The sequence below is a fragment of the Stegostoma tigrinum genome, chromosome 1 (genome assembly GCF_030684315.1).
Source record: "Stegostoma tigrinum isolate sSteTig4 chromosome 1, sSteTig4.hap1, whole genome shotgun sequence".
NCBI classification, from domain to species: domain Eukaryota; kingdom Metazoa; phylum Chordata; class Chondrichthyes; order Orectolobiformes; family Stegostomatidae; genus Stegostoma; species Stegostoma tigrinum.
In genome coordinates this window covers 177221969-177510326 of record NC_081354.1, presented here as the reverse complement: position 1 = coordinate 177510326, position 288358 = coordinate 177221969, and the positions used below count along the sequence as shown (strand labels likewise).

The 288358-nt window shown below is 43.9% G+C and overlaps 2 protein-coding genes across 5 annotated transcripts in view; one reads left to right on the top strand and one right to left on the bottom strand.

Annotated features, from left to right (window-relative positions):
- The window catches only part of atrn (attractin), a 361852-nt gene extending 328501 nt beyond the window's left edge, over positions 1-33351 (top strand). Inside the window, exons 28-29 of the mRNA XM_059650378.1 lie at positions 24776-24890; positions 25928-33351. Of these exons, the coding sequence (XP_059506361.1) occupies positions 24776-24890; positions 25928-26052 (240 nt within the window). The 3' untranslated portion in view covers positions 26053-33351. The remainder of the gene's footprint in view (positions 1-24775; positions 24891-25927) is intronic.
- A 23351-nt stretch (positions 33352-56702) lies between these two features.
- Positions 56703-254427, bottom strand: gfra4a (GDNF family receptor alpha 4a). 4 transcript variants are annotated; one of them, XR_009446565.1, is made up of 9 exons: positions 253800-254427; positions 133160-133438; positions 121414-121494; positions 117490-117835; positions 86871-86980; positions 80737-80871; positions 74190-74353; positions 63800-66702; positions 56703-58182 (listed from the first exon to the last, which is right to left on the bottom strand). XR_009446565.1 is itself a non-coding variant. In XM_048545662.2 (8 exons), exons 1-8 carry the CDS (start codon positions 253837-253839, stop codon positions 66562-66564), a joined length of 1296 nt encoding a protein of 431 aa, XP_048401619.1. In that variant the 5' UTR covers positions 253840-254427; the 3' UTR covers positions 61715-66561. The 4 variants fall into 4 exon arrangements, 1 of the variants encoding a protein (XP_048401619.1); XR_007249140.2 differs by having other exon boundaries at positions 66108-66702; XR_009446566.1 differs by lacking the exon at positions 56703-58182 and having other exon boundaries at positions 61715-63923; positions 66108-66702.
- Between the last annotated feature and the right edge of the window lie 33931 nt (positions 254428-288358).

Genomic DNA, 288358 nt, shown 5'->3' with positions numbered 1-288358 from the left:
TCAACGACAAATACATGAATGTTGGCAACGCAGAAATGAAAGCTGTTTACCCTGTGGTTTTTTTTTAATTCCTCCATGGGGTGTTGGCAACACTGGCTGGATCAGCCTTTGTTACACATCTCTAATTGCCCAGATCTTGCTTCTTTCGGAACATGTCTGTCATAGTCAGGACCACAGGCTGTTTTCCTGTGGTGGGCTGAGCGGATATCTAGTCACCAGCACTCCTCAGGCTGCCCAAGGGCTTAGGCGTTTCTCAGACACCCGCCTGTGTAACTGTCAGTCAGAGGTCCTCCGTAGTGTGCCATCCCACAGCTCCCTTACCTTCTGTGTTAAACTGGAGGGAAACAACACACATGGAAATAACATGTGGAAGTAACATGGTTGGAGTGGGATGAACACAGCAGGCCAAGCAGCATGTTTGGAGGTGGAAAGCTGACGTTTTGGGCCTTGACCCGTCTTCAGAATTGGAGGAGGGGAAGACGGTTCTGAAATAAATAGGGAGAGAGTGGGAGGTGGATTGAAGATGGATAGAGGAGACGATAGGTGGAGAGGAGACAGACAAGTTAAAGAGAGATTACAAGAGAGTTGCAGTGGGAGAGATTTGCCTAACCTGAAGAAGTTACCCTCCTAGCTTGCCTGCTGCTCTGATGCTGCTTGGCCTGCTGTGTTCATCCAGCTCCACACCATGTTATCTCGGATTCTCCAGCATCTGCAGTTCCTCCTGTCTCTGATACGTGTGGAAGTTGCTTCCCTTGAATCTTTAAATGGTAATGGAGTAACAAGTATAACTTGAGAATATAAGTCTCTGAAACTTGATAGTTTCGAGCTTGAGTTTTAAAAGCGATAACGAAGGAAATTGCCGGTGCATTAGCCAGAATTTACCGAAGTTGTATTGATTTTGTTTGGATTGAAACATTGTACCTATTGTTTCATTGAAACTGGAGAAAACTACAGTTCTCCGTTTGTCAGTTGCTGCAACTTTTCTGAAACTGTCTATGGACCACTGGACTTGAGATTTTTTAAAATCATTAAAGGGATGTGAGTGCCACTGACTGGGCCAGCATTCATTGCCCATTCCTCGATTTCCTTGAGGGTGCGGTGAGGAAGTGCTTTCTTGAACTGCTGCAGTCCATGTGTTGTCAGCAGTCCCACAATGCTCTCACGAAGGGAGTTTGAGGATTTTGATCCCATGACAGTAAAGGAGCAGTGATGTATTTCCAAGTCAGGATGATGAGTTACTTGAAGGGTAAGTTGCAAGCACATCATGTCCCCATTCTATCTGTCGACTTTGTCTTTTTTAGATGGTAGTGGTCATGGGTTTGGATGATCTAAGAAGCTTCAGTGGATTTCAGCACTGCATTTTCTCATGGGGTTATTATTAGATTCTCCTGCATTGGAGATTGTTATTGGCTGGCATTTACACATTATTTGCTGCTTTTCAGTTCAAGCCTGGATATCACCTGAAGAGAGGGGCTGCTGAGTAAGTGATTAAAAATCGGGGATGTGGGCAGAGAGATTGTTGAGTGAGTTGTGAAGGGGTTGGTTGTGGAGAGAGACCGCCAAATGAGTGACTTTGAGGGAGGTGTATTGGTAAAGAACGCTGCTGAATGAGTGGGATTTGGGAGAGGAGGTACTGGATGAGTGACTGAAGAGATTATGTTGGAGATGCAAACTATTACTTGAGAATGCAAACCAGCAATAGCTGTAACTTCATACAACAGGGATGTAAGTGGTTAAAGCCAACAAGGTGAGAAGATATTTTGTAACAAGAAATAATGTAATTACGTACTTACAAGATCTGTAGTGAATGCAAATGCTTCTAGGCTACTTCAAATAGATAAATTGTTAGGCTTGAAGTTGAGAAAGCATTTTCATACTTGCCTTCTGCTGCTAACAAGACTGTGGAACAAATCTCAGAATTGGTACGCTGAAAGGAGGACATTTGTCCCATTGTGTTTGACCTTGCTCAGTACATACATGTTATGACTTGGTGCTAACAGGTCCATAGCCCTTTCTCATAAGCCTGCAAATTGATTATTTGACGAGAAACATTGAATACCTTCTTGAAATCTTGAATCAATCTACATCCACCATATGCCCATTTCAGACCTTAACTGCTCACTTTTTTTCACTGAAAAAGATTTCTCTCATAACACAATTAAGTCTTTTGGCAAATTACTTCAAATCTGTGCTCTCCCATTTTTGAATGGGAACAGTTTCACCCCATCTGCACTGTCACAGTACTTTTCTATCAAGCCTCTCAACTCAAAGGAAAACAATCCCAGCTGTTCAAATCTATGTTGATGACTTAAGTTTCTCATTCCTGGAACCATTCTTGTAAAGCTGTTCTGCACACTCCAATGCATTCACATTCATCCTACAGTGTGGTGCCCAGCACTATTAACAATATCCAACTCAGGTTTAACTAGTTAGAGACAAAAAAACTGCAGATGCTGGAATCCAAGGGAGGCTGGAAGAACACAGCAGGTCAGACAGCATCCCGAGAACAGGAGCAGTCAGCGTTTTGGGTATTACCCTCCTTCAGGACTGGTTGTGGGCGTCAGGGAAGCTGCACTTAAAAAGTGGTGGAAAGAGGTGTCAGTGGTTTCAGGTGGACACTGATAGTAGGTATAGTCTGGTTGGTTGATGGGAGGGATGAATCTGGTTGGTGGCTGGAGGGGAGAGTCAGAAGGTGGAATGGAAGGGAGGAGGTGGGACTGGAAGGGAAGCCGGGGGTTGGGTAGGAAGGTTATTTGAAACTGGAGAACTCAATGTTGAGTCCTCCAGGCTGTTGGGTGCCCAGGTAGAAGATATGGTGGTGTTCTTCAAATTTGCATTCCAAATTGCTGCAACGCGAGAGGAGGCAGAGGACGGACATGTTGAAGGGGGAGTGGGGCGGGGAGTTGAAATGGGCGGTGAAAGGGAGATTAGGTTTGCCGTTAGAGTCCAGACGAAGATACTTGGTGAAACGGTCACCTAGTCTACGTTTGGTCTCACTGACAGAGGGAAGACAACATCAGGAGCACTGGGTGCACTAAACTAGGCTGGAGATGCAGCTTGAAGCTCTGTGTCACCTGGAAGGATTGTTTAGGGTCCTGAATGGAGGTGAAGGAGGTGGTGTGTGGGCAGGTGTTGCATCTTTTATAGTTACAGGGGAAGGTACTGGGTGGGTTGGAGCGGTTAGTGGGGATTGTAGTGTGAACTGAGGAGTGGCAAAGGGAATGGTCTTTGCAGAAAGCAGAGAGGGTAGGGAGTGAAGATGTTCTGGGTGATGGGGGTCTAATTGGATTTGGCTGAAGTGTTTGCGGATGATATGTTGAACGTGAAAGCTGGTGGTGTGGAAAGTGAAGGTAAGGGGTACTCTATCTTTATGTTTGAAGAGGAGTGGTGGTTAACAGCTATGGGCAAGGAATGGAGGATGCCTGGTGAAGGCTATCTGGATGACAGTGGGGGGGAGCTGGAGAATGTTGTTTGACATCTGGGATGCTTGAGAATGGAATGTCTCCTCCTCAGAGCACACCTGCCCACACACTACCTGCCCACCTCCATTCAGGACCCTAAACAGTACTTCCAGGTGAGACCGAGCTTCACCTGCATTTCCTCCAACCTAGTCTATTGCATTTTGCACTCCCGATGTGGCCTTCTCTAGACCGAGCATCTTTGTGTGGCCTGTAACAGCCAACCTAACCTCCCATTTCAACTCCGTGCCCCCTTTCCCTTCCCCTCCCCTTCCCCCTCCGACATGTCCGTCCACTGCTTCCTCCAGTGTCACAGTGACTCAGAAAGCAATTTTGAGGAACAACCCCTTATCTTCCATCTTCCCCATTATCTTACAACCCGAAGGTCTCAACATTGAGTTCCCCAATTTGAAATAACCTTCCCACCCAACCATGGCCTTGAAGCCCTGATGAAGGGTCCTGAAATGAAATGTCGACTTTTCTGTTCCTCTGGTGCTGTCTTACCTGCTGTGTTCCTCCAGCTCCACACTGCATTCGGTATAACTTCTTTGCTGTTGTAAAGGTAGTTCTGATTTTATGCATGTTTTATCAACTCAATTTGGCTATAATGTGATTGACAAATTAGCGAAAGCTTTCTGGATAACATGAGCTTTCTGCTGAACATTTTCTATACTGATCTTCTGTAGCATGGTTTTCTGTAGTGTGCGGTCGAACAGGAACCCAACTATCACATTATACCAGAACTACCTGTAATTTACATAGCTATTAATAAAGCTTAAGGTACTGTATGCTTTATTATCCTGCCCTGCCGCCAAGCATGTGTAACCCCAACATTTCAGGAATTTAGAGCAGTAAATGCAGAATTGAGCCCATAATAAGAACATAGCATAACCACCTTGGATTTTGTACTTGCAAAATGTTGCCAAAGACTACAGCAGTGCTCCACAGCCCACCATTGGGTCTGGGTGCATAAAGGCCTGGTCTGGCAACTGCTTTGCCCAGGACCATAAGAAACTACAGAAGATGATGCGCACAGACCAGATCATCCATGGATTCTATTTATACGGCTCACTGCTGCAGAAAGGCTGCCAACATCATCAAAGACCCATTGCACCCTGGTAATGGTCTCCTATAACCTCTTCTGTCAGGCAGAAGATACTGAAGCCTGAACGTGCACCAGCAGTTTCAGGAACAGCTTCTTCCCGGATCTTACTAAACTGATGAATAGTCTCTCTAGCCACAGACAACGCTGATTTCACTAGAAATTTACTACGGAAGCATGTTTTTGAGCCATGTTTAATTTCTGGGATTGTTATGAACCAGTGTTATGATTCCACTTGATCAGAATATTGTGTCTGGTCAGATTCCAGAGTGAAACCTGGTGTCATAGCACAGAAGTAATTTGCTTATGGTGGCAGTTAGTTACTAAATATTTTCACAAGAACCATCAATACACTAACAGAACCACCAAGTTTATTACAACAATGGAGATAAAGATCACAAACGATTTTACATGGTACAATAACCATCTTAGTACAAATGAAGCTAAGATTTCTATTGCCCTCAGTAACATAGAACAAAGAACACTACAGCGCAGTACAGGCCTTTCAGCCCTCGATGTTGCGCCGACCTGTGAAACCAATCTGAAGCCCATCTAACCTACACTATTCCATTACCATCCATATGTTTATCCAATGACCATTTAACTGCCCTTAAAGTTGGCAAAGTGTTTAAAGTTTGGCCAAGCTTTGGCTCACCTGTCCAGGTTTTGTGAGCTAATGCTCCTGTGTTGGGGGTTTCTCAACACATTCTTACGATGTTAGAGGCACTACATAAATGCAAGTTTATGATGCAGTTGCAAGGATCAGTGCATTTTGCTAACTTTCACCCTCCCTTTCTGCTTCAAGGGCCCGTCCAGGCAACCACATCAATGGTAGATCAAACTGAAAAGGAAGGCCACAGCTCTTAGCCTCTTGATCACACACAACACAAATGGGAGCGCTGTCCCCATTCAAACTCAAGGACAAGGCACTGCGATTCAGGCTTTTTTTTTTGGAGAAGTTTGACTCACCTTTGCTCTTTTTTCGGGGTTGATGAGGTGGAGGTCTCCTCTCCTGGTCGGCTGTAAGGGGTGTAGGGACACAGAGTGAGCTTGGGTGTGGGCACCCAATATGGTCCATCAGACACAGAGAAAAGAAGCTGCAAAATGATGGAGACCTGACAGGAACACAATGAGAGGTACAGCCAAGGTTGGGGATTTCAGGTAAAGTGATGCAACATCTTACATAAACCTCAAGTGAAGGTGTTTGTTTTAAATTTTCCTTTGACAGTTGGCACTGCTGTGTTGGCTTTTTACCTCTGGCAAACTTTTGCACTCCTTTGATTCCAGCTCCTAATTGTCTATTCATGACACCCTTAAAACATGCACAGGTCACGTATCTCTTAATATGGATTCCTTAAACTCCTCTTCCGCAGCCTTCTGCCTCGGGTGCTTTCTCTTGCTGACCTTTAACCATTGAGGACTCATTTTCTTCTGTACTGTTTCTCTATCAGGCTTTTTCTCCCTGAATAATCTGCTTCTGTTTCAAAGAAATCTGAAAACTGAATGACCTTCTGTTATTCTTTCTTTCCAATAGGAAACTTCCTATTCATTTCTCTGTCTCCCCGTGGCCTTGTTGTTTGGCAGCATCCCAATTATTTTATTTTCTGCTCCTGTCTTTTAAAGCATTGAACTATTTACATTGAAGGTTTTTCCTTTAAAAGTCTGGTTTTACAAATAACGTATCGTGAGTCACATCAGCACACTCAAAGCTTTATTCTTGGATTAAGGTCTTCATTTGTGAATGCACACAATATAGAAATATAAATCAAACTTAAAAACTGTGCATAACTGTGTCCCCTTCAGAACACGGATTTCCATATAAGAATACATCATGAACCTTTATCACACCAATCTTTTAATGTTTCAGTTGCTAATCAGATGCATATTGTTCTGCAGGCATTCCTATTTAAGAGATTAAGTTGACCATTAGTTCTGAATCCCCACATCCCCCAAAGGTTTGTGAAATTCACAGACTCCAGTAATTCAGTTCAAATAAATCTTGTACAACGTCAGATGAGTTTTAGTTCCAGTACTTGAGGTGCATTTTTCAAAAGAAGTGTGACATGTTTGCTCACTTTGAGTGCACCTTTTTCAGAGAATTGCTTTCCAAATTAATGAGCGAGACTGCTATAGAAATAACAATAAGATTACAGCATGAATTCTGCCCTGAATCTTCAAAAGCTTTGCTGTAACAGAATATCACCAAGTGACCCTATATTAAATACGTGGAGTGGCTTGAAATTAGTTAATTAATATGTAACCGTTAAATTCCAGACAAAAACTTGGAATGCTATTATAAGTAACGTTATTAATATTTTCAACCCTAAACAACAGTTTCAACCATTAGCTTTTTTAAGTGTGGAACCTCATTCCTTCTCATTTAAATTTTTATAGATTTGTTTGAAAAAATTTATCTTTGAAGCTTGATAAAACTTTATCTCTGAAATGATGCTGTTGCAAAGAAAAGCAGGAAAGTCAACTTGAGTGTCTTGGACAATATCACTGAACTAGCAAAACAACAGCTTTGCTTTTGAGGGAGTTTGCTGAACACAAATATCTGTTTTTCACTTGAAAATAGTATTTACTATTAAGTGTTAATTTGTAAATTAAGTTTGTACCTGCTTAAATAGGGTGTGGCACTGTACTTGCCGTACATGTATTTGTGCATATCAGAAGTGATTAATTGATCCCCATCTCAAGATAGTAGAATTAAGTGCCTCAGTAATTGTGTGTGTGTGTGTGTGTGTGTGTGTGTGTCTACAACTGTAGTGCTGGTTTCTGTGATATTTCCTTTGACAAGAGGTGTTGATAAATTACACCTTTTGAAGTACTATCATTTTGTCAGCTAGTTAATTCAGTTAATTTGATTGAATAATGGCTGAAAAGAGTACCTACTCCTGTTTAGAGGTGGTTTATTAGTTAATTGAGACTCAGTATTAGATTGACACTGGTGGTAGTTTATTGTAGAATTGGCAGCCATACATTAATAATGTCGAACTTGATTGATTTATTATCACGTGTACCAAAACACAGTGAAAAGGTTTTTTTAGGAGTGATACAGGCAAATCACAGGAAGCAAAGGATGTACAGCTCAAAAAGACTTAGAGGCATACATGTGACATCACAGGTTATGTTATTTGAGGTTAGAGTCCATTCAACAGTCAGTAAGACTGGCCAGGAAGAAGCTGTTCCTGAGCCTGCTTCTGTGTGTGTTCAGGCTTCTCTTACTTCTGCCTGACAGAAGAGGTTGTAGGAGACCATTACCAACTCCCTCAAAAGCAAAGCTGTTGTTTTGCTAGTTGAACAATATTGTCCAGGACGCTCAAATTGACTCTCCTATTTTTCTTTGCAATAGTGTCATTTCAGAGATAAAGTTTTATCAAGCTTCAAAGCTAATTTTTTTCAAACAAATCTATAAAAGTTTAAATGAGAAGGAATGAGACTCCATGTTTCGAGAAGCTAGTAGTTCAAATGGTTATTTAGGATTGAAAATATTAATAGAACATTATTAATAATAGCATTCCAAGTTTTTGTCTGGATTTTAATGGTTACATATTAAGCAATTTCAACCTACTCCATTATTTAATACAGTGTCACTTGGTGATATTCTGTTAACGGGTGCGATAGGTCTTTGGTTATGTTGGCAGCCTTTCTGCAGCAGTGAGTTGTGTAAATGGAGTCTGCAGATGGAAGGTTGGCTTGAGTGTGCACATCACCTTCATTGGCTGCTTATGGTCCTGGGCAGAGCAGTTGCCATACCAGGCCGTTATGCACCCAGATAATATGCTTTCAGTGGTTCATCTGTAAAAGTTGGTCAGGGACCTTATGGACATGCCAAATTTCCTGAGCCGCCTGAGGAAAGAGAGGCACTATTGTGCCCTCTTGACTGTTGCGTTTACTTGGGAAATCCAGGACAGGTCATCTGTTATTGTCACTCTGAGGATCTTGATGTTCTTCACACACTCCATCTCAGTTCTGTTGATGTACATGGGGGCGTGCTTTCCCCTTTTTCTTTCTGAAGTCGATGATAAGTTCTTTAGTTTTGCCAACATTGAGAGACAAATCGTTTTCATTACACCACATCACCAACCTCTCTATCTCCCTTTGTATTTTGACTCGTTGTTAGATATCCATCCCAACGGAGGGGTTGTCAGCAAACTACTAGATGGCATTCATTTGGAATTTGACAACACAAACAGGGAGTACCATGGGTGGCTAATGACAACAATGGAGTCCTCCAAGGATGTGAGTGTTAATGTGGACGAGGTGCAGTTACCTATCCTCACTGATTGCGGCCTATGGGTCAGAAAGCTGAGGATCCACTTGCAGAGCGATCCACTGCGACCAAGGTGTCTCCGTTTTGAGATCAGTCTGGAGGCGATAATGGTGTTGACTGCAGCTTTGCCTTCAATGAGCAGGAGTCTGATGTACATGCCTTTTGTTGTCTAGATGTTCCAGGGATGAATACAGGGCTAGGGAAATGGCATCCTGTTACGTTGGGAGGCTGGTTGAGAGACTGGAGGTGATGTGGGCCATCACTAGCCTCTTGAAGCATTTGAGCATTGAATTCAAAGCTATCTTAAAGGCACACTGTATCTGCTTTTTTGTTTTTGGGGTGCAGGAACGATGGTGGTCTTGAAGCAGGTGGGGACTGCGGCTTTGTGAATAAACCTAAAATTGATTAAAGGTAAACTTTTGGTTTCCTCCTTGAACTGGTAGTAAAATATTGAGACATCCTGAGGTTGAGGAAGGTACAGTATGAGTCCAAATCCTTTTTGTTTTAAAAAAACTTGCTCTACTTTCAAATTTTACTTTAAAACTTATAAAATTGTTTATTTAAATCTGTTCTTCTGTTCTCTTTAAAGTTCTTGCTGTTAGCTTATAATGTTCTGTCTTCATAGTTCCTTTGAAAATGCATTATATTACATTCTCTGCATTGAATTTCTTGTGACTTCTGTTTGCCCAGTCTTGTTATTTTCCTCTGAAGGTACTTAGTCCTCTTCAAAATTAGACGTGCTCTCCATTTAACTAAGCTCTGCCCTTCCCCCTTGTCCTGTCTGACTCTACATTAGTAGTAGAACAACGCTCTCGATATTGAATCCCATTGGGAAATCACTGTTTCCGTCTCTCCGGTCCAAAAAATATCCATTAACCACAGCTCTTGTTTTTTCTGTCCTTTGGCCAACTTGTTATCCATTCCTGAAGCATTCCTTTCACTTACGTCTTCCCTAATTGCATTAACAGCTCTCCTCTGAAGTACCTTATCAAGCCTGGATTGAAAATCCATGTGCTCAACAATAATTTAATTTCGCATAATTAATACACTCCATTATTTCCTCAGAATTCAATTTAATTTGTCAGACAAACCCATGCTGGCTGTCTTTTAATTAAGTCATTCTTTTCTAAATGAGTATAAATTATACTTATTGCAGATGTACAGCTAACTGTTAGCAACTCAGTATATTCCTTTTTCTCTTTTTGAACAGATGTTGGGACACATTGGCACAATTATGGGAAAATTTGGAAACCTCCATTCATTTTGCCAATGTAACTGCTCTGTTGTAATGAATGATGAACACCTGAAACACCAATGTTCTTGTTCTCGTACATTATATTGAACATAGGGCTTGCTAGACCAAAAGGCAAAGAGCTGTCTAGCTGCTTTTTCCTCATCCTGGTAGTTGAGGTTTAATAGTGGAGATGTTGACTAATGATTGTAGATAATCGCTACAAATTAGAATAATAGTCATAGAGTGTAACAGCGGAGAAAAGAGTCAGCACTATCCTCGTTCCAGTAGGACTTTCAGAAGCTTTCTTGGATAATGTTAAGAATTCCCCCTAAGCCTTTGACTCTATCCTGGTTAACGTTGTGGAAAAATTCAAATGCACTACTATTATATTGCTATTCTTTTTGCACATTGGAGATTTGTTTACATTTCTATCCTTCCGTCTCTGACTGTTTGGTAGTCCAGAGTGCATTCTCAACAATGCAGTTGCCCCCTTTTGTTTTTAAATTCTACCCACATAACACTCTTGAGCAGATTTGTAGCTTGGGTTGTGGATGCTGTGGTTAGTTTGCAGACATTTCATTACCCTGCTTAGTAATCTCATCAGCTCAGCCTCTGATGAAGCATTGTTGTACTTTCCTGCTTGTTAGTTAAACTTTGAGGTCTGTTTGAGTTTTTCTTTGCAGTGGTGTGTATGCAGGATCTAATTCTACCTGTTTATTGACGGCCTTCTTGGTGGAGAACCAGGCCTCTAGAAATTCCTGTGCTTGTCTCTGTTTTGCTTGTCCTAGGATCCTGAAGTTGCCAAGAAAAAGCAGTAATGAGGTAATCAACAGACCCCAGAGTTTACATCACAAGCAGGAAAATACAAGAACAGTTAATTGGAGATTGTACTGATGATGTTACCCAGCAGGGTAATGAAACGTCTGCAAACTAACGAACCAGCTCAGTGAGCCAACCAACCACAGCTACCCATATGACCTCAGTCAAGGAGCATTCTTGGCCCTCCCTCAACCATGGTTCTGTAACAGCAATCGTGTCATATTCCCATGTGTTGTTTAGCATTTGAGCTCCCTTGTGCCTTGGCGACTATAGACACTGTGCCTGCCAGACTGACTTGGTTCTTTTCCTGTATTTAGCTATGCATAACCCACTGTTGTATCGCCACTGTAACCTATTGCTCTGCCAAATAAACTCAGTAGCAAAGCCCTGGCATGCGTGTTTATCCATTGTGGTTCAGGTGCAACCATCAGGCCTCTACAGGTCCCATGTTGCCCAGGAATCTAAAAACCTGTCTCCTACACCAACCTTCAGTTTATCCACCATTTCCTATTTTTACTATGGCACTGGGTGAAATCCATCGAATACAACTTTTGAAGTAATGCTTTCCAATTTAAAGTCTTGCTCCCTAAATGCATACTGCAGGACCTCCCTATTTACACCTCTGTGACTGGTTCCAATGTAACTCACAACTTCTGATTGTTCATCATTCACCACCGCACCACCCAACAACATCCCTGACCCTGGCCCCAGGAGTCACATCTGTGGCTCCAGAAATACGCGACTGTACCCCTCACCATTGAGTCTGTACACTATTGCCCTCTCTCTTTATCAAGGTGTCTCCCCCTGCCATTCGCCTTGGACTTTGGCTCCATTTTCTGGTCTCACTCACAGTTTCACAATACAGAAAAGCATTTCTAGAATGCTAGAGAAACTTAGCAGGTCCAAAAGCATCTGTGGAGAGAGGAAAAAACCAAGTTAATGTTTCGAGTTTGACTCTTCTTCAGAACTGACCTGTACCTGGATCCATATTTCATTTACCTAGACTGTACACCTGTTCTTAGTGTTTACTTTACAGATGGTTGTCACTATGTGTACCCAGTATTATTTCTGCGCTGAATTGTGTCCACCACTTAACTGGTTAATTTTGGTGTACATTCACTTCCTCTGAAAGCATATCTTCAGCTTTAGAGCCTGCTGCTTTCATTAGTTTTCTGTTTGAAAAAATCGTGCAAGTGACTCTTAGTTCGACGTGATTTAAGAAGATATTAAATGAGATCCCAAAACAGGCTTTTCTTTGTCATGAAAACAAAAAATGCTGGAGATCGAAGCAGGTTAGGCAGCATCCATGGGGCGAGTCTAGATGACTCTTCATCAGAGCTGGTGTGAAGTGCGGAGGGCTCAGCATCTATGCAGTAGCCGTGGGGTCGGATTTAGATTTTAGACAGTGTGGAAACAGGCCCTTCAGCCCAACAGGTCCACACCGCCCCTTGGAGCATCCCACCCAGACCCAACCCCATCCCCTATAACCCACACACCCCTGAACACTACTGGCAATTTAGCATGGCTGATCCACCTAGCCTGCACATCTTTGGACTGTGGGAGGAAACCGGAGGAAACGCACGCAGACATGTGGAGAATGTGCAATCTCCACACAGGCAGTTACCCAAGGCTGGAATCAAACCCGGGTCCCTGGCGCTGTGAGACTGCAGTGCTAACCGCTGACCCACCGTGCCGCAGGTGGAGTGCTTGGGGAGAAAGGATGTTGATTGTGCAGATTAGGTGATCGGAATGGAGAATGACTGAATAATGATGTGTCTAACTACCAGACTGGAAAGAACAGACAGTCCCACTGGGATGGGGGAAGGAACATAGTGACAGAGAATGTCCCTGAGTCACAGTAAAGCTAAAAGAAAGGGAAGAAATGGGAGCATGTAACAAGTGATGCTAAAAGAAAGGGATGGAATAGGAGTGGGTTCATAATTTGAAGATGTTGAACTCCATATTAAATTCAGAAAGCTGTAAAGTGCCTCGACTGAAGATGAGATGTTGTTCCAAGTTTGTGCTCTGATTCACTGGAGCACTGTAGCATGCCAAGGACAGAAAATGTGAGCAGGATGTGGTGCTAAAATGACGAGTTGCAGGAGAGTTAGGGTCATGTTTGCACACAGACCGGAGGTGTTCTGCAAAGCAGTCACCCAGTCTTTGTTTAGGTTCTCCGATGTACAGTAAGCCACATTGGGTGCAGCGAATACAATACACGAGATTGGAGGAGATACCGGTAAAATACTGCTTTGCCTGGAAAGAGAAGGAAACTGCCATCCTTACCTGGTCTGGCCTGCGTGTGACTCCAGACCCACAGCAATGTGGGTGACTTGTGAACTGCCCTCTAGGCAATTAGGGATGGACAATAAATGCTGCATAGCCAGCAATGTCCTCATCCTGTTAATGAATAAAACGAAAAATCAATGTCTTCGATATGAAAGAAATCTCAAGCCATTTGAGAAGAACAATACCTTTTTAAAATTATTCAGTGTGGGTTAAGAATCTGGCTGTGTTGATCTTTAAACCTGTAACACAAATGCTGCATTGATAACTAAAAATGAAACTTGCCATAAATATTCAGCTGGTCACTTTGCATCTGTAAAGAGAAACAACTTTAATGTTTCAAATTGATGACCTTCCATTACAACAGAAATGCTGCAGATGGAAATGCTGCTCTGGTGCACTCACTGTTTTTAATTGTCGTACCCTAGACTTCTGGGGGGAAATTAGGGAAGTGTTGCCGGGACCCTTGCTGAGATATTTATATCATCGATAGCCACAGGTGCGGGAAGACTGGAGGCTGGCTAACGTGGTGCCACTATTTAAGATAGGTGGTAAGAAAAAGCCAGGGAATTATGCACCACTGAGCCTGACATTGTTGATAGGTATGTTGCTGGAGGGAATCCTGATGGACAGAGTTTGCATGCATTTGGAAAGGCAAGGACTGATTAGGGATAGTCAACACAGCTTTGTGCATGCGAAATCGTGTCTCACTAACTTGATTGAGTTTTTTGAAGAGGTAACGAAGAGGACTGATGAAGGCAGAGCCGTGTATGTGATCTGTATGGACTTCAGTAAGGCGTTCAACAAGGTTCCTCATGGTAGACTGGTTAGCAAGGTTAGATCACATGGAATACAGGGAAAACTAGTTATGTGGATACAGAACTGGCTCAAAGGTAGAAGACAGAGGGTGGTGGTGGGATGTTGCTTTTCAGACTGGAGGTCTGTGACTATTGGTGTGCTACAAGGATCAGTTCTGGGTCCACTGCTTTTCGTTGTTGATATAAATGATTTGGGTGTGACCAGGAGGCATGGTTAGTAAGTTGTGCTCCTAAGATGATGCTTGGCCAGCTGTGTTCATCCAGCTCCACACTTTGTTATCAGGCATGGCTAGTAAGTTTGCAGATCTCACCAAAATTGGAGGTGTAGTAGATAGCGAAGAAGGTTACCTCAGAGTACAACAGGATCTTGATCAGATGGGCCAGTGGGCCGAGGAGTGGCAGATGGATTTCAATTTAGATAAATATGAAGTGCTGCATTTTGGAAAGGCAAATCAGACCAGGACTCATACACTTAATGGTAAGGTCCTGGGGAGTGTTGCTGAACAAAGAGACCTTGGAGTGCAGGTTCATAGTTCCTTGAAAGTGGAGTCACAGGTAGATAGGATAGTGAAGAAGGCCTTTATTGGCCAGTGCATTGAGTACAGGAGTTGGGAGGTCAGGTTGTGGCTATACAGAATGTTAGTTAGACCACTTTTGGAAGACTGTGCAATTTTGGTCTCCTTGCTAGAGGAAGGATGTTGTGAAACTTAAAAGGGTTCAGAAAAGTTTTAGAAGGATTGGAAGGGTTGGAAGGCTTGAGCTATAGGGAGAGGCTGAATAGACTGGGGCTATTGTATGGGCGTTTTTCCTGACTTGGGACAAAGATTCAGGATGCAGGCAGGATTCAGGCAAGTGGAAGATGTTTATTGAAGCAGCAACCTGTTTTTGCAGGGAGAGGGCGAAAGGATTTTCCCTGAATCTGGCTTAGGAAGATAGATCGTTGACACGCCCTCTGCTTTTACAGAGAAATACAGCATTTTTATACATTTTGTGTAACCGTGATCGAATGCAACGTGTTCACTGTCCTTCCCCCAATCCAAACACCCAATCCTGTGGTGTGGAGGTGCCTGTGAGACACCTAATCAATGATGGGCACTTCCGAGGGCAGCCCTAGTTTCCCATGATCTAATTGGTATTATCTGTAGGCCTTGCAATCTTTCTATGCATTCTCTTCATTTGTGTTTCAGAAGTTTAATGGCTGCACTCCTTTGGTCTTTCTTGGGCTTGTTTATCTGTAAGGACAGCTTGAGTTCTATTACCCACTGTATTTTAGTCATGCCTTTTATCACAATCAATTACTCCTTTTATTTTCCCACTGTCCCAATTACATACTGTAAAAATCAAAGTCAGTTAGTTTTAACTAATTGCGATAAGATTAACTTCTGTTATAAAGTTAATTGTAAGCGTAACGTTTCTCAACTATGACTGTCAGCATTTTTTAATTTATGGGTTGTGAGCAATTTATGTTGTTCAGGGCGTTAGAGAAGCCATCTCCCTAAGGCTAGTTAATCTTCATGTCTAAGCGTAAATGTTTTTTCAGGCTTGTATTATTTCCTGGTTACATATTGAAACCAACTTCTATGATTAGAGCATTTTTAGCTAGAAATTATTTAATGTTGCTGGTAGCTTCAAAGAGGCAACTATTTACTATGAAATAACTTTAGCTGTCACCTTTGTAGCTGCTTAAGGACCTAATCTAGCACCTGATGCTATTCATTTACTGGGACAATCATCCTTTCATTAATAAGGCTGGGATTGATCATTTATCTGTCCTCAGGCATCCTTTTATCAGAACTGTCTCGGATGGGAACATCCAGTATTCTTTTCCTGACCTTGTAGCAATTCTGTTCAAAGGTACCATTGTATTTCATTGGTTGAGCAGGCTGCTTAGTTTTGCTGAGCTTCTGAGTGCCATCTTGTGAGCAGTCATGAACCACTTAGTGTGGTCAGGTACATCACCTTACATGGCCAGGTACAGGACACCCCTACAGCTGTTTTCCCTGGAGCATCAGGGACAGAGGGGTGACCTTATCGAGGTTTATAAAATTATGAGGGGCATGGACTGGGTGAATAGATAAAGCTTTTTCCCTGGAGTGGGAGAATCCGAAACTAGAGGGCATAGGTTTAAGGTGAGAGGGTAAAGATTTAAAAGGGACCTGAGGGGCAACCTTTTCACGCAGAGGGTGGTGCGTGTATGGAATGAGCTGCCAGAGGTAATGGTGGAGCTGGTATAATTACAACAATTAAAAGGCATCTGGATGGGTACATCAATAGGAAGAGCTAAGAGAGATGTGGGCCAAATGCTGGCATATGGGACTATGCTTGCTTAGAATATCTGATCAGCATGGACAAGTTGGACTGAAGGGTCTGTTTTCGTACTGTACATCTCCATGACTCTATGGCATATTAGCAGACAGATGCATTGTATTATGAAAATGGTTCTTTCAACCAGGTTCTTCCAAGAAAAGTGAATAAGCAACATTTCAATCAATTCCAAATTGATTGGCAGCGTTCTCAACAGTGATTGGGGGCATTGACATAGTGATTAAATTTGGTATGATTTTGGGATGTTTTAGCTAACCTTGTAGAATTCTATCTTGTGATTCTTAATTTATAACTTGTTATATTCATTTTATGGCAATTGGCATAAATCAAATTCTTTTTGGAAAGCACTTTGTGATATTTTCCAAAATTAAGTTGCTACATGATTGCAAACTCTTAAGAGAAACATTATGCTGTGGAGGGGCAGATCTGGAGATTCAAACAATTTCTCAAAAGTATGAGTGCAAGTAAGTAAAATTATTTTAAAAATCAGGCTTTTTTCCCCCCACTCAGTAGGAGTTTGAAGTGCAAATGTCAAGAAGTGATGATGAGTTGCTGCAAAACTTTGGTTATGCCTACTATCTTGGGCGCTCCCAATTGGAATAGACATTAAAAGCGTACGCGTTGGTAAAATGTGGATTGACAAAGACGGTTCTTTAGATGGGCAGCTATACTTATCAGGAGATATTTGAACAGCTTCCTTAAAATAACTAACATAGGGTCATGAGTACCCTCAGGCCAATCAAGTCCATTTCAGTGTTGAGATCATAGCTAGCCTGTGTTCCAAGTACATAGACTTGCCTTAGTTCCCTATCCCTAATACTTTTAACTAGAAACTGTCTGTTATCTCACTCTTTGCTTTTAATTTGTTCCCCTATGACTTGTGGGCATCACTGATAAAGTTAGCATTTGTTGCCCCTCATGAGGAAGTATCCTTGCTGCATTTGTCAGTGTCCTTGAGCATCTTGTATACTTCCAATTAGATCTCCCCCTTGTTGTTGTAAACTCCGTGGAGTTGAAGCCAAAACTGGGCAATCTCTCTTCGTGACCCAATGCCTCTGGAATCAGTCTAGTGAACCTCCTCTGAACTGCATCCCACCACAAGGAGACCAGAATGACTCAGAATACTCCAAGTACAATATCACTGATGTCCTATATAGTTGCAGCAACACTTGACTACTTGTTGGAACTGCATATTAGTTTTCTGTGATTCACGCACAAGGGCACCCAGATCCTTCTGCACCAAACTGCTCTGAATTTTCACTCTATTTACATAATAATTTGCTTTTCTATTCTTCCACTTCCGCTCAGAAATAGGAAGGGTGCGGTAACAATGTTGGGGCTGTACTACAGGCCTCTCAACAGCGAGCGTGAGATAGAAGTACAAATATGTAGACAGATTATGGAAATATGTAGGAGCAACAGAGCGGTGGGGATGGGAGATTTTAATTTTCCTAACATTGACTGGAATTCACTTAGTGTTAGGGGTTCAGATGGAGCAGAATTTGTAAGGAGCATCCAGGAGGGTTTTCTAGAGCTGTATTGAAATAGTCCAACTCGGGAAGGGGCTGTACTGGACCTGGTGTTGGGGAATGAGCCTGGCCAGGTGACTGAAGTTTCAGTAGGGGATTGCTTTGAAATAGTGATCAGAATTCCGTATGTTTTAGCATGCTGATGGACAAAGATGAGAGTGGTCCTAAAGGAAGAGTGTTAAATTGGGGAAAGGCCAACTATAGCAAAATTCAGCAGGAGCTGGAGAATGTAGATTGGGAGCAGCTGTTTGAGGGTAAATCCACACTTGATATGTGGGAGGCTTTTCGAGAAAGGTTGATTAGAGTGCACGACAGACATGCCCCTGTGAAAATGAGGGATAGAAAGGGAAAGGTTAGGAAACCATGGATGACAGGTAAAATTGAGACTAGCAAAGAAGAAAAAGAAGCATACATTAGGCCTAGGTGAATGGGCCGAGGAAGAATATTGGGAAATTAGGACTTAACTGAAATGAGGAATTAAGAGGGCTAAAAGGGGTCATGAAATACCTTTAGCAAACAAGGTTAAGGTAAATCCCAAAGCCTTTTATTTGTACATAAGGAGCAAGAGAGTAACTAGAGAAAGGGTTGGCCCACTGAAAGACAAAGGAGAGAAGTTATGCGAGGAGTCAGAGAAAATGTGAGAGATTCTTAATGAGTACTTTGCATCAGTATTCACTGAGGAGAGGGGCATGACAGATGTTGAGGTTAGGTATAGATGTTTGATTACTCTATCAAGTTGGCATAAGGAGGGGTGAGGGAAACGTGTTGGGTATTCTAAAAGGCGTTCGGGTGTACAAGTCCCCAGGTCTGGATGGGATCTATCCCAGGTTTCTGAGGGAAGCGAGAGGGGGATATAGCTGGGGCCTTATCTTTGCAGCATCCTTGAGCACGGGTGCAGTCCCGGAGGACTGGGGAATTGCTAATGTTGCCCTCTTGTTTAAGAAGTGTAGCAAGGAAATTCCAGGTAATTGTAGAGCGGCAAGCCTGACGTCAGTGGTAGGGAAGCTGCTGGAGAAGATGCTGAAGGATAGGATCTATTTGATTTGGAAGAAAATGGGCTTATTAGTGATAGGCAGCATGGTTTTGTGCAGAGAAGGTCATGTCTTATCAACTTGATAGAATTCTTTGAGGAAGTGACAAAGTTGATAGATGAGGGAAGGGTTGCAGATGTCATATACATGGACTTCAGTAAGATGTTTGTTAATGTTCCCCATAGTAGGCTGATGGAGAAAGTGAAGTCACATGGGGTCCAGGATGTGCTAACGAGATAGATAGAGAACTGGCTGGGCAACAGGAGACAAGAGAGTTGTAGTGAAAGGGCATTTCTCAAAGTGGAGATCTGGGACCGGTGGTGTTCCTCACAGATCCGTGTTGGGACCACTGTTGTTTGTGATATATATAAATGATCTGGAGGAAGGTGTAAATGGTCTGATTAGCAAGTTTGCAGATGACACTAAGATTGGTGGAGTAGCAGATAGTGAAGGGGACTGTCGGAGAATGCAGCAGAATGTAGATAGATTGAAGAGTTGGGCAGAGAAATGGCAGATGGAGTGCAGTCCAGGCAAATGCGAGGTGATGCATTTTGGAAGATTCAATTCAAGAGCAAACTATACGGTAATTGGAAAAGCTCTGCGGAAAATTGATGCAGAGAGAGATCTGGGTGCTCAGGTCCATTGTACCCTGAAGGTGACAACGCAGGTCAATAGGGTGGTCAAGAAGGCATATGGTATGCTTTCATTCATTGGATGGGGTATTGAGTACAAGAGTTGGTGGGTCATGTTACAGTTGTGTAGGACTTTGGTTCGAACACATTTGGAATACTGCATACAGTTCTAGTCGCCACATTACCAAAAGGATGTGGATGCTTTGGAGAGGGTGCAGAGGAGGTTCACCAGGATGTTGCCTACTAAGGAGGGCGCAAGCTATGAAGAGAGGTTGAGTAGATTAGGATTATTTATGTTAGAAAGATTGAGATGGAACTGGGACCTGATTGAGGTCTACAAAATCATGAGGGGTATAGACAGGGTGGAAAGCGAGAAGCTGTTCCCCAGAGTGGGGAACTCAATTACTTGGTCATGATTTCAAGGTGAGAGGGGAAAAGTTTCTGGGAGATGTGCATGGAAAGTTCTTTCCACAGAGGGTGGTGGGTGCCTGAAACATGTTGCCAGCGGAGGTGGTAGAGGTGGGCACGATAGTGTCGTTTCAGATGTACCTGGACAGATATGTGAATGGGCAGGGGGCAGAGCGATACAGATCCTTGGAAAATAGGCAACAGGTTTAGATAGGGGATCTGGATCAGCGCAAGCTTGGATGGCCGAAAGGCATGTTCCTGTGCTGTCATTTTCTTTGTTCTAAATGTCATTTTTCATTGCACGTTACTTTCCTAACTTACTTATTGTCACCTACAATTCTCAGCACTCTGTCCAAGCTCATCAATTACCTCTCACCCCAGGCTTTGAAAGATGGCAGTGGAATAGGGCTCATCTACTCCATGCACTTTTGTTTTTGTTTCCTTTCGTTCTTTTTCTTTTTTACTACCACTTGTAAAAAAAAAAATTCTCTTGTGATGAAGACAAGTGGGCCTAGTAGTATGGAATCAGCAACGGCATTAAAAATTGTGTGTTTGGGTGCCCAGCAGCTTCTGATGAAGTGCTCCTCGTGGCGATTCTTGGCTGCTGCTGCAGATGAGTTTGGGTTCCCAGCGGTGTCTGCTTCCAGCGCAGATTCATGGAGGCAGAAATGGGTTTGGGCCAAGTATTTTCCTCATCCAGCAAATTTTTGGAATATTACAACTAGTCGGTCCAATATTGTGCTGCTATTTCCTTTAAAACTCTAGGGTGTCGGCCATCAGGCCTTGGTGACTTTTATTTGCCGCTATCTGTTGGAACTTGTGGGTGTCTCCATTTATTTCTTCTCGTGGAAGCTAAACATTAACACAGACTGGTTTAGTTAATTGACCTGTTTCCTAGTTGTGACTTTGACATACTGAGAGGGCATAGCTGCAAATTGAGGGGTGATAGATTTAAGACAGATGTCAGAGGTAGGTTCTTTACTTAGAGAGTGGTAAGGGCGTGGAACGCCCTGCCTGCCAATGGAGTTAACTCAGCCACATTAGGGGCATTTAAACAGTCCTTGGATAAGCATATGGATGATGATGGGATAGTGTAGGGGGAGGGGCTTAGATTAGTTCACAGGTCGGCGCAACATTGAGGGCCAAAGGGCCTGTTCTGTGCTGTATTGTTCTATGTTCTGTCTAGTTCTCATCACGTGAATGAGAGACTAACTATGTTAGTTATGGGGATCTGCTTTGGCCTTATTTGTCTGAACGCTCAGCTGCCTCATGTTAACACCTTGGCAATTCCTTCAAGGAACGTACAATATAACCTGCACGTGTGGTGAATTATATGCAGCTAAAATGGCTCTGGATCTTTTACAAGTCAATAAAATTGTTGGAATGTTTACTCGTTTACTTTGTATCACTAAGTTCAATTTTGCAGCAACTGTACTGTGATTTATATGGAAAAAAAAAGCAAGTTGGATAGTGTAGTCAGGGAGAAACTATTAGCATTTGTAAAAGCAACAAGAAGCCATAGATTTAATGTGATCCAGGGAAAAAAAGCAAACATGAGTTAAAGAAATCATGCCTGCAAGTATGGTGGAGGTATGTTCCGTTGATGCTTTCAAGACGACATTTTTAAAATTCATTCATGGGCTGAGGATGTCATTGGCGAGGTCCACTTATTGCCCATCCCTAATTGTTCCAAGGGCAGTCGAGAGTCAACCACATTACTCTGGGTCAGAAGTCACATGTATCCAGACCAGGTAAGGATGGCCATTTCCTTCCCTAAAAGACATTAGTGAGCCAAATGGCTTTTTATTTGACAAGTGACAACAAATTCATGGTCATTATTAGATTCTCAATTCTAGATTTTTATTGAATTCAAATTCCACCATCTGTCGTGGCAGGATTTGCAGCTGGGTCGCCAGAACATTACCTGGGTCTCTGGAGTAACAGTCCAGTGATAATAACACTAGGTCATTGCCTCCCCAGCGACAGAGTGGATGATTATTTGGATTTCAAAAATGCAAGGGTATGAGGGGTAAAAGCAAAAAGTTGGTGTTATGTAATGTTGCTGCTAGTGCAGGCACTATGAGCCAAATGGCCTCTGTGTGTGCCATTAAAACTGCTGTGATTCTGGGCTAGATATTCGGGCTTTCAAAATGTTTCTAGCTTTAGGAAGTGGCGGTGTTGGCGTTGTTTTACTGAGTATACCTCTGATAATAGACTTCATTTTGTAAATAAGGCCAGGTCTGGATATGAGCAATTTTCTTCACCACACTTCGAATTCCTGCTCCAGAGTTGTCCTTTTGGTCATGTTGCTTTAGGCAAAACAAGCATAATATTATTGTCATTCGCAAGGGCAAGTAAAATTGCTAGTGATACCAATGGTAATGTTAACGTGAACTGGCTAAGTTATTAAATAAGCAACAGGAAGTATATTAACCCAAAATGGTGAGCATTAAATTTGTTTGAAATTGTTCTCAGGAAGGGTCACCGGACCTGAAACATTAACTCTGATTTTTTCTTCACAGATGCTGCCAGACCTGCTGATCTTTTCCAGCAACTTTGTTTTTATTCCTTTGTTCGAAATTGTTACGGTCAGAATGCAGTGCCTGTGGGTGTGGTGAAAGATAGTTCATTCAAGCCATTCAAAAGAAAATTGGATGGGTATCTCAAAAAAAAAAAAAAGACCCTACGTGGTTACAGGTTGAAGATGGGGAAGGTCTGTATTCACCAAGGAAGAGGACATGAATGATTGTACAATCAGGGAGGGGTATGTTGATATTAAGAAGGTGGTGGTGTTTGGTGCCTTGCTAAACATTAAGGCAGCTCAGTTCCCATGGCTGATGGGCTTTATCCCAGGATACTGAGGGAGGTAAGGGAAGAGATTGCAAGAGCCTTGGCAGAGATCTTTATATCACGTTTAGCTATATGCGAGGTCCCAGAACTCTGGAGAATGGCCAATGTTATGCCTTTGTTTAAGAAAGGCAAGCGGGATAATCCAGGCAATTTTCATCCGATGAGCTTTACGTCAGTGGTAGGGAAATTATTGGAGAAGATTATTCGGGACAGAGCTTAGTCATATTTGGAAAATAATGAACTTAATGGAAATAGTCAACCTGGCTTTATGCAGGGGAGGTTTTGTCTCTCAAATTTGATCGCCCCATCATCAAAAAACCGAAAGGTGCTCAAGTGTAGGGCAGTCGATGTTATCTAGCTAGACTCTATGAAAGCATTTAACAAGGTCCCTGTTGGTAGGCTGGTTCAGAAGATTGAGTCACAGATCTACAGAGTTGGTACGTTGGATACAAAATCGCCTTGGTCATAGAGAAGTGAGAGGTCTGCATATTAGATTAGCTGGTGACACAAAACCTTTTCTTTGAATTCATTCACAGGATGACAGCATTGCTGATTAGGCAGTACTTATTCCCCATCGCAAATTTCCCAGAGTCAAAAGTTGTGCATATTAGGTAGATTGGCCTTGCTTAAGTTGCCCGTAGTGTCTAGGGATGTACAGCCTTGGTGGATTAACCGTGGGAAATGCAGGGTTACGGGGATAGGGAAGGCGAATGGGTCTGGGTGGTGTGCTGTTCTGAGGATCGGTGTGCACTTGATGGCCCAACTGGCCTGCTTCCACACTGGAGGGATTCTCTGATTCTAAACATTCAAACCCACCAACCCATCTGTACAAACTAAGTTAATGAAGCAAATTTACACCAGTGGGTTTGGTATTGCAGAGAGATGATGATTTATTAGGTGACTGGACATAATTTGACTGTATGTCCTACTTTACAAGCTTTGTTTATACATTTACTTAATGGTGAGATCCTGGACAGTGTTGCTGAACAAAGAAACCTTGGAGTTCAGGTTTATAATGCCTTGAAAATTGAGCCCCAGGTGGACAGGATAGTGGGGAAGGTGTTTGGTATGCTTGCCTTTATTGGTCAGTGCATTGGGAGTTGGGAGGTCATGTTGCGGCTGTACAGGACATTGATTAGGCCACTTTTGGAATACTGCATTCAAATATGGTCTTCCGCCTATAGAAAGGATGTTGTGAACCTTGTATAAGTTTATAAAATCATGAGGGGGATGGATAAGGTGATTTGCCAAGGTCTTTTCTAAGGGGTAGGGGAATCCAAAACTAGTGGGCATAGGTTTTAGGTGAGAGGAGAAATATTTGAAAGGGACCTGAAAGGCACCCTTTATATGCAGATGGTGGTACATGCATGGAATTAGCTGCCAGAGGAAGTGGTGGAGTCTGGTACAACTGCAGCATGTAAAAGGCATCTGGATGGGTACCTGATTAGGAAGGGTTTAGAGGGATATGGGCCAAATGCTGGCTAATGGGACTAGATTAATTTAGATAAGGTGTAGAGCTAGATGGACACAGCAGGCCAAGCAGCATCAGAGGAACAGGAAAGCTGACGTTTCAGATCTGGACCCTTCTTCAGATTCTCCAGTATCAGCAGTTCCCACTGTCTCTAGATTAATTTAGGATGTCTGGTCAGTATGGACGAGTTGGACCAAAGGGTCTGTCTCTATGCTGTACAGCTGTGTGACTCCAGTTTTGTGTGTGCAAGATATTTTAGTATTGTTCGTTGGACAGCTGTCTTCTCCCCAATGAAATGACCTCGTGTTCCAGAAAAACTCAGTGATCAGTGGTGTTCAATGTAACTTTATTTTGATAAGAACTTGATATCGTGCCAAAAGGCTATAACTTTTTTTAAAAAGTTTTCGACTTCAATCCAGATATGTCAGTTATGTAAAGATCAATAGTTTTCAATCTAATTTGTCTGCTCTCCTAACCTCCAGCACCAGTTTTAAAGTGTTCTTTGATGAAATAAGTTTTGTTTTCTTCTGTTGCAGAGTATCCCTAAACCCATTGCATTAGAGCCGTGCTTTGGCAATAAAGCAGCTATTCTCTCAATATTTGTACGATTACCAAGAGGAGTAGGAGGAATACCACCACCGGGACAGTCAGGTCAGTGACAATCCTGTGCTTATCTTGATTAAAAAACTGAAAGAATTGCATTTGTTGGAAGTCAGAAACAAAAACAGAAATTGCTAGAAAATCTCAGCGTGTCCTTTGCCTCAATTTTTCTTCCCAAATTAAATCTCCTCTGAAAAGCAGACATATTTAAAATCTTGTCGTGTGAAACAATTTACCATAGCCTGAAATGTGACAGAAAGAGTCCACCAAGAGCAGATTATATTCCAACAAAGACTATTTTAAGAATTAAACCAATTTATATTTTTTCAAACAGCTATTTTGGGCATTTTAAAATGTAAATCCTGTTTTCCATTTCCGATGCATAGAAATGTAAGTACAGAAATATGGGGCAGCACGGTGACTTAGTGGTGAGCACTGTTGCCTCACGGCACCAGGGGTCAATTTTAACCTTGGGCAACTGCTTGAATAGAGTATGTACATTCTCCCTGTGTCATGCTTTCTGCAGGGTGCTGCAGCTTCTCAGCACAAAGATGTGTGCTCTAGGTGAGTTTGCCATGGTAAATGTGGAGGTTGTGGGGATAGATGCAGGTCTGGGGCAGGGTATTCTGTTCTTCAGAGGGTTGGTGCAGACTCGATTGGCCCAATGACCCCTCATATGTCGTCATGTGATTCCATGAAATAGGCCACCAAGCCAATGTCTCTATCCTTCACTTGAATTCCAAATCCATTTCCCATCCACTCACCATTTATATCAAGTTAAAGTAAAAAGAAGGTGCAGAACTGTTGACTAACTGAAGAAAAACATTTTCTGCATTCAGCGTCTATTGACTCTGTTTGAAGGAAATCTTGTTTCCAGCTGCAAGGGTGGTAAGTCTGTCAGAAGATATTCAGAGTAGGAGACCTGGTGCCTCACCACCTCCATTTATGTCTGTGGTAGGTACCCAGTGTGTGGGAAATCAGACATAGCTGCATCTTAGATGACTTTACACTAGCCCCCTCATTAGTTGTCACCAACGATGTTACAGCTTTTGAGGCACTAAATTTGTTTTGTTTTGTCTTGTCTGTAGGTCTTGCTGTAGCCAGTGCATTAATTGACATTTCCCAGCAAAAGTCAATGGATCACAAAGAGAAGTCTGGAGCCATGCGGAATAGAAAACACCTTCCACCTGCACAACCGGGCACCTGCATTTGACAGTTCAAAACCTCATTTTGTCAATCTCTGAAGGATTTTTTTTTTAAACTTAGCTTGCGGTGCCAGTCCACTTCCATTCTGAGATTGTGGCCGAAAAAGACGAAAACCATTTTGAGAAATCCGTATCTCTTCATCTTGTCCCTCTGCATGTGTGAGATTTGCTCGCTGAAGATTATGTACTAGTGTCTATGTTTCCAAGACGGAGATTCTCATCATGTAATGTCCTTTTTACTTTGCATTCACTTTGTGAAATCCCATTCAAGGTCACACTGTCCAGAGAAAGAGGAAGCGATGATCAAAAGCAATATCTGTTTTATACACCTTTTTATTGATCCCATAGGGATGTCAGGTGATGGAGGGCCAGAGGGAACTTTATAAAATTGATTATATATGTTATGAGAAAAGTGCTGAAATTAAAAGCATGTGAGATTACATGCTTTTGACCATTGTAACAGATTATAGCTCTATTGTTAGTACTCGGATGTAAGTATGGTCTGCCTCAAGTCGCCAGGGATGCCAGTTTTGTTGGTTTGTTTCAGAATGACTCTAGATCATATCTATACAGGGTCATTTAAAACATACCTCAGCTTGTATCTAAAGAAATAGTCATTCAGAATTGCTCCTACTCAATTTTAATTACATCCAGGAACCTTTTAAGAATGCTAGAGAACAAACTTATTCTTAAGTAACACTAGTTGCTGACAATTTTTCTTTTTTATGTCCAGGTTAACAGTTACCCATATGCTTTTTCATTCTATCAAAAATTTGGTAGGCAACACTAAACTGGAGGCAAGGTGATCTGCATTGTTCTGATAAAGGAACCCTTGGCAATGAATTTTGTAATTTCATTGTAAAAAATGGTAGTTAGTTAAAACCTGGGAGCAATAGAAATGTGCTGTTTAGATTTGACACTTGATCCTTGTGAAGCTGCCTCGCTCCAACATGAAGGAACAGCTCATCTATGAAGTGGTTAGCAGTCTGGGGAAACTTGATCAAAAATAATTCAGTCAAATTTGCACATAACGCTTTCATGAGAAACAAAACTAAGTGGCTATGGTCAGCAGTAATTATCCACTTACCACAATAATTTGATGGATTGGTTTGCTTTGTGATTTATATGCTCTGTACAATACATCACATATTTAATGCTCCCTACCAGCCACTTGGAACCAAAAAGAATAAAACAAAGAACTGTGGATGCTGGAGGTCTGAAACAAACCAAACAGAATTTTCTGCAGAAACTCAACAGGTCTGGCAGCATCTGTGGAGAGAAAACAAAGTTAGTGTTTTGAGTCTGAAGAGTCACTGATCTCAAAATGTTATCTCTGTTTTCTCTCTACACACGCTGCCAGACCTGTTGAGTTTCTCCAGCAATTTCTGGCTTTGCACAGAATATTGTTCTCTGCTATTCTCAAAACTGCTCCTTTTTATGAATGTTAAAAAATACTGCCACACTGGCTGAAAGCCTTGATATATATACACTGGAGTGGTCTTGTGCTAGTTGAGCATGAGATCTGAGAGCTTACTTAGTTTTTGATATTGAAGGTTGTTGCTTGCAACAGAACCACTTGGTCAATTTTGCTGAGCCAGTAATGTAATTACATATTAAAGAAGTGGAAATGATGGGCATTTGGATGACAAATTGAGAATGCTGTAAACATGAAAATTCATCCAACATCTGTTCAGCGCAGAGGTCAGTGTTTCAAGCATGGTTCTGCAGAACCGAGCATCACTTCAGCTTATCAATAATGCCAAAACCATGATTAAAAATTAATATCATCGGTATAACCTTTCAGCAAAAACAGTTACGACATTGACTTACACCGAAGATGGTTATCTTTGATTTCACCTTCAAATGTTGAACTGCCTGCAATGAGCTTCCAAAAATTCCTGACATTGTAAAAGAAAAATAATTTCAGAATTCACAGCATTCGCAACAATCTGGAAATCATTTTGGTTTTACCTGCTGAACTCTGTATTGCAATTGACTAATCTAAAAGCCAACATTGCTACATGTAATCAATTATTCCAAATCTATTCCAATTATCAGAAATTTAAACTGGTGCTGATTTAATTTTTGGGATTCTAGCAACCCAGAAATATGATTATTATTGCTACTGATTACTACCTAATGGAGTGGAACAAAGAAGTGCAGGGGCTCATTTTAAAAGTAAGGACTTTAAAAGTGAGCGCAGGAAATTTGACCAGTTACAAAATGGTTATGTGAAGGAATCTGAGTAATTTTTTTAGCAGTGTACTCGTATCATTCAGTTCAGGGCCTGTGCCTAAACCTCGCACTCCAGAAATTAATGAACATTGTAGAAACTTGAATTTTTGGCATTTGGGAAAACCAATTTGTCATTTAAATTTGCACCTCTTTATTCTCATTGGGTGAGGACAGGACATTTTGGGGTACTACATGCTTCAGTTGACCATGTTAAATTGCATTGTTGTTAAAGTTAGTAGTAATTTACTTGAATTCAATTTAGACAGCCACATTGCATCACTACAACTGCTGAAATTGGTGGTTTCAAAGCACGAGTGAAAATATAATTTGGAATCTAAATGCTACCTTAAAAGTTAACTGTAATAACCTGAGAAAATAGATGCTGTCAGGTCTAAAGCTCCTATCTGTTTATGAAAAGGACTTTTTATATTTGCACCAACTGGATTTAGCTGGTCAGGTGATATACTCCTTTTTTGGCCTTTAGTTTGGAGTTGGTATTACTTTTACATTCATTACATTTTAAATTTTTGGGACATGTTTATATTAAGTCTTTGAAAGTTAATGTACTGAGATCATGAGCATTCATTGATAGCAAGCTTTAGGGCTGGAAGGAAGGTAGTGAAGGCTTCTTCTAAACCAAAACACAGGCTTTTGTTTGAACAATTATTCTCTAATAAATATTTATTTATTAAGGAATGAAAGCTAGTTGAATTTATTTCTTATCAAGCAGAAGCAGTTGACTTATTTTTCTTTTCTCTTCATAAGACTGTAAATTACTTTTTAAATTATAATCTGAGCTTTTGTAGCCTTTTGTTTTTCGCCTTTATATTTTCTTTCCAAAAGGAGCAGCAACTTTTATTTTCTTGCCATTAGTCACGGTGCGGGGGGCGGAGGGCGGCAAGGCAACTGCATACTGGCTGGCTGAACTAGTTGACAAGCTTATTTCTGTCTTAAGCAAAGTAGGATCACCAGCAATTCCCCCCTCCTCCTCATCCCTGTGCACAGTTCTGCTCAATGCTAATCCATAGATGGGACTGGGAACCACGTTTAGCCACTTGGCTTGAGTCCAAAATTGAGACAAATGTTTATGTTTTATTGTTCTTTCATAGGTTATTTCCATTACTAGTGTCTGATCCTGAAACACCCTACGTTTTCGTGTGCGTACAATGAAGGTGAATTATTTTCTCCTCGGCTGTGCAGGCTTTGAATTATGTAGAATTGACAAATGCTGGCAGATGAAAGAAGGGCCAGAAATCAGTCCTTTGATTGTACCTTTGCAATTCCTGTCTATGGGAATCAGTCTGCCTTCCTTAATGCTCTGCCTGGTCTAAATCCCACATTAATACTTTTATTTCTTCATTCAGACTTTACTGCAGTAATGACAGCCTGTATGGCAATTATCTTGTTTTTGTAATGTCACTCTGGTTACCGTTCAGCTGGCTATGTTAAGCTTTACCTTTGATAATGTAAATATAACTCAAGTACTGATACTATGCTTTTGCAGTTTCCACATGAAATGAATGAATGCTTTTTCAACGTTTCTATCCAGGCGTGGTTCCACTTTCTTCGATGCTAGACGTCCATTGCCTGAAAGCTAAAACAATGTTTATTTAATGTCCAAATGTTTAGAAGCAACAATTCAGAAAGCATTTACTAAGAAGGGAGATGAGTATTTCCCCTTTTTAAATGAAAAATTAATTAGGCTGCTAAATGCCTGTCATATTGTTGTCCCCACCACTGATAAACACATTGGTCTTTCAGTCATTTGTCATTTATGGAACCTTGATATATGTACATCCTGTGTTAACTACTTGAACAGCATACGGTTGATTGTATGCACCTCGGTATGCCTTGAGGCTGTGCTGAAGTGCAGGTTTGTTTTTGACTAGTAAACATGAGTCATAGAGCCCAATATAGGAGACCCCTCCAAACCAAGGTTTTTGACTAGATAAGGATTGATGGAGATTTTGTTTTATTGCTGTTGGCTGATTTTTGAGGTGGTATTGGTGCCTTTACCCATCCACTGCATATCGTTGATTCGTGCTTTTCTGTCAACAGTTAACCTCAATGACCATTGTTGAAACCTGTTTCTAACCTAGAGATTGTTCTTTGCCTATGCTGACATGTAATTGCTGCTGATTCCTTTCTTATTCATAACTTTAAATAATCAAACTTTAAAATAATTGTTCCACTAATCAAAAGAGAGTTGGGCTTCCATGAGAGAGTAGGCAGAGTTGATGTTTGATCCAACTGGCTGTTGGAAGAAGCTGAAATTAACCACAGTGAAAGTTTCTTTGGAAGACAGAATGACATTGCTTTCGCTTCATGGCTGCATTAGACAAACCTTTCCTGGGCATGTTGCCTATTGATTTTATTTTTCTTTTCCTCCAATCTCTATTTTATACAACTAATGAGACTAATCTTCATTTGACATCTGGACTATTGACTTATTGGCATACATTATCTTTTACCCTTGGCATATTTTGCCTGATCTCAACCATTTTGAGTTTTACATTCTGTACAGGCCAATGAAAAGGGTGTGTTACCTTGAGCTAGTTAGTATTGGTGGGTAACCCAGTTTTTGAATTTTCTATAAATAATCATGCTATTCAACATTTTTTTCACCACATTTGTTCAGTCAAATGTAAAGTAAATCAGGGTTAGTACATGATCTATCTTTGGTAGAACTGTATATCAAGAACATATTGCACAACTTGTTAATCTTGTGACATGTTTTACCCTTCAGTTTGTCACTTGTGCTTCCTTTTCCAGTTCTATTAGAGACGTTTCAATCTTACTGCACTCCCTTATAACTAAAACCTACAGATCACCTTCAGATTAATAATTGAGCATTGCAATTGGAATGGCTATTGCACTGTTGAACTGGGAGGTTTTTTTGGGAATGCATAATAGAGTGTGATTATCAAATTGAAAATGAATACTTCAGTCTTCTTGGAAGGGGAGTGCAGAGTTTGGTCTTTGGTAATAAGTTTAAAACATTCTAATTAGCTGTTGCAATCAAGTAAAATTAGTGAAGTTTTATTTTAATGACTAATTTGGATCAAACCTTCAAATCAGAGCATGAAATAGTAACAGATAGAGCTGGAAACTTGTGTTTGTCTCAAATTGTTTTGGAAGTCATTAAGTTATGTATGGGGAAACTTGTTTTAACACAGAAGAATGCGAAGCCAGTTGTATATTGCGAAGTGTTTCAGACAGCAAGTGATGTGAAAAATTGCTGCGTTGCCAGGTTTATCATGTTGCAAAAAATGTGGAAGCAGTGATTTTGTTCACATTATTTTCAATGAGAGGGATATAAAATCTATAAGAATTAACGGTTCTTTGCAGAAAACAACATTGGTGATTGCACTGTTGAGAAGTAACTTTGGACTTTAGTAACTGTGTCTTACATTACAAACATGCAGTAAGTCTATCAGCATGTGAGTAGAAACAAAATTAACTAAATGGGGGTTCGTAATCTCCCTTCATTGCTTCCAGATGCTAATGGACTTATTGAGTATTCCCATAATCTTTTGTCGTTTATTTCAGGAATTGATCATATGCTGTATTGAATGCTTCCTCTCAAAAATCATTTTCATTTTCATCTCATTGTCAAGAGGGTAGCAATATTAGTCTCTTGAAAACAAGCTTAAACTATGATGAGGTGGAGGTAAAGGAAAATCTTGGGATGTGGTTAAATTCTAGTGAAACCACTGCAAAAAGGCTGAAAGATAATGCTCTGTGAACAGCATGTGAAGTGGCCATAGAGTGCCATTTAATGTGCACAATTTTTTAAAAAATGTGCATGCATTGTCTTTTAGAAGATAGCTAACTTACATAATTGCTGAATTTAGTCAAATGGGCTGTCTGATGGGGGAGAAAAACAACTGGAATAACATTCTGGAGCCACGTGGACTTGTGCATTTAATTGATCTGGTCTTTGTTGATACAAATCAAATACTGTTTCGGATAGTTACAGCTAAAATAGCTGTGTATAGTAAAAGGAGATGCATAAATTTTTTGTTTGAATAAGAAAGTGATCAATTAATACAAATACTAAACCTGTCCTTGGAACTAATATTTTTGGAATCCAGAAAGAGGATAACTGAGCAATTTAAATAGGCACCTTTTTCTGGAAAAGGAGTTGATATTTTGGAAATTATTTGCATAACTTGCCAATTGTTTCTAACACTGCATTGCAAAAATAAAGAAAGTCACTGACATCCGAGGGATCAAGCATTACAACAAGTATTTAGAATCCCAAAATGGAATTGGATTTTATCATTGGTTTGGAGATTGAATTCCACAATTCTTGTTTTACTGTAAAACAGAAATCTTACAATCCCTGTTGGTTTTGCTATTCCAGTGTTGATGGTAAACCCTTCATGATTACTGTTTGCCAGAAGAGTGCTAAATCCCTTGCTCTCATCTCCTTCCCTCCCAACTCTGTAAATATGCCCTAACTTCTCAGATGTGTACAGCAGAACATCTGTACTTGAAGACAAGACAGTGTGGACTGCAGGTCAGGCAGCATCAGCAGAGCAGTTTCAGGTTGGGTGGCCTGCTGTGTTCTCCAGCTCCACACTGTTGTCTCTGACTCAAGCATCTGCAGTTCTTGCTCTGTTTGTACGTGAAACCTTGGGACCAGATGCTTAATAGTCTTGTCCTGATGTATCATTTCCCTGATCACTGAATATGTGTTGATCCTGAACCATGAGCTGTGGAAACGCACACTGCATCAGATAAGCTAATGGCTAATTTTTCTGTGAAGTCTTGACATGCCGCTTCCAGAATGTTCTTCCTGTACTCTTACTTCCATGTGCATAAAATTAGTAGTTTGTTAATATGTATAATTTAGCATCGATTGCACTGGTATGTAAATATTGAGTAAGTATTGTAAACTGTTTTACTCCGAGGGGGATTGTTGAGGGGTAACATTTAGGATTGCACTTTTTCATATAATTTTTTGTATTGTAAAATAACAGCTAATTTAATGGTTGAAATTTGAATTGAAATAGAAATAATGAAGAACTTCAAAGTGGGGGAAAATTACTGTAATACACATGTAAATAAAGGATGAAATTTCACTGAAATAAATCTATTTCCAGTTGTGATAGTCTAAATTATGAAGGTGCTTTCATATTTTACAGTGTGATTACACTCATGATAATTTATTTGACTTTGCCGTTCTTTGCGCCATCCTGAGATTTTGAAAAGTTCTGTGTTAATGCAAATTCTTTCTTTGTTGTCCATTGCCACAAAAGCTTAATGTTTTAAATGGTAAAGAAGCAAATTCAGTTCAGCTTTAGTTTTATCACATCTACAGATGTTGCTTCAGGAAGGTCTATTGGGCTTGTACTATCAAATTGCAAAGTTTGGGTTCTTCTATTAAAGTGACTATCCTCATCTCCATGAAGGATTTCTGAAAAGCTGGTTAGAACAGACTTGTTACGAGTTTTCAGACTGAAATTGAGTTTACTTTTGAAAAAGGAGAAGTAGGGATAATTGCAGACTTGCAGCCAAAGGAGTTGGAGAGTGTGATAAATTGGATTGTTCTTTCAAAGCGTCCAGTCAGGGCATGACGGACTTGCCTCATTCTCTTCATTAGGTTCCTATGATCCATGGGAAATTAGGGTCTTAACTTGGTCAAACCCAGGTTCAGTTTGAGTTCCTTACTCATTTATAATAATTCTACTGCAGGCTTGCAGCACTGATTAGAAGAAAACCAGAAGAAAATCTTTATCTTCTTAACCAAGTGCTGCCCTTTTAACCATTCTTGAAACAAGACTCAGCTGATTGGTCAGATTTACTGATGTCTGTTGCGCTTTCTAAGTATCATGGATCACAAAACATGACTCAGTGTGCTGATTAGGTCAGGATGGCCAGCTAGGAGGAAAAATGGCTAGCTGTAACCCTGGATGGTAACTAATGTTTCTAATAGTTCCCTTACATCAGCAACCTGAATTAGAATTAAACCAAAGATGAAAATCTGGCCAAACAAAACCTTGTTGTAAGAGCGGAGGGGATTCAAAGCGTTAGCTAGAGATGCAATATCAAGCGAGATAGTAACAGTGTGCCATGAGATTAGGAAGGTGAAACAACAGCAGTGCAGTGAATTAGTAGAAATGTTGCATCATAATTAGAGCATTAACGGGAATTAATAGAATGATTTATTTGTTGCTACGTTCAGGGAAATATTCTTCTTCTTGATCTAATTTTGAGCAGAGACAAATATATAAAGTAGAACTAAGTTAATTAAACACAATGGCCAAGCAACAAATAATACGAAACAATATACAAAAACATGGTTAGAGCTCAAGAATGTTTACTGAAGAGATTCTTCTTTAGCTACATCCTTGGCGATTGCCTTTCCTTTCACAGCTCTTAGCCAACTCCCATAAAACAGCTGTAAAATGCTTTCCTCTTTTATTTAGGAGACAAAAGACTGTAATTTATGATTAGCATACAGACTGGGTTTTTCCATTAGCCTAAGAAATAAAAGTTCATGACATTTATATGACCCAAAATAATCTTGTACCTTACTAAGGTTACTCTAAACCAGTGTCAGTGAATGACCAGTTGGTGTGAAGTTAGCTCAGTGCTTGGGGAGCATTCTTTGAAGTGAAGTTTGAAATAACATGTTACGCCTGGGACCTGTTTCATGAATTTAAGAAAATCTGGTCTGCTGAAAGGAGATGGATGAGCCAGTTCAGTGAGAGGTGATGGATTCCACAGTATTAGCCAACTAATAGCTGTGTGACAGACTTGGATACTGCTTGTACTCAATTCATATGAGAACAGTCAGGCCTAGAGCAGTTGCCTTTCTGAGGCCTTGGAATTATGTTTGAGTGAGACATACTCTTAATGTGTTAAGAGTACACATTTTGGTTTCCAGCCTAAAATCCAGCTCGGGATCCCATTTAGTACCCTTGCTGCTCAAGTTGATGTTTAGTTATTGCAGTGTACAAATTGGTTAGTCAAATCTGTGCAGTACGGTATTCAGAAATGAGCAAGCTGGCTCTGACCTTGTTTTTAAAAAATGTAAGGCAACTTGTGCATTTTTTTTTCCAAATTGTAAAATGTTGTACGACTGAGAAATCCTGCTTTTCATCACTTTGATCAGTTTGCCTGAATTGATCTCATAGCTCATGGTGGATTTAGATGTTGTAGAATTTTGTGGCTAAATTTTGGAGGATATCCAGGATGTGCACTCCAGCTCCAAGAATCAGTATAATTTTAAAGAAGTCTGAGCCTTTGCAAAGTTGTTCCTGTTAAACGCAGAGATGGCACAATTCTTCATTTATATTAGTCAATGGATCAATCTTCCCTACTATTTACACTGAACAGCATGAAGATGCTGAATTTTACACTGCTGTGGTCTGCAGAAAGTTAGATGCCCTTTTAATGACATTGTAACTCTTGACTAAAGGGTGACTGTGGCACAATGGATAGTATCCCTGTCTCTGAGCCAAACTCCAGTTTCATGTCCCACTCCCTGATAAACATAACTTGTAAATGCTTCCAACGTAGTTTGATGGCAGGTGCTAAGAACACCTGATGCCTTCCTATATTTTAATGCCTCATTTGAAATTGAATTCACAGAATTTACACTTCAATTTCAGTCCTTTTCCATTTATCTTCTAATCCTTGAATCAGAGGTGAAAAATTAATTCTGAGATGCTCAGTTTTTTTTTGACCGCTCCCACATACTTAATTTCCTCCTCTGTACAACAATCAACTCATTTTAAGCAAATTGTGATAAAATTAAAATACATTAATCTACAAGGGCAAATCTGGCTTTATAAAGGATGTCCTTATATGCCTATTAAGGTGTTTCAATGAATGCTGTAAAATCTCTTTTATACAGACACTGCATTACTTATGAATTGAGGTGTGAGATGGATTTGCATAGTGCAAGAGAAAACTTGACTCTGCAGTATTTATCAACCCTTCCCTTCAAATTAAAGACATTCTGAACTTGGATGACAACTAGGTTCCCATGTGTTAAACATCCAGTAGTGTCCATCCAAGCACTTGCAATGAAAGACCCTCTGACCAGCTCCTACTTTACAACTAACCGCATTGCTCTCTATACCAGTCAAGTGAAAGCCTCCACTTTGTTGCAGCCAAAGCCATTTTTTTTTCCAATTGATCTGTTGCAAAGCCACAAAAGAAGCACTCCCAGATATTGGAAGCAATAGCAAAATGTTATCTGATTAGAAATTCTTTGTCTGGTAATTAGCTGGTGATTTTTCTTTCTTGGGAATAGATAAATTCACTTTGGAATCAAGATGATGAGATGATTGAAGTTATGAACTATAAAAACACTTTGATAATTTGCACCTCTTACAGCTGAGCTGTAATATTCCAGGACTCTTGGATGGACCCTGACTTATTGATGGATTCTGAAGAAAATTTTGTCTGAACAAGAATTGTGGCGAGTTAAACATGGTGGAAGTCTGTTTGCATTGGACACCCACTAAACTAAACTTCATTATATTTATTCTTAGCTTCATCATCTTCCAGTTACAAATTACAAAGATATTGATAATTTAAGACATTGCAGTCTGTGGCCACAGTGGGTTTTTACTTCATTTCCTTTGTCTCAATTGGGTAATGTGAAAAATGCAAGAATTATGCAACCCAGATACTGCATGTATGTGATAGCATCTTTTAAGTGAAATTAACTATTAATAATCTGCTATGTTGAATTACTAACATCTCCTAATCTGGAAATTGCCTGAATCAGCAATTAACTTCTATGTGACCTCAGGATTTGTAGAACTTCATGCCAAAAAGTAAGGGGGTTGGGGAAGGAAATCAAGGAAAAATACAGAAGAGGACTTTTGGCCCCTTGGGTCTACGTTGACCTATCGACACTAATCACACTTCCCAGCACTTGGCCTATAAGGTCAAATGTTATGGTATTTCAAGCACTCATCCACATACCTTTCTAAAGGTACTAGTTTCCTGTCAGGCAGTGTGTTCTAGACTCCATCACGCCCTGGGTGAACATCTTCCTTCTCACCGCTGCTAGAACACCTCTCGTGTCTTAAAAAAAATGCCCCGTTGTTATTTATACCGACAATTAAGTTGTTTTCACGCCCCTCCTAATCTTTTATACCTCAATCAGGTCCTCCCCATAACCTTTGCTCCAAAGAAAACTACCACAGCCTGATTCTAGAGATAATGGGAACTGCAGATGCTGGAGAATTCCAAGATAATAAAATGTGAGGCTGGATGAACACAGCAGGCCAAGCAGCATCTCAGGAGCACAAAAGCTGACGTTTCGGGCCTAGACCCTTCATCAGAGAGGGGGATGGGGAGAGGGAACTGGAATAAATAGGGAGAGAGGGGGAGGCGGACCGAAGATGGAGAGTAAAGAAGATAGGTGGAGAGAGTATAGGTGGGGAGGTAGGGAGGGGATAGGTCAGTCCAGGGAAGACGGACAGGTCAAGGAGGTGGGATGAGGTTAGTAGGTAGATGGGGGTGCGGCTTGGGGTGAGAGGAAGAACCGGTTAGGGAGGCAGAGACAGGTTGGACTGGTTTTGGGATGCAGTGGGTGGGGGGGAAGAGCTGGGCTGGTTGTGTGGTGCAGTGGGGGGAGGGGACGAACTGGGCTGGTTTAGGGATGCAGTAGGGGAAGGGGAGATTTTGAAACTAGTGAAGTCCATATTGATACCATATGGCTGCAGGGTTCCCAGGTGGAATATGAGTTGCTGTTCCTGCAACCTTCGGGTGGCATCATTGTGGCAGTGCAGGAGGCCCATGATGGACATGTCATCTAAAGAAATGGGAGGGGGAGTGGAAATGGTTTGCGACTGGGAGGTGCAGTTGTTTGTTGCGAACTGAGCGGAGGTGTTCTGCAAAGTGGTCCCCAAGCCTCCGCTTGGTTTCCCCATTGTAGAGGAAGCCGCACCGGGTACAGTGGATGCAGTATACCACATTGGCAGATGTGCAGGTGAACCTCTGCTTAATGTGGAATGTCATCTTGGGGCCTGGGATAGGGGTGAGGGAGGAGGTGTGGGGGCAAGTGTAGCATTTCCTGCGGTTGCAGGGGAAGGTGCCGGGTGTGGTGGGGTTGGAGGGCAGTGTGGAGCGAACAAGGGAGTCAGAGAGAGAGTGGTCTCTCCGGAAAGCAGACAGGGGAGGGGATGGAAAAATGTCTTGGGTGGTGGGGTTGGATTGTAAATGGCGGAAGTGTCGGAGGATGATGCGTTGTATCCGGAGGTTGGTAGGGTGGTGTGTGAGAACGAGGGGGATCCTCAGGGCGGTTGTGGCGGGGGCGGGGTGTGAGGGATGTGTTGCGGGAAATACGGGAGACGCGGTCAAGGGCGTTCTCGATCACTGTGGGGGGAAAGTTGCAGTCCTTAAAGAACTTGGACATCTGGGATGTGCGGGAGTGGAATGTCTTATCGTGGGAGCAGATGCGGCGGAGGTGGAGGAATTGGGAATAGGGGATGGAATTTTTGCAGGAGGGTGGGTGGGAGGAGGTGTATTCTAGGTAGCTGTGGGAGTCGGTGGGCTTGAAATGGACATCAGTTACAAGCTGGTTGCCTGAGATGGAGACTGAGAGGTCCAGGAAGGTGAGGGATGTGCTGGAGATGGCCCAGGTGAACTGAAGGTTGGGGTGGAAGGTGTTGGTGAAGTGGATGAACTGTTCGAGCTCCTCTGGGGAGCAAGAGGCGGCGCCGATACAGTCATCAATGTACCGGAGGAAGAGGTGGGGTTTGGGGCCTGTGTAGGTGCGGAAGAGGGACTGTTCCACGTAACCTACAAAGAGGCAGGCATAGCTGGGGCCCATGCGGGTGCCCATGGCCACCCCCTTAGTCTGTAGGAAGTGGGAGGAGTCAAAAGAGAAGTTGTTGAGTGTGAGGACGAGTTCAGCTAGGCGGATGAGAGTGTCGGTGGAGGGGGACTGGTCGGGCCTGCGGGACAGGAAGAAGCGGAGGGCCTTGAGGCCATCTGCATGCGGAATGCAGGTGTACAGGGATTGGACGTCCATGGTGAATATGAGGTGTTGGGGGCCAGGGAATTGGAAGTCCTGGAGGAGGTGGAGGGTGTGGGTGGTGTCACGGACGTAGGTGGGGAGTTCCTGGACCAAAGGGGAGAAAATGGAGTCCAGATAGGTAGAGATGAGTTCGGTGGGGCAGGAGCAGGCTGAGACGATAGGTCGACCAGGGCAGGCAGGTTTGTGGATTTTGGGAAGGAGATATAAACGGGCCGTGCGGGGTTGGGGAACAATGAGGTTGGAGGTTGTGGGTGGGAGGTCCCTTGAGGTGATGAGGTCGTGACCAGCCCAGTTCGTCCCCTCCCCCCACTGCACCACACAACCAGCCCAGCTCTTCCCCCCCCACCCACTGCATCCCAAAACCAGTCCAATCTGTCTCTGCCTCCCTAACCGGTTCTATCTCTCACCCATCCCTTCCTCCCACCCCAAGCCGCACCCCCATCTACCTACTAACCTCATCCCACCTCCTTGACCTGTCCGTCTTCCCTGGACTGACCTATCCCCTCCCTACCTCCCCACCTATACTCTCTCCACCTATCTTCTTTACTCTCCATCTTCGGTCCGCCTCCTCCTCTCTCCCTATTTATTCCAGTTTCCTCTCCCCATCCCCCTCTCTGATGAAGGGTCTAGGCCCGAAACGTCAGCTTTTGTGCTCCTGAGATGCTGCTTGCCCTGCTGTGTTCATCCAGCCTCACGTTTTACAGCCTGATTCTATCCAGCCTCTCTTCGTCAGTAAAATGCTCCATCCCAGACAACATCCCAGTGATCAGAGATAATGGGAACTGCAGAAGCTGGAGAATCCGAGATAACAAAGTGTGGAGCTGGATGAACACAGCAGGCCAAGCAGCATCTTAGGAGCGCAAAAGCTGACGTTTCGGGCCTGGACCCTTTCTGATGAAGGGTCCAGGCCCGAAACGTCAGCTTTTGCGCTCCTAAGATGCTGCTTGGCTTGCTGTGTTCATTCAGCTCCACACTTTGTTCTCTCAACATCCCAGTGAATCTCCTTTCCAACGTCCAGGGCAATCACATCTTCTGAAAGTGACGTGACCAGAACCTCGCACAGTACTCCAGCTAGATACATTCTCTCCACAGCAAAGGATATGCGTTAGATGGCATGGAATTGCTGTCTGCGTAAAAGACCATGTTAGCTAAATTTTTGGGGGTACTGGTGAAATCATATTTATTCAACATATAAACTGTTTCATAGAATTGAGGTTCTGTAATTGGTTAATTATGTGGCTGTGTATTGCAGCATGTAACTACTAGTTACTCAACCAAACCAATTTTTGATATGATAGGTGTCAAATGTATTGTTAAACAGAGAAATATGTATAATAAACCATTTGACACATCTGCAACCACCTGAGGTTTAGTTAATGATGATCGAAATTGGTTGCTTTCATCACCTGTCGCAGTTGAGGCGGGATGGCTGTTTCTCCCTAGCTTTGTGGTAAGTGATTTCTCATTAGACTGAGCTATCTGTGTATCAATGAGTGTCAATCATCTCAAGCACTGGAGTCAGTTTGTGCATCAATCTGCATGTTCAGAAATACTTCAGTCAGCAGTTTGGTTCTTAATAAATGCTTTTAAATAACTGCCTGACATTAGACTCTTAGTTAATGTTGGTTCTGATCTGGTTGGGGACAGGTCTTTCCATGTATACACCAACAACACCCTTAAGACCAAACTGCTATGTGCAGTCTGCCAATGGATTTAAACTCGAAATATAAAAATACTTAAATTTGAAAATCTCAATATATTGGCAGTATGTGATAATGGGAACTGCAGATGCTGGAGAATCCAAGATAATAAAATGTGAGGCTGGATGAACACAGGCCAAGCAGCATCTCAGGAGCACAAAAGCTGACGTTTTGGGCCTAGACCCTTCATCAGAGAGGGGGATGGGGTGAGGGTTCTGGAATAAATAGGGAGAAGAGGGGGAGGCGGACCAAAGATGGAGAGAAAAGAAGATAGGTGGAGAGGAGGGGATAGGTCAGTCCAGGGAAGACAGACAGGTCAAGGAGGTGGGATGAGGTTAGTAGGTAGGAGGTGGAGGTGCGGCTTGGGGTGGGAGGAAGGGATGGGTGAGAGGAAGAACAGGTTAGGGAGGCAGAGACAGGTTGGACTGGTTTTGGGATGCAGTGGATGGAGGGGAAGAGCTGGGCTGGTTGTGTGGTGCAGTGGGGGGAGGGGACGAACTGGGATGGTATTGGGATGCGGTGAGGGTAGGGGAGATTTTGAAGCTGGTGAAGTCCACATTGATTACCATTGGGCTGCAGGGTTCCCAAGCGGAATATGAGTTGCTGTTCCTGCAACCTTCAGGTGGCATCATTGTGGCACTGCAGGAGGCCCATGATGGACATGTCATCTAAAGAATGGGAGGGGGAGTGGAAATGGTTTGCGACTGGGAGGTGCAGTTGTTTATTGCGAACCGAGCGGAGGTGTTCTGCAAAGCAGTCCCCAAACCTCCGCTTGGTTTCCCCAATGTAGAGGAAGCCACACCAGGTACAATGGATGCAGTATACCACATTGGCAGATGTGCAGGTGAACCTCAGCTTAATATGGAAAGTCATCTTGGGGCCTGGGATAGAGGTGAGGGAGGAGGTGTGGGGGCAAGTGTAGCATTTCCTGCGGTTGCAAGGGAAGGTGCTGGGTGTGGTGGGGTGTGATACAATGTTGGCATTTATTTCAAGAGGACTAAAACATAAAAGAGGGGTGTACTTCTGAGGCTTTAAAAGGCTCTGGTCAGACCACATTTCAGAGTATTGTGAGCAGGAAGGATATATTGGCCCTGGATCAGGTCTAGAGGTGCTTCACGAGAACAATCCCAGAAATGAATGGCTTAACAAATGATGACTCTGGGTCTATACTCAATTTAGAATGATGAGGAGGGAACTAATTGAAACTTACAGAATTCTGAATGGCCTGGATAGAGTAGATGTTAGGAAAATGTTTCCATTAGCGGGGAGACTAGGACTCGAGGGCACAGCCTTAGACTAAACAGAATGCCCTTTAGAACAGAGATAAGGAGAGTGGTGAATCTATGGAATTCATTGCCACAGAAGGCTGTGGAGGCTGGGTCATTACGTATATTTAAATCGGAGATGGATACGTGCTTGAGTGTCAAGAAGATCAAAGGTTATGGGGAGAAAGTGGGACAATGGGGTTGAGGACCTTATCAGGTGTGATTGAATGGTGCAGATTCGATGAGCTGAATGGCCTAATTTCTGCCCCTATTTCTTATGGTCTTATAAATATGTTTTGGTCTTTATTTCCTCATCAAGATGTCATTTTTAAGACAGTAACATTCTGGGATATAATCAGATTATTCTTCTGTGTATACTTTTTGACACAACTGCCTCATTTTTTTAATCTTGTAATTCAACTAACCTTTTTAAGTGAAAGATATCCATTTTGCCCTCCACCATTCTTGTTTTTTTTTATAACATAGTTTCTAATAATTAAATATCAACATCTTTTTGTTTCTTATTCCTTGAACTTTGACTTTGTATCAGAGTCAGGAAAATCCCGGGATATACTTCCTGTCACATCTCAGTTGCCTGATTTTCCACTGGCTTTTCAACCATAATAGGCATTACTCCCATCTGTGATCCAGCTATATCATTCCCAAAGATAAACTGTTGCCCGCAACTGAGAATTTCTCTGTTACTCCTGCCATCACTTCACCATGATTCACCAGCTTCTCCAACCACTTTTATGTAAAACACTACTCTTCTCACCTTGAATTCCACATATTAGAGTCACAGACCCTATGGTCCAACCAGTCCCTGCCGAACATAATCCCAAATTAAACTAGTCCGATCTGCCTGCTCCTGGCAGATGCTTTCCAAACCTTTCCTATTATGTACTTATCGAAGTATTTTTTAAAAGCTGTAACTGTGTCCGCATCCAACACTTGGTTAGGAAGTTCAATCTGCACTTGAACTACCCTCTGAGCAAAAAATGTTCCCCTCGTGTCTTTTTTAAAAATCTCTCTCCTCTCACCCAAAAATATTCCTCCTAGTCCTGAAATCCCCCATCCTAGGGACAAGATCCCTATCATTAATCCTGTCCATACCCTTCATGATTTTATAAACTTCGATGAGATCACCTCGCAACCTCCTAAGATCCAGTGAATGAAGTCCCAGCCTACCAATACTCCTTCTGGAGTACATTTCTCCTTACCGCTCACCAAAGATTGACTTGCTCTTGTATCTCTTACGATTTTCACTTCTTTGTCTACTCTTCTTGATACACAAGTAAACCTTAGTCACACAGGTGAATTCTTTAAAGAGGTCTGGTACTTTCTTATTAAGCAAGCCCTGACCAGGCTGTACATTCTTTTCAGCTCTTTAGCTTTCACTGGGATCTCCTTTTACTGCTTTAATAAATCCCATTGACTTATCCTGTTTTACCACATCTGTATTCCCAGTATTTTTCTTGAACCACCATCACTGCAACTTCATGCGTTCTACTTTATTACAGTGGAAACACCTGAGCTTTTTTACTTCTCCTGCCCTCTCATGGATTTTTTTTTAAAAACTTGTGGTAAACTAACTTCAATGAGATCTCATTTTCTTCTGCTATCCGAGGATTTCTCTCTTCCCCAATTTCTATCTCTCTGAGTCAAACTTTGACTTCTGAATTAACTCAATTGTTTGCCATTTCTGCTGTTAATCTTGCTGGTTTAACTGTCTGCCCTTCCTCACGTTCTCACTACTACGGAAAGTGAATTTTTGAACTCCTCCAAAATAACAGTCTCTCAAAGAGCATTATATGTCAGATCTATTTTGAATACCCTTATCAACCTATCAAAATTATTTTGTTTGACCAGGTTCCCTCCTTTGATTCCTAAGATGTTGTCTTTAGGATTCTTTTACTAGTCCGTATGCACTAAAGATGTCTTTTTCACCTCACCGTATTTCCCAGATAACTCCTGTGGTAGTGTTGCAAATACCTTATTAGCTCTACCTACCAATTTTGTTTGAGCCAACAATACCCACATGGTCACCAACTTTTCCATTTGTTTAGCCATTTTCTCAAACAAAAGGCTTCTTCATCCATTTTCATCGAACTTTAATGTTTGGACATATTTAAACAGGATTCTCAGCAGGTTTTTGGCTACAATTTGTTTGCTTCTCATCACTGACCTCATCAACTCTCTTACTTTCTACACCCTGCCATTTTAAGTCAACTTTCCTCTTTCTTTGCCAATTTCTGAAGTACAAAACTTCTCGCATTCTTCCTTTCCTTTCTCTTTCTCCCTCTCATCTGCTGGGGCCTTCCCCCCTCCTTTTTCTTCTAATTTTAATCATGATTCAAACTGTTTCATTTCCATTTATTTGCCTTTTACCTCACTATTGCTTCAAATTCAAATTGCTTTATTTGCAATTGAATTTTAGCCATTTCCAATTTTCTGAATGCATTCCCGGCAATGGTCAATGCTGAGCTATCGATGTAATTATCTCCTTTTTCCTCAGAGACACAGGTAACTTCAACTTCAGCTTGCTTGCCAGTTCTGATCATTTTGCCCTACCCGCTTTCTGTAAAATACCTGAAGTGACTTCTTCCACCATCACGAAATTCCTCGGGACTGAAAGAGCTATTATCACACAAGGCAATCTCTATTAAAGCCAAATGAGTGCAACATGCAAAAAAAACACCAACTCTCACCACTCACTGTCTTTGAGTCAAACAATCCGAAACCTGACTTGAAAGTATAGCTTTTGATCCATGACAAGAGTCCCCATTTTGTTAGTGGCCAGGCCACCATGCCCCACACAAAGTGAAATATATCAAAGACATAGCCCAGACCCTAACTTACATCATTTTTAAGGCAAGTGTAAGGTGTTTTGTTCCAGGAATGTTTCAATAGGTTATGTTACTTCGGGTTAGAATAAAGGATATTTTGCTTAAACCCAACATTAAAATGCAAACAAAAGAAAGAAGAATTTGTATAACCCTATTGGAAAACTTAACAGAATAATATATTATTGAACTACTAAACAGAAACTGTTTCAATACAGTATCATCTCATAAACACACCCTTGGCAAAGGGAGATGCAGTAAAATAGATTACCTGACCTGATTCTAGCAGCAGAGAGAGAGATCCCAAGCTTTTAGCTGTAGAAGAGAGATGTATAACAGCTTCCACAGCCAAATTCAAAACCCAACAACTGCTAAAAGTGAAATTAATACCCTGGTTCTGTGTGAATCTGATTCCACCCATTCATACTGCTGCTTTTGTTGTGACTCTAAACGAAAAAAATGATAGTTTGTAACCAATGGCTCAAAACATCTCTTCAATGAAAAGGACAAAATAGACCTCTTAAAGCCATAGTATTGTCACACTCTATGTCAATTCTTCATGGTGGTGGACGTGTCTGACTTATAGCTCAGTGAAAGTTTGAAGTGTTTCCCTAAGACTCTTACATGGATATGATCTCCAATGCATGGCCCACCTTGTGTTTCCTTCGAGTAAGACCTAGTAGGTTCAATGCTGGACAGGTTTTGAATTTGCTAAACTAACAGCAAGCAGACTGGCAGCTTTACAGCCAAGTGTTTAGCAGCTTCTGTGTGTTTTCTGGGGAAATTAATGAGTAGTGACAAAGTGAGAGCTTGTAACAAAAGATCTGAGTCCCTTGGGAGCCTGCTAGTATTTGGTGGTTGTACCATGCAGTTAGTAGGCAGCGCTAATTGTTTGTGTTATTGATGCACTTCGGTTGACAGCAAAACTCTATGAAAATAGCTGACTGGTCCCAAGGGTACTCTGCTTACTTTTCCCCATCCAAAAGGTATCACATCCCCGTGGCGGTGTCCTGCATCAGTAAGTAACTCACTGAAATAGGCAGAGTCAGTTTCCCTGGGCTTTTGAATCATGATGAGCATAGTCAGTGCCCTTGGGTTACTACAGTACCTGAACAATCAACATAAAAGCCTGCATAACCATCCTCAATAAGAAGTCACTGAGCACAACTGCCTGGAGTACAAAGGACTGAATGTTACATTATGTTAATATAAAACACATGTACAATGCCAGTGGAAATCGGAAACTCAGTTCGCATGCACAAACCACATTATTAAGGCTGAGGACCAACTGAAAAATTCAAAACTGAGATCAGATATTTCTACAGTTAAGATAATAACAGATGTGCAACAAAGACAGGCAAATGGAGTCTGGATTTCCTACTTTCTACAAACTAAGGGGGTGGCCATGGGCACCTGCATGAGCCCAAGCAATGCCTGCCCTTTCGTAGGATACAAGAAACAATCTCTTTTCTGCTGTTACACTGGCACCATCCCCCACCACATTGATAACTGTATCAGTGCTGCCTTGTGCTCCCATGAGCAGGTTGAACAGTTAGTCAACTTTGCTGAGACCTTTCACCCCAACCTCAAATTCACCGGGAACATCGCTGACACCTCCCTCCTCTTCCTTGGCCTCTCTGTCTCCATATTTGGTAACTGCCTCAACACCGGCATCTATTAGAAGCCCACCAACACCCACAGTTAGCTGGACTACACCTCTTCTCATGCACCGTCCTGCAAGAATGCAATCCCTGATTCTCAATTCCTACACTTCTGACCCCAAGATGAAGCATTCCACTCCCAGACATCCTAGATGTCCTCTTATTTCAAGGACTGCAACATCCCCCCCACCCGCTTCCTAAGATCAAAAATGACCTCAACGGCATCTCTTGCATTTCCCACACTTCTGCCCTCAAATTCTCTCGTGCCCCCCCCCCCCCCCAACAAAAATAAAGACAGAGACTCCCTGGTCTTCACTTACCACCCCACTAACCTCCACATTCAGCATATCATTCTCAGCCACTTCCACCAACCTCCACATTCAGCATATCGTTCTCAGCCACTTCCCCCACTAACCTCCACATTCAGCACATCGTTCTCAGCCACTTCCCCCACTAACCTCCACATTCAGCATATCGTTCTCAGCCACTTCCACCACTAACCTCCACATTCAGCACATCGTTCTCAGCCACTTCCCCCACTAACCTCCACATTCGGCACATCGTTCTCAGCCACTTCCACCACTAACCTCCACATTCGGCACATCGTTCTCAGCCACTTCCCCCACTAACCTCCACATTCGGCACATCGTTCTCAGCCACTTCCCCCGCTAACCTCCACATTCGGCACATCGTTCTCAGCCACTTCCACCACTAACCTCCACATTCAGCATATCGTTCTCAGCCACTTCCACCGCTAACCTCCACATTCAGCATATCGTTCTCAGCCACTTCCACCACTAACCCGACCCCAGGACCAAAGACCTATTTCTTTCCCCACCCCATCTGCCCTTCATAAGGACCACAAACCCTGCCACTCCCTTGTCCGGTCTACACTCTCCACTGACTCCATCACTCCCGGCACTTTTCCCTGAAACTGCAGGAAGTGCTACACCTGCGTCTTCACCTTTCCCCTCACCTCCATCCAAGGCCCAAAGAAAACTTTTCATATCCGACAGGGGTTCACCTGTACATCATCCAACCTGGTCTCTTGTATCTGTTGCTCCTGATTTGGCCTCCTCCACATTGGTGAGACTAAGCATAGACTTGGGACCCATTTTGTGGAGCATCTGCGCTCTACACATGACGAACAATACCACCTCCTGGTCATTAACCATTTTAACTCCCCCTCCCACTACCCTGATGACCTATATTCTGACCCTCCTCCAGTGCCACAATGGCACAAGCAAACTGGAGGAGCAACATCTCATATTCTGCCCTGACAGCCTACAGCCTGATGGCCTTGACATTGAATTCACCAGTGTTAAAATCTCCCCAACCCCGGCCTCATCCCACATCCAAACCTTCCTCTCATCCCAGCCTCCATGACCACAACCTGTCCATCCTCTTCTCCAGCAACGTGCCTTACCCTTCTCACCAACCAATCACCACTGCCCCCTACCTGCATCCAACCTATCACCACCCCACCTACATTTCCTTGGCCCCACCCATCCTCCTTCCTGCTTTCTTCAGCGGGCACAATCTGTCCATCTTCTCAAGGACAAAAATAAAGTTGCTGGAAAAGCCCAGCAGTTCTGGCAGCATCTGAGAAGGAAAAAGCAGAGGTAACGTTTTGGGTCCAGTGGACCTTCCTCAGAACTGATGTTGGATGGGAAAACTTTATATGCTAAAAATAGCGGCATGGGTTGGGTAGGGAGTAAACGATAGGGTAGGGCCCAAAGAGAGAGAGAAAGACAGTTGGACAGATAAAGGGGTTGCTCATAATCAGGCTGGGAAGGTGAATAGTTGTGAATGGGATCTGTTAGAGACTAACAGCAGCGGGTATGTAATGGCAGGGTATGTGGTAACAAGATAACAAAGTGTGAGGCTGGATGAACACAGCAGGCCAAGCAGCATCCCAGGAGCACAAAAGCTGACGTTTTGGGCCTCGAGCCTTCATCAGAGAGGGGGATGGGGTGAGGGTTCTGGAATAAATAGGGAGAGAGGGGGAGGCGGACCGAAGATGGAGAGAAAAGAAGATAGGTGGAGAGGAGAGTCAAGAGAGTTGCAGTGGGAGAGAGGTTCCCTGAGGTTGGTCCGGAGGGAGGAGGGTAACTTCTTCAGGTTAGGTATCCCTGGGAGAGGCTTTGCAGTGAGGTGCTGCTTGGCCTGCTGTGTTCATCCAGCTCCACAGTTTGTTATCTTGGATTCTCCAGCATCTGCAGTTCCCATTATCTCTATGTGGTAACAAGGCCTGGTGTGTGGGGTGGGGGGCTAGGACGTGGGAGAGTTTAGGCCGTAAAATTATTGAACTCAATACTGAATGCAGAGGGCTGTAAGGTCCCCAAGCGGAAAATGCTCCAGTTTGCGTGGGCTTCGCTGGAACACTGCAGCAAGCCAGAGACACAGATGTTGGCTTGGCCAGGGAGCAGGGTGGTGCAATAAAGTGGCAAGCATCAGGTAGTTCAGGGTCTTTTTTGCGAGCAGAATGTTGATGAATGTTGAATGATGAAGTGGTCGCCAAGTCTACGCTTTGTTTCCCCAATGTAGAGGGGACCACATTGTGAGCAGCGAATGTAGTAGACTAGATTCTGGGAAGTGCATGTGAAGTCTTGCTTCACTTGGAAGGTATGTTTGGGACCTTGGATACTAGGGAGGGAGGAGGTAAATGGGCAGATGTTGCATCTTTGCCAGTTATAGTGGAAGGTGCCCTTGGGCTGTGGGGAGGTTTTGAGGGTGAAAGTGTGGACCAGGGTGTCCTAGAGGGAATGGTCTCTGTGGAAGGTAGACAAGGGAGGGGAGAGGAATACGTGTTTGGTGGTGGCATCTCACTGGAGGTGGTGGAAATGGCGTCTGATGATCACATTCATCTTCTCTCCCACTTATCCGTCTCATCCATCCCACTGGCAAATCCCCATCACTCCCTACCTGCACCCACCGATCACCATCCCACCTATCTTTCTCCAGCCCTGCCCTCCTCTCTCTCTATTTATTTCTCCGCTCTCTGCCATTTCACCATTTCTGAACAAGGGGCCTGACCCGAAATGTCAGCTTTCCTGCTTCTTTGATGCTGCCAAGCCTACCATGTTCCTCCATATTCCAGCATCTGCAGTTCTTGCTATCTCCAAGATTCAGGTGTTTCTGTTTAGTAGAAGGAGCGGGACCTCTACACAAAAACACAGTGCAGGCTCTTTGCCTGTTTACTGCTGCTCCATGTCTTTGGCTTTATTTTGAACACTTTGAAGTTAATCAGAAAACAAGTGCCAATCATTTGCAAGTTATGGAAATGCATTGTCTCACATCCTACATTGCCAAATGTCAAGATTTGCAATCAAAACACATCGATACAAAGGCTGAAACAAATGCAGATTGCTGGAGAACAGTCATTATCAGTTTCATTATTTACATATGGGATCAGAGAAACACTTCATTAAATGCAGTAAAGTATCAAGGGGTTGAAACTTGCTAGTGTTTTGAATTTCAAATAAAAGAAAAAGGTCAAATGTAATCTTGGGAGTTCCAAGCCTGTTACTTGACAGGTATGAAAGAGTCAATTATAATCTGTGTGAATCAACTGCAGTAAAAAAGATTAAAGATAAATCAAAGCCAACCTGATTAATAACACCAGCTTTGGGCCTGCAGATTTGATACTGCATACAAAGAACAAAGAAACCTACAGCACAGGAACAGGCCCTTCGGCCCTCCAAGCCGGCGCCGATCAAGACTAACCTGTCATCTATTTTCTAACGGTCTGTGTCCATTTGCTCCCAGCCCATCCATGTACCTGTCCAAATATATCTTAAAAGACGCTAACGTGTCTGCGTCTACCACCTCCGCTGGCAACACGTTCCACGCACCCACCATCCTCTGTGTAAAGAACTTTCCACGCATATCTCCCTTAAACTTTCCTCCTCTCACTTTGAACTCATGACCCCCAGTAATTGAGTCCCCCACTCTGGGAAAAAGCTTTTTGCTATCCACCCAGTCTATACACCTCATGATTTTGTAGACCTCAATCAGGTTTCCCCCTCCCTCTCTGTCTTTCTAATGAAAATAATCCTAATCTATTCAACCTCTCTTCATAGCTAGCGCCCTCCATACCAGGCAACGTCCTGGTGAACCTCCTCTGCACCCTCTCCAAAGCATCCACATCCTTTTGGTAATGTGGCGACCAGAACCGTACACAGTACTCCAAATGTGGCCGAACCAAAGTCCTATACAACTGCAACATGACCTGCCAACTCTTGTACTCAATGCCCCGCTCAATGAAGGAAAGCATGCCATATGCCTTCTTGACCACCCTATTGGCCTGCGATGTCACCTTCAGGGAACAATGGACCTGAACACCCAGATCTCTCTGTTCATCAATTTTCCCTAGGACTTTTCCATTTACTGCATAGTTCGCCCTTGAATTTGATCTTCCAAAATGCATCACCTCGCATTTGCCCGGATTGAACTCCATCTGCCATTTATCTGCCCAACTCTCCAGTCTATCTATATTCTGCTGTAATTTCTGACAGTCCCCTTCACTATCTGCTACTCCACCAATCTTAGTGTCATCAGCAAACTTGCTGATCAGACCACCCACACCTTCTTCCAGATCATTTACATATATCACTAACAACAGTGGTCCCAGCACAGATTCCTGTGGAACACCACTGGTTACAGGTCTCCAATTTGAGAAACTCCCTTCTACTACTACCCTCTGTTTCCTGTTGCCTAGCCAGTTTTTTATCCATCTAGCTAGCACACCCTGGACTCCATGTGACTTCACTTTCTCCATCAGCCTGCCATGGGGAACCTTATCAAACGCCTTACTGAAATCCATGTATATGACATCTACAGCCTTTCCCTCATCAATCAACTTTGTCACATCCTCAAAGAATTCTATTAAGTTGGTAAGACATGACCTTCCCTGTACAAAACCATGTTGCCTATCACTGATAAGCCCATTTTCTTCCAAATGGGAATAGATCCTATCCCTCAGTATCTTCTCCAGTAGCTTCCCTACCACTGACGTCAGGCTCACCGGTCGATAATTACCTGGATTATCCTTGCTGCCCTTTTTAAACAAGGGGACATTAGCAAGTCTCCAGTCCTCTGGAACCTCACCTGTGTCTAAGGACACTGCAAAGATATCTGTTAGGGCCCTGGCTATTTCCTCTCTCGCTTCCCTCAGTAACCTGGGATAGATCCCATCCGGACCTGGGGACTTGTCCACCTTAATGTCTTTTAGGATACCTAACACTTCCTCCTTCCTTATGTCAACTTGACCTAGGCTAAGCAAACATCTATCCCTAACCTCAACATCCGTCATGTCCCTCTCCTTGGTGAATACCAATGCAAAGTACTCGTTAAGAATATCACCCATTTTCTCTGACTCAGCGCATAACTTTCCTTCTTTGTCCTTAAGTGGGCCAATCCTTTCTCTAGTTACCCTCTTGCTCTTTATATATGAATAAAAGGCTTTGGGATTTTCCTTAACCATGTTTGCCAGCAATATCTCATGTCCTCTCTTAGCCCTCTTAATCCCTTGTTTCAGATTCGGTCTACATTCCAGATATTGTTGTTCTAGTGTTTGATGAGGATCCCTGACAACAGACCTGAGTAAAAATAAAAATTGCTAGCAAGTGACAAATTGGATAATAATTTGGCTGAACAATTAAGAACAAAGCATAGTGATTAAGTGTAGTGGTGTGTCCGAAGATTGGTCTCCAACCTGTATAAATCCAAATACTTACAATGATATCCCCATTTTATAGTACCCACACCCACCCCCCAGTGATTGTGGTCGCACACCCATGTGGCAAAGCTTTGCTCTGCCAGTGTAACTAGTACTTTCTACAATTTAGCCCCACAGCGCACATCCTTGAACTGCATAGAAATGCCACATCATACCAATCACGTTCAGGATCTAAGACTGGAAACTATGTGCCAATGACCGTCAGGTGAGGACAAAGCGACTCAGTTGAGACGCTATCCATTGATTGTTGCCACTGACTGTAATGTAGAGACAATCACTACAGTTTGGAAATTATGGCGAAAATCTTCATGGTTACAGCCGGAAACGCTGACAGGCAAAGCAGACAGCCTTGAGCTATTTCCAGCAGCCACTGATGGGTTAGTAGATAAATTCTAATGAATCAAACAGGCCAGATTGCAGATCAGTGCTGAGTTAGCTAATCAGAGCTAGAATGGCGTTGAGAAACTTGGAAATTGCACTTAGCAGCACAGGGTGGAAGAAATAAAAATCAAAGTTCTTGCTCTTCATCACTATCCTATGGTGCTTAATAAAAGTGCATGTGTCTCAACATCAAATGAGGCAATGATTGGTGTCCATTACAATGGCTTACATTTATATTTTCACTATAACAGAGGAAAATAACCCAAATAACTTCACAACGTCATCAAACCAATATTGGCTGCATAGATAATAGATGTATAGGTTGTAATCTTTCAAAATTCCCTTGTTTCCGGAATAGTCCCAAAGGATAGGGAAAAATTACAAATGTAACATCCTTGTTAAAGAAAACTGGGATGCCGGAGGAAACTACTGGCCAGTTTGCTTAACACCTGTCATTAGAAAAATCTTGGAATCCATTAGAATGCAGTAAAAAAAAAATGAGAATTATAGTGCAATCAAGCAGATTCAACTTTTTTTTCTTAAAAGGAGCTTGCACTGGGCAAATTTACTAATGTCTGAGAATGTACAAGCAGGACAGTTAAAGCAAGCGTCAGCCATGATCTTACTGAATGGCTAGGCAGACTCAAGGGGCTGAATAGCATATTACTGCTATTTCTTGTGTTAAAAGCTAGCCAAAGGTGATACTTTTGAAAATGGCTAAAAGTTTAGTCATAAGCCAGTTTCAAGAAAGGTCCTAAAGGGGGTTGCAATGGTGAGTTTTGAGAAGAGATTTCAAAATGGAGGGCCGTGACAACTGAAAGTACAGATGCCAACAGTAGAGAGAGGGGACAGGCAGGTGCAGAAGAGGCTGGAGTGTTTTGAATGCAGAGTTCTTGGACAATAAATGAGCTGGAAGAAGTTACAAATTTTGCAAGGGACTACCTTGCAGAGATATAACAACAGACTCACAAATAAATGTCTTTCGAATAAAGAAAGATAAAGGTTAATGCTAGATGGTCATATAACACAGGACCAAAGCATTTGTGGACTCAATTCAAAAATCTTGTAAAGATACATAGAAATTTGGAGCAGGAGTAGGCCACTTTTCCCCTTGAGTCTTACTCCACCATTCAATAAGATTATAGCTGATCTGATTAACCCTGATAGCCTTTCATATCAAGGATCTATCTATCTCTGCCTTAAAGATACTCTCAGATTCTGCTTCCACAATCATTTCAGACTGGGTTCCAAAGACTTAAAACCTTCACGAGAAAAAAAAGTCTCTTCATCCATTTTAAATAGATGCTATCTTATTTTAAACAGTGACCACTAATTCTAGATTCTACTAAAAAAAGACAAGTTTCTTCAGACATACCCTGACAAGACCCCTTAGGTCCTAAATGTTTCAAACAAGTTCCACTTGTTCTTCTAAAATCCAAATGATACATCCCCAGCCTGACCAACCTTTTGCATAAGACAACCTACCTAATTCCATCATTCAAGGTATAAACCTTGAACCCAGTCAGATTATTTTATCCCTTACAAGATAAATGAAATGAGAAACGGAACATGGATACATAGTCCACTTATGTCAACTGAAACTTTTAAAAATAACTTGGATCAATACAAGTGGGAAAAGAAAAGTGAGGTCTATGGAGATATTAGCAAACAATTGATTGACATGGGGAATAATAAGTAGGGAGCAAGGTTTCAGAACCAGGGAAGTTAATGGCCTAGTCGTACTATCTCTGGACTATTAATCCAGACACCCAGCTAATGTTCTGGGGACACAGGCTTGAATCCCACCATGGCAGATGGTGGAATTTGAACTCAGTCAGAGTCTAATGATGACCATGAATCTATTGTCAATTGTCAGAAAAACCCATCTGGTTCACTAATATTCTTTAGGGAAGCGAACTGCCATCCTTACCTGGTCTGGCCTACATGTGGCTCCAGATCTACGGCAATGTGGTTGACTCTTGGCCTGTGGGCAATTAGAACAAAGAATACAGCACAGGAACAAGTCCTTTGGCCCTCCAAACCTGCACCAAAACAGTTTGCCCTTCCACACTAAAACTGCCTTCACCTACAGGATCCGTATCCCTTTAGTCCTTTCCTATTCATCCAAGTGTTTCTTAAATGCTGCTATTGTGTCTGCTTCCACCACCTCCTCTAGCAATGCGTTCCAGGCACTCATCACACTTTGTGTGGAAAAACTTGCTTCACACATCTCTTTTAAACTCATCCCCCACCCCACCTTGCACCTTGAACCTGCGTCCCTTCGTAATTGACCCCACCAGCCTGGGAAAAGGCCTCATACTTTCCACTCTATCCATGACAATCTTAGAAACTCCTTTAGGTTGCCACTCAACCTCCAGTGTTCCAATGAAAACAAACTCAGTCTATCCAACCTTTCGTCACAGCTAAAATCCCCTATACCAGGCAAACTCCTGGTAAATCTTTCCTGTACCCTCTCCAAAGCATCCACATCCTTTTGGTAGTGTAGTGACCAGACTGTGCAAACTTGTCCATTCTTATACTTAATGCCCTTTCCAATGAAGGCAACCATGCCACAAATCTTTTTATCCACCTTACCTACCTACGCTGCCATCATCAGTGATCTGTGGACCTGCACGCCCAGATCCCTCTGCATACCAATACTCCTCAGGGTTCTGCCATTCACAGTATAATTTCCACCTATATATGACCCTCCAAAATTCATCATCTCACATTTATCCAGATTAAACTCCATCTGGCAATATTCTGCCCATGCCTCCAACTGATCTATATCCTGTTGTATTCTCTGAAACCCGTCCTCAGTATCCGCAACTCCACCAATGTTTGTGTTGTCCACAAACTTACTAATTAGACCAACTGTGTTCTCAAAGAACAAAGAAAATTACAGCACAGGAACAGGCTCCTCAGCCCTCCAAGCCTGAGCCGATCCAGATCCTCTATCTAAATCTGTCGCCTATTTTTCAAGGATCTATATCCCTCTGCTCCCTGCCCATTTAAGTATCTGTCTAGATACATCTTAAATGACGCTATTATGCTCGCCTCCACCACTTCTGCTGACAACATGTTCCAGGCACCCACCACCCTCTGTGTAAAGAACTTTCCACGCATATCTCTCTTAAACTTTTCCCCTGTTACCTTGAAATCATGATCCCCAGTAACTGAGTCCCCCACTCTGGGGAAAAATTTCTTGCTGTCCACCCTGTCTGTGCCTCTCATGATTTTTTAGATCTCAATCAGGTCCCTCCTCAACCTCCGTCTTTCTAATGTAAATAATCCTAATCTACTCAACCTCTCTTCATAGCTAGCACCCTCCATATCAAGCAACATCCTGGTGAACCTCCTCTGCACCGTCTCAAAAGCATTCACATTAGTGGCGGCCAGAACTGTATGTAGCATTCCAAATGTGGTCGAGCCAAAGTCCTATACAACTGCTACATGACCTGCTAACTCTTGTATTCAATAGCCCGTCCAATGAATGAAAGCATGCCGTAAGCCTTCTTGACCAGTCTATCAACCTGTATTGCTACCTTCAGGTTACAATGGACCTAACACCCAGATCTCTCTGTGCATCAATTTTCCCCAAATTATTCATGTAGATTTATTATGTAGAATTAGGGGTTGGAAATAAATGCTGACCTGGCAAATGATGCCCACATCCCAAGAGTGAATAAAAAAAATTCATGAGTGAGGTAGTCATGCATTGACTGTGAAAAAGACAGAATTAATAAGCACAATGACTTAACCTCGCTTGAGCTGTACGATCTTGTTTCTGGACAATGTGCTGTGAATAAAGGACACAAAACGTCACTTGTTTACATTTTAATATGGATAATAAAAATCACTCATTACAATTGAAAGAAATTCATACATAGCTTCCTAACAATGAGGACTTGTTGCTATAACAAGAACAGTAGCATGAAATTTGCATGGTCAGTGGGGGGAGGTGGCAGGAAGAAGGGGAAGAGATTTCCAGAAGAGACATTGTACACCACAGAACAGGACATCCAGGTTCCAAATCAGTACACTGACATTTAGAAGTGATAACAAAAAGTACTGTACAAAAGAAATGGTAATACCTAGTTTTGAAACGTTGACACTTTTAGTTTCCCACCCTTCTGATGGTTGACAAAATCAGCCAGGAACATGATTAACACACACACTTGTTTATGTCATATAACATGGCCACATATATCTCAGAAAATCCGCTTGTTTTTAGAAAGATTTTCTGTACAGAAACAGCTATAATTCTAGAAAATATGTTTGTTAATGCTTCATAAACTGGACCAATGTTGTTCACTCGCAGTCTTTGCTGAATAAGCTGTGGCAGGATGAATATCCAGCAGGCACCAGTAGAAGAGTGTCAATGTCTGTTTTCCACCCCCCCTCTACTTCCCATTTTTTTTTGTGGGAGTCAGTCAAGGAATGGCTAATTGTCATCTCTGTACCAATTAACAACTGAGGGCATTGTCTGACCTGGAGACAGTTTGGGACTTCCTTTCCACTACACGAATTGAGCGTCTCCAATAGAAGTCTTCGCTTCATAACAGTCTTCCTAACTCTCGGCCAGAAGGATCAGGTTATTGAAACTGTGTCCCAGAAGTTTCAGCTTTGAACTCTTAGCTCATGTCCAGTGGATCCTTTATGGGCAACTCCCCATCAATGCATGCATGGTGCAAAGTAATAAAATCTTATCCCTGTATAGGTCTAAGCACCCAATCAGTGATAATAAAGATACTTACGATGGAAAGAGCACTGTGTGGCCTATTAATCAATCTGAAAATCCTTTCACTACTTCATATAATTCATCATGGTTCCACACAGCTTAGTGAAACAGCTCAATTTGATTAGTGTTTACATTGTTAAACAATATCATTGGGAACTGGCTAAAGGCTGTTTTCACTTGGAACCTTTGGAAACAGGAGACTTCACGACAGAAGGACAAAAACAGCAAATACAAGAGAACACCACCACCTACAGTTTCTCCTTCATGCCACACACCATCCTTACTTGGAATTCTATCACTATTCCTTCTCCATTGCTTGATAAAAATCCTGGAACTCCCCTTCCAACACCATTGTGGGTATACCTGCATTGCATGGACTGCAGCTGTTCATGAAGATTTCTCACCACTTTTCAAGGGTAACCAGGGAAGTCAGTTTTGTGCTATTTGAGGTGAGGAACAACCCTGACTGGGTACTTGAGTTGCCTCATTTTGCATCCAGTGTCCAGGTGAAATGATCATAGATCATTGCACGGTTTGACCCAAATGTAACATGCAGTTCCCCTGTTTCAAAAGGATTAAAAGTTAGTCTTGGGCTGAATCACAAAACAGTGAAATGACACAACACTATACTACAAAGAACAGTACAGTACAGCACATCACAGCAACAGGCTGTTCAGTCTACCAAGGTTGCACTGACACAGGATGCCCTTCTAAACTAAACAACTTTTAACACTGTTCCCTGCCTATTCATGTATCTGACAAGAAGCCTTTTAAACTCTGCTTTTGTATCCACCTGCACCACCTCTGCTAACAGTGCATTCCAGGCCGTTCCCAAACTCTGTGTAAAAACCTTGCCTCTCATACCTTCTTTAAATTTACCCTGTTTACCCTAAAGCAATATTCCCTATCAACTGACATTCTACCCTGGAAAAAAATACTCCAACTATCCATGGCTCTAATAATTTTATAAGCTTCTATCAAGTTGCTTTTCCCCAGCAATGTTGAAGTGAAAACAAACCATCTGATTTATTTTATTGTGCAGTCTAAACAGGCTGCTGATTCACTACCAATCATTTTAAGATACTATGTTGGACTATATTATTATCCCAAAGTATCTCCATCACTGAACAGCACCAATGTGATACTGAGATACCAGTCGGCATTCCTGCTTACCAGGTGATGTTGCAGGCTGTTTAATGTTGTGAACTTACCTAAAAATCTGAGCTGTAATCGTCCAAAACTCATTTTACTTAGGGACCTTGCACAGTCCACCATTCGATCATGATTAATAAATATTTCTCAAGCCCATTCCCCTGCCTTCTCCCCTTAACTCTTGATCCCCTTACCAATGAAGGATCTATCTATCTCTGTGTTGCACTCAATGACTTGACCTCCACAGCCCTGTGCAGCAAAGGAGTTCCACAGATCAACTACCCTCTGGCTGAAGGAATTCTCTCTCATCTCAGTTCTAAAGGGTTGTCCCTGCACTCTGAGGCTGTGCCCTTGCAACCTAGCCTCTCCTACTGGTGGAAATATATTTTCTACATCCACTCTATCATGCCACTCAGTATTTTGTAAGTTACAATCAGATCCCTCTTCAGCCTTCCAAGCTCTATCAGAATCAGATCCAGAGTCCTCAACTGCTCCTCACATGACAAGCCCTTCATCTCCGGGATCATTCTTGTAAACCTCCTCTAGATGCCCTCCATCACCAGCACATCATTCCTCAGTAGCAGGGCCCTAAAACTGCCTATTCCATCAGCTTAGGTGGATTTTAGCCCAGGTCCGCAGCTACAAAAAAATTCTCAAAGAGAACAGGATTTCTCGACCTGTGAGCCACTTAGTCTTCCTCCTTTCAAAAACAAACCTTACAGCAAGTGCAGTTTAGATCACTGCAAATGCAAATCTTGTTGTAAAATAATCAAACAAGACAACTTCAATGAATTGGCCAGATACGATTTGTGAAATAACATTAACGGAAAGTAGGATCTAAGGGAAGCAAGCAAGAGGATATTATCTATGGGACTGTAGGGAAATACTATTTAACTGATTTTTAAAAAATATTCAGCTCTGGCAACTAGGAAGTCCACTCTTCCCAAAGAAATGGATTCAATTAAATTATATTCTAAATGAAGAAAACCTTCAGCACCATGACTCGTTATTCCATGTAATACTATCCTTCCTGTACACTCTACTTTGAGTTGCAGCTTTGCAATTGCATTGGACAGCTCCATGATTTGTGTTTATGGCCGTGACAGTCAGGGAGACAGTTCATAATTGTAGCAACAGGCAGGGATCTACTTGTGTGGGACTCAGACCTCTTTGGGCAAAGATATGATTTCTCTCTGAATTTCAGTGATACAGCAGAGAACTGGGTCACTGAGTCTGTGCCAGCTTTTTGAAGAAGCTAAGTAGACCCCTTTTCCCATTTTCTTTTCCCACTGTCTTACATTTTGCTTTTCTTTCAAGCACTTATTCAAATCTCCTTTGCAAGTTATTAATGAAACTGGTTTCCATGAAATGCATTCCAGATCATAACAAATCAAAATGTAATTATTAATTCCTGATGTCACCTTGGTTCTTTTGCCAATTACCTTAAACCTAAAATTTCCAGGTTTTGAACCACATCCCAGTCCCAGAAACCCAGTGGGAGATCACAGGAAACGCAGCTTGGCCTACTTTTCTCCATTTTGGTGCCTCTCCAGAATTACAAGGGAAGAGGGGAAGGACCAAAGTAAAATTTTAATGTCTGCATCATCTTTGCCAGTTAACTGGCCCCTGAAATGTAGTTCTTCCTGCATATACTATGAACCTGCCTATAACATGATAGTTCCCATATGTAGACAGTACTATTTGTAACCTAATGGATGTGTCTGAACAATCAAGGCAAATGATACAGAAATATACAAATAAATCATATTATGTTTTACATATCATTTGACCATGTTGCTACCTTTAGTTTGAAGTTCAATATCCACATAAAGCTGATTTATGCTCTCCAATCCCTTTTACAGTGCAATATTACAATTTGACATCAATAATTTAACCTCAATCTACTATTTTTATTTCTGTACACTTTAGAACTTTACTGAAATGGGACTAAATGTTCCTTTACAAATTGTATTGAGTTAAAATGACCATCAGAAGATGACATGACTTTTGGCAAGGCCACGTTCTGAGGATTAGCTTCAATTACTTTTTTTTGGTTAGACACACACCAGTAGCTGCTTATACAGTTCTCCTGGAGTGGGATGGTGGAGAGATGAATATTCAATTCAATAAAAATCTTGAATAAATGTCAGCTTAATGGTAGCCATGTAATTGTCAATTGTCATAAAAACTCCTCTTTTTCGCTAATGTTCTTTTCCTACATTGCAACCAACTCCTTTTGCACTATTATCACTGACATTCTGAGTTCTAGTTATGTGGTCACACAGCCAATTTAAATATCATTTTGGATACCAATGGCCAAGTAGGGAGTAAACAAACCGGATCGCCTGGGATCCTTTCTCCAGGGTACAGAAACAAGCTCAGGTGATTAATTGCTAAAGGGTACTTGCAGGAACAAAGGCTCCCTTTTGCCATGGTTCAAGTTACATATGTTTCAACACTAACTCTCACTGATTTCCAAGGAGGAGGTGAATTGACAGCAACCACTTCCAGCCAAAGTATTCCTCTTTGGGTCCAGTTAATGTGAAACTGAACAAGCTCACTGATTTGTCAAAGCTCCATGATTGAGAAAAAGCTGCTGATTGTTGTAACTACTTCACATTTCCAAAGCACTTTCCATCAGCTCAAGGGAAGATTTGTTGTAGTGAACAGCGAAGCTTTTTTTTATTGTACTGAGAGAATAATTTGGTCTATTTCCTCACTCCGTCATCATCCTTCATTGTACACCAGCAAATCTGCCAGCCCTACATCCAAACTGTGGCTTTCTGTTATTTCAGAGATAGTAGGAGCTGCAGATGCTGGAGAGTCTGAGGTAACAAGGTGTACAAGTGGATGAACACAGCCGGCCAAGCAGCATCAGAGGAGCAGGAAGGCTGACATTTCAGGCCTAGACTTCAGAAGGATATAAGCTCAAAACGTCAGCCTTCCTGCTCCTCTGATACTGCTTGGCTTGCTGTGTTCATCCAGATCTACACCTTGCTTTCTGTTATTTCTTGTCTTCCACAATCTCCTCCAATATCTCAGTCATTGTAATCCTAGATTCTGAAACAATTTTTCTAAAATCCACTGCCTTGATACATCTTACCTCCAAACACATTCAAAACCTGGCTTTTTGGACATGGCTTTGGGGATTTCCAAAGGCCGTTTCTTTACTCCAGCTATTGCTATGAGTTGCTAAAGTTTGTACCGTGTAAAAGGTCCCTTGCTTAAACTCTGAAACCATGGGGACACTCCAGGAAGAATAAGGCTCAAAATGGCCATTCCTGTACACTGTCACTTAAAATGTATGATTTAAAAAGTGGTTAAAAAGAAGTGGATTGGGGCATCAACATAACATATCACTATTCTACCTTATTTCTCTTGACTGGCTGACAGGACTGATTGCTCAGCACTACGTAAGACCATAAGACATAGTAACAGAAGAAGACCATTCTGCCTATTTTTAAAAAATTATCTCGTGGGACCTAGATGCCACCAACTGAGCCAAAATTAATTGCCTGTCCTTAATTACCTTTAAGGCGTGATGAGTTGCCTCCTTAAACTGCTGCAGTCCACGTGCTGTAGGCAGACCCAGAATTCCATTAGGGAGGGAATTCCAGGATATTGACCCAGCAATACTAAAGAAATTGCAATTTATTTCCAAGTCAGGATGGTGAGTGGCTTGCAGGGGAACTTAGAGGTGGTGGTTCCCGTGTATCTGCTGCCCTTATTCTTGTAGATAGAAGTGGTTGTGGGCTGGAGGGTGCTGTCTGAAGATCTACATTGAGTTTGCACTGTCATTCAATGAGATCATGACTGATCAAGTAATCCTCAACTCTACATTCCTGCCTTTTCCCTGTAATGTTTGAATGCCTTACTGATTAAAAATCTCTCAGCCTTGGTCATATTTAACATGCCAGTATCTACAGCCCTCTGCAATGAGATTCCACAGATTCATTACTCAGAGAAGAAATTCTTCATGTCCTGAGTGATCCTATACTCTGATGTTAGGTAAAGTGGCTCAGTGGATCAATTATTAGCACTGCTGCCTCACAGCGCGAGGGACCCAGGTTCAGTTCCAACTCTGGGCGATTGTGTGGAGTTTGCACGTTCTCCCTGTGTCTGTGTGGGTTTCTCTGCCAGATGCTCCAGTTTCCTCCCACAGTCCAAAGATGTGCAACTAAGATGGATTGGCCAAGCTAAATTACTCAAGGTATTCAGAGATTGTAGGTTAGGTTCAGGGATACAGAAGGGGAAAGGCTCAAGGTGTGATGCTCTTTGGAGGGTCAGTCCATCAGACCATTAGACCCACCCTTTGAGTGTGGACTCAAAGGGCCAAATGGACTGCTTTCACACTGTAAGGTTTCTATGAGATTTAAGTTCATCTCTCCTTCAATGACTGAATATAGTGAGAAATTCAATGCAGTACTAGGATTACTGTTGCTTGTTCCCTGGAAAGGATGGTAGCAGGCTTTCTTAACTGATGCAGTCCATTGGCTGATGATGCTGCCATAATACTTTCGGGTAAGGTGTTCCAGGATTTTGAACTAAGATTCAACGTTTATTAAACTGGCCCAAAACACACTGTTTAAGTATTATCAAAAGCATAATGTTAATAAATCAATTTTGTTTAAAATAAAAACACAGATTAAGGCTAAACCTTTGGGATGAAGGTGAAAGCAATGCACAAACAATGCAAATTACAATAAAAATAGACAGGAGGCTCCTCTGATGGTTAGGTGAGTTGCATTGATGTACATGTGATCCAGATTCATATGGACCAGGTAGGTTACAGGATTGCTCCCAAGAGCAGTTGTGATTTCAGCCAGAACAGAAGTAAAGAAATAAATTACATTTATATTGTGCCATTTACAGCCTCAGGACATCCCAAAGCATTTATTAAGCACTCTATATTTATTAAATAAAAATAGCTGAAATAGAATAACTGTACACAAGAGGTCTAGCAGAATAAAAGTGGTCACATAATTTACGACTGCAGATGATTTTCCAAATGATAGCTCAAACTTACCCAGATATCTGGGGAAGTCAAAACATTCTTCTTGGGTCACCATGAATAAGGGTAAGCTATGGGAACTGTTCAAATATAGTGCCTTTTATGCAGCAAAACATCCAAATGTTGTTTGAAAGTGGAGCTGTGAAAGCAGAAAGTAGCTGAGTCAAAGAGGGAGGGTTTAATGCATATCCTACAGCCTAGACAGTTAAGATGGCAACAATGTTGACTGCAGGAGAGGTCCGAAAACCAGTTCTTGGAGGATTGAAGGTTACAGGATCTGAAAGGCTAGGGTTATGAATAGACCTTGAATGAAAGGATATGAATTTTATATCTGAGGTATTATTAGGCCAAGAAACAATGTAGGTCAGTGAGGAGTTTTTGTTATATACCTAGACCATGCATTTATCAAAGTCTTCATATTAAAATGCAGTAATATTGGAATTTTTCAACAATGAATATTTAGGGGAGGTGATGACCTAGTGCCATTATTGCTGGTCTGTTAATCCAGAGACCAAAATAACCTTCTGGGTTCAAATGCTGCCACAGCAGATGGTGGAATTTAAATTCAATGTGGAATTAAAGATCTAGTGATGACTATGAATCCGTTGCCGATTGTTGAAAAACCCATCAGGTTTATTAATGTCCTTCAGGGAAGGAAAATGCCATCCACTCTGGCCTACATGAGACTCCAAACCCACAGCAATGTGGTTGACTCTCAAATGCCCTCTGGGCAATTGGGGATGGGCAATAAACGCTGCCTTAGGCAACTTCCTCCTCCCGTGAATGAATAAAGAAGAAAAAGTCCACAGTATAAAACAATTTATATAAAAGGAATGCAAGGTAATGATAAAACATCAAATATTATCTTGCAATAATGACATAATTCCTCTTCAACCACCTCGGAAAATACAGGGCCTTTACATCTTAGCTTTCGTGTTCGGAATTTGTGAACTTTAATGGGGTTTCAACACAACCTATGAAAACTAAGATTTCTGTTCAGCAGTGCTAGGCCAAAAAGAAATTGTCAAAAATTATGACTAAATTTCTGTCTGGTATGTGCTGTGGCTCAGCAGCCTTACTCTAAATCAGACAGTACTGGCTCATGGCCCACGTCAGAACCTTCAGCACAAAAACCCAAGCTGACAGTCTGATGCAGTACTGGAAAAAACAACATTTTGAAGTGCCATTGAGGCCTAATCTGAATTCTCATGGGACTATTTCAAAGCACAAGTGAATTAACCTGTGTCCTTCTCAATATTTACCTCTTCAGGGCAGTACGGTGGCTCAGTGGTTAGCACTGCTGCCTCATAGCACCAGGGACATAAGTTCGATTCCACACTCGGGTCTGTGTGGAGTTTGCACATTCTACCCGTGTCTGTGTGGACTTCGTCCAAGTGCTTCAGTTTCCTCCCACAGTCTGAGGATGTGCAGGGTAGGTGGATCGGCCATGCTAAATTGCTCATTGTGTTCAGAGATGTATAGATTAGGTGGGTTTTAGGGGGATGGGCCTGGGCAGGATGCTCTGAGGGTCGGTGCAGACTGGTTGGCCCAAAAGGCCTATTTCCACAATGTAGGGATTCTACAGATGTTCATAAAACTTCTGATGTGCACCCCTTGGCTGTTGTATTTCTTAAACTGTAACAATGACCACACCTCAGATCACTTGCCTGCCATGCACATTTGGCCATTCTAAGTTTGTGAAAGGTGTTACATAAATGCAAGCTTCTCTTTTCTGCTGTAAATGGGTGTTTAAAAGTCTAAAATGACTGCATATTTTCCTTTAAGAAGATGAAGCTTCCTTTAAGAAGTGAGTACTGGGGAGGAGAGAGTTGGGATTTCCTGAAGAGATGTCTCTAGTTTCGCAGAGGATCACCAAGCGTTTGCTAATATCGACTAAAGTCTGAAATACTGGAATTTATTTCTCCCTCAGTTTCCTGTGGTACTGAGAACTGCTTGATGGCCACAAGCAGAGGAACCGAATGGTAATTTGTGAACTCCAAATGCACCAAACTGCCCTTACATTAAGGATTTGTGGAATATTTGACGAGGAATCGCCAGTTTTTGAATCCGCAGCGTATATTTTACATTATATGGAGATAGCGATCGACCTTGAACATCTCAAAATAGGTACGTAAGCTTAGCTTTTCTAAACAAAATAACAATGGCGGTGAATTAAATATCTACGAAAAGTAAACGATAGGAAGAAAGCTTTGGGATGTCCTGCTGGGGCCACAGTTTCCTTCCCCATTCGGATAGGTAAAGTTAGCGTGAACTTTAAACTGGTCACTTAGGTACTACCGTTTCTACAGATAAACGTCCTTACACTCAGAAGGCTGCGTGGTCACACATTGAAAGTTCTCCAGGATCCATCCTTGCTATTGTTTGAGGGGGGACTGGTGGTGCGTGTGTAGTTTTATTTTCATTAACAATGTTATCACCTGATACCACGGTCTCCTTGGTAACTGTAGCCTACCTGCCGGAAGTGCGCGTCGCGAAATGTGTTCCCCCTCCCCCCCCTTAAACGGTTGAGGTGTGCGTTGCAGAATTTCTTCCCCTCCCCCACCCCGGAAGAACTGTTTCCGGTATTCCTCCGTTTCCGGTAGAGGAAACGAAATGGCGCTTGGACGGCGTAAAATCTGAAGTGTCCCTCGTGTTAAAATCTTTCCCCGGCCAGGGAGAGAGCTGGATGACGTTTAATATACAATTGGTGTTTGTGTCAGCGTGGAGAGAGCGAGAGGGACAGAGAGAGAGGTGGATCTATCCAGCCTCGAGATTGTTCACATTGTAAAGTGAAAGTGGAAGGAGGCGAACAGAACGCCCCAGACCAGCTCCGCTCGGCTTCCTACAGCCACTGCCAGGCCCAAAGCCTCGGAGGCCGAGCGTGTCGACTCTCGCCACAGTGACCTCTCGTCAGCGACCTGCAAAGAGAGACCAGAAGAAATGATCATTCGTGCAGCACACAAAGAGATCATGCACCCACCGTGAACTGAGAGTTCCAGTCCTCCATCTGTGAGCAAAATCAACCTGCGCGGGTTTACCTTTCGCAAATACAGTTGGGAGATGCTGGAGTATTGGTTTTGCATTTATAGATTCGTCACCTGGACATCAAGATTCAAATTGCACCTTGACGAAAATATCGAATTGAAAGCTGGTCTCAGTCATTGTGACAGTGAAACTACCATTGATTGTCCTTAAAAACCCACCTGGTTTACAGTGATCATCTGGTCTGACCAACAGACCATTCCAAATCCATCAATGTCATTGTGTCTTTACTGCCATCTGAAATAGCCCAGCACATCTCTCAGTTCAAGGGTAATTAGAGATGGAGAATAAACATTGCTGTCGCCAGCAACGCCCACATACCAAGAAATAATAAAAAGTCCCTTTTGAATGTTGGATATACATCTGCACATTTATCTATTGATCTCCCTTTCTGGTTCCAAAAAAAGTTAGAAATTATCACTCAAAAAGCTGGAACTTTATTGCATCTCTGCATGCCTGTGGGCTAGTGGGACATTATTACTAATGCAGCAAAGTAGTGAAAGGTGGCAACCCAGGATTCACATAACAAATAGTTCCTTGCTTTAGTGATAATGGGAACTGCAGATGCTGGAGAATCCAAGATGACAAAGTGTGAAGCTGGATGAACACAGCAGGCCAAGCAGCATCTCTGACTGTTCCTGAGATGCTGCTTGGCCTGCTGTGTTCATCCAGCTTCACACTTTATCTTAGTTCCTTGCTTTATATTGAATAATGTAACAGTATAACATCACTCTTATAAAATACAATCCCTCTATTATCAACAATATTCCAATAATTAGGCAGCATCAGAGGAGCAGCAAAGTTGGCCTTCGGGTCAGGACCTTTCCGAAACGTCAACTTTCCTGCTCCTCTGATGCTGCCTGGCCTGCTGTGCTCCTCCAACTCCACACAGTGTTATCTCTGACTCTAGCATTGGCAGTTCTTACTCTCTGTTCCAATGGTTAACTTTTTTCTCAACATAAACGATCAGCAATCAACATTCATAAATAAAATGAACCTGTTTTTTATAGCTTGTTCTCGCAGATAAACGTTATTAATAATATCACCGAAGGTAGGATGCATCTCCAATTGTTAGATTTGGCTTTCATTACTCTCAGCAATGAGTTGCAAGCTGCACAGTTGATGCGGTGTATTTTTATAATCTGATTAAGGATAATCAACATTTAAGAAGAAATCAAAACACCTCATTTTAACCAATAGAACTTTGGCACATGATTTTATTTTTAAGCAAAATCGCCACTATTAGGTTAACAATGCAGTTCATTGTCTACGTGGATTATACCACAGGGTTTACCTCTCACTTCCCCCAAGAATTTTCTTAAATTACACAGAAATTCAGAAAGCTACTGCTGTAGGACAACCCCCATAAGTGGTCCTCCAGAGTATTGTCCTCTACTCCAGCTATTCTCAGGTAAAACTTTCACTTACCATTTCTTGGGTCTGGATGCCTCAGTTTTCAAACAGGGCAATCTCCCAGGTTTGTTCCCTCACAAAATTTAAACTGAGATTAATATTCACTTGTTCTCCACACAGCCAGCAGTTTATTTAAAAAATCTGCTTACAGTGCAGGTTTATCTGTAATTTGTTTTGGCTTTTCTCTCTCAATAAATTGTCCTGACTAGTTCCAATCCATAACCAACTCTCAACTACAAAATCTAGGTAAATTGAAATCAAGCAACCTTCTTGGGCTCCATGTATCCCCATACTGATGTAGCAGCCTACACACTGGAATGCCTTCAAACTGACATTTAGGTTAGTTATCCCCATTTACAATTATTTGATCTGATGAAATTAATTGATTTTACAGTCTTTCAGGGTAATGTTTTTCAGCAAAGTCAGTCCCATACTCCCAAAACTAAACCATCTGTCTCGACTGTATTCCTTGCAGGCATTTTAGATATCACATCTCCAGCTCTGTATCTGAGTACGTCCTCCTGCTGTTTTATAGGTTTATCACTTCTGTTTTGACATTATTAAACAGTGTCTAATTAGAAGAACAAGGTGTAGAATCTATTTGTGTGGAGCTAAGAGACTACAGGGGTCAGCAGTTATTGGCAGGAGTGGTTTATAGGTCACCAAAGAGTGGAAGTAATTTAGGGCATGGTATAAATAAAGAAACGAGAGGTGTGTGAAGTAAGGGAAATGTAATAATGATGGGTTTATAATTTAGACTTGATAAATCTAATGAGCGTCAATGCTATGGAGTAAAGAGTTACTTGGATACGTTCAAGAGAGTTTTCTGGAGAAATATTTTGAGTAACCATCATGCCACAGCCATTTTAGATCTAATTTTATGCAATCAGAAAGACCAATAAATAATCTTGTAAATAACCTTTAAGAAATAGTGATCATAGCATGATAGAATTTTCCGTTAAATTTATCAAAGGTATAGCTTAATGTGAAACCAGATTCTCAAATCTAAATTAGGATAATTATCAATATATCAGGAGGACTTTGCCTGCAGTCAATTGGAAAAATACATTGAATCATTTGATAATAGATAGGCAATGGTTAGTATTTACAGATTATATTATTATTTGATGCTTTTTTTTTAAAAAAAGAATCTGCATTCCTTTAAGGCAAAACTGCCAAACAGAAAAAGCAAGAGAACTGTGGTTAACAAGGGAAGTCAAAGACAGTGTTAGTTCAAACAAGGAGGCTTATAAAACTGCCAGAGGATTGGGAGAATTTTACAATGTAGGACCAAGAAATTGATGAAGAAAGAGAATATAAGTATAAACTAGCAAGAAGCACAAAAATAGACTATAAGTTTCTGTAGTCATAGTGATATCCAGCACAGAAACACACTTTCAGTCCAACTTGTCTATACCAACCAGATATCCTAAATTAATTTAATCCCATTTACCATGTTAAGCTGGACAAATCTACTGGAAATTCAAAGATGTAGCCAGTAGAGTTGATACAGGGGAACCAGTGGCTGTGGTTTACTTGGAATTTCAGAAGGATTTCATTAGGTACCAATAAACATGTAAAATTAAAGTGCGTGGGTTTGGGTTTGGTGTACTGACATGGATACAGAACTGGTCGGCAGACAGGAAGCAAAGAGTAGGAATAAATGAGTCATTTTCTGAGTGGCAGGCAGTGACTAGTGGAGTACTGCTGGGAAGTGCTTGGAACACAGCTGTTCATTGAAAGCCATTGTAGCTGTTGATTTCGTTTGCCATAGTGAGGTTATAGAGCATGTTAAGATTAATAGAGGAGGTATTAGATGTTTCAGTGAGCGTGAAGGTTCATAAATTCCCAGGGTCTGATGAGTTGTAGCGCAGGCTGCTGTGGGTGGCAAGGGAGGAGATGCTGGGGCCCTGTCAGAGATATTTAGTACTTTGCTGACTACAGGTGAAGTGCCAGATGACTGGAGGATAGCCAATGTGGTTTCTTTGTTCAAGAAGAGCAGAAGTTATTACAGTGGAGTTATCCTCGCATCATTGTTGGAGAAATCATTGGCCTGAGATCCAAGATTAATGCTGCAGCCGAGCCACTCCCGGACCCAGAGTACATTTTGTGCCCTTGCCATCCACAGTGCTTCCACCAAGTGTTGTTCAATGTGGAGGCTACGTGTGAAGTTATACACGTTTATGTGAAACAGAAAAAAAAATACTATTTAAATGGTCGTATGTTGGGAAATCCGGATCTGACTGTCCTTGTACACCAGAGAGTGAAAGATGGTAGGTAGGTGAGGCAAGTAATTAGGAAGGTAAATTGTATGTTGTCCTTTATTTCAAGAGGATTTGAGTTAAGAAGTAGGGGTGTCTTAAACAGAGCCTTAGTGAGACCACACTTAGAGTACTGCAGCGGACGTTCACTCAGCTGATAGCGGGAATGGCAGGGCTGCCTTATGAAGAGAGATTGGCTTGACTGGATTTTGTTCATTAGAGCTTAGAAGGATTAGAGGAGATCCAGTTGAAATTTTTAAAATTCTAACAGTTCTGGATGAACTAGATGCAGGGTGTATGTTTCTCCTGGTTGGGGATTCTAGCAAAAAAGGACAGTTTCGTGGTACGGGGTGGACCATTTAGGACTGAAATGAGTAAATACTTCTTTACTGAAAAGTGGAATCTTGTACAACAGAAGGCTGTGGAGGTTGTGTCATTAAATATATTCAAGAAAATGATAGATATGTTTATAGATGTTAGAAGCATCAAGGGACATGGGTAAAAGTTCAAGAATTTGATGTGAGCCATTATGATGTTGAACGACAGAGCAGGCATAATGGGCTGAATGGCATCCTCCTGCTCCTAGTTTCTATGCTTCTATGATCCCTTATTCTCCTTAGTATTCTGACAAGATGGACCGCTGCTGTTAACAGCGCAGTCCAGGTAACTGAAGCTGGGGAACCTTCCTAATCTTTACAGCCCAGTCAAACACTGGGACAGTGAAGTTAACCACTGACCAATTAGAGGTACTGGAGGACAGAATTCAATATGTGAACAAAAAATAAAATCCTGGAAATCTGCCAAAAAAGGAAAACCATTTTGTGATGTTCTACTATGTTTTCAATTTCTGGTGTAGACTTTTCTGTCATAATTATTAACACTATCTGATCAATGATAATGATTGCCTAATTTTAAAATGGACAATTTAGTGGTGGGAACTAAGTGTACAATTTTAGGAATTTTTAAAGGAAAACGTGCCACTAAATAACCCAATTTATCCTAACATTAAAGTAACTTTGCCAGCTAATTAATTGGCAATATTTTATCAGCAGTATTGAAAGCAGTGAGTTTAACATAGTATATTCTATTTGGAACTTACAAAGCCATTGTTGCTGTCCTTCATGAGCTTTTGTTTGACTTGATTGATAAACCATTTAATTTGGTGTTTTCCACAGCTCCTTTACAATACTCTTTGGCCTCAATTTATTTCTTAGTGATAAGCACAGTTAGGCTTTGACTGTAGTGTATTAGTGATTTAATCAGTTCTTCCATTTCGAATACACTTTATTAGAACGTGGATGAGTCCCATTTTGAACGCTTTTTCTACTCTAAGCCTAAAATTTTTATTTCAGTTCTGTTGTTGACACCCTAAGGGGTTCGTTTCCTCCTTTCCTCTTGTGATCTGTCTTTGTTTGCAGGGCTTGAGGTTACTGGCATTTAATGCACTCGAGTATGGTACATCATTACGGATGTTTTAGAATAGTGAACCAGTTAAATTAATAGCACGTAGAAACTAAGTTTTGATTTTATCATTGCAGCTAAAGAATATGACTTTTAAAAAGATAAACGTAAAAAGCTGGTAGCAGTAAAAATGAACACTTGTGAAGCCCTCCAGATTGACATAAAAACCTAACTAGTTCATTGATTTTCCAGAGGAAGTTTAATCTGCTGCCCTTGCCTGAAATGTCCTTAAATAGGACTCCAAACCAATATTGTTGACCTTTCCCTCTGGAGCAGCCAAGTAAGACATTCTGTATCAAATCGCTTACAATTTTGGAAAATTTGGTAATTATCATCTATTTAGCTTAAATCAGTTATTGGGAGAAGTTGGCTTCTGTTACAAAGGATTTAATAGCAAGAGGATTATGGAATACCTAATATGATCAAGCAAAGTCAGCATGGCTTCACAACGGGAAAATCATTCCCAACAAGTTTATTAGAATTCCTTGAAGTAGTAACCAGTCGGATAGATAAAGGAGAAGCAGTTGAGGTAATGTCTTTGGATTTTCAGAAGGTAATTGATAAGGAAGTAGAGGTTAGGATACTTTGTAAGATAAGTGCCATTTGTGTTGGAAATAGCATATTAGCATGGATAGAGGATTGGCTAACTAATAGAAGACAGAGTTCAGAGGAAGGGGGGCATTTTCAGGATGGGAACCTTCAAGTAGTATAGTTTCAAAGGGATCAGTGCTAGGGGCCACAGTTATTTAGATTATATATTAATGGCTTGGATGAAGCACATGAAAGTACTTTCGCCAGTTTTGTGAATGACAAAAATAGATAGGAAGGCAAGTAGTGAGCATGACACAAAGTCTGCATAGGGAAATGGTTTAGTGGGCAAAAACTTGGCAGATGGAATATTATGTTTTAAAAAAAGATGAAGTTATGCACTGAGGAAGGATAAATCAAGGAGGTGAATATTATCTGACCTGGAAAAAGACTGCAGAAAGCCACTGAATAATGTATGAATCACAATCGGCAAGCATTGAAGATTAGTAGGTGACAATAGGCAACAGAGAATATTACCCTTTATTTTAAAGCAAATGGAATATTAAAGTAGGGAGATTTTGTTAAAACTATACAAGGCACTCATCAGACTACAGCAGAAATACCGTAAACAGTTTTGCATTCCTTGTGAAAGATATAGTAGCATCGAAGGCAGTCCAAAGAAAGTTCACAAGGCTGATCTCTGGTGAGGAGGGACTGGTTTATGAGGAGAGTTTGAGTAGATTGAGCCTGTACTCATTAGAGCTTAGAAGAATAACAGGCAACTTTATTGAAACACACAAGATTCTTAGAGGACTTGACAAGCGTTTGGAAGTTTTTTTTCCCCTTCTGAGTGAGTCTAGGACCAGAGGGTGTAATCTCAGAATTAAGAGATCACCCGTTTAAGTCAAAGATTAGGAGGAATTGCTTCTCTGAGGGTAGTGAATCAATGAAATTCTTTACCATGGAGGGCTGTTGAGACTGTGTTTGTAAATGCATTCAAGGCTGAGATAGACAAATTTTAACCAGTAAGTGAATCAAGAATGATGGGGAAAAAGCAAAAAAACGGAGTTGTAAAGTATCAGACCAGTCACGGTTGCATGAAATGGAGGAGCAGTCTCAGTGGGCTGAATTGCAAACTTGTGCTCCTATACCTTATGGTCTTTACTGAGTTTGAGTGTCTCTCAAGGTTTTGCTGGGATAAAAGGGATGACTGTTTCTTTCTGATATTTGTAATGCAATTGCTGTAGCGATCCCATCTAGTGTAATACCTCTTTCTTTTTCTCTTTTGTATGTAATAAACATTTATGTTCTTTTGTTAAAGGTACGTTGGCAACCTCTTGTGAATATGTTCAGTGACTGACCTCTATGGGAAACAAAAAAAAACCTTATTGTCTACAAAGCCAGGTTTAACACTGGGATATGAATTACCTAGTGACATCATCAGTTGGAATCTTAATCTACAAAAACAGACTCACAACCAAGTTCAGTCATATTCTTACTGTCCTGTACACGTTCCCTATCAACAAGAATCTGTTACAAACTGAGTTATCAATAACAAGAATCTGAGTTGATTTCTTTCCCCTCCTGAGCACAGGAGTGCTTTAATTTGAGCTTACTTACTTCAGCAAACATCGAAATTAAATTACATTGGCCGATGCAGTAGGAGAACATTTCTTTTCTTTGCTACATTCTATTCTTACCTGTGTAGTTAGTGATGGGTCAAATATATTTTCGTCCAGGTGTGAAAGTTCTGTGTCATTTGAGTGTTTGTCCATTTGGGTCTGCAATGTGGGCAGAGTTGACTGTTGAACACTGGAGCCTGTGTTAAGATCTGTCCCATTTCCAAATGCTTGAAATGCATTCTCTGTAAATAAAGAAAAAAAAGCCAGGTTTAAAATCCACGACGTATAGGGTATCAGTGTTGATTCATTATTCTATTTGAGATATTGTCCTATCTTCAGAAGATGCTGCAATCCAACGTTTTCAGTTTTAACCCACTTGCTCAATTACTGTATAATTCAGTCGAACAAGACCAAACTACTGCGGATGCTAGAAATCTGAAATAAAAATAGAGAGTCTCAACAAGTCTGGAATCATCGATGGAGAGAGAAACGGAGTTAACATTTCGAGCCCTGTATGATTCTTCTTCAAAACGGAGTAAAGGGGGCTTAAGTTTAATATCCTAAAAAGAGTCATTCTTATCGGACATGAAACATTGCCTCACATTATAGCAGTACATAAATTACGAAAAGCACACTTCTATGTCATTTCAGATCAATGTCAACTGTCTTTTTATCGACATGCTGCCTTTTTCATAGAACATAGAACAGTACAGCACAGAACAGGCCCTTCAGCCCACAATGTTGTGCTGACCATTGATCCTCATGTATGCACGCTCAAATTTCTGTGACCATATGCATGTCCAGCAGTCTCTTAAATGACCCCAATGACCTTGCTTCCACAATTGCTGCTGGCAACGCATTCCATGCTCTCACAACTCTCTGCGTAAAGAACCCGCCTCTGACATCCCCTCTATACTTCTCCTCCAACCAGCTTAAAACTATGACCCCTCGTGCTAGCCATTTCTGCCCTGGGAAATAGTCTCTGGCTATCAACTCTATCTATGCCTCTCATTATCTTGTATACCTCAATTAGGTCCCCTCTCCTCCTCCTTTTCTCCAATGAAAAGAGACCGAGCTGAGTCAACCTCTCTTCATAAGATAAGCGCTCCAGTCCAGGCAGCATCCTGGTAAACCTCCTCTGAACCCTCTCCAAAGCATCCACATCTTTCCTATAATAGGGCGACCAGAACTGGACGCAGTATTCCAAGTGTGGTTTAACCAAAGTTTTATAGAGCTGCAACAAGATCTCACGACTCTTAAACTCAATCCCCCTGTTAATGAAAGCCAAAACACCATATGCTTTCTTAACAACCCTGTCCACTTGGGTGGCCATTTTAAGGGATCTGTGTATCTGCACACCAAGATCCCTCTGTTCCTCCACACTGCCAAGAAACCTATCCTTAATCCTGTACTCAGCTTTCAAATTCGACCTTCCAAAATGCATCACCTCGCATTTATCCAGGTTGAACTCCATCTGCCACCTCTCAGCCCATCTCTGCATCCTATCAATGTCCCGCTGCAGCCTACAACAGCCCTCTACACTGTCAATGACACCTCTGACCTTTGTGTCGTCTGCAAACTTGCTGACCCATCCTTCAATCCCCTCATCCAAGCCATTAATAAAAATTACAAACAGTAGAGGCCCAAGGACAGAGCCCTGTGGGACCCCACTCACCACTGACTTCCAGGCAGAATATTTTCCTTCTACTACCACTCGCTGTCTTCTGTTGGCCAGCCAATTCCGTATCCAGGCAGCTAAGTTCCCCTGTATCCCATTCCTCCTGACCTTCTGAATGAGCCTACCATGGGGAACCTTATCAAATGCCTTACTGAAGTCCATATACACCACATCCACAGCTCGACCCTCATCAACCTTTCTAGTCACATCCTCAAAAAACTCGATAAGGTTTGTGAGGCATGACCTGCCCCTCACAAAGCCGTGTTGACTGCATTTGATCAAGCCATGCTCTTCCAGATGGTCATAAATCCTATCCCTCAGAATCCTTTCTAACACCTTGCAGACGACAGACGTGAGACTTACTGGTCTGTAATTGCTGGGGATTTCCCTATTTCCTTTCTTGAAGAGAGGAGTTACATTTGCCTCTCTCCAGTCCTCAGGTACGACTCCAGTGGAGAGCGAGGATGCAAAGATCTTTGCAAGTGGCAAAGCAATTGCATTTCTCGCTTCCCAAAGCAGCCGAGGACAAATCTGGTCCGGGCCTGGCAACTTGTCAATCTTAATGTTTGACAAAATTTTCAGCACATCAGTTTCCTCTATCTCTATCTATTCCAGCATGCACACCTGCTCTTCAAATGAGCAAAGTGTTGGTTTTCACCTGTAGATTGATGACACCCACCTCTATCTGACCACCACTCCCTCACTGCCTCTGTTGTCTGACTGTTTGAACCACACCCAGATTGGATTGCATAGAAATTTCTTCCAATTGACATTGGAAAGATCGAAGATGTTGTCTCCAGCTCCCATGACAAACTGTTAATGTTACAGCAATTGTCTAAATCTTGCTAGTTGTTCTTGTACTTAACCTCAAAATGACCTTTTGATCTCCTATCCATGTGTAGCCATACGCACCAATGGTAATTAAGGGCACCAATTTCTACCTCTATAACATTGCCTGACTCCATTCTTGCCTCAGCTCATCCATGTGCTTTATGCCTTCATGACCTTCACACATAGTAATGCCACCCTACTATCTCATAAATCACGAGGAAAACTTTTAAAAATAAAGTTGTATAAAAATCCTGACCGGGGAGGCAATGACCTAGTGATATTATCGCTGGATTATTAATCCAGAGACCCAGATAGTGTGCTGGGGACCCAGATTTGAACCCTGTCATGGCAGATGGTGGAATTTGAATTCAGTAAAATATCTGGAATTAAGAATCTATTTGTGACCATGAATCCATTGCTGATTGTCGGAAAAACCCATATAGTTCACTAATGTCCTTTACGGAAGGAAACTGCCATCCTTACCTGGTCTGGCCTACATGTGACTTCAGACCCACAACAATGTGGTTGAGTCTTAGCTGCCTTTGGGCAATTAGAGATGGGCAATTAACACTGCCTAGCCAGTGACGCCTTCGTCCCATGAATGAATAAAGAAAAAAAATCGTGTTGCTACCTTTTTAAAAATGATAAAGCCCATGGCCACCCCTTTTGTCGGCAGCAAGTGGGAGGAATCGAAAGAGAAGTTGTTGAGGGTGAGGACGAGTTCGGCTAGGCAGATGAGGGTGTCGGTGGAGGGGGACTGGTCGGGCCTGCGGGACAGGAAGAAGTGGAGGGCTTTTCAGCCATCTGTATGGGGAATGCAGGTGTATAGGGACTGGACGTCCATGGTGAATGAGGTGTTGGGTACCAGGGAATTGCAAGTTCTGGAAAAGGTGGAGGGTGTGGGTGGTGTCACGGATGTAGGTATGGAGTTCCTGGATCAAGGGGGAGAAAATGGAATCCAGATAGGCGGAGATGTACCTGCAGACAAGGGAGGCGCAGTTGTCTTATGGCGCATTGACCTCTACATTGCTAAGGCCAGACGCCAACTCTCTGACACCTCCTCCCTGTGCCCCCGGATCATGACCCCACCCCCGACTACCAAACCATCATCTCCCAAACCATCCACAACCTCATCACCTCAGGTGACCTCCCACCCACAGCCTCCAACCACATTGTTCACCAACTCCGCCCGGCCCGCTTCTGCCTTCTTCCCAAAATCCACAAACCTGCCTGCCCTGATTGACCCATTGTCTCTGCCTACTCCTGCCCCACCAAACTCATCTCCACCTATCTGGACTCCATTTTCTCCCCCTTGGTCCAGGAATTCCCTACCTACATCCGTGGCACCACCCACACCCTCCACATCCTCCAGAAATTCCAGTTCCCTGGTCCCCAACTCCTCATTTTCACCATGGACGTCCAGTCCCTATACACCTGCATTCCCCATGTAGATGACCTAAAGGCCCTCCGCTTCTTCCTGTCCCGCAGGCCCAACCAGTCCCCCTCCACCGACACCCTCATCCGCCTAGCCGAACCCGTCCTCACCCTCAACAACTTCTCTTTCAATTCCTCCCACTTCCTACAGACAAAGAGGGTGGCCATGGGCACCGGCATGGGCCCAAGCTATGCCTGCCTCTTTGTAGGTTACGTGGAACAGTCCCTCTTCCGCACCTACACGCCCTAAATCCCACCTGTTCCTCCGTTACATTGATGACTGTATCGGCGCTGCCTTGTGCTCCCAAGAGGAGCTCGAACAGTTCATCCACTTCACCAACACCTTCCACCCCAACCTCAAGTTCACCTGGACCATCTCCAACACATCCCTCACCCTCCTGGACCTCTCTGTCTCCATCTCAGGCAACCACCTGGAAACAGATATCCATTTCAAGCCCACCAACTTCCACAGTTACCTGGAATACGCCTCCTACCACCAACCTTCCTGCAAAAATTCCACCCCCTAATCCCAATTCCTTTGCCTCCGCCGCAGCAGCTCCCAGGATGAGGCATTCCACTCCTGTACATCTCAGATGTCCTCATTCTTCAAGGTCCGCAACCCCCCCCATCCCCCCGTAGTGGTCAAGAACGCCCTCGACCATGTCTCCTGCATTTCCCGCAACTCATCCCTCACACCCTGTCCCTGCAATAACCGCCAAATGAGAATCCCCCTTGTCCTCACGTACCACCCCACCAATTTCTGGATACAACGCATCATCCTCCGACACTTCCGCCATCTGCAATCCGACCCCACCACCAAAGACATTTTTCCATCCCCACCCTTGTCTGCCTTCCGGAGAGACCACTCTCTCCAGGACTCCCTTGTCCGCTCCACACTCCCCTCAAGCCTCACCACACCCGACACTTTCCCCTGCAACCTCAGGAAGTGCTATACCTGCCCCCACACCTCCTCCCTCACCCACATTCCAGGCCCCAAGAAGACTTTCCACATCAAGCAGATGTTCACCTGCACATCTGCCAATGTGGTATACTGCATCCGCTGAACTGTTGTGGCTACCTCTACATCAGGGAAACCAAGCGGAGGCTTGGGGACCGCTTTGCAGAACACCTACGCTCGGTTCGCAATAAACAACTGCACCTCCCAGTCGTGAACCATTTTAACTCCCCCTCACATTCCTCAGACAACATGTCCATCCTGGGCCTCTTGCAGTGCCACAACGATGCCACCCGAAGGTTGCAGGAACAGCAACTCATATTCCGCTTGGGAACCCTGCAGCCCAATGGTATCAATGTGGATTTCACAAACTTCAAAATCTCCCCTCCCCCCACTGCATCCCAAAACCAGCCCAGCTCGTCCTCGCCTCCCTAACCTGTCCTTCTGCTCACCTATCCCCTCCTCCCACCTCAAGCTGCACCTCCATTTCCTACCTACTAACCTCATCCCGCCTCCCTGACCTGTCCATCCTCCCTGGACTGACCTATCCCCTCCCTACCTCCCCACCCATACTCACTTCTACAGGCTCCCTCCCCGCTCCTTTTATTTGTCTGTCTCCTCTCCACCTATCTTCTCCTCTATCCATCTTCGACTCACCTCTCCCTCTCTCCCTATTTATTTCAGAACCCTCTCCCCATTCCCCTTTTCTGCTGAAGGGTCTAGGCCTGAAACGTCAGCTTTTGTGCTCCTGAGATGCTGCTTGGCTTGCTGTGTTCATCCAGCTCCACACTTTGCTACCTTGCATGTAGAAATCTGATTTCCAGCTACTGGGTTGCCAGGCAAGGAGAGGAGAGAGTTGTTCACGTTTTCATATCTGTTTTTTTCCTGCATCTTTCACCCCTCATCCATTTGTAATTTCCACTGTGATACCTATCTTCCTCTGCATGTATGTTGAAATGTAAAAATGTGTCTATGTGTTAATGAGTTGGAAGCAGTTCAGAGAAGGTTTACCACATTAGTACCTAGAACGGCTGGGTTGTCTTATGAGGAAAGGTTGGAGAGACTAGGCTTTTGTCTGCTGAAATTTATACAAGATACCGAGGTGACTGGGCATCTACACTATTTATTTAGGTGGCTTGGTGTTAAAATTTTGACATAAAATGCTGCTGTTATGTAATTGAACTAGAAGATGCTGGTTGTGAAAAACTTTTCTTACACTACAGCAGTGGCTAAACTTAACTGGTTGTAATGTGTGTTGGGACATCCAGAGGTCATGAAAGGTATTTTATAAATGAAAATCTTACTAACTTTCAGGGACTGAGTCAGGGAATTGTACTTCAGGAGGGAAAGGTCTTTGAAGAGGTGGAGATTAGAATAATGGAAGTGATAATACTGCAAGGTAAAAATGGACAAAAGTAAAGAATGGAGGCAGCAAAACTGGTTCAGACCTTGTGTAAGTGTTTGCATCAGAGGAAAATATTGATAATCTAGGAAAGAGAAGAAGCCCCAACTTAGGAATGTCACAGGAGGAGGGAAGGACATGGACCAAACCATGAACAACTGGGAGCCCAGACCAGACTTGCATGTCCTCCATGACTCTGGTGCAGGGATCCACCAGTATCAAAATTGTTTTCGGCTCAGATTTCCAGCATACACAGTACTTCAGTTTTGCTTTAGGCGATATATTAAATGGCAGTTACTTCCCTATACAAAGAATCCTTACTCACTGAGGCATATATTATCTGTGAAGAGGTTGAGGAAGTTCTCACAGTCCTCTCTGTGGTTTCCACTGCCACTGCAGGTACACCAGGGTGCCACATTAGAGCTGGAATTGTCGATATAGTTTGGGGTGACCACAGTACCTAACAAAAAAAGATAAAGAACCAAACTTAATATCGTCACAATACAGGGAAACTTGATGAACATCTCTGGAAAGCCATGAGTGAGGATTTCTGGACAACATTTGAGAAGAAGAGCCTTCATTGGTTTTGCTTCACTATTGCAGATACATTCAGAATGATATTTGCTAACAAAGTTAGCTACAATTCACACACTGACAAAAAAAATCAAATTTGTTCATTTCTGCAAAAGATTTTAAGAAAGAGAGAAAAAAAAATTAAGTAACATCCTTTCAATACCTGGGTCTCCGTGCGCAGGAACTAAAGAAGGGGAAAAATAATAAGTGAGAATGAAATCCACACATTGCTGAAAACTTATCAAGTCAGAGGGTAATGAAATGTGAGGCTGGATGAACACAGCAGGCCCAGCAGCATCTCAGGAGCACAAAAGCTGACATTTCGGGCCTAGACCCTTCATCAGAGTTACTTCTTTGTGTCTGTTTTCATTGAGGAAGATACAAAAATCCTCCGGACTTAGAGATCCAAGTGACTAGAAAGAGCGCAAAGGAACTTAGTATTAATTGTACTGAAGAAATGAATGGGGTTAAAAGCTGATTACTCTGGAACCTGATATTCCACAATGCAAAGTGTTGAGGGAAGTGGCTGTAGAGATGTTCAATGCCTTAGTGATGATGTTCCAAAATCCCTTGGATTCTGAATGATTCCTTCAGATTGGTAGGTAGGAAATATAACCCTGCTGTTTAAGAAAGGAGGGAGAGAGAAAATGGAAAGAGAGACCTAACATCTGTAGTAGGGAAAGTGCTTGACTCTCATAATGGATGTGATGAATGTACATTTAGATAATAAAAGAAACCTGATTGGGCATGGTCAGCATGGCTTGAAGGATGGGAAATCTTATTTGATGAACTGGGGAGTTTTTTGAGGACTTTCCAAACAAAATGTATAAAGAGATCTTGGTGTACTTAGTATATTTTGATTTCCAAAGGCTTTCATTAAAGTTTGGAGAGTCCCAGAAGACTGGAAAATTGCTAATATAACACCCCTGTTTAAGAACAGAGGCAGAAAATTGGAAATTGTAGGCCGGTTAGTCTGACATTGGTCATTGGCAAGATTTTAGAGTTCATTCTTGAGGATGAGATTGCAGGGTACTTGGGGAAGTGCAAGGTAAAATAGGACTGAGTCAGCATGGCTTCATCAAGGAGAGGTCATGCCTGACAAATCTGTTAGAATTCTTTGAGGGGGAAATGGATGTGATCTATTTGTATTTCCAGAATGCCTTTGAAAAGATGCCAATGACAAGTTTGCAAATAACACAAAGATAGGTGTAGGGAGAGGTAGTGTTGAAAAAGTGGGTGGGGTGCTGCAGAAGAACTTGGACAGGGTAGGAGAGTGGACAAAGAAGTGGCAGATGAAATACAGAGATAATGGGAACTGCAGATGCTGGAGAATCCGAGATAACAAAGTGTGGAGCTGGGTGAACACAGCAGGCCAAGCAGCATCTTAGGAGCTCAAAAGCTGACGTTTCAGGCCTAGACCCTTCTTCAGAGAGCTCTCTGATGAAGGGTCTAGGCCCGAAACGTCGGCTTTTGTGCTCCTAAGATGCTGCTTGGCCTGCTGTGTTCATCCAGCTTCACACTTTGTTATCGCAGATGGAATACAGTGTGGCAAAGTGAAGTTATGCTCTGGTAGGAAGATTAGAGGCACAAATTTATTTTCTAACTGTGGAAAGCTAAAGCGTAAAGGGACTTAGAATATGTAATTCAGGATTCGCTTAAGGTTACTATGCAGGTTCACTTGGCAGTTAGGAAGGCAAATGCACCGATAGCATGCGTTTTGAGAGAACTGGAACAGAAGAGGAGGGATGGACTACGGAAGCTGTATAAGGCTGTGGTCAGACAACATTTGGAATATTTGGAGCGATTTTGGGCCTTATATTTAAGGAAGGATGTGCTGGTCATGGAGGGGTTCCGGGGAAGTTTACAAGAATGCTCTCAGGAATGAAGACCTTTTCATGCAAGACTGTGGGGTCTGTACTTGATGGAGTTTAACAGGGTGAGGGGCCTGGATAAAGTGGATGTGGATAAGATGTTTTCACTGTTGGATAGTCTAGGACCTGAGGGCACAGTCTTATACTGAAGGGATGACCCTTTAGATCTGCGATGTGGAGGAATTTCTTCAACCAGAGGGTGGTGAATCGGAAGAACTCTGCCACACTGTGCTATGGAAGTCAGGTCGTTGAGTGTCTTTAAGTCAGAGATAGATAGGTTCTTGATTGTTAAGGGAATCAAGGGTTATGGAAGAAGGTAGGAGAATGGGTTTGAGAACCATAACAGTATGATCGATTGGTGGAACAGACTTATCTGCTGCGTGGCCGAATTCTGTTCCTGTACTTTACGGTCCAAGTTCCCAACAAGAAGTTGATTAGAAAAACTAAAGTACGTGATAAGAGTAACTTAGTGGCTTGGTTTAAAGATTAACTAACTGATAGACTGTAAATAGTGAACTATTGCAGGGGTCAGTTTTTGGGCCACAGTTGTTCCATTATAGATATACGGAAGTGGCAATCAAATGTAATGTTTCTGATTTTACAGATGATACAAAGCTAAGAAGGAATGTGTGAAGTGAAGAAGACGTAAAGTGGTTTTAGGAGCATTTGGATAGGCTTATTGAGATGACAAGAACATGATTGATGAATATAGTGTGGAAAACTGTGAGGCTGTCTACTCTGATAGGAAGAACAGGTATGCAAAGTATTTCTTCAATGGAGCTCAGAAACTGTAGATGTGCAAAGAAACCTGGGTGTCTTTGTCAATAAATCACTTAATGTTAAAATGTAGTGCAGCAAGTAATTAGGAAAGCTCACTAAATATTAGCCTTTGTCAAAAGAGGATTTAAGTACAGGAGTTGAGATGTCTTGCTTCATATGGTGACAGGGTAAGTCACACCATTTGGAGCTCCACTCTGCTGGCCAGTTCCCTTTCCTTTTCTTTTTCTCTTCTTCTTCTTTCTCCTTTCTGCAGTAATTCTATTGGCCCTGCCCTTTTAGCTACCGGCCTCAGGAGTCAGGTCGCGACCAGGAACAGCATGGCAGGAGCTGAATGCTCAGACCATGTCATAGATCATATCATAGAACCCCTACAGTGTGGAAACAGGCCACTTGGCCCAACAAGTCCACACCGCCCCTCTGAAGACCATCCCACCTAGACCCATTCTCCTGCCCCTGCATTTCCCATGTCTAATCCACTTAACCTAAACATCCCTGGGCACTATAGACAATTTAGCATGGCTAATCCACCTAGCCTGCACATCTTTGGACTGTGGGAGGAAACCGAAACATCCAGAGGAAACCCGCACAGACACAGGGAGAATATGCAAACTCCACACAGACAGTTGCCCGAGGGTGGAATCGAACCTGTGTCCCTGGTGCTGCGATGGAGCAGTGCTAACCACTGAGCCACCGTGGCACTCTGCAGCTTTGGCAGATCGAGCGAGGGCCGGAGTGACGGCGGCGTACCAGGAGTGGGCTGGTTTGGTGGTGGATCAGGAGTGTGGTGGATCGGCGATAGATCAGGAGTGGGCTGGCTCGGCGATGGATCAAGAGTGAGCTGGTTCGGCAGTGAGAATGGGCCGGTGAGGCAGCGGTGGAGAGAACAAGCCGGTAAGGCAGCGGCAGTGGATGGCAAGAGCAGGCCTTTCACATGGCAACAGCCTCCTGGGTGTCCTAGCTATTGGAGATGGGACTTGGGGCTCTGAGATCTGGACTTATCTTGCTTTCCTTTTGGCTCTGTTAAAATCTTTTAATTCAGGTTTTTGTAACCAAGTGGGTACCAGTGAATGGAGATTTTCTGCACTTTTCGCTATACTTATTACATGTGATGAATAAATAAATCCAAATGAATAATTAAACCACGCAGAAAGGTTATTATTGCTATTCAGGGATTGTGACAAAGGTTCACCAAACGTGTTCCCACACTGTTCAATGATGAGAGATTAGGCAAACTGGACCTGTGTATTTTAAGCTTCGAATATTGAGAGGTGACCTCATTAAAATGTACAAAATTTATCAGAGATAGACAGGGTTAAATGCGGGTAATATATTGGACAGCCTAGAACCAGAGGGCACAGTTTAAAAGTAAGGGGATGCCATTTGGGACTGAGATAAGAACAAATGTTTTTACCCAGAGCATTGTGAATCTTAGAATTCACAGCCACTGGGTGCTGCAGAAGCTCGGTGTTTGAGTATGTTTAAAGTAGAAGGTTGATAGATTTCTAATTAAAAGGTGAAGTTGTTACAGTCCTACTGGACCATAGGTCTGCTCTCTCATTAAAGAGAGACGACTGGTGGTGGTTTAAACTGGGAATCAACACATTTCAGGCAAGACAGGGAAGATGTTGAGAAGGAGTGTCTTTCATGATAATCTCTGTTGGTGTTACTCTGCACAGTCAAGCAGCTGTCCATCCAACTGAGCTAAACAACCTCCAGATTTCGAGTTACCAGTGCTTATGAGGACATTGTTGGTAAGTAGGTTTGAAGTGCTTGATTAATCATGGTTGTATTAAGGGACAGAGTGGGGAGGGACCTTGTTGTCGAGTGGTAATGTCCACACCTTTGAACCGAGGGGCCTGGGTTCACATCCCATCTGCGTAAGGTGTGTAATAACATCACTAAACAGGTTATTTAGGAAATATCTAAATGGTGGAGCACCCTCAATAAGCTGAATGGCCCATATCAGTTGCAATGGAAGGCTGTGTGCAGAGTTGTAATGCAGGGTTTAGTTGTGAGTGCCTTGCTGTTTGTAACATACATTAATGATCTAAACATGGAGGTATGATCAATAAGTGTGCAGCTGGCATGAAGATTGGTTTTGTAATATATATAGCAAGGAGGAAAGCTTTAGACTACAGCACAATATAGCCGGGCTAAACAGTGGGAAATAGAAAATGAAACATGTGAGATTATACATTATGGGAAGCTAAGGGTGAACATGTTGAATGGTAAGACCCTAGGAAGTAAGGAAGATCAGAGGGACCTTTGTCTGCATGTCCATAGATCCTTGAAGGCAGCAGGCCAGGTAGACAAGGTAGATAACAAGTTGTCTTTATTATATGAGTCACTAAATACAAGAACGAGAAGCTTTTTATTGAGTTGTAGATAATATTCATTAGACCATTGTTGAAGTACTGTGGTAGTTCTTGTCACTGCACTACAGGTAGGATGCAATTGCTCTAGATAGCTTGACAGGGAAATTCCCTTGACAGGGATGCTGGCTCAGCTGGAATGTTTTAGTTATCAAGAAAGATTGGATAAGCTGGGGTTGTTGATCACTGATCAGAGAAGGCTGAGGGGATGGGGGTACCTGACTAAAGTGTACAAAGTTTTGAGGGGCACAGACAGGATAGATAGAAAGAAGCCTTTCCCCTTTGTAGAGTAACCTGGACAGATGGATGTGAGGTAAGCAGCAGGAGGTTTAGAAAGGATTCTTGGAAACCTTTATTCAGACAAAATATGGTGGGCATCTGGAACTCACTGTCTGAAAAAGTGATAGAGGTGGAAACCCTCTCAACATTTAAGGAGTATTTACATAACCACTTGAAACACCATAGCATACATGGAATATTGGATTAGAGTAGATAAATGCTTGGTGATTGGCAGTGATAAGATGTGCTGAAGAGCCTCTTTCTATGCTGTAAAATGCCATGATCACATGACATTGCAACAGAATTATACCTCAAAAGTACTTCAGTGCCTGAGTAGAACTTGCAGATGTCTGGACAGCCTACACTGCCTTTCTTTATCCTTTCCAACAATGTGTGCAGAAAAAAAAAGTGCTTTATTCTGCATCTATGCAAACACTGGGGAACATTTATTATTGGCAGTGAACTTTTGAATTAGGAAGGTGGTCAGTTCTCCAGGAGTATCACCCTTAACCTTAACAAGCACAGAACCTGGTACAAAAATTGAAGTAACAAGGCAGCTGAAAAGCAAAGCCCTTGGATCTTACCTATAATGCCCGTGTATGAGAGTAGACAGGCAGCATAGTTCTCCCTGAGACAACCACTCACAGACTGTGTGGAAGGCTGACAGCTCGTTTGGAACTCTGCTAACCTTGATCTGTCAGAGAGGAGAAAGAAAGAGGGAAATAATAATTGGAGTTGCATGACTTTTGTGAACCAAGGAAAAAAAGCAATGAACTCTTCCCTTTTAAAATGCGATGGGATACAACCTGTGACAATATGGTGACTGCCAGTTTCTATCACAACTACTTTTCTTTCACTGAAAGAGACTCAAATGCTTGCTAAAGTACAGTCTGTATTCTGAGGCAATGTTGCTGACCCACAGGATAAGGAAAGGATGCCTACTGAGCAAGTGTACTATTCCAAAATTAGGTTTTAAAAAAAGCTGAGCCTAGAGAGATATCACCAAATGTGTAAGACAAGTCAGATCATGTTGTATTCTGAAAACTGCCAGAGATAAGTAAGTAAAACATAAAGAATCAGAGTGATACTCCTACTGATGAGTAGCAGTCATCAAAATTATCTTAGGAAAATGTAAAATGGGACTAACTTTTCAATCCTAATCTCCCACTGCTTTAATGAGGCAGGAAGGACTACAACAAGGAAGTAAAAGACCCAGCATTCTTCTCTGTCACTCAGCAAATTCCCTCAGCTTCTTGTTCATGAGCTGCTAAAAGATGCCAGTCTGTATGGTGGATGCTGTACAGGATCTGTGAAGAGGAACAGGGGCAGCAGATGCAGGAGAACATCACAGCTGCAAAATTTCCAGCACACCATAAACCATCCTGACTTGGAACATCAAGTCATCATTCCTTTATTTCACTGTCCAATAGTCATATGATGGATTAGGCAGCAAAAGGGTTCCAGTAATTTACAAGAACTTTACTGTAAATCTGTAGTTTAGCATAAACACCAGTTTCCACCTTTCCTTTCTGAATTGTCCAGAAGCCAAATCTCCGCTGGGAAAGAGCCCAGGTCTTTTCCTAATTTTAAAAAAATTGCCCACTAATTATCCAATTAATTAATGAAACAAATAATTACTACCAGGGTAGTAAAGCCTCAGCTTTTTTAAAATATATTTTCTAATCAACTCATTCAGGGACATTCTGACATACCTCTGGAGTGGACAGGGCTTGAAGCCAGGCCTTCTAGCTCAGAAGTAGAGACACAACCATTACACTGCATGTTTTTAATATGGGACCTGGTTTCATTCATTCCTGCAGCCTGACTAAGGGTTATTTGACTACCAACAAAGCAGAAGATATTTTTAATCAGGAACAAAAACAAAGTTGCTGGCAAAGCTCAGCAGGTCTGGCAGCATCTGTGGAGGAGAAAACATAGTTAACGTTTCGGGTCCGGTGACCCTTCCTCAGAACTGCAGATATTTTTAATCAACTTGTTCAGATGCTTGCATCCCGTCTGGGATAGGTGGGACTTGATCCAGGATAGACCTGGCCCAGAGGTAGTAACGCTACCACTCTACCACAAGAGTCTTTAAAACCTGAGCTCCTTACTTCGATATCCAGAAATGTTATGACACAACTTTCTTCCCACCACCAAAATTAATGCAATCTATTATCTACCACAACTAAATCAGCCATGTTTTCAATTAATCACATTACTTGTCCATGGTAAGGGCAATACAATAAAATCAAACGTGAGGGAGAGGTAGGAGGCTAAATCAAAGTAGAGTTTGAAGGCGAATTAAGGCACTCCACCTCCATTGTGCCCTCATCTCTCTAAATGTGTCATGAATACTAGTGGACACTGCATGCCACCTGTCCAAGGATGCTGGAGCACAAACATAGCTGTGGAAAAGGGCCGACAACAATGCCCTTCACTCCACTGCCTTGATCTGTTAATGGCCAACTTAGAACATAGAACATTACAGCATGGCAACCCTCAGGATAAAACATCATCAGTCTTCTCCCTCTCAATAACAAAAATGGAAATTGTTGGAAAAGCTCAACAGGTCTGGCACCATTTGTGAAGAGAAATCAGAGTTAACATTTCGGGCCTGGTGACCCTTCCTCAGAAATCGGTCAACGGAGTTTCGCCAGCAATTTCTCCGTTGACCTAGTTCTGAGGAAGGGTCACCAGGCCCGAAGTGTGAACTTTGATTTCTGTTCACAGATGGTGCTGGACCTGTTGAGCTTTTCCAGCAACTTCTGTTTTTGTTACTGATTTGCAGCATCCACAGTACTTTTTGTTTTATCTCTCTCTCTCTCGCTGGTGAAGTGTGACATTCCCACAGTCACCTGGGAATCATAGGTCCAAGGCCGTACAATGTGAAGGAGGAGCATTTGGAAAGGCATTGACCACCCCTCAAAGCTTGCTATAGGGAAAAAATGGAAGCCAGATGCAAACAGCAAAAGGAGCACACTGGCACACACACCAAAGCCCCACCCATCCTGTCCCATGACCACTTTCTGCCCCAAGTGTAACAGAGTCTGCGTTAGCTACATCAGTCTGTACAGACACCTACGGATTCACCCTGAGAGTAGAAGAGACTCATCCTTGTCTGCGAGGGATCACCGAGGATGATGATGATGATTAGAGAGTGGGACTATAGCGACTTTATCTTTTAGTTATTGTCAAATATGAGGCTGATGCTCAAAGAAAGTAAATATAGTCATCGTAGGGTTCACCCTCTCTTTTATTGTCCCTGATTGTGCTCACGAGCAGTGACAGGAAATCCAGGAACGCATCTGTCGATTGGCCAGTTGTCCTTTGAAAACTCAGCAGGCATAGTTCCCACATTTCCTGGTACAAGTCGCAGTGCCTGGTTTTTAGGGCAGCAGTCCATTTAGATAACCCACAGGCATACAAATAAGGAAGTGATAACCCACAGACGTACACACAAGGAAGTGATAACCCACAGACATACACATAAGGAAGTGATCACCCACAGACATACACACGAGGAAGTGATAACCCACAGACATACACACAAGGAAGTGATCACCCACAGACATACACACAAGGAAGTGATCACCCACAGACATACACACGAGGAAGTGATAACCCACAGACATACACACAAGTGTAATGGGAACTGCAGATGCTGGAGAATTCCAAGATAATAAAATGTGAGGCTGGATGAACACAGCAGGCCAAGCAGCATCTCAGGAGCACAAAAGCTGACGTTTCGGGCCTAGACCCTTCATCAGAGAGGGGGATCGGGAGAGGGAACTGGAATAAATAGGGAGAGAGGGGGAGGCGGACCGAAGATGGAGAGTAAAGAACATAGGTGGAGAGAGTATAGGTGGGGAGGCAGGGAGGGGATAGGTCAGTCCAGGGAAGACGGACAGGTCAAGGAGGTGGGATGAGGTTAGTAGGTAAATGGGGGTGCGGCTTGGGGTGGGAGGAAGGGATGGGTGAGAGGAAGAACCGGTTAGGGAGGCAGAGACAGGTTGGACTGGTTTTGGGATGCAGTGGGTGGGGGGGAAGAGCTGGGCTGGTTGTGTGGTGCAGTGGGGGGAGGGGACGAACTGGGCTTGTTTAGGGATGCAGTAGGGGAAGGGGAGATTTTGAAACTGGTGAAGTCCACATTGATACCATATGGCTGCAGGGTTCCCAGGCGGAATATGAGTTGCTGTTCCTGCAACCTTCGGGTGGCATCATTGTGGCAGTGCAGGAGGCCCATGATGGACATGTCATCTAGAGAATGGGAGGGGGAGTGGAAATGGTTTGCGACTGGGAGGTGCAGTTGTTTGTTGCGAACTGAGCGGAGGTGTTCTGCAAAGCGGTCCCCAAGCCTCCGCTTGGTTTCCCCAATGTAGAGGAAGCCGCACCGGGTACAGTGGATGCAGTATACCACATTGGCAGATGTGCAGGTGAACCCCTGCTTAATGTGGAATGTCATCTTGGGGCCTGGGATAGGGGTGAGGGAGGAGGTGTGGGGACAAGTGTAGCATTTCCTGCGGTTGCAGGGGAAGGTGCCGGGTGTGGTGGGGTTGGAGGGCAGTGTGGAGCGAACAAGGGAGTCACGGAGAGAGTGGTCTCTCCGGAAAGCAGACAGGGGTGGGGATGGAAAAATGTCTTGGGTGGTGGGGTCGGATTGTAAATGGCAGAAGTGTCGCAGGATGATGCGTTGTATCCGGAGGTTGGTAGGGTGGTGTGTGAGAACGAGGGGGATCCTCTTAGGGCGGTTGTGGCGGGGGCGGGGTGTGAGGGCTGTGTTGCGGGAAATACGGGAGAAGCGGTCAAGGGCGTTCTCGATCACTGTAGGGGGAAAGTTGCGGTCCTTAAAGAACTTGGACATCTGGGATGTGCGGGAGTGGAATGTCTTATCGTGGGAGCAGATGCGACGGAGGCGGAGGAATTGGGAATAGGGGATGGAATTTTTGCAGGAGGGTGGGTGGGAGGAGGTGTATTCTAGGTAGCTGTGGGAGTCGGTGGGCTTGAAATGGACATCAGTTACAAGCTGGTTGCCTGAGATGGAGACTGAGAGGTCCAGGAAGGTGAGGGATGTGCTGGAGATGGCCCAGGTGAACTGAAGGTTGGGGTGGAAGGTGTTGGTGAAGTGGATGAACTGTTCGAGCTCCTCTGGGGAGCAAGAGGCGGCGCCGATACAGTCATCAATGTACCGGAGGAAGAGGTGGGGTTTGGGGCCAGTGTAGGTGCGGAAGAGGGACTGTTCCACGTAACCTACAAAGAGGCAGGCACATTTTATTATCTTGACATACACACAAGGAAGTGATAACCCACAGACATACACATAAGGAAGTGATCACCCACAGACATACACACGAGGAAATGATAACCCACAGACATACACACAAGGAAGTGATAACCCACAGACGTACACACAAGGAAGTGATAACCCACAGACACAGAAGAAAGCGAGTCAAGTGCCTGAAAGACCTGGTCCTGCCATTTTTCTGCCAAATATGATGAAACAAGGAATCTCCAGAGACTTGGTTTCCTGAGTCTTTAATCCAATTTGCCCTTCAGTGAGCCTGAGAACTGTACATTTCTCAGACCAAATCCAGAAGTTCTCCTCATGAATGTCTTTGAAAGAGAATTGTTTGCTTGAGGAAAGAGGAACACTGTTTCACCAAACACAACAACAACAAAAACAAAGTTGCTGGAAAAGCTCAGAAGGTCTGGCAGCATCTGTGAAGGAGAAAAACAGAGATAACGTTTTGGGTCCGGTGACCCTCCCTCAGAACAGTTTTGAGGAAGGGTCACCAGACCTGAAACGTGAACGCTATTTTTTTCCTTCACAGATGCTGCCAGACCAGCAACTTTGTTTTTGTTCCTGATTTACAGCATCTGCAGTTCTTTTGGCTTTTAGCCAAATTTGCTGGTAAGTTAACAGTGAGGCTGACAATGCTAATCATGAACAAAAACAGAAGTTGCTGGAAAAACTCATTAGGTCTGGCAGCATCAATGGTGAGAAATCAGAGTTAACATTTCAGGTCCAGTGACCCTTCTGCAGAACTGGACTGTTCTGAAGAACAATTCTGAAGGAGGGTCACTTGAGCCAACATGTTAACTTTGATTTCCCTCCACAGATGCTGCCAGACCTCCTGAGCTTTGGCCAGCAGTTTCTGTTTTTGTTCATGATTTCCGCAGTTCTTTTGGTAGTTTATATCACATTAATGATTATTTATGAAGAAAGTGGATGGCAGGTTTCTGCAGTGGGAAGTGTGGAAATGCTGATGTTGAGTGCCCGATGTTTGAGAAGCCTGAAAACTGAAACAAAAAAGAAGAATGTAAAGTAAAAGGGCTGGTATTGATCGTACCCAACATGTAAACACATCCCATTGGTTGAGATGTGTTTTCCCAGTTAATTTTTATAGATATTTGTGCAAGTGAGAGATGCAAACAGCACAGCACCCCCTGCAAGATGAGCAATCTCGAATCAATCAGATTAAAGGACTGCCAATTGCATTGTGCAATCTGAACCAGATCATGCAACTTAAAGTCACCATCAGTTCTAAGGAGGGTCACTAGACCCGAAACTTTAACACTGTTTTTGTCCTTCACAGATGCTGCCAGATCTGCTGAGCTTTTCCAGCAACTTTGTTTTTGTTCCTGATTTACAGCATCCGGAGTTCTTTCGATTTTTATGACACAACTTAAAGTCACCATTTCAGCATAAGTGAGGGCCAGAAACATTACAACTTGGAATGGGAAAATATTTTAAAACTTCAGCAACAATTAACGCTGAAGGAAAGAGACACCATATTGCAATAGCAAAACTAAATTATGTTGAAAACAAAAAATGCTGGAGATCACAGCAAGTCAGGCAGCATTCATGGAGAGTGAACATGTTAACGTTTTGAGTCAGATGACTGTTCGTGGGAGCTCTGATGAAGAGTCATCGAGACTCGACACGTCAGCTTGCTGTCTCTCCATGAATCCTACCTGACCTGCTGTGACCTCGAGAATATTTGTTTTCACTGTAGATTCCTGCATCTGCAGTAATTTGTCCCCAACTTATTATGTTATTGCTGCTATATAACTATATAACATCCAAAGGCTTCACAGGAGCACTATATTTAAAAAAGACAACAAGCCATCTCAGGTGGTATAACGTCAAATACCTAACTGGTTTGTCAAAGGTAACAAAGTGTGGAGCTGGATGAACACAGCAGGCCAAGCAGCATCTCAGGAGCACAAAAGCTGACGTTTTGGGCCTAGACCCTTCATCAGAGTGCTCTCTCTGATGAAGGGTCTAGGCCAGAAATGTCAGCTTTTGTGCTCCTGAGATGCTGCTTGGCCTGCTGTGTTCATCCAGCTCCACACTTTGTTATCTTGGATTCTCCGACATCTGCAGTTCCCATTATCACTGCTTTATCAAAGAGATAGCTTTTAGACAAGGTAGAGACCGGAGAGAATTAAGAAGAGAATTTCCAATTTGACAGTCTAGTACGACAGGAATGCTGAAGAGGCCAAATTAAAAGTGTGAAAATATCTCAAAGGCTTGAAGGTCCTGAGGATGACAACTTTTAAAATCAGAATGTTGCTTAATTCAGAGCCACTGCAGGCCAGTAAGCTCAGGAGCAACAGATGAAAGAGATTTACCTTGACTTAAGGCATAAGACAGCAGAGATTCAGAAAGACATCAAATTTACAAAGGGTAGAATGTGAGAGATCAGCAGTTCTAGAATTAATGAATAGAGGTTTCCTAACAGAAGGACTGAGGCAGAAGTGAAAATATGCAATGGTTTTGAGGTGGAAATAAATGCTTTTAGCCATTATGCAAACATGTGGCCAAATGTGGCATAAAGATGTCTGAAAATAGTGTGATCTCGATTCAGGCAGCTGCCACAGTGAGAAATGCAGTCAGGAACCAGAGCATAGAGCTTGGAGCAAGCACCAAGAACAAGGACCTCTGTCTTCCCAATATTTAACTGGAGAAGAGATTTCTGCTCATTCAATATTGGCATCAGATGAGTAGTGTGATAACTTAGGAACAGTTGAGGATTTGAGAGGATGGCGGTATGGTACATTGAAAACAAACACTTTTCAGCTCCAGAGAGATTGCTTGATAGGAATGCTGACTTTTCATTCTTTTAAAATGTACTTCATTCATCCAATTTCTGCGTTGAAGGGGTTTTCCTAAGAAGAAAGGTTGAGTGTGTTGGGCCCATAACCATAAGAATTTAGGAGAGTAAGAAGTGACTTATTGAAGCATATCAGGTTTGGAGGAAGACTTGACAAGAGAGGATGTTCTCCTCCAGAAGATGTTTACATGAATGATCCCAGGAATGAAGGGCTTGGCATATAAGGAGTGGTGGAGTATTCTAGGTCTGTACTTGATGGAGTTTTGAAGGATGAGGGGGTATCTCACTGAGAGGCCTGGATACAGTGGACATAGAGAAGATGTTTCCACTAGAGAGACTAGGACCTGAGGGCACAGTCTCAGAATGAAAATATGAAAATAGTAGAAGGAAAATATTCTGCCTGGAAGTCAGTGGTGAGTGGGGTTCCACAGGGCTCTGTCCTTGGGCCTCTACTGTTTGTAATTTTTATTAATGACTTGGACGAGGGAATTGAAGGATGGGTCAGCAAGTTTGCAGACGACACAAAGGTCGGAGGTGTCGTTGACAGTGTAGAGGGCTGTTGTAGGCTGCAGCGGGACATTGACAGGATGCAGAGATGGGCTGAGAGGTGGCAGATGGAGTTCAACCTGGATAAATGCGAGGTGATGCATTTTGGAAGGTCGAATTTGAAAGCTGAGTACAGGATTAAGGATAGGATTCTTGGCAGCGTGGAGGAACAGAGGGATCTTGGTGTGCAGATACATAGATCCCTTAAAATGGCCACCCAAGTGGACAGGGTTGTTAAGAAAGCATATGGTGTTTTGGCTTTCATTAACAGGGGGATTGAGTTTAAGAGTCGTGAGATCTTGTTGCAGCTCTATAAAACTTTGGTTAGACCGCACTTGGAATACTGCGTCCAGTTCTGGGCGCCCTATTATAGGAAAGATGTGGATGCTTTGGAGAGGGTTCAGAGGAGGTTTACCAGGATGCTGCCTGGACTGGAGGGCTTATCTTATGAAGAGAGGTTGACTGAGCTCGGTCTCTTTTCATTGGAGAAAAGGAGGAGGAGAGGGGACCTAATTGAGGTATACAAGATAATGAGAGGCATAGATAGAGTCGATAGCCAGAGACTATTTCCCAGGGCAGAAATGGCTAGCACGAGGGGTCATAGTTTTAAGCTGGTTGGTGGAAAGTATAGAGAGGATGTCAGAGGCAGGTTCTTTACGCAGAGAGTTGTGAGAGCATGGAATGCGTTGCCAGCAGCAGTTGTGGAAGCAAGGTCATTGGGGTCATTTAAGAGACTGCTGGACATGCATATGGTCACAGAAATTTGAGGGTGCATCCATGAGGATCAATGGTCGGCACAACATTGTGGGCTGAAGGGCCTGTTCTGTGCTGTACTGTTCTATGTTCTATGTTCTATGTTCTAATGAAGGGACAAAGCGTTAGAACTGAGATGAGAAGGAATTTCTTCAGCCAGGGGGTGGTATATTTGTGGAATTCATTGCTGATAAGGCTATGATGGCCAAGTCATTGGGTGTCGTTAAGACAGAGATAGATAAATTCCTAATTGCTGAGAGGATCAAAGGTTATGGGGAGAAGGCAGGAGAGTAGGGTTGAGAAACATATCAGCTGTGATTAAATGGCAGAACAGACACGATGGGCTGAATGGCCTAATTCTGCTCCTTTATCATATGGTTTTATAGGATGGTGTCTGGAAGTAACAGACAGTTTAGGAATTAGAGATGTCCCATTTAAGACTGGGATAAGTGGAATTGCTTTCTCCCAGAAAATCATTCAACCATGCGATTCTCTTCCTCAGCGGTGGAGTTTCGGTCATTGAGGATATTTAATGTTAAACCTATTTTCCGAGTTACAAAGAAGTCAACAGTTATGTGGGATGGACAGAAGAGTGGAGTTGAGGCCGCAGTCAGATTTTCCAAGGGCACTGAATGGGATCCTCCTCCTCCTAATCTTTGAGTTTTTCTGTTCTTGTATTTGATCATAGTGATAAAAGTATTCAGGATAGCGTTCAAAAATAATTAGGTGTTTTGATTGGGTAAATAAAATAAAACTTTTTCCAGTGGCAGGAGGATTGATAACTAGACCAGAGAAATTTAAGGTGTTTGGCACAAAGAACTAGATGAGACTTAAGGACATGTAAGTGCTTGTGATTTGGAATGTACTGGAAGGATGGTGAAAGCAGGTGCAAAAAAACCATTCAAAAAGAGGATTGGGTAAAATTTTGAAGGGATAAGATGACTGAGTCATGGGGTAAGAGGAGGGACATGCAACTGATTTGATAGCTCCTGCAAAGAGCTAGCACGGGCACATCTCCTCTGCAGCATTACTCAATGAATACAACAAAAAATGCTCCGAGAATCCTGGTATCATAGAATCAGAGAACCATACAGTACAGAGGAGGCCATTCAGCCCATTGAGTCTGTACCACTAAAATACACTACTTACTACACTTTCTTGCACTAGGCCCAGAGGAATTGAATGTTATGACGGTTCAAGTCCTCAAGAAGTATGTTATAAATGTTGTGAACTTTCCCCCTTCAGCTACCATCCCAGGCAGTACATTTCAGACCTTCACCATCCTAATTTCCTCAAATTTCTCTAAACATTTTTCTTTTCACTTTAAAATTATTCCCTTTGTTAGTGCCCTTCAACTAAAGAGAACAGCTGCTTTCAATTCACTTTTCTCATGTTCCTATCATCTTAAATTCCTCTATCAGTTCTCCCCTCAACATTCTCTGCATCAAATAAACCAGCCAAGCTTATCCAGCCCCTCTACATAGCTGAAATGCACCAAGCCAGGCAAATCCTAGTGAATCTCCTCTGCACACCCTCCAGTGCAATCATTTTCTTGCTATAGCATGGAGACTAGACTGCACAGACCGCTCCACCTGTGGCCTAACCAAAGTTCTGTACAGCCCCAACGTAACCTCCTTGGCTATTATAATCTACACCACAACTGATATGGGCAAGCCTCATTGCTATACTATTAACCTGCTCTGCTGTCTTCAGGGGTCTGTGGTTAAGCACCCTAAGATCCCTCCATTCTTTTGGGCTACCTAGTGTCCTGCCATTAAATGTCGTGTCACTTCTTCTAAAGTGCATCACTCCACATCTATCGGTTCTTGGACTGAAATGGATAGGTCCTCGCTATCTGCGCCAACGTTAGTTCACGTAAAATGTCACACGAGAACATCATGTTGTTTGTTGCATTTGAAGGGTGAGACAGCTAGTGGTATTCCACTTTTGGAAAGTTAACAGCAGAGGTATGCTCATCGAATGCCACCTCCCAGGCTTTCAGGTTTAACTGGGGCTTGCCTTTAAGGTGACAGGGGGACAGTTCAAAGGAGACGTGAGGGGCATTTTTTTTCCACAGAGAGTGGTCAGAGTCTGGAAAGAGCTGCTGGGATGGTGGTGGAGGCAGGTATGGCAGGGGCATTTAAGGGACTTTTAGATAAGCACATGAATATGCCAGGAATAGTTGGATATGGACCCATGGCGGGCAGAAGGGATTAGTTTAATTTGTGCTGTACTGTTCTACGTTCTATGTTCTAACTTCACATCTGCTTCTACTTGAAGCTGCTGTGTCATTTGCACATAAATGAATGAGTGCCTTTAGCCTCAGTCTTATTATGACAGTAAGTTCTAGAAGGGAAAACCTATTTTTCAACCCAGAAAAGAGGTTAATAAGTTTTTTTTTCTCGCCTGCCAGACTGGCTGAGTGTTTTTCCTTGTAATGTGTTTTCAGCAGCTTGATGGAATGGTGATAAAGGAGCTGTTACAAATGCTGTCTCCACGAGCAATGCCTCTTCACAGTGATGCATGTCTGCTTTTATTCCATAGAGGAACTTTCTGACCCCTCAAAGCTCTCCTCACTTGGGACTCACGATCTGGAAGGCGCATGGCTACACAATAGTACCTCTGCTCTGCCACACTGGAGACCAATAATAAATCATATTTAAATCAGATCACAGGGGTTTATAAAATCAAATGAAAAACAGTCCTTGAGAATATCTGACAACCTATGGGCCACAACAACAGTTCAAAGAAAAAAAAAACCCTCAAATTTCATTGAATAGATCTATTACATTGGAACTCTGAAATGCTCTACGAGAAACATCTGGAGGTATACTATTTTGTCAGTCCCCTCCAGACTATCGGGCGCGAGATAAGAATAGGTTTAAATAGTTTCATACTGCAGCAGTAATTTAACATCCACAAGAAATAAATTAAAAGATAAGGAAATGTTAGCTGATCATTCATTCCTCATCTCTCTCTCTCTGCTTCAAGGCTGAGGGGTATTTTTAACCAAATATTGAATGCTGCCACATTTACACCATCTTCTTTATTCTTTCATGGAATGCGGCCATCATTGGCAAGATTAGCATCTCAAATTGTACAGAAGGGCCTGCCTAGCCATGGCTGTTGTAGAGTCAACCATGTAAGATCATGAGGCATAGGTGAAGAAATAGGATATTAAGCCTTGAGTCTGCTCTGCTGTTCACTGATCTGATAATACCCAACTCCACTTTCCTGCCTTTTCCCCATAATCCTTGATTCCCTGAGTATTTAAAAATCTATCTTATCCTTGAATATACTTAACAACCCAGCCTCAACATTCCTCTGTAACAAAGAAACCCACAGATTCACTACTGTCTGAGAGATTATCTTATTGAATGGCAGGGCTGACCTAATAGGCTGAATAGCCCACTTTTGCACCTATGTCTCATAGTCACCCAAAAGAAATTCCTCCTCATCTCTGTGCGACCCCTTCTGGAATGATGTGGAAGCCAGACCAGGTAAGGATAACAGATTCCCTTCCTTAAAAGGACAATTATGCATCAAACAAGTTTTTCCAACAATTGATGAAAGTTTTGTAGCGACTATTACTGAGAGCATCTTTATGTTCCAATAAATTCCACCAGCTGCCACGACCACTACAATGCCATGTCCACTTAATATTACTGATCAACGTCGGCAGGATCTAAAGTGGGGTCAATTGCAAATTATCCAATCCTATCAGTTGGGTCAGGATTATAGGAACAGAAATTAGCTCTTTAACCACTTGAACTGCTCTGCCATTCCAATATGCTCAATGTATACACTATTTCCATGCTCATATCACTTAATATCTTGCATTAACAAAAATCTATCAATCTCAGATTTAAAGTTAATAATTGACCTGGCATTTGAAGATTTGTAACACTCCACCACTTTTCATATGTAGAAGTATTTTCCAACAGAACCTCTTCTGAAAGACCCAATTTTAATTTTTAGGCTATATCCATTGATTCGATACCCTTTGATACAGGCTTTTGATACGGTGCCTCACGGGAGGCTGCTGAGTAAGGTGAGGGCCCACGGTGTTCGAGGTGAGCTATTGGCTTGGATTGAGGATTGGCTGTCTGACAGAAGGCAGAGAGTTGGGATAAAAGGCTCTTTTTCGGAATGGCAACCGGTGACGAGTGGTGCCCCGCAGGGTTCAGTGTTGGGGCCATAGCTGTTCACCTTATACGTTAATGATCTGGATGAAGGGACTGGGGGCATTCTGGCGAAGTTTGCCGATGATACGAAGATATGTGGACAGGCAGGTAGTACTGAGGAGGTGGGGAAGCTGCAGAAAGATTTAGACAGTTTAGGAGAGTGGTCCAGGAAATGACTGATGAAATTCAATGTGAGTAAATGTGAGGTTTTGCACTTTGGAAAAAAGAATACAGGCATGGACTATTTTCTAAATGGTGAGAAAATTTGTAAAGCAGAAGTACATAGGGATCTGGGAGTGTTGGTCCAGGATTCTCTAAAGGTTAACTTGCAGGAAGAGTCCGTGATTAAGAAAGCGAATGTAATGTTGTCGTTTATCTCAAGAGATTTAGAATATAAAAGCAGCGATGTGCTTCTGAGACTTTATAAAGCTCTAGTTAGGCCCCATTTAGAATACTGTGTCCAATTTTGGGCCCCACACCTCAGGAAGGACATACTGGCGCTGGAGCGTGTCCAACGGAGATTCACATGGATGATCCCTGGAATGGTATGTTTAACGTATGATGAACAGCTAAGGATCTTGGGATTGTACTCATTAGAGTTTAGAAGGTTGAGGGGAGATCTAATAGAAATTTACAAGATAATATATGGCTTAGAAGGGGTGGACGCTGGGAGACTAGGGAGTCTGGAAAGAGCTGCTGGGATGGTGGTGGAGGCAGGTATGGCAGGGGCATTTAAGGGAATTTTAGATAAGCACATGAATATGCCAGGAATAGTTGGATATAGACCCATGGCGGGCAGAAGGGATTAGTTTAATTTGTGCTGTACTATTCTACGTTCTATGTTCTAACTTCACATCTGCTTCTACTTGAAGCTGCTGTGTCATTTGCACATAAATGAGTGAGTGCCTTTAGCCTCAGTCTTATTATGACAGTAAGCTCTAGTCCATAAAGAAGGGAAAACCTATTTTTCAATCCAGAAAAGAGGTTAATAAGCTTTTTTTCTCCCCTGCCAGACTGGCTGAGTAGGATTATAGGAACAGAAATTAGCTCTTTAACCACTTGAACTGCTCTGCCATTCCAATATGCTCAATGTATACACTATTTCCATGCTCATATCACTTAATATCTTGCATTAACAAAAATCTATCAATCTCAGATTTAAAGTTAATAATTGACCTGGCATTTGAAGATTTGTAACACTCCACCACTTTTCATATGTAGAAGTATTTTCCAACAGAACCTCTTCTGAAAGACCCAATTTTAATTTTTAGTTTATGTCCATTGATTCGATACCCTTTGATACAGGCTTTTGATACGGTGCCTCACAGGAGGCTGCTGAGTAAGGTGAGGGCCCACGGTGTTCGAGGTGAGCTATTGGCTTGGATTGAGGAGACTAGGGGTGACTAGGACCCGTGGGCACAGCCTTAAAATTAGAGGGGGTAAATTTAAAACGGAAATGAGACGACATTTCTTCAGCCAGAGAGTGGTGGGCTTGTGGAATTCATTGCCACGGAACGCAGTGGAGGCTGGGACGTTAGATGCCTTCAAGGCAGAGATCGACAAATTCTTGATCTCAGAAGGAATCAAGGGCTACGGGGAGAGTGCAGGGAAGTGGAGTTGAAATGCCCATCAGCCATGATTTAAATGGGGGAGTGGACCTGATGGGCTGAATGGCCTTACTTCCGCTCTTATGTCTTATGGTCTTATGGATACCCTCCAAACAGAGAAACTGGTTTTGCAATATTTGTACTGTTGCATCTCAAAAACTTCAATCAAACCAAGTGCCAATTGATTATTTGTTATTATCTTAAAGTTTAATGGTGCTACAACTGTGCTGTCTGATTTTCTATATTTTGAATAAAAACAGTTTGTTTCTGCTTTTAAAAGCCTGTACATTGGAAAATAAGATTTTTTTTTAAACAAGAAATGCCTTCTCTATTGGCGGCTACAGCTGGCCGTGTATGTTACAATGGATTGTTTCAAGACCTGTAGATATTTTCATACCTCCTCAAATCAGAACAGGCCAACGCAGAATGCGCCTTCCCCCGGGTGACACAATAAGGTGCAAAACAGTGCTTCCCATCTCATAGAACATAGAGAACATAGAACATAGAACAGTACAGCACAGAACAGGCCCTTCAGCCCACAATGTTGTGCCGACCATTGATCCTCATGGATGCACCCTCAAATTTCTGTGACCATATGCATGTCCAGCAGTCTCTTAAATGACCCCAATGACCTTGCTTCCACAACTGCTGCTGGCAACGCATTCCATGCTCTCACAACTCTCTGCGTAAAGAACCTGCCTCTGACATCCCCTCTATACTTTCCACCAACCAGCTTAAAACTATGACCCCTCGTGCTAGCCATTTCAGCCCTGGGAAATAGTCTCTGGCTATCAACTCTATCTATGCCTCTCATTATCTTGTATACCTCAATTAGGTCCCCTCTCCTCCTCCTTTTCTCCAATGAAAAGAGACCGAGCTCAGTCAACCTCTCTTCATAAGATAAGCCCTCCAGTCCAGGCAACATCCTGGTAAACCTCCTCTGAACCCTCTCCAAAGCATCCACATCTTTCCTATAATAGGGCGCCCAGAACTGGACGCAGTATTCCAAGTGCGGTCTAACCAAAGTTTTATAGAGCTGCAACAAGATCTCACGACTCTTAAACTCAATCCCCCTGTTAATGAAAGCCAAAACACCATATGCTTTCTTAACAACCCTGTCCACTTGGGTGGCCATTTTAAGGGATCTATGTATCTGCACACCAAGATCCCTCTGTTCCTCCACGCTGCCAAGAATCCTATCCTTAATCCTGTACTCAGCTTTCAAATTCGACCTTCCAAAATGCATCACCTTGCATTTATCCAGGTTGAACTCCATCTGCCACCTCTCAGCCCATCTCTGCATCCTGTCAATGTCCCGCTGCAGCCTACAACAGCCCTCTACACTGTCAACGACACCTCCGACCTTTGTGTCGTCTGCAAACTTGCTGACCCATCCTTCAATTCCCTCGTCCAAGTCATTAATAAAAATTACAAACAGTAGAGGCCCAAGGACAGAGCCCTGTGGAACCCCACTCACCACTGACTTCCAGGCAGAATATTTTCCTTCTACTACCACTCGCTGTCTTCTGTTGGCCAGCCAATTCTGTATCCAAGCAGCTAAGTTCCCCTGTATCCCATTCCTCCTGACCTTCTGAATGAGCCTTCCATGGGGAACCTTATCAAATGCCTTACTGAAGTCCATATACACCACATCCACAGCTCGACCCTCATCAACCTTTCTAGTCACATCCTCAAAAAACTCGATAAGGTTTGTAAGGCATGACCTACCCCTCACAAAGCCGTGTTGACTGTATTTGATCAAGCCATGCTCTTCCAGATGGTCATAAATCTTATCCCTCATAAATGCATCTCGACGCACATCAAAGTGAGAGCCAGTCCAATCAATACCTATGGTACTTGAAAGCTGATTTCCTCAGCTAAAAGATGAGCGCTTAGTCTAGCCTTAAGCTGTGGGCTAATCAATGCTCACTGCTGGAAAGATCACTCATCAGTCTGGGATGAAAATTTCCCATGTTGAAACTGGATAGAACTGATGGCACAGCAATCTTAGGGTGCAGAACAACAGAGAAACAGGCTCTGAAGGGAATACCCAGAGGGAAATTTTAACCTATAAGACGACAATGGGAAACGGTACACAAAAAAAATCTGTCGAAGGAAAAAGAGGCAGAAAGCTCTGAAACCGCTGAAGTAATTAGAAACAAGGAACAATTTCCCTCCCAAAAAATGAAAAACTCATTTAAAGAAGCATCACCTATTCAACTGTTGAAGCCATTGCAGCTGCTGGACCTGACTTTGAGAGACAAATAAGCTCGACAGCAAGAAATGATGCTGAATCAGAAGATGTAAAGTCCACTGAAGTCCACAAGGGAAAGAAGACACTGATAGAAGTAGCATAAAGGACCCCTAACAGTAGCTATATGGTAGGTCAATGAATAAATCAGAGAAACCATCATCTCCCAAACCATCCACAACCTCATCACCTCAGGTGACCTCCCACCCACAGCCCCCAACCCCACACCGCCGGCTTCTATCTCCTTCCCAAAATCCACAAACCTGCCTGCCCTGGTCGACCCATTGTCTCTGCCTGCTCTTGCCCCACTGAACTTATCTCCACCTATCTGGACTCCATTTTCTCACACTTGGTCCAGGAAATCCCTACCTATGTCCGTGACACCACCCATACCCTCCACCTCCTCCAGAACTTCCAATTCCCCAGCCCCTATCACCTATTCCCCATGCAGATGGCTGAAAAGCCCTCCGCTTCTTCCCGTCCCGCAGACCTGACCAGTCCCCCTCCACCGACACCCACATCTGCCGAGACGAACTCATCCTCACCCTCAACAACTTCTTTTTCAATTCCTCCCATTTCCTACAGACAAAGGAGGTGGCCATGGGTACCCACATGGGCCCTAGCTATGCCTGCCTCCTATGCGGAACAATCCCTCTTCCACACCTCCACTGGCCCTAAATCCCACCTCTTCCTCCGTTACATTGATGACAGTATTGGCGTCGTCTCGTGCTCCCATGAGGAGCTCAAACACCTTCCACCCCAATCTTAAGTTCACCTGGACAACTCTAATAGCTCTCTCACCTTACTGGACCTCTCTGTCTCCAACTCGGGCAACCACCTAGAAACCGATATCCAATGCAAGCCCACTGACTTCTACAGCTACCTGGAATACACTTCCTCCCAACCACCTTCCTGCAAAAATGCCATCCCCTAATCCCAATTCTTTTGCCTCTACCGCATCTGTTCCCAGGATGAGGCATTCCACTCCCGCACATCTCAGATGTCCTCATTTTTCAAGGACTGCAACAACCCCTTACAGCAGTCGGGAATGCCCTCGACCGTGTCTCCCGCATTTCCAGCAACAACCACCAAAACATAATCCCCCTCATCCTCACATACCTCCACACCAACCTCCAGATCCAATGCACCATCCTCCGACACTTCCGCCATCTACAATCCGACCCCACCACCAAAGACATTTTTCCATCCCCACCCTTGTCTGCTTTCCAGAGAGACCACTCTCTCCGTGTACTCCCTTGTCCGCTCCACACTCCCCTCCAACCCCACCATACCCGACACCTTTCCCTGCAACCACAGGAAGTGCTACACTTGCCCCCATACCTCCTCCCTCACACCCCCCAGGCCCCAAGAAGACATTCCATAGATGTTCACCTGCACATCTGCCAATGTGGTATATTGTACCCGGTGTACCCATTGTGGCCTTCTCTACACTGGGGAAATCAAGTGGAGGCTTGGGGACCACTTTGCAGAACACCTACGCTCGGTTCGCAATATCAACTGCACCTCCCAGTCGCAAACCATTTCAACTTCCCCTGCCAATCCTTAGATGACATGTCCATCCTGGGCCTCTTGCAGTGCCACAATGATGCCACTCAAAGGTTGCAGGAACAGCACCTCGTATTCCGCTTGGGAACCCTGCAGCTCAATCGTGTCAATATGGTTTACACAAGCTTCAAAATCTCCCCTCCCCCTACCGCATCCCAAAACCAACCCAGCTTGTCCCCGCCTCCCTAACCTGTTCTTCCTCTCACCTATCACCTCCTCCCACCTCAAGCCACACCCCCATTTCCTACCTACTAGCTTCATCCCGCCACCTTGACCTGTCCATCCTCCCTGGACTGACCTATCTCCTCCCTATCTGACACCTACACTCACCTTTACTGGGTCCATCCCCGCCTCTTTGACTTGTCTGTCTTCTCTCCACCTATCTTCTCCTCTATCCATCTTCTATCCGCCTCCCTCTCTCTCCCTATTTGTTTCAGAACCTCTTTCTCCTCCCCCATTTCTGGTGAAGGGTCTAGGCCTGAAACGTCAGCCTTCTGCTCCTAAGATGCTGCTGGGCCTGCTGTGTTCAACCAGCTCTACACCTTGTTGTCTCAGTAAATCCAACCTGTCTGTGTGGAGTTTGCACATCATCCCCCCGTTTATATGGGTTTCCTCTGGGTGCTCCGGTTTCTTCCCACAGCCTGAAGATGTACAGGTTGGGTGGATTGGCCATGCTAAATTTTCCATAGTGCCCAGGGATGTGCAGATTAGATGGATTGGCCACAGTTAATCTGGAGTTACATGGATAGGAGGGTCTGAGTGGGTCTTTAGAGGATCAGTGTGGACTCAATGGGCTGAATGGCCTGCTTCCACTTTGTAAAGATTCTATGAATCTGGGAGACAATGAGGGCATGTAGCAAAGGCAGTAAATTAATCATGGGTGACATTAATCTTCATGTAGATTGGAATAATCAGGTTGGCAGACGTAGCCAAAAGGAAGAATTTGTAGAGTATATTTGGGATAGTTTCTATGAACAACATGTTGTGGATTCAACCAGCTATTGGGCTATTTTCAATTGGTGATGTGTAATGAGGTAGGGTTAAAAGAAAAACGAGGCCAGAGTAAAAGATCCTATCAGAAACAATGACCAGGTTATGACAGAATTTAGCGTTCAGTTTGAGAGGGAGGAACTTGGTCAAAAACAACTTTCAAAACGTAAACAAAGTTTATTACAAAGGAATGAAGGCAGACCTGGCCAGAGTAGACTGGCAAAGGAGTTTAGCAGCAAAGATGCTCGAGGAACGAAGGCAGACATTCAAGAAAATAGTTCATGACCAGGGGTTAAAATTGTATCAGAGATAATGGGAACCGCAGATGCTGGAGAATCTGAGATAACAAAGTGTGGATTTGGATGAACACAGCAGGCCAAGCAGCATCAGAGGAGCAGGAAAGCTGACTTTATTGTACAAAATGCGGAGGAATCTATTGTACAAAATGCGGAGGAATGGAATTGTGGGAGATATAGCAGTTTGGATCGGAAATTGGCTTGCTGAAAGAAGACAGAGGGTGGTAGTTGATGAGAAATGTTCATTCTGGAGACCAGTCACTAGTGGTGTACTGCAAGGGTCGGTGTTGGGTCCACTGCTGTTTGTCATTTTTATAAATGACCTGGATGAGGGCGTAGAAGGATGGGTTAGTAAATTTGCAGACGACACTAAGGTCAGTGGAGTTGTGGATAATGACGAAGGATGCTGTAGGTTGCAGAGAGACATAGATAAGCTGCACAGCTGGGCTGAGAGGTGGCAAATGGAGTTTAATGCAGACAAGTGTGAGGTGATGCCCTTTGGTAGGAATAACCGGAAGGCAAAGTACTGGGCTAATGGTAAGATTCTTAGTAGTGTAGGTGAGCAGAGAGATCTCGGTGTCCATGTACACAGATCCGCGAAAGTTGCCACCCAGGTTGACAGGGCTGTTAATAAAGCATACAGTGTTTTAGCTTTTATTAATAGAGGGATCGAGTTCCGGAACCAAGAGGTTATGGTGAAGCTGCACAAAACTCTGGTGTGGCCGCACTTGGAGTATTGTGTACAGTTCTGGTCACCGCATTATAAGAAGGATGTGGAAGCTTTGGAAAGGGTGCAGAGGAGATTTACTAGGATGTTGCCTGGTATGAAGGGAAGGTCTTATGAGGAAAGGCTGAGGGACTTGAGGCTGTTTTCATTAGAGAGAAGAAGTTTGAGAGATGACTTAATTGAAACATAAAATAATCAGAGGGTTAGATAGGGTGGATAGGGAGAGACTTTTTCCTAGGATGGTGACGGCGAGCACGAGGGGGCATAGCTTTAAATTGAGGGGTGAAAGATATAGGACAGATGTCAGAGGTAGTTTCTTTACTCAGAGAGTAGTAAGGGAATGGAACGCTTTGCCTGCAATGGTAGTAGATTCGCCAACTTTAGGTACATTTAAGTCGTCATTGGATAAGCATATGGACGTACATGGAATGGTGTAGGTTAGATGGGCTTGAGATCGGTATGACAGGTCGGCACAACACCGAGGGGCGAAGGGCCTATACTGTGCTGTAATGTTCTATGTTCGGGCCTAGACCCTTCTTTGTTATCTCATGACCAGAGGTTGTTTACAAGTTTTAAAACCCATCAAAAGATAACCAAAAGAAAAAATAAATAACAAGGGAAAAATTAAACTTTGGGGGTAAACTCACAAGTAATGTCAAAAAGGGTAACAAGAGCTTCTTTAAATGTATAAAAATTATACAACTGCCTTTAGAGAATAAGGCTGGGAAAATAATAATGGAAACCAGGAAATGGCAGAGAAATTGAATAAATGCATTTTAATATATAGATAAATTACTAAATAATCAAGGGGCAAAATGAGGAGAGGAAAGTAATTGTAATAACCATGAATAGTTGAAAACGCTAGGGAATTAAAAAGGCTAAAAGACCAATAAGTCCCCTAGACCTGATGAGATCCATCAGAAGATATTAAAGGAATGCTGTGGAAAAGACTGAGAGAAGTTGTAAAATGCCAATGTACCACCGTTATTTAAAAAGATAAGGAGATAAGACAGGTAACCAGAGATCCATGAGTTTAATAAAACTGAAAGAACCGTGGATGCTGTAAATAAAGAACAAAAACAGAAGTTGCTGGAAAAGCTCTGCAGTTCTGACAGCGTTTGTGAACAGAAAAACAGAGTTAACGTTTCGTGTCTGATGACCCTTTGTCAGAACTTAGTTACTTAAAGTAGAGTAAACTGGTTAACGAAATGTTTTTTGCTTCATAGATGTTTCCTGACCTGCTGAGCCTTTCCAGCAACTTTGTTTTTGTCCATGAACTTAATGTCTTGCTACGAGGAAAATGTCTGTTATAAAGGATGCACCGGTGGAGCGTTTAGAAAAGCTTAATATAATCAAGCAGAGTGAACATGGCTTCATGAAAAGGAAGTCCAGCCTGACAAATTTCATACAGTTATTTGAGAAGGTAACAAGCAGGACAGAAAAAGTGCAACCTATAGATGTAAACATTTGGATTTCAAGAAAGTGTTTCATAGGTACCATACATTAGGCTACTTAAAGTAAGATCCCATGGTTAAAGGGTAATATATTTGCATAGATAGAAGATTGGCCAACTAATAGAAGATGGAGTGTTGGAGAGTTAACTTGTTGGGTACCACAGGGGTTAGTGCTGGGGCGACAATTACTTACAATTTGTATTCATGACTCATATGAGTAACTGAATGCACTACAGACAAGTTTGCTAATGACACAAAATAGCTAGGGAGGCAAGTGGTGAGAATGACACAAGCAGTCTTCAGAAGAGAATAGACAGGTTTAGTAAGGGGGCTAAAACTTGACAGGTTGAATATGATGTGGGAAGTTATGAGATTATGCACTTAGAAAGAATAGGAGAGCTGAATATTATTTAAATAGGGATAGACCATAGAGAGCTGCAGCAGAAAGGCATTTGGAGGTCCTTGTGCGTGATTCATTAAAAGCTAGTATACAAATTTAGTGGGTAGTAGGGAATGCAAACACAATGTTGGTCTTATTTCAAAGGGAGCAGATTATATACTTGGGGAGGTCTTGCTAAAAGTACACAGGCACTAGTAGGCCATGCCAAGAATACTGTGAGCAGACTGGCCTTATCTAAGAAAGAACACACTGATATTGGAGGCAATCCAGAAAAGGGTTTTGGGCTAATCCTGGACATGGATGCTCTTGCTCTCGAGAGAGTGCACTGAAGGTTTACCAGGCTGATTCCAGGGATGGCAGGTCTGATGTATGAGGAGAGATTGACCAGGTTGGGATTATTTTCTCTCGTGTTCAGACGAATGAGGGGGTATCTCATAGACACTTATAAAATTCTAACAGGACTAGAAAGGGTGGATGTCCCCAATGATGGATGTGTCCAGAACCAGGGGTCACAATATGAGGATTCGGGGAAGACGACATGAGGAGGCATTTCTTCAGCGAAAGAGTGGTGAGCCTGTGAAATTCATCACCAGAGGAAGTAGTTGATGCCAAAACACTGAATGTATTCAAGAGGTGCCTAGATACAGCACTTGGGGTGAATGGAATCAAAGGTAATGGGGAGAAAGCAGGATTAGGCTGTGGAGTTGGATGTTCAGCATGAACATGAAGAATGGGGGAACAGGCTAAGTAGCCTCCTCCTGCTCCTATCTTCAACATTTCTATGATTCATGGTCATCATTAGACTCTTAATTCTATTTTTTAAAACATTGAATGTGAAGTCTACTCTTCTATGCTTCCTGTTAAGTTGCATAACCTCACACTTTTCCAACATTGTATTCCATCTGCCACTTCTTTATCCACTCTCTTACCCTGTCCACCTCCTTCAAGTCATAGAGTTATACAGAATGGAAACAAACTCTTCAGTTCAACTAGTCCACTCCAACCTCATTCCCAAACTAAACTTGTCCCACTTGCCTGCATTTGGCCCATATCCCTCCAAACCTTTCCTATTCAGGTATTTATCCAAATGTCTTTTAAATGGTGTATTTGTACCTGCATCCATCACTTCCTCTGACAGATCATTCCATGCATGACCCACTCTGCGTAAAAAAGTTGCCCATCATGTCCTTTTTAATACTTTCTCCTCTGACCTTAAAAATATGCCCTAATGTTTGTAACTCGCCCACTCTAGGGAAAAGGACTCTACAATTTGCCTTATCTATGCCCCTCATGATTTTATAAATCTCTGTAAGGTCACCCCTTAACCTCCTGCGCTCCAGTGAAAAAAGTCCTAGTACACCTAGCCTATTGTTATGTCCCCCACCATCCATTCCTGGCAACATCCTGGCCCACCTTATTGGAACCCTCTTCAATTGAATAATATCTTTCTTATAGCTGGGTGACCAGAACTGCACACAGTAGTCCAGGAGAGGCCTCACCAATGTCTTGTACAACCTGAACACCATGTCCCAACTCCTATACTCAAAGGCCTGAGCAACGAAGGCAAGCATGCTAAATGCCTTCTTAACCACCATGTCTAACCGTGCCTCTAATTTCAAACATTTATGTACCTGAGCCCCTAGGTCTCTCTGTTCTACAACACTATTCAGGGCCCTATCATTAATTGTATAAGTCCTGCCCTTGTTTGTTTTACCAAATGCAACACCTCGCATTTATCCAAGTTAAACTCCATCTGCCACTCCTCAACCCGTTGACCCATCTGATCAAGCTCTCTTTGAAATGTTAGATAACTTTCTTCATTATCCACTCTATCACCAATTTTGTTGTCATTCACAAACTTACTCAACACATCGCCTAGATTCTCATCCAAAATGTTTATATAAGTGACAAACAGAAGCGAACCCTGTGGAACATTGCTGGTTACAGGCCTCCAGCCCAAAAATCAATCCTCCACCATCACCCTCTTTCTCTTGTTGTCAAGCTAATTTTGTATCCAACTGGCAAGTTCACCCTGAATCCCATTTACTAATTAGTATACCATGTGGAGCCTTGTCAAGGCTTTACTAAAGTCCATATAATATGTCTACCATTTTGCCACTATCAATCCTTTTGGTTACTTCCTCAAAAAACTCAATCAAGTTTGTGAGACATAATTTTCCCTCACACAACACCATGTGGTCCACCCCAAATTTTAGTCCTTGCCTCTCCAAGTGCATGTATATCCTACTTTTCCAAATCACTCCTTTCAACGCACCTACCACTGATGTCAGGGTCAAATGTCTATAGTTTGCTAACTTTTCTTTACAGCCGTTCTTAAATAAAGACATAACATTAGCCATCCTTCAATCCTCTGGCGCCTCACTCTTGGTTATAGATGATACACATATTTCTGCTAGGGGGCCCGCAATTTCTTCCCTAGCTTCCCATAATGTCATGGGATGGACTTGATCAGGTCCTGGAGATTTATCCTCCTTTATGTTTTCTAACACCTCCACGACTTCCTCTTCTTGGCCACTCTAATGACCTGCGTTGCCATCTTCAGGGTGCAATGGACCTGAACACCCAGATCTGTCTGTGCATCAATTTTCCGCAGGGCTTTTCCATTTACCATATTTTAATTTTTATGGAAGGCTTATCCTTTTTCATAACTATTTTAAAATTAACAGAATAACGATCACTGGTTCCAAAACGTTCCCTTCTAAGACTTACCTGCTTTATTTCCCAAGAGAAGGTCATGTTTTGCTCTTTCTGCAGTCTCCCCACTTCCTCAACACTACCTGCTCCTTCAACTATCTTTGTGTCATTTCCAAACTTAGTCGTTCCTTTGTCCATATTGCAAATGTATAACATGAATAGTTGTGGTCCCAAATATATAACTTCATAGAAGTGTACTAGTGACCAGCAGCCGTCCTGAAAAAGATCCTTTTATTCACAATCTCTGCCTTTGCCAGTCAGCCAATCCTGTATCTAGCCAATACCTTGCCCCTAACACCAGAAGCTCTTATAACAAAGAAAGAACAAAGTACAGTACAGGAGTGTACAAAGGCCTTCTGAAAATTAAAATAGATCATATCCACTGGCTGTCCTTTATCTAACTTGCTCATTGCCTCTTCAAAGAATTCTAACAGTTTTGTCAGGATTGACCTCCCCTTGATGAAGCCATGCCAGCTCATCCCTACTTTACCATGCATTTCCAAGTACTCTGCAATCTCATCCTTAGTAATGGAAGCTACAATCTTGCCAACGACCAAGGCCAGGCTAATTTGCCTACAGTTTCCTGTCTTCCCCTTCCTCCTTTCTTAAACAGGTGTTAAATTAGCCATTTTCCAATCCTCTGGAACCCTTCCTGACTCCAGTAATTCCTGAAAGATCACCACCAATGCCTCCACAATCTCCTCAACCATCTCCTTCAGAATCCTTGGGTGTGGCCCATCTGGTTCAGTGCTTTACCCATCTTCAGACATTTCAGTTTCCCTAGCATAGTCTCCTTAATGATGGCCACTACACTCACCTCTTCCCTCTGGCTGCCTTGAAGCTCTGGTATGCTGCTGGTGTCTTCCAATGTGAAAACCGATGCAAAGTACCTCTTCTTCTGCCATTTCTTTATTCCCCATTACTACTTCTCCAATCTCATTTTTGAGCAGGCCAATGTCTACTCTTGCTTCTCTCTTACGTTTTTTATATCTAAAAAAAACTTGCAATCTTCTTTTATATTACTAGCTAGCTTACCTCTATATTTCATCATCACCCTCCACCCACCCCCCACTAGTCCCCACTATTGTCGCCTGCTGGTTTTAAAAGACTTCCCAATCCACTGGTTTCCCATTAATCTTTGTCACTTTATATGCTTTCTCTTTTGCTTTTGTGCTGTCCCTGGCTAGATTGGGCTTGTACTCGCCAAAGTTAAAAGGGAATGAAAGGACATTTTAGTAGGGGTCTGGATGGTGTAGATAGTGAGTTTGTTTCCTGTTATGGGACAATCTAAGAACAGAGGGCGCGAACCCAACATAATCATACACCCATTTCAGACAGCGATGAGGAGGATTTTTGCTTCTTTCTGGGTGGTGAATTTAGGGAATTCATTACCACAGAAGGCTGTTGAGCTTGGGTCTATAAGGTATATTTAGTGGGATAGACAGATTTTTAATCAGTGAGGGAATCAAGGATTATGGGGAAAGGGCAGGAAAGTAGAGTTGAAGATTATCAAAACAGCCATGAACTCACTGAATGGCAGAGCAGACTCAATGGGCTGAATGGCCTACTTCTGATCCTACAGATAAAGGTCTAATCGAGTAAAGTGTTCAATTCTCCAACTGGATGCTGAGGGGATGTTTCCATTTGTGGGCAGACTAGAATTAGGAGCATAGATTTAAAATAAAGGAATTTTTTTTCTTTAAGTAGAAGTCAGTAGAATTTTTCTCCCAAGAGAGTAGCAGAAGTTAGAGACATTGAAGGTTGTGTTTGACAGATTTATGACTGACAAAGAGTATACAAGAAAGTAGAGGCTACAATCGGTTCAGCCATACTCTTACCAAATGGCAGAGCTGGCCCAAGGAGCCAGTCTGTGCTTCATATGTTCATATTCTAGCTGTACCCTAGAAAATCTGTGAAAACCTGTCAGCAGAAGCAGTAAGGAGAATGAATTTCAGGGATGGGCGTACAGGACTTCAGCAACCTTGTTTGGAGAAACTATGGTGATTCTCCTCAGAGAAGAGATGTTTGAGAAAAGGTATGTTATAAATCATGAGGCGTTACAGACAGAGCAGGACGGACATAGCCTTCTCCCTTAGCAGAACAGACATAACCAGATGATAGAGAATTAAGGTGATTGGCAAAAGAATCAATGATAGCGTGTGGAATAACTGACTGGGAACCATGGTCAGCATGGACCAGTTTGGGCCAAAGGGCCTGTTTCCATGCTGTATTACTCTCTGACTATGACTCTACAAGGGTGTTGTCAGGATTGGAGGGCTTGTGCTATAGGGAGAAGTTAAATAGGCTGGGGCTTCTTTTCCCTGGTGACTTTATATAGTTATAATTTTATAAAATCATGATTAGGGTGACTAGCCAAGGCCTTCCTCCCAGTGTAGGAGAGTCCAAAACTAGAGGGCATAGGTTTAAGGTGAGATGAAAAAGATTTAAAAGGGACCTGAGGGGCAACCTTTTCACACAGAGAGTGGTGCGTATATGGCATGAGCTGCCAGAGGAAGTGGTGGAGGCTGGTACAATTACAACACTTACAAGGCATCTGGACGGATACATGAACAGGAAGGATTTAGAGGGATATGGGCCAAATGCTGGCAAATGGGCCTAAATTAATTTAGGATATCTAATTGGCATGGATGAGTTGACTGAAGGGTCTGTTTCCATGGTGTACAGCTCTGTGACTGCTCAAGTGCCTGGATGAGTACAACTTGAATAACATTCAAGAAGGCTCTGTTTCTGTGCTGTACAACTCATGACTCTATAAGACTTGATAGAAGCGGTCAAAATCATGAGGGGCATGGACTGAGAAGATGGAAAGAAAATGTTTCCATCGATAGAAACTTTGAGAAATAGAGGGCACAAATCTAAAACAACTGGAGAAGTTAGCAACAATGACACAAGGAATATTCCCCCATCAAGCAGTGATTGGTTAGAAACTCGAATGCACTCCTTTCAAGGGGGAAATGGATAAATACCTGAAGATAAAATGTTTATATGGGTACCAGGAAAAGACAGGGAGTAGGACCATATGAGGAGCTCTTGCAGAGACATAGGTGTGGACAAGGTGATCCAAATGGCCTCTTTCTGCACCATAATGATTTAGTAATTCCATCATATGGAGGGAGTTTGCAGGATTGGGTGTTGAAGTCTTAATTAGTGCACAAGTTTTCGTTGAACCATTTTCCCCTTTCTTCCTTTTATTCATTTCATTGTCAGATTTAGAAATTTTAAAAAAAGCAAGCTACCCAACACACCGACAAACTAAAACGAAGTGCAAAAGAAAGTGGAACAAATCAAAGAACTCAAAGTCAAACAAGGCTGCAGTTGTTTTTTTAAAAGTCTACAGAATGTAGAAAGGAGAATAAAGGACGGAACAAAATATCTTACTTTTGTTTGAGGCCTTGGGGAATACTAACTCATAGGACAAAAGCTATATGGCTTGCAGTATTCAGGGTCCAATTCAGTTATTCATCTAATGTTGCTGCAATTCATGAATCAATATATATAGAGAGAATAACCTACATTAAATGCCAAATAATACAACTGCTATAGAGGCAGAAATATAAGAACACAAGCATTTTAAAAAAACTGTGGACTAGCCCACTCAGCCCTTGATCCTGCTCTGCTATTTGCTAAGTTCATTGCTGATCCCTGTAGCCTCCATCCTACCAAACTGTCCACCACCAACATCTCTCATACCCCTCCCAGGTTCCTGACTCGCTTGTCAATCAAAAGTCTGTCTAAACTGGCCTTGAAAATATTCTACTCTACTGATATAATAAACCCAAGAACTGAGGCTTCTGAAAACCTGAAACAGAAAATGCAGGGATAACAAGGTGTGGAGCTGAATGAACACAACAGGCCAAGCAGCATCACAGGAGCAGGAAAGGGTTTAGGCCTTTCTGAAGAAGGGTCTAGGCCTGAAACGTCAGCTTTCCTGCTCCTCTGATGCTGCTTAGTCTGCTGTGTTTATCAAGCTCCACACCTTGTTATCTCAGATTCTTCAGCATCTGCAGTTCCTATTATCTCTGAAACAAAAAAAAGGCAGAAATTGCTGGAGAAACTCAGCAGGTCTGGCAGTATCTGTGGAGAGAAAGCAGAGTTAACATTTCAGCCCAGTGACCCTTCTTCAGAACTGATGAAGTGTTCCCACATCTTTTGAGCTTGAGGTCTTCAACTGTCCTATGCCATAGGCGCAGGTGCCCAACCCCACCCTGTCAATGTAAGATTAGATTAGATTCCCTACAGTGTGGAAACAGGCCCTTCGGCCCAACAAGTTAAGGGATGGGTTCCAGTCAGCTTGATGGATCTAATGGATCATTTTCAAAGCCACTGATGGGACAGAGTTAAATCCAACCCCACAGTTCAGGACCTGGAACCCATTCAAGTAACCAAATAAAACCAAATATGCTGTAAATCAGAAACAAAAACAGGAGTTGTAGAAAAAGCTCAGCAGGTGTGAGAGGAAAGATCAGAGTTAATGTTTCAGGACTGGTGACTCTTCCTCGGAACTGATTTTTCCTCGCAGATGCTGCCACACCTGCTGAGCTTTTCCAGCAACCCCTGTTTTTGTCCCCTCAAATAACCATCTCACTAAATGCCTATCCAACCCCTTCTTGAAAGAAATGTGATGTCATCAGCTTAAATCACTAATAATTGTATCAGTGATAATGGGAACTGCAGACGCTGGAGAATCCAAGATAATGAAATGTGAGGCTGGATGAACACAGCAGGCCCAGCAGCATCTCAGGAGCACAAAAGCTGACGTTTCGGGCCTAGACCCTTCATCAGAGAGCTAGGGTCTAGGCCTGAAACGTCAGCTTTTGTGTTCCTGAGATGCTGCTGGGCCTGCTGTGTTCATCCAGCCTCACATTTCATTAGCTTAAATCACTAGTTCTGTTGAGATACAAGTGGAACATACCTCATAGTACATTGCTCAAATAGGAAAATGATTAACAGCCTTGAGGGTGTGAATTGTCTTGCTCAGAGTTATCTGTAAAGTCAACTTGTGTTGACACAGGAGCCGTGCACCTTTGAGGCTGGGGTTGGAGGATTTTACAATGACAGTCTTCTGCTTTGTGGATAAAATCTGCCTGCTTATCCATCTAACTGAGAGCTGCCATAATCAGGCCAAGTACTTAGGCTTAGGTTTAGCACAGACTATGTGTAGATTAAAACTCACTATTTCCCTTCAATACCATTTAACTCCAGCTTTGATAGAATGCTCTTTTCTGTGTTAGCGTGAAATTTGTGTATTTCCCACAGCACTCTGTGTCTGTTTCAATGAGGTTGTCAATTTAATGCCAAATTAGGGACAATGTCATGCTTCTCCTGGGAGCAATGTTGACATTGTGCTACCTTTGCTTCGTATTAAAAACCTTACCAACTGGCAGATCTTAACTCCTTCTGACTGGACTGAATTCAAACTCTCAGTTCCTGGGAGACAAGACAGCGTCAGGGCGTGGATTGGATTGTGAGTGATAGTGTATACCAGCTCCCCCTTATACAGCTGTTTCCTGTCCAGCTCACTGGCACACAACCTGGGCTGTTGGGCACGTCAGCGTGTGCGCACGCTGGCGTTTCTTTACCTGCAAACAACATTCATTTTGCACGACTCCAGTAACGTCAAGCAGTTCTGCTTCTCCTTCACGTAATAGGAACACAACGGGACGATGGTTTGCCTTCTGCGCTCCGCACACGCGGTGTCCTCGCAGGGGCAGAAGAGTAGCTCGTGCGTGAACTCGACGGGTACGCGGTCGAAGAACTTGCGGAGGGCCTTGTGGCACTTGGGGCGGTTGCAGGTCTCGGCTTTGCTGGAGCGCTTGATGCAGGAGGAGACATACTCCGTCCGTAACTTCTGGCAGGACTCGTCCACGTTGCAGGCTTTGGCTGCGTCCAGGCAGCGGTTGGCCCGTGTGATGCCAATGTCTGATCCTGTGAAACCAATTGGACAAACATTGAACCTTCCTATAGACCTTGTGGTAAGTGAAGTGACAGTGTCTAACAATCATGGCACATAGGTGAGACAGAAACTGTATGTTTGATGAGAAACCAAAGACCCCAGTGAATAACTACATTTTGTGTCTGCAGTGGAAGACTTGAGGTAATGCAGCTCCTGACTGAGACTGTTAGAAATGGCTCCCAAGTGCCCTATTATCATTTCTCATACAACCTGGCAGTTATACTGTACCCAGCAGGCACTTCCAAAAGGCATTCAGATGAATGATCAGTTAATTTCTGTTGTCTTGTTAGCTTCTCTGTTAGAGGAGGTAAGATGAATCAAGAATCAAGAAGATCAAATCTGGGCTCTAGGTGCCTGAAGGCATGATAAAGGAGGAAGGTCATTATTTCCAATGTTACACAATACTTCCAAGTCAAGAGAAGAACTATAGAGTTTTCAGGCAGCATTAGACTGAACAATAGGTAGCTAATGGCAATCAGTATTTGGATTCTTAGTCTAAAGTTAGCTTCCTTATCCCTGAACAATTGGTAGATCTGAAAACAACCAGGTTTGCTTCTTCTGCTTCAGAATTTGTCACCTATTGGTGGATTTGCACTGGGGTAAATTGAGACTGCAATTAATCAACTGGGATTATCTTCCAGAGCCCTCATTAGCTACAACGGCTAGTACAGTGTCCTCGGTTAGCTCATCTTGGGAGGAGGAGCATCCAGAACTTATGCAGTTAGTTAGAAGACAACTTCGCTTATCAGTAAGATGGATGAAGGATTAGAGGTGGGATCACAGGTGGATACAACATGGTAAGAGGCCCAGCTTCTCCAACATGTCATCTGAGAGTGCTGTTGACAGAACTGAGGGTCAACAGAGATGGTGAGAAAAGCACTGAGTACAGAAGGCACACAAGAGAGCTGTGCAGGCTGTCTGGAGGGTAGATGACAGGTGGGAGTTGGGGTTGTGTGTGGGTGCAGAGGAATGGTGGAACATAGAGTACTGCTACATCCAAAATGCCAAGAAACACTGTAACCCCACAGAAAGAGTTTCAACTGATCCCACAATGTTGTCTGTGGTACTAATGAATACTTGGGCCTCTACCACTCAGACAGATAGCCAGGAAACTCAGGGACACTCAATTTTGATTAGGGGCAACCTACCTAGACAATCTCATCACTGAAAATCACTTTTTCAACTCAAAGTTGGCAACAATGGCTTCTGCTAGTCTCCTGAGCCACTCCGTTTTTAACGGCAGGAGTCTCATGGTCCCACAGAGGACAAGTCTTCGTGCTCCTCACAGTCTGCAGCAGAATACACTTGAAAAGATCATGGAAGCAAAGACAGCAGGTGAAATTATCAAATGGACAGGACAGTCTGTTGGAGAAGATGAGATTGGAAACTGCGACAAGCAAAGCTGTGCAAAACTCATCTCAGATCAAGTCCCAGGCGCTATGCTTCTCCTAAGGATTTCAATGCCCTTTCTTTCAACAGCTTTTCCTTCAGACACACTTAGACACATTCTTTTTTGCATATTGCCTTTGAAGAAGAGGCCTGGGTTTCCAAGAATTGTGAAGGCAGATATAAACAAAAATGTGCTAGATTCTTGCCAACTCTGTCCGGGCATTTTAGTGGTAAAGCACCAGCAGATAACCTTGAGCCAGCTCTGTCATTGGGACAGGCACTGAGCCCTGGAGACAATGAGAACCTGCTAGCAGAAGAGAGTTTGTCCACAGAGGGGAGCAGAAAAAGATTCACTTTCAGATGAAGTGCCCGAGTGTTCCAAAATCTTAGGGGCTCAATCTGCAGAGAAGGAAAGGTTCGAGTGTAATGATGTCAGATAGAGGAGGTGAAGACTGTTTCCAACCCGCGGAGCTAATTGAAGAGCCCAGCATCTGCATTTGCAACATAACTGTAAAAAGAGTCTCAGTTTGTGAAGAATACCCTGGTGAAAGCCCAGGAGATTACTGCATCATCAAGACACCAAGAGGAATATTTACAACACTGATGTCTCCTGGTGTAGCAGCCTTCAATGCTTGAAATAGATGCTTTATGCAACATGTCTCCAGAGGCGTTACAAAACCTCATGGGGATGATTTGATCCAAAACACCTCTGGGTATATGTCCAGCTCCAAGGAGCAGGCAGTGGAAGCCACAGATCTCTCTCTCGAGAGTGATAACTCAATTGCTTATATTTCCTCCAAATGCCTTGCCTTGAAGGCAACATGGTGATTAGCACTGCTGCTTCACAGCACCAGGGATTCGGGTTTGATTCCAGCCTCGAGTGACAGTCTGTGTGCAGTTTGCATGTTCTTCCTGTGTCTGTGTGTGTTTTCTCTGCGTGCTCCAGTTTTCTCCTACAGTCCAAACATGTGCAGACTCGGTAGACTGGCCATGCTAAACTGTCCCATAGTGCCCAGAGATTTGCAAATTAAGTGGATTAGCCATGGGAAATATGGGATTATGGGGACAGGGTGGAGGATCGGGTCTGGGTGGGATGTTCCTCAGAGGGTTGGTGCAGACTTTATGGGCCAGATGGTCTCTATCTACACTGTAGGGATTCTATAATATGGGAGAGTTTCAAACAAAAGGCAGGTACCTCATGTACTGCTGAAACCAGGTTGTCAGAAGCTGGTCATTGAGATTCCCTGTAATCTCTTGGGTTCCAAGGCAAAGCACACCCCAATCACCCATATTTCAACATTTTCTTTATTTCACCTATTTTTGTAATCATGCTGTTCAGAGATGTTATTACACACCTCTGAAGCAGGTGGGACTTGAACATGAACCTCCCAGTCCGGAGTGGGTACACTCCCACTGCACCACAAGAGGGTCCCTGTTTCAACCTTATAAAAGTAAGTTAAACACCTGGGTCACCATGCTGTAAACAAGAAGCAAGGATCTTTATGGTGATCTCAGCTGCTGTGGGAATTGAGCCCATGCTGGTGGTGACAGTCTGCATTGTAAAGTAGCTAGCCAGCCCACTGAGTTAACCCACCTCCTTCAGGGTGCACTTGAATATTCAATACTGGAGCATGTTAGTGTGAGGTTAGTCTTATTGTAAAGATGTACCTGCAGATAAACGTAATGTACTTCATTTACACCCCTTAGTGAATGTTGTTTCAAATAATGATATCTTGATCACATAGGCACAAGTTCATTTCAAAATCTGCTTTTAGCTCTTGTGAATTGTAGCACAGGAAATGTAAATGGTGCCGGAATGCTTAGCAAGTGAGGGGCTCTATCATTCTCTCATTGTCCCTCCAGCCTTGGGAGCCCAGCTCTAAAACTGTACCCCCTGATCCCCCACGCCCTTAAATGGACGGCTAATGTGCTTCTGGCCAGGAAAACAGCTCCAAAATTGAACGTACAACTCCAGGCTGAATATCCACACTCATAAACCCGGTAATGAGTCGCCTGAGCATGGAGCACTGTGGAACTGGAGTCACAACATAGTCCTGCTGGCATTTACCATGTCGAGATTATTGAAGCGGGCCTGACCAAATTCACAAGACTGTGTCATCAAGCACTGTAGAAGCTGTTAATTAATAATGAGGACACTCACCTGCTGTTATTGAGGCCAGTCTGGCATAGTCATATCCCCTCTTGCTGGGCTCATAGGGTGAGCTGTCATCAATTTCTTCACCTATAACGCAAAGGATTTACAACATTATGACATATGAGGAAATACTGGATTGACGAGGCTAGTACTCGCTGGATGAAAGGGAGGGTATCTCACAGAAACATATAAAATCCTGATGGGTCTGGAAAGGGTAGGTGCAGGAAAAGTGTTCCCGAAGTTGGGGAAGTCCAGAACTAGGGTTCACAGTCAAAGAATAATGGGTAAGCCATTCAGGCCTGAGATGGAGAAGAATTTCTTCACTCAGAGAATTGGGGACCTGTGGAATTCTCTCCCACAGGAGGTTGTTGTGGCCAGTGTATTTCAAGAGGGAGCTGGACGTGACCCTTGCAGCTAAAGGGATCAAGGGGTATGAAGAGAAAGCCGGAATGAGATACTGAGATTGTATGATCAGCCATGATTGTATGATGGTGCAGGCTCAAAGGGCTGAATGGCCTACACATGCACCTGATTTCTACATTTCTATTAGGTTGAGTTTCAGCTGGGGCTTTTTTTTGACTAACTCACTTTTGAAATGGAATGAAATGCAGTGAAATGAAATCACTGGATTGGGCAAGGTTTCTTTCAATGCTCCACTGCACGTGGTAACTGAGGTGGACAACATGGGAGGGTTGGGGGTGAATTTCCTCAAAGTTTCACCTGGCTTCTCCAGGATTTTCTGCCCAAACAGTGCACTCTTGTTGCAGGGGGGGAGAGTTCAGAGAAAGATCACTTCTTGCTGTCCCGCACATAGAAATACCTCAATGTACCACCAAACTGCTTGTGAAACCACCCGGGCAATGTGAAGCCTCATAAAATTTGGTGTCAGAACTGTATTTTAAAGTGAATTGACTGGTTAAGGGGACAATATTATTGTGCTAATAGTCCAGAGGCTTGAAAATAATTTTCTAGTGTCTTGAGTTTTAATCCCTGTATCTAAAGGGTTATAGTAAATGTGGGAAAATATAATGAAAAATCCAGAGTAAGCATAACTAATTGGGGAGCGAAACTAAATTTAATGGGGTCAGAAGAGCAGTAAGTGATAGACAGAACTAAGCGATCCCACAACCAAGGGATCATATCTAAACTCTGCAGTCTTGCCACATCCAGTCGTGAATGATGGTGGACAATTAAACACCTCACTGGAGGAGGGGCCTACACAAATCCTCAATGATGGAAGAGCCCAGCACATCAGTAAAAAAGATGAGGCTGAAGCATTTGCAACAATCTTCAGTCTGAAGTGCCGAGTGAATGATCCAACTCAGCCTCCTCCAGTGGTCCCCAGCATCACAGATACCAGTCTTCAGCCAATTCGATTCACTCCATGTGATATCAAGAAACAGTTGGAGACACTGGATACTGCAACAGGCCCTGACAACATTCCAGCAATAGTACTGAAAGCTTGTGCTCTAGAGCTTGCCTCTCCCTGAGCCAAGCTGTTCCAGTAGGTAGATGTTGCCAGGCATCTACCGAGGTATGTCCTGTACATAAAAAAATGCAGGACAAATCCAACCCCACCCCATCAGTCCACTCTCAGTCATCAGCAGAGTGCTGGAAAGTGTTATTAACAGTGCTATCAAGCAGCACCTACTCAGCTATAACCTGCTCAGTGACACCTGGTTTGGGTTCCACCAGGGCCACTCAGCTCCTGATTTCATTACAGCCTTGGTTCAAACATGGACAAAAGAGCTGAATTCCAGAGGTGAGAGTGACAACCTTGACATCGAGGCTACATTCGACTGAGTGTGGCATTAAGGAGCCCTAGCAAAACTGGAATTAATGGGTATCGGGGCAAACTCTCCACTGTTTGGAGTCACACCTGACACATAGGAAGATGATTGCTGTTGTTGGAGTTCGGTCATCTCAGCTCCAGAACATGTCTCGTGAAGTTCCTCAGGGTAGTGTCCTCGGTCTAACCATTTTCAGCTGCTTCATCAATGACCCCTTCCTGCCATAATAAGGTCAGGATTGGGGATGTTTGCTGATGATTACACAATGTTCAGCACATTTGCGACTCCTCAGATACTGGAGCAGTCCTTGTTCAATTGCAACAAGATCTGGGCAATATCCAGGCTTGGGCTGACAAGTAGCAAGTAACATTCATGCCACACAAATTCCACGCTATGACCATCACAAGTAAGTGACAATCTAAACATCACCCCCTTAACATTCAATGGTGTTACCATCACTGAAACCCCCACTATCAACATCCTGGGGGTTATCATTGACTACAAATGCAAGTGGGCTCACCACATAAACACAATGGCTACAAAAGCAGGTCACAGGCTCGGAATACTGCAGGTATTAACTCACCTCCTGACTCCTCAAAGCCTGTTCACCATCTCCAAGGCACAAGTCAGGTGTGTGATGGAATACTCCTCACTTGCTTGGATGAGTATAGCCCCAACAACTCTTAAGAAGCTTGAAATAACCCAGGACAAAGCAGACTGCTTAGCTGACATGACATCAACAAGCATCTATTCCCTCCATCACAGACGCTCAGTAGCAGCAGTGTGCATAATCTGCAAGATACCCTGCAGAAATTCACCAAGGTCCTTAGATGGCAGTTTCTAAATCCATGACTGCTTTCCTTTAAAAATACATGGGTAGCAGATGCATGGGAACTATCTACAAGCTTCCATCTAAGCCACTTACAATCCTGACTTGGAAATATATTGTCGTTCTTTTACAGTGCTGGGTCAAAATGCTGAAATTACCCTCCTAATAGCATTGTGAGTCGACCCACGGCAGGTGGACTGCAGTGATCCAAGAAGGCAGCTCACCACCACCTTCTCAGGGGCAACTAGGGATAGAAAATAAATGCCGGCCAGCCGGTGATGTCCACATCCCACAAATGAATTAAAAAAAATGAGAGCTGGGATCATAATAGCAAAGCCTGGGTTTCTGCCTTGATATGGCAGTGTCTTTCTTAGTTTGCCATCTCTAACAACCTGACTTTTAGAGCCTTCTATATTGTCTCTTTTAATAAACAACCCCAGGAGGGGACAGTGGAAAATTAGGAAAATGGGAGACTTGGTATCCAGGACCCTAATGGTAAATTGAACCGCTGCTGATCTGTTTCCAATTATGTGCTGCCAAGACTTTTGACTTATCCACTCTTCTCTCACATCATTATTGATGTTAGACTGTTAGTCATCTGGCTATTCCCTCTCCTAGTCAGATTGTCACCCACACCTTTGGCTGTCCAACTATTCGTTTCTCTTTTTGTGCTCTATCCCCACCTCTTGTTTACTCCTTAACCCTGCCCCTTCTGCATTGAAACCGACAATTTCCTTGCTACCATCAGTTCTAAGGAAGGGTCACTCAATCTAGAGTTGAGTTGAGTCACTCAACCTAGAGTGAAGGTTGAGTGACCCTTTCCCTCAACTCAATGCTAACTCTGATTTCTCTCCAGCTGAGGTATTCCAGCAATATCTATTTTTTGCTTTCATTCCTAATAGACAGTATTCATCTTCTGAAATATGCAAAACAAGAGTAAATCCTTTTGGAATTTGATCACAGGCCACCATTGTTAACAACAGCATTGACACTGGGTCACCTTCAGTAATTTTTTAAAGATTAAAACAAATTCACCTTGTTAATAGGAACAGTTCCTATTATCTGTGATACAATTTTAACCCCACTACAAAGCCTCTTCTAAGGATGTCTAACCTGAAGAAGTTACCCTCCTTCCTCCGGACAAACCTCAGGAGATCTTTCTTTCACTGCAACTCTCTTGTCCTCTCCACCTACCTTCTCCTCTATCCATCTTCGATCCGCTCCCCCTCTCTTCCTATTTATTTCAGAATCCTTTTCCCCTCCCCCACTTCTGATGATGGGCCTAGGCCTGAACCGTCAGCTTTCCTGCTCCTAAGTTGCTGCTTGGCCTGCTGTATTCATCCAGCTCCACACTTTGTTATCTCAGATTCACCTTGTTACACTGCTGGACTGTGCAAAGTATTCTGGGAGGGGATTGTTTGCAGTGTCTGAGTTAGAACTAGGACAGTCTGAGTTTCACCAAATCATTAATCATGGGGAAAAAGCATCAGAAATACACTCAAGTGTGTTTGCTCCTAATGGCAACCAATTAGTCAGATGGCCTAGTTAGACATGTGTAGCCCTGTGTTTAAGCCTCAGTGCTTGTGACGGCCTCTTGACAAAACAAAATCAAAAATATTTGCAACTGGAGCTCTGCTCCTTAAATTATATTTTTTGAAAGCTTCAAGAAACTTGGAGACTCGGATAGCCAACATCAACAGCACAATATATTCGAAGAAAGGATTGAAGTTGCATTGCCTCCCCTCGAGTACCATCCATCCTTTGTATTTAATGTTTTTGTCTCCATCTAGAATGACAAATGGTAGAATTTGAAAGCTTCCTAACGGGCCATTTTCTCCCCTACTTTTGACAGATTTCCCAGATGTTTCCTTCTGGCTTTCATCAGCAAAGAGTAAAGCAGGCAACAATCACCTCACCTCTCCAGCGACCTCCACAACTAAGTCCACCATTCACCTCCCCCACTGCACCCCGCACTCTCTCAACCCTGATCATCGACTCAATAAATGTTGCTTAATTAAAGCATTTTTTGCCCGGGTTCCATCAACGGCTGCCATGGGGATTTGTATCTGACTGATGTGTTTTACTCAAATTGGACAGGCAAATTAAAGATTAATATCATCTGTGCTGCCGCATTAAAATTAATAAGCTCCAGTTGTTGAAGTGAATCAAAGTAGTTTTGCTTTATGTAGTTGCTCTGAGGTGAGGGGGTTGGGGCGTTGGGGTGGGGAAGGAAAGTCGAGACTTTTGTTTTCTGAAATATTTCCCCAATATATATTGAAAAAAAACACATCTTGCTGAACATACTTTTTTGGGCTTTCCATCTACAATATGGGTCAAGTTACCATAATCCTATCAGACCATGGGGCTGCTCCCTCATTAGAGAGAAAGAATGAGATGACAGGGGGTGGTTTATCCTGATGGCCACCATGCCTCAGGTGAGGGGAGAGGCTGAGGAGTAGAATCTTTCATGGTAACCCCAGTCGGTGCAGGAATTGAACCCATGTTGTCCACAATGTGCGGCAAGCCAATGGGTCATAGAATCATAGAATCCCTACAATGTGGAAGCAGGCCATTCTGCCCATCAAGTTCACACTGTCCCTCTGAAGAGCATCCCCTCCACACCTACCCCCTATTCAATAACCCAGCATTTCCCATGGCTAATCCACCTAGCCTGCACATCTCTGGACACTACGGGCAATTTAGCATGGCCAATTCATCTAACCTGTCGATATCTTGGAAATATGAACCAATACAATCTGTGTTGTGACCCATTGGAGGGTGATGGTTGGTGAATACTTGAGTCAGTAACACTGGGAAGGAAATTATTGAAGCAGAGATAGCAGCTGAGACCAGTGACCGTAAACAGAGCATTGGTGCTTCCTGGATTTATCCCAATGACCACAAAACTTATCTGCATCTGCATAGATAACTACCATCAGGATAGGAATTGAACCAAAACTGAACACAGCTACCCAAGATAGTTGCTATGTATGTTACAATCTTAATTTATTCATTTATATCGGGTTTGGATTGCAATAAGTTAATATTGATGGATGGAGTTGGTGGGGAATGGGGCCAATTGTGAGTGGACTAACTCTGGAATCAAAAGTTTGATGCTACAGTAGAGAGTTAGGTGGGTAGCAGATTATGTAATGTGTCCTCATATTAACACAGAGAATAAGAGAGCACACAGATCATGAGATAGGCCCACTGCGATCTTTCAGCCCAAAGCTAGACTCTGAACTTTTAATTATTCTGGCCTAATGCTCTTTTTCTATGGAATCATAGAGTCATATAAAATGGAAAATGACCCTTTGGTCCAACCATCCATGCCAATCATAATCCCAAACTAAACTAGTCCCACCCACCTGCTCCTGGCCCATATTCCGCAAAACCTTTCCCATTCATATAGTTATCCAGACGTTGTGCTTGTACCCACACCCATCACTTCCTCAGGGAGTTCAGTCCACACATGAACCATATCCTCCGCATAAAAAATTTAACCCTCATGTCTTTTTTAAACCTTTCTCCTCACCTTAAAAATGTGGCCCCTAATCTTGAAATCCCCCATCCTAGGGAAAGGGCAACTAATATTAACTCTACCTATACCCCTTATTATTTTATAAACTTCTATCAGGTCACCTCTCAGCCTCCTCTGCTCCAGTGAAAAAGGTCCCAGCCTATCCAGCTTTTCTTTATAACCCAAACCTTCCATACCCGACAATATCCTGGTAAATCTCATCTGAATCCACCCCAGTTTAACAATATCCTTCCCATAACTGGATGACCAGAACTGGACACAACATTCCAGAAGAGTGCTCGCTAATGTGTGGCACGGTGGCTCGGTGGTTAGCACTGCAGCCTCACAGCGCCAGGGACCCGGGTTTGATTCCAGCCTCGGGCAACTGTCTGTGTGGAGTTTGCACATTCTCCCTGTGTCTGCGTGGTTTTCCTCCCACAGTCCAAAGATGTGCAGGCTAGGTGGATCAGCCATGCTAAATTGACTGTAGTGTTCAGGGGTGTGGGGGATGGGTCTGGGTGGGATGCTCCAAGGGGCAGTGTGGACTCGTTGGGCCAAAGGGTCTGCTTCCACACTGTGGGGAATCTAATCTAATGTCCTATACAATTTGGCTTCCCAACTCTATACCCAAAAAACTGATCAATGAAGGCAAGCATGCCAAATGCCTTTTTAACCACCCTGCCAAATAGGATGCAAACTTTAAAGAATTATGTAGCTGCAGCCGTCATCTCTCTGTTCTACAACACTACCCAAGGCCCCACCATAAATTGTATAAGCCCCTCCTTTGTTGTACCAAAATGCAATACCTTGCATTTATCCAGATTGAACTCCATCTGCCATTTTTCAGACCATTCACCCATTTGATCAAATCCCTTTGTAATCTTAGAAAAACTTCTTCTTCTCTGTCTACTATGCCAACAATTTTGGTGCCATCTGCAAACTTACTAACGCCTTCTATGATCCCATCCAATTGAATGACAAATACAAGAGGTCACAGAATCGATCCCTGTGGAACACCTCTGGTGACAGTTCCCCAGTCCAAAAAGTAAGTCTCCACCACCACTCTCTGTCTCCTGCCATTTAGTCAATATGTATCCAGTTAGCAAGCTTGCCCTGAATCGCTTGTGATCTAACTTTACTAATTAGTCTATGATGCAGAACCTTGTTGAAGGCTTTACTAAAGTCTAAGTGAACAATGTCTCCTGCTCTGCTTTTATCAATCTTTTTGGTGACTTCTTCAAAAAATTCAATATATATATTCCAAATATATATATAATTTTATTTGGAGTTGCTATCTGTTTTTCATTACCTTTTCAAGCAATCATTCCACAGTCTTGGGAGATTGGCATCAGTCCTGGGATAGGTAGGACATGTATAATGTTGACTTAAAACAGAAATAAAAACAGACGATGATGCAGAAACCTAAAGCATCCATAGGCAGGGAAACAGAGTTTATGTATTGAGTCTGTTATGATGGTCATTCAGAACTAAAAGGGTTTGGAAAATTGCTGTCTACAGCACAAAAAGCAAATTCTCCAATCACTTTCAACTCTGAAGAGCTGTCATATTGAACTCAAAATATTAACTCTGTTTCTGTCTGTACAGATGCTGAGTTTCTCCTGAACTTTTTGTTTTTATTTCAGGTTTCCAGAATTCGCAGTATTTTGCTTTTATTCATTTTGAGCTGGGAACAAGCTCCTTTTAGGGCAGAGATAGTAGGAACTGCAGATGCTGGAGAATCTGAGATAACAAGGTGTAGAGCTGGATGAGCACAGCAGGCCAAGCAGCATCAGAGGAGCGGGAAAGCTGACGTTTCAGGCCTAGACCCTTCTTCATTTCTGAAGAAGAGTCCAGGCCGGAAACATCAGCCTTCCCGCTCCTCTGATGCTGCTTGGCCTTCTGCGCTCATCCAGCTCCACACCTTGTTATCTCCTTTTAGGGCAGTTTGTTGTGCTACTATGGTGGATTTAAACTAACTTGTAGTGTGTGTTGAAACCAGGAATATTCCCATCCTTGATGATGAGGGGAGTCTAATTGAAGCGTTTGCAACCACCTTTAGCCAGAAGTGCCAAGCAGATGACCCATCTTGGTCTCCTCCATTGATTTCTCAGCATCTCCAGCCTTTAAGCAAAATGATTTACTCCACGTGATATCAAGGAATGGGTGAAAACACTGGATATTGCAAAGGTTATGGCCCTGAAAACATTCCAGTAATTGTGCTGAAATTGTGTGTCGCAGAATTAGCTGCACCCCAGCCCAGCTGGTTTGGAATCTTCTACTCCCAGAGGTTGTGTTGTCTCAAGAGCCTTGGTAAGCAGCTATAAGGCACAGGAGCAGAAATTAGGCCAATCGGCCCATCGAATCTGCTTCACCATTCAATCATGGCTGATAAGTTCCTCAACCCCATTCTCCTGCTTTCTCCCATAACCCTTGATCCTCTTGATAATCAAGAACCTATCTATCTCAGTCTTAAATGCACTCAATGACCTGGCCTCCATAGCCTTCTGTGGCAGTCAGTTCCATAGATTCACCACCCTCTGGCTGAAGAAGTTTCTCCTTATCTCTATTCTAAAAGGTCTTCCCTTTTCTCTAAAGGCTGTGCCCTTGGGTCCCAGTCTCTCCGACCAATGGAAGCATCTTCCCAACATCCACCCCGGCCAGGTCAATCAGTATTCTCTAAGTTTCAATTAGATCTTCCTGATGGTGCATACTGCTGCCACTCTGCTTCAGTAATGGAGGGTGTTTAAACTTTTACTATCCCTTACACTTAGGTTTAAAAGTTATTTTACCTCTCTATATTCAATTTATTTCAACCTTAGAGCTGTGAGCAGCTATAACAATGAACTCAGCCTGGAAACAAAACATGATACAGCACTCTGGACAGAGGTGCACCAGCTTGGGGCAGATTCTGCCAGTAAAACAGAATCAGCCCTTAGCTCAACAGTACAGGCCATGCCAGCAGCTAATTCACAGAGAACAATCTTCATCATGGTCATTACACAAAAAACTGAAAGAACTGAGAATGCTGGAAATCAGAAACAAAAACAGAAATTGCTGGAAGTAGTCAGCAGGTCTGGCAGCATCTGTGCACAGAAATCATAGTTAGCTCTGCTTTCCTTCCACAGATAGAGTAATAGAGTCATACAGCATGGAAACAGATCCTTCATTCCTTGTCTATGCTGACCAAGTTTCCCAAATGAGTCACATTTGCCTGTGTGTGGCCAATATCCCTCGAAACCTCCTTTCCTATTCATGTAGTTGTCCAAATGTCTTTTAAACGTTGTACCTACATCTACCACTTCTTCTGGCAGTTCATTCCATGCAAACAACATCCTCTGATGCCCAGAGATAACGGGAACTGCAGATGCTGGAGATTCCAAGATAACAAAGTGTGAAGCTGGATGAACACAGCAGGCCAAGCAGCACCTCAGGAGCACAAAAGCTGACGTGATGAAGGGTCTAGGCCCGAAACGTCAGCTTTTGTGCTCCTGAGATGCTGCTTGGCCTGCTGTGTTCATCCAGCTTCACACTTTGTTATCGCCTGATGCCCCTCAGGTCCCTTTTAAACTCTTTCTCCTCTCACCTTAAACCTATGGGCTCCAGTTTTGAACTCCCCCACCCTGGGGAAAAGATCCCGGATGTTCAAAATATATAAGTCCCTCACAATTTCATAAACCTCTGTTAGATCACCCCTCAAGTTCCTATGTTCCTGTGAGGAAACTTATCCAGCCTCCCCTAAAAACTTTAACCCTTCAGACCCAGCAACAGCCTTCTGCCCCCTCTCCAATTTAATAATATTTTTCTGATAGTAGGGTGACCAGAACTGTACACAGTACTTGAAAATGCTGCCATAACTGCTGAGTTCTTTTTCCAGCAATTTCTGCTTTTGTTTCATGACGGTCATCATTAGGATTGAACTTGAGCTGAGATGTCTTTTGCTGGAAGTCAGGGCTCTGCGCTGTTGCTTGCGGTCACCTTAGTGCACACCAAGAAGTGAAGGCTGTGCTCCGTCCACTGCATATCTACTCCAGGGCCCTCCCAAGAATGGTGATAGAGGGGTCTAGGATATTGTGAAGTATAATTTGATGTGATTAGGTCAAGCTAGTTTCCCAACATTTTGCACAAGGCCCCAGATATCAGTGAGGAGGACTTTGCTGTGGCACTGGGCAGAGTGCATCTTTATTACTTCTGGTATCTAGGTTTTCTCGGGTGGTTCAGAAGAACTTTTACTTTTCAACTGGATACAATTGAATGTATTTTTAGGCCATTTGAGTGGGTAATTGGGAGGCAGTGCTATGGACCTGGAGTCACATGTTGGCCAGACCAGCTAAGGTCACATGAACCTGATGGGATTTTACACCAAATCAGTTTGGTAAGTCAGTTCAACCAATTAGAGTCAACTTCCCACCAATCACCATCCCTTTTCTCCTCCAGTGTAAATTGCTGTGACCATTTGAAATTCGGCATTCTTGAATTTGTCCTGATGAGTGTAAGATGAAATGTTTTGAGAACACTTCTCTCTTTTCAGCAATTATTCAAGTCCTATGCTATCAAGAAACTCACAACTGGGATTGTAATTACCATCCACATTTATTTCCAGGCTCTGAAATCACTCCAGCATCGAGTAACCAAGCACAGATGGGAAGCGCATGGATTGTTACTGTAACAATATATTTCTTCCCTCTAGTTTTCAGAATCCCTCACTATCAATATCCCCGGGGTTACTATTGACCAGAAACTGGGCTTGCTGTACAAGTGCAATGATTATAAGAGCAGGTTAGAGGCTAGGAATATTGCAGCAAGTTACTTACCTCCTGACTGCTCAAATCCAGTCCACTATCTACAAGGCCCAGATAAAGAGTGTAATGGAATATGCACACTTTGCATGGATGGGTGCAGGCCCAACAACACTTGAGAAGTTTGGCACCGTCCAGGACAAAGAGGCCACTTGATTGGAACCACATCCTCAAACACCCACTCCCTCACCACTGACACTCAGTAACAGTAGTATGTATTATTTACAAAATGAAAAGCAGGAAATTGCCAAATTTCCTCAGACAGTAGTGTTGAAACCCATGGTCACTTCCATCTAGAAGGACAAGGGGAGAAGATACATGGAACACCACCACCTGCCAGTTCCCTTACAAGCCACTCAACATCCTGACTTGGAAATAAATTGCCATTCCTTCAGTGCCACTGGATCAAAATCCTGGAATTCCCTCCCTAAGAGTATTGTGGGTCTGCCTACAGTACATGGGCAACAATGGCTCTAGTAGGCAGCTCACTACCGCTTTCTCGAGGTTAATCCCAGCCATTGACGCCCACATCCCATGAATGATTAAAATAGAATAACAATATCTAAGATGAACCCTCGCAAACAATAGCAAACATGACTGAAACTACCAAATCCCAGACATAAGCAGGGTTAACTTTTCTAGAAAAGTGCAGTGAGTGCAGGGTGGTTACATTCTACAAGATATGTGAGTGAAGTCAATCACAGTCACTTATAGCATTGAGTGACTGATGCAAGAATGATCTGTCCATTTCTGTCCTGGCCAGCACTTGGAAGAGTTACTTAAACACAACCCAGAAAGAAAGCTTGGAAGGACTAACCTTGTGCCACACTCTGATGCAGGCTCCAGAAGATCCCAAGGCAGTTTTTCTCCTTCTTCATACCTCGTTTGCACTTGCAGTTGTGCAGCGGGCTGGACAGGAGTGACATGACAGCACTCATGCACTGGTTCTTGGCTCCGGGCCCAAGCGGAGCAGCACTGCTGCCTGCCATGCATTGGCGAAATGTCCTGTACTTGGGGCTACACTTGGGGTCATTGATGCAGGTCTCACTGGCTTGCAAGCAGTCATTGTGGGCCCCTTCCACATTCGACAGTCCATCTGCCAAGGGAAGAAAGAAAGAAAAAAGGACCGTGTTCAGTCGATGGACAATACTGTCATTACTGATCAAATTTTTAGAGAGGTTTTCGTGTAATGTGTTCTTTCATGCCAGATTTTTCCCATTGAGCTGTTAAGTGTGAAGGAAATTTCAGTGGACCAGCACAGGTATAGAGGGCTGAACAGTTTCTCTCTGATCTGTTAGATTTTGTGAGTGCTATCCTGTCTTAGAGTTGGGGATCTTGCCAATTGAATACGTTTCTGGGATATTCGTGCCACACAAATACCAGGCTGCGACCATCAACAATAAGAGACAATCTAACTACCTCTGCCCCCGCTTGACATTCAGTGGTTTTGCCATCACTGAATCCCCACTTCCAATATCCTGGGGGTAACTATTGACCAGAAACTCAGCTGGTCTTGTCACATCAACACAATGGCTACAAGAGCAGGTCAGAAGCTAAGAATACTGCTGCAAACAACTCAGCTCCTGACTCCCCAAAACCTGTCCACAGTCTGCAAGGTATAAGTCAGGAGTAGAACACTCCCCAGTTGCCGGAATTGGTGCAGCTCCAACAACAGTCTGTGATGATACACTGGCTTTAAGAGGAGTATTTGTCCTTTTTTTAATGAAGAAAGGTTGAGACAGAGATGTCAAGTGCCCTGCTCAAAGCCAATAAAGTAATCATCTTGTGAAGCCTTAGGGCTTTTAAAATAAAGTTGGAACAATAGAAGTAGCTTGAATGGGAATGAGGGATGGTAGGGAGTTCCCACAGGATTTTTAGTTTTAGCTTTCTACAGTTGCTGGCATCTTGAAGCTGAGTATGGAAGCTCTTATTCCTCTCTCTGTTACAGCTAAAAGTTGGGGTTCCCTTCCAGCTGCTACAATTGCATGTGAGGCTGAATTTTCCTTTGCCAAGGGTGTGTTTATGAATGTTACTATCTTGGAATAGTTAATTAGTAGTCATTTATATAGGCTTAACTGTAACTCTATCAAAATGTTTAACAAAATTATACATATTATATATATATGTAATTTTGTTAAGCATTTTGATAGAGTTGTAGTTAAGCCAATTATTTTATTTTTACTTTGTCCCTATTTTAACTGCATTGTACAAAGAAAAGTGTTCTGCTTAAAGTTGAGTAGTTTGACTCATCAAATTGCACCTGGAATGCAATCTCTGATTCTTACCTTTAATGTAAGAACAATTTGGGGTCTCGGCCATCTTCTTAATATACTTTTAGGGGCTTTAGGCTGGTCCACAGCAACCCAGGAAGCTGGACACTGTTCAGAACAAAGCCACCCACTTGAAAGTCACCACATTACAAGCATTCACCCCCTCTACCTCCAATGCATAATAGCAGCTTTGTGTACCATCTATAAGATGCACCCCAGAAATTCAGTTAAACATCTTTAGCCAGCACCTTCCAAAACCTCAACCACTTCTACCCAGTAGGGCAAGGGCAGCAGTTACTTGAAAACACCACGACGCACTAGATCCCCTCCAAAACACTCAGCATCCTGACTTGGAATTAGATGGCTGTTCCTTTCGAAATCTAAAGGGTCAAAATCCTTGGATTCCTTTCCTTATGCCACTATGGTGTACATACTCAAATAGGCTGTACGACTTCAAAAAGGCAGCTCACCACCACCGTCTCTCAAGGCCAGCTGGAGATGGGGCAACGAATACTAGCACAGCGAGGCCCACATTTCATAAATGAATCAAAAGGAACAGCCCTCTGAAATAGCCCAATAAAACACTCATTTCAAGGATGATTTTGAATGGGCAATAAATACTGGCCTTGCTAGCAATGCCCACATCCTACGAAGGAATAAAAAAGAATAGGAACAGGAATTGGCCATTCAGCCCTTCACTCCTACTACATCATTCAATTAGAAACATGGCTTTCAATCCCATTTTGGAGGTGGAAAGGGGTAGAATGTTAAAGGCTGGTGCTTCCCTGATGATTCAGTTCACACTTGAAAATCATTCAGCATGTCAGCCAGTGTCCCCTCAGGAGAAGACGGTTGGGATGGAGTCAAGAATGAAGTGGGGAGAGCTAGATGAAGAGTAACAAATATAACATTGAAGTTTAGAACGGAGGGAGATGAGCAAGAGTTACATAAGCAACCAAAGTGAGAGATTTCAATAGTAACATTTTGCAAAATGAGACTCGGGGATTTATTTTAAGCTAATGCACAGTATTGCCAGCACTCAGCTTGCCTTGACTGCTAGGATTAGTAATCCTTTTTCACTGTCCAGACTCTACTGTATTAGAAATATGAACAGAAATGTCATAGGTTGTCCAAAAGAAACGATTAAAAACACTGCTTTTATGGGATTTTTCATTTCCAGAGAAAGACACTTCCATTAATCCTGGTTTCCCTCAAGATCCCATAAGCCATTTGTTTCAGTCAAACTAATGCTTAATGACTTAACACAGCACAGTCTAGGAAACAACAATGCCTCAATCTTCCAGCAACATCATTGTGTTTTGACTGCAAATAGAATAATGCCCATCATCTCCCATCTGGTCTCTTGTGTTGAGGGTTGGATGGATGTCTCAGAACGTAAAGTGACATCTTAACAGAAACCATGGACGGTATCATTTCTCACTTTTTGTTTCAAATGTCACATCTGTCTGATTGCAAAACTGCCTGGTAAACTGCCTGGCAAAACATCTCAATCGGCTTAAAACCATTTTGGCAGAGCTACACAGATGGTCTAATGGATAAATGCATGATTTGCAGTTCTAATGAAGGATTTTACAGCTTGAATCCTCAGTTTGTATTCAGTCAGATTATCTCAACTGGACCTCGGGAGGCAAGACCTGTATTTGACCTCCTCGTCTGTGGGGAAAGGCAGGGATGGGCAAAAAAGTCAATCGGTCGCCTTTCTGTCCTGATTAAAACCAGCAACAGATGTAGCTAGTGCTTTTCCTGTATTCTGTGATGCTCCCACAATCAAATAGCTTGATGATACTGAAAATTTCATCGACTCTGACTCTATCAAACATTGCTTGTTTACTGAAAAGGGGAAAAAGAAGATTTTTTTAATTAATTCTGCTACTTGGCACTTCTTAATGGTGAGATTTATTAGCAATCTTTTAAAATGATCAGTTTACTGCTTTGGATATCTTTATCTGTTGAAATTCATGTCTGCTGTTGTGGCAAAACTTATTTCTGAAATTTGCTCACCAGACTTACCCACCTCTACCTCAGCAAGTGAGAGAAAAATTGAAATTTTCCCCCCTGAACCGTAGAAAAAGTTGGAAAATACCAGGTACACAGTGTCAGTTCATTTAGATATTAGATTTTGTTTTTTTTCTCGTGCCTATTCACCAGCTTTTAGTGATATGTTGAGAGCCAAAGTTTTTTGCCCCTTGGTAATTCCTAATTAGGTAGAAAATATCTCAGGGCTCTGTTACATTTTATTTAAACTATTTTTCCTAACCAACTTGTTCAGGAAATTATTACACACCTCTGAAACAAGTGGGACTTGAACCTATGTCTCTTGAGTCTTGAAGTACAGAGCACTACCACTGTGGCACAAGAGGGCCCCAAAGGGTGCCATGGATTACTGAGTCTCCAAAAACCCTTCCACCTGGAACCACATGTCCTGATTGCAGCAACCCTTATAACTCCAGCCACTCAAATGCAAGGCTCCTCAAGCTCTCATCCTTCCGGTTACATCAGTGCAAATTGTTTACCAATTCTTCCTTCAGCACCTGGAATGTTATGTTTTTGAGATAATGGGAACTGCAGATGCTGGAGATTCCAAGATAATAAATGTGCTCCTGAGATACTGCTTGGCCTGCTGTGTTCGTCCAGCCTCACATTTTATTATCTTGTTATGTTTTTGGATGGGACACCCAAGGCCCTTCCTGCCCTCTCAGGCCAATGTAAAAGATCAGGAAAGTTTTCTCCAGTGTCCTGATAAAACTCGTCCCTCAAACCAGGTGCATGGGTAGGGTGAATAGCCAAGGTCTTTTCCCCAGGGTAGGGGAGTCCAAAACTAGATGGCTCAAAACTTAGGTTTAAGGTGAGAGGGAAAAGGTTTAAAAGGGACCTAAGGGGCAGCGTTTTATGCAGAGGATGGTACGTGTATAGAACGAGCTGCCAGACGAAGTGGTGGAGGCTGGTACAATTACAACACATAAAAGGCATCTGGATGGGTATGTAAAGGGTAGGATTTAGAGGCATATGGGCCAAATGCTGGAAAACAGGACAAGTTAATTTAGGATATCTGGTCAGCATGGACGAGTTGGACCAAAAGGTCTGTTTCCATGCTGTACAGCTCAATGTCTCTAAATCTATCATCACAAGAAATAGAAAGTTACCTGGGCACTTTCACATTGTGGTTTATGAGATCTGACAACTAGCTCTCACCTTTCCTCCCCTACAGTAATAAGAAGGTAAAGATGCCATAATCTCACCAGACTGTAAGGCTGTTCTCTCTCATTTGAGAGGGACGACTCGTGGTCATTTAGCCTAAGAGTCACTATGCCTCAGGTGAGGGAAAAGGTTGCAGAACAGCATTGTAGTCAGTGATAATGGGAACTGCAGATGCTGGAGAATCCAAGATAATAAAATGTGAGGGTGGATGAACACAGCAGGCCCAGCAGCATCTCAGGAGCACAAAAGCTGACGTTTCGGGCCTAGACCCTTCATCAGAGAGGGGGATGGGGTGAGGGTTCTGGAATAAATAGGGAGAGAGGGGGAGGCAGACCAAAGATGGAGAGAAAAGAAGATAGGTGGAGAGGAGAGTATAGGTAGGGAGGGGATAGGTCAGTCCAGGGAAGACGGACAGGTCAAGGAGGTGGGATGAGGTTACTAGGTAGGAGATGGAGGTGCGGCTTGGGGTGGGAGGAAGGGATGGGTGAGAGGAAGAACAGGTTATGGAGGCAGAGACAGGCTGGACTGGTTTTGGGATGCAGTGGAGGAAGGGGAGATTTTGAAGCTGGTGAAGTCCACATTGATACCATTGGGCTGTAGGGTTCCCAAGCGGAATATGAGTTGCTGTTCCTGCAACTTACGGGTGGCATCATTGTGGCACTGCAGGAGGCCCATGATGGACATGTCATCTAAAGAATGGGAGGGGGAGTGGAAATGGTTTGCGACTGGGAGGTACAGTTGTTTATTGCGAACCGAACGGAGGTGTTCTGCAAAGCGGTCCCCAAGCCTCCGCTTGGTTTCCCCAATGTAGAGGAAGCCACACTGGGTACAATGGATACAGTATACCACATTGGCAGATGTGCAGGTGAACCTCTACTTATTATGGAAAGTCATCTTGGGGCCTGGGATAGGGGTGAGGGAGGAGGTGTGGGGGCAAGTGTAGCATTTCCTGCGGTTGCAGGGGAAGGTGCCGGGTGTGGTGGGGTTGGAGGGCAGTGTGGAGCGAACAAGGGAGTCATGGAGAGAGTGGTCTCTCCGGAAAGCAGACAAGGGTGGGGATGGAAAAATGTCTTGGGTGGTGGGGTCGGATTGTAGATGGCGGAAGTGTTGGAGGATGATGTGTTGTATCCGGAGGTTGGTGGGGTGGTGTGTGAGAACGAGGGGGATCCTCTTTGGGCGGTTGTGGCGGGGGCGGAGTGTGAGGGATGTGTTGTGGGAAATGCGGGAGACACGGTCAAGGGCGTTCTCGACAACTGTGGGGGGAAAGTTGCGGTCCTTAAAGAACTTGGACATCAGGGATGTGCGGGAGTGGAATGCCTCATCGTGGGAGCAGATGCGGCAGAGGCGGAGGAATTGGGAATAGGGGATGGAATTTTTGCAGGAGGGTGGGTGGGAGGAGGTGTATTCTAGGTAGCTGTTGGAATCGGTAGGCTTGAAATGGACATCAGTTACAAGCTGATAAAATGTGAGGCTGGTTGAACACAGCAGGCCAAGCAGCATCTCAGGAGCACCCTGAGATGCTGCTTGGCCTGCTGTGTTCATCCAGCCTCACATTTTATTATCTTGGAATCTCCAGCATCTGCAGTTCCCATTATCAGTTACAAGCTGGTTGCCTGAGATGGAGACTGAGAGGTCCAGGAAGGTGAAGGATGTGCTGGAGATGGCCCAGGTGAACTGAAGGTTGGGGTGGAAGGTGTTGGTGAAATGGATGAACTGTTTGAGCTCCTCTGGGGAGCAAGAGGCGGCGCCGATACAGTCATCAATGTACCGGAGGAAGAGGTGGAGTTTGGGGCCTGTGTAGGTGCGGAAGAGGGACTGTTCCACGTAACCCACAAAGAGGCAGGCATAGCTTGGGCCCATGTGCGTAACCATGGCCACCCCTTTTGTCTGCAGGAAGTGGGAGGAATCGAAAGAGAAGTTGTTGAGGGTGAGGACGAGTTCGGCTAGGTGGATGAGGGTGTCGGTGGAGGGGGACTGGTCGGGGGTGTGGAAGAGGGACTGTTCCACGTAACATCCCGCAGGCCCGACCTGTCCCCCTCCACCGACACCCTCATCCGCCTAGCCAAACTCGTCCTCACCCTCAACAAATTCTCTTTCGATTCCTCCCACTTCCTACAGACAAACGGGGTGGCCATGGTTACCCATATGGGCCCCAGCTATGCCTGCCTCTTTGTAGGTTACGTGGAACAGTCCCTCTTCCGCACCTACACAGGTCCCAAACCCCAATCTTCCTCCGTTACATTGATGACTGTATCGGCGCCGCCTCTGGCTCCCCAGAGGAGCTTGAACAGTTCATCCACTTCACCAACACCTTCCACCCCAACCTTCAGTTCACCTGGGCCATCTCCAGCACATCCCTCACCTTCCTGGACCTCTCAGTTTCCATCTCAGGCAACCAGCTTGTAACTGATGTCCATTTCAAGCCCACCGACTCCCACAGCTACCTAGAATACACCTCCTCCCACCCACCCTCCTGCAAAAATTCCAGCCCCTATTCCCAATTCCTCCGCCTCTGCCGCATCTGCTCCCACGATGAGGCATTCCACTCCCGGACATCCCAGATGTCCAAGTTCTTCAAGGACTGCAACTTTCCCCCCACAGTTGTCGAGAACGCCCTTGACCGCGTCTCCCGCAACACATCCCTCACACCCCGCCCCCGCCACAACCACCCAAAGAGGATCCCCCTTGTTCTCACACACCACCCCACCAACCTCCGGATACAACGCATGATCCTTCAACACTTCTGCCATCTACAATCCGACCCCACCACCCAAGACATTTTTCCATCCCCACCCTTGTCTGCTTTCCGGAGAGACCACTCTCTCCATGACTCCCTTGTTCGCTCCACACTGCCCTCCAACCCCACCACACCCGGCACCTTCCCCTGCAACCGCAGGAAATGCTACACTTGCCTCCACACCTCCTCCCTCACCCCTATCCCAGGCCCCAAGATGACTTTCCATATTAAGTAGAGGATCACGTGCACATCTGCCAATGTGGTATACTGTATCCATTGTACCCGGTGTGGCTTCCTCTACATTGGGGAAACCAAGTGGAGGCTTGGGGACCGCTTTGCAGAACACCTCCGCTCGGTTCGCAATAAACAACTGCACCTCCCAGTCGCAAACCATTTCCACTCCCCCTCCCATTCTTTAGATGACATGTCCATCATGGGCCTCCTGCAGTGCCACAATGATGCCACCCGAAAGTTGCAGGAACAGCAACTCATATTCCGCTTGGGAACCCTGCAGCCCAATGGTATCCATGTGGACTTCACCAGCTTCAAAATCTCCCATTCCTCCACCGCATCCCAAAACCAGCCCAGTTCGTCCCCTCCCCCCACTGCACCACACAACCAGTCCAGCTCTTCCCCTCCACCCACTGCATGCCAAAACCAGTCCAGCCTGTCTCTGCCTCCCTAACCTGTTCTTCCTCTCACCCATCCCTTCCTCCCACCTCAAGCCCCACATTCATCTCCTACCTACTAACCTCATCCCACCTCCTTGACCTGTCCATCTTCCCTGGACTGACCTATACCCTCCCTACCTCCCCACCTATACTCTCCTCTCCACCTATCTTCTCTCCATCTTCGGTCCGCCTCCCCCTCTCTCCCTATTTATTCCAGAACCCTTACCCCATCCCCCTCTCTGATGAAGGGTCTAGGCCCGAAACGTCAGCTTTTGTGCTCCTGAGATGCTGCTGGGCCTGCTGTGTTCATCCAGCCTCACATCTTATTCGCATTGTAGTCAGTTAGCTCACTGGCTGAATGCCTAGAGTAAAATAGAGTTAAACTAACAGTGTGGGTCCACTCCCTGTATTAGCTGAAGTTAAAATGAAAGACTCTCTCTCTCTCTGTCTCAACTATTCCCCCTTGCTCTCTCTCTCTCTCACTCTCTGTCTCAACTATTCCTCCTTGCCCAAGGCACTGTGACACTCAGGTTAAACCACCACCAGTCATCTCTCTCTAATGCAGGAACAACCCTATCGTCTGGTAAGACTATTACAACTTTATTTTTACAGAAATAAATGCACATCAACAACTTATTTAATTAGATTTAACACATTTTAGGATGACTCATAATCATGAAAGGCATAAATATAAATAAAAGCAAAGTGCTGCAGATGCTGGAGAACTGAACATAAACTGAAAATGTTGTGAAACTCAACAGGTCTGACAGCATTTAGTGAGAGAAATTGAGTTAATGTTTTGAGTCCAATATGCCTCTTTAATTCTGTTTCACGCACACAGGTACTGCTGGACCTGCTGATGTTTTCCAGCAGTTGCCATATAAATGGGAGTCTTCCTTTCTTTTCCCTCCTCTAATCAACAAATGGAAGGCATCTTAAGTTAATGTTTTCATATTTTAGAACATGGATTGTCACAGTCCAATACATCGGCAGTTCATTGACAAGAAGAGATTTCAATTGAATCAGTTTTATTCACACATGTACTTGCTTGGTTATAGTGAGAAATTTACAAGTCACCACTTATGGCACCATCGTAGTTACAAAGGTACAGAATCTTGAGTACAGCTTCTTCGGAAAAAAAATTTGGTAAAATAAAGAAATAGAAAGACTCGCATTACAGTCCTTGAAAAGGACAGAATTGGAGTAATGAATTTGAACTAAACTTGGAACTCGTGACCTCTGACCTCCTGGCTTTGGAGCTTGTGACCTCCGACCTCCTGGCCTTGGAACTGACAGGGTCCCACCTCCTGGCATCGGAACTCTTGGCTTCTGACCTTGCAGCCTTGGGACTCCCAGCCTGTGAACTCCTGGGCTCAGCTCAGACCTGACAATGCGTCGTCGCGACATGGCATAGTGGCCTGGCGTGTGGGCCTGCTGGCCCATCACGGTGGTCTCTCTGCCCATGGATTTCCGGTCTAAAGCCAAGTTGCGGACTGGAGGCTATGTACGACCATGGCCTGGGTTGGAAGATGGCTGTGTTGGACATTGCTTTTTCTCTCCATTTTATAATTTATTTCTAGAATCTGCAATGCTGGACATTTTATTTCTCTATTTTTCCAAGATCAGTAACTGAAGAAGCGGTACCTAGGGACCTTGTACCTAAGATGGTGCCGTAAGTGATGACTTATACTGCACTCATTTGAGGATATGTGACAATAAAGCTAATTCTAATTCTAACTCTAAAAAATTCAGAACAACAGTCCATCCAAGATTAAAAAAAAGAAAATGATTTGCAATGTAGTGTCCATTTCTGAGCATTAAATTTCCAGAAGAGCACTTGTGCATCGCATGGAGATTCAGGAAAGAGTGACCAGGGGAACGTTTGGACCCAGGCTGTTACATTATCGGTCACAGAGGTCAACAGAGATTGTTTTGGTTGCAGTTTTAAAAAGGCACAGACTGAGCAAAATGTGGTCTGGGGCGATGCAGACTTAAATGTAAATTATCTATTTGTTACTCCATTGGGCAGTGAAGCTCCAATTTAAAAACAAAAATTCGCTCAGTGTATTGGCACAGTTATTATTCATTAGTACAGTGCCATTAGATCTGAGCTCTCCTAATATACTGCTAATGTTGCAGTCACAATGTGTGTCCTGGATATTGAATCATACATTATTAAAGGTTGATGTAGCTACTGCTTCTCTCTCTTTTCAATCCTCTCCTATTACTGGAAACACTTCAGGTGTCCTCCCAGATTTGAACATCTCTCATCATGTGCCACAATGTAGTTATAGTCCGTAAGTCACTTTGCAATTAATTCCCAGATTCTATTGTTGCTTGACCCCAGCCTGACCTTCTCAGCTTATTTGGCTTCAGTTCAATATTGCAAGGGCTGGGCGCTATTACAGAGAAGTATTAGCAAAAGATTTATGATCACAAGCAGTGTGATATGGAACACTGCAATCGCAGTGGAAGAAGATTCAATAGAAATTCTTATAAGGGAATTTGAAATGACAGAGTTAAGGAGAAAATCAGGAACATGAAATTGGCACACACTTTCAGTGTCCCTTCTCTGTTCTGTGTGGTTCTGATTGCAGGGCACTGCCTGTTGTAAGAAAGTTGGGGTAAGGTATGCATTGTACAAGAGGTGTCAGTGTTGCTCAGAATGAAATCGAAGTAGATTGAGGAATCGATGAAAGTAAAATCAATCTTTGGCTGAGTCATATAATGGAAGGTAGTGAATCTCCAGTACATTTTAGACCCAATTTTATTTTGTATTGAAGCGAGTGAAGGACACACATTTATATAGCACCTCTTATGACCTTTGGTGATCTGAAAGTGCTTTGCAGCCAGTGAAGTACGTTTGAAGGCTTGTTACTACCATCACTGCAGAAAATGAGAAATGTAACAAGAAATTCGGGCAGGGTGTTAGTATCAGAGATAATGGGAACTGCAGATGCTGGAGAATTCCAAGATAATAAAATGTGAGGCTGGATGAACACAGCAGGCCAAGCAGCATCTCAGGAGCACAAAAGCTGACGTTTCGGGCCTAGACCCTTCATCAGAGAGCTCTCTCTGATGAAGGGTCTAGGCCCGAAACGTCAGCTTTTGTGCTCCTGAGATGCTGCTTGGCCTGCTGTGTTCATCCAGCCTCACATTTTATTATCTCGGGCAGGGTGTTACCCATTTTGCATTATTATCAACACATCCAAAATGCAAAGGTACAATAAAGCTAGCAAAATGTTGAACTTTTCAGTCCAAAAGATAGATTATTAATTACCAGGAATCATACCAATATCGCAGATTGTGCTAAACGGACCCTACATTGCCTATTCTGCTCACCCAAGGCTCAGTGAGATATTCAAGTATTGGAGACAATGAGCAGATTTTGATTTGTAAACTAAACCGGAGACAGTCACAAATTTTTGGTTTCTAATTTGGACTGCCACACAGTGCACTGATTTCTGCTTCCTAATGTGCACTGTGGACAATGCACAGCCATAGAATCATAGATATTCACAGTACAGAAAAAAATGCCCTTCAGCCCATCACATCTGTGCCAGTCAAAAACAACTATCTAACTGCTCTAATCCCACAGATCTCTGGATTCTAATCTCTCCTGGAGACACTGCATAAATATCAACATTTGAATCTGCACTGGAGACACTGAGCAGGTATCTAGTGTCTGAGATACTTGTTTTAATCCAAGAAGGGAGATGACTTTTTTTTATTTATTCTTGGGATGAGGGCATCGCTGACCAGGCAGCATTTATTGTCAATCCCTAATTGCCCAGAGGGCAGTTCAATGTCAACCACATTGCTGTGGGTCTGGAATTACATGTAAGCCAGGTCAGGTAAGGATGGCATTTTCCTTCCCTAAAAGACATCAGCGGACCTGCTGCTTTTTTCTGACAATCAATAATGGATTCAAGATCATCATTAGATTCTTAATTCCAGATATTTTATCGAATTCTAATTCTACCATCTGCTTTGACAGGATTCAAACCCAGGTCCCCAGAACATTACCTGGGTCTCTGGGTTAACAGTCCAGCGATAATACCACCAGGCTATTGCCTCCCTGATTAAGCAAACAGTGCGGCATTTCTCTTTCATTGGATCACATATATGAGTTGATAAAATATTGATTAGCACACAGATGGAATATTGTGTGCAGTTCTGGTCATCACACTATTGGAAGGCGCCTAAAGCATGTAACTGTTGCTGGCCTGTTACCGTATGTTCATGCCAACATCCAACTTGGTGACAGAGGTACAGTCCTTTGCCTTGCCCAGAAGACCCTTGTTAAAGGTGTTAAATCAGTGCAAAAGTGAATACCAATGCAGAATGCCTCTTTGGATCAAAAACAGAAGTTGATGGAATAGCTCAGCAGGTCTGGCAGTATCTGCAAAGAGAAATCAGAGTTAATGTTTCAGGTCCGGTGACCCTTCCTCAGAACTGATGGTAGCCATAAAAATGTCAGTTCATATGGAGACAATAGGGAGGGGGAGGCACCACCCACGCCCTCCACCTCCTCCAGGACTTCCAATTCCCTGGCCCCCAACACCTCATCTTCACCATGGACGTCCAGTCCCTATACACCTGCATTCCGCATGCAGATGGCCTCAAGGCCCTCCGCTTCTTCCTGTCCCGCAGGCCCGACCAGTCCCCCTCCACCGACACCCTCATCCGCCTAGCTGAACTCGTCCTCACCCTCAACAACTTCTCTTTTGACTCCTCCCACTTCCTACAGACAAAGGGAGTGGCCATGGGTACCCGCATGGGCCCAAGCTATGTCTGCCTCTTTGTAGGTTACGTGGAACAGTCCCTCTTCCGCACCTACACAGGCCCCAAACCCCACCTCTTCCTCCGGTACATTGATGACTGTATCGGCGCCGCCTCTTGCTCCCCAGAGGAGCTCGAACAGTTCATCCACTTCACCAACACCTTCCACCCCAACCTTCAGTTCACCTGGGCCATCTCCAGCACATCCCTCACCTTCCTGGACCTCTCAGTCTCCATCTCAGGCAACCAGCTTGTAACTGATGTCCATTTCAAGCCCACCGACTCCCACAGCCAGCTAGAATACACCTCCTCCCACCCACCCTCCTGCAAAAATTCCATCCCCTATTCCCAATTCCTCCGCCTCTGCCGCATCTGCTCCCACGATAAGACAATCCACTCCCGCACATCCCAGATGTCCAAGTTCTTCAAGGACCGCAACTTTCCCCACAGTGATCGAGAACGCCCTTGACCGCTTCTCCCGTATTTCCCGCAACACATCCCTCACACCCCGCCCCCGCCACAAACGCCCAAAGAGGATCCCCCTCGTTCTCACACACCACCCCACCAACCTCCGGATACAACGCATCATCCTCCGACACTTCCGCCATCTACAATCCGACCCCACCACCCAAGACATTTTTCCATCCCCACCCCTGTCTGCTTTCCGGAGAGACGACTCTCTCCATGACTCCCTTGTTCGTTCCACACTGCCCTCCAACCCCACCACACCCGGCACCTTCCCCTGCAACCGCAGGAAATGCTACACTTGCCCCCACACCTCCTCCCTCACCCCTATCCCAGGCCCCAAGACGACATTCCACATTAAGCAGAGGTTCACCTGCACATCTGCCAATATGGTATACTGCATCCACTGTACCCGGTGTGGCTTCCTCTACATTGGGGAAACCAAGCGGAGGCTTGGGGACCGCTTTGCAGAACACCTCCGCTCAGTTCGCAACAAACAACTGCACCTCCCAGTCGCAAACCATTTCCACTCCCCCTCCCATTCTTTAGATGACATGTCCATCATGAGCCTCCTGCAGTGCCACAATGATGCCACCCGAAGGTTGCAGGAACAGCAACTCATATTCCGCCTGGGAGCCCTGCAGCCTAATTGTATCAATATGGACCTCACCAGTTTCAAAATCTCCCCTTCCCCCACCGCATCCCTAAACCAGCCCAGTTCGTCCCCTCCCCCGACTGCACCACACAACCAGCCCAGCACTTCCCCTCCACCCACTGCATCCCAAAACCAGTCCAACCTGTCTCTGCCTCCCTAACCTGTTCTTCCTCTCACCCATCCCTTCCTCCCACCCCAAGCCGCACCCCCATCTACCTACTAACCTCATCCCACCTCCTTGACCTGTCCGTCTTCCCTGGACTGACCTATCCCCTCCCTACCTCCCCACCTATACCCTCTCCACCTATCTTGTTTTCTCTCCATCTTCGGTCCGCCTCCCCCTCTCTCCCTATTTATTCCAGAACCCTCACCCCATCCCCCTCTCTGATGAAGGGTCTAGGCCCGAAACGTCAGCTTTTGTGGTCCTGAGATGCTGCTTGGCCTGCTGTGTTAATCCAGCCTCACATTTTATTATCTAGGAGAAAATCATAGGTGGGGATAGAGCCTAAAGAGAGAGAAGAGCTTGCAGACCGCTTCGCGAACCACTTCAACACCCCCTCCCACTCCTTGGTCGACATGTCCATCCTGGGCCGCCTCCAGTGCCAAACAATGCCACCCGAAAACTCGAGGAACAGCACCTCATTTTCTGCCTGGGAACCCCACAACTCAATAGACTCAATAAGGACTATACAAGCTTCAAAATCTCTCCTCCCCGGCCTCATCCCATGACCAGCCCCTCCTCTCAGCCTCACCTCCTTGACCTGTCCATCTTCCCTCCCACCTCCCCGTCCCTCCCTCCTCACTGACCAATCCCTATCCCAACTCCCTATCTACACTCATCTGTATTGGCTTCATCCCTGCCTCCTTGACCTGCCTGTCTTCTCTCCACCTATCTGCTCCACTATCCACCTTCTATCATCACCTCCCCCTCCCTCTATTTATTTCAGAGCCCTCTTCCCCTCCCCCATTTTTGAAGAAGGGTCCAGACCTGAAATGTCAGCTTTCCTGTTCCTCTGATGCTGCCTGGCCTGTTGTGTTCCTCCAGCTTCACACCTTGTTATCTCAGATTCCAGCATCGGCAATTCCTACTATCTCAGAGAGAAGAGCAGTTGGATAGATAAAGGAAAAGCCAAAAGAACTGCGGATGCTGTAAATCAGGAACAAAAACAAGACCAGAGTGTGATAGACAAAGGAGTTGATAACGATCTGACAAGGAGTGTGAATAGCTGTTAATGGGTACAGTTAGTGACTAATAATAGGTGGTGTGTAATGGCAGGCTATGACATAACAAGGCCTGTTGTGTGCTAGGGGGCTAGGATATGGGAGAGAGATAATGGGAACTGCAGATGCTAGAGAATCCGAGATAACAAAGTGTGAAGCTGGATGAACACAGCAGGCCAAGCAGCATCTCAGGAGCACAAAAGCTGACGTTTCGGGCCTAGACCCTTCATCAGAGAGGGGGATGGGGAGAGGGTTCTGAAATAAACAGGGAGAGAAGTTTAGGTCCTAAAATTATTGAACTCGATATGGAATCCTGAGGGCTGCAGGGTCCCCAAGCAGAAAATGAGGTGTTGTTCTCCCAGATTATGCTAAGCTTCACCCGAATACTGCAGCAAGCCTGAGACGAAGAAGTTAGCCAGGGAACAGGGTGGCAGGCAGGGTCTTTTTTGAGGGCAGTACTTGGATGTTCTGCAAAGCAGCCACCGAGTCTACGCTGCATCTCCCTAGTGCAGTGGAGACCATACTGTGTGCTGGGACTAGATTCTGGGAAATGCAGGTGAAGTATTGCTTCACCTGGAAGGTATGTTTGGGCCCTTGCACACTGGGGAGCAAGGAGGAAAATGGGCAGGTGTTACACCTTCGCCAGTTACAGGGGAAGGTGCTGTAGGGGCGAGGGGGGCAGGGGAGTTGTTGGGAATGGAGGAAGAGTGGGGGTGGCATCTCACTGGAGGTGGTAGAAGTGGTACCTAATGATCTTCTATATGTGGATGCTTGTGGGATGGCAGGTAAGAACAAGGGGAATCCTATCACTGTTGCGGAAGGAAGAAAATGTGTTGAAGGCAAAAGTGCAGGAGATGGGTCAGACCCAGTTGACAGCCCTGTTGACCACGGAGCTGGGGAATCCTCAGTTGAGGGAGAAGGTGGACAGCTCGGAAGCTCCCTTGTAGAAGTTGGCCTTATCGGAACATATGTGACACGGACAGAGGAACTGGGAGAATGGATTGTAGTCTTTACAGGAAGCAGGGTGCAAGGAGTGATAGTTCAGGTAGCTGTGGGAGTCAGTGGGCTTATAATGGATATTAGTGGCCAGTCTATCCCAGAAATAGTAATAGAGGTGTCACGGAAGGGAAGGGAGGAGTCAGAGATGGACCAGGTGAAAGTGACGGCAGGATGGAAATTGGAAGCGAACTTGATGAACTTTTCCAATTCTGGATGAGGGAGGGAAGCAGCACCGATGATATCATCAATATATCAGAGAAAGAGTTTTGAGTGGGGGCTGGAATAGGACTGGAACAAGGAATGTTCCACGTACCCCACGAAGAGACAGGCATAATTGGGGCCCATGCAGGGGCCCATGGCCACCCCAGTGACCTGAAGAAAATGAGAGGAGTTAAAAGATAAGTTGTTGAGCGTGAGGATGAGCTCAACTAAATACAGTAACTTCTGTTTTTGTCCCTGATTTACAGCATCCGCTGTTCTTTTGATTTTTATGCCTCTTTGGGATGTTCTTCAGTAGAGGAATTACACAAGTGCCCTTTGTTGTGGCATCTCACAACAAACCTGTCAATGGACTTTTGAAGTTTCTGTCTGCATGACATGAATTGGAGTCTGTTAATCCGGAATTTAATTTTTACCTTGAGCTTCTCTTTGAGAACTCTTCAGAGCATTTTTGGATATTTCTGATCTTCCATGAAAAGAGCAGATATGTTAATTTCATGAAACACCCCCCTCCCAGTACCAAGTAAGATTTTCAGTGATATTGTCTCAGGATCAATTTGCATGCAGTTTGCAAAATAAAGCTTCATGTATTGCTTGGATAGCTGTAATTCATTGAAGATATCATTCACTACTCAAGCCATATGTAACTGTTTGACTTCCATTTCTTACTTTTTTTTGAAAATTCACTCCTGGGTTATGGACATTGCTGGCTGGCTGATATTCACCGCCCATCCCTAGTTGCCCTCAAAAAGGTGGTAGTGAGCTGCCTTTCCAAACCACTGCAGTCCATGGTCCATAGGTTGAACTACATGTCCTTAGGGAATGTTGACCCAGCGACAATGAAGGAACAGCAATATATTTCTACATCAGGATGGAGAGTGGTTTGGAGGGGAACTTGCAGATGCCAGTGTTCCCATGTATCAAGAGTTAACGGATTTAGTTAAGAAATGTTATGACCCCAAGCCTCCTCTAATTCTGAGATGCCAATGGTGTTACTCAGCAATTTGAGAACGAGGGGTTCTGTCTTAGGATTCTTGATTACATTAAGATGACTGACAGAGACATGTAACTTTGGTTTAACCCTTAACGAGATGCTGAGACACTGTTTAGTTTGTGGGATTAATGAGTAACCATGCAAAAGCACCGCCCCTTTGGAGCATCCCACCCAGACCCATTCCCCTATAACCCACACACCCCTGAACACTATGGGCAATTTAGCATGGCCAATCACCTAGCCTGCACATCTTTGGACTGTGGGAGGAAACGGGAGCACCCGGAGGAAACCCACGCAGACACAGGGAGAATGTGCAAACTTCGCACAGACAGTTGCCCGAGGCTGGAATCGAGCCCGGGTCCCTGGTGCTGGATTTACCAGGATGTTGCCTGGTATGGAGGGAAGGTCTTATGAAGAAAGGCTGAGGGACTTGAGGCTGCTTTCGTTAGAGAGAAGGTTAAGAGGCGACTTAATAGAGACATACAAGATGATCAGAGGATTAGATAGGGTGGACAGTGACAGTCTTTTTCCTCGGACGGTGATGGCTAGCACGAGGGAGCATAGCTTTAAATTGAGGGGTGATAGATATAGGACAGATGTCAGAGGTAGGTTCTTTACTCAGAGAGTAGCAAGGGCGTGGAATGCCCTGCCTGCAACAGTAGTAGACTCGCCAACTTTAAGGGCATTTAAATGGTCATTGGATAAACATATGGATGATAATGGAATAGTGTAGGTTAGATGGGCTTCAGATTGGTTTCACAGATCGGTGCAACATCGAGAGCCAAAGGGCCTGTACTGCGCTGTAAAGTTCCATGTTCTATGTTCTAAAATGGGATTTTTTAAATGTAACATTTCATCCTCGACATTGCTTTTGGAAAAAAGTTACAAGTTTTATCTGAGTTCAACTGGAATTTCATGAGAAGACATACAGAAAAGGGACCGTTAATAGCCATCTGAGGATGCATCATTTTTTTTGTTCTGTTTTCCTTCCTCGACATGTGAGGACAGAAGTCGGGCAGCCAGACCAAGTTGTAGAAGTAACCATTTTCTGTGTGCAGACCAAACTGTGTGTCCAAGCGGCCTTTTCGAATCATTTGCAGATTGGGAGGCGGGGAGAGGAGCAACTCAGCTCAGGATGAAACAGTCCTGCCCACCAGGCCATGGTAGTGGTTAACCATGATCAGACTTGGGAATCATAGTTTGTTCCAACACCAACTCCATTCTTCTGTATCACCTCTTGCCTGAAGTTACTGGGCACAGTTGTAGAAATTCATTCTGAAATCAACTTGTCGATTAGTAGCATCAGTTGGGAACATGCAACAACAACCAACATTTTGGTAGCACCTTTACGAACAGGCAAATGTATGAACCAGGAGCTGGAGAAAGTTACTTGGCCTCTCAAGCCTGCTCTGCCAGTCACGAATATCAAAGCTGCTCTGGTTGTGGCCTTAGCTCCACTGTGCAGACCACGCCTGATATTCTTTGATACCTTGTCAAGAACCTATCTACCTCTGCCTTAAAAAAGATATTCAATGGCTACCTCAACTACTGTCTGAGAAAAATCATTCCACAGATTCATAACCTTCAGAGAAAAAAAGTCCTCCCCATCTCTGCTTTAATGCTGCAAAATGTCTGAAAATTACATTATATGTGAATTGTATCAAGTATGATTGAAAATTATGTTTCGTTTGCAGATTGTGGACATTAACTGGGAATTCACACGTTCTATGTTAAGTGTGAAACTGTGGCTGTTGGGTTTGGAGGTATATGCTTAGAATCTGTGTTTCTGCAAATAAAATTGAATAAATGTGGGTAAATATGTATTGGACTGCAATTCTATTGGTCAATACCTGACTGGAGAACACACAAAAACTGACTGTGAGCCAACTTAGGAGACAGTGGAATAAAAACAGAAAATGCTGTACCATTGCAGCAACAGTCACTTAGACATTTTTCATGGGAGACACTGAGCCAGGTGATCAGAAGCAAGCTGAAAATGAATAGCAGATGTTACAGGGGGTGCAAGAATATAGAAATGACATTGTCCTAGTGGTATTATCACTAGGTTAATTATCCAGAGACCCAGGTAATGTCCTGGAGATGTGCATTTGAATCACATGATGGTGGATGTTGGAATTTGATTTCAATAAAAAGAAAACTGAATTAAGAGGCAAATGATGACCTTGAAACCATTTTTGATTATTGGAAAATCCATCTGGTTCACTAATGTAATAGAATCACAGAGATGTACAGCATGGAAACAGACCTTTTGATCCAACTTATCCATGGTTTTGGGGAAGGAAAGATTTTGAAGCTTGTGAAGTCCACATTGATACCATTGGGCTGCAGGGTTCCCAAGCGGAATATGAGTTGCTGTTCCTGCAACCTTCGGGTGGCATCATTGTGGCACTGCAGGAGACCCATGATGGACATGTCGTCTAAAGAATGGGAGGGAGAGTGGAAATGGTTCGTGACTGGGAGATGCAGTTGTTTATTGTCTCCCAGTCGCGAACCATTTAACTGCCCCTCCCATTCTTTAGAACACCTCCGCTCGGTTAGCAATAAACAACTGCACCTCCCAGTCGCGAACCATTTTAAATACCCCTCCCATTCTTTAGACGACATGTCGATCATGGGCCTCCTGCAGTGCCACAATGATGCCACCTGAACGTTGCAGGAACAGCAACTCATATTCCGCTTGGGAACCCTGCAGCCCAATGGTATCAATGTGGACTTCACCAGTTTCAAAATCTCCCCTTCCCCAACTGCATCCCTAAACCAGCCCAGTTCTTGCCCTCCCCCCAGTGCACCACACAACCAGCCCAGCTCTTCCCCTCCACCCACTGCATCCCAAAACCAGTCCAACCTGTCTCTGCCTCCCTAACCTGTTCTTCCTCTCACCTCAAGCCGCACCTCCATCTCCTACCTACTAACCTCATCCCACCTCCTTGACCTGTCCGTCTTCCCTGGACTGACCTATCCCCTCCCTACCTCCCCACCTATACTCTCCTCTCCACCTATCTTCTTTTCTCTCCATCTTCAGTCCGCCTCCCCCTCTCTCCCTATTTATTCCAGTTCCCTCTCCCCATTCCCCTCTCTGATGAAGGGTCTAGGCCCGAAACATCAGCTTTTGTGCTCCTGAGATGCTGCTGGGCCTGCTGTGTTCATCCAGCCTCACATTTTATTATCCTAAATTAGTCTAATCCCTTTTACCCTCATTTAGCCCACAACCCTCTTAAACCCTTATTATTCACATCCAACCTTCCTATCCATCCAGATGCCTTTTACATGTTGCAATTTTACCATCTTCCACCACTTCCACTGACAGCTTGTACCATACCTTCTGCATGAAAAGGTTGTCCCTTTTAAATCTTCCCCCTCTCACCTCGAAACTAGATTGTATGGTATTGACTACTCGGGGGAAAAAATCCTGCAGTATCGCTTAATGCTTTTTTTGAAAGCAGTAGGGCCCAGCATTAACTTGGCTGTGATAACTTGCGCTGTTGAATAGCTAGCCAGTATACACTTTCATGGCTCACATATTCAAATAGTGGCCTTGTGAAGTCTTCTGGAGGGTGGCTTATGCCCCCACAGCTGTACTCCAGACAAGAAATAAATACCTTTAAGTGTGGTGAGATGTGCTGTGAAACTCCCAGAAGAAGAGGAATATAATAACATCACACCAATTAAATGGAGGAGCCAGGCAACTGACCAGTTATAGACACAGTGATCAAACTGGTGGGGCAGTAGATGACATATGCTTGGTGTGTCAATAATAGTATAAGAACATGCGAGTTGGCCATTTAGACTCCTGAAAAATTTCCATCATGTTAGATCAGACACTACAAGAGGTCAGAGGATAGGAATTCAGTGTGAATAATTCAATTCCTGACTTCCCCAAAGCCTGTCCACCAGCAAAAAGACACAAGGTTAGAGTGTGTTCATCCAGCCTCACATTTTATTACCTCGAACCTATGACCTCTAGTTTTGAATTCCCCTAGCCTGGGAAAAAGATCTCGACAATTCACCCTATCTGTATACCTCATGATTTTATACAACTCTATAAAGGTCACCCCTCAGCCTCTGATGCTCCAGTGTAAATAGCCCCAGCATATTCAGCGTCTCCCTACAGCTCAGCCTTCCAACCCCGGCAACATCCTCGTAAATCTTTTCTGAATCCTTTCAGGTTTCACAACATCTTTCTTATAGTTGGGATACCATACATGAACACAGTATTCCAATGGTGGCCTAACCAATGTCCTGTACGGCTACAACGTGACCTCCTGACTCATATACTCCTTTGGGGAAGGAAACTGCCATCCTTACCTGGTCTGGCCTACATGTGACTCCAGACCCACAGCAATGTGGTCGACTCTTAACTCTTCTTGAGCAATTAGGAGTGGGCAGTAAATGCTGGTCTGGCCAGCAATACCCACATCCCATGAATGAATTTAAAAAAATTAAGGAATTCTGACACTTTGGAATGAGTCTGATGAACCACTAGCCACTGCTGGTGGAGCGAAGGAAATAGAACAAGAGATCAGAGTCGCAGGAATGTGAAGAACATGGAAATTTATCAAGCTGCTGCAGATTATAGAGACAGGGAGAGTGATGCTACAGAGGGAACGGAACATGAGGAACGTATATTTTAAATCAAGGTGGACTGGAATGCTGAAAACTTAGGACATTATAAAAAAGAACCAGAAGCAGACGGTTTTAAATATTAAACATGATACACTGGTTGTGTCCATCATTTTATGATGCCTAACATTCCTGCATTGAAGTAATAATACGATTGGCACACACATGCTACTTTGTACAACAGTGATCAAAAAGCACGGAAAATTGCCCAAAGCATTACAGAAGAGTGAGTTAGTTTGACTGATGATGAAGTACAGTGCGATTAAATTAATTTTTTCTTTTAAAAAGAGTGAAAAACCTTGAAATTATAGACTGAACTATCTTTCAAATGCAGATCCAAACTCCGGAATAATTTCTTCAGTCACAAATATGCTCGGTTCGTCTATCAGTAGTTTGCAGACTGTTAACCCTTTGAGTCCACAAAGACCTTCAGAGCTTTTGAAAAGATTTTCTTGCTTTTATGTCAGAAACAATCTGCAGCAACAAATTGCCTGCGAGATTGTATGGTATTGACTACTCGGGGGAAAAAAATCCTGCAGCATGCTTAATGCTTTTTTTGAAAGCAGTAGGGCCCAGCATTAACTTGGCTGTGATAACTTGCGCTGTTGAATAGCTAGCCAGTATACACTTTCATGGCTCACATATTCAAATAGTGGCCTTGTGAAGTCTTCTGGAGGGTGGCTTATGCCCCCACAGCGGTACTCCAGACAAGAAATAAATACCTTTAAGTGTGGTGAGATGTGCTGTGAAACTCCCAGAAGAAGAGGAATAAAATAACATCACACCAATTAAAAGGAGGAGCCAGGCAACTGACCAGTTATAGACACAGTGATCAAACTGGTGGGGCAGTAGATGACATATGCTTGGTGTGTCAATAATAGTATAAGAACATGCGAGTTGGCCATTTAGACTCCTGAAAAATTTCCATCATGTTAGATCAGACACTACAAGAGGTCAGAGGATAGGAATTCAGTGTGAATAATTCAATTCCTGACTTCCCCAAAGCCTGTCCACCAGCAAAAAGACACAAGTTTAGAGTGTGTTGGAATACTCTCTACTTGTCTGGATGCAGCTCCAACAACATTCAAGAAGCTTGACACCATCCAAGACAAAGCAGCTCGCTTGATTGGCATCACATCCACAAACATTCAGTTCCCAACCCCCCACCCCCGGATGCATAGCAGCAGTGTGTACTGTCTATAAAATGCACTGCAGAAATTCACCAAGGATCCTCAGATAGCACCTTCCAAACCCACAACATTACCATTCAGAAGGACAGAGGATGTGAACACCACCAGCTGCAAGTTTCCCACCAAGCCACTAACCATCCTGACTTGGAAATAAATCACTGTTGCTTCACTGTTGCTGAGTTCAAATCCCAGAATTCCCTCTCTAAAGGCATTGCATTACCACATAGCTCAAGAAGGCAGTTCACCCCCACCTTCTCCTGGGCATTTAGGAATGGGTAATAAATGTTCATCCAGTCACTGACACTTTACATCCTGCAAAAGAATAGGAATCAGAATCCAGCATGGACTTAATGGGCTAATTGGCCTCACTTGGTTACACTAAAGACTTTAAAATCACTCTTGATAAGAAGAGCATTAAGCCTATCAAGCTGTGCTCGTTGATTGATATTTCCTTCATTTACTTATCATATTTAGGTCCATATGCTACCTTGTAACGCCTTATGCAAGTTCTTTTGGAATCTGATTCATTCAGTCTTTAAAGTTGTGCATTCCAGATCTTAACAATCCACAATCAGGGAATGTTTTTCCTCATTTCCACACTTAGTCTTTTGGCGATGATAGTATGAATCTATGAGCTACGTTTTTGACTCACTTACAGGATGTCAGCATGACTGGCTTTTATTGTTGACCTCAGTTGACCTTGAGAAGCAGATGGTGAGATGCCTTCTTGAACCCCAGCAGTTCATGACCTGCAGGATATTGATGCTGTTGCGACAGAGCTGTCATTTTAATATAGATCCACCAATCTCCCATCCTTAGACAGTTGAGCATTGTTGTCCTGGGCTATACAACAAGAGGTCCAAAGCAAGAAGATTATGGATATGAGAAACTTTTATAAAACCCATGATTTAGCCTCAATACTGGAATATTGTGTTGAATTCTGTGCACTAAACTTTAGTAAGGCTGTGAAGGTTTCAGAGGGAAAGACTCACGAGAATGGTTCCAGGGATGAGGTCTTAGAGTTACAAGGATGGATTAGAGAAGCTAGGGCTTGTCACCTTGGACAAGATGAGACCAAGAGGAGAGTTGATGGAAGTATTCAGAATCACAAATCTTCTGGAACAGCTGATAGAGAGAAGTTGCTCCCACTGGCAGAGGGGTTGAAAACCAGATGACACCAGATGTAACATGATCAACAAAAAGGATCAAAGAAACCATGAGGAAAAATTGTTTCAGGCAGTGCATGGCTTGGATCACGAGAAAGATGTGGCTTTCAGAACAGAATTAGAAAAGGCCCTGTAGGGAACAAAATTCTTAAGGCGATGGAGAGAGGGCATGAGAGTGGAACCAGCTGATCTGAACTTGGAGGGAAGCAGCATGGGCTCAAAGAATCAATGCCTTCAAACTATGATTCTGTCTGCGGGATAGAGCTGAAAAGTACTGTAGCTTCACTTTGTCTGCAACTGTGTGTTAGGTCTGAATGCACAATGAGTCTCCTGTTTGAGGTTCCAAAGTTCCTTTCCACTAACATCCACTAACTTGATAAGCTCAAAATTCATATATTGTGTTCGTTCAAAACAAAATAATCAGCACCTTTTGCGCAAAAGGAGCTGTTGCTATGGCAACAGTATGCAAATGCCTGTGAATAAGGTTGTGTCATTCTCTGACATTTATGGATATCTCATACATGCAAATTTTTGTGATTTGGTGCTTGACACTGAATTTAATTTGAATGGAGAGGATGTTAACGAATCAGGGCCATGGCTCCCAGCTCTGAATGCTTCTAAAGGGGCTCGTGTGCCAAAAATGTTGGTTGTATTTTTTTGAAGTCATTACGAAGTTGCAGCTTGATACGATGCTAATTAATGGCACCAACTTGTAAATCATCAGACAAACCCTTCAAAATCCAGCGACTTCGTCCAAAAAAGTCATGTGTTGCCAATGTTTTTCAAACACAAAACAATGTGGATTGGCATTTGTTTTTATTTAGGAACCTTGGTAATGGCTTAGGTAAATTCTGACAGACCACAGCTCCTTCTATGAAAGGTCCTGTCACGTGTTCACCAGAAATGTTTTAAAAAGCCTACCTGTTAATTAGGATTGACCACAGTTCTACCTGAGGGACAGGGCTGTAATGCCAGAGGTCTGAGTGAGATGCACCAGACAGAAACCGTGCTTTCATGGTTCCTGGGTGTCAGGGAGGAGAAGGTGCCTCATTGTCAGCAGCCAAGGAGGGTCGACGTGGCCTGGAGCTCTTCCCATTTAAGACAGAACAAAGACCAGCACAGCATAGAAACAGGCCATTCAGCCCATCAAGTCTGCACCGACACATGACCCTTCTAAACTTAAAATGTTTTGTCCCTCTATTCCCGACCTTTTTATGTATCTGTCAAGAAGCCTCTTAAACATTGCTATTGTATCCACCTCTACCACCTCCTCTGGCAGTGTATTCCAGGCACTTACTACCCTCTGTGTGAAAACCTGACCTTTCACATCTCCTTTAAACTTACCCCCTCTTACTTTAACCCTCTTTGCCCCAGTAATTGACATTTCTATTGTGGGAAAATGACTCCAATTATCCATTCTGTCTACGTTTCTTATAATTCAGTAAACTTCTATCCGATTGCCCTTCTTCCTTCGACGTTCAAGTGAAAACAAACCATGTTTGTCCAATCTCCCCTCATAGCTAATACCCTACAAACCAGGCAACATCCTGGTAAAGCATGCCCCGTTCAAAGTCTCTACTTCCCTCTGGTAGTGTGGCAACCAGAGCTGTAAGCAGTGATCTAACTAAAGTTCTACACAGCAGCAACATGACTTACCAATTTTTATACGCTAAGCTCCGACCAATGAAGATAGGCGTACTATACACTTCTTGACCACCTTGTCCACTCGTGTTGCCTGTTCTTCACAGACATGAGGAAAAAGATTTTCTCTGAGAGGGTTCAGAGTCTTTTGAATTCTCTCATGCAGAGTCTTCAAATAGTTTTAAGGGGAATGTGGACAGATTCTTGATTACCAAGGAGATGAAAGGTTATTGGGAATATGCATTATGTGCAGTAGAAGGTAAAAACAGTACAGCCATGATCTTATTTGAATGGTGTAGCAGGTTCAAAGGACCAACTGGCTTATCTTAAATAGAACATAGAACATAGAACATTACAGCACAGTACAGGCCCTTTGGCCCTCGATGTTGTGCCGACCTGTCATACCGATCTGAAGCCCCTCTAACCTACGCTATTCCATGTACGTCCATATGCTTATCCAATGACGACTTAAATGCACCTAAAGTTGGCGAATCTACTACCGTTGCAGGCAAAGCGTTCCATTCCCTTACTACTCTCTGAGTAAAGAAACTACCTCTGACATCTGTCCTATATCTTTCACCCCTCAATTTAAAGCTATGCCCCCTCGTGCTCGCCGTCACCATCCTAGGAAAAAGGCCCTCCCTATCCATCCTATCTAACGTCTGATTATTTTATATGTCTCAATTAAGTCATCGCTCAACCTTCTTCTCTTCAATGAAAACAGCTTCAAGTCCCTCCTCCTTTCCTCATAAGACCTTCCCTCCATACCAGGCAACATCCTAGTAAATCGCCTCTGCACCCTTTCCAAAGCTTCCACATCCTTCTTATAATGCAGTGACCAGAACTGTCTGCAATACTCCAAGTGCGGCTGCACCAGAGTTTTGTACAGCTGCAGCATAACCTCTTGGTTCTGGAACTCAATCCCTCTATTAATAAAAGCTAAAACACTGTATGCCTTCTTAACAGCCCTGTCAACCTGTTCCTTGTTCGTGTTCTCATCTGCTTTTACTTGGAACTTTCAGCAAAGTAAACTCATACCTCAAGTCCCTGCACCACATGAGCCATTCTGACATGACCAGGCCCTACTGACCAGGCCCCACTGAGCAGGCCCAACTGACTAGGCCCCACTGACCAGGCTCCACTGACCAGGCCCTACTGACCAGGCACTCACTGACCAAACACCCACTGACCAACACCCATTGACAAACACCCATTGACCAAGCACCCACTGACCAAGCCCCTACTGACCAGGCACCTATTGACCAGGCCCCCACAGTGGGAGCAGTAGGTTCAGGAGAACAAGGCTTCAGTACTATTGCCATAATGTTGGCAGGACCCGTAGCTTTTGCAGAATCCAGTATCTCCAGCCATTTCTTGTTATCACATGGAGTGAATCAAATTGGCTGAAGACTAATATCTGTAACATCAGAGACCAATGGAAAAGGCCAAGATGGAGCATCCACTTGGCACTTTTGGCTGAAGAATTCTGAGAATGATTCAGCCTTATCTTTTGCATTGATGTACTGGAGACCCTCATCATCGAAGTTAAGGATATTTGTGGAGTTCTTTCCTTCAGTAAGTTGTCTAATTGTCTACCATCAACATTCACGCTGCTTATGCTGTGTGGCATGCAAGCAGTACTCGTTGTCAGGTATGACTGGTGCTGCTCCACCTACACTTTCCATTGTACCAGAGCGTGGCTTGATGGTCATGGTTGAGTGGGGGGATATGCCGGGCCATAATGTTGCAGATTGTGCTGGAGCACAGTTCTGCAGTTGTTGATGGCCCACAGTGCCTCATGGATGCCTAATCTTGACTTGCTACATCTGTTCAAAGTCAATTCCATTTAGCACGGTGATAGTACCACACAACATGATGGAGGGGATTCTCAATGTAAAGGTGGGATTTTGTCTCAAAAGGAACCATGCGGTGCCCACTCTTATTAATACTATCACAGAAAAGTGCATCTGTCATTGGCAGATTGGTAAGGATGAGGTAAAGTATATCTTTCCTCTTGATTGATTGATCGGTTTATTGTCACGTGTACCGAAGTATAGTGAAAAGCTTTGTTTATGAGCAGTACAGGCAGATCATAGTAAGCAAGGATCAAAAGACTTAGCCAGAGGCATACAGGTTACAGTGCACAGGGTGTATGCTAGGTGAGATTAACGTTAGTGAAATCAGCATTATTTGAGGAAGAGAGTCCATTCATCAGTCTTATAAGGGCCAGGAAGAAGCTGTTCCTGAACCTGCTGGTGCATATGTACAGGCTTCTGCATCTTTTGCCTGATGGAAGAGGTTATAGGAGATTATTACTGGGTGGGAGGTGTCTTTGACGTTGGTTCCCTCATCACCTGCTGCACACCCAGTCTAGCCGTTATGTCCTTTAAGACCCGACCAGCTTGATCAACAATGTGCTGAAGCTGCCGAGCCACTCTTAGTAGTGGACATTGAGATCCCCCGCCCAGGGTGCGTTTTACACTCTTGCCATACTCAGTGCTTTCTCTAAGCATTGTTCACCATGGAGGCGTACCGATTCATTAGCTGAGGGAGCATAGTATGCGGTAATCAGCAGACAGTTTCCATGAGACTTCATGGGGTTCGGAGTTAATGTTGAGGACTCCCAGGGTACTCCTGCCCAACTCTATACCACTGCACCAGTGCAACTATAAGATCAGGTTGTGGTACATAGAACATAGAATATAGAAAAGTACTGCACAGTTCTAAGCTGAACATGATGCAATTCTAAACTAATCCCACCTGCCTGCACAGGGTCCGTATCCCTTTACTCCACACCTGTTCATGTGTCTGTCAAAATGGTTCTTAGACTTTGCTAACATATCTGCTTTTACCACATCCCGCTGCACAAAAAAACATGCCTCACCCATCCTCTTTAAACATTAGTCCTATCACCTTAAACCTATACTCCTTTTATTTAAAATCACCTGGTATAAAAGTATTTCATTTCGACACGAGCGAAATAGTGTTACTCTGATGTCTAAGCCTGATGAAAGTCCCCGACACTGCCTTCTCAACCAGACTGTCTTGAATGCAAACTCACAGAATGGCATCAAACACACCCAACCATGCTGGAAGCTCTGGGGTACATGTGCCCAGAAAGCTGTAGGAGCGGTGACGATAAGGAATAAACTGTAAGTTATCTGGGGAAGAGAAGAACTCAAAAAAAATTTCTTTAAATTACAACAGGTCCACAGCAGATGCCATCTCCCTGACCCTACAATCATCCTTGGGCCATGCGTATAACAAGGGTGCCTACGTTAGACTCCTCTTTATTGACTTTAGCTCTGCCTTCAACACCATAATTCCAACAAAACCCATTTCCAAACTTCCCCTCTCTGCAAATGGGTAATCAACTTCCTGACCCACAAACTTTAATCTGTAAGAATAGGCTGCAACATCTCCTCCACCATCATCCTCAGCACCAGTGCTCCGCAAGGCTGTGTACTCAGCTCCCTACTATACTCCTTACAGACTCAAGACTGTGTGGCCAAATTCAGCTCCTACTTCACTTACGTAATTGTTGATGGCACCATCATAGTGGACAAATAACAACAAGACAGAGTGCAGGAAAGAGACAGAGAGCTTAGTGGCATTGTATAAAAATAACAATCTCTCCCTCAATGTCAGAAAAATGAAGGAGATGGTTATCGAATCAGGAAGTGAAGTGGAGGACATACCCCTGCCTGTATCGATGGCGTTGAGGTTGAGATGGTCGACAGCGTCAAGTTCCTAGCAGTAAATATCGCCAACAATCTGTCCTGGTCTATCCATGTTGACGCTACAGTCAAGAAATCACACCAACGCTTCCATAACACCATAAGACATAGCAGCAGAAATTAGGCCATTCGGCCCATCGAGTCTGCTCCACCATTCAATCATGGCTGATAAGTTCCTCAACCCCATTCTCTCGCTTTCTCTTCCCGTTCTCCTCTCCTTCCTCAGAGGGCGAAGGAAATTTGTCATGTCCATAATGACTGTTACCAATTTTTATAGCTGCACCATATAAAGTATCCTATCTGGATACATCACAGCTTGGTATGTCAACCGCTCAGACCAAGGCCACAAGTAACTACAGAGAGTTGTGAAAACAGCCCAGCCCATCTCAAAAACCAACCTTCCATCCTTTGACTCCATCTATACTTCCCACTGCCTCAGTAAAGCAGCCAACATAATCAAAGACACCTCCCACCCCATTATAATCTCTTCCACCCTTTTCCATTGGGTAACTGAAAGCACATATCAACAGATTCAAGGATAACGCAGTGTGGAGCTAGAGAAACACAGCGGGCCAGGCAGCTATCTGATGTTGACCAATTTGCTCCTGGTGTTAATTGAGGGGTAAATATTTGCCAGGACATGGGAGGAGGGTTCCTTTGTTGATTTTCAAATAGTGCCATGGGGAACAAACAAGGAAATGCTGGAGAAACCCAACAGATTTAAGAGCAGCTTCTTTCCCGCTGTTACCTGACTTGTGAACAGGCCTCTCATGCATTAAAGTTGATCTTTCTCTGTAGCTGTAACATTATATTCTGCATTCTGTTCTTGACATAATAATGTAAGGTCTGATTTACCTGGTTAGCATGCAAAACAATACTTTTCATTGAATCTTGGTACGAATGACGATAATAAATCAAATCAAATATAAATACAAGTTATTGTTGCTGTTTTGTTGTTGAATGAGGTACTCAGGTCCAGAGAAAATCTAGACATAGGATTCCAGTGGGCTACCGAGTGGGGTTTGCAATATTTGAGATACTGTCTTTCAAATGAGATGTTAAACTGAGGCTCCATTTACTCTATTCTGATGAAGAGTCACACCTAACTTGAAATGTTGACTCTTTTGCTCTCTCCACAGATGCCAGCAGACCTCCTGAGTTTCTCCATCACTTCTGTGTTTGTTCCCCATGGCACTATTTGAAAACAGCAAAAGAATCCTCCACCATGTTCTGGCAAGTATTTACCCCTCGATCAACGTCAGGAGCAAATTGATCAACATCAGATTGCTGTCTGAGAGACCTGGCTATGCATGAATTTGCTGTTGTGTGCCTGACATAAAAAATTGACTGTGCTTCAAAAATTATTGTAGTTTCAGTCATGAAAGGTACCACATATAAATGCAAGTCCTCTTTATAGATTGCTTGCAAAAGATTTATTCAGCTCTGAGTCATGGAGTTGTACAGCATGGAAAATAGACCCTTTGGTCTAACTTGTCCATGCTGACCAGATCTCATAAATTTGCCCACATTTGGCCCATTTCCCTCTAAACCCTTCCTATTCATGCACCATCTAGATGCCTTTTAAATGGTGTAATTATACTAGCTCCACCACTTCATCTGACAGCTTATTCCATACACACACCACCCTCTGCGTGAACAAGTTGCCCGTCAGGTCCCTTTCAAAGATCATCCTGTCCCTTTTCCAATGTTTTACTTGGAATGAGTATCTATAAGTGTGGTTCAATTGAAGAAGTACAGCTAATTGTATATAATATGCTTGCCTCAGTTACACTCCAAATGTTCTCACCTGCTGTGGAATGATGGCCAACTGAATCTAAAGCGCAGAACAGCAATAGAATTAAACTAGCGAGGAACAAGGCAGTGAGTGGAACAGGGTGTTATAACCCTTAGGATTTCCAGCATCTCTTCACCAACACATATTTGCATGCGGCAACCATTCCTTGATTGATGGGCATGTGTGAAACATCAACTTCCACCACAATAAAGGACTAAAAACATGATATGTGGAGCATTGAAAATGAGAAGTCAAGCTGAGCCAACCTGTCAGGATGCCAAGTTGATGCTGTACATTCCTGTCACCCTTCAAGTCATCAGACATCCATCTACCCACTTTGTTAAAGCAGGATCCACTGGGGACCTGTTCTCATTGCCATAATCTTCAGTGTTTGCAGCCAGCGTCAGCTAAAATTTAAGGCTTTCGTAGCCACTGCTCACTCGATGCTGATCTCAGCTAATCAAAGAAAAATGCAAAGGGCGTAGCATGGTTCAGTGGAATGGCATGAACCACTGTCCCCATAAAACTGTGGTGCTGTCTGTTGCTTGCATTACTCAATCATCAAATAAAAATAGATGGAAAACTCACTTAATGGATGACTGAGCGTAACTTTGACCTCAGGCTAGTATATAAAATCTGTGGTATCGGATCTACTCGGCTCTCGATTTTCAATTCCTGTGACTTCCAAGAATGCCAGGAACAAAGCTCCTTGAGTCTACTCCACCATTTCATTAATGTCAATTCTTCACAGTACAACACTCATTTATCAGCCTTTTGTTGTACATTCCGTAATAATAGCCTTACCTGGCTAAAACCTACTCATTAGGATCCTGAATGTTCCAGGTGAACTCCAGTTTGCCCAGCTTTTTGATGAAAAGAGATGTTCAGATTAGGATTATTCCACGGCACAACAATTAGGATAATTCCACGGCACAACATCGTGGGCTGAAGGGCCTGCACTGTGTTGTACTTTTCTATGTTCTTTGTTCTATCTTCAACCTGTTATTTTCAAAAACAAAAACCTCTTGATTTCCCTCTGAATGGTTTCAGATTAGATTCCGTTGGAAATTACAAAAGCTTTCGTGTTCTTAATTTGCCTGGACCTCACTGTTCTTCTCAGCCTTTCCTGACAGAGACTACAGATTCCTGGCACTGTGCAATAGATACTTCTGACCTCTGAAATACGGGACTTACTCCAGCACAGACCGATGGGTATGAGGCTTCGGGTAACTCTATAGATCAAATGTAAAAATGACTACCAACTTATTCTGAATGTATTAAAGGTGATGTATTAGTGCAATTTATTGAAGTTGGAAAACCTCAAATTGACTTGCTTTCTAGTCCAGGACTGTCCAGCATTCTGAAACCTTTACTCTCTGAGTTAAAAAAATCAAGGCTCAATGAGGCCTCAGTAACTTGTTCTCAATTAACGTATGTTTGGTAGAAAGCTACATTTGGAAAGAATCTACTGAGTGCCAAGTAGGCTTACATTACTGTCAGTGTTAGTCATATATCCAAGGGCTGAAATATTTTAAAAAATGCTTTCACAATCAGTTTTAAAATGATTTCATTGCAATAGTTCATTGGCATTGGAGGGAGTACGCGGGTCTGGAACTTTGTCCTTTGAAGTGGAGAAAATATATTGCTTGTTCAGTCATTGCTGGTGAAAGGAATATTTTATGATTTATTTTCCGAGAATTATGTCACGAATCAGTCCACAGGATGCCTATGTACTAATGTCCTGTTGGCCCATTGCCTATGACATTGAAGAACACAACAACACAACAAATAAGAACAGAAGTAGATATGGTCCATCAAGGCTACTCTGCTATTTAATCTGATCTCAGCTGGTCATGAACTTGAAACTTCACTTCCCCCAACTGCCCCCATATCTTTCAATTCCCTGAGACACCAAAAAGTCTGTCTATCCCAATCTTGGATATATTCAGCAATGCAGCACCCACAGTGTACAGTAGACAGTTGCACAGATTCACAAACCTCTTGAATGAAATCATTTCATGACATTTCAGTCCTAAACAGTTGGCCCATTACCTTGAGTCTGGGTCCCTTGTTGTTGGGTTCCTATCCGGGGGAAACAATCTCTCAGCATTCACTCTGTCATGCCCTTCCGAATCTTGAAAGACTCAATCAGATTAGCAACCATTCTTCCAAACTGCAGAGAATATAAATTCAATTTCTGCAGGGTCAAGCCCCTTCACTCTCAGATTTAATTGAATTAACCTACACTGCCCACCTTCTATGCAAGTACCTCCTTCCACAAATGTGGAGACTAAAACTATTGTTGATATGGTTTGACCACAACCATATCAAATTGAAGCCAGACTTTTTTCTTCCTGAATTCCAATCCCCTCGCAATAAAAGCCAATATGGCATTTGTTTTTCCAATTGCTTGCCACACCGAAATGCAATGTATATATGAAATGAAGAATATTGTGGCATCTCTGCCAGCAACTTGCAATCATGTTTAGACAGGAAAGCATGCATTCTTTTTCAAAGCTCATGGGGAGTTCAATAATGTGATCTCGTTCTTGTGACGTTAATGACAGGAGTTGTCCAGCAATTTGGGGGAACTTGGATAACAAAGTGTGGAGCTGGATGAACACAGCAGGCCAAGCAGCATCTCAGGAGCACAAAAACTGACGTTTCGGGCCTAGACCCTTCATCATCTCTGAAGTATTATTTAACAGCCCAAAAATGACTGGAAAAATAGCAGTGCAAATTATGAGCTCGGCTTTATCATTGTATCAAGAATCTAGTAGTTTGCACACACCCCAAGCAACAAGTTCCCCCAAATGATAATGGGAACTGCAGATGCTGGCGAATCCAAGATAACAAAGTGTGGAGCTGGATGAACACAGCAGGCCAAGCAGCATCTCAGGAGCCCGAAATGTCAGCTTTTGTGCTCCTGAGATGCTGCTTGGCCTGCTGTGTTCATCCAGCTCCACACTTTGTTATCTTGGATTCGCCAGCATCTGCAGTTCCCATTATCATTTGGGGGAACTTGTTGCTTGGGGTGTGTGCAAACTACTAGATTCTTGATACAATGATAAAGCCGAGCTCATAATTTGCACTGCTATTTTTCCAGTCATTTTTGGGCTGTTAAATAATACTTCGACTTAACAATGTTACTTCTCCCCCCACTGCCCATCATACTTAGAAAAAAACACCTCCAACCTCAGTACCACATTATTAATATGATACAAGACCAATGGACCTAGGTTATGTGGACAGCTGATTAAATATTTGTAAGGCCATGCAGAAAGACAGCCCCGCAAAGACAGGTTCTAGCCACAATAGCCCAAATGTGTATGGTTTTAGGATTTCGTGTGTGACTCTCACCAACTCAGGACTCTAAACACCAATAGCTGGGTCACTGTATCCCTGTGTGTTAAGGTATATATTGTTAACTTTGATTCTCTGCTCATCTGAAGATGCTGGTTACATTTTGAAAGCAAATCTCATCCAATGATCATTTCTCTTGCATAAGCTGGACAGCAAAGTGTTGATAGACTATCCATCTAAGGCTCACTATTATATCTCATCTTGACTTTACTTCCTGGAATGTAAATTCCACAAAGCCTGGGCTGTCTTTCTACATGGTCTTTGAGCAGAATGTGTAGTAAATATCGTTTCTCCTTTGTCACTCTTGGTATCGTGAGCCTACCAACAACACGTGCCTTCTCAAGGGCAACTAAGAATGGGCAGTAAATGCTAGCCCAGCCAGTGACATCTCACAAGTGAATAGGAAAAGGCACTGAGACCAAACCTTATGATTTAGAAGCAGAGGCAGATTATAATGGCCCAGGGAACCTCTAAATCTCATCCACAATTTTGTGAGATTATAGTAGATCTCTAGTTTCCCACCTGATCCCTTGATCCCTGCAGAGTCTAAAAGTCTTAGTGACATCAGGTCTGACTATAGCCAATGACTGAACATCCACAGCTTTTTGGAATGCAAGATTCAAAATATTCTGTCCTTTAAACTGTCTGGGCAATTTTCCCTTTAACATGTTCTTGTTGTGTGAGTTGGACTGTTCCGTGCATATCCTCTTTAAATTTTGCAGTGCACTATTTAATCAGAACAAAGGCTCTGAGATACCTGCCAGGCTGTCATGTAGTTGCTCTCACAGACATTAAGGGGAGCGTTGCCTCTCAGTGAAGACATTACTCCTCATCTCAGTCTGAAGTGGCTGTCCTGTTATTAGAACAAAGAGCAAAGAACAAAGAAAATTACAGCACAGGAACAAGTCCTTCAGCCCTCCAAGCCTGCACCGATCTATCTAAACCTGTCGCCTGCTTTCCAAGGATCTGTATCCCTCTGCTCCCTGCCCATTCATGTATCTGTCTAGATACATCTTAAATGACACTATAGTGCCTGCCACTCCAACCTCCGCTGGTAATGCGTTCCAGGCACCCACCAATCTCTGCGTAAAGAACTTTCCACACATATGTCCCTTAAACTTTTCCCCTCTCACCTTGAAATCGTGATCCCTAGTAACTGAGTCCCCCACACTGGGAAAAAGCTTCTTGCTATCCACCCTGTCTATACCTCTCAAGATTATGTTGACCTCAATCACGTCCCCCCTCAACCGCCATCTTTCTAATGTAAATAATCCTAATCTACTCAACCTCTCTTCATAGCTAGCGCCCTCCATACCAGGCAACATCCTGGTGAACCTCTTCTGCACCCTCCCCAAAGCATCCACATCCTTTTGGTAATGTGGCAACCGGAACTGTTCGCAGTATTCCAAATGTGATTGAACCAAAGTCGAATATATTCTGAGACTTTATCCACTAGTTCTGTACCTCCAACCAGGGCAACCAGCCTCTCAGCATTTATCCCATCGAGACATCCTAGAGTTTGATATGTTTCAACATTACAACTCCAGACAGCACTGTCCAGAAGTGCCCTGTTCAATTCAAGAGACCATGAATACTGGTATTAACTGAAATATAACCTGGAAGCTTTCTGGACAGTATAGCTGAGCAATATTCTTGTGATGTATTTATTCATTAATTTAAAACTTGCCACATTCAAAATCAAAATCAAAATAAAGCATCACTGGGGGCCAGCACAGTGGCTCGGTGGTTAGCACTGCAGCCTCACAGCACCAGGGACCCAGGTTCAATCCCAGCCTCGGGTGACTGTCTGTGTGGAGTTTGCACATTCTTCCCGTGTCTGCGTGGGTTTCCTCCGGGTGCTCCGGTTTCCTCCCAGAGATGTGCAATTTGGTGGATTGGTCATGCTAACTTGCCCATTGTATCCAGGGATGTGCACGCTTAGGTGGGTTAGTCATGGGAAATGTAAGGTTACAGGGATCGGCTGGGATGATTTTTGGAGGGTCTGTGTGGACATGATGGGCTAAAAGGCCTGCTTCTGCACTGTAGGGATTCTATGATTATAGCCTCATATCATACAGAAGATGTCCTTTAGCCCACTGCATCTGCACTGACAAATACTGCTTCTAAATCTACAGTAGTGCCATTTTCCAGCTTTTCAGCCATAGCCTCAAGCATTTTTCAAGTGCTGATCTGACTACTATTAAAGGCTGTGATGTTTCCCCCCTCAACTATACTCACAGACAGTACATTCTAGATGCCCACCACCCTTTGAGTGAAAACATGTTTTTCTCAAATCCCCTCCAAAACTCCTGCCTTCCATTTCAGAATTATGCCTCCTCTATTATTGACCCTTCAGCTGGGGGAACAGCAGCTTCCTATCCACCCTGCCCATGCCCCTCATAATCTCACATATCTCAGTGGTGTCCCTTCTTAGCTTTCTCTACTCCAAAGAAAATAACCCAAGTCTACATCATATAAATCAAAATAAGACTATTCGATCCATCATTCTTGTGCTAGTTCTGGAAAACATGTATCCAACTCAACCCATTCCCTCCATCGTTCCTAATTGTCCTAGATAATCTCAAACATTAACGTAACTTCATTTTGCAAGTTATCATTGAATATTTTTCCAACATCTTTTCAGGTTACACAATCCTGATCTTGACAACTTGTTCTGCAAAATAATTTCTTCCCAGCTCCTGTATGGTTTTATTGCCAATTATCTTATATCTGTGTCCTCTGGCTCTTAACTCTTTGGCCATTAGAAATTGTTTCTCATTTTTGCTCCATCAAAACCACTGATAATTTTAAAAGCTCCCATTAATTTTTCCCCAAATCTTCATTGCTGTAAGTTAACCAAACCTAGTCTTTCTAGGCTCTACAACAAAATCTAAGTCACTGATTTGTGATGTCATTCAATTAGAGAAATGATAGACATTGCCTTAAACGTTGATGTTTTGCCTTACATAGTCGAAACACTCTACCTCTGAAATATGTCTACAAAGACCAAAGAAAATTACAGCACAGGAGCAGGCCCTTCGGCCCTCCAAGCCTGCGCTGATTGAGATCCTCTGTCTAACCTGTCATCTATTTTCTAACGGTCTGTGTCCATTTGCTCCCAGCCCATCCATGTACCTGTCCAAATATGTCTTAAAAGACGCTAACGTGTCTGTGTCTACCACCTCCGCTGGCACCCACCACCCTCGGCGTAAAGAATTTTCCACGCATATCTCCCTTAAACTTTCCTCCTCTCACTTTGAACTCATGACCCCTAGTAATTGAGTCCCCCACTCTGGGAAAAAGCTTCTTGCCATCCACTCTGTCTATAACCCTCATGATTTTGTAGACTTCAATCAGGTCCCCCCTCGATCTCCGTCTTTCTAATGAAAATAATCCAAATCTACTCAAGACAACAATGTGTGGAGCTGGATGAACACAGCAGGCCAAGCAGCATCTCAGAAGCTGCTTGGCCTGCTGTGTTCATCCAGCTCCACACTTCGTTATCTTGGATTCTCCAGCATCTGCAGTTCCCATTATCACTAATCTACTCAACCTCTCTTCATAGCTAGCACCCTCCGTACCAGGCAACATCCTGGTGAACCTCCTCTGCACCCTCTCCAAAACATCCACATCCTTTTGGTAATGTGGCGACCAGAACTGTACACAGTACTCCAAATGTGGCCGAACCAAAGTCTTATACAACTGTAACGTGACCTGCCAACTCTTGTACTCAAGTGACTCATGTCACTTGATAGAAAGTTTTTTTGTAGTGTTGAGTTGTAAGTGATGCTTCAGATAGTGTCAAATGTCAGCTATAACTTAACCTTGGTAAAGGGCCTCGAACTGAAATGACAGCCTTCCTGCTCCTCTGATGCTGCTTGGCCTGCTGTGTTCATCCAGCTCTATACCGTTTATCTCAGATTCTCCAGCATCGGCAGTTTCTACTATCACTTTAACTTTAACCTGTCTTAGTTGCAAAACAGTGGAATGTGCCTTCTTTGCAAATTTAAATGAGGCATGACCTATGAGTAACTGATTCCAATGCAGACAACAAAGGCCCTGACACGTTTATTTTAAAGAAGGTTCTGTGTTTGTGAAACTTGTGTTTTGAGAGATCTTCGCACTGGAGGAATATTGCTTCAGCTTCCTCGCATAAAGCTCTGGAGTTTCCTCCCTCGAACCTTCCTCTTTTCACCTCCCGAACCCCTGAGGGATTCTCTTTAACAATGTCCCTTTGACTGACTTACACTCACCCAATCTCCTGTTGGGTGTAGCTGGTGTAGAGCGAATAGTTAATGTCAATATGGAAATAAGAGAGTTCTCCATTGCAAGATCACAATCCTGAACTATTGGGAGATATAGGAGCCTTGTGCAAAGGCTGGTCCCATATGGTAAGAAGGCAATGTTCAATAAATGGTAATGTTTATCCAACTGGGCACCCTACAGTCTTTATCAGACTCTATTTCAAACATAATTATGTAGCAATCACAGACGGCAAAAATAGCGCTTGACAACAATTGCATCAGTGATAATGGAAACTGCAGATGCTGGAGAATCCAAGATAACAAAGTGTGGAGCTGGATGAACACAGCAGGCCAAGCAGCATCTCAGGAGCACAAAAGCTGACGTTTTGGGCCTCGACCCTTCATCAGAGAGGGGGATGGGGAGAGGGAACTGGAATAAATGGGGAGAGAGGGGGAGGTGGACCGAAGATGGAGAGAAAACAAGATAGGTAGAGAGGAGAGTATAGGTGAGGAGGTAGGGAGGGGATAGGTCAGTCCAGGGAAGATGGACAGGTCAAGGGGGCGGGATGAAGTTAGTAGGTAGGAAATGGAGGTGCGGCTTGAGGTGGGAGGAGGGGATAGGTGAGAGGAAGAACAGGTTAGGGAAGCGGAGACAGGCTGGGCTGGTTTTGGGATGCAGTGGGGGGAGGGGATGAGCTGAGCTGGTTTTTTGATGCAGCGGGAGGAGGGGAAGAACTGGGCTGGTTTTGGGATGCAGTGGGGGAAGGGGAGATTTTGAAGCTTGTGAAGTCCACATTGATACCATTGGGCTGCAGGGTTCCCAAGTGGAATATGAATTGCTGTTCTGGCAACCTTCAGGTGGCATCATTGTGGCACTGCAGGAGGCCCATAATGGACATTTTGTCTGAGGAATGGGAGGGGGAGTTAAAATGGTTTGCGACTGGGAGGTGCAGTTGTTTATTGCGAACCGAGCGGAGGTGTTCTGCAAAGCGGTCCCCAAGCCTCTGCTTGGTTTCCCCAATGTAGAGGAAGCCACACAAGGTACAATGGATACAATATACCACATTGGCAGATGTGCAGGTGAACATCTGCTTGATATGGAAGGTCATCTTTGGGCCTGGGATAGGGGCGAGGGAGGAGGTGTGCGGGCAAGTGTAGCATTTCCTGCGGTTGCAGGGGAAGGCGCCGGGTGTGGTGGGGTTGGAGGGCAGTGTGGAGCAGACAAGGGAGTCGAGGAGAGAGTGGTCTCTCCGGAAGGCAGACAAGGGTGGGGATGGAAAAATAGCTTGGGTGCTGGGAGTGGATTGTAGATGGCGGAAGTGTTGGAGGATGATGCGTTGTATCCGGAAGTTGGTGGGGTGGTGTGTGAGAACGAGGGGGATCCTCTGGGGGCGGTTGTGGCGGGGTGGGGTGTGAGGGATGTGTTGCGGGAAATGCGGGAGACACGGTCAAGGGCGTTCTTGACCACTGCGGGGGGAAAGTTGCGGTCCTTGAAGAACACGGACATCTGGGATGTACGGGAGTGGAATGCCTCATTCTGGGAGTAGATGTGGCGGACATGGAGGAATTGGGAATAGGGGATGGAATTTTTGCAGGAGGGTGGGTGGGAGGAGGTGTATTCTAGGTAGCTGTGGGAGTCAGTGGGCTTGAAATGGACATCAGTTTTTAGCTGGTTACCTGAGATGGAGACTGAGAGGTCCAGGAAGGTGAGGGATGTGCTGGAGATGGCCCAGGTGAACTTGAGGTTGGGGTGGAAGGTGTTGGTGAAGTGGATGAACTGTTTGAGCTCCTCTGGGGAGCAAGAGGCGGCGCCGATACAGTCATCAATGTAACAGAGGAAGAAGTGGGGTATGGGGCCTGTGTAGGTGCGGAAGAGGGACTGTTCCACATAACCTACAAAGCAGCAGGCGTAGCTTGGGCCCATGCGGGGGCCCATGGCCACCCACTTTGTCTGCAGGAAGTGGGAGGAATTGAAAGAGAAGTTGTTGAGGTTGAGGACGGGTTCGGCTTGGCGGATGATGGTGTCGGTGGAGGGGGAGTGGTCAGGCCTGCAGGACAGGAAGAAGCGGAGGGCCTTGAGGCCATCTGCATGAGGAACACAGGTGTATAGGGACTGGACGTCCATGGTGAAAATGAGGTGTTGGGGGCCAGGGAATTGGAAGTCCTGGAGGAGGTGGAGGGCGTGGGTGGTGTCATGGACGTAGGTAGGGAGTTCCTGGACCAAAGGGGAGAAAATGGAGTCCAGATAGGTGGAGATGAGTTGGGTGGGGCAGGAGCAGGCTGAGGCAATGGGTCAACCAGGGCAGGCAGGTTTGTGGATTTTGGGAAGGAGATAGAAACGGACCGTGTGGGGTTGGGGAACAACGAGGTTGGATGCCCACAGCGGACGCCGATGGAACCCCGCCCACAGCCGACGCCGACGGAATCCCGCCCACGGCCGATGACCACATCGCTCCACCCACAACCTCCACAACCAGCAACCCCAGAGAAGACAGCCACACTGAGCCCTGCTGCATCTTTACCATCCCCGCAGACCTCCCACTGATTGAGGACGAACGGTCAGTCCTAAGCAAGGGGCTCACCTTTGTCCCCCTCCACCCAAACATCAACGAATATCAGTCAGGTTTGGACATCGAGCAGTTTTTCTGCCGCCTTCGCCTCCACGCTTACTTAGAACATAGAACATAGAACAGTACAGCACAGAACAGGCCCTTCAGCCCACAATGTTGTGCCGACCATTGATCCTCTGTATGCACCCTCAAATTTCTGTGACCATATGCATGTCCAGCAGTCTCTTAAATGACCCCAATGACCTTGCTTCCACAACTGCTGCTGGCAACGCATTCCACGCTCTCACAACTCTCTGTGTAAAGAACCCGCCTCTGACATCCCCTCTATACTTTCCTCCAACCAGCTTAAAACTATGACCCCTCGTGCTAGCCATTTCTGCCCTGGGAAATAGTCTCTGGCTATCAACTCTATCTATGCCTCTCATTATCTTGTATACCTCAATTAGGTCCCCTCTCCTCCTCCTTTTCTCCAATGAAAAGAGACCAAGCTCAGTCAACCTCTCTTCATAAGATAAGCCCCCCAGTCCAGGCAGCATCCTGGTAAACCTCCTCTGAACCCTCTCCAAAGCATCCACATCTTTCCTATAATAGGGCGACCAGAACTGGACGCAGTATTCCAAGTGCGGTCTAACCAAAGCTTTATAGAGCTGCAACAAGATCACACGACTCTTAAACTCAATCCCCCTGTTAATGAAAGCCAAAACACCATATGCTTTCTTAACAACCCTGTCCACTTGGGTGGCCATTTTAAGGGATCTATGTATCTGCACACCAAGATCCCTCTGTTCCTCCACACTGCCAAGAATCCTATCCTTAATCCTGTACTCAGCTTTCAAATTCGACCTTCCAAAATGCATCACCTCGCATTTATCCAGGTTGAACTCCATCTGCCACCTCTCAGCCCATCTCTGCATCCTGTCAATGTCCCGCTGCAGCCTACAACAGCCCTCTGTACTGTCAACAACACCTCCGACCTTTGTGTCTTCTGCAAACTTGCTGACCCATCCTTCAATCCCCTCATCCAAGTCATTAATAAAAATTACAAACAGTAGAGGCCCAAGGACAGAGCCCTGTGGAACCCCACTCACCACTGACTTCCAGGCAGAATATTTTCCTTCTACTACCACTCGCTGTCTTCTGTTGGCCAGCCAATTCTGTATCCAAGCAGCTAAGTTCCCCTGTATCCCATTCCTCCTGACCTTCTGAATGAGCCTACCATGGGGAACCTTATCAAATGCCTTACTGAAGTCCATGTACACCACATCCACAGCTCGACCCTCATCAACTTTTCAAGTCACATCCTCAAGAAACTCGATAAGGTTTGTGAGGCATGACCTACCCCTCACAAAGCCGTGTTGACTGTATTTGATCAAGCCATGCTCCTCCAGATGGTCATAAATCCTATCCCTCAAAATCCTTTCTAACACCTTGCAGACGACAGACGTGAGACTTACTGGTCTGTAATTTAATGGCGGCAGAAAAACTGCTCGATGTCATTTTATTCTGTCATCTACAAAGACAAAGCGGGTGGCCATGGGTACCTGCATGGGCCCAAGCTATGCCTGCCTCTTTGTAGGTTACGTGGAACAATCCCTCTTCCGCACCTACACAGGCTCCAAACCCCACCTCTTCCTCCGTTACATTGATGACTGTATCGGCGCCGCCTCTTGCTCCCCAGAGGAGCTCAAACAGTTCATCCACTTCACCAACACCTTCCACCCCAACCTCAAGTTCACCTGGGCCATCTCCAGCACATTTCTCACCTTCCTGGACCTCTCAGTCTCCATCTCAGGTAACCAGCTAGAAACTGACATCCATTTCAAGCCCACCGACTCCCACAGCTACCCAGAATACACCTCCTCCCACCCACCCTCCTGCAAAAATTCCATCCCCTATTCCCAATTCCTCCGCCTCCGCCACATCTGCTGCCAGGATGAGACATTCCACTCCCGTACATCCCAGATGTCCACGTTCTTCAAGGACCGCAACTTTCCCCCCGCAGTGGTCAAGAACGCCCTTGACCGCGTCTCCCGCATTTCCCGCAACACATTCCTCACACCCCGCCCCCGCCACAACCGCCCCCAGAGGATCCCCCTCATTCTCACATGCCACTCCACCAACCTCCGGATACAACGCATCATCCTCTGACACTTCCGTCATCTACAATCCGACCCCACCACCCAAGCTATTTTTCCATCCCCACCCTTGTCTGCCGTCCGGAGAGACCACTCTCTCCGCAACTCCCTTGTCCGCTCCACAATCCCCTCCAACCCCACCACACCCGGCACCTTCCCCTGCAACCGCAGGAAGTGCTACACTTGCCCCCACACCTCCTCCCTCACCCCTATCCCAGGCCCAAAGATGACCTTCCATATCAAGCAGATGTTCACCTGCACATCTGCCAATGCGGTATATTATATCCATTGTACCCGGTGTGGCTTCCTCTACATTGGGGAAACCAAGCGGAGGCTTGGGGACCGCTTTGCAGAACACCTCCGCTCGGTTCGCAATAAACAACTGCACCTCCCAGTTGCGAACCATTTTAACTCCCCCTCCCATTCCTCAGACAAAATGTCCATCATGGGCATCCTGCAGTGCCACAATGATGCCACTTGAAGGTTGCAAGAACAGCAACTCATATTCCACTTGGGAACCCTGCAGCCCAATGGTATCAATGTGGATTTCACAAGCTTCAAAATCTCCCCTTCCCCCACTGCATCCCAAAACCAGCCCAGTTTGTCCCCTCCCCCAACTGCATCACACAACCAGCCCAGCTCTTCCCCTCCCCTCACTGCATCCCAACACCAGCCCAGCCTGTCTCCGCTTCCCTAACCTGTTCTTCCTCTCACCCATCCCTTCCTCCCACCTCATGCTGCACCTCCATTTCCTACCTACCATCTCATCCCGCCTCCTTGACCTGTCCGTCTCCCTGGACTGACCTATCCCCTCTCTACCTCCCCACCTATACTCCTTTCTCCACCTATCTTGTTTTCTCTCTATCTTGGGCCCATGCAGGTACCCATGACCACCTGCTTTGTCTTTGTAGATGACAGAATAAAATGACATCATGCAGTTTTCGGTCCGCCTCCCCCTCTTTCCCTATTTATTCCAGTTCCCTCTCCCCATCCCCCTCTCTGATGAAGGGTCTAGGCCCGAAACGTCAGCTTTTGTGCTCCTGAAATGCTGCTTGGCCTGCTGTGTTCATCCAGCCCCACACTTTGTTAGCTTGCCAACAATTAATTGTTTGACAGTGCCGCTCTGAACAATTTTTTTGTTGTTATCCCAGGTCAGGCAGGTTCTTTGCTGAATTAAAAACACAAAGTTTGTCTTAACACTATAATGGGAGTCAGCATTGACTCTGGAACCTATGACGTCTTATGCCATCAGGTCAAACATGCCCAAGGAAACCTCCTGCCGATTACCAGTTGTCACCACCCACGCCTTGGCTGATGAATCAGTGCTCCTCCATGTTAAAAAATAATTGTAGGAAGCACTCAGTGTGGTAAGGGCTCAGTTACAGCAGGTGCTTTCTGCTGGATGCACTGCATAAAAATATGAATGCTCCTCACACAGCACTTTCCAAGCCCATGACCACTGCCATCTAGAACACTAAAAGCAGTAGAACACTATAACCTTCAAGTTACCCTCTGAGCCACTCACTATCCAGACTCGGAAGTATATTACTGCTCCTTCACTGTGCCTGGTCAAAAATACAGAATTGCCTCTCTAATGGCATTGTGAGTGTATGTACAGGGCAATAAATGCTGTCTAGCCAGTGATGCTCACATCCCCTGAGTGAATTTTAAAAAGTTGACTCGGAGTAAATTCAATGCATACATACCCATCCTGTGACCATAACATGTCATGGCTGAGTTTTTTCATCATTCACAGTAGAACCCCAGCCTTCAACAGGGATAACTGAGGTAGCTCAAGTCCACGTGACAAATATCCAGACTTGGACATGCCATCAAGACCTGCTGGGCAATCCAGTTGACGCAGCAACTTCATCACTTCCAGCAGTGCAAGATGTCAGTCGCTGGCATTCCGGGATGATGCCTGAAAATGATTTGGCCCACCCCGGCATGGTAAAGTCACAGGATTATGAGGCAGGTGAGTATTGTAGTAACCAAGTAGGAAGGAGAAAAGAGAGTGGGAGCACAGGGTTCTGTTTTCGGCAGGGCAGAATCATAGAAGAATGCCTACAGTGTGGAAGCAGGCGATTCAGCCCATCAAGTGTACACTGACCCTCTGAAGAGCATCCCACCCGGAGCCTGTAATTCCAATGGCTAATCTACCTAGTCTGCACATTCCTGCATACTATGAGCAATTTATCAAGGCCAATCTAACTAGCCTGCACATCTTTGGACTGTGGAGGAAACCAGAGCGCACACGCGCAGACACGGGGAGAATATGCAAACTCCACACAGACTGTGGCTTGAGGGTGGAATTTAACCCAGGTGCCTGATGCTGTGAGGCAGCAGTGCTGACCAATGAGCCACCATGGCACCCCACATTGAGGGACTGTGCTCTTTTAGGTGTACCAAATGTAGTTCCTACTCCTTCCCCACTTACTTCCTGCCTTTGTTCACATAGGCTATATTAAACTGCTCGTTTATTCTGATTATTTGGTTGATTGATCAATTGATTGATTTGAGTTATTGTAATGTGTACCAAAGTAGAGTGAAAAGCATTGTTTACGAGCAGTACAGGCAGATCATAGTAAGCAAGAATGTACAGATCAGAAAGACTTAGCCAGAGGCATGCAGGCTACATTGCACAGGGTGCGTGTTAGACGAGATCAACATTAGCAAGATCAGTGTTATTTGAGGCTAGAGAGACCATTCAACAGTCTGAGATTGGCCAGGAAGAAGCTATTCCTGAACCTGTTGTTGTGTATGTTCAGGCTTCTGTATCTTTTCAATACATTGTGGAGCTGGAGCAACACAGCAGGCCAGGCAACATCAGAGCGGCAGGAAAATTGACATTTTGGGTTTACATGCTTTGTCAGGACAGTTGCCCAGAGGAGCAGGATAGCTGACGTTTGGGCCTAGACCCTTCTTCAGAAATGGGGGTGGGGAAGGGGGTTCTGAAATAAATAGGGACAGAAGGGGAGGCGGATAGAAGATGGATAGAGAAGAATTTAGGTGGAGAGGAGACAGACAGGTCAAAGAGCCAGGGATGGAGCCAGTAAAAGTGAGTGTAGGTGGGGAGATAGGGAGGAGATGGGTCAGCCCATGGAGGACGGACAAATCAAGGGGGTGGGATGAGGTTAGTAGGTAGGAGATGGCGGTGAGGTTTGAGGTGGGAGTAGGGGATAGGTGAGAGGAAGAACAGGTTAAGGAGGCGGGGATGAGCTGGGCTGGTTTTGTGATGCCGTAGGGGGAAGGGAGATTTTGAAGCTTGTGAAGTCCACATTGATACCATTGGGCTGCAGGGATCCCAAGCAGAATATGAGTTGTTGTTCCTGCAACCTTCGGGTGGCATCATTGTGGCACTGCAGGAGGCCCATGATGGACATGTCATCTAAAGAATGGGAGGGGGAGTTGAAATGCTTCGCGACTGGGAGGTGCAGTTGTTTATTGTGAACCGAGCGGAGGTGTTCTGCAAAGCGATCCCCAAGCCTCTGCTTGGTTTCCCCAATGTAGAGGAGGCCACAACAGGAACAGCAGATGTAGTATACCACATTGGCAGATGTGCAGGTGAACATCTGCTTGATGTGGAAAGTCTTCTTGGGGCCTGGGATGGGGAAGAGGGGAGAGGTGTGGGGGCAAGTGTAGCATTTCCTGCGGGTTGCAGGGAAAAGTGCCACGTGTGGTGGGGCTGGAGGGGAGTGTGGAGTGGACAAGGCAGTCACAGAGAGAGTGGTCCCTCTGGAAAGCAGATAAGGGTGGGGAGGGAAAAATGTCTTTGTTGGTGGGGTCGGATTGCAGATGGTAGAAGCGTTGGAGGATGATGTGTTGGATCCGGAGGTTGGTGGGGTGGCACGTGAAGACGAGGGGGATTCTGTTTCACCTTCCTGCAAAAATGCCATCCCCTATTCCCAATTCCTTCGCCTCTGCCGCATCTGCTCCCAGGATGAGGCATTCCACTCCCGTACATCTCATTTTTCAAGGACCGCAACCTCACCCCCTCAGTGGTCGAGAACTCCCTCGACCATGTCTCCCGCATTTTCCACAATTCATCTCTCACACCCTGTCCCCACAATGAAAACCAAAACAGAGTCCCCCTCATCCTCCCGTACCACCCCACCAATCTCCGGATCCAATGCATCATCCTCTGACACTTCAGCCATCTACAATGGTCTACACCTTGTGCTATCGAGTTTCCTGCTTGTCTAATGCTGCCTGACCTGTTGTGTTGCTCCAACTCCACGTTGTAATGACTCTGACTTGAGCATCTGCAGTTCTTGCTATCTCTCTCCTGTATCTTCTGACTGATGGAAGGGGTTGTTGGAGATCATTACTGGGGTGCAACGGATCTTTGATGACGTTCACAGCCTTTCCGCAGCAGCAAGCCGTATAAATGGAGTCCATGGATGGAGTTTGGCTTCCTGATGGTCCGGGCTGTGCACACCACCTTCTGAAGTTTCTTACAGTCCTGGGCAGAGCAGTTGCCATATCAGGCTGTTACGCACCCGGACAACATGCTTTCAATGGTGCATCTGTAGAAGTTGGTGAGGGACCTTATGGACATACCAAGTCTCCTGAGCTGCCTGAGGAAGAAGAGGCATTGTTGTACCTCCTTGATCTTTGCTCCTATGTGGGAAGTCCTGCACAGCTTGTCGGTTATTGTCACTCCAAGGAACTTGATGGTCTCCAACCTCTCAGCCTCAGTTCATTGATGTAATGGGGGCATGTTGTCCTCCCTTCTTTTTGAAGTCAATGATCAGTGCTTTTGTTTTACTGACATTGAGAGAGTGGTTGCTCTCATTATACTACATCACCAAGCCCCGTATCTCACTTCTGTATTTTGACTCGTCGTTATTAGATATCCATCCTCCCACGATGCTGGTGTCAGTGAACTTGTAGATGGCATTCATTCGGAATTTGGCAGTGGAGACATGGGTGTACAGGGAGTATGATAGGGGGCTGAGGATGCATCCTTGGTGATCTCCAGTGCTGCATGTTAATGTGGACGAGGTGCAGTTACCTATCCTCACTGATTGTGGTCTATGGGTCAGAAAGCTGAGGATCCAGCTGCAGAGGGTGGAGCCAAGACCACGGTGTCACAGTTTTGAGATCAGTCCCGAGGGGATAATGATGTTGAAGGCGGAACTGTAGCCAATGATCAGGCATCCGATGTAACTGTCTTTGTTGTCCAGATGTTCCAGGGATAAGTACTGGGCTAGGGATAAGGCATCAGCTGTGGAGCTGTTACATCAGTAGGCAAACTTTAGGAGATCGAGGCAGGTTGGGAGACTGGAGTTGATGTGGGCCATGACCAACCTCCCGAAGCACTTCACGATTATTGAGGTCAGAGCCACTGGGCAGTGATCATTGAGGTACACTGCATGCACTTTCTTAGGGACGCGGATGATGGTGGTCTTCATGACGCAGGTGGGGACTTTGGCTTGTAGGAGGGAGATTTTGAAGATGTTGGTGAATGAAGTTGGGGGTGTGGTCCCAAATGGGCTAGGCAAGCTACCTGGCCCATGTTACATTGCTCACCACCTTCCAACTCCACACTGCCAAAAAACACTTCCAGTATACCATTGCTGTGAGGTATGGCTTCCTGAGCCCAGGCCTTGTCTGCTCTGTGTGATTTTTTCTTTTTATCTCTCTCTGTATTTGCCCTTTAATGTTTTGTTTTACTTACCCTTTGGTGAAGACCTTGGCCATGGTGAGTAAGCCTGGTAGCGTGGCTGAGTTTGGGTTCCTGCCATCATCGACGTCCAGTGCAAGTTCATGGAGGAGGCGGTGGATTCGAGTTTGGGTCCACTTCTAGACCCAGCGGCATCAGCAGTGCCTGCACTGGTGAGGTGGGCCCAAAGCAGGCTCATGGTGGAGTTGAGTTTGGGTTGTTGCAGTACCCAATGGCACGGATGGGTCTGCAATGGCAAAGGTGCAACAAAGACTTATAGTGGTGAGGGAGTCGGCACGGACTAGTGGCAGCTTTAGTTCCAGCCGCAGCAAGGCAAGTGTGACTTGTGCCTGGATCACCAGGCCCATGGCCCATGGTGCAGCACCATACAAGAACTGTAAAGTTGAACACTTTCTTTATTTTTCTGCCTTTAAATTCCATGTTTTAACTTATTTATCTGGGTTTTTAAGATGGCGTTGCAGGGTGCTAACACTTTCACTCTATTTTGCAGCAAGATGCTCATGACAATAAATAAATAAATCAACGTGCCAGTCGATGGCATGTAAGATCCAGCCCTTGGGATCTAAAAATAATAAAAATCATTAGCAATAAAACAAACTGCATATATTTACATACTTATAGTGGTTTTCCTGATACATGAGTCTTGTACAGATGACAGCAACCCTGAGTAATCTCGCCTGGTCTAGCAGGTTGATGGATCTGGTGAATAAAGTGAGCCTCCTGTTCCTGAGTACAGCAAGACTGGTAATTCCTTTCCTAGGCCATTATGTCATTGTCAACTGCTGCTGTCTAACACCCACAATTTATCAGTGACTTTACTTGACAACTGCATTTAGAGCCAGACGATATATAAAGGGAGCAACACTTGCAGAGAGTGAGGCACTAGAGTATTGCAGAACCCTTCCAATCAAATTAGTGGATATGGTAAAGTCTGTATGAGAGTCAGGCGTTAGCTTCCGTGGCCATTGGGAAGGGGATGTTTCTCTGAAATGCATCATCTCCCCAAAGCCTGTCCACCATCTACAAGCCACAAGTCAGGAGTATGATTCTTTAGACTCTGGAACAATTCCTACAGATTGAAGGGAACTAACTCTACTGAGGGAGACAACAGCCCAGTGGTATTATCGCTGGACTGTTAACCCAGGCACCCAGGTCATGTTCTGTGGGCCTGGGTTCAAATCCTGCCACGGCTGCTGATAGAATTTGAAGTAATTAAAAATCTGGCATTATGAGTCTAACGATAACCATGTTAATTGTCAGAAAGACCCCTCTGGTTCACTAATGTCCCTTAGGGAAGGAAACCGCCATCCCTACCTGGTCTGGCCTATATGTGACTCCAGATCCACAACAATGTGGTTGGCTCTCAACTGCCCTCTAGGCAATTAGAGGTGGGCAAAAAACACTGGCCTGGCCAGTGACACCTTTATCCTGTGAGTAAATTTTTAAAAAAGTAACCTCACAATTTAAAAAGGGAAGTTAGGGTTGAACCAGGGAATTATAGAACAGTGAGTCTAATGTTGATGCGGGAATCTATTATCAAGGATTGTGATGCTGAACACTTAGTTAACAGTGGTAGAATTAGATGCAGTCAGCATGGATTTACACAAGGGAAATCATGGCTTGACAGATCAGAGTTGATCCAGGAGAGCTGGTAGATATGCATTATTTGGACTCCCAGAAAGCTTTTGATGAAGTCCTATGTAAGAGATTAATGTGTAAAAATAAAAACACATGGGATTGGGGGTAGTGTCTTGAGCTTGAGAGAAAGTTGACTAGGAGACAGGAAACAATATTTAGGAATACAAGATAACAAGGTGTAGAGCTGGATGAACACAGCAGGCCAAGCAGCATCAGAGGAGCAGGAAAGCTGACATTTCAGGTCTGGAGCCTTCTTCAGAAATGCAGGAATACTTTTTTTTCTGAATGGCAGGCAGTGAGTAGTGAGGTACTGCAGTGATTGATACAAGGACCCCAGCTATTTACAAAATATGTCAATGATTTAAATGAGGGAACTAAATGTAATATCTCAAAATTTGCAGATGACACAAAGCTGGGATAAGGGAGAGATGTGAAGAGTATGCAGGGATGTTGCAGTGTGATTTGGACATGCTGAGTGAGTGAGCAAATGCTTGACAGGGGCAGTAGGCTGAGGGTAAATGTGAAGTTCTCTACTTTGGTAGCAAAAATAGGAAGGATTATTATTAATTGAATGGCTATGAATTGAGAGAGGAGAATGTGCAATGAGATCTGGGTGTCCTTGTGTATTAATCACTGAAAGTAGGCATACAGGTGCAGCAGGCAGTGAAAAAGGCAAACCGTATGTTGGCTTCCTAGCAAGAGGATTTGTGTGTAGGAACAAGGATGCCTTGCTGAAATTTTACAGGCATATTGTGTGCAATTTTGGTCTTCTTCTTCTTCAGAGGATGGGTGCTCTTGTTATAGAGGGCGTACAGCCAAGGTTTACCACATTGATTCCTCAGAAAGGCTGACGTATGAGGAGAGATTGAATTGGTTAGGACTGTATTCTCTGGAATTTAGAAGAATGAGGGCAGAATCTCTTAGATACCTCCAACATTCTAATAGGATTAGACAAGGTTAGATGTGGGAAGGATGTTCCTATTTGTGGGGAAGCCCAGAACCAAGGATCATATTTTAAGGATAAAGATAAAATCTTCCAGGACTGAGGTGGGGAGGAATGTCTTCACACAGAGAGTGATAAGCCTGTGGAATTCGCGATCACAGGAAGTGGTTCAGGTCAAAATGTTATGGTTTACAAGAGGGGGTAAATATAGTTCTTTTGGCTAAAAGGATCAACTGATATGGGGGAGGGTGGGATTAGGGTAATGAGCTCAATGATCAGCCATGATTGCATGGAATGGCAGGACAGGTTCATGACATGTTCCTGCCATCTGCGTTTCCATGTGATGGATACTCCCACTTTCATGGATGCTGTAGCTTTTTCAACATTCAAGAAGTATAACACCATCCAAGACAAAGCAGCTAGCTTTATTGACATCACATCAAAACACACAAACACCACTGAAGCAAAGTGGCAGCAGTATGTTTTAATCTACAAGATGCACTGTAGCAAGTCACCCAGGCTTCTCTAGTGACACCCTGTAAGCCCAAAACCCTTACCACCTGGAAGGACAAGGGCAGCAGGTAAATGGGAACACTGGCTCCTGTGTTTTTCCCTCTATCACTCACCATCCTGGTTTGGAAGAATCCTGTTCCTTCACTGCCACTTGGTCAACATCCTGGAGCTCCTTTGTTAGCACAGCATTGTGGGTTTTACCTACACCCCGAGGGCTATAGCAGTTCAAGAAGGCAGCGCAACATCAACTTCTCCGGAGAAATCAGTGATGGGAAAGAAACACTCACCCAGATAGTGATACAACATCCCACGCATGAAAACAAAATACTCCCAAAGGGAGCCATTCTGCATAAAATTCACACTAAACAAGTATGTCCTTTTAGAAACCAGACTAGAACAGAATGAAGCATAAGCAATTAACATCTTTGTTCATTGAGGCAATTTGCGACCTTTGCCTTTGAATTGTTTTACACTCAGGGACACACTTCAGAGATGCAGAGGGAATAAATTGTAAGCTGTATGTTTGAACTGCTTTCAACATTTTCTGAATCCAGACAGTTTCAGATGTGGGAGAGATGATTGAATTGGCCAACTTCAGGATTGATTTCGTGATATTAAATTTCCAGTGGTGCACATGTCATACATTTCTCATCAAGAAATTGCCAAATTCATGATATTTTCAACAAACAACTCTTACTTTTGACCCAATGTTCCTGGTATGTTCAGCACCATCTGCACCATCTTAGATACTGAAGCAAAAAAATCTGGACAATATCCAGGCTTGGCTAAGAAGTGGCAAGTAAGATTTGCACCACACAAATGCCAGGCAGTGATCATCACCGATGAGAGACAATCTAACCACCAAGCCTTGACATTCAGTGGTATTACTATTACTGAATCCCCGACCATCAACATCCTGGGGGCTACAAGAGCAGGTCAGAGGATAGGAATACTGCAGCGAGTAATTCACCTCCTGACTCCTCAAAGCCAGTCTGCTAACAACAGAACACAAGTCAGGAGTGTGATGGAATACTCCCCACTTGCCTGGATGAGTGCAACTCCAACAACACTCGAGAAGTTTGACACCATCCAAGACAAAGCAGTCCGCTTGATTGGCACTACATCCACAAACATCCACTCCCTCTATCACTCAAGCTCAGTTGTGCATAATATCTACAAGATGCACCGCAGAAATTCACCAAAGATCAAAAACAGTTAGCCTTTTACTCTTTTTAGAGTGCAGCCTCACTAAATGTCATTTATTTTGATTGTCATTTCTCAGTGAAGTGAGCTGTCAACACCCAAATAAATTGAAGAAAGTGTAACTCACTAACGCCAAGGGATGTCCTTAAATAGATCTTTCAGTTAAGTATTCCTTATGTGAAATTACATTCCAAAATCTGGGCAGGATATTAAATGATGTTAGCTTAGCACTTACTGAATGTTTTTAAGCAAGGCTTGTCTTACACAGGGCATGAGGGCTGCAATGTGGTCCACAGAGACTGTTTATGTGGACCACCAGGCCTTCGCAAAGTTGCATAAAAGAGCAGGTAAATGGATTTGAAATTTAATGTGTGGTGCGAGTTTGCCTACGGCAGAGAAATTCACCTGCTGTGGCTATGTTTATTTTATCCTTCATAGCAGAAGAAATTGGGCATGGACATCAAGGTATTGAAGAATCCAACAGACATGTATTACTGTTAACAATTATATACAAACATTATATTCCTGAGGCATGTTAAGTCTCTGGGCTCACATTAATCTGTTAAATTATGCAAAACAGCATGCTCCCAGTAGAAGTGATCCCAATTAAGATGGAGGTTGAGTCTTCCATGCCCTAAAGTCACATGTTAAGATGCTACAATGACACCATAAGCATGTCTCTTTAGGGTGCAAAGGCTGTCACATGTAACATAACACTGTAGAACTGCTCATCCAATTACAGACCATTTATTTCCTGCCTTTACTGCTGACGAACTCACCATGACCATATATCTCTTAATCTTCCGCAGGGTCCATTTTCCCTCCACCTTTGACCGAGCTCCCTCTTGCTATCCTGTGCAGAGCTGCACCCCTGAGCAGCATAAGATGGCACCGCAGGTTGGGGAACCCTTGCAGGAGAGCAAAGGGTGCAAACTATCCAGGGTAGTCAGAGGGTAAATCAAAATGCTGAGATAAAGTGCACTTTCAGTTGTTCACAGTCTGGCCAAAGATGGTAGAATGGTTAAAACTCCCAGGCCTGGTGGAGTCAGGGAGAAAGTCTGTGAGGGAATTAGTGACAGAGGGAGAGAGAGAGAGAGAGAGAGAGAGAGAAAGAGAGAGAGAGAAAAGGAGCTTGTGTGGAAATTGGTTTGAAAGGGAGGAGGTCTGTAGTTTGTGAATGAGGGAGGGAGATGATGAGTCTGTGGGACACTGTGAGGGGTGGGGAGATTGAGGGATTCTGTGACTTAGTCTTTGAATGAAGGACGAAAGGAGTGAGTATGCAAATAAATAAGTGAGGGAGAGAGTTTGGGGGACAGAATTGGTGAGAGAAGGAGGCAATCATGGAGAAGATATGACACATAGATTAAATTTGAGGTAAATACATATAGATCCTCACTCCCCTTCTTCTTTACCTTTCCCCAAAACCTCTCCATAAAGCAGGCTGGAAAAGAAGAAAAATTCAGGCTGAATGAATATGAATTCATCACAGGCCCAGATAGATTGTGCTCCTCCAGAGGCTAATGTAAGATCAGTGTTATTGAAACACAAAGTCTTGATCCATACCTGCACCCCAAGTGTTTAAGGTTGGGACCAAGACTGCCTGTGTTTCTAGCTCCGCTTCTTAAGCAAGAAAAAAACAAAAAAAGTTTCATTGCCATGTTGCAGTTGTACAGGATGCTTGGTGAGGCCTATTCTGGGGTAGTGCGGACAGTTCTGGTTGTACTGTTATAGGAAGGATATTATTAAATTGGAGAGGGCTCAGAAAATATTTACCAGGATGTCACTGCGAATGAAAGGCTTGTTATAAAGTTGGGATGAATAGGCTGGGGCTTTGTTCATTGGAGTTAGGAAGTTGAGGATTGATCTTATAAAGGTTGAATAAATCATGAGGGGCACAGAATAGCAAGGGTCTTTTCCCTAAGGTGGGGGAGTTTAAAACTAGCGGCTATATTTTGAAGGTGAGCGGAGGAAGATTTAAAAAGGACGCAAGGGGCAACTTTTCCACACAGAATGTAGTTCATATGTGGAATGAATTGTCAGAGGAAGCGATGGATACAGGCACAGTTACAGCATTTAAAAGACATTTGGTTAAGGGTGTGAATAGGAAACGTTTGGAGGAAAATGGGCCAAACACACGAAAATGGACCTAGCTTAGTTTGGGAAACCTGGTTGGTGTGGACTGGTTGGAAAAAAAATTCAGAGATAATAGGAACTGCAAGATACTGGAGAATCTGAGACAACAAGGTATAGAGCTGGATGAATACAGGAGGCCAGGCAGCATCATGGGAGCAGGAAAGCTGACGTTTCTTGGTCCCAACCTTAAACACTTGGGGTGCAGGCATGGATCAAGACTTTGTGTTTCAATAACACTGACCATACATTAGCCTCTGGAGGAGCACAATCTATCTGGGCCTGTGAAATTTCTGAAGGGTCTAGGCCCGAAACATCGACTCTCCTGCTCCTATGATGCTGCTTGGCCTGCTGTGTTCATCCAGCTCTATACCTAGTTGGAAAAAAGGGTCTGTTTCCACTCTGTATGACTCGATGTGGTAACTCTACAGCTTAGTTTGTTTTTGATGGTAATTTATATTAATTACTCATTTTATTAAATCATCAATGTATTTTTATAGTACTTTTCATTTAAAATCTATGTATAATGTTCTGCTAAACATCTTTTTTGAACTTTGTCAGGCCATTGGGAGAGAACAGAATTGAAATGTGGGCACTCACACAAAGAGGTTGGACCATGCAAATTTTGAGACAATTTTGTTCTAACTCCCAAAATGAAAGAAAAATCTTTCCATAGACTGCCATTTTTAGAATTCCAAACATAATTGCCTAGTTCTTTAGCTAAGTAAGCCCACCTGCATCATGATGTATAATCTTACCTTTATCACTGTTAACCTCTGAAGTTAACAAAGAACAAAGAAAATTACAGTACAGGAACAGGCCATTTGGCCCTCCAAGCCTGCGCCATTCCAGATCCTCTATCTAAACCTGTTGACTATTTTCCAGGGATCTGTATCCCTCTACTCCCTGCACATTCATGCATCTGTCGAGATACATCTTAAATGACACTATCGTGCCTGCTTCTACCACCTCCACTGGCAGCACGTTCCAGGCACCCATCAATTTCTGTGTAAAGAACTTTCCACACGTATCTCCCTTAAACATTTCCCCTCTCACCTTGAAATCTTGACCCCTAGTAATTGAATCCCCCACTAAGGGGGAGAAAGCTTCTTGCTATCCATCCTGTCTATACCCCTCATGATTTTGTAGACCTCAATCAGGTCCCCCCATAACCTCTATCTTTCTAATGTAAATAATCCTAATCTACTCAACCTCTCTTCATAGCTGGCACCCTCCATACCAGGCAACATCCTGGTGAACCTCCTCTGCACCGTCTTCAAAGCATCCACATCCTTTTGGCAATGTGGCGACTAGAACTGTATGCAGTATTCCAAATGTGGTCGAACCAAAGTCCTATACAACTGTAACATGACCTGCCGACTCTTGTACTCGATATCCCGCCTGATGAATGAAAGCATCCTGTATGCCTTCTTGACCATTCTATCCACCTGCATTGTCACCTTCAGGATACAAAGGACCTGAACACTCAGATCTCTCTGGACATCAATTTTCCCCCAGGGTTTTTCAATTTACTGTATAGTTTGCTCTTGAACTGAATCTTCCAAAATCCATCACCTCGCATTTAGAACATAGAACATAGAACAGTACAGCACAGAACAGGCCCTTCAGCCCACGATGTTGTGCCGACCATTGATCTTCATGTATGCACCCTCAAATTTCTGTGACCATACGCATGTCCAGCAGTCTCTTAAATGACCCCAATGACCTTGCTTCCACAACTGCTGCTGGCAACGCATTCCATGCTCTCACAACTCTCTGTGTAAAGAACCCGCCTCTATACTTTCCTCCAACCAGCTTAAAACTATGACCCCTCATGTTAGCCATTTCTGCCCTGGGAAATAGTCTCTGGCTATCAACTCTATCTATGCCTCTCATTATCTTTGCCCGGATTGAACTCTATCTGCCATTTCTCCACCCAACTTTCTCATCTATGTATATTCGGCTGCATTCTCTGACAGTCCCCTTCACTATCTGCTACTCCACCAATCTTAGTGTCATCTGCAAACTTGCTAATCAGGCCATCTAAAGCTTCCTCCAGATCATTTATGTATATCACAAACAACGGTGGTCCCAACACAGATCCCTGTGGAACACCACTGGTCACAAGTCTCCATTTTGAGAAACTCCGGTCCACTACAACTCTGTCTCCTGTTGTCCAGCCTCTTCTCTATCCATCTAGCTAGCACACCCTAGACCCCATGCAACTTCACTTTCTCCATCAGCCTGCCATGGGGAACCTTATCAAACACCTTACTGAAGTCCATGTATATGATATCCACAGCCTTTCCCTCATCTATCAACTTTGTCACTTCCTCAAAAAATTCTATTAAGTTGGTAAGACATGACCTTCCCTGCACAAAACCATGCTGCCTATCACTAATAAGCCCATTTTCTTCCAAACGGAAGCTTCCTCACCACTGACTTCAGGCTCACCTGTCTATAATTACCTGGATTATCCCTGCTACCCTTCTTAAACAATGGGACAACATTAGCAATTCTCCAGTCCTCTGGGGCCTCATCCATGCTCATGGATGCTGCAAAGATATCTGTGAAGGCTTTAGCTACTTCCTCTCTCACGTCCCTCAGTAATCTGGGATAGATCCCATCCGGACCTGGGGACTTATCCACTTTTATGCCTTCTCGAATGCCCAACACGTCCCCCCCTCCTTATGCCGATTTGACCTAGAGTAAGCAAACATCTATCCTCAACATTCATCACATCCCTCTCCTCATTGAATACTGACGCAAATTACTCATTAAGAATCTCACTCATTTTCTCTGACTCCTCACATAACTTCTTCCTTTGTCCTTGAGTGGGCCAACCCTTCCTCTAGTTACCCTCTTGCTCCTTATGTACAAATAAAAGGCTTTGGGATTTACCTTAACCCTGTTTGCTAAAAATATTTCATGACGCCTTTTAGCCCTCTTAATTCCTCATTTCAGATTGGTCCTAATTTCCCGATATTCTTCCAAAGCTTTGTCTGTTTTCAGCCGCCTAGACCTTATGTATGCTTCCTTTTTCCTCGTCGCTGGTCTCACAATTTCATCTGTCATCCATGGTTCCCTAATCTTTCCCTTTCTATCCCTCATTTTCACAGAGACATGTCTGTCCTGCATGCTAATCAACCTCTCTTTAAAAGCCTCCCACATAGCAAACATGGATTTACCCTCAAACAGCTGCTCCCAATCCACACTACTAAGTTCCTGCTGAATTTTGCTATAGTTGGCCTTTCCCCAATTTAGCACTCTTCCTTTAGGACCACTCTCGCCTTTGTCCATGAGTATTCTAAAACTTATGGAATTCTGATCACTATTCTCAAAGTAATCTCCTACTGAAACATCAAGCGCCTGTCCAGGCTCATTCTCCAACACCAGGTCCAGCCTGGCCCCTTCCCGAGTTGGACTATTTCAATACAGCTCTAGAAAACCCTCCTGGATGCTCCTTACAAATTCTGCTCCAACTGAATCCCTAGCACTAAGTGAATCCCAGTCAATGTTGGGAAAAGCAAAATCTCCCATCCCCACCACCCTGTTGCTCCTACATTTTTCCAATAATCTGTCTACATATTTGTACCTCCACCTCACACTCACTGTTGGGAGGCCTGTAGTACAGCCCCAACATTTTTACCGCACCCTTCCTATTTCTGATCTCTGCCCATATTGCCTCACTGCTTGAGTCCTCTCTTGTGCTCTCCTTCAGCAGCTGTGATATCCTCTTTGACCATTAATGTAACTTTTACCTCTTTTACCTCTCAATCCCAACCAAAGCATTTATATCCTGGGATATTTAGTTGCCAATCTTGCCCTTCCCTCAACCAAGTCTCAGTAATAGCAATAACATCATACTCCCAGGTACTAATCCAAGCCCTAAATTCATCTGCCTTATCTACTACACTTCTCGCATTAAAACAAGTGCACCTCACACCACCTGTCCCTTCGTGTTCATCATCTACTCCCTGCCTACGCTTCCCCTTAGTCACACTGACTGCATTATCTAGTTCCTTACAGGCTTTAGTTACTACCTCCTTACTGTCCACTAATTTCCTCATTTCATTCCCATCCTCCTGCCACATTAGTTTACACCCTTCCCAACAGCGTTAGAAAAAGCAACCCCTAGGACATTGGTTCCAGTCCTGCCCAGGTGTAGACCGTCTGATTTGTAATAGTCCCGCCTCCCACAGAACCGGTCCCAACGTCCAAAAACTCTGAAACCCTCCCTCCTGCACCATCTCTCAAGCCACTCATTTATCCTGCGTATTCCTTCATTTCTTCTCTGACTAGCATGTGGCACTGGTAGCAATTCTGTGATTACTACCTCTGAGGTCCTACTTTTTAACTTGGCTCCTAACACCCTAAATTCTACTTGTAGGACCTCATCCCATCTATTACCTATATCACTGGTGCCTATATGCACCATGACAGCTGGCTGTTCACCCTCCCCCTTCAGAATGTCCTGCAGTCGATCTGAGACATCCCTGACCCGTGCACCTGGGAGACAACATGCCAATCGGGAGTCTCGTTTTCGACCACACAACCGCCTTTCTGCTCCCCTTACAACTGAATCCCCTGTGACTAGAGCCCTTCCACTATTTTTTCCACCCTTCTGTACAGTAGAGCCAGCCACGGTGCCATGAACCTGATGACTGCCGCCTTCCCCTGGTGAGCCATTTCTCCCAACAGTATCCAACAGTATTTAGACGACAGCTGGAATGCTGTAGCCAGCTTTCAACTCTTTGACTAAGGAAAAGTATACTGGAATTGGAGGCAGTCCAGTCAAGGTTCATAAGAGACCTTTAACATTTAAGGCTCTTAGGGGACTAAAGAGTAAATACTTTTCAGAATAGTGGGTCACAGATTTGAGACTGAGATGAGGAGAATTTCCTTTCCCTCTGAGGGTAATGAATTAGTGGAATTCTTTACCACAAAAGATCATTATATGCATTCAAGACTGAGATAGATTTTTATTCAGTAAGGAAAGCAAGGGTTATGGCAAAAAGGCTGGAAAATGATGTCAAGGATAATCAAATCAGCCAGGATCTCATTGAATAGTGGAGCAGACTTGATGGGCCAAATGGCCGACTTCTGGTTCACGTTTATTTATAACACTGTTTGGGTCAAAGGGCTTCAAAGCCTCCCATTTAAAAAGAAGAGTATGGAGACCACTCCTGGGTCTCCTCATCAAGGTTTCCCCTCAGACAATTCATACTTGTCATTCATCTCAAATTAATTCAGGTGTTTCTTAGCATCAACAATCGAGCAAAGCTTGTGGACAAGTGCCAGAGCAGAATCAGATAAGCATGTGCCAAATTTATTGTCAGAAAACTTAAAAGTTGGCAATAGGAGGCCAAGCAGCATTAGAGGAGCAGGAAAGCTGACGTTTTGGGCCATTTTTCTGAAGAAGGATCCCGACCTGAAATGTCAGCTTTCCTGTTCCTCTGATGCTGCCTAGCCTGCTGTGTTACTCCAGGTCCACACTGTGTTGTCTCAATTAAGCCAACTTTCCAACATTTAAAGATAGTAACAACTGCCGATGCTGGAGTCTGAGATAACACAGTGTGGAGCTGGAGGAACACAACCTGCCAGGCAGCATCAGAGGAGCGGGAAAGGTGACGTTTCAGATCAGGATCCTTCTTCAGATATGGGGAGGATGAAGGGAGCTCAGAAATAAATAGAGGGAGGAATGGGTGGGGGAGGGAAGATAGATAAGTGCAGGTAGGTAGTGGTGGGGTTGTTCAGTGGGATGGGTGGGGCAGATAGGTGGGAGAGAAGATTGACAGGTTGTGTCAGGTCAAGGATGCAGGGTGGGAAGGAGGCTTGTACATGGGATGAGGCTGGGGGTGGGGAGATTTTAAAACTGGTGAATTCCATGTTTAGGTCATCGGTCTGTAGACTCCCAAAGCAGAATATGAAGTGCTGCTCCTCCAGTTTCCAGTTGGTGTCATTGAGACACTGGAGGAGGACCAGGATGGACGTTTCACCCGTGGAGTGGGAGGGGAAGTTAAAATGGTTGGTGGCCGGAAATTGTTGTCGTTTGTTGTGTGCATGTGTTGTCTCTGACTCCAGCATCTGCAGTTCTTGCTATCTCTGGGGTAATTCAGATCTGGTTTTGCTTGAGGCCTAAGTCAACAATACAACTGTTCCTGATCTCAGCTCAGCTTATCAAGGTTAGTGCAAAAGAAAGTGTTTAGGTTGCATGTAGCCCATTCAATATAAAAGTTTTCTGAATGGAATGTTTAAATAATGCATGGATTTGAGACAGTTGATGCAGACAAACTGTTTCCTCTGCTTGGGGAATCAAGAACATGGGACATATTTCAGGTTGGGCCATTTAGAAAGCACATCAGGAAAGACTTCCCCAAATGCATGAAAGACTTGTCTTTATTAAGTGCTTTTCAGGATTTACCTTACATCTCAAAGTACTTCATGGGCAATGGAATAGTCAGGTTTGTAATGCAACAAATGTGGCTGTGAGGCTCTGCACAGAAACGTCCAACAAATAGTAACATAATAATGACAAGATAATTAGTTTTTGTAATGTTGATTGAGTGATAAAAATTGGCTAGGGCTAAGGGGATAACTCCCCGTTCTTCTAAATAGCGCCAAGGGAAGATTTGCATCTACTTGAGTGGATAGATGGGAACTTAGCTTAACATTTCATTTAAAAAAAGAGTACCTCCAACAAAGAAGTACTCTGCAGTACTGCACTGAAGTGTCAGCTCTGACATTTAATTGGGATTTGATCCCAATGATAGCTCAATTGTTAGCACTGCTGCCTCAAAGCACAAGGGACCAGCATTCAATTCTATCCTCAGGTGACTGTCTGTGTGGAGTTTTCGCAGTCTCCCTGTGTCTGTGTGGGTTTCCTCCATGTGTTCCTGTTTCCACCCACAGTTCAAAGATGTGCATGTTAGGTGGATTGACCATGTTACATTGCCCAAAGTATCCAGATGTCCAGGCTGGGGGGGTTAGCACAAAGGACTGTCCAACACAGGAACAAGCCCTTTGCCCTCGATGTTGTGCTAAAAACATGATGCTGAGTTAAACTAATCCCTTCTGCTTGCCTTTGGTCCGTATCTCTACATTACTTGCCTGTTCATGTGTTTACCTAAAAGTCTCTTGAACGCCTTTATCATATCTGCCTTCATCACTTCTGGCAGCACGTTCCAGACTCCTAATGCGCTCTGTGAAAAAAAACTGGCTCCCTCGCATCTCCTTTGAACTCCACTCGCTCACCTTAAATCTATGCCCCCTAGTATTAGACATAAGCTATGGAAAATGCAGGGTTACAGGGATATGGTAGGGGGTGGGTCTGGATGGGATGCTGTTTGGAGGGCCTGTGTGGACTCAATCAGCTGAATGGCCTGTTTCCACACTGCAGGCATTCTAAGAGACCTTCAGGCTGAGCTACAGTGGACACTGAAAATGAGGTGGAAATGTATAGTTCTCAGCCCTGAGGGCTGTTGATGTTAGGGGTCAATTGGTACTTTCAAGATGAGAGTGATAGATTTTCGTTAGGTTAGGTTATCAAAAGATTTTATCGTTTTTGGCTGTATGGCTCCCTGTGGCAAAACATTCCATGCTCCAATGCTTCTTTGTGTGATAAATGATATCACTTTGTCTCCCCACTCCCTTAACGGCAATTTTAAATTGATGATATCTCACACTGATTTCCCAACCAGAGGAAATCTTTCTCTATTCATTCACTCCATCAAAATCCTGCATAAGTTTAAAGCACATCATTAAAACTCCACGCAGCATTCTCTGTTCCAGTAAATCGCAGATGTAAATCTCAGGATCTAGAATTTTTTTTCCCCTTTTCTCTCTGGCACCAGCACCTAGTTAGTTTGTCAAATTCTGACCTGAGGGAAACCTAAGGCAATCTCCTCCAGCTCGAGTAGTGCAAAAAAGCTATCTGAAATTATTCTCTAGAGCTAACAACACCAACTGTGGAGGGGCCACAATATAAGAAAGTATGGAACAAGAAATATATGGACCTGAGAAAGGCATTCAGCCCCACTAACCTGCTGCAACACTCAATTATACATTGGCTGATCAGGATCACGACTCCAAATCCTGACAGTCTTTGCCTAACAAAGCTCCATCAACCTCAATTCCAAATCATCGCTGGCCTCAATAGCTTCTTCTTAGGGAAAACGTTTCAGGTTTCCATTAGCCATTGAATCATAGAAGCCCTGTGGTGGGGGGAAGGAGGCCATTTGGCCCATCAAATCCATGCTGACTCACCAAAGAGCATCCCACCCAAACCTTCACCCCTACCGAATCTCTGCATTTCCATGGCTAGTCCACCTAACCTGCACAATTTAGAATGGGCAATCCACCCAACCTCCACATCTTGGGACTGTGGGAGGAAACTGGAGCACCCACGTAGACATGAGAAGAATGTGCAAACTCCACACAGACAGCCAGCAAAAGCTGGAATTGAACCAGGCACCCTGGTGCTGTGAGGAGGCAGTGCTGACCACTGAGTCACTGTGCCACCCTTTGTATGACATAACATTTCCAGGAATCACTTCTGAATGCTGTTACCCTAATACAGAGTTCTTTCCCCTTATTCTGGAAGAAGCAGTCCTATTCCACTCTTTTGATCACCTTTGGATCATCTTTATGCAGTACATTCAAGGGAATACAAACCAACTATGAGTTCATTGTTTAGTAATCCTTTCAGCCCCAGGGACAATGTGACAAATTTTAGGAGAAAACTTTCAGGAATGGGTTGGAAGGTTCAGGGGGAGCAATAGCTCAGGGAGATTGCTTGCATTTCATTGAATTGAAAACGTAGGACTTGAAATGCTGTTCCATAGAATCAAAGAATGCCTCCAGGTCAGAAAGAGGACATTCAGCCCATTGGGTCTACACTGACCATACAAAGAGGATCCCAACCAGACCCAGGATGGAATGTTTCCATAGATTGCTTCAGGTGACACCCAAGATCAGTTCCTAAAAGGGTGAGACTGGAGAGCAGTTAGGAAGAGAAAAGGGTCCCTTATAGATCAATGGGGTGATTTATATGTGGAACCACAGGAGATGGGGGAGAAACAAAATGAATATTTCCCATCAATTTTTATTGTGGAGAAAACAATGGAGGCAGGGGAACTCGGGGAAATAAATAGTGAATTCTTGAAAAAAGTCCACACGACAGAAGAAGTAGTGCTGGTGATCTTAAAAAACTTAAAGGTGGATAAATCTCTGGGACCTGAACAAGTGTATGCTAGGACGCTGTTGGAGATTAGGCAAGGAATTGTGGAGTATCTAGCAGAAAAATCTGTTTCATCAATAACCATAGGTGAGGTGCTGGTCAACTAGAGAGTGGCTAATGTTGTGCCCTTATTTAAGAAAGGGCGTAATGAGTAGCCTGGGAACTATAGACTAGTGAGTCTGACGTCAGTGGTATATTTGTTGCTGGAGGGAATTCTGAGAGATACTTTTGGAGAGGCAAAGACTGATTAGGGATAGTTAGCATGGCTTTGTGTGTGGGAAATTATATCTCACAAACTTGATTGAATTAATTGAGGATGAGATCAAAAAGATTGATGAGGGCAGAGTAGTGCATGTTGTCTACATAGACTTTAGTAAAGCCTTTGACAAGGTTCTGCACTGTAGACTAATTAGTAAAGTTAGATCGCATGGAATTCAGATACAAAGGTAGCTTGATGATAGGAAACAGAGGGTGGTGGTGGAAAGTTGTTTGTCAGACTGGAGGCTTGTGACTAACTGTTCTACAGGCATCAGTGCTGGGTTTACTTTTGTTTGTCATTTATATAAACAATTTAGATGAGAATATAGGAGTAAGTTTGCAGACAACACTGAAATTGGTGGGATAGTGTACAGTGAAAAAGGTTATCTAAAATTATAAAAGGATCAATTAGGTCCATGGACTAAGGGATAGCAGATGGAGTTTAATTTGGATAAATGCAGATACTGTGTTCTGGTAAAATAACCAGTAAATAGCAGGGCCCTGGGTAATGTTGTCGAATGGAGAGACTGTGGGGGGTTCAAGAACATAATTCTTGAACGTTGCGTCACAGATAGACTGGCTGGTTAAGAAGGTGTTCACCATACTTGTTTTCATTGCTCCGATCATTGAGTACATGTTGAGGTTGTACGGGATGTTGGTGAGGTCTCTTTTGGACTGCTTTGGAGCTTTGCTGCCCTGCTAAAGGAATGACATCATTAAATTGGAGAGGATTCTGAAAAGATTCACCAGGTTGCTGCCAGGAATAAAGAATTTGAGGTATAAGGAGAGACTGAATAGGCTGGGACTTTTTTCATTGGAATATAGGAGGTTGTGGAGGTGACCTTATAGGGGTTTATAAAATCATGAGGTGTTCAGCTAAGGTGAACGGCGAAGGTCTTTACCGTAGGTTGGGGTGTTTAAACTCTGGGGGCATATTTTTAAGGTGAAAGGACGAAGATTTGAAGGGGTAACTTTTTCATACAGATGTTGGTTTGTGTGTGGAATGAACTGCCAGAAAATGTGTAGATGCCAGTATAGTTACAACATTTAAGAGACATTTGGACAGGTACATGAATAGAAAAGGTTTAGAGGCGTATGGGCCAAATGCAAAAAATGGGACTGGCTTAGTTTCGGAACATGGTTGGCATGGTTGAGTTGGACAGAAGGGTCTGTTTCCATTTGTATGCCTCTATGTATTGGTCAGCTCAACTACCTGGGAGCCAATCACATAGTTGTATGTAGGCAATAGGCCTCTGTCTTCGCCAACGAGTCACCACTTCAAAGATCACTCAACTGCCAGCTGAAACTCCCTTAGGGCGCAACTCTGACTCCAGCCTGCCTGTAGTAACCCCTCCTACTGCTTAAACAAACAACAGTGTAAACAATACTTGCAAAGAGTGTAGGTAACCTGTTTTTAAAAACTGCAGCAGTCCCTTCCACAATCCTCGGTTCTTAAGCCAGTTTTTTTTCCATTTCAGTCCGCAACAGAGAATACAAGAGAAAAAGACGTGGCCTTTACAAAATCTTAGGAGCTTAACATTGATCCGCCGACATATTACACTTATTGAGAAACATAGGAAGAGGAGTCAGCCATTCAGTACACTGAATCTATCTCACCCTTCAATACAATCATGGCTGTCAAAAGTTTCAGTGCCTTTTAACAACCCCATCCACATAACTCTGTTAACCACTAGTTATCACAGATAGAACATAGAACATAGAAAAGTACAGCACAGTACAGGCCCTTTGGCCCACGATGTTGTGCCGTGGAATAACCCTAATCCAAACATATAATAACCTAACCTACATTCCCCTCAATTCACTGCTGCCCATGTGCATGTCCAGCAGTCACTTAAATGTCACTAATGACTCCGCTTCCACGACTACCACTGGTAAACTATTCCATGCGCTCACAACTCTCTGGGTGAAGAACCTCCCTCTGACGTCTCCTCTATACCTTCCTCCTAACGCCTTAAAACTATAACCCCTCATGGCAGTCAATCCTGCCCTGGGGAAAAGTCTCTGGCTATCGACTCTATCCGTGCCTCTCATTACCTTGTACACCTCGATCAAGTCAACACTCTTCCTCCTTCTCTCCAGAGTTAAAAGTCCGAGCTCAGTCAAGCTCTCATCATAAGACAAGCCCTCCAGTCCAGGCAGCATCCTGGTAAACCTCCTTTGCACCCTCTCCATAGCCTCCACATCTTTCCTATAATAGGGCAACTAGAACTGGACACAATATTCCAAGTGTGGTCTCACCAGGGTTTTGTAGATCTGCAGCAAAACCTCGCAGCTCTTAAACTCGATCCCTCTGTTAATGAAAGCCAAAGCACCATATGCTTTCTTAACAACCTTATCCACCTGGGTAGCAACTTTGAGGGAGCTATGAACACCAAGATCCCGCTGTTCCTCCGCACTGCTGAGAATCCTGCCTTTAATCCTATATTCAGCATTTAAGTTCGACCTTCAAAAATGTATCACTTCACATTTATCCAGGTTGAACTCCATCTGCCATTTCTCAGCCCAGCTTTGCATTCTGTCATTGAATCACTGAAGCCTGCAATAGCCATCGATACTATCAACGACACCTCCAACCTTTGTGTCATCAGCAAACATACTAATCCACCCCTCAACCTCCTCATCCAAGTCATTTATAAAAACTACAAAGAGCAGAGGCCCAAGAACAGAGCCCTGTGGGACACCACTCAGCACTGACCTCCACGCAGAATACTTACCATCTACAACCACTCTCTGCCTCCTGTCAGCCAACCAATTCTGAATCCAGACAGCCAAATCACCCTGCATCCCATACCTTCCGACTTTATGAATGAACCTGCCATGGGGAACCTTATCAAATGCCTTGCTGAAGTCCATGTACACCACATCCACTGCTCGACCCTCGTCAACCTGTCTAGTGACTTCCTCAAAGAACTCAATAAGATTTGTAAGGCATGACCTGCCCCTCACAAAGCCATGCTGACTCCCTTTAATCACGCTATGCTTTTCCAAATAGTCGTAAATCCTATCCCTCAGAATTCTTTCCAGAACCTTGCTGACCACAGACATAAGACTGACTGGTCTGTAATTTCCAGGGATTTCCCTATTCCCTTTCTTGAAAGGTGGAACAACGTTTGCCTTCCTCCAATCTTCCGGTATGACTCCCATGGAGAGTGAGGAAGCAAAGATCTTGGCCAGCAGCTTAGCAACCTCCTTTCTCACTTCCTGGAGCAACCTAGGATAAATCTGGTCTGGCCCTGGGGACTTATCAATCTTAATGTTTGCCAAAATTTCTAGCACATCAACTTCCTCAATCTTGATCCGTTCAAGCCTGTTTTCCTGCTCCTCAAAGTTCTCATTCACAACAAGGTCCGTTTCCTGAGTGAAAACCGAAGCAAAAAACTCATTTAGGGCTTCACCTATCTGCTCAGACTCCACGCACAAGTTCCCTATGCTATCCCTGATCGGCCCTACGTTCTCCCTGATCATTCTCTTATTCCTCACATATGAGTAAAATGCCTTCGGGTTGTCCCTAATCCTTCCTGCCAAGCCTTTTTCATGCCCCCTCCTGCCCCTCCTCAGTCCACTTTTGAGCTCCTTCCGAGCAAGCCCGTAATTCTCTAAAGCTGTGCTCGACCCTTGCTTCCTCCACCTTACGTACGCTGCCTTTTTCTTTTTGACAAGAAGCACCTCTGTACCCATCATCCAACACTCCTTAATCTTACCCCTTCTTACCTGCCTCAGAGGAACAAATTTATACATCACTCGCAACAACTGCTCCTTAAACAGCCTCCACATGTCTGTCGTGCCCTTTCTGTGGAACAATTGCTCCCAATCTGTACTTCCCAACTCCTGTCAGGTTGCATCATAGTTTCCTTTTCCCTAGTTAAAAATCTTTCCCTGGTAACTGCTCCTTTTTCTTTCCATGGCTATGGTAAATGTGAGGCTGTTGTGGTCACTGTCGCCAAAGTGTTCTCCCACCACGAGATCTGACACCTGTCCTGGCTCATTGCCGAGCACCAAATCCAAAACGGCCTCTCCCCTTGTCAGCCTGTCCACATACTGAGTAAGGAAACCCTCCTGAACACACCTGACAAAAACGGCTCCATCCAAACCATCTGCACTAAGGAGGTTCCAATCTATATTGGGAAAGTTGAAGTCACCCATAACAACAACACTGCTACGTTTGCATTTTTCAACAATCTGCCGGCCTATAAGTTCTTCGATCTCCCTACTGCTATTTGGGGGTCTGTAGAAAACCCCTAGTGAGGTGACTGCTCCCTTGCTGTTCCTAACTTCCACCCATACTGACTCAGTCGACAAACCTTCCTCGGCAACCTCAGCCCATACCACCTCAGTACACGAGTCCTCATCAAAAGTTCTTTCAGCCACCGTTATACTGTCCTTGACAAACAAAGCCACACCTCCCCCTCTTTTACCACCTTCCCTGACCTTAATGAAAGATCTAAACCCTGGAACCTGCAACATCCATTCCTGACCCTGCTCTATCCATGTCTCTGAAATTGACACAACATTGAAATCCCAGGTACCTATCCAAGCTGCAAGCTCACCTTATTCCGGATATTCCTGGCGTTAAAGTAGATACACTTCAACCCAGCTTGCTATCTGCCAGCACACTCCTGTGACAGTGAGGTGCTGTCCATGTCCTCCCTACTCTCATCCTCCTGTGTACTAGAACTACACCTCAGTTTCCCATCCCCCTTCTGAGCTAGTTTAAATCCATCCGAATAGCACTAGCAAATTTCCCACCCAGGATATTAGTGCCCCTCTGGTTCAAGTGGAGACTGTCCTGTTTGTAGAGGTCCCACCTTCCCCAGAATGAGCCCCAATTGTCCATGTACCTGAAGCCCTCCCTCCTGCACCATCCCTGCAGCCACGTGTTCAGCTGAAATCTCTCCCTGTTCTTTGCCTCGCTATCACGTGGCATGGGTAACAAACCAGAGATCACCACTGTTTGCTCTAGCTCTTAGCTTCCACCCTAGCTCCCTGAAATCCTGCCTGACATCCCTATCCCTCTTTCTACCTATGTCGTCGGTGCCTATGTGGACCACGACTGGGGGCTGGTCACCCACTCACTTCAGGGCCCCAAAGACACGATCCGAGACATCACGGACTCTGGCACCTGGGAGGCAACACACCAACCGTGAGTCTCTTTCGTTCCCGGCAAACCTGCTATCAGTCCCTCTCACTATTGAGTCCCCAATGACTATCACTCTCTTCCTATCCCCCCTTCCCTTCTGTGCAAGAGGGACGGACTCTATGCCAGAGATCTGCACCCTACTGCATGCCCCTGGTAAGTACCCACACACCCCCAACAGTATCCAAAACGGAATACTTGTTTTTCAGGGGTACGACCACAGGGGATCGCTGCACTGACTGCTTTCCCCCTTCTAACAGTTACCCAGCTTTCTTCATGCTTAGGAGTAACTACTTCCCTGATCTATCAATCTGTCCCTTAAACATCTTCAGAGGATGAGCTTCCACTGCGGTAGAGAATTCCAAAAGTCCACAATCCTCTGAGTAACAAGCCATCTCATCTCAATCCTTAGTAGTATCTCCCTTGTCCATAAATTCTATCCTTTAGTCCTAGACATCACTTCCCGCATCTATCTTGTCTATCCCTTTAGGCTTCAATGAGGTCACCTCTTGGTCTTCAAAGTTCTAGAGAATAAATGCCCTGTTTTGCCCAATTTTCCTTCATAAGACAGTCCCACGATCCCAGGAACAATTCAGGTAAACCTGCAATGCACTCTGTCTCTGGCTGCGATATCTGTATTGCGATAAGGAGACCTGCAGACAATACTCTAGGTGCAGTCTAACCAAGACCCTCCAAAGAGCATCCTACCCAGACACAGCAACCCCCTCCCCCCACAACTACTTTATAACACCTCATTTCTTACAGCTAATCCATGAAACAAGACTTCGCTACCCCGTGCTCAAATCCTCTTGAGATAAAGGCTAACATTCCATCAGCCTTCCTAATAGCTTGCTGCAAAAAAGTACAAAAAATACATGTCACGTTTTAAATTGCTCAACAATGCATTCATATACTGCCAAGAAGGCTATTTAATATACATTTGGATAAAGCAATACTAACAGCTTCCACTATCTCCCTCTGGGAGTCTGTTCCAAAGATTAACCAGCCAGTCACTGAAATATTTAGTATAGCTTTTGCATAAGTGGCAGTGCAGAGGCTAACAGCATTCACCTCCATAATGAGACAGCAGCCCCCAGCAGCCCTGCTCAGTTGGATCTGGAGATCAGGTTGTTGCTGTCAGAGCTCCTCTGGTTTTCAACAGGGTAGATTCTGGTAAGATTCTCAAGTAACTTGACAGGATAAAGACCGAGAGAAGGTTTCCACTGGATAGCAAATTGAACAAGGGGAAACAAGCTCAGGGGAAAGGGTCAAGCATTGAGGATTGAGCAGGGCAACATGGTGGCTCAGTGATTAGCACTGCTGCCTCACACCATGAGGGGCCTGGGCTCGATCCCACCCTTTGGTGACTGTCTATGTGGAGCTCGCACAGTATGTGTGTTTCCTCTGGATGCTCTGGTTTCCTCCCATGGTCCAAACATGTGCAGATTAGATGGGTTAGCCAGATAAATTGCCCATGGATTAGCTGTAAGAAATGAGGTGTTATAAAGTTGTTGTGGGGGGAGGGGGTTGCTGTGTCTGGGTAGGATGCTCTTTGGAAAGTCAGTGTGAACTCAATTGACCGAATAGCATGCTTCCACACTGTAAGGATTCTATGATTGAAATAAGAACTTTTTTTCACTCAGAGGGCTGAGTGGCTTTGGAATTTTGTAACCTGAGGGAGCTGACAGTGCTCCATTTTTCACTATATTAAAGGCTGAAATTGACAGACCTTTTGATGCAAAGGTAGTTGATGGGAATGGGGAGCATGCAAAAAAATGTAGTTGAGGCAAAAAAATCAGTCAAGTTTGTACAAAATGGCACTGTGGGTTCAAATGACTGAATAGCTTAGTCCTGCTGTTATATTTGATGTAGTTAGTATTTTTATGAGCTCCATTGCAGTACCCACCCACACACTCAATGTTATTAGCACTGCTGAATTTCCCACTATCAACTTCCTGGCGGACACCATTGACCAAGTGCTACAAAAGCAGTCAGAAGCAGAGACATCAATGATTAATGACTTATCTCCTGATTTCCCCAAATCCTGTCCACCACCTATAAAGTGTGAGTTAAAAGTGTGATGGAATATTCCCCGTTTGCCAGGTTGGGTACAGATTCAACAACTTCAAAAAGCTTGACACCATCCAGAACAAGGCAGCTGTTTGATTGGCACCCGAGCCACATTTGTCACTGAGGCACAATGTGTAACATTTACAAGGTGTACAGCAACAATCTTAAAAGTTGCTTCAACAGCATATTCCAAACCCAAAACTTCCATCACTTAGAAGGATAAAGGCAACAGTTGCGTTGGAACTCTACCACCTGCAAATTACCCTCCAAGTTGGAACAATCTTACCATTGTGTTCACACTGGCTGGGTTGAAATCCTGGAACTCTTTCCTTAACTGAAGCAATTTTGTGATTTCATATATAGAATCCCTACGGTATGGAAGCATGGTGGCTCAGTGGTTAGCACTACTGCCTCACTGTGCCAGGGGCCCGGGTTCGATTCCAGCCTCAGGCGACTGTGTGGAGTTTGCACGTTCTCCCTGTGTCTGTGTGGGTTGCCTCTGCGTGCTCTGGTTTCCTCCTGCAGTTCAAAGATGTTCAGGGTAGGTGGATTGGCCATGCTAAATTGCCTATAGTGTTCAGGGAGGTGTAGATTAGGTGGGTTATAGGGGGATGGGTCTAGGTGGGATGCTCTGAGGTTTGTTGTGGACTTGTTGAGCCGAAGGGCCTGTTTCCACACTGCAGGGATTCTATATCTGTATCTTCTATATCAGGACTTTCAGGCCTTCGAAAAGCATCCCACCAAGACCTACCCCATCCCTGTATTTCCCATGGCTAATCCACCTAACTTGCACATTGTGGGAAATTTAGCACAGCCAATTCACCTAACCTGGAGGATAACGCACAGAAACATGGGGACAACAAACTCCACACTGACTCTCGCCCACTGGTTGAATCAAACCCTGGTCCCTGAGAGGTAGTAGTGCTCATCACCGAACCACCATGGCTGACAATAGTGGCTCTATTACACAGAGAGGGTAACAGAAGGCAAGCAGATAGCTTTATACTGGAACATCACATGTTGTGATTGCGTGTGACTGTCTGAAAGGAATCTATGCCATATTGCAAAACTAAAAGCACTGTAAGTTTATCTAATGGAGTAGTTCAAAGGCGCAGCTCACCATCACCTTCTGAATAGTAATTAGGGCTTGTTAGTAAATGCAGGCCTAAACAGTGAAGTCCACAGCCCATGAGAAAAATAAAGAAAAGATAACTTTGTACTGAAATGAAGGCAATGGTGTAAACCTGCTGTACATACTAGAGATAGCTGAAGAAGTTGGGCTCTGTTTATTCAAAGGTCAAAGCTATTAGCAGCATGATAATTGCTGCCAAAACAAACCTTCCACCCTTGAAATTTAAATTCTCGAGGTGCCAAATTTCATTCTTTAGAAGTTAATTCACATTTTTAAAAATATTTTCTGTCTGTCCCTCTTAATCTCATCTGTATTTTCCAAACTTATTGCATTTTCTGTATGTCATTTTAATCTAATTTAAACTTCTTAGTTACACTCTTCATGGTTCAGTAAGATTTCCTCAACCCATTTGATACATGATCCTAATGGTTTTCTATCTGCTTGCAGGTGGGTCTGGAGAAGGTGCTCTGTTGAAAAACACCAAACTGGAGCAGGTCTGTGCTCAGGGGCGGCGATGGCCTAGCGGTATTATTGCTGGACTGTTAATACAGAGACCAAGATAACATTCTGGGGACCTGAGTTTGAATCCTGCCATGGCAGAGAACGGAATTTGAATTCAATAAAATATCCGGAATTAAGAGCCTACTGATGACCATGAATCCATTTCGATTGTTGAAAAACCCATCTGGTTCACTAATGCCCTTTAAGGAAGGAAACTGCCATCCTTACCTGGTTTGGCTGATATGTAACTCCAGATCCACAACAATAGTGGTTGACTCTGAATTGACCTCTGGGTAATTAGGGATGGGCAATAAATGCTGCCTAACCAGTGATGCCCTCATCCCGTTAATGAATAAAGGAAAACATAAAGAAATCCCACATAATAGTGAACAACTATCAGCGAGTGCCACTGACTGCAAAATCTGACCCATTGTTACAGCAGATCTGATTTGAATTTACTGTGCTCTGTTTGCAGCCTGTTTTATTTAGGGTGGCTCAGTGGTTAGCACTGCTATTTCATAGTGCTTAGGGATTGGGGTTCAATTCCACCCTTAGGCGACTGGATGGAGTTTTCATGTTCTCCTTACATCTGTGTGAGTTTACTCCAGGTGCTCTGGTCTGCTCCCACAGTCCAAAGATGTGCAAGTTATGTGGATTGGCCATGCTAAATTGTCCATAGTGTCTCAGGATGTGCAGGCTGGGTGGGTTAGCCATGGGAAACACAGGGTTACAGGGATGGGATGGGTCTGGGTGGGATACTTTTCACAGGCTTGGTGTGGACTTGATGGGCTGAATAGCCTGCTTCCACACTGTAGTGATTCTATGATTCATATCCTACAGCTGTTATGTCCTGAACAAGGTTAAATAGTTTGTCATGGTCGACATTACTCAGACTCTTTAAATTTTAAAACACAGACATCCTGTCATTGCCCTCTCTTTCCCAGTAAAAATGCATGCTTCTTTAATTATTCCATCACCCAGTTAACTGCCTGAAAAAGAAACACTCCATAAATACTACCTGACCCTTAAAGGTAATCAAGCCCAAAAGTTTCCTTACTATGTCTTCACATTTCATCCCTGGGTTGCTATTCATTCCTCTGTTTTGCAGCTCTGCTGCCTTAAGAGGTATTTGAGATAACAAAGTGTGAAGCTGGATGAACACAGCAGGCCAAGCAGCATCTCAGGAGCACAAAAGCCGACGTCAGATGAAGGGTCTAGGCCCAAAACGTCAGCTTTTGTGCTTCTGAGATGCTGCTTGGCCTGCTGTGTTCATCCAGCTTCACACTTTATTATCTTGGATTCTCCAGCATCTGCAGTCCCCATTATCTCTTAAGAGGTATTTGATCACTTTAGCTTGCTCGTGGATAACATTCACCCATGCCACTGTCTTCCAGGCTCTCTTTTCATAAACACTTTATTGGATAAATAAAATTCAGATTTTATCAATATGATTCTCAGTCAAAGGAGCCAGATTCTCACATAAAGTGAGTTTGATTGATATATTTTAGAAGAGATTTTCTGACATCAAACAGTTAACAAGAGTGTACCTTCTGCGAGATGTCCTGCAGCAATTCACCAAGGTTCCTTCGTCAGTACCTTCCAAATCCACAACTCCTAACTTCTAGAAGGACGAAGGCCACAGGTACATGGGAACACCACAACCTGCAAGATCCCCTCCAAGTCCTATACCATCCTATGTTGGAAATATATCACTGTTCCTTCAGCGTTGGTGGGTCAAACTCCTGGAATTCCTTTCTTAGTGACATTGTGAGCATATCTACCAATTATGGAGAACAGCAGTTCAAGAGTTCATCCAACTTGCTCAACATGCCTTAGGTCAGTTTCTGGTTTTGTGTGACACACGGTGGAAAATTATATGATCTGGGTATTCATTATCGGACAGGATGAAATTTACATTCCTTAATTCAGTATAAAGTAAATGTTTCACACGGCTACTGCGCAGTATATTGTGTAGTTGTGGTGTTAACCACTAATAGGATGCTGTTGTCAAAACAAAAAGACGTTACATAGAAACATAGAAATAGGTGCTGCAGTAGGCCATTTGGCCCTTCAAACCTGAATCACCACTCAATATGATCATGGCCCACCATGCACTTTCAGTATCTTACTCCCACTTTATCTCCATACCCCTTGATCCCTTTACTTCCAAAGGACATGTCCAGCTCCCTCTTGAAAACATCTAACAAACTGACCTCAACAGATTTCTCTGGTAGAGAATTCCACAGGTTCACAAAGAAATTCTTCCTCATCTCAGTCCTGAACCACTCACACCTTTTTCTTAGACGGTGACCCCAGTTCTGGACTTTCCCAATATCAGGAACATTCTCCCTACATCTAGCCTATCCAGTCCCATCAGGATTTCATGTTTCCATGAGATCCCCTTTTATTGTTCTAAATTCCGGTGAGTACAAGCCCAATCAATCCAGTCTTTCTTCATATATCAGTACAGCCATTCTGGGCATCAGTCTGGGAATCTTGGCTGGATGCTCTCCACAGCAAGAATGTCCTTCCTCAGACAAGGAGACCAAAAATACACCCACTACACAATGTGCCTCTCACACAAATGAGCACTGTCGTAGAATGCCAGTTCCAGTGTGATGCTGAGAATGTAGACCACCGTCCTAAAGACCCACAGATTGTATCAAACGGCATATCCCTTCAGCTGTTCCCAACCAGCAAGGTACTGGCTGCAGCCAACCAGCTTATGGTTTCAAATCTTGCAATTCAGTTGAATAAAGTTAGTACATAATCCCAAGTATGCAAAGAGCTATTTTGATGACAAATTTAGGATGGTCTTTTGGGATTGCAGTGCTGTATTGAAAGCAGCATATATCAATACACAGATGGACTGCACTGTACAGATGGAAAGAACATGTGTACACATTGCATGTCTTTCAATGCAACTAAATAGATGACAACTATATTTCGGTTCATTTTCCAGGACAATTCCATGACCAAACAGAGTCAAACTGCTTGCTTAAAATTTAGACAAAGCTTGGCAGTTAATTGTCAGTCATCATTAACTGGAGGTTATTCATGGCAACATCTCTATCACTTAGCAAGCATTCAGCATTCATCTGTCATACAGTATAAATGCTATTTTCCCCTGAGCATTTTCCGCAAATTCTACTATTGACCGCAAGAGGACAATCTTTGACAAAATGTGTCCTTTATCAGTCATACACAGAAAGAGAAATACATTTGAAAAAGTTATGTAATCGGTCTGAATTGCTCAATTTTCCCTCACACAACCCTGCAACTTTTACTTTTTCTTCAATGAATCATCCAAATTTTCCTTTGAAAGTTTCCATTGAATTCCAAACATTACACTTTAAAAAGGATGGTAAAGGATTCTTGGTGAAGATTCACTAGAGATTTGTTTCCAGTGGCAAGAACATTGCCAACTAAAGGAAGTGGATTTAAGGCAAAAAGATAGAGTCATAGAGTCAAACAGTATTAAAACTGGCCCTATGGTCCAACTTGCCCGAACCGACCATGATACCAAAATAAACTAGTACTACTTGCCTGCATTTGTCCTGTCTCCATCCAAACCTCTGCTATTAATGAATTTCTCCAAATGTCTTTAAAATGCTGTAATTGTGCCTGCATCCAATACTTCCTCTGACAGTTCATTTTGCACACAAACCACTCTACTTGTAAAAAAGGTTGCCTCCTTGACATTTTTAAAGCTTTCTCTTCTCAGCTTAAAAATGTTTGGAACTCCCCCACCCTAGGGAAAAGACCCTTCCTTTTCACCATATCTATGCCCCTCATGACTTTATAAACCTTTACAAGGTCACTCCTCATCCTTCTGTGAAAAAAGTCCCAGCCTATCCAACATAGCCTAATAACTCAAACCCTACATTCCCAGCCTGTTCCTGCCCCACAGAACTCAACTCTTCCTACCCAGAGTCAGTCTTCTCCCCCTGGTCCAATCCCTGCCCACGTACATTCGTGATTCCTCTGATGCCTTACGCCGGCTTCAAAACTTCCAGTTTGCCAGTTCCAGCCACCTCCTCCTTACCATGGACATGTAATCCCTTTCCATGTCCATTCCTCACCAGGAAAGTATCAGAGCTTTCCGTTTTATCCTACACCAAGGGCCTGAACTGTCCCCACTCACCACCGCCCCCTTTTGCTTGACCGAGCTCAACCTCACCTTCAACAACTTCTCTTTTAACTTCTCTCATTTTCGTCAGGTAAGAGGGGTGACCATGGGTACCCGCATGGGCCTGTTTCTTTGCGGGGTATGTGAAACATTCCTTATTCCAGTCCTATTCCGGTCCTCACCAGCAACTCTTTCTCTGATACATCATCGGTGCTGTCCCTCCAGATCAAACACCAGGCCTTGTTACTGCACAGCCGGCCATGTGCTAGTCACTAAGAGTCCCCATTAACAACTATTCACCTCCTAGCCAGATTGTTATCAACTCCTCTGTCTATCCAACTTTTCTGATGAAGGGTCTAGGCCCAAAACGTCAGCTTTTGTGCTCCTAAGATGCTGCACGGCATGCTGTGTTCATCCAGCTCCGCACTTTGTGATCTCGGATTCTCCAGCATCTGCAGTTCCCATTATCTCTGCTCTTCTCTCTCTTCGGGTTCTATCCTACTGTTTACTCCCTATCCTATTCTCCCTCCCTATTTTCTGCATTTAAGCCGGCGTTTCCACAGCTGCCATCAGTTCTGAGGAAGGGTCACTGGACCCGAAACATTAACTCTGATTTGTTCCAGAACCAGGGATCACAGTTTGAGGATTCAGGGTAGACTATTTAAGATGGAGATAAGGAGGCATTTCTTCACCCAAAGAGTGGTTCATTACCACAGGAAGTAATTGATGCTAAAGTATTGAATGTATTCAAGAGGTGACTAGATACGGTACTTGGGTGAATGGGATCAAAGGCTATGGGGAGAAAGCAGGATTAGTCTATTGAGTTGGACGATCAGCCACGATCGTGAAGAATGGCTGAGCAGGCTCGAAGGGCCGAATGGCCTTCTTGTGCTCCTGTCTTCATTGTTTCTATATTTCTATGAAAAATCAGCTTCCTTTTACATGCAAGAGCCTCCCCAATTACAGATAAAATTCATTCTTTCTTGCATGGCACATTTTAATAGCCACTGACTGAAGTTAATTATTTGTAAAATCTCCAGGAAGATAAAGCTTTGTGAAATGTATCCCTGGCTCCCTGAAGTAATGTAATGAAACTTCAGGATATCAATCGAACTGTGCAATCTGCATTATTCAGCACTGGCCAGTTGCATCCCAGAGAGTGAAAGAATCTCCCCTGGTCCCAACAACATGTACTCAATACACTTTGATCATCTACTTATCCTTCTAATCTCCAAGCTCAGTGTTGAGCAGATGTTCACTCAGTTCCCTTTAGATTACTTTGTGTGCTCCCTCTACATACTGAGCTCGAAGATCAGAAAGATATGGACAAATGATGGAAGGTACTCGGCTTGGTTATTTAATCTTTCAATAGACTTTTATGTTCTCTGCATCATGTTTCAAAGTTCGAGAGACTTTCCCCCCTACCCTCGAGATCATTCGAGTTATTAAGAATTCCTTGAATGAAAATATGTACCCTGAGCCAAGTTGCTGTTTGTCAGTAAGTAAGATCATTAGTAAGGCCATAAGGCATAGGAACAGAAGTAGGCCATTCAACCCATTAAGTCCATTAAAGGAGATCCACTTCCTCCTACTTTTTCCCCATAACCCTTCATTCCTGTATTGACTGAAGAAGAGCATAAAATGTAGGATTGGGTTTAGGCCATTCAGCCAACCATTTAAGCTCCACATCTATTGATCTTGTGGTTTAATGTCAATAAAGTTGCAAATTAACACTTTCCTGCACCATGTGTGAACATTTATCCTTCTCCTTTTAGGCTGAAAGATCCAAATATTCTATTTTTTTTTCTCATAACTCATTTTCATACCACTAATATCAAATTATTAGTAACCAAATAAGTAGGAAGATGATCTATTCAAGAAAAATGTAGTATTTGAAATTAGAGATAATGGGAACTGCAGATGCTGGAGATTCCAAGATAATAAAATGTGAGGCTGGATGAACACAGCAGGCCAAGCAGCATCTCAGGAGCACAAAAGCTGACGTTTCGGGCCTAGACCCTTCATCAGAGAGGGGGATGGGGGGAGGGAACTGGAATAAATAGGGAGAGAGGGGGAGGCGGACCGAAGATGGAGAGTAAAGAAGATAGGTGGAGAGGGTGTAGGTGGGGAGGTAGGGAGGGGATAGGTCAGTCCAGGGAAGACGGACAGGTCAAGGAGGTGGGATGAGGTTAGTAGGTAGCTGGGGGTGCGGCTTGGGGTGGGAGGAAGGGATGGGTGAGAGGAAGAGCCGGTTAGGGAGGCAGAGACAGGTTGGACTGGTTTTGGGATGCAGTGGGTGGGTGGGAAGAGCTGGGCTGGTTGTGTGGTGCAGTGGGGGGAGGGGATGAACTGGGCTGGTTTAGGGATGCAGTAGGGGAAGGGGAGATTTTGAAACTGGTGAAGTCCACATTGATACCATATGGCTGCAGGGTTCCCAGGCGGAATATGAGTTGCTGTTCCTGCAACCTTCGGGTGGCATCATTGTGGCAGTACAGGAGGCCCATGATGCCGGTGCGGCTACCTCTACATTGGGGAAACCAAGCGGAGGCTTGGGGACCGCTTTGCAGAACACCTCCGCTCAGTTCGCAACAAACAACTGCACCTCCCAGTCGCAAACCATTTCCACTCCCCCTCCCATTCTCTTGATGACATGTCCATCATGGGCCTCCTGCACTGCCACAATGATGCCACCCGAAGGTTGCAGGAACAGCAACTCATATTCCGCCTGGGAACCCTGCAGCCATATGGTATCAATGTGGACTTCACCAGTTTCAAAATCTCCCCTTCCCCTACTGCATCCCTAAACCAGCCCAGTTCATCCCCTCCCCCCACTGCACCACACAACCAGCCCAGCTCTTCCCACCCACCCACTGCATCCCAAAACCAGTCCAACCTGTCTCTGCCTCCCTAACCGGCTCTTCCTCTCACCCATCCCTTCCTCCCACCCCAAGCCGCACCCCCAGCTACCTACTAACCTCATCCCACCTCCTTGACCTGTCCGTCTTCCCTGGACTGACCTATCCCCTCCCTACCTCCCCACCTACACCCTCTCCACCTATCTTCTTTACTCTCCATCTTCGGTCCGCCTCCCCCTCTCTCCCTATTTATTCCAGTTCCCTCCCCCCATCCCCCTCTCTGATGAAGGGTCTAGGCCCGAAACGTCAGCTTTTGTGCTCCTGAGATGCTGCTTGGCCTGCTGTGTTCATCCAGCCTCACATTTTATTATCTTAGTATTTGAAATTGCCTGAATGAATGGCAGAATCCGATTCTAAGAACCATGCAGTACATTCGGCCCCACTGTGCCTATCTCAGCTCGCTGGTAGAGCTAAACAACAAATCCCTTTCACTTCTTCTTTATTCAAAGCTTAGTCATTGTTTCCCATCTGTATTTCGCCCAATCTCCATTTGTGGGAGAGATTTCAGGTCATAACAGTTGCTTGTGCAAAACAATGTTTTCAGGTCACCCATGGTTTTGTGCGAGGGAAATCGAGTCTCACAAACTTGTTCAGTATTTTTGAGCATGTGATCATAAGATTGATGAGAGCAGAATGGTAGACATTGTTTACATGGCCTTTAGTAAAACAAATGAAAACTGAAATAACTGCGGATGCTGCAAATCAGGAACAAAACAGAAGTTGCTGGAAAAGCTCATCAGGTCTGACAGCATCTGTGAAGAAAAATCAGAGTTAATGTTTTGGGTTCGGTGACCCTTCCTCAGAACTGATAGCGTTGATTTTTACGTTTAATTTAGCTGTTAGTGACTAGCAATAGGTAGTGTGTAATGGCAGGCTATGTGATAACAAGGCTTGCTGTGTGGGGTAGGGGGTTAGGACATAGGAGAGTTGAGGACATAAAATTACTTGATATTGAGTCTGGAGTTTCTGGATGTACCCACCATTGGGAACATCCTCCCTGCATCTACCGTGACCAGTCCTGTGAGAATTGTATAAGCCTCAATGAGATACCACTCGTTCATCTGAACTCTAGAGAAAACAGTCCTAACCTAAGCAATCTCTCCTCATGTGTCAGTTCTGCCATCCCCAGAATCAATCTGGTATATCTTTGCTGTACTCCCTCGAGATCAAGAAGATCCTTCCTCGGAAAAGGAGGCCAAAACTGCACACGAAATTCCATGTGTGGTCTCACCAAGGCCCTATATAACTGCAACGCATCCCTGCTCCTGTACTCGAAATCTCTCGCAATGAAGGCCAACATACCATTTGCCTTCTTTACCGCCTGCTGCACCTGTATGCTTACCTTTAGCAACTGGTGTACAAGGACATCCAGGTCCCACTGCACACTCCCCCCTCCCAATTTACAGCCATTCAGGTAGTAACCTGCCTTCTTGTTTTTGCTTCCAAAGTAAATAACCTCATATTTACACAAATTATACTGCATCTGCCACTGATTTGCCCACAAACCTATGCTGAAGGATCTCTGCATTCTTGTCATAGTTCATCCTCCCAGACAACTTGGTATCATGTGCAAACTTTCAGATGTTACATTTTGTTCCCTCATCCAAATCATTAATATATATTGTGAATAGCTGGGGCATTAGCACCGATCCCTGTGGCACCCCACTAGTTACTGCCTGCCAACTTGAAACAGACCCATTAATTCCTACTGTTTGTTTCCTCTCTGCCTTCCCTGCTCTTCCCTGGCAAGGCTTTAGGGGAGCTTTAAAAGATCGCCTGGACTCCCCACTCCATGTTGACTGTTCCATCAGTGAGGCAGATGTTCTATTCGCTTTGTGCAGCCTCTGCATTTCAGAGGCGAACAGATGAATGACTCAAGCAGATGGCAGTTTTATTTTTGAAGTCACTTATCCATAGAGTTTTACAGCAGGGCTACAGATCCTTTTGTCCAACTTTTCCATGCTGACCACACATCCCAAATGAATCTAGAGATAGGAAGAGCTGCTGATGCTGGAGTCTGAGATAACACAGTGTGGAGCTGAAGGAACACAGCAAACCAGGCAGCGTCAGAGGAGCAGTGAAGCTAATGTTTCGGGTCGGGTCCCCTCATTTCTGAAGAAGGGTCCTGACCCGAAAATCACATTCTTACCTACATGTGACTCCAGGCCGACAGCAATGTGGTTGACTCTGAACTGCCCTCTGGGCAATTAGGGATGGGCAATAAGTGCTGTCTGGTCAGTGACGCCCTCAACCTGTGAATGAATTAAAACAAATCCCTATCCATGCCCCTCATGATTTGACAAACCTCTAGACGTGTGACCACCATGTGCATTGATCTAAAAATTGGATCACAAAACCCTTTTTTTGGATTATTACAAGAATGGAGATGGATTGAGAAAGTGGGGAGGTGAAACAAAGTCTGGTCATCTTTGTACACCAGTCACTAAATTTCAGTATGAAGGTTAGAGCATGTAGGATGGAAGCCAAATGTCCACTCACTTTCATAGTGACTGGATTTGAGTATAAGAGCAGGGATATCTTGGTGCAATTATACAGTGCATTGCTAAGACTACACCTCGAGTATTGTATGCAGTTCTAGAACATAGAACATAGAGCAGGACAGCACAGTACAGGCCCTTCGGCCTACAATGTTGTGCCAAACTTTTACCCTAATCCTAAAATCTATCTAACCTCCACCCCTACCTTATACTATCATCCATATGCCTATCTAATAGCCGTTTAAATGCCTCTAATGAGGCTGACTCCACTACCCTCTCTGGCAATGCATTCCACACTCCTACCACTCTCTGAGTAAAGAACCTACCTCTGACGTCTCCCCTATATCTACCTCCACTCACTTTAAAACTATGCCCCCTCGTAACAGCTACCTCCACCTCTGGTTGTCTATCTATACCTCTGATCATTTTGTACACCTCTATCAAGTCACATCTCATCCTTTGTCGTTCTCAAGAGAAAAACCCTAGCTCTCTCGACCTTTCCTCGTAAGATCTTCCCTCCATTCCAGGCAACATCCTGGTAAATCTCCATCGCACCTTTTCCAACACTTCCACATCTCTCCTGTAACGAGGCGGCCAGGACTGGACACAATACTCCAGATTTGGCTGAACCAGGGTTTTGTATAGCTGGAGCATAATTTCACGGCTCTTGAACTCAATCCCTTTATTAATGAAAGCTAACACACCATTCGCCTTCTTAACAACTCTATCCACCTGGGTGGTAGCTTTTGGTCTCCTTACCTGAGAAAGAATGCTCTGGCTATTGAGGGAGTGGAACAAAGTTTTACCAAAATGATTCCTGAGCTGGCAGGACTGTGTGTGAAGGGAGAGACCTGGATTACTGACGATTATATTCACTGGAATTTCGAAGAATGGGGACAATCTCATGGAACGATATAAAATTCTAACAGAGCTCAACAGGATAAACACAGGAAGGATGTTCCGGATGACCAGAGAGTCTAGAACCCAGGATCACATTCTCAGGATACAGCATAGGCTAATTAGAACTGGGATGAGGAGAAATTTCTTCACTCAGAGGCTGGTGAGCCTGTGGAAATCCCTAGTACAGAAAGCAGTTGAGGCCAAAAGATTGACCGTTTTGTTCTTAAAGCTGGAGGGATCAAAGGGTATGAGGGAGGGGAAAGTAGGGGCAGGTTACTAAGTTGGATGATCAGCTGTGATCATAGCAATGGTAGGGCAGGTTCAAAGGGCTGAGTGGCCTACTTCTGTCCCTTTTTCTATGTTTCTATGTTTATCCACTGTCTACATGGATGAATGTATTTATTAACTATTATGTTACTTCTCTTTAGAGGTGAAACAGAGAAATTAGCACATATCATACTGTTGCAGGTGGGGGAGTTTAATTGAATCCCTTAACTTAAAAAAAAGAATAGAAAATACCATTCATATTGGCGACCAAGAAATGACTAGTTTGTCAGGAAAACTGATCCAATTCACAAATGTGCGATAGGGAAAGAAATCTGCAGCATGGTCTCTATAGTCAACTGCTCAATTAAATGCCTATGCAAGCGACTCACTGAGAACTGTTAGAAATAGGACATAGAGCATAGAAAAGTACAGCACAGTACAGGCCCTTCGGCCCACGATGTTGTGCCATGGAATAATCCTAATCCAAAAATAAAATAACGTAACCTACATTCCCCTCAATTCACTGCTGCCCATGTGCATGTCCAGCCGTCACTTAAATGTCACTAATGACTCCGCTTCCACGACTACCATTGGCAAACTATTCCATGCGCTCACAACTCTCTGGGTGAAGAACCTCCCTCTGACGTCTCCTCTATACCGTCCTCCTAACATCTTAAAACTATGACCCCTCGTGGCAGTCAATCCTGCCCTGGGGAAAAGTCTCTGGCTATCGACTCTATCCATGCCTCTCATTACCTTATACACCTGAAATGGGATATAAATGATAGCCCTTGAAGTGCCCCCATGCCACCTCTCCCCATTCAGTATATGAATAAAAATTGCAAATCATGAAGTGATTTATCATTGAAGAAGGCTATTTGCTCCATTGTGCTTCGGCGAAGCTGTTATAGAGTCATAGTGTCATACAGCACGGAAACAGACTTTTTGGTCCAACCAGCCCATGCCCATCGTGATCCCAAAGTAATCTGCCCACTTCAGGCCCATATCTCTCCAAACTTTTTCTGCTCATGTACTTATCCAAAGGTCTTTTAAATGTAGCTGTATCTCCATCCACCACTTCTTCATGAATTTCATTCCACACATGAACACTCTCTGTGTGTAACATTTGCCCTTCATGGCTTTTAAGAATCTCTCTCCTCTCAGCTTAAAATGTGCTCCCTAGTCTTGAAATCCCCCCATCCTAGTGAAAAGACAACATCCACCAACTCTATCTATACCCCTCATGATAGTATAAGCTTCTAAAAGATTGCCTCTCAACCTCCTATGCTCCAGTGAAAAAAGTCACAGGTGTTCCAGCTTGTCCTGCATATCATTCCCCTTTATATACATATCTAGTTACGTTATGACATCTACTATTTAATCTACATACACCACCTTTTCAGAAACTGTGTCCCAAACTGTAACAGCAGAGCAACCCAAAGAGGTGCTTTGAGAGACACGATTATCTGTTGGATGCAAGGTCTGACCACGGCACATGTTAGGAAGACAAGGCCCTCCAACGTTGACCACAGAAGGTTTTTTGCCATAGACCGGGCTCCCACAGGCAAATTAGTAGGCAGCTCCTCAAGCATTCAAACATGCGCCTATAGCTCCCTGGTGTACTATTGAACGCAATGATGTGTCAATGATCTTCAGACAAGGGCATAAGAAATGGCTTGATACTGGGATTATTTCCACTGGAGCAGAGAGGAAACTTAATGAGTTGCTATTAGAAAATAAATTATGGAGGACCTTTAGGTGTTTAGGAAAGGACAGATTGGGGAGTCTGGAACAGAGAGGTCAACTATTTAAAGCTCTCGCAAAGACAGTGATGAGAATTGATTTTTTCCAAACCAGGAGAAGTAGAGATAAAGGATATAAAGATAACACTGCTGTTTCTTCTTTGTAGTCTTTAAATATGTAGTCTTCAATATCCTTTGGAAACCTACTGTTGATTTTGCTTCAAACTTCCCCGAGATCCCCATGCTGATTTCCTCCCCTTGATGAGACCTTGTTCCTTATGTCGGAGTATACGGGGTAACATGACAGCAGGGAAGGGTGGGATGGGAATTGGAAGAGGAGAAGGAACTGGGATCTCCTGAATTCGGATAACCAGCACACATTTTCTTGTTGTCTCTTTCTTCAATGGACCACATATTTTGAAAATGTTTTTACTCCTCTTTTATCTGTCCAGAAAGATTTCTACCAGAGCTTTTCTTTGCACATCAGAACGTAAGTTATAGAAGCAGAATTTGGCCATTCGGCCCATTGAGTCTCCTCCACTGTTCAGTCATGGCTGATATGTTTCACAACCCCATTCTCATGCCTTCTCCCTGTAACGCTTGATGTCCTTACCAACCAAGAACCAATTTATCTCTGTCTTGAAAAAATTCAATGGTTTGGTCTCCGCAGCCCTCTTCAGGAATGAGTTCCACAGATGCACTACCTTCTTGCTTGAGAAATTCTTCCTCATCTCACTTCTAATGGATCATGCCTTCAATCTGAGGCTGTGCCCTCAGGTCCTAGTCTCTTCTATTAATGAAAACATCTTCTCCACATTCACTTTATCCAGGCTGTTTATATTCTGGAAGTTGCAATGAAACTCATAACTCATCCTTCTAAACTCCATTGTCTAGAGACCTAGAGTTCTCAACCGCTCCTCATATGACAAGCGCCTCATCCCTGGGATCATCTTTGTGAAACTCCTCTGGACACTGTCCAAGGCCAGCACATCTTTCTTTAGATATGGGTCCCAACACTGCTCACCATATTTCAAATGCGGTTTGACCAGAATATTGTACAACCTTAGCAGTATATCTCTGCTGTTGTATGCTAGCCCTCTTGAAATGACTGCCAACATTGTATTTGTCTTTCTAACTACAACATCATCAAAGATCCACCACATCCTGGTAATGATCTCCTATAACGTCTTTTGTCAGGCATAACATACAGAAGCCTGAACACATGCACAAGCAGGTTCAGGAACAGTTTCTTTGTGGTCATTGCCAGACAATTGAATGGACTCTAGCCTCAAATAATGTAACCTGCAATGTAACTTTTATGCCTCTAATTCTTTTTGGTCTGTACATCCTTTGCTTGCTGTGATCACCCTGTACTGCTTATAAGCAAAGCTTTTCACTGTATTTCAGTTAACATGACAATAAATTTATCAATCAATTAATTAATTAATGTTAATCTTAAGAGAGCCCTGAACTAGGTCTCCCAAGTCTCTTTGTGTTTCAGATTTCTGAAGCCTTTCTCCATTTAGAAAATAGACTACATCTCTATTCTTCCTACTGAAATGCATAACCTCACATTTCCCCAAATTGTATTCCATTTGCCACTTTTTTGCCTATTCTCCCAGTCTGTCCAAGTCCTTCTGCAGCCTCCCACCTCCTCAACACTATCTCCCCTTCCACCTATCTTTGTGTCATCTGCAAAATTTGCAACAGTGCGCTCAGTGCCTTCGTCCAAATTATTAATGTATAAAATGAATAGTTGTAGTCCCTGTGGAATTGCACTACATGCCAGCTGCAGACTGAAAAGGCCCAGTATCCCCACTCTCTGCCTTCTGCCAGCCAATCCTCTATCAATGCAGTACCTTGCCCCTAACAGCAGGGGCTCCTGTCTTATTTAGCAGCCTCCTTTGTGACACCTTGTCAAAGGCCTTCTGGAAATCCAAAAATAGGTTGTGTGCACCGGCTCTTGTTGCTCATTACCCGCCCAAAGAATTTGCCAGGCATGACCTGTCTTTGAAAAGCCGAACTGAATCTTTTGCCACACATTTCCAAGTTCTCTGCAATCTCACCCTTAACAGTGGACTCGAAAATTTTATCAATGATCAAGGTCAGGCTAACCAGTGTACAGTTCCCTGTCTACTGCATCCCTTCTTAAACAAGGGTATTACATGAGCCATTTTCCAGTCTACTGGGACCCTCTTTGACACAAGTGATTCCTGAAAGATCAACACCAATGCCTTTACAACCTCTTCATCTATCTCCTTCAGAATCTCCTTCTCTGGGGTATAGTCCATCTAGTCTGTGCGATTTCTCTGCCATAAGGCCTTTCAGCTTGACCAGTACTTCCTCCTCACTGATGGCCACTACACGTACCTCTTCCCCCAACTCTCAAAGTTCTGGTATGGCTTTGGCGTCTTCTCCTGTGAAAATTATTGTAAAGTACCTATTCAGTTTCTCTGCCAGTTCTTTGGCCCCCATTACTACTTCCCCAGCGCCATTTTCCAGCACTCCAATGTCCACTCTTGCCTCTCGCTTACCCTTTAGATATTTTTAAAAAAATCCTCTTACCATCTTTGTTCATATTACTAGCTAGCTTACTCTCGGCTTTCACCTCCCCTGCCCCCATAGCCTTTGCCGTTGTTGTCTGCTTGTTTTTATTTCTTTCCAATCCTCTGTGTGCCACGGGGTAGGTGCTTTGTTACTTGTTATTTACAGAAATGATCTGGATGTGAATGTGCAAGGCATGATTAATAAGTTTGCCGATGATACAAAATTGGGAGGTATTGTTGATAGCGAGGAAGGTTATCAAAAATTACAGAAGAATCTTGATCAGAACTGGGCTGAGGATTGGCAAATGTACAGATTAATGTGAGGTGTTGCTCTTTGGAATGTCAAACCAAGATAGGGCTTATACAGTAAATGGTAAGGTCCTGAGGAGTGTTGTGGAACAAGAGGACCGAGGAGCACGTGTACATAGTTCATTGAAAGTGGTGTCACAGGTAGACAGGGTGGTGAAGAAGGCATTTAGCATGCTGTCTTTCATTGGTCGAGGCATTGAGTATAGGAGTTGGGACATTATGTTATAGTTGTATAAGTCATTAGTGAGCTGCACATGGAGTATTGTGCACAGTTTTGGTCATCCTGTTATAAGAAAGACATAGTTAAACTGGAAATTGTGCAAAGTTACGGGGATGTTGCCAGATCTATTAGGCCTGAGTTATAGGGAAATGTTGGCCAAGATAGGACTTTATTCCTTGGAATTTAGGAGAATGAGGGGTGACCTTATTGATATGTATAAAATCATGAGAGACATAGATAGGAAGAATGAATATAAACTTTTTCCCAGTTTTGGAGAATTGAAAACTAGAGGGCATAGGTTTAAGGTGAGAGGGGAAAGATTTAAGAAGGACCTGAGAGGTAACTTCTTCACGCAGAGAGTGGTGCGTAAATGGTATGGCTGCTGGAGAAAGTGGTTGAGACATGTACAACAGCAACATTTAAAAAACATTTGGATAGGTACAAGGATGGGAAGGGTTTAAAGGGATATGGACCAAATGCAGGCTATTGGAACTAGCTGAGCGGGCACCATGGCCAGCATGGATCAGTTTGGGCTGAAGGGCCCGTTTCCATGCAGTATTACTCTATAATTGTATGATTGGCTTCCCATTAATTTTCACCACATTCAATGCCTTCTCTTTTGCTTTTATGCTGTCTCTGACTTCCCTTGCCAGCCATGTTTGTATTGCCCTCCCCTTAGTATGTTTCTTCTTCTTTGGGATAAATTTCTGCCGTGCCTCCCAAAGTAAACTCCTGCCATTGCTGCTCCGCCATCTTTGCTGCTAGGCTGCCCTTCCAGTTGACTTTGGCCAGCTCTTGCCTCATGTCTTTGGAGTTACTTTTACTGGTATTACCGTTCTTTCTGATTGCAGCTTCTCCCTCTCAAACTGCAGGGCAAATTTTGGTATTGTATGGTTACTGTCCCCAGAGGTTCCTTAACCTTAAGCTGCCCAATCAAGTCTGCCTCATTACACATCACTAAAATCTGAATTGCCCGTTCCCTAGTGGGCACTGCCACATAAAAATAAAGCCCATCTTGTACACATTTCACAAATTTCTTTTCTTGAGATCTGCTATCAACCTGATTCTTCCAGTTCCTACCTGCAAATTAAAGTCCCCCACGGTTATTGTATTACTCTTACATTCTTCTCTATTTCTTGATTTATTTCTGCCCATATTCTGACCACTGAAAGGAGCCCTGTACATATCTCCCAACATGATCTTTTTCCCTTTGCAGCTCCTCAACTCTTCCCAAACAGATTCTTTACTTTCCAAATCTATATCACTTTTTGTCCTGACCTCCATGTGGTCAAGTGTCCGTGATAACCACAACAATGTACCCGCCAATTTCAATATGCATTACAAGCTCATTTACCTTGTTTAGTGTACTGTGTACATTTAAATCCTCTGGGTGCTCCGGTTTCCTCCCACAGTCCAAACATGTGCAGGTTGGATGGATTAGCCATTCTAAACTGCCCATAGTGTTCAGGTAAGTGTAGATTAGGTGGGTTGTAGGGCTGGGTCTGGGTGGGATGTTCTAAGGGTCAATGTAGACTTGTTGGGCTGAAGGTCCTGTTTCCACACAGGAATTCTATGATCAATGAACCCTTAGAGCTGCATTGACTGTTCCCCCTCCTTTTAGTTGTCCCTTCATCTGTTATGCCTGAAGTTAGATTCCTGACCCTTTCCGTACTGTCTGTCCAATTACTTGTTTTGGAAACTTTAATAACTTTCGCTGTGCCCTGCCCCACTTCGACATTTTCCCTAATTTTCAATGTAACTGAACCCACTGCCCCAACTATTCAGTTTAAAACACTAGCCATGGTCCTAATTATGCAATTCTGCAGGCTTCTGGTCCCGGTATGATTCAGGTGAAGCCTGTCCAATTGGAACAGCTCCCTCCCTCCCCATTGCTGGTGCCAATGTGTTATGAATTCGAGATAACAAGGTGTAAAGCTGGATGAACACAGCAGGCAGAAATGGAGAATTTCTGAAGAAGGGTCTAGGCCCGAAACATCAGCTTTCTTGCTCCTCCGATGCTGCTTGGCCTGCTGTGTTCGTCTAGCTCTACACCTTGTTATCTCAGATTCTCCAGCATCTGCAGATCCTACTATCTCTCATGAATTTGAACCTGTTTCTCCCACACCAATCTTTCCTTCTTTCCTCTTGCTGACCCTGTGCCAATTTGCTCGTGTTCAGGTAGTAATTCAGAGGTTATTACTTTTTCAGTTCTGCTTTATCCTTTTGCCCCATATTACATCAGCAGAACCTTTTTCCACCTTCGGCCTGTGATGTTACTACTTTCCTGGACCACGACAACTAGATCTTTCCCCTCCCACTTTAAGTTCCTCTGCGTTCCAGATGAGATATCCTGAACCAGAACACCAGGCAGGCAACACAGTCCTCGGGATTCTCAATCCTGGTCACAGAGAACAGTGTCTATTCCCTGGAAAATACTATCCCTGATTACAACTACATTTCCCTTTTCTCCCTCCTCTTAAATGGCTTCTTCTGCTATGATTATGGAGTCATAGAGTCATACAGCATAAAAGCAGGCTCTTTGGTCCAACCAGTGCGTGCTGAACAAAATCCCAAACTAAACTAGTTCCACCTGCCTGCTCCTGGACAATATCTGTCCAAAGTATTTCTATTCATATCCCTATTCAAATGTTTTTTACATGTTGTAATTGTACTCACATCCACCACTTCCTCAGTAAGTTCATTTCATCTCTTTGTAAAAAATTTGTCCCTCGTGCTTTTTTAAACCTCTCTTCTCTCACCTTAAGAATGTACTTCCTCATCATGAAATCCCCCATCCCAGAGAAAAGACAACTACCATTAAGTCTATCTGTACCCCTCATTGTTTTATAAACTTGTATCTGGTTGCCTCTGAAGCTCCAAAGCTCCAGTGGAAAAATGTGGAAAAAAATACACAGCTTGCTTATCCTCCCAAAGTCCCCACTTTGATCCAAATAGGGAGCAAGAATCTCAAACCTGTCAGACAAGATCAAGGGCTGAGGCTCTTTCAATCTTCAATGTCTGTAGCGGCCTTGCTCACAGGCACACTCTCCTGTCCCTGACCACTTGCTGAATTGGACATAGTTAATCTAAGGGATGTGACTGTGTGAAACACATTGTCCAGGTAACTCTCCCAACTTCCTGATGTTTCACAGTGTTTGAACCGCAGCCTACAGTGCATGATCTCTGAGCTGGAGTTCCTCAGGTAACCAACACATGATACAGATGTGGTCACCATGACCCACAATGGAGTCCACCAACTCCCACATCATGAAGGTCCAACAAATCATCTTTCTGGGCATCTCTATTTTAATTCCTTCGTTCTTAATTTGATTTTTAAATATTTTGTACTGGTCTTCTAGTTCGTAGCCTCTGAATATTTCCCTTTTTTACCTTCAATCTGAAAATAAACTATATTAGACAGTCAAATTAATAACTAACACCTCCCAATGAACTTATAGTTCACCATGATGTCATTCTTTTATTGTGGGTCCTGATTCTGCGCTACAATTTATCCTGTTTGAAAAGTCTCACAAACTATGAGTCGAAATAAACAAGCAAAAAGCACCTCTTCCCCTCTGAACTGAATTCTCACACGTGCTCCAAATTCCCTAACAATAAACTCACTTGAGTTGTGTCTCCCTTTGGATATGATCTCTGCTTCCTAACTGTGTGAAACTTCCTGCTGTAATTCTCTCTCTTGATCTCCTTCCGGCTTTTCACATGAAACAAAAACTGATCATTTAATGTTAAACCGTAACCTGGTAGCATAGAATTTAGAAGCTACAGAAGGCCATTTGACTCCTTGAACCTGGTCACCATTCATACAATCACAGATTCATAGAAACCTTACAATGTAGAAGCAGGCCAATTGGTCCATCTAGTTCACATCAACCTTCCAAACAGCATCCCACCCCAAATACCTTATCCCTGTAACCCTGCATTCCCCATGGCTAATCGACCTAGCCTGCAGGTTCCTGGACACTGTGGGCATTTTAGCAAGGCCAATCCACCTAGCCTGCACATTTGGACTGTGGGAGGAAACTGGAGCACCTGGAGGAAACCGACACAGACACAGGGAGTATGTACAAACTCCACACAGACAGTCACCCAAGGCTGGAATTGAGCCCTAGTTCCCTGATACTGTGAGGCAGCAGTACTAGCCACTGAGGCACCATGCCACCCTTATTCAATTAGACTGACACCACTTTCTTGTTTTGTCTATCAAAAATCTGACTCTGCTTTGAATAGTTCAATGGTCCAGGTCTACTGCTTTCTGAAGAGAATTTCACATGTTTCTGAGTAAGAAAAAAGTTCTGCATCCCCATCTTAAACAGGACACCTATTACTCTGAAACTATGTTACTGTAATTTCTTTTTCCTCCACTGAGAAACTGTCACCCACCTTAATCAGTCCGATCAAGTTCCGTTTTGTTTCAAGAAGATCACTCCTCGTTCTTCTAAGCACAATGGTTAGGGAACCAGCCTGCAAAACCTTTTTTTGTAAGTTACACCCTTCAATATTTTCTGAAGTGTTTCTAATGCAGAGACAAATAAGGAAAGCAGAATGGTCCACAGCAATCCAGGGAACAGCTTTACCCTCGACCGTTCCTTATGGCCTACCCCTCACTTCAGCGGCTCCCCCCCCGACCCCCACAATCTCACCACAATGACCATTCCTGTGGCCATTTTCATCTCTGCTGATTTTGGGTCCTATGTTCCTGCGAAAGATTGTTTTGCCTATCAAAAAACTCAAGATTTCTTCTTCAAATGGCAATCAAAGAACATGCATTTATAAAGCACCTTTCACAATTTCCAGGTATCTCAAAGTGTTTGACAACCAGTAGAGAGTACCGTGGCTGCTGGGAAGAACAGTGGTCAACTTTTGCATAGTACACTCTCGCGAACGGCAGTGTGACAACAACCAGTTCTTCTCTTCTGGTTAATATTGGCCAATTATTCACGATAAGGTGGCTGAACACTGAAATTTAGTAAGTTTTATTTTTCTCAGGTGCAGACACACAGACAACGAAGCAATGGGTGACTGCCAGGCTATGGAAGAGAACCAGCCAGGTAGTGCAGAAGTGCTCTGAGTCTATGCTGCATGCTAATCAGTATTCCGTCTTGGATACTGGTGAGGACAACTGTTCCTTAGGAAGTGCAATCAAAATCAAGTCCATTGGTGACTCAGCTGTACAGGGATTGGAGGTGGTGGGGGGAGGTGGGGAGACAGGAAGGAGAATAGAATACATGCGACAACAAAAACAAATTTGCTGGAAAAGCTCAGCAGGTCTGGCTGCATCTGTGAAGGAGAAAATAGAGTCAATGTGTCGGGTCCGGTGACCCTTCCTCAGGACTCAGAACAGAATACTTAGTTGTTTTTAATTCATTCACAGGACATGGATGTTGCTGGCGAGGCCAGTATTTATTACCCATCTCTAATTGCTGAGAGTCTGGAGTCACATGCAGTCCAGACCAGGTAAGGATGGCAGTTACCTCCACTAAAGGACATGAGTGAACCAGATGGGTTTTCCCCTGACAACGGGCAATGAACTCCTGGCTGTCATTAGACTCTCAAATCCATGATTTTTACCGAGTTCACTTTCCACCAGTAGTGGGATTTGAACTCAGGTCTGCAGGACATTACCTGCTTCTTGTAGTCTAATAGTCTAGTGATAGTGCCACTAGACCGTTGCCTCCTTTAGCAATGGTGAGGGGGAATTCCATTATTAAGGGGTCATGCAGGCATTTCTACAGCCAGAGGGTCTAGGCCCGAAACATCAGCTTTCCTGCTCCTACTAAGCTGCTTGGCCTGCTGTGTTCATCCAGGTCAACACCTTGTTATCTCATGACCCAAGGACAGTTTTGTTGCCTCCCTTTGTGTGAGGATAAATGATGTTAGAGAGCAGCTGTTGGCATTCTTCTGGGTGGAGTGATCAGCTGCTGCTGTCATCCACTTTTGTACCAATGATTTAGTTAGAAATGAGGATAAGGTCCTGAAAACAGATTTCAGGGAGCTTGATAGGAGATTGAAAGGCAGGATCTGAAAAGCAGTAATCTCAGGGTTACTCCTAGTTCAACATGCAAGTGAGTTTGGAAATAGGAGAAATGAGTGATTAAAAATGTGTCTGGAAGTAATAGGAGGGCGGGCTTCAGATTTCTGAGGCATTGGGACCAGCTTTAGGGAAGGTGACACCTGTACAAGCCAGATGGTCTACTCCTCAACAGGACTAGGATAAATATCCTTGCATGAAACATCAAACGAGGGCATAGAGGTTCAGCTCAGGAACTATAAAGAGGCAGCCATACTGCTAGCTGTGTTCTAAACACCTCCAAGTAGTTGAAGAGTTAGATGAGCAAATATGTAGCCAAATATCTCAGCATGAAAGCAACAGGGCAGTAGTAGTTGGGGACTTCAAATATAAACTGGGATAGAAAGAGTGTGAAAGGCACAATGGGCACAAGACTCTTGAATTTCATTTAAGAGAATGTTTGTAGCTGACATGCACAACATGCCCATTGAGAATGGGCACAATTCTCGACTTTGCCTTAGGAAATGAAGCAGGCCAAGTGGATGAAGAAGCAGTGGGCGATCATTTTGGAGACGCAAATCATAATACAGTTAGATTTAACATTATTATGAAGATGAACGAAAGGTAGAACAGGAGTGAATTTCTAAGCCAGGAGGAGACAAACTTTACAAAGCTGAGCAGTGATCTGACAAATGTCGACTGGTTACATGCACTGAAGGGAAAGTGGGTGGCAAAATAGAGGGAGGCATTCAAAAGTGAGATTTTGCAGGCACAGAGAGGACATGTCCCTGTTAAAAAAAGAAATTAGTATTGCCAAAGCTATCCAGAGGCATGATGAAGGAGAAAATTAGGGCATGCAGCAGTTTTTAAAAATGTAATACTTTAGGAAGCTTAGGAGAATATAAAACACACAAGAGTCAAGCGAAAAATGCAACTAGGGAAGAGAGCATATGAAAAAAAATTAACCACTACAATTAAGGGAAATCCAACAATGTTTTATCTGCACATTAAGAGCAAAAAAGTATGAGACCGATCAGCGATATGCATGGTTACTGGTACATGGATGCACAAGATGTGAGCCACATTCCAAACGAATATTTTGTCTCTGCCTTAACAAAGGGAAGGGATAATTTTAGTTAAAAACATTCTGGCTCAAGAGGAGAACTGTGAAATGCTACATCAAATAAGGATTATAAGAAGTGAAATCCTGAAGGGACTTAGCTCCTTGAAGATGGATAAATCACCAGGACCATGAAATGTGTCCTCAGGGTGTTAATGTCAGCCTGGAAGGCAATTGCCCCAAAGATCAGTTTTTAATCCCAACAGACAGAGGTGAGATACCAGAATGGGGAAGCTTCACAAACATTGTACTATTATTCAGATAGGGCGCGAGGGAGAGACAAAATAATGATGGGCCAGTTAGTTTGACTTTGGCATTGGGAGCATAACTTGAATCAAACATTAACTATTAGACATACAGATTAATCAGGGATGGCCAGCATGGTTGTATTAAGGGAAAGATGTTCAATTATTTAATTACTAACAATTCATTTTTTGAGGAAATGACAGGGAGGATTGACCAGGTAGTGTAGTGAATGTTGCCTACGTGGATTTGAATAAGGTCCCACATGGCAAACTGTACGGGAAAATTAATGCACACAGGACACAGGGGAATGTGGCAAGTTGGATCCAAAAACTGGCTTAGCGACAGGACATAGAGAGTAAGGTCATTGTATATTTGTGTGACTAGAATGTGGTTTCAAGTGGTGAGCCACAGGATTCAGTGTTGGGTCCTTGCTGTTCATTGTATATGTCAATGATTTAAATTTGAATATGGGAAGCATGATTGGCAATTGTGCAGATGGCACAAAGATTGAGCAGGTCATGAAGAGGATGGCTGCCAACTGCAGGATGATCTCAACGGTTTGGCTGAATTGGCGGAAAAGTGACAAATGGAATTCAATCCAAGAAATGCTAGGTCGTGATTTTAGGGAGGGCATGGGCAACAAATGAGAGGGCATTGACAGGGTGGTGGAAGTGAGAAACTTTGGAGTGTATGTGGATAGAATCCCTGAGGGAGACAGGGCAGGTTGGTAAGGTGATATTCATTGGGTAAGGCATTGAACACAGAGTAGGGGTGCAATTCTGAAACAACATCACAAACTAGTTTGGCCTCAGTTGGAGTTTTGGTCATCAAAGTACAGGAAGGACATAATTATTCTGGGAAGAGTACAGAGGAAATGTATGAGAATGTTGCCAGGGTTTCAAAATTGCAGGAATAAGGAAAGATTAGGGTTGTTTTCCTCAGAATGGAGGAAGCTGAGCGGTGATTTAATTAAGAGGAAAACAAAATAATGAGGAGCTGGGGTAGACTAGACAGGGAAAACTGTTCTGTCTAGTGGACAGGTCAGTTACTGAGGGCACAGGTTTGATGTGATTGGTGGAAAAGTTAGAGGCGTCTTGGGGAACATCCTTTTCACTCAGAGGGTAGTGATATTCATCGGTGGAAACCCTCAACTCATTTAACAGGAACCTGGATCTGCTCTTGACGTGCTGGAACCTGAAACACTTCAGGCCAGGTGCTAGAAAGTGGGATAGAATGGGCAAAAATACAGTAGAACTGTGGAATTCTGGAAATCCCTCGCTGATGGCATTGTGGGTCAGCCCACAGCAGGAGGACTGCAACAGTTCAACAAGGCAACTCACCACCACCTTCTCAAGGGAAACTAGGGATGGGCAAGAAATGCTGGCCAGCTAGTGATGCCCACATCCCACAAATGAGTAAAAGGAAAGAAGCTGGAAATTGGGAACAAAAACAGAAATTGTTGTAAAAACAAGGCAGGTCATCAGTGGAGTCAAATCAGAGTTAATGTTTTGGGCCCATTGACCCTTCTTCAGAAATGAATGGACAGCTCAACCAGCAGAGATAGGATGGGATTAATGGCCTCATTCTGCACTGTAACTTTTCTATGATTCTAATCAGTACCAATCCGATCGGCTTCATGTATAGAGACCCACCAGAATAAGCATGATAAAAGTGTGCCTAATATAAGTTTGAAATGGCGAGGATATCTCTTCTTATGGGCAGGCTAGAGCTAAATTGAAATCATGCCGTAAATCAATCTGTATTCTATGAGATTTCAGATGGGAAGAAGTCAAATAAGCTTGCTGAGAAAAGAATATTCTAACTATCCTGGTCAATTCCATGCCTTGTCACTGCCTTAATTAAAACATTGTTTACTTCAACCTCATCCATCTTCCTCATTCTCTTGTTGGGGTAATACTGACTGTGTCCATTGGTGACAGTGACTGAGAATTCCACTGGGACCTGAAATGACATTCCTGCCCGTGCTGAGCAAGAGCAGCACATGCCTCGACTTCCAGCAGCTCTGTAAGTTATACTCCAGTTGTCTCGCCCTTTGGGACTCATAAATATCCCCCTTAATCGTAAACAACCTCGTGCCAAACCACAAATGTGCCACATCAATCGTTTTCTTGTATCTTATTTGAAACTTGGGTCGTTTAGTTTTCACTTCAGTGGTAAGCAGGGTGACTGTTACTGATGATGATGGCGGTCTTTATTCTCATCAGGAGTCAATGCCTAAGAATCCCCGACATCGATTCAATTACACAAACACCAACAAAGCATACACTTAGTCACTGAGAGCCCGCATTCATCAAGCAAAACAACTAACAGTCCGCTATCTCGGTGGATTTATTCCTCTTGGTCCCCATACTTCTGAGTGTGTGTGCCTGGTGTTATTGTTTTGCAATGGTGGGAGGGGGGGAAGGTTTGTGGGTGCTATCAGTGCACTGTGTAAAACAGAAACTCAATTCATTCTTTCTTAGTCATGGCTAACACTTCAAAGGGGCAGAATTACAGGGATGGCTGTTGTGATGATCCTGAGCACTGCGCAGGTTTAATGGATGACATGTCACCTCTAATTTCATGGATTCACAATGGTTGAAAAATATCTGAAGTACAGTATTATCAAGCTGTTCTTGGTCCTTTCTAGGTCTTTACATGATGCTCTGCAACAACTCACCAAGGCTGTTTAGACATGACGTCCCAACTCCTAGACTCAATGCACTGATAGAGTTGTGGAATGTTACAGCATGGCAACAGGCCCTTCAGTGCAACTTGTCCATGCTAACCAGGTATCCTAAATTAATCTAGTCCTGTTTTGCCAGTATTTGGCCCAATTCCCTCTGAACCCTTCCTATTCATGTGCCCGTCCAGATGTCTTTTAAACTTTGTAATTCTGACTACATCACTGTTCCCTCACTGTTTCTGGGATAAAATCCTGGAATTTGCTTCCTCACAGCACTGTGAATGCCCCTACATTCCATGGCCTGCAATGGTTTCAGAAGGCGTATCATTATTACCTTTTCCAGGGCAATTAGGAATGGGAATAAATGTTCTACACAGGCTCCAGGTTGTGATGTGGGATGGTTCTTGTTAAAAGTGCTGAAGGTTTGTACAATAACTGGCTCTCTGATGTTTAGCACTGGCAAAGCTTTGCTCATTTTGTCAATGTGAAGTTTTCATAGCTACCATTGCACTATGTTTCACATATGTTACTACGCTGGACTGATTTAAATTCTTATTTACAGGAGGAGTAGTTTGGGTGCAGCATGACATGTAGATTGTTCAAATTGTGTCTTCAAAGCCTTCAATATATCTTTACCAGTTCTGCTCTGCACTGAGGTCGAGGGTGTAATACAACTTCCCTCAGCATCGACAAAAGTGTTGTAACTTGCATTTGTTCAGATTTTGTTCATAATTTTGCCATCGAGACTCGAAGGCATTCCAATTTTGTCCCATATATCCTTTCGTTTCTATAGCAGCAGGGATGGGAAAATTCACCACTACCCTGACTTACCTAGCAGCTCAAAATTAGAATCATAGGCTCCCTACAGATGCAGATAGAGATCATTTGGTCCCCTGGGTCAGCACAAATCTGCCAAAGATCATTCCAACCAGACCCACCCCATCTCCAAAACTCCACATATCCCATGGCCAATCCACAGTTAGCTTGCTCAACCGTGGACACTACGGAGCGGTTTAGCACAGCCAATCCACCTTACCTGCACATCTTTGGACTTTGGGAGGAATCCAAAGCACCCGACAGAAACCCATGCAGATATGGTGAGAACAGACAAACTCCACACAGTCATCAACGGCTGGAATCAAACCCTGACACTGAGGTAGTAATGTTAACGATGAGGCACCATTCCCCTCCCCCTAGCCAGTAACACACTGATAGTCTAATTCTTCCTTGCTGTTTCTTACAGTAGCTGGCTCTCTTATAGCTCTTAAAATCTAATTCAATTACAGCTGCACCCATCGGATACCACAGATTGGTATTTTTGGTGGGTGGGGCATGTAAAATAGATTGGGTACCCAATCTGACACTCTGATAATATGGAGGTGGGCTGGTACTAAAATCAGCCCACCGTGTGTAATTGATTAATTAGGGGTCAAGTGAATTTAATAAAAAGCTGAGAATATTCTGCCCACACCGAAATATTGCTGGGGTGGGCTGTCTCTTCTAGGCAGTACATTTTGTAACTACTCCCTGTTTGACAAAAGTTTGTCCTCACCTCACATTTGCTTCTTTTGCAAAATGCATTTTGTCAATGAGCTAGCATATCTTGCTTGGCCTCTGATTCTAGATTTCACTTGTGAGAGCTGAACTGCCTGGGGTGCTGTTTTCTTGATGAAGCTTTTTTGAATGTTGGAGATCCCATGACATATGCAAAGAAGAGTGGTGGGGTTGGCAGTGGAACAGAAAGTTCAGTGGTGAGGCTAAACGCATAACTTAATTGCATGACCAAAAACAATTGACCTGGTCATTTATGGGATCTGGCTGTGTGCATATTTCTGTGCATTCCTGAAGTTACAAAAGTTATTGTATTTCATTGTCTGTGATGTGCTTTAGGCAGTTGTTGAAGGTCCTATATAAATGCAGTTGGGTTTTTTTTAAAACAATTCAGAGAATTTGAGCATTTCTTTGCCCTCCAAAAAAAATTCCTCTCTGAATCAGGTGTTGTTCACATCACTGCTGTATCTGGCACCCTGTTCCATGCAATGAGCACAAAGTAATTTTATGTATACATATGAGATAATGTGAGAATTGAATGCATGTCATTATTTTTACAGCCAGCTATGAATGACCATAAGAATTACAAGCACTAAAATACAGATCATAGTATCTCCACTGGCTATCTGTCTCTGCCATGTAGAAATGATGAGGCAGATACATGGGAACACCTCCTCCTGTAAGTTCCCTTCCAATACTCACAGATGTCCTGACTTGGACATCCATCGCCACTTCTTCACTTTCATTGGGCCAATATCTTGAGAAGCTTTCCTTAACAACACGGCGAGTGTACTTCCACAGACTACAGCTGTTTAAGAAGCACCATCACCACCTTTGTCAACACCAGCCTGGGATGGGTAATACATGCGCTGCACTATACAACGATGCTCACATCTTAAGAATGAGCAACTGAAACAGACAAAAAGACTGGCAAATCTTACCCAATTGCTCAACATGTGCAGTTTGTGTGTAATTCAGGAAAATGCCCAGCAGATGGCAGTCACCATTGAAATTTCCCTGCCCTGTTTGCAAATACAGCTTAACGTAAGAATCAAGACATATTGCCCCAATGCACGATGGTAGTTTGACCATTAGGGGCAGCACGGTATCTCATTGGTTGGCACTGCTTGCTTCATTGTGCCAGGGACGAGGGTTCAATTCCACCCTCGGGTGACAGTCTGTGTGGAGTTCACACGTTCTCCCTGTGCCTTCTCCTTCTGGTGCTCCAGTTGCCTCCCACAGTCCAAAGATGTGCAGGTTAAGTGAATTAGCAATGCTGGGTTGTAAATGTGTAGGCTAGGTGAAATAGCCATTGGAAATGCAGGGATATGGGGATAATGGTAAGATGGTGGGCCTGGGTAGGATGCCCTTTGGAGTATCAGTGTGGACTTGATGGGCCGAGTGGCATGCTTCCATACTGTAGAGATTCCATGGTTCTTAGAAGCAAACAAGTGTCCCATTACCAAGAATCTAAGCCAGTTTGTGGCAATGCATTTGAGCTGAGACAATAGGGGATAGCGTCAGTAATCTCCCTTCATGCCAATATTCCGAACTAACAGACAGCCTGCCTGGAAGCAGTTCTGACATTATCCTAGCTACAACATAACACGAGAAGATAATAATGTACAGGTAACAGTCGTGTGATACTTACTCATTCATGTGGTTGCTTCACAGTAGCAACTAATTGCCAGTCAGGGGCAGCATTTGCGTGGTACTGACAGTGCAGGGGATTTTGTGAATCCATAGATCACAGGAGAGGAATTGAATCACACTTACAAAGACCTGACATGTGTACAATGGGTGGACTAGCTTCTTGCACTTGCTATATTGTAAGATCCCTATGAATCACTTTTTGAATTTAATGCACTGAATGAACATTAATTTGACAGACAGCCTATTGCTGAGACAATCAGCTCTCCTGCAATGCCGCACTCTCACAACATTGTAGCACTGTGCTTTTTACTTGTTTCAGGGCCAAGGCCATGGGGATGGAACCCAGCTTCCACTTAAATATTCAATCCTCTGTAAAATTCAATATAATACTTTAAAACATATGTTAATATTCAATATTCAAACCTCCGTAATATTCAAAGATAATCAGGCTCAAGCATCGAGCAAAACAATTGTCATCCATGGAATTTTGGGGGTAAAAGGGCTTGCATTTTTATGGCACCTTTTCCAGACCCTCGGAAAGTGTTTCACAACCAGAGGAGCATTGTTGAAGCCTTACTGCTGTTGTAACTAAAGCTGGAAGCATAGCTGTTAATCTGTGCACAGCATGATGCCATGAGAGGAAATGTGGTTATGACCATCATCAGTTCTTAGAGTGTTTTCTTAAAGGATACCATGGGCCCAGACATTTGGTGGGGGGTGGGCAGGGGGAGAGGGTGGTTAGGTGGGTTGTAGTTGGGGTGGGGGAGCCCTCCCTGTTTTACTTTGAGCTAGGGTCATGAGTTCATTTATGTCTACCTCACAGGTCTTTAAAGCCTCACCCCAATGACAACACCACAGACTGTGCAGCACTCCCTTGATGCTGGGCTTGAAGTGTCAGCCTCAACTTGTTCTCAGCTCCCTGCTTCACACCACTTCCCAGTCACAGGTATCCCTGTAAAGCAGGCCCAGTAACAGGAGGTGGGCCTTTGCTCCCCGCCGTTCGCTGAGAGAGCAGTGAAGTCCATTCTGCTGGCTCAGTCCCATGGCCTTTTTGCCCATTGAGGCCTGACACCCAAATGGGAATTTCATCCTCTACTCCCCCAGGGTACCTAGGCCGGGAGGACTGGGGTGGGCAAGGGGTTTGGAATTAGGGAGGGAAGGGGTTGGGGGGCGCGGTTGTTGTGCTTTCATGCTTCCATCCTTCTTTTACCATTGGGGTTTTGTGGAAGTAAGGGCTGTCAATCTTTAGGCCAGCTAAGGTTCTCAAGTCCCCAATCGCGGACCACTTAAAGGTCTCATCTTGACTCTGGGAGATGCTTTGCAAACTGAGAGACCTCCCTGGCATTCTCACTCTCATTCTAGTCCTGATTGTGGAGCAGACCCTTCCTTGCACAGCGGCCTGCCCCAGCAGCAAGCACCGCTCCTGCTCAATGATGCCCCGCTCCCAAGGTCTACGCGACGTTTTCCCCTCCCGTGAGTCCCAGTTGCTGGGCCTTCTTGGTCGTGGCTGTGCCAGGCACTTTCCTGCAGTCCCATCAACGACCAACATTTGAGGTGGAGCTGCTGGGTCTGATGATGCTGCCGGCCTTCTGAATGGGGGGTAACCCTTAGCAGGACGTCAGGGCTGAATTCAGGCAATTAATTGAGACTTGGCTTCCAGCCCTCACATTTGTTCCCAGCAGAGAGAGGGGCAAGTGCAAATGTATCAGAATGCATAAACTTTGAATCAGTCTTTCTTTAGTACTTTCAAGAAATAAATGTAATCATGCAAGTTTAATGAAGTGAATTACATGAATGAATTTAAGGGCAATCCAATATAAACTGCACCTAGATTTACAGCTGCATTGGGCCCATTCTCCTTGATGCGTCCCTTCCCTTTTCATCACAAGACTAAATATGTGCCTTACTGGATTTACACATATCAAATCCAGCAATAATATGGAGTTGCATGTGGCAAAGCATATTACAAATGATCCCAGCAAAGAAACCACAGACAGTTGTCAGCTCTGACTCAGTGGCTGCGGAATCAGGAGGCTGTGTGTCAAATAGTACAGAAACCTTCATTTCTTTAGCACCTTTCATGCAATTAAATACCCAGGCAAAGTGTTTCACAGGAGGGCCAGGAATCTTAACTTGACACCAAGCCATAGATGGAGATGTCAGGTCACATGACCTAACGCTTGGGCGAAGATCGCAGTTTTAAGGAGTGTCCTAATGGAGGAGAGTGAGAAGGGAAGAAGATCAGGGAATTGATTCTAGAGCCCTGGGCCCAGGCAGCTGGAAACACGGCTGTCATCGGGGGAACAATGACAATCAGTGGTATGCCAGCACCCCAGCTAAAGTGTGGTTGGTTTCGGAGGGCTTTAGGTCTCGAACTCCATCGCAGGAACTTCAGTACATACTTTAGGATGACAATGGTCTTCAGAAATGACAACACAGCATCTAGGGCCATTCACAATTCCCCACACAATGAAACAGCCCATGTCCATATTTCCCCAAGACCAGGCATAAGTTAAAAAGTGGCCTGTGATATCACACATCTCAAGCGCTGGGCAATGACCATCTCCGACGAGAGTTTGTCATCATGCTTCTTAAATTAAAATACTATCAATCCCAAGTCCCACACCGTCAACATCCTGTGGATCACTCACGAGATGAAACCAAGCTGGGCCCATCACGTTGGCTGCCGGGCCAGGTCTGAGATTAGATATTCTGTGATGACTAATTCACCTCATGTCAGCTCCCCATGGCCAACGCACTAGAATTACCCTCCAACTGCTGTGATTGAAAGACTAGCCCGAGGGCAGAACAACAGGAACATTTGGGAGCCATTGTGACAACACTTTCCTTTGAAAAACTTATCAGATATATACCAGCTATGAAAGTGGAGTCTCACTGGGCATCCAGGGATGGGTGATAAATGCTGGCCTAGCTAGTGACACCCATCCCTCATGAATGAATTAAAGAGAAATTAGACAAAGAGTCAGAGAGCTGCACAGCATGGAAATGACCCTTCAGTCCAACTCATCCATGCCGACCAGATGTCCTAAATAAATCTAGTCCCATTTTCCAGCATTTGGTCCATATCCCTCTGAACCCCACCTATTCATATACCCATTCAGATGCCTTTTAAATCTTGTCATTGTTCCGGCCTCCAACACTTCCTCTGGGAGCTCATTCCATACACACACCACCCTCTGCATGAGAAAGTTGCCCCTGAAGCCCCTTTTAAATCTCTCCCCTCTCACCTTAAACCTGAGCTCTCTAGCTTTGGACCATCTTGCCCTGGGGAAAAGATGTTGTCTATTCACCCTACCCATGCCCCTCATGATTTTATAAACCTCTTTAAGGTCACCCCTCAGCCTCTGATGATCCAGGGAAAATAGCCCCGATCTATTTAGCCTGTCCATATAGTTCAAAGCCTCCAAACCTGGCAACATCCTTAAAGATCTTTTCTGAACATTTTCAAGTTTCACAATTTCCTTCTTACAGCAGGGAGAATAGAATTGTGAACAGTATTCCAAAAAGTGGGCTCACCATTGACCTGTACAGCCGCACCATGACCTCAACTCGTATACTCAATGCACTGACCAATAGAGGCAAGCAGACCAAATGCTTTCTTCATTAGCCTGTCTATCTGGGACTCCACTTTCAAGGAACTATGAAACTGCACTCCAAGGTCTCTTTGTTTGGCAACATTCCCCAGGACCTTCCCATTAGGTGTATTAGTCCTGTCCTGATTTGTATTAGCAAATGCAGCACCTTGTATTTATCGAAATTTAAAACTTTTTTTTCTGACCCAGCCAGGAATCAGCAAATTGGTTAATGCACAGTCTGTCTGATTTCCAATTAGCAGTGGCAAGGTGAAGATGATGATGATTGGGTAAACAATGGCAGGCCATTGGGGGAAGGGTGATTGAAAGCAAAAGGTCATGTGATACAACCAGGAACATGAGCAATTAGAATTGGCAACGCTTTCAAATCAATGGTGTGATGAAACCATCTCTACTGGCTTGGATAAGTGTGACTGTGACAAGATTTAAGAAGCTGAACCACATTCAAGTCAAAGCAGTTCGCTCAATCATTTAACCCTACATTAAGAAACTCAGAGGAGGCTCACCAAGGTAGGTTGGCAAAACTAAAGAACTGATCATCGACTTCAGAAGAAAGGAAAATAACATGCCCCCATCTACGTCAATGGAACTGAGGGTGAGAGGGTGAAGAGCATTAGTTCCTCGGAGGGAGGATAACTGACGACCTTTCCTGGACTTTCAGACAGACAAGATGGTCAGAGGATTCGATAGGGTGGACAGTGAGAGTCTTTTTCCGAGGATGATGACATCAGCTTGTACGAGGGGGCATAGCTACAAATTGAGGGGTGATAGATTTAAGACAGATGCCAGAGGCAGGTTCTTTATTCAGAGAGTGGTAAGGGCATGGAACTCCCTGCCTGCCAATGTAGTTAACTCAGCCACTTTAGGGGCATTTAAACTGTCCTTGGATAAGCATACGGATAATGATGGGATATTATAGGGGGAGGGGCTTAGATTAGTTCACAGGTCGGCGCAACATCGAGGGCTGAAGGGCCTGTTCTGCGCTGTATTGTTCTATGACTTCCCATGTAAATGTGACAGTCAAGAAGGCACAACAATGCCTCTTCTTCCTCAGGCAGCTCAGGAAGTTTGGCATCTCCACAAGGTCCCTCACCAACTTCTACAGATGCACCAGTGAAAGCAAACTGTCCGGGTGCATAAAAGCCTGATATGGCAACAGCTCTGCCCAGGAGTGTAAGAAACTACAGTAGGTGGTGCGCACAGCCCAGACCATCTCAGAAGCCAACCTTCCATCCATGGACTCCATTTCCACAGCTCGCTGCTGCAGAAAAGCTGCTAACATCATCAGAAACCCATCTTTACTCAGAGAGTAGTAAGGGAATGGAACCCTTTGTCTGCAACGGTCGTAGATTCGCCAACTTTAAGTACATTTAAGTTGTCATTGGATAAACATATGGATGTACATGGAATAGTGTAGGTTAGATGGGCTTGAGATCGGTATGACAGGGCAGCACAACATCGAGTGCCGAAGGGCCTGTACTGAGCTGTAATGTTCTCGGTTCTATGCTCTACACCCCGGTATTGACCCCCTACAATCTCTTCCATCAGCCAGAAGATACAGGCAGAAGCCTGAACACATGCACCAGCAGGTTCAGGAACAGCTTCTTTCCAGCTGTTATCAGATTGTTGAATGGACTCTAGCCTCAAATAACGTAACCTGCAATGTCCCCTCTATGCCTCTAAGTCTTTTTGATCAGTACATCCTTTGCTTGCTGTGATCTCTCTGAACAAAGCTTTTCACTGTATTTTAGTACACGTCACAATAAAACCAATCAATCAATCAAAAACAAGCTAGGCTTGTATCACGGGAGTTCAGAAGGGTGACAGGTGACTCCGCTGAAATGTATAAGATTCTAAGGGATTTTGATGAGGCAGATGTGGAGAGGATGTTTCTTCTTGTGGGAGACTTTTAGAACTAGGGGTTACTGTTCCAGAATAAAGGTTTTTCATTTAAGACACAGAAAAGGAGAATTTCTTTCCGTAGAGAGAATTTGGGGAGTTTGAAACTGTTTTTTTAAAGCTTGAAGTAGAATCCTTTAATATTTTTAATGAAGAGTTGGATAAATTCTCGATGTGCAAGGGGTTGAAAAATTATCAAGGAATGTTAGGGGTATTAGGCAGGTATGTTTTATTGAATGGCAGAATGACTTGAAGGGCTGAGTGGCCTACTTCTGTTCCATGTTTGTATTTTTATTATTCATTCACGGGATGTGGGTGTCACTGGCCAGGCAACATTTATTGCCCATCTCTAGTTGGCCAGAGGGCAGTTAAGAGTCAATCACATTGCTGTGGGTCTGGAGTTGCAAGGGATGATGGCCTAGTGGTATTATCACTGAAATGTTAATCCAGAGATCTAGAGAATGTTCTGGGTACACAGGCTCGAATTCTGCCATGGCAGATGGTGGAATTTGAATTCAATAAATATCTGAAGAGAGAGCTCAGAAGAGCCAGGAGGAGACATGAGAAGTTGCTGGCGGATAGGATCAGTGTAAACCCTAAGGCTTTCTATAGGTATTTAACGAATAAAAGAATGACGAGAGTAAGATTAGGGCCAATCAAGGATAATAGTCAGACATTGTGTGTGGAGTCAGAGGAGATAGGGGAAGCACGAAATGAATATTTTTAGACAGTATTCACCCTAGAAAAGGACAATGTTGTCGAGGAGAATACTGAGATACAGGCTACTAGAGTAGGTGGGATTGAGGTTCACAAGGAAGAGATATTAGAAATCCTAAAGAGTGTGAAGATAGATAAGTCCCCTGGGCCGGATGGGATTTATCCTAGGATCCTCTGGGAAGCAAGACAGGAGATTGCTGAGCCTTTGGCATTGATCTTTAACTCGTCATTGTCTGCAGAAATAGTGCCCTTTGACTGGAGGATAGCAAATGTGGTTCCCCTGTTCAAGAAGGGGAGTAGAGACAATTCTGGTGATTATAGACCAGTGAGCCTTACCTCAGTTGTTGGTAAAGTGTTGGAAAAGGTTATAAGAGATAGGATTTATAATAATCTAGAAAAGAATAATTTGATTAGGGATAGTCAGCATGGTTTTGTGAAGGGTAAGTCGTGCCTCACAAACCTTATTGAGTTCTTTGAGAAGGTGACCAAACAGGTAGATGAGAGTAAACCGGTTGATGTGGTGTATATGGATTTCAGCAAGGTGTTCGATAAGGTTCCCCACAGTAGGCTATTGTACAAAATGTGGAGGAATGGAATTGTGAGAGATATAGCAGTTTGGATTGGAAATTGGCTTGCTGAAAGAAGGGAGAGAGTGGTGGTTGATGGGAAATGTTCATCCTGGAGACAAGTTACTAGTGGTGTACCGCAAGGGTCGGTGTTGGGTCCACTGCTGTTTGTCATTTTTATAAATGACCTGGATGAGGGTGTAGAAGGATGGGTTAGTAAATTTGCAGACGACACTAAGTTCGGTGGAGTTGTGGATAGTGACAAAGGAAGCTGTAGGTTGCAGGGAGACATAGATAAGCTGCAGAGCTGGGCTGAGAGGTGGCAAATGGAGTTTAATGCAGACAAGTGTGAGGTGATGCACTTTGGTAGGAGTAACCGGAAGGCAAAGTACAGGGCTAATGGTAAGATTCTTAGTAGTGTAGATGAGCAGAGAGATCTCGGTGTCCATGTACACAGATCCTTGAAAGTTGCCACCCAGGTTGACAGGGCTGTTAAGAAGACATACAGTGTTTTAGCTTTTATTAATAGAGGGATTGAGTTCCGGAACCAAGAGGTTATGGTGAAGCTGTACAAAACTCTGGTGCGGCCACTCTTGGAGTATTGTGTACAGTTCTGGTCACCGCATTATAAGAAGGATGTGGAAGCTTTGGAAAGGGTGCAGAGGAGATTTACTAGGATGTTGCCTGGTATGGAGGGAAGGTTTTACGAGGAAAGGCTGAGGGACTTGAGGCTGTTTTCATTAGAGAGAAGAAGGTTGAGAGGTGACTTAATTGAAACATATAAAATAATCAGAGGGTTAGATAGGGTGGATAGGGAAAGCCTTTTTCCTAGGATGGTGACGGCGAGCGCGAGGGGGCATAGCTTTAAATTGAGGGGTGAAAGATATAGGACAGATGTCAGAGGTGGTTTCTTTACTCAGAGAGTAATAAGGGAATGGAACGCTTTGCCTGCAATGGTAGAAGATTTGCAAACTTGAAGTACATTTAAGTCATCATTGGACAAGCATATGGACGTACATGGAATAGTGTAGGTTAGATGGGCTTCAGATGGCCTGTACTGTGCTGTAATGTTCTATGTTCCATCTGGAATTGAGAACCTCATGACCGTTTAGGAAAGGAGGTAAAGAGAAACTTCTTCAGCCAGAGAGTGGTGAATCTATGGAACTCCCTACCACAGAAGGCTGTGGAGGCCAGGTCATTGATTATATTTAAGACAGAGATACATCGGTTCTAGATTGTCGAGGGGACCTCGAGTTGAGGAAACTTGTCAGCCATGATTGAATGACAGAGCAGATTCAATAGACTGAATAGCCTAATTTTTGCTCCTATGTCTTATGGGCCATGAATCCATTGCTGATTGTCAGAAAAACCCACCTGGCTCACTAATGTCCTTTATGGAAGGAAACTGCCATCCTTACCTGGCCTGGCCTGCAGGTGACTCCAAACCCACAGCAATGTGGTTGACTCTTAGCTGCCCTCTGGGCAATTAGGGATGGGCATTAAATGCTGCCTGGCCAGTGATTCCTTCATTCCGTGAATGAATAAAGAAAAAAAAACATGTAGTACATACCAGGTAAGGGTGGCTGTTTCAATTCATAAAGTTCATTAGTGAACCAGATGGGTTTTTCCCAACAATCAGCAATGGATTCATGGTCATCACTAGACTCTCTATTCCTATTTTTTATAACTGAATTCAATTCCACCATCTGCTGTGGCCGGATTCAAACCTACTTCCACAGGACATTATCTGAGTCTCTGGATTAACAGCCCAGCAATAGTACCACTAGGCCATCCTCTCTCCATCTTGTCCAATATTTTGAATTGCTTGGGAGCTGTTGCTTTCTCCATGGCAACCTCTGGGCCAGTCAGAGGCCATCACCTCCCCTGTGTTTATTAGAGCAAACATTCACTCCTTTCACCACCAGTATATCATGGGTGCAGCATGCATGATCAAAGCTTTGGCCTCTATCACTTAGAACAATAAGGACAGCAGCTACATGGGAACACACTACCTCTGAGTTCCATACATGCTACACAATATCTTAACTTCCAATCCTGGAAATCCTTCCCAAACGCAACGTCGAAGAAACTTCACCACTGCTGCATTCACTTTGAAAGAGAAAGGCCCCCATTGCCTCAAACAATCTCAAGGTCAATCAGGCAATATATGCCAGCCTTATCAGTGATGAGAATAAATTAACAAAACAGAAAAGCTCAAGGCTGCAGGAAGATGAGAAGCAGTTGCTGGTTACTACAGCACTTAAATCTTGCAGAAGGCAGGGGCACGTTGCTGAAGATTTTCATCATCAGGACAAATGCAAGAATGTCAAAGTTCAGGCCACAGCAATTAACTGATCTTGTATCTTTTATTGTTGAAAATAGGCAGAGTGCTTGCTGTACTCAAACCAGTCCGTGCAAAACAAAACATCTGCCATTTGATGTGGCCCTTTGAATCCATTTGCTGAACAATCCTGATTGCACAAATACTCATGTCAACAACAAAGCGAACAAAATTAATGAGTTAATATCATGGCTCATTTCTGCCAGATGGAAGTGTCATGCATTCATACTCAGGGAGCTGTTCCCTGCAAGTAAGAGAAAATGTTGAAGTCTTTTGCCTTTTTTTTCAAATTGCTTGCAAGTCTATAGGTCATTGCTCCTTTCTCCATGGGAACCTCTGGGGCAGTCAGAGTCATCTTGCCAACCAGTCAGTAGAATTTTCTTCTGTAATATCAGTTCTGTGATTGCTTGAAATTTGGCATTCTTTCATATGGCCTGATGGGCGCCAAGCAAAAAGCTTAAAAAAAAGTGGCTCCCTTTCCAGCAAAATCAAACAGTCACAAATGAAACCGTATAAAAAATGTACAGATGCACTGAGTGTAAATTTTTAAACTGTAGAGTTTGAAGGAAAAATGCAAGATGATGGAAGAAAAGGACCTCTCATGCATTGATCCCCTTGAAAAGACAGCCAGTGCCTCAATGTCACCACAGTTCTATTTGCCATCAGCATGGGAGTCAACTGCAAATTAAGCCTGAGGTGACCAATGATGAATCGAGGAGTGATGAATAGAATATATGGTAAAGTGAGACAGTTCATTCAATCTGGTAGGTCAGTACCAAACATAACTTTGGTGCCAACTATCTGTCCATCATGTGAAACACACTACAGGTTAGACAGAACTTTTTTAGTACAGCCAAGGGACTTTATTAGGGTTTTAAACCAGAATAAACAGGCTCTTGTGGCACCATGTTAGTGTCCTAGGAGGGTGATACCTCTGACCCAGGAGGCTCAGGTTCAAGTCTTACCTATTCCAGAGATGTGTCACAGTATCGCTGAGCAAATTGATTAATAACACCTAAAATACCTGAATAAACACCGGATAAGATGCTCAAGTATGTCTAAGACACAGACATTATCATGTTGATATGAGGCATGTCCTTACCCTGTTAGATTACATATGCTCACCCCTATGAATTGGTTTCGATGCTGTCAACCTGGTAATGGATTCTCCAATATCCTGTGCTGTGTTCCATTGTATTTTGGAGCACGCTTTACTCCGAAAGCTCAGACTTCCTTTGCAAGCGACTTCTCAAGTGGCTACATTGGCTGAATTCAAACTCATTTTCTTGAAGAACTGAATGTGATCATTTTCATGCCTTTATTCCTAAATCATGTCTAAGTCTCAAAGTGAGTCGAACAATAACCTGAATCAACAAGTGCAGGAGGAGACATCGGCCATTCAGCCCATTGATTCTCTTCCAGTGTTCAGTACAATTATAGATTAGATTAGGTTAGATTCCCTACAGTGTGGAAACAGGCCCTTCGGCCCAAGAAGTCCACACCGCCCCTTGAAGCTTCCCACCCAGACCCAACCCCCTATAATCCACACATCCCTGAACACTATGGGCAATTTAGCATGGCCAATCCACCTAGCCTGCACATCTTTGGACTATGGGAGGAAACCGGAGCACCTGGAGGAAACCCATGCAGACACAGGGAGAATGTGCAAACTCTGCACAGACAGTTACCTGAGGCTGGAATTGAACCCAGGTCCCTGGTGCTGTGAGGCTGCAGTGCTAACCACTGAGCCACGGTGCCGCCCAGTCAACATGTGCTTCATCTCCAGTCCTGCGTTAGCTCTGTATCCCCAGATCAACATCTACTGACTTGTCTTGAAAGGTCCAATTGGACCATAGAATCTGCTGGAGAGCATTCCAGATTGCAGCCACTTTTGGGAAAAAAAAACTTGATTTCTCTCAAAAGTAGCTCTGCTCAAATTTAAAGATTACTCCCCTTTGTTCACAATTTCCAAATAAGAGGAAATAGTTTCCCTCAACCTAACTCTTATGTTCTTATCCAGCTTATTGAATACTTTCCCACATTTCAAATACCTTAATCAGATCACATCCTAAAAAAAAATTAATGTTTTCACTGTTTCCTGTTACTACAGGCCACCAACTTCGTGGACACTTGGTTGGTTATCTTCCTATCTTCTATCTAGCTGCGACTTCTGAACCATAAGCACTAACTGACAATGAGGCCACAGCATCAAGCTAATTCTTCCTCCCTGAATCTCTCATTCAGGAACATTGTGCTGTGTGCTGGTCTTGGAGCGGGTTCCAGTGGAGGTTTACATGAATGGTTCCAGGGATGAGAAACTTGTCATGTGAGGAGGGGTTGAGGCCTTTTGGTCTGTATTCGGTAGAGTTCAGGTGGGGATCTAATTGAAACTTAGAGAATGCTGACAGGCCTGTATAAAGTGAATGTAGAGAAGACAGACTAGGAGACATGGGCACAGCCTCAGAGCGAAGGCCTGACCCTTCAGAACTGAGATGAGGAGGAATTTCTTCAGCCTGAGGGTGTTGAATCTGTGGAACTCACTGCCACAGAAGCAATGTAGGCCAAGCCATTGACTGTCTTCAAGACAGAGATAGATAGGTTCTTGATTAGTAAGAGGATCAAGGGTTGTAGGGAAAAGGCAGGAGAATGTGGGTTGAGAAACATATCAACCATGATCAAATAGTGGAGCAGACTCGATGACTGAATGGCTTAACCTTACTCCTGTATCTTATGGTCTAAAGTATTATACTATTCCAGAAGGGAATATTTGGCAAGACATCAGACCAATCAACATTGTTGGGGGCAGAGAAAAGGACACTTCACACGACTCTGCAACTGTCTCATACCTGGATCAATGGCTTTTTGATTCTAACATGGGTATCTAGAAAGTGGGTCAAGGATAGCATGCTTTGAAGAGTCAATAATCTATCCCCTTCTGCCTTAAAACCATTCATTCTAGCTCCTGCACATTTTGAGGGGGACAGTTCCAAAGATTCTCAACCCTCTGTGACAAACAAATTTGTGAACGGGTTTGGCAGAATAAGGTCTGAGAAACTGTTTTCACTGGCAATTGAGCTAGGCCAGGGGTTGGGGTCAGTAACTAGATTACACAAATTTAAGAACATTGTAAAAATCAAACCAGAGAGGAGATAAGGAACTAAGTGTCCACGATACATTGTTATGACCTGGATTGTGCTGTTGAAAGGGTGGTTGGCAGAAGTAGTTTTTAGTAATGGAACTGGACAAATATTTGCAAAGAACAACTTTGCATGGCAACATGGTAAAGATGGGGTTGTGGGGTGTGGGTGTGTGAGACTCATTGGATTTCTCTTTCAAAAACCAGCGCAGACACACGGGCAGAATAGCCTCTTTCTGTGATGCATATGATTTGCAATGTGAAATGCTTTGTTTCTTTAGCTTCTATTGTGGTTGACAGTGCATCAAAAGTTGATGGTCAGTTACTAAGTGATGTTTTTTCAATCAATGGGTGATGCTGACCAAAGACGCTTAAGGTTTAACATCCGTGTATAACTATAAACTGCCACAATAAAGCGATGTTGGCTGAGTATTAAAGATTTTTTTTAAACTTCAAACACTGGGAAAAGAAATATATTTCAAGGCCTATTAAGAGGAGGAGAATCTCTGAGATAGAAAGCTTTCTTCATATGGAGGAGGGAAATCATGAAACGCTAAAGGCCAGGGAACAGACCCCACCAAGCAGAGATGAATGAAGTATATTGAGAAGTACAGCTGAAGGCAAGCTTGAGTCTAACTGTTTGTAAAGTCATTAGAAAGATCAAAACGTAGAAGTAGGAGGTTGTCCATTAAATTTCCATCAAACATGCCTGCCGTTGAAAAGTGGCATATTTGAATGAGCCAAGACTTCCGCTGATCTCAGCACAGGAGTGCATTGGTTAGTGTGCGCAAGATCCTGGAGTAATATTTGACAAACAAATTGACAGAGGAAATACGTTGCTTTGGATGTGGCAAAAGAAATGATGGTAGCAACGTGTGGCTAATATACCAACAGACTTAGGCCTAAATGAACAGAGGGCTTGGTGAGGGTTTGTGGTGTTACCCGTGGATTTCAGTTTCAAAGTTTCTGTTGGTTTTACTTTAGCCTCCTAAAGATTTATAGTTTAACAGTGATAGGATGCAGCATAGTGTTTTTGCTCATGAGTCTTAACACAATGTATACCCCATAATAACAATACAATTGGAGTGATAATAAACATTTACTTTAATTTACAGATCCCCTAAGCAACAACAATTTTACCTCAGACATTGCTGCAATGTGGTTACTGCATGACGGGGGGACCCCTAGTGGTCAGTTTGCAACTTCTACACATATGGGATCATCTCCATTCAAACTCAAAGTGCGAGGATATTTCTTTCAGACCAGCGCCTTGTGTTCAGCACTTTGGGTTCCACCCACTTGAGACCACCGGAGTTACGCTGGGGAAGGGGAAGGTCGAGGGTGGTTGGTATCTTAACAGATGCAGTTGGAAACAGAATACGCATGTGCTGGCGAATTTTCGGGTAATTATGTTCTTACGCTGCTATTCTGCTGAACCGTTTGCACTTTTCTGAGCCTATCTTTTACTTTGACTTGCACTAATCACTAATGCGTTACAATCTTATTCTCGTTGCTGTATAATCCTTCCCCTATCACTTCCCCAGTCCCCAACTGCTCTATTCTCCCTAGGTTTGGTTTTGTTTGTCAGCTGGTCGTATCCAATATCCTCATGTTCTGAAGACTCTGTGTTGTCCTGAAATATTTAACTCCGTCATCTCCATAAATGCTGCTGAGCCTGCTGAATGTCTTCCACTTTTTTTTAGATTATCCTACTAATGCCGTTCCCCCACCCCGCAAAAATAACCCCTCATCGCCATGAGGTAGGAACACAGGAACAGGAGTAGGCTGTTCAGCATGTCGAGTCTGCTCCAGCATTTATCATGATCACTGCTAATCAAACATTTCAGTTTTTTTTAACCCACCCTATCCCCATGATCCTTTATGCCGTTGGTAATCAGAAATCTAACTACTTCCTTATGCTTCTGCTAAATATGAGAATCGACATGAATACAGGGAGAAGAGTACAGTGGGAAATTCTGTACAAGTACAGTATGCACGATATTCATGTACTGAGAAGCCAGATATTGTGTGGTTGAAAAAACACAAAATTGATAATGTACTTGCACTCCAGGGCTGTTCAGTCCAAAGTATTTTCATTGAATTCCCAATGCACTTATGGTTATAGCTTTTAAAACACTCACTTGATTTCTATTCAAGTATATTTTAGAAACGGACTTCTAGGTTTACAATACCTAGAAACATAAGGAGGAATAAATCACCATTCTGTTACTCACTACCAGCCCTTTCAAAGTGATTCCACTAATCTGTACTCTCCTATTCCCCCATTTCTTCTCAAGACTGACGGAACCATTAGTAAAAATCCTAATGGGAATGGGCACTCCATCATTGCTTTAGGGTATTAATGACTGACAAAGCTTAAAAGTAAAACCCAAGAATTAAAAGGTGGACCATATTTAATGCTGAAAATGAATATTCTGCCATCACGCTATCACTTATGAGTACAAAACAACACTTCTGGTGACACATCTCAGGGTGAACCGCAGTTACTGCATTTTTGAATTTAGCAGCAGAGAATGAAAGCTTGGCCAGTTTTGTTTTCCAATAGAGACAATGCTCTTAATGCAATCCAAACTTCTCAGTTTGTGAGCACCTACCACTCCACAACTGCTTGCACTGATCAGCCAAGTTACAGCACTGCACATACAGTTAGTTTACCAAGCAATCTTAAACAACAGCAACAACTTCGATAGTGAGTGCACTTATGTTCAATGTTACCATTAACCTTTAAAAATACAATTTTTTAAAAGTGCATTCCTGCTGAGTGAGACTGGTTTAGCATCATCCCCATTATATCTGCTTCAGACCTGAAATTATATTCTACAAGTTAAAACAAGCAATTTAGTAAATATGATTCCGAATGGAATGTCTTTCCAGGCTCCCCTTAATGACTTGCTTTATTTAGAAATGGGCTTTGTAAATGAATCACACGTAAGATGAGAGAATTTTTATTAAGCAGTGAGTTGTCATGGTCTGGAATGTACGACTGAAGGGTTAGGTGGAATTGTGAACTTCCTAAAGGAAAGTTGAAGATGGCTCTGCAGGATAGCAGATTGACAAAGGCTGAGTGGCCTCCTTCCGCATTATGTAATTCCATGAATCTATCTATAATACATGAAATACTGCCAGGAGTATGCACCGAAAGCTTATAATGCTAGAAAGACGCACACATAAAAAGTCAGAGAGATTCTGTGGGGAGCTCGAACAGATTTTAGTGATTCAGACAAAACCTTTTTGTTTAGAAGTCAGGGGTCCTGAGGCAGGGGCAATGTGTAAAACTTTACATGTTCTTTCCCTCTTTATCTGTTCCGACTGACCTCACTGTGTGCTTCCAGCATTCTCTCTTAGTGCTTTACAATATAGAAATAAGATGTGCTTTTCTGGAGAAGTCAGTGCATGTTATTCGATCTTCCAGTTCGATTATTGAGATCTGCTGTGCTTTAAAACAAATAGCCGACACGCTGCCAATTTGAATCAGGGGCTGAAAGAGGGACAGAGGGGAGAACAAGGGAAATAGATGTAACCAGCACTTGGTTTTAACCCCTTCAGCACCAAACATCCAGCTGTGCTTCCCTCACGGTGCGTCGCGCTCCCATTTGATACCAAATTAAGTTTATGTAAAATGTTAGAATATCAGCCCTAAATGCATTTTATAGATCCCACGCCATTCCCCACAACTGTTTAACAGTGAAGCATTTATTGCAATCTAGTATCCTGTAACGTCTATGAGCATTAATAATGGATTTATGATGTCTTAATTTAGATACAGTTATAGAGATACAGACTAAATAAATCCACAAAGGAAAAAAAACACTTGGGATAGAGTCTAAAATGTAGGCTAACGTCTCAGCTTGGGGGTGGACGTCTTTTTGATGATGCATTTTATACATAGCCATATGCATGCGTAAGCACACAAACGTTCAAATACACTTAGATTCATGCGCGCACACACACTTGCATTCTCATACACACACACAAATATACATTCACATAGACAAACACTTGTATTCATATACACACATGGACTTACACACGCACATTGGCACACACATATACACCCACACATTCACATATTTGTATTCACACACGTTAATATATACTTGTATTCACGCACACATTCACAAACACATGCATATACCACGCAACTTGGCACAGGAACTTTACCCTTCTCATACACAAAATCACACTGAAGCGCACGTTTGCACGCTATTTACACAGTGACCCACATAACCTCACTCTGCATGCACACATACATATTCACATGGACATGTTCTCATGAGCATCTAAACACTCGCACAAACGTCCTCACGCCTTTACTTACACATAAATACACACATCTCTCCTTTTTTAAACAAAGTTGGCTTACAACAAGCCAATTGCATCCAGCAGAGAGCTTGCCCCACAGCTCTGGGTCTTGGGAATAATTCTGCCTTGTTGAAATAGACATTTTTCTCCAATCCTCTCTCGCCGCCTTGTCTCCCGGGTGCACTTCAGGCAAAGAAACCAAAGAACTACGGAGATTTGAAACAAGTATCAGAAATTGCTGGCGAAACCACAGTCGGTCTGCCAGCATCGGAAAGCGTAGTGAATGTTTCGAATCCAGTGACCCCCTCATCGAGTTCTGGTGAAGAAGACTGGAAACGTCAACTCCTCTCTCACCTCAGCAAAGTTTTTTCCCCACTCTCTCAGCACAAGTGACCGATCTGATTGCGGCGGTATCCGAATGCAGCTTTCTAAGCAAATATCTTTTCAGAATAAAAAAAGATCTGAGGAAGGACTCGAAATGTTAGTTCTGATTTCTTTTCACAGATGCTGATGAATTTTCCCCAACAAATTTCTGTTTTTGTTTCTGATTTCCAGCAGTTTTTAAATTGAGAAATCTCCTGTCCTTGGACTTAAATTGAAAATCCCCGCAAAAGCTACCGATTATTTCTTTCAAGAGCCTAAAACATTGAGACAGTTGAAACAACTGAGATAAAATGGGAAGGACATTTAATACACTGTCCTGTCGCAAGCACATCTGACAGAAGTCACTTTGTAGATTCCAAGAAAAGGAACAGAAATGTATAACAGCTAATCTCCCGGTGTCCAGCCATGTGTATAAACGCGTTATAAACACGGGTGCGCTGTTTATTCCGCTACACCGCCGCGACTAAAGATAACAGGAGTACTCACCACTAAGTGTCAAGATTAAATAAATTCCCATCAGCAACATCGCGTGTGAGCCTTTTTTTAATTCCCCCTCAGCACCCTCCCGGCCTCGCAAAAACAAGAAATCGATTCAAAAATCAGTTGTCCAATCTTCGAGAAAAATATAATCCGCGGCGTTTTGCTGGAATCTTTCTTTGGGATCATTCCTTTTCCGATTCGAGACGAAACGAAAGAAAGGTCCAATCAATGTTTGGTTTGAGGGGAGATGGAAAAAGAGAGTGAGAGAGAGAAATGATAGAATTCTTATTTAAATCCCCAGTTTTTACTGCGCTGTTTCGAAAGCAGGAGGGAAAGGGGATCTTGTATGCCTGGAATCAAGGTCCCTCAGTGCAGCTCCGCTGGTCCCAACTCTGGAACGTTTTAAATCCGCCGGGTCGGAGATAGTAAATCATTCTCCTTTTGTTTGTTCCGACCCACTTTGTAAGAGGGAAGAGTATGAAATATTGGTACTCCTCCATCCAGCTTTCATCTCCCTTCACCCCTGCGCCTCCCTCTCCTACTCTCTCTCTTTAGTTTTTACCTTCCCCACTTCTGCCGCCTGGCGTCTCTGGGACCAAGCCAGTTCTTAAAGCCACAGAGCTTCCCAACCTCCTTCCACATTTCCTCCCCAGTCCCCGTCTCTTCTCAAGTCCTGTGACCTGCAACGATCAGCAAATGTGAGGATTAACCCTTCAAAAGCTTCTGCCGATCTGGTAGCCGCAACCCCCTCCCCCGCCCCACACCTCACAACCCCATCTAAAAGTTTTGCAAAAAAATGTGTATTTTCCACTACAAGTACTGATGTTGACTTCGCCTCCCCGTTTGCATTTGCTGGTGATTGGAATTTTGAAATGCCCCCGCTACCACGGCCACCTCCCGCCTTTCTGTTTTCACGGGGCTCAGCTGTGTTCTGGCACCTGACACCCCCAACGCCTTCTCCCTTCCCCCATCTCTCCTTCATGCCGACCATTCTACCATTATTGCGGGCATTCAGTACCAGGGGTCATCCTGGCACCGTATGCCCACTACCGCCTCCAACAGGCCAGTAAGAGCACTGACCGCCAGAAAAAAGAAACTGCGGAAATACTTGAGGGGTGAGTGGAGAGGTGGTGGCGTATGGGGGTGCTGAGGTCAGAGACAAATTGGATCGGCCTTTCAAACAACATGTTCTAGGTGGGCCGAATGGCCTCCCGTCTGATTTCTAAAGAAGGTGTCACCACCAAGAACAAACACTGCCCTGCGACTGTGGACTGGGAAGGGATGGGAGAGAGCTCCAGGCAGAGAAGGGAGTCAGTCAGCACAGTTGGACAGCGGATCCAGGGAGAGACTGCTGGAGGTTACCACGAAGGACTCTCATTCTCAGTCTCGCCGCCCCCTCCCATGGTGTGTGGTGACTCTCAGATTAAACTCACTAATTGTCTCTCTGCAATGAGATAGCAGCCCTATGGTCCATTGGGCCTATGCTTTTCTTAGGCAAGGGCTGATTGTACAGAATTTAACAATTCAATCTGTTACAGTACCTACTGGGTGGAGTGGTCTCATTGACCTGCGATCAGAAATTCAAACCTTCCTTTTCTTGTAGAACAGGTCAGCGAATACTGCATCCACCTGGTTAGCTCACAACCTGTGATAACAAAGTGTGGAGCTGGATGAACACAGCAGGCCAAGCAGCATCTCAGGAGCACAAAAGCTGACGTTTCGGGAAGGGTCTAGGCCCAAAACGTCAGCTTTTCTGCTCCTAAAATGCTGCTTGGCCTGCTGTGTTCATCCAGCTCCACCTTTGTTATCTCGGATTCTCCAGCATCTGCAGATCCTATTATCTCTAGGTGATAATCTGTGTTAACTACACAGCCACTGTGTGTGTGTGTGTGTGTGTGTGTGTGTGTGTGTGTATTAAATTGTGTCAACGGACTCCCAGCGTTACTTTGTTGCAAATAGACTATGTATTAGTCAATATTTAAATAACAATGATCCTTCCGCCAATAGAACTAGATATAATGTACAGCACGGGGAAAAAGCCATTGGGCCCATCTGTTCCATATTATACTGATCTCCTCTTTCATTGCAAGCCAATAGACTTGGTTTATTAGTGATAATGGATGATGAAGGATCTATGCCCGAAACGTCAGCTTTTGTGCTCCTGAGATGCTGCTTGGTCTGCTGTGCTCATCCAGCTCCACACTTTGTAGACTTGGTTTATTAGTCTGGATGTTTTCTATAAAGAATAATTGGTGTGGGATTATAGCCTTCTCTTGCTCTCTCCGAACCACACCTCATTTAATATCTAGGCTCCCTCGAAATAATTCTTCTCTATCTATTGTTCAAACTCAGCTTTAAATCTAAACTCTTCGCGAGATTAAAGAACCCAGTTCTGAACTCGAAACATTGACTCTGCCTTCTCTCTCAGATGCAGTAGAGATTTTCCAGCAATTCCTGCTTTTGATTAACGAACCTTAATGGGGTCTCCTTGTCAATGATGATGCGGTTCGGCTGGGATGGGTTGGGGAACCTGGTTACAGGAGATCGCCCCCTGCAGCAAACCCCTCCCCCCCCGATATTGTCTGTTGGACTTCCGCGTTCCTTATTCAGCACTCGGAGGCGGATTCACTCAGCTGTCCCCACTCACTGCATTTACAAGAGTGTGAGTCGAGCAGCACCCCCGAATATGGTATCGGAGATAATGGGAACTGCAGATGCTGGAGAATCCGAGATAACAAGGTGTGGAGCTGGATGAACACAGACTCTTCATCGAAGGGTTTAGGCCCGAAACGTCAGCTTTCCTGCTCCTAAGATGCTGCTTGGCCTGTTGTGTTCCTCCAGCTCCACACTGTGTTACCTCAGACCAGTATCTGCAGTTCTTACTGTCTCCCTTTGTTGTAGTACGGGCCGCTTAGATCAAGGGACTGCTAGACAGGTACAGTTGGCTGCATACAGCAGGCCATTTCTGAAGAGCACTCCACGCAGACCCTCACCATAACACTGTATTTCCCATGAGTCATCCACCCAGTATGCACAGCCCTTGGTATTGTGGACAATTTTGAGCGTAGCGATCCACCTAATCTGTGGGAGGAAACGCGGCACAGACAGTCGTCTGGAAGCTGGAATCGAACCTGCATCGCCGGCACTGTGAGGTAGCAGTGTTAACCAGATAACCGCCTCCAAAAAAAATTCACCGAGTTTCCGGCTAGGCAGGCAATGAGTGCCCATCCCTAATTACCAAGAGGGCTATTGAGAGTCGACCACATTGCTGGGGGGGTTTGGAGTCACATTTAAAATACATTTGTTTTACAGCCGACAGACACTTAGTTCAAGATTTTTATTGAATTCAAATTCTACCACCTGCACGATTCCAACCCTGGTTTCCCCAGAACATTAGTCTCGCCCTATGCCAATACTTCCCCTTAATGCTAACACTCCAAACACCAGCCTTTTAAACACTACCCCATTTCCTACGGCGCCCGTCCCCCAATCTTCCACATTCGCCTACCGGGGGTTTAAATTCGTGCGAGCCTTTCTGTGATGCCCCCCATAGTCTAATTGCGCGACCCTATCCCAACTTCCATTAGTTTCGGGCATAAGGGTCGGTGCGTGGAGTAGGTTTTTCTCGTAATTGCAATTCCAAAGAAAGATATCGAGCCCCCACCGGGGGGAAATTACAACACGATCAATCGCTGGTGCATTCACTCTCTGCAGCCGGCATGCGGCATCTGTTAATGATATGCAGCCCTCGCCGAGCCTGTACAGCTGGCTACAATACGGCTGAAATTTTCTTCACTAAACGTGTTTTACACACACACTCGTGTATCCCTTGGTTTACGCAAGACAGCCTGGGCAATCTGCCCACCTGTCGTCCCGCAGCGCTGCCCCCTCCTACAGGGGGCGCTGTTGTCAATTCTACCTCACCATTGTGCTGTGCTGCTGGTTATTTATAAAAAAAAGCCCCTGTCTGTACAATCGGAGCATTTTCATTTCGGTGCCCAGATGTTGGCAAGTCTTTGTGCAAAAGCACGTAGGACACGTCAAATCGATTGCTGTTTGCTTGCAGAATAAAAGTTGAACAAGATTTAAAGCCGATGCAAGGGAGTTGAGGGGGCAGAAGTGCTTTGTAAGTTTCCTGGCGGTCAAACGCACAGCATTTGCTTGCAGGTCGTGAGTGCTACATGCACCCAGCTGAAGGGGCAGTAGAATGGACCCGCGAAGAAGTGTTTACGAGACAAGTTCACCTTTGAGTACGATTACTGCTAGCTCGGTTTAAATTCGAAGCCCATTTACCTGGAGGATATTAACGATTGAGTCCGCGAACTCACTTGCTGTTGAGGTGGATCGACCCACCCCCGGCTAACTTCCCGTTGCAGACTTGTTCCTTGAGAATAAACTTTTAATTTAGGCGAGATAACAAGGTGTAGACCGAAGGTTCGAGGCCCGAAACGTCAGCCTTCCTGCTCCTCTGATGCTGTGTTCATCCAGCTCTACACCTTGTTATAACATTTCAGTAAAGTTGTTTTTGAAACCATAAACATGAGAGAAATATGGCCTCCAATGTCAGCTTTTGGATTTTCTCATTGACTGAGGAGTATATATTTAAAATTAATTAAATTTTGGTGCAGCTGTACAAAACTCTCGTGCGGCCGCACTTGGAGTATTGTGTACAGTTCTGGTCACCGCATTATAAGAAGGATGTGGAAGATTTGGAAAGGGTGCAGAGGAGACTTACTAGGATGTTGCCTGGTATGGAGGGAAGGTCTCACGAGGAAAGGTTGAGGGACTTGAGGCTGTTTTCATTAGAGAGAAGAAGGTTGAGGTGACTTAATTGAAACGTTTAAAATAATCAGAGGGTTAGATAGGGTGGATAGGGAGAGACTTTTTCCTAGGATGGTGACGACGAGCACAAGGGGGCATAGCTTTAAATTGAGGGGTGAAAGATATAGGACAGATGTCAGAGGTAGTTTCTTTACTCAGAGAGTAGTAAGGGAACGGAACGCTTTGCCTGCAGCGGTAGTAGATTCGCCAACTTTAGATACATTTAAGTCGTCATTGGACAAGCATATGGACGTGTATGGAATAGAGTAGGTTAGATGGGCTTGAGATCGGTATGACAGGTCGGCACAACATCGAGGGCCGAAGGGCCTGTACTGGGCTGTAAGGTTCTATGGTGTCTAGCCAGTGACATTGCTGGATAGTCATTGTTTATTGCCCATCCCTAGTTGCCCCTAAGTTGGTAATGAGCTGCCTTCTTGAATGGCTGTAGTCCATTTGCTGTAGGTAGGCCCACAATGCCTTTAGGGAGGGAATCCCAGGATTTTGACATAGTGACACTGAAGGAACACATATATATTTCCAGGTCGGCCTGGGGATTGGTTTGGAGGGGAACTTGCATGTGACCTACCAATGTATTTTCTGCCGTTGTCCTTTTGGATGTTTGTAGGTTTAGAAAGAGCCATCAGAGGAACGTTGGTGAAGTTTTGCGGTGCATCTTGAGTCTAGCGTCAGAGATGGAGGAGGTGGATATTTGGGGATGTGCTGCCAATCAAAGCTGCTTTGCCCTGGATGGTGTCAAGCTTCTTGAGTGACTTTGGGGCTGCACCTATTGATAAGTGGGAAATATTCCATTACATTGCCGATAGTCTTCAGGAAGTCAGAAGCTGTGTGGCTCACTGCAAGTTTCCTTGCCTCTGATTTGATCTTGCAGGAACATTATTTATAAGGCTACAGCATAGAACATAGAGCAGTACAGCACAGTACAGGCCCTTCGGCCCATGACGTTGTGCCAAAAAAAGTCCAGGTCAGTTTCTGGTCAATGTCAACCTCCAGAATATTGATAAATGGATGAAAGTCTAAGGACTTTGGAACAGCCCAATGCAAACGTTTGAGGCAACATGAGTGAATACTGTAACATAATGGTTAGATGGGGTCAAGTTTAAGTTATACAGTTTGTAAAGTTATTGGAAGGAACAAAAGAGAGAAATAAGGAGAAATGGATTGTATTTTGTGGAACCCAGAACATCAAATATTCTTAATAATGGAGGAACAGGAATGAGCAGATAGGTGTGGAAGGAACCCAGAGAGAAAGAAAAATAAATGTTGGGCAGTCAAAGGCATTGTTGGTAAGAAGACAAGCTGGATAGGTGATAATGGTGCATGAGTGGGTGAAAATGTGTTGGCTGTGTTGAAAGCGACCGATTTTGTGACAGAGCCTGGGGTTGTAGGGAAATGTAAAAGACACAGATTCTGGTGTTTATGTTCTGACATTGATAATCTCTTTGTTGAGTCTGAAGTCTGTAAGGGCCCCAAGCAGAAGTTGAGATGCTATTCCTTCACCTTGTGTTTAGCCTCACTGGAGCACTAAAGCAGGCCTGAGACAGACGCATAGAGGTGAGAACACAGTGCCGTGTTGAAGTGCCAGACAATTTGAAGCTTGAGGTTTTTAACAAATTTGTATGTACAGGAAGTATATTATCTTGGATAATAAAGTGTGAAGCTGGATGAACACAGCAGGCCAAGCAGCATCTCAGGAGCACAAAAGCTGACGTTTCAGGCCTAGAGGATGAAGGGTCTCGGCCCGAAACGTCAGCTTTTGTGCTCCTGAGATGCTGCTTGGCCTGCTGTGTTCATCCAGCTCCACACTTTATTATCTTGGATTCTCCAGCATCTGCAATTCCCATTATCACAGTATGTTATCTTGAATTGTGTTCCAAATTGCACTCAAATCAACTCGCAAATGGACTCCAGAACCTGTTTGCAACCTAGAGACAGCCTGTAATATCAAAAACACAAACATTTCCGTTAATCCAAGATAATAAAGTGTGGAGCTGGATGAACACAGCAGCATCTTAGGAGCACAAAAGCTGATGTTTTGGGCCTAGACCCTTCATCAGAAAAGGGGGATGGGGAGAGGATTCTGACATAAATAGGGAGCGAGGGGGAGGCGGATCGAAGATGGATAGAGGAGAAGATAGGTGGAGAGTTATCTCGGATTCTCCAGCATCTGCAGTTCCCATTATCCTGTTACAATTTCCGTTTTAGGTCTGACCTAAACAGATTGTTCTACTTATAACAGATTCTGTTCCTCTTGCAAATATAAAATCCTTGATGAGAGTTTCAGCATTCAGTAAATAGTGCACCTTATCCCCGAGTTGAAAGGTGGAGGGTCCAGCTGCCTCACCAGAAACATAGCCAAGCTAATTTTCTGATGCAATGCTGGGGAAGTGCTACACAAGCAGAGGTACTGTCTTTTGGGATAAGGAATTAAACCAAAGTCCTATTTGTCTTCTCCGCTGGTCATGAAAGATCTTCTCACATTTTCTTGAAGAAGGACTGGCAAATGCTGTATGGTACCTGCTTCTCTTGGATCCATCACTTAACAGCTAAAAAATGGATTACTTGCTGATTAACACCTTGTTATTAATGGGATCTTCCTGTGCAATAAAAGGCTGCCATGTTTCCTTCATGACAACAAGACTTTAAAACTATTGCATCAAATGCAAAGTGTTTCCAATTACCCTGAAGTTGTAGAAGGCTGCGCAACATGCCCAGTCATAGAAACATTTCAGGAGGTCGCTGATGCAAGTGGTGAAAGAACTTCCATTTATATATTGCCCTTCCCTGGTTCGGTGCACCCTAAATGGCTTTTTGAAGTGTACCAACCGGTGTTGTGCATGCAAACGTGGCCAGTTAAGGACGGCATGGTTACATCCCAATAGGAAGTCAGTGAACCAGCCATGTTTCCATGACAACCCGGCAGCTGAGCAGTCACTTTAACAGTTGTCAGTTTTCTCTGGAGTTTCCAAACTGACATTAAATTCTCAAATTTTAGCTCATGTTCGCTAAAGCATTTGTCCAGTCTCTGGGTGACCAGTCCACTGACATAAATACTATCATCCCCCTACCCCTGAGGTTTTTCATACCCTTCTGGTGCCTTTTGATTTTTTTGCAGCTCATTTGAGCAGTCAATTGGTGCTCTCGTTCATGGAGCAGCATTGTTGGCAGGACAGCACACCTTTAATGCTGCATTGAAGTGTCAGTTTAATCCATTTACTGCCCTGTAGTGGTTTGACTCTGAATGCTTACTTATTTGGATGTGACATTGCTAGTAATTGAGCCAAGCACCTCATGTTTCACAGTCTTTAAACTCCAAGCAAGTGTTCAGATTCACACCCTACCTTCCACTCCTCCACGTAATTTAGAAGGCTAATGTGCAATTAGATGGGAACAATTTCACCTTGTTTACTCTGTTTAATAAAAAAAAATGCAGTGTTGTAAGCCTCTGTCAAAGCTGCTGTTAGCCTTCTTTGCTCAATGTTACTGCTCCGTAGCACCCGGCTCCCTTTTCAGACTCATTGTTGTTTGGTGGTAAAAACATTCATATTGTTGGAAAGAGAGACGCAGTGTTGAAGCTGTTCATCTTGCCCCCATCAGTTCAAACACAAGAATGCCAACCTACAAACAATCACAACAAATTAGACTGCAGGAGAAAATGGTGCTGATTGTTTGGAAGGTTGACTCTGGCCACGTTATTACAATGTAAACATAGAAATTGGAGCAGGAATAGGCCATTCAGCGCTTTGAGGCTGCTGTACTATTCAATATGGCTCAGTATCCTGTCCCCAAATTCTCCCCATACCCTTTGAACCCATTATTCCTAAGAATTATATTTATCTCTTCTTGAAGGCATTCAATGTTCTGGCTTCAACCACTTTATGTAGTTGAGAATTCCACAATCTATGGGTGAAGAAATGTCTTCGCATCTCAATTTTAAATCGCCTTCCTGGATACTTAAACAATGATCCGCAGTTCTGGACTCCCTGATCATCAAGTGCATCCTTCCTGCGTTTACCTTACCAAGTAGGTTAGAAGCTTATAGGTTTCAATGAGATCATCTTCATTCTTCTAAACTCCAGTGAACATAGTCCTAACTGATCCAGGCCACCTTCAAATATCAGTCCCCTATCCCAGGAATCCATCTGGTAAGCGTTCGTTGCAGTCCCTCCATAGCCAGAACATCAATTCTCAGAAAAGGAGACCAAAACTGCACACAATACTCCAGGTGTGGTCTCACCAAGGCCCTATACAATTGTAATGAGAAACTATAAAACTAAAGGACTATAAGGAAATGATAAGATCAGGTGCGATGAAAAAATATTCAAGATATTTCTTTTGTCCTGGACTACAGTGGTGGCACAGTGGTTCATACTGCTGTCTCACAGCACTAGGGACCCTGGTTCAATCCCAGCCTCATGTGACTTTCTGTGTGAGTTTCCTCTGGGTGCTCTGGCTTCCTTCCACGATTATTATTATGTTAGATGGATTGGCCATTAGCCATGCTAAACTGCCCATAGTGTGCAGGGATGTGCAGCCTACGTGGATTATGATGTGGAGGTACTGGGGTGGACAAGACTATGGGAAATGCAAGGTCATGGGGGTATGGTAAGGGGGTGGGTCTGGGTGGAATGCTCTTCTGAGGGTTGGTGTGGACTTGATGGGCTGAATGTGCTGTTTCCACGTTGTAGGGATTCTGTGATATTACAATTATAGAGGGATTCGGCAGGGTGTTTTAAAGAAAAAAACAAAAGAACTGTGGATGCTGTAAATCAGGAACAAAAATAAAGTTGCTGGGAAAGCTCAGCAGGTCTGGCAGCATCTGTGGAGGAGAAAACAGAGTTATCGTTTCAGGTCCGGTGACCCTTTTTCAGAACTGGGGAAGAGTCACCAGACCTGAAACATTGACTCTGTTTTCTCCTTCACAGATGCTGCCGGACTTGCTGAGCTTGTCCTGCAACTTTGTTTTTATTCCGTATTTTAAAAAAAGGCTCGATCAGGATGAAAGCAGGATTACCATGATTGTCTGAACAAAATGAACAGTCTGTAATTTTTTATCCCAAGAAAAGCCTTAATGAAGACAGAATGGAAATTTTTAAAATTTGAAGGGATTCACAGAGTAGATAAGACTTGGGTTCTGATGAAGGATCACTGGAACCAAAATGTTAACTCCGCTTTCTCTCCTGCTGAGCTTTTCCAGCAATTTCTGATTTTTGTTTCTGATCTCCAGCATCCACAGTTCTTTGTTTTATGCGAGAAAAAATTTTTTCTGCTTGTGCAATAATCCAAAACAACGGGTCACAACTGGAAGATGGTATTTCCTATGGGGGATTGAGGCGAATATCTTTACCCAGAGAATTTTGAGAATATAGAACATACTATCCTATGCAGCAGGCTAATCCAAGCAGGGCAGGAAATAGCCTAGTGTGTTATCTCTCAACTTTTACTCCAGAGACCCAGGTAATAGTCTAGCAATCTGGGTTTGAATCCTGCCATGAATTCAATAAAAATTTGCAATTAAGTCTAATGATGGTGATCAAGTTGATTGTTGCGGAGAAACCTAAACCCCTTTAGCAAATGAAACTATTGCCCTCACCTGGTCTGGCCTACAAATGACTCCAAACTCTCAGAAATATGCTGACTCTTAATTGCCATAAAAGTTATAGAATCCCTTCAGGCCATTGAGTCCACGCTGACCCTTTGGAGATCATCCTACACAGAGTCACCCCATCCCACTAACCCTACATTTCCCATAACTGATATATCAAAGCTGTGCATCTTTGGATGGTGGGAGGAAACCCAGGCCAACACTGAGAGAATGTTCAAACACCACATGGAGAGTTGTCCAATAATGGACCTGAACCTGGGTCCCTGGTGCTTTGACGCAGCAGTGTTAACCATCTAGCCACCATCCCACCCCATAAAGATGTGCAAAAAATGTTGGCCAGACAGTTGTGTCTGCATCCTGTGAATGAATTAAAAAAGACAACGTTATCACAAATCCTATGACTGCTTCATAATGGTATGATCGTGTTTGCCTTGAGTGGGACACCTCAGAAAACTGGGCTAGTGTGAAGCAAAGTTGTGTGTTAGTCCACATTCTGTCATCAATCAACAGACAGTGGCTATTTATCTCATTGGTATAATACAACACTATTTTTCACTATTAAGTACCACCAATGTATAAAAAATCTTTAACCTCAGTCATCTGTGTGTCAAACCAAGCTGCCATTGATATTCATGATCTGGAAGAACTCTGCATCTCAACCTCCTGAGTTCCAGTGAGAACAAACCCAGTCCAGCCAACCTTTCTTCATAGCTAAAATCCCCCATACCAGGCAACATCCTGATAAACATTTCAGTACTTTTTCTAAAGCATCCACATCTTTCTGACAGTGTGGTGACCAGAACTGTACACAATAAGGCTGAGGATCCTGGGATTGTATTCATTAGAGTTTAGAAGGTTGAGGGGTGATCTGATAGAAACTTACAAGATAATGCATGGCTTAGAAAGGGTTTACACCGGGAAGTTGTTTCCATTAGGCGGGGAGACTAGGACCCGTGGGCACAGCCTTAGAATTAGAGGGGGTAAATTTAGAATGGAAATGAGGAGACATTTCTTCAGCCAGAGAGTGGTGGACCTGTGGAATTCATTGCCACGGAGCACAGTGGAGGCCGGGACATTCAATGTTTTCAAGGCAGAGATTGATAAATTCTTGATCTCACAAGGAATCAAGGGTTAGGGGGAGAGTGCAGGGAAGTGGAGTTGAAATGCCGATCAGCCATGATTAAATGGCAGAGTGGACTCGATGGGCCAAATGGCCTTACATCTACTCCTATGTCTTATGGTCTTGTGGTCTTAATATTCCAAATGTGGCTTAACTAAAGTTCTATAAAGCTGCAGCATAACTTGCCTATCCTTTTACTCAGTGCACCTTCTAATGAAGACAGCCATACCATAGGCCATTTTTTTTATTGCCATATCTACCTGCACTATCACCTTCAGTGATCTGTGGACTTCACACCCAGATCCCTCTGCACATCAATACTACTAAGGTTCTGCCATTCACTGTATAATTTCCATCTATACTTGATTTTGCAAAATGCATCACTCCACATTTGTCCAGAACAGAAGGCAAAGTACTGGGCTAATGGTAAGATTCTTGGTAGTGTAGATGAGCAGAGAGATCTCGGTGTCCATGTACACAGATCCTTGAAAGTTGCCACCCAGGTTGACAGGGCTATTAAGATGGCATACGGTGTTTTAGCTTTTATTAATAGAGGGATTGAGTTCTGGAACCAAGAGGTTATGCTGCAGCTGTACAAAACTCTGGTGTGGCCGCACTTGGAGTATTGTGTACAGTTCTGGTCACTGCATTATAAGAAGGATGTGGAAGCTTTGGAAAGGGTGCAGAGGAGATTTAATAGGATGTTGCTTGGTATGGAGGGAAGGTCTTACGAGGAAAGGCTGAGGGACTTGAGGCTGTTTTCATTGGAGAGAAGAAGGTTGAGAGGTGACTTAATTGAGACATATAAAATAATCAGAGGGTTAGATAGGGTGGACAGGGAGAGCCTTTTTCCTAGGATGGTGACGGCGAGCATGAGGGGCCATAGCTTTAAATTGAGGGGTGAAAGATTTAGGACAGATGTCAGAGGTAGTTTCTTTACTCAGAGAGTAGTAAGGGAATGGAACGCTTTGCCTGCAACGGTAGTAGATTTGCCAACTTTAGGTACATTTAAGTCGTCATTGGATAAGCATATGGACGTACATGGAATAGTGTAGGTTAGATGGGCTTGAGATCGGTATGACAGGTCGGCACAACATCGAGGGCTGAAGGGCCTGTACTGTGCTGTAATGTTCGATGTTCTATGTTCTATGTTCTAAATCATTGCCAGGGAGCAATGGGTCTTTGACGATGTTGGCATCCTCTCTGCAACAGTGAGCCAAGTAAGTAGAGTCCATGGATGGAAGGTTGGCTTCTGTGATGGTCTGGACTGTACACACTACCTTCTGTGGTCTCTTATGGTCCTGGCCAGAGCTTTTGCCATACAAGGCCATTATGCACCTGGACAGTTTGCTTTCAATGGTGCATATGTAGAGGATAGTGAGGGTTCTTATGGATATGCCAAACTTCCTGAGCCGCCTGAGGAAGAAGAGGTGTTGTTGTATCTTCTTGACTGTTGCATCTACATGGGAAGTCCAGGACAGGTTGTCAGTTATCATCACTCCAAAGAACTTGATGCTCTTCACCCTTGCAACCTCAGTTCCATTGATATAAATGGTATGTGTTTTCCTCCTTTCTGAAGTCAATGATCTATTCATTAGTTTTGCTGGCATTGAGAGAGAGGTTGTTTTCAATGGCGCTACATCACCAAGCTTTATACCACCCTGCTGTATTTTGACTCAATGTTATTAGATACCCATCCCACTACGGTGATGTCGTCAGTGAACTTGCATATGACATTCATTTGGAATTTAGCAACACAGTTATGGGTATACAGGGAGTAGAATAAGGGGCTGAGGATGCATCCTTTCAGGGCCTCCATTGTTCAGTGTTATTGTGGAGGAGGTGCAGTTACCTGTCTTCACTGTTTCCCCTCATGGGAGTCTAGGACCAGAAGGCATACTCTCAGAATAATAGGAGACCAATTTAAGACTGAGATGAGGAGGAATTGCTTCCCTCAGAGGGTTGTGAGTTTTTATAAATTATTGTCACAGAGAGCTGTGGAGACAGAGTCTTTGTGTATATTTCAGACAGAGATCGATAAATTCTTGGGGAATCAAGAGTGCCTGGGTAAAGACAGGAAAGTGGAAGGAGTGTTGGATCAGCCATGATCCTATTGAATGGGACAGCAGGCTTGAGGGGCCAGTTGGCCTACTCCTGTTCTTATTTCCTATGGTTTTATTTGTGCTGAATGTCAGTTTCTGGAATATGATGAGTATTTTCCACACTCGGGCAACCTCTTCTGTTACCACGGATGAGGAGATCTAACACACTTCGGCTCAGCCTCCTACAAACTGTGGCAGTGAATGTTCGATAACAAGTTACTCGAGTGAGAAGTGCACTGTGTATCAGTGTGACACAAGAGCGTCAAAGAAATTTCCAAAATCTTCTGCCGCATTCTCTGGATCCAATGGGAGGATGGCCAAAGAAATGCTAGTGAACTTCTTGAAAACTTCAGCAAAACTCTTACAAATTCAATTACAATGGACCGAGCCCTCATGTTTGAATAGTGTCAGTCCTGGCTCCTCAAATGGCTAGCTTTCCAGAGGAGGTAAAGAGAATAGCTCAAAGACACTCTGAATGTCTCAAGTGCAGCAGTGCTGACATTAATGTCATTGAGGAACTTGCTACCAATTGTTTAAGTGATGAGGTGGCAGAGAAGGAAAACAATTAAGGAAGCAGATCTGCACTCTGATCCCACTGCCTTGTAGGGCATTATGATCCCAATGATCTGCAGGTTGACAATTAGCCCACTCAGCCAGGTTGAAAACCCACAACAGGAGCAGATGACTCCAACTACATGTCATCTCTGGATTGAGGAATGCTTGATGATGACAAAAACAAGCTAAGGAAATAACACAGACTGATAAATAGAGGAGGAAAAAGGAATAGAGAGCAATTCTGATAGGATTGGATACATGTAACACAAACATTCACAGAAGACAAATGGGTGAAATGGCCTCTCCTGTGCTCAAAGAGTCATTGAGTCACACAGCATGGAAACAAGTCCTTCAGCCCATCATCGCTATCTTGAACTCCAAACTACACTAATCCTATTTACCTACACTTGGTCTATAGCCTACATTTTAAGCACTCGTCCAAAATGCTTCTTAAATGTTACTAGAGTACCTGCCTCCACCACCCTCTCAGACAGGATGTTCCTTATTTCTACTACCCTTTGAGTGAAAAAAAAACTCAGATCTCCTCTAAACCAGTTACTTCTCACCTTAAACTTACACCTTCTTGGGTATTAAACATGCCTGCCATGGCAAAAAGATTCTCATGGTCTACCCTGACTATGCCTCTCATAAATTTCAATACCTCAATGGGCTCCCCACCTCAGCCTTCTTTGCTCCAAGAAAAACAAACCCAGCCAGCCCAGCCTCTCTTCATAACTGAGATTTTCATTCCGGGCAACCTGCTGGTGAATCTTCTCTGCACCGTCTCGATTGCAATCATGCCCTTCCAATAATGTGACAAATAGAACTTTTTTTTCCTATTCATTTGTGGGATGTGGGCATCACTGGCTGGGTCAGCATTTCTTGCCCATCGTTAGTTGCCCTTGAGAAGGTGGTGGTGAGCTGCCTTCTTGAACCGCTGCAATCCAACTGCTGTAGGTTGACCCACAATGCTGTTAGGGAGGCAATTCCAGGATTTTGACCCAGTGAGGGTGAAGGAACGGCGATATATTTCCAAATCAGGATGGTGAGTGGCTTGGAGGGGACAGTCTTGTGGTGGTTGGTGTCAAGCTTCTGGAATGTTGTTGGAGCTGTACTCATCCAGGCAAGTGGGGAGTATTCCATCACAATCCTGATTTGTGCCTTGTAGATGGTGGACAGGGTCTAAGGAGTCAGGAGGTGAGTTACTCACCGCAGTATTCCTAGCTTCGGGCCTGCTCTTGTAGCCACTGTGCTTTGTGGTGAGTCCAGTTGAGTTTCTGGTCAATGATAACCCCCAGTATGTTGATAGTGGGGATTTCAGTGATGGTAACATCTTTGAATGCCATAGGACAGTGATTTGAATGTTTGATGTTGGAGATGGTCATTTTCTGGCGTTTGTGTGGCTTGAATATTTCTCTGAGGAACTCCTGCTGAGATGCCCTGGAGCTGAGGTGGCTGACCTCCAACAATCAGAAGCATCCCACCACTACCAGTTGCTTGTGATGTACCCTAGGCGGGAGTTGGGCAAGGGCAATTTGGGGCGGCGCAGTGGCTCAGTGGTCAGCAAAGCTGCTTAACAGCGCCAGGGACCTGGGTTCAATTTCACCCTCGGGTGGCTGTCTGTGTGGAGTTTGCACATTCTCCCCATGTCTGTGAGGGTTTCTTCCATGTGTTCTGGTTTCCTCCCACAGTATGAAGATATGCAGGCTAGGTGGATTGGCCATGCTAGATTGTCCATAGTGTACAGGGATGTGTAGCTTAGGTGGGTTTATAGGGGGATGGGCCTGGCTGGGATGCTCTGAGGGTCAGTGTGGACTTGTTGGGCCAAAAGGCCTGTTTCCACACCATAGGGATTCTATGATCCTATGACCCTCCTATTTGCCATGTATGAATATAATCACGGCAGAGTTTTTGCCCGATACCCATTGTTTCCAGCTTTGCCAGGTGTCCTTGATGCCACACTCAGGTCAAATATGACCTTGAGATCAAGGGCTGTCACTCTCACCTCACCTCTGGACTCCAGCTCTTTTGTCCATGTTTGAACCAAGGCTGTAATGAGGTCAGGAGCTGAGTGACCCTGGTGGAACTCAAACTGGCCGTCACTGAGCAGGTTATTGCTGAGCAGGTGCTGCTTGATAGCACTGTTAGTGACATCTTCCAAAACTTTACTGATGACCAGGAGTAGACTGATGGGGCAGCAATTGGCTGGATTGGGTTTGTCCTATTTTATGTATAGGACATACTTGGGTAATTTTCCACATTGCCAGGTAGATGTCAGTGTTGTAACTGTACTGGAACATCTTGGCTAGGGGAGTGGCAGGTTGTGGAGCACAAGTCTTCAGTACTATTGCTGGAATGTTGTCAGGGCCCATAGCCTTTGCAGTACCCAATGTCTCCAACTGTTTCTTGATATCGCGTGGAGTGAATCGTGTTGGCTGAAGATTGGAATCTGTAATGCTGGGGACCACTGGAGAAGGCCAGGATGGATCATTCACTCAGCACTTCTGGCTGAAGATTGCTGCAAATCCTTCAGCCTTATCTTTTGCACTGATGTGCTGGCCTCTTCCGTCTTTGAGGATGGGGATATTTGTGGAGCCTCCTCCTCCAGTGAGTTGTTTAATTGTTCACCACCATTCACCACTGGATGTGGCAGGACTGCAGAGCTTAAATCTGATCCATTGGTTGTGGGATCGCTGAGCTCCGTCTATCACTTGCTGCTTTCACTGTTTGGTGGCTTCACCAGGGTTGATACAGTCCATGTTTAACTGAAGCAATGAGACTTCATGGGGTCGAGAGTCAATGTTGAGGACTCTCAGAGTGAAACCCTCTTGATATTATACCACTGTGCCACCACCTCTGCTGGGACTGCCCTGCCCATGGGAAGGACATATCCAGGGATGGTGATGGTGGTGCCTAGGACATTGTCTGTAAGCTATGATTCTGTGAGTATGACTATGTCAGGGCTGTTGCTTAACTAGTCTGTGAGACAGCTCTCCCAATGTTGGCAGTAACCCCCCAGGTGTCAGTGAGGAGATCTTTGCAGGGTTGACAGGGTTGTTTCTGCCGTTGTCTTTTCCGGTGCCTAGGGCGATGCCAGGTGATCCACCTGGTTTCATTTCTTTGAGACTTTGTAACGATTGATACAACTAAGTGGCTTGCTGGGCCATTTCAGAGAGCAAGTGACAGTCAACAACATTGCTGTGGGTCTGGAGTCACATGTAGGCCACAGCAGGTGAGGGTGGCAGATTTCGTCCCCGAAGGAGATTAGTGAAACAAATAGGCTTTTCCCGATGATCAGCAATGATTTCATGGTGATCAGTAGGTTCTTAATTCCAGACTTTTTTTTAATTATTGAATTTAAATTCCACCATTTGCCATGGTAGGGTTCGAACCCCAGACCCCAGAACATTAGCTGGGTTTCTGGATTAATAGTCTAGCAATAATGCCACTAGGCAGTTGCCTATCCAGTACTGCACTCACTATTTTGTCTGTGTGCTGACCAATGTTTTATAAAGTTGTAACAAGACTTCCCTGCTTCTATATTCTACGTTCTGGCTAATGAAGGCAAGCACCAATTTTCCTTCTTCATCACTGTCTTCCTGGGCTGACACACTCAGGGATCTATGGACTTATATAGCATAGTCATAAAGTGCAGAAACAGACCGATTGGTTCATCTTGTCTGAGCTAACCAGACATCCCAATCTGACCTCGTCCCATTTGCCAGCATTTAGCTCATATCCCTGTAAATCCTTCCTATTCATTTACTCCTCCAGATGCCTTTTAAATGTTGTACCTGCCTCCACCACTTCCTCTGGCAGCCTGTTCCATACACACACCGCCTTTTGTGACAAAGTTACTCCTCAGGTCCTTTCTCAATTTGTCCGCTCTCACTTTAAACCTATGCCCTCTAGTTTTGGACTCTTCCACCCAAGGAAATTCACCCTATCTATGGGTCCCTTTGTTCTTCAGTACTGCCTATGGGCCTACTGTTCATTGTGTAATTCCTTCCCTTATGAGACCTCTCCAAAATGCATTGCCTCACACCCATTAGGATTAAATTTCATCTGCTATTGTGTACTTAAAAGTGTGAAGTGATTCATTTTGGAAGGTCAAATTTGAATGCAGAATACTGGGTTAATGGCAGGATTTTCAGCAGTGTGGAGGAACAGAGGGTCTTGGGTCCACGTCCATAGATCCCTCAAAGTTGTTACCCAAGTTGACAGGGTTGTAAAGAAGGCGCATGGTGTGTTGGCTTTCATTGGCCTGGGAATTGAATTAAACAGCTGTGATGTTATGCAGCAGCTCATTAAAACCCTGGTCAGACCACACTTGGAATATTGTGTTCAGTTCTGGTTATCTCATTATAGAAAGGATGTGGAAGCTTTAGAGAGGGTGCAGAGAAGATTTAACAGGATACTGCCTAGAATGGAGGGCAGGTCTTATGAGGAAAGATTTAGGGAGCTAGGGCTTTTTTCATTAGAGCGAAGGAGGATGAGAGGTGATTTGATAGAGGTGTCCAAGACAATGAGATGCATTGATAAAGTGGATAGACAGAGACTTTTTCCCGGGGCGGAAATTACTATTACAAGGGGACATAATTTTAAGGTGACTGGAAGAAGGTATAGGGGAGATGTCAGAGGTAGGTTCTTCACACAGAATGGTGGGTGCGTGGAATACGCTGCCGGCAGTGGTAGTGGAGTTAGATACATTAGAGGCTTTTAAGCAACTCTAAGAGGGGTACATGGGGGAAAGTAAAATGTAGGGTATGTGGGGTAGATTGATCTCAGTAGGATAATAGGTCGGCACAACATCATGGGCCGAAGGACCTGTACTGTTGTATGTTCTATGTTCTATTGCTCAGCCCTGTTTACCAGCTGATCAATATCTGACTGAAGAGTGAGATCACCCTCCTCACTATCGACAACAGTACTGCTGTAATACATGGTAATTTCACAAATCTTTTCTGAATCAATTTCTTGTGATCGGAAGAATTTTGTCATTTCTTCTCCAGTCCCCACAATTGTGCATAAATTGTTCGTCATCTGCAGTCCTTTGATAAAACTGTTTTTTTTCCTCCCTTTGCTGTTAAATTCCCCAACAGACAGAATCTATGCCTCCTACCAACTTTAGCAACAGATTATTGCTTGCTAGAAGGCAATTCCCCCAGAGAGAAAAAATTCCTGATTCAGAGACATCAATCTTTAAAGTTCATTGTACAGACGTTATGTGGCTGGAGGCAGAGTTTGATGAGTTTACTCATGTCCTGCTCCCAAGCTTAGGAGGTGAGAACGAACTCTAGAATTTTGATCCTTGCAAAAGTGTCACCCCACACCCCCAACGCCCCAAAACCACCTCCCCAGAAGCATGCCGAGCAAGAATTGCATGAAGGCAGACTTAACCGTGAAACTCCACACAAATTTAAAATCTATTTAAAGACAACCTTTTCACTTCAAATAGATACAAGTCTGAGATGATTAACTGCTGGGCAGAATGTAATAGTTTACTGGTTCCACTGGCGGGGGTGCAGCATGAAATTGATGGTAGAGCTATTATGCATGGTGGGCTGGGCAAATATTACTCAACACTGTCTTTAAAGACTGATTTGAGTTTGCTGAGTGCTTCTTCCCTTGTGAGAGATTAGAAGAATTGACTAATTGGTGTTGAATAGTTCCAGGGTGGGGGGTGGTGGGAGGATTTTATCTTGCATTGTGGAGGCAGAACTCTAGAGATCCAATTCTTCATCCCCAGGGCTGTGTAGAAATGAGAAGGAATAAACTTGCCCATCTCTGTCAGCAATGTTTGTGCCTGTCAAAAGCTAAAACTGGTTAGTGAGTCCGAGAGAAGAAAGGTTTGCTTTTATACAGCACCCCTCACAAACCCTAAGCATTTCTGAGGAATGGTCACTCTAACAGAAATCTTAGCTCTGATTTCTCTCCACTGCTGTCAGGCCTGCTGAGCCTTTCCAGCAATTTCTGTTGTTGTTCCTGATTTACAGCATTTGCAGTTCTTTCAGTTTTCATTTCAACTGGTTTACAGTCAACGAAAGGGTTTAGAGGTCCCCATCACTGTAGTACCAAAGGAAACCTGAAGGCCAACTTGAGCGCAGCACGATTCCCCAAACTGCCAAATAAAGAAAGGTTGTATTCTGGAACACCAGGAGTGTTCCTCAGCCAATGAATCACCTTTGAAGTGTAGCCACTATTGTAATGTAGCAAACATAATGTAATTTGAGATGCCCTGAGGGTCGACGTGGACTTGTTGGGCCAAAGGGCTTGTTTCCACACTGTCAGGATTCTATGGATCTATGAATTTACATTTGGCAAAGTCCTTAGAAGTAATAATGTCATGATGACCAGGTCATAGACTCATTGAGTTGTAATACACGGAAACAGGCCCTTTGCTTCAAATCATCCATACCAACAGATGCCCTAAATAATCTAGTCCCATTTTCCAGCATTTGGCCCATTTCCCTCTAAACCCTTTCTATTCGTGTACCCATCCAGATGCCTTTTAAGTGTTGTAATTGTACTGGCCTCCACTATTTCTACTGGCAGCACATTCCATACACACACCACCCGCTGTGTAAAAAAAGTTGCCCCTTAGGTCCCTTATATATCTTTCCCATCTCACCTTTAACCTGTGCCCACTAGTTTTGGACTCCCCCACCCCAGGGAAAAGACCTTGTCTATTTACCCTATCCATGCCCTTCATGATTTTATAAATCCCTATAAGGTCACCCCTCAGCCACTGACACTCCGTGGAAAATAGCCCCAGCCTATTCACCCTCTCCCGAGAGCTCAAACCGTCCAACCCTGGCAAGATGCTTGTAAATGTTTTCCAAACCCTTTCAAGTTTCACAACATCCTTCCTATAACATGGAAACCAGAATTGTGTGCAGTATTCTAAAAGTGGCATTTGTTTTTTATGATGATGATTAGGCGATATAAATTGGACAGGACAACTGAGATATGTCCCCTGTTCTTCTTCAATATGGTATAATTTTTTAACAGCTCATCTGGAAAATTGCACAGCCTTTTTGAAATTAGTGCAAATGTAAACATCTCATCTGAAAGATTGCACAACTTGTCCTGGATATTACAAAGATCATATCTTTTCCTGCATTTTAAATTGTGATGGAAATGAGAAAAGAATGATTTTAAAACCAAGGGGATTGCTGTATGATTTGAAGGCAAGGAACATGACACTTATTGTAAATGCTGTTTACATTGCAGCAATAGTTGAAGTGCGGTTTGCAGATGAGCTAGAGCCCAGGGCTGTACAAATAGGGCTTTGGTTAGCAACAAGTTGCTGTTTGATCTGTGGACAAGCGATCACTCATTGATGGCTATTGCCTTCTGCCTACCAACACTGTGTGATTGGTTCTCAGGTAGCTGAACAGCCCTGCTCTGTGAACAAGGTACAGAAGAGTTTTCAGATTTCCTTCAGCTCAGTGGTTTTCCCTGTTCTCTGCAGTAACGACAGTCGAATCCTGAAGAAAACCAATTGATTTTTGCATCCAGCAGGGGATTCAATCGTAAGGGGGATAGATAAATGTTTCTGGAATGGTGTGAACCCCCTCCCTGGTTCTAGGGTCCTGGATGTCTTGGAGTAGTTTCAGGACATTCTGGAGGAGGAAGGCTAACAGTCAGTTGTTGTTGTACACATTGGTACTAATGACATAAGTAAAAAAAAGGGAGGGGGTCCTAAGAGCAGAACATAGAGAACTAGGAAGAAAGTTGAAATGTAGGACCTCAAAGGTAGTTATCTCAGGATTACTACTTGTGCCATGAGCTGGTCAGAGTAACAGCAGGATGAATGGCTGAAAAGATGGTGTGAGGGGGAGGGTTTTGGAATTGTGGGACATTGGAACCGGTTCTGGGGAAGGTGGGACCCTGTATGGGGGGATTACATGTGGGTAGGACTGGGGTTGATGTCCGGGGCGGGGGGGGGGGGGGGGGTGGTACATGGTAGAGAGGTTGGGGCAGATTTAAACTAGTGTGGTAGGGGAATGGGAACCAGAGGAGTAGGGCAATAGATGCAGAAATTAAGGGAGTGATAGAAACCGAAGCAAACATGACTAAGAACAAGAACAGTCAGGGTAGCACGACTGAATAGAGCAAGGGAGATGTTCTGAAATGTATGTGTTTCAATGCAAGAAGTATAATAGGCAACGTAGATGAACTTAAAGCTTTGATTAGCACTTGAAATTATGGCCTTATTGTGATCAGAGATTGGATAGGGCAGAATTTGTAAGGACCATTCCTTTGTAAGCCCTACCTTTGTATCCTCTTTGGCCACAGGTGAAGCCCCAGAGGACTGGAGAATAGTCAGTGTTGTCCCATTGTTTAAAAGGGTAGCAAGGATAATCCTGGAAATTACAGGCCTGCAAGTCTCACTCTGGTTGTAGGGAAATTATTAGAAAAGATTCTCAGGGAGAAGATCTATTCGCATTTGGGAGCAAATGGTTGTCAGTGATAGACAGCATGGTTTTGTTCAGGGTGTGTCGTGCCTCACTAACTTGATTGAGTTTTTTGAGGAGACACTGAAGATGATTGAGAATGGAAAAATGGTTGATGTTGTCCAAATGGACTTCAGCAAAGCCTTTGGCAAGGTCCCTCATGGCAAACTGGTACGAAAGGTGAAGTCAAGTGGTATCGGGGGTGAGAGAGATAATGGGAACTGCTGATGCTGGAGAATCCAAGATAACCAAGTGTGAAGCTGGATGAACACAGCAGGCCAAGCAGCATCTCAGAACACCTCCGCTCGGTTCACAATAAACAACTGCACCTCGCAGTCGCGAACCATTTCAACTCCCCCTCCCATTCCTCAGACGACATGTCCATCATAGGCCTCCTGCAGTGCCACAATGATGCCACCCGAAGGTTGCAGGAACAGCAACTCATTTTCTGCTTGGGAACCCTGCAGCCCAATGGTATCAATATGGACTTCACAAGCTAAAAATCTCCCCTTCCCCCCCTGCATCCCAAAACCAGCCCAGCTCATCCCCTCCCCCCACTGCATCCCAAAACCAGCCCAGCTTGTCCCCGCCTCCCTAACCTGTTCTTCCTCTCACCTACCCCCTCGTCCCACCTCAAGCTGCACCTCCATTTCCTACCTACTAACCTCATCCCGCCTCCTTGACCTGTCTGTCTTCCCTGGACTGGCTTATCCCCTCCCTACCTCCCCACCTATACTCTCCTCTCCACCTATCTTCTTTTCTTTCCATCTTCGGTCCGCCTCCCCCTCTCTCCCTATTTATTCCAGAACCCTCTCCCCATCCACCTCTCTGATGAAGGGTCTAGGCCCGAAACGTCAGCTTTTGTGCTCCTGAGATGCTGCTTGGTCTGCTGTGTTCATCCAGCTTCACACTTTGTTATCTTGGTATCAGGGAGTGAGCTGGCAAGATGGATCCAGAACTGACTTAGTCATAGGAGACAGAGGGTAGCCATGGAAGGAAGGTTTTTGGAACGGAGGGTGTGACTAGTGGTGTTCCACAAGGATCGCTGCTGGGACCTCTGCTGTTCACGGTCTCCTTAAATGATTTGGAGGAAAACATGGCCGATCGAATTAGTAAGTTTGCAGTGAAGGAAAGATTGGTGGAGTTGCGGATAATGAGCATTGTCTGAAGATACAGCAGGATTTAGATCAGTTGGAGGCATGGGCAGAAAAATGGCAGGTAGAGCTCAATCTGGACAAATCTGAAGTGATGCATTTTGGAGGATCACATAACATGTGTAAATTATACAGTGAATGGCAGAACTCTGAGCAGTGTTGATATGCAGAGGGATCTGGGTGTGCAGATCTAGAAAACACTGAAGGTGGCAGATAAGGTAGTAAAAAGGTCGATGGAATGCTTGCTTTTATTGCAAGGAGCATTGAGTATAATGGTGGACAAGTTATGCTGCAGCTTTATAGAACGTGCCTTTATTCATCAGTGCACTGATTATAGGAGTTGTGAGGTCATGTTGTGGCTGTATAGGTCATTGGTTAGGCTGCTTTTAGAATGCTGTGTGCAGTTCTGGTCTTCCAGCTAAAAGAAGAATGTTGTTAAACTTGAAAGTGTTCAGAGAAGAATTACAAGTTTGGAGGTTTGGGCTACAGGGAGAGGCTGAATAGGCTGGGGCTATTTTCCCTTGAGCATCGGAGGCTGAGGGATGACCTTACAGAGGTTTATAAAAACATGAGGGGCCTGGATAGGGTGAATAGACATGGTCTTTTCCCTGGGCCGGGGGAGTCCAAAACAAGAGGGCACAGGTGTAAGGTGAGGGGGGAAAGATTTAAAAGGGACCTAAGAAGCAACTTTTTCAACCAGAAGGTGGTGCGTGTATGGAATGAGCTGCTGGAGGAAGTGGTGGTGGCTAATACAATCACAAGATTTAAAAGGGATATGGATGGGAATATGAATAGGAAGGGTTTAAGAGCAAATGGGACTAAATTAATTTAGGATATCTGGTCAGCATGGATGAGTTGGACTGAAGGGTCTGTTTCCATGCTTTACTTCTCTATAACTTTAGTTAGGCTACTCTTGGAATATTGCATACAGTTCTAGTCACCACACTGCCAGAAGGATGTGGATACTTTGTTAGGGCACAGAAAAGTATGAGGGATTTTAGCTATGAAGAAAGATTGGATAGACTGGGTTTGTTTTCACTGGAATGCAGGAGGTTGAGGGGTGACCTGATAGAAGTTTATAAGATTGTGAATGGCATGGAGACAGTGGAATGTATGGGGCTTTATCCACAGGGTGGAGGGGCCAATTACTGGGGACACATGTTCAAGGTGGATGGGGAGACATTTAAAAGAGATTTGTGAGGCAAGTTTTTCACATAAAAGATGGTGAGTGCCTGGAACAAGCTGCCAGAGGAGGTGATGGAAGCACACACAATAGTAGCACTCAAGAAACACTGAGAAGAATACAAGAAGAGGAAGGGAATAGAGGGATATGGATCCTGCAAATCAAGACAGTTTTCGTGTGGAAGGGTAAAATGTGTCATTGCAGACTTCAAGTATCGAAGGGCCTGAAACTGTACTACTTTGTTCTTTGTTCTTTTGTTCAGTGAGCTGCCAGCTGTGACTTCTATTTAAAAGTCAGAGACCTTTTGTAAGTGAACCAGCAACGCTGCTCCTCTTGCAAGTTGGTGAACCATCCAGAGAAAGAAGATTGAGAAGTAGCATTTTGATCAACACAAGAGCCATCTCAGCAGACATTGTGAACCAGTATTTCATGTTTTCCCTCCTTCCATACTATCTTTTCTCCTTTGCACTTCTGTGTGGGTAAGGGGGAGTTGTTTTTATTCATTCATGGGACAAAGGTGGTACTAGCTAGGCAGCATTTATTGCCCATCACTATTGGCAGAGGTCATTTAAGAGTCATTGCAGTGGGTCTGGAGTTACATGTAGGCCAGATCAGGTAAGGATGGCAGTTTCCTTCCCTAAAAGGACATTAGTGAGCCAGATTTTTCTTTTCCCCTGACAATGGATTCATGATCAACATTAGACTCTTCATTCAGATTTGTACTCAATTCAAATTCTACCATCCATAGTTGTGGGATTTGAACCCAGTTCCCCAGAACATTACCTGGGTCTTTGGATCAACAGTCAGGCTGTATAATCGCTAGGCCATTGCCTTCCCTATAAGGGGATTCAAGCTTCAATTTGTACAGTTACTTACCAAAGGTTGATGACTGTTCACCTGAAGCCACCTGGTCTTTGCTTTGTTAACCTGTGTTTCAAAGACACGTAGATTAGGAAATTTTTGCATACTTTGAAAAAATCTTTTAACTTTTGTGACAACCTGGAATAGTGGAGCCTGATTTTCAATGTGCTACGCCAGTGAAACATGACAATACTACAGTGGGGTTCAATGTAAATTTTTGTCTTCACATCCTGGAGTGCTACACCTCACTGTAACCAATGACAAAGATGCTACCAACCGAGCTACAATTATCAGATCGCCTGCATTTGGAACTGAGAGATCAATGGTCAGGCCACTAGGATAGATGCCCTGTTTTTCTGCAAATCAGTGAGCTGCAAATGCCTTTCCTGAATAAAATTTCATTGTTATGGACATTAGCATTTTGTCTGATAAAACAGAGTCCCCCCTCTACAGATTGAGAGTTAGCTTTGTTTATGTACTAGCGTAGAAATTCCATTGCAAAGGCTTGAACCCACAACCTGATGGCACAGGCGAAGAGTGGCACTGGTGAGTCGTGACTGACTGAATGCTTAGGCAGAACAATTGAGTTGTACAGATCTTGAAGGAACGTTGGGACCAGTAGCAGTCACCATCACGACACAGGGCCCCTGAAGGTCATGGACCAGAGCTCTCTGTCATGTACTATTAACTCACAGCTTTAGTTGTCACTGCAGTTAGATTCTCGATGGGAATTATCTGTCCTAGTGTTTGCATTGAGCCATGAATTGATCCCACATGGCGTATAATTAACCTGTGAGAGTTGCAATGAATACCAGCATTTTTTCACGTAGGAAGCACATTTTACAAGGTGCTGCAAAAATGGAGTGTCCATTATATGCAGGAGCATGCCTTGCCCAGAGGAAATGGGAGGATGAAAGTGAATTATGGATTGATAGAAACTGTGAATTAGATACAAAGCTCACAGTATGTGCTTCCGTGAGTCACAGAGATGGCCATAGGTGTATGATTGGCCCAATGCTTGAAGTTCTTTCCTTATGCATAAACATTAGCAGGTTGCTGTAGAAAGGTGTCCAGCCAGTAGATTCAAGGTGAATGTACATCTCCAGTGATGTACTGGTGGCTGCGGTTTAGAAAAATCTGTTTTCAAAGGTTGGGCAACGCTGGCATTTGTTAAATAACAATGTAAAAAGCTGCAGTGAGCTATTTGGTAAGGTGTGAGCCTGATGGAGCTGTGCAATAGATGACAGATTGATTAAATAAAACACTTAAAATGCTAGAACTAAAGGACAGGACCAGAAATCGCAGAGCACTGTGCCTTCACTGGGTCTAGACTCAAAAATCCTGGTCCAGTCCCTGACCTGAACACAGCTGGTCCCCAAGAGCCATGGGCCCTGGTCATGGCACTCTGATGTACCTCCTTCCTCCTACTCTCCCGAAACAGAGTCAAATGAACTTACATTGGATTCAAAGCTCAGTAACAGGGCATCCAGCCCCATTGCTCACTGCTGTTATTTGTGCTTTTCATGAGGTCCATCTCATCATACCTTACCTGAACATTACAGTTTCCAAGGGTAAGCACACCATCCTTCCTTGATGGTCAAAGACAGAAATAACAAAACATGAATGAGAGACCACTTTCCTTCTTGTGCACCGAAGTGGACAGAATAAATGGTAAAGAAAGCTGTTCACAGCTGCCCTTTGATCGCAGCTCAGTCATGTCATGTCATGTCTTACACAGAATAACAAACTCAGCTTTGCTAATCTGGTGTGAATCATGTAATAGCACAGCACAGATGACAGCTCTTTCACAGAGCAATCCAGTTAGTCCACCTCCTTGGGTCATAATTATGGAGGCTGTTTGGCCTATCAAGTCATTACTGCCTCTTTGAAGACCAGTTCAAGGAATCGCATTCTTTGCTTTTTGAGCTACCAAGACAGATGCATGTTCTACCCAATGTTGTAATCCGTCCAGGATTTTACCTGGACTGTGTGAGCACGGGAATATCAAACCAGGATTGGACAACCACTTTGCACTTCTTTCTCCCCTCCAAACCTCAATCTAGACGATTTGAGCTATAATGTTTGACTGGATAGGCGTGACATTTTCCCTGGAGTGTAGGAGGTTGAGGGGTCACTTATAGAGGGTTTATAATATCATGAACGGGTGTAGATAAGGTAAATAGAAAATGTCTTTCCTCCACAGTAGGGGAGTTCAAAAATAGATGGCATTGAGGGGGAAAAATTTAAAAGGGATCTGAGGGGCAACTTTTTCATACAGAGGGTGGTTTGTATATGGAATAAACAGCCAGAGAACGTGGTAGATGCAGGTCCAGTTACAACACTTACAAGGCTTTTGGACAGGTATATGGATGGGAAAGGTTGAGAGGGATATTAGCCAAACGCAGGCAAATGGGACTACTTTAGTTCGGGAAACCTGTTTAGCAGGGTTAAGTTGGGCTGAAGGGTCTGTTTCTGTGCTGTATGAGCCTATGGCTGCTGTGGTGAGGCAACTCAAAAGGTGACATACACCAATGGAATCATTGACTAGCTCTACCAGCCTTTCAGCAAAGGGCAGGGAGGAAAGCGAGATCAAAAAGGTTGACTTACTCTTTGGCAGTATGCGGGATCTGAGTGCCAAATTGTAGCCCCACTCACAACTGTTTAAACTAATCCACCCTAGACATAATGAGCTGGTCCAGACCCCATCAAATAAAATAGAGTGGAGTCAAAGAATCGCTTATTGCACAGAAGGAGGTCATTTGGCCCATCACTTCCATGCTGGTTTCTGAGGAGCCATCCCATCAGTTCCACTCCCCTACTCGATCCTTGGAACCAGGCAAGTTGATTTATTTCAAGTACCCATCCATTTTCCTTCTGATATCATTAATTGATTCCACATAATTCATCTCAGGGCATTACTACTTGCTGTATAAATAAACTTATTCCTCACATTCCTGCTGGAACCCCTTGTGCTTGTAAAACCAACTCATGGCGGCATGATTCCCTGTCTATCCTTTTTAATCTTTTCATAATTTCGTAGACCTCTATTAAATCACCTCTCAGTATCCTTTGATCCAAGGAGAACAACCCCAGCTTCTCTAACTGAACCTTGCAATTTAACATTTCTCCCCTAGCGCCCCATGTTCTCGAATCCTACTGGTAAATCTCTTCTGAACCCTCAGAACTTTCTAATGCTTCAGTATAACATGGGCAGTGTTAACCATTAGCCATTATCGTTAACCATTATCCATTTACCTGAACATTAATATCAAACTTGCTGGTTATGGAATCATGGAGTCAACAGAGAACGGTAGGAGGCTGCAGGGCCCATTAGGTCCTTGGTGGCTCTCTGTCGAGCAATCCAATCAGACTCATTCCCACATTCTATCCCTCTAACTTTGCAAGCTTTCTTCGTTGAGTGCCTTTCCAATTTGACTTTGAAATTACTCATCGCCTCTACTTTCAGTATCCTGCTGGGCAACGTGTACCAGGACATCAGTGCTCACTGCAGTGACACAGGATAAGTCAGATCCCACAGTGGGGCCGGGCTTGACAGACCGTGAGCTTTATTTTCGCTATTTTTGTTCACTGTGTATGTGTATAGGGGTCCCTGATTTACAAACATCCTGGCTTTTGAACAATCATACTTATGAATTAGGTCCCATTCAGGGATGTAATATTCAAGATCTTACATATGAATGTTTCCTTGTACTTACGAACATCTATTTTAGATTGTCCTACATTGTTTTCTGACTCACAAACAGATCCAAGAATAGAATCAGGGACTGATTGTATAAGAATTATTTTCCATGGATTTATTACACATCACAGAAATAAACATTCAGCCATTTTACCCCAACAACAATCTTCCAGATATTCTAACATCAGTAAAGTGTCACCCCGCCTCCCCTTTCTGTGATACAGGGCTCATGTTGCTAGGTGACAACAGCTTTGTTTTCTTTTCTCCATTTTTCTAACTGTTTGCCTCAAGGGTTAAACCATCTCATTAAAATTTTTGTACTTTTGTTCTATTGTTCTAGAGTTGAGAAGGGGGAGACAGTGGATGTGGTTTACTTGGATTTTTGGAAGGCTTTCGATAAGGTTCCAAGTAAGAGATTAGCATGAAAAATTATGCACAGGATTGTAGGATCAAATGTCATGTTGTGAAATGGATTGAGGTGGAGAGAAATGGATTGAGATGTTAGCAGGCAGGAAATAAAGAGTATGAGTAAAAGTGCCTTTCACTGAATGGCAAGCAGTGACTAGTGGGGTACCACAGGGATTGGTGGTTGAATCCCAGCTATTCACAAGACTTATTAATGATTTAGCTGAGGAAATTATGCATCATATCTCCAAGTTTGCAAATGTCACAAAGCTGAGTCAGACCGTATACTGTGAGGTGGATGCAGAGAGGCTTTAGTGGACAGCTTAATCAACCAAGCAAATATATTGCAAACAGAGTATCATGTGAATAAATGTGAGAGCAGGTGAGGCATCACACAGAGCAGGTTACAGTCTAAGGATATTGCTGGAAATAACTCACCTCCTGACTCCCCAAAGCCCATCCACCATCTACAAGGCAGAATTCAATTGTATGATGAAGTACTCCCCACTTACCCTGGACGAATGCAGTTCAAGAAGCTTGACAAAACAGTCCACTTGATTGGCATCCAAAAACATCCATAAAACCAACCACTCCCTCCACCACTGCCGCTCAGTACCAGCACTGTATACTACCTTCAAGATACTATGGAAAAGTTTGCCAAAGGTGCTTGGTCAGCACCTTCCAAATCCATGACCATTCCATCTAGAAGGACGAGGGGCAGCAAATAAAGGGAGCGCCACCATCTGCAAGTTGTCCTCCAAGCCACTTGCCATCCTGACTTGGAAATATATCGCCGTTCCTTCACTGTCCCAAGGTGAAAATCCTAGAACTCCATTCCTAATGGAACTATGGGTCAACGAACAGCAGGCAGATTACAACGGCTCAAGAAGGCAGCTCACCACCACCTTCTCAAGGGCAACTAGGGATGGGCAAGAAATGCTGGCACTGACAATGATGGCTGCTTCCATGAATAAATAAAAAAAACTTTGATATCCATACTTAAAAAACATCACGTTCTTTGGTTTCTCAGATCTAATCACTGCAGCAAGGGGAACCACAGTAAACAGTAGAGGTGATAATTAAAAATGATGCTTACACTGAGGTAGTTGACTGTAGGAGTGTTGGTTCCCAAGACACTTTTGTGTATGTGATGAATTCTTTAAGAATAAAGTGCAGCATTCATTTAATAACAGCTTTTATTTTTGTTGTTGCAGGAATCTGCCAATTGCTCTTGAGAGTAGCTGACTCTAGGCATAAATCTGCTGATAGGATCAGAACCAAAGTCTGGAAATTGCAATGAGACACAAAACAGAAATAGTTCTGATAAAGCCGGCAGCTGTTTAATTCTCTAACTGAACTGGGAGTCCTTAACTCTCCTGACAGTCCCCTGTGGAAAGGCGGTAGTCAGCAATCCTTTGATCTATGAGTGAGATTCTAGAGAAGTACAAAAAGAATTAGCTATAACTCGAATCACCTTCTTCAGACAAACTTTGGGCATCAGAGATTAGTGTCTGCTCTGGATGCCAAGGGTGCAGAAGAGACTTACCAGAATGGTGTAAAAGATGAGAGAACTTCAGCGATATTGTGAGGCTGGGGAGAAGCTAGGATTGACAGAAAAAAGTTTAGAAGAAATTTTAAAGAAATTTCTCAAAATAATGAGAGGTTTAAATAATGCAGATGGAGAGGAACTGTTCTTACTTGTAGGAGAACCGATAACTAGAGGACACTTTTAAAATCAACAGTCAAGTAAAACATTCAGAACTCAGAAAGGGGCTCATTGAGTCTATTCAGCCACTGTGGAGTGATCCCATCAGTTTCATTGTCCCTGCTCCATCCCCATCTTGCACATTTACTCTCTTCAAGTATGTGTCTAATAGAACATAGAACATAGATCAGTACAGCACAGTACAGGCCCTTTGGCCCACGATGTTGCATTGAACTTTTACTCTAAACCTAATGTCTATCTAACCTCTACCTCTACCTTATACTAACATTTATATGCCTATCTAATAGCCGCTTAAATGCCCCAATGAGGCCTACTCCACTGCCCTCTCCGACAATGCATTCCACGCCCCTACCACTCTCTGAGTAAAGAACCTACCTGTGACGTCTCCCCTACATCTACCTCCTTTCACTTTAAAACTATGCCCCCTCTCTGATGAAGGGTCTAGGCCCGAAACGTCAGCTTTTGTGCTCCTGAAATGCTGCTTGGCCTGCTGTGTTCATCCAGCCTCACATTTTATTATCTTGGAATCTCCAGCATCTGCAGTTCCCATCATCTCTGATACTATTTTAACCTCACTGCGAAGCCTCTTCCAGGGATGCCTAACCTGAAGAAGTTACCCTCCTCCCTCCGGACCAACCTCAGGGAATCTCTCTCCCTCTCTGATGAAGGGTCTAGGCCCGAAACGTCAGCTTTTGTGCTCCTGAGATGCTGCTTGGCCTGCTGTGTTCGTCCAGCCTCACATTTTATTACCCCCTCGTAATAGCTACCTCCACCCTAGGAATAAGTCTCTGGCTGTCTACTCTATCTATACCTCTGATAATTTTGTACACCTCTATCAAGTCACCTCATCCTTTGTCGTTCTAAAGAGAAAAACTCTCTCAACCTTTCCTCATAAGATCTTCCCTCCATTCCAGGCAACATCCTGGTAAATCTCCTCTGCACCGTTTCCAACACTGCCACATCTTTCCTGTAATGAGGTGACTAGAACTGGACACAATACTCCAGATATGGGCAAACCAGGCTTTTGTACAGCTGGAGCATAACTTCACGGCTCTTGAACTCAATCCCTCTATTAATGAAAGCTAACACACAATACACCTTCGTAACAACTGTATCTGCCTGGGTGGCAGCTTTCAGGGAATTGTGAACATGAACCCCAAGATCCCTCTGCTCCACCACACTGCTAAGAATCTTTCTGTTAATCCTGTATTCTGCTTTCAAGTTTGTCCTTCTCAGCCCAGCTCTGCATTCTGTCAATGTCCCTTTGTAACCTAGAACGGCCCTCCGCACTGTCTGCAACTTGATCCACCTTCGTATCATCCATGAACTCACTAATCTACCCTTCCCCTCCTTCATCCAAATCATTTATAAAAATCACAAATAGAAGAGGACCCAGAACAGTTCCTTGTGGTACACCACTTGTAACTGAGCACCATGTTGAATATTTTCCATCCACTACCACCCTTTGTCTTCTAAGGGTCAGCCAATTCTGAATCCAATCTGCCACATTTCCCCCTATCCCATGCCTCCTCACCTTCTGCATGAGTCTACCATGGGGAACCTTATCAAACGTCTTACCTAAATCCATGTATATCACATCCACCGCTGCACCTTCAACCATGTCCTTTTTCCTCTACGAATCATTCCCAGGCTCTTTCACAATTGTCATGAGATGTTTCTAGTTGCTGAGTCAAATAGTTCTTGGCATTTTACAACAAGCTTTTAACCTTTATTTCCTCATTCATGTATCTTCAGTAAACAGGAACAGTATCTCTTTGTCTTCCTCACAAGTCTTTTATTTATAAAGTCAAAGATCTCATATTCTTTGCTAACTATTCTCCCAATATCATTTGCCATATTCAAAGATCTTGCAGATAAACTCCAGATCTTCTGTCCCTGTGCACTATTTAGAACCACGTAATTAAGTTTATATTGCCTCTCTCCACCTTCTGCTGAACTGCATCTCACAGTTCTTTGTGTTGCCAACTCATTCCGTTAGTTTATGTGCCTTGTAAGCAATTTGAATTATCCCATCCCTCCCAGTTAGGTATTATCATCAAATGTTGTAATTTTATTCTGAAGTGCTCATTTGGAACAGCAATCTGAAAAATAACTACTTACCAGACTTAGAAGCGGCAAAAACTGCAGATGCTGGAGTCAGAGACAACGAAGTTTAGAGCTGGAGGAACACAGCAGGCTGGGCAACATCAGAAGAGCAGGAAAGTTGACGTTTCGAGTCAGGACCATTCTTCAGAAATGGGGAGGGGCAAGGGAGATCTGAAATAAATAGAGAAGAGGGTTGGGGCTGGGGAAAGTAGGTGGGATGGAAATAGGTGAGTGTCGGTAGGCAGTGGTGGGGATTGGTCAGTGGGATGGGTAGGGTGGATAGGTGGGAGAAAAGATGGACAGGTTGTGTCAGGTCAAGGAAGCTGGGATGAGAGGGAGGCTTGGACATATGATGACTCCTGGGTGGGGGGATTTTAAAACTGGTGAATTCTATGTTTAGGTCATTAGGTCATGGGGCTGTCGGCTTTCGAGGTGGAATATGAGGTGCTGCTTCTCCAGTTTGTGGGTGGTGTCATTGTGAATCAGGAGGAGCCAGATTGGACATGTAACGCAGGGAGTGGAACGGGGAGTTAAAAGGTTGGTGACTGAAAGGTGTTGCTGTTTGTCATGTACAGAGCACAGATGCTCTGCAAAACAAATCTACACTTGGTCTCACCTAATGCTGCCTGGCCTGGTGTGTTCCTCCAACTCCACACTGTGTTGACTACTTACCAGGACCTGCTGTTTTCTGTCCTAAAGCCATTTTAAATCCAATCTGACACTGACTATCCTATTCCATGGCTGTTAACA

Coding starts and splice junctions, on each gene's coding strand:
- gfra4a (XM_048545662.2), bottom strand. CDS start 253,839: ATGTTGCTGATGGGAATTTATTTAATCTTGACACTTAGTG. Junction 80,872..86,870: donor CTCATACACGGGCATTATAG/GTAAGATCCAAG, acceptor TTTTTTTGTTAG/GTACTGTGGTCACCCCAAAC. Junction 66,703..74,189: donor ACCCATCACTAACTACACAG/GTAAGAATAGAA, acceptor CTCTCTTTGCAG/GTCGCTGACGAGAGGTCACT.